Source organism: Perissodus microlepis, chromosome 18 (assembly GCF_051167445.1).
Source record: "Perissodus microlepis isolate ML-2025 ecotype Zambia chromosome 18, ASM5116744v1, whole genome shotgun sequence".
Classification (NCBI taxonomy): Eukaryota; Metazoa; Chordata; class Actinopteri; order Cichliformes; family Cichlidae; genus Perissodus; species Perissodus microlepis.
In genome coordinates, this window is record NC_140478.1 from 9,512,961 (window position 1) to 9,796,982 (window position 284,022).

Sequence of the window (284,022 nt, forward strand, 5' to 3'; positions counted from 1 at the left end):
TGGATTGATACCAAAATTTCCAGTATGCAGCTGTTGTCACCTATACTCTTCGTGCAGTGATCTTCGTGAGTTCCTAAATGGAATAAAACCACAAGATATGACATATGAGATATGATTTCAAAAGTATAGACACTGACAACGGTGAGAGGCACACACCATGTAAGGTCACCTTTGGCGTCCGGGTTGTGACTCATTCATCAGCGGAGGAAAGGTTAGGCTGGATGTTTCTGTGAAAGTGCACGTCACGCGTGATCATTCGTTACTCCAGGCTAAACAGTGTGTATCCAATCATGTATTTAGTCAACATGTCACATCTCATCTCCGCGCAAGTGTGTCTCAGCTGTGTCTCGCCCGTGTGGGCTTTGCGTGAGAACACAGTGAGCATTGAGTCAGTATTGTATATCCACGTCTGCACTCTTGCCACATGAGTGCAGAATGTGCATACGAGAGCGTATCCGTTATTACCCCTCAGAAAATCTCCGGTCTCTGTGTCAGCCGATCTCAAGGAGCACCTAATGCTTCAGTGTGTCACATCAGACAGCAGCAAATCTCAGATGACAGAAAGGCACAGATGAAGTAAGTCCGTGAAACGTTAGGCAGAAGCTCCCCTGGAGGAGACTGTTACTCATATACATGCATCTCCAACCAAAGACTTATCAAACGTGGCACGTCTGCTACAGCTTTTTGAAGGGCTTCTCCCGCCCAACACACCGGGCTTAATCACAAGCACATGGTAATGGGACGTCTGTGACGGTAGGCTTATTAAGAGTAAGGCATGGCCGAATTGATTTCAAGTATCTGCCAAACGTTTTATCAGCCTCTTGCTAAGCACCCCGCTAAACGGTCATGTCAGAATGCCATTATAGTCCGAGCACGAAGAAGGTATAACTGCTCCTTAAATCACAACTATAAATGTGTTTATTTTTGTCATCAAGAAAGAAGGGATACATTAAATAATAGATGTGCAACTTAAAGACTAGAAAGGAAATAAGGGATGAGAGTATCTATGGCAGAAATTGTAAATCCGCATTTAATGCCTCAGTTTCAAATGGTATCCACAGAACATCAAAGACCCCCCCCACCCCCAACCTCCATCTCAAAAAAAAAATCTAAGAAAGAAAAGCACACAGAGGATTACTCTCCTCCAATCGCATACATTCACTCTGACGGGATCTCGCCACTCCTCACTAACAGACCCCCCCCCCTCCCACGCTGAGAATGAGAAGCATTACATGGTGAAAGCAAAAGAACAGGGGCGGAGGGAGCGGAGGAGTGGGAGCAGCGGGGAAGAAAATAAAGCTAGAAGTGTGAGTCGGTCAATACTGAGATGTAACCTGACACGGAGACAGGCAAATCAGGTAATGGGAAGATGGAGAGAGAGGGTTAGAGTGTTTGCCCTTTAAAGGACAAGGGAGCACTTAGGGTCTCTGAGGACAGGCACTTAAATAAGTCTTTCACACACACACACACAGTTGGCTGAAATTAGATGATGTCTTACATCATCCAAAACATTTACACTTTGCTGTTATTTTCTGCTAATACAACATACAGTAATAGAGTTTTAACTCACTGGGTGTTATTATTATTTAAGAATGTGATCATACTGCATTTACCCTCTGGCTGCTCATATTGCAGTGTGATCAATATTAATCGAGTACAGCAAGTAGGAGTCAGGTAGAGCTGATTAGATTATGATCTCAATACTTTATGCTGCACTTAGGGCTTGGATTAGCACGCATTTTGTCCAGCTCAGATATCCAGATACTTTAGAATAGGGGTGTCAAACATAAGGCCTGGGGGCCAGAATTGGCCCAGCAAAAGCTTTGTTTTAAGGCTTTGGAAAATATGAAGGAGGGCAAAACTTGGACGTTTTACAGGTTTCATACTGATAAAGCCCTCCCCCACAGCCATTCATATACTGCAAGTTAATTAAGGAATAGATAAACAATTAAATGACAGAAAAGTTCCTGTTTTGCCCATGGAAAAATTAACAAAAGCTTTATATTTTATATTTATGGGACAGTCAAGGCATTCAGCCATAGTGATGGATTTCTTCCATTTACTGCAGCAGCATTTTTTTTAATCATGTAGAAAAACTGAACTAGAATGTTGATGCAAAGCCATCTTTTTTCGAGTTGGGTTAAAAAAGGGCAACAGTCAAACTACAAAATATAGCTCAGAAGGAGGTGGCAACCTCCTAAGCTGAGAAGTGGCTCAAATGGCCACTTGAGGCTGTCTCTAGAAGCAAGTGAACCCACCTTTAAACCTCTTTGGTGTCAAATGTCTAATTTGACCCATATTTGCAAGGGGTGTCTTTTTTTTGTTTTTGTTTTTTTTTTTTGTTTTTTTACAATTTCCTCACCTCTTTAATTGTGTGACTGTATAATTATATTACACCGTGACTCAATGCACTCAACCGGACCTCTTATTATCCATCTTTACCACTAGTCAGCAATCACGGGCTGCTAGCTGAACCTTTTGTTATCTCACCGGGGAAATTCTGTGTCACTGGGATTGCAAAGGTAGTATTACTCTCCTCACATCATCTCCTGAGGCCGGGAGAAGGGGCTCATCAACCTGCTCAAAGTACTTCAGTGAAGTGGAGACTTTAGCTCAAAAGGTCTGAATTAAAGTCCATTGCACTCCATGCGCTTGCACACAGTGTTTGTGTTTTGAGGTCATTTTAGAACACTTCCCATGAAATATCTGATGAATAAAGTGACTTTGTTCTTTGATTGCTTACACCACTGACAATAAAAGAGGTCCGTGCTGCAGCTTTGGTTTATGAAGTTGTGTTTTAATTAGCAGGTGTTTACGTGTGTGTGATACACCTATACCCAAACACCTTTATAACTAAGCTTGCTTTAAAAAAAACAAAAAACACTGAAATGGCCAAAATGCTAAAACAGAGGGATTTGACAACCTGATGAGGGACTATGCCCATCTTTCATATACAGTCTATAAGAACTACTAAAAACACAACCCTAGGGCTGGGGCTTTATAAATCTATAGCTACTTAAAAATGACTTGAGGAAATAGGATCACAACAGAAATGCCCGAATGAGCTCGAGATTATACAGAACTATGTGTACAATTGCACATAAGACTGCTAACGCCACCTTTGGAGTGTTTCACGGGTTATGTGGTAGCTCTCATGACCAGACAGCTTCTTGAATTTATTAGTATTTATAGCGTGTAAAGAAATGCTGCCAGGAGAGGCACAGAGCAGACACCTGTAGACCAAAATAAAAGCCTACATATACAACAGCAGACTGAGAATATCCCATCCATGACAGACCTCGGATGAAAGCAAAGTGCCAGGGAAAAGAGGATTGCAGCCCTGCATTTGCAGATAATCTTTGGGACGAGGCAGGGCAAAGAGAAAACTAGGAATTCTGTTTAACAAAATGGAGAGGGGGGGTATAAGCGTCACGCTTATCTCTGAAAGGCTCTCGCTACCCAACCAGGTCAGATGAATAAAGAGGTTTTAACCCAATTTCTCACGTCCAACGTGGTTGGCTTTGACTACGCGTGACCACCGTAAGCAAAAGACAGCGTGAGGAAAAGTAAATAATCCTGCTTGTTTGTTTGTTTGTTTGTTTGTTTTAAAAAAAACTAGCTGGAGCCATAACAATGTGGTTTTGGTTCGTGGTTTCACATCAAAAGATTTCTTCAAACGCACATTTTCACTCCATGCTCTGTGGGGTTTTTTTCTTTTCTAAAAGGCACTTCAGCCGTGCAGGACAAAAACAGGGAGCACGTTTAGATGAGCATTTCTCACTGGAGAGTCTAACGAGTGCATTTAATAACGGAACACAAACACGATAAAAGGGACGGCACTTTCATTGGCTTTATAGAGGCACAAGCAAATGAGTTCGTATTGTGGAGAGCAGCAGCCTATTAGCCCTTGAGCTAATTTACTTCTATCCTGAGTGATGACTCATCACATGGATGGTGATGGTAGATCAAACAGAAAAAAAATCCCCCAGCAGAAGTTTATGATAATGCTGGACTGCCCCCTGCTGGACGTAGTGAATCATTTCTTACATAATGGAGGTTACTGCAGTTCACCTTTATTACTTGCAGACCTGGGTGAAATTTTTGGTATTTCTATTAAAACTGCTGTGCTCAAAAAAAAGTGACACAGTCTGATTTAATGTGAAGTGTACGGACTTACTGTGCTTATTTATATGACTTATAACGTCTACCTGCGCATCTCTCCCAGCCCCATAAGCTTCATCTCGAGTACATAATCGCCTTTTAAAAAGCTGTGAGACCTCATAAAATTAATCACCGTCCAAAGAAAATAGAGGAAAACATCTTAAGCCAATCACATGCAAGTCAAGCCCTGTAAAACAAGCGTTTTTGTGGCCTATTAGAGGTAGTGTCACCCATCTTGCTGACCTCCATTAGCTGCCGCTGTCTGATGCGACACAACATTCTTCTTAATGCAGTCAACCACAACTGGCATTGAAGAACTGTATACAGAAGCAAGCACAACATTATGCAAACACCAACACTAGGCATCAATCACATGCTGCCAGCAGAACCTTCTGATACTCAGTGTTATCTCTCTGGGGTGATTCTGTGTCACTCTGATTGCAGGGGTATCATTGTTTTCCTCCGGGGCTCAGGGCGCAGGGTCAACAACAGATCATCACTCCAGAGGCCAGGGGCTCATTGACCTGCTCCGAGTGCTTCGGTGAAGTGCAGGCTTTCCGCTCAGGAGGTCTGAGCTCAAAAACATCACAGCTGATCATTTTAATTTTCTCCTAATGGCATTTGCAGCATCGCTTGGAATTTAATGTAAGCTTAATTCTACAGTAAGAGTGTTATTAGTCATGAAATTCATGAGTGTCAAAGTAGCGCACGATTCCTGCTCTGCAAGATGACTCAACAATGCAGCAAACTGAAAGGGGGGAATTTAACATTTAAAAGCTAAAACACACCAAAGACTGAAGGTAAAAACGGCCACTTCATTAGGTACACCTGTTCAACTCTTCGTTAACACAAACCTGTAATGAGCCAATCGCATGGCAGCAACTCAGTGCATATAGGCGTGGTCAAGAGGACCAGCTGAAGTTAAAGTGAGTATTAGCATGAGGGAAAAAGGTGATATAAGTGGCTTTGATTGTAACGTGGTTGTTGGTGACTGGCTGGTCTGAGTGTTTCAGAAAGTGTCGATGTAGTGGGGTTTTACCACACAACTGTCTGCAGTGTTTACAGAGAATAGTCTGAAAAAGAGGAAACATCCAGTGAGCAGCAGCTCTGTAGGCAAAAAAAAAAAAAAACCCCTGTTGATGACAGACGTTAGAGGAGAATGCTTTGAGCACCCTGATAGGAAGGAAACAGCAAGTCAAATAACATCCTGTTACAACCAAAGTATGAAGAATAGCATCTCTGAACGCACAACAGATGGGCTACAGCAGCAAATCGCCACACCGGGTGAAAAAAAGTTGCCTGTCCAGGTTCAGAACTCGGCATGAACATGAAGGCTGGTGATTAGCTGTGTAATGGTGTGAGGGGGTATTATACTGGCAGACTTTGGGCCTTAGTATCAACTGTTCGTCTTTTAGAACACCATAACCTACCACAGTATTGTTGCTTAACATGTCCATCCTTTAATGTCAACTGTGTGTCCGTCTTCTGATGGCTGCTTCCATCTGGATAACACACAGTTCAAACTATGTGTACATAAAAATGAGTTCACTGCACTCAAACAGCCTCCACAGTCACTAGATTTCAATCCACTCACCACTAATAGGAGATTCAATCACAAACACAACTTGGATGTAAATATGGACCAAAATGTTTCTTTGATGTTGAATCTACACCATGAAGAACTAAGGCAGGTCTGAAGCCACAAGGGAAGTCCAACCCAGTACCAGTAATAAGCTATTTAACCCATTTTTTGGTGAGGGGGAAAATGTTACCTGAAGTAACATAGCAGCTTTTATTTTGAAAGAGAGATTAGCCACAGCAAATAATTGTTTCAGTTCTTGATTCCTGGTCACATGATATTCGGATTTGTGTTTTAAACACGGAAATTCCTTCAACAACAACAACAAAAATAAGACGTTCACATCTTGAGACCTGTTGGGTCAATAATCACGTTCACTATTCACAACCAAAAGAGGAAAAAGCTTTAATGGAAAGCTGGGAAGACATTTATTTGATTTGAAGTAAAACAAATGCAAATGATAAGAACTGAACAGTGACGATGAAAATAAAATGAACTTTAAGAGCGAACAGATTGTCTCGCGGTGAAACTTAAAGCTGCCTTTGCCCACAAAAGTAAACAGATGTCCTCTTTTAGAAAGATTTGAGCAGTGGGTGAGGGGGAGGTTTTTGTCACTGTTTGAGTTAGACGGGACCTGAGAGCGCCACAAATGTCTTAGTGCTTGGCTCTGATTTCCTCCTTATGATGTCTTCTATGGTCGAAATGGGCAACGGTTCACTTTTGTCCCTCCGAGGAGCGTGAAGAAAATCCACCACCGTGCAGCTGGGCTTAGGACGCCTGCGTCGCCATGCCCGTTTGTCTGCCCGGCTCTTGGGTGGAGGGAGGCCGTCACAGATTCGAGAGCAGGCTGTGGTGAGGCCACAGAAAGAGGGGTCGTCTGAATGAGAAGATCCCTCCGAGCTCCCCTCTGACGGTGAGTCTCTAAAGGTAGGGTGAAGTAAATTTTTTGTAAGCGGGATGGGGTTTGTGGTGACAGGCGCTCCGTTGCATACTCCATTGGTCAGCTCAGGACAAGACTGTAAGGAGGGTTTCAGAGTCTCCACCTTTTCAAGGGGTTTCATCTTACGACGTCTCCTCTGTATAAGAAAAGAATCGGACAAGGCAGAAACATGAGATGCATTTTAATCACGATACCCTGGTAAAAGGGTTAATACCTTCCTGATATTACACTGTGACAATACAACACCAGTGCATTGTGCTAAACCCCAACGTTCAGTTTACTTGTTGCAAATTTATAATGGTTCACAGCTTACTGAACTCAGTAAAAACTCCCCACTGGTGGGGTTTCCATGCTGCGCAATACTCAATATTGCATCTCCTAGCAAGTTCTTTTTTTGACAGTTTTGAAACTCAACACACATCTTGATATACTGACCGAGCCCCCCCCTTCCCCCACAAACCACGCTACTAAAAGCATTACACACCTTTCTGTTTGCTGGATAAAGACTCTCTGTTCCCTCTGCATGCAGCATTTCTGGGCCTGTTACAGAAAAAAAGGTTAATTTCTACAAACGGATTAGCGATTTTTAGCAAAATAAAAAGCAGATTCTTAAAACTTTCTATGTTATGTGGTGCAACTTTACCTTCAGAGGTGGCTAACTGGAATGAGTCAGAGTTTATGAGTGGATAGGACGCACTCCTCTTCAAACCCAGTTCATCACAGCAGAACTGTCTGCTAAGGATAAAATTCAGTGTATTAATGGTTAGTGGAAAAGACAGCACACACCACCTTTATCAAGATATCTTGATGAACAACTCAAATTGTCCTAATGAGTAAAAATCACTCATTGCACTGCAACCTCTCCTCACAACTCCTAAGAGCCCATTTGAAGTGCTCTCTTTCTACTTATGGCTTCAGGTGGCAGAAGTTGTGTTTGTACCTTTCAGGACAGCAGTAGGTGTAGCTCTTAGGCGAGGGTGGCTCTGGTTCTGTGGTTGGAGGTTCAGTGGAGAGGCGACAGTGGTTGGCACACAGTAGAAGGCCGAGAGACAGACACAAGAAGAGAGACAGCAGCAGGTAATTCTGCCTGTCTGATACCTGGAACGCAGGAAACTGGTTTTAAGTAACATGTGATATGTTGATGATGAGGACAGAAAGTACTCTGACAAAAAGTGTTATAAATACACTGTGAGGGGTTTTTATAAAGTTCGTTAAATATTAGCAGCTTCTCCTCATGCAAAAGCACCTAATGAGCAAGAGCACCAGCGCACCCTAATGACTGAGTGAGAAGACTCAATTTACTCCATTTGGGAAAAGGCAGGAAAAAAAGGACTGCAGATGACAGCTTTGTGCCCGGAGTGTCCCACACACCTCATTCTGCAGTTGGCTGACTCTGACAGACAAGTTGAGAACCAGCTGAGTCACGTTCTCCAGTTGACCCTGCAGAAACTGGATGGATTCAGTCTGACGTTGGTCCTATGGGTGTAAAAAGGCAACACATTAGCAACCAACCGCACAGGTTCACGTCACTGAAATGATATGCAAAGGTATGATGAGTAAGTATTTTGGGGTATAATAAGTGCTTGCTCTGTTCACTTGGAGATAGTGCGTGACCTTTTGAGTTTTTCATGGATGCACGTTTAAGCAAACAAACACAGAGGCATTTCCCTTTGAAATTTCTCTTCCAAACACAATTTTGTGTTGTTGACTTTTCATTGCAACACTTGAAAAAAAAGTGCAAAATGGGACTAACTTGAAATTATTTTTGCTACTCTCTTTTTTTCAGTGTGTTTAAAATATGGTCAAATCTGATATCGTTATTTGCTCCTGATATCCAGTCTATTAATGATGTCCTCTGTAGTGGAACAAAAAAATCGACTGTGGTCATAAGATAAAACAATGAGCTACATGAAACTGAAACATTGTGACTATTTTACTGACTGCACCACAAAAATATGGAGCAACATTAGCATTCATGTGCAGTTGAGCTCCTGCCCACCTGACAACTCTCCAATAGGTCTATTCACCCTCTTTCTAACTTAGAGTAAACGGTGCGTTAATGGACCATAAAAACAAAACAATGAGTTGAATTCCGCGTTGAGTTGCGAAGAATTGCAAAGCCAGTTAAGGGTAGGTGTTTGAGCCATCGCTAATAGAAAATATTGATTAGCGCAATTTGGATGCCAAAGAGCTTTGAGGAAAAACACATCTGACCCTTGGAGGCAGCTGCTACATCATGTGGCTGTTCTACAGTCAAAACGAACAGCAAGAAAAGATTTTGGAAAGAAGCAGCCATCTCAAAGTCAGACAAAGAGCTCTGCATGAAAACTGTGTGTTATTGTTTACCTGCTCCTCTGCAATTCTGGAAGTCTTCTGCAGTTTAATGATGGTTTTGTTGAAAGCCTTTTGCATCTCTTCCATCTGCTTTCGATACCTTAAGAAGAAGAAGAAGACGACGAATAATAATAATAATAATAATAATAATTAAAAAAAAAAAAAAGGATCACTGTAACCTCAGCTCATTAACAAAAACAACCTTTGTATTTTTGTTTTCCTCACTCCTTCTGTCCTTCCACCATCCTCACCTCTGGCTAAGCTGCTCCAGGTAGCGTCCGCTCAGTGACATGTTCATCTCCAGGGCTTTAATGCGGTTGTTGAGTCTCATGAAGACCGACTCTTTCTGGCTCGAGCTGTGCACCGGGTTCCCGTTCTGCTCTGTGCCATTAGGGGGCTCTGCATAGATGTCCGAGAGGGACGGTGAGGTGGGTGAAGAAGGAGTTGGGGAGGATGGGCGAGGCAGCTGACCGTTGCCACTTGAAGATGCTGAGATGTCGTCTGCAAAATCCTCCATTTTAGCATCTGCGATGGCTGCGTGACCGCCAGAAGGCTCAGGTTCTGCAGCAGGTTCTGGAGCAGGGGGGGATACTTCAGAAGAAGCAGTGCTGCTTTCGGGTACAACAGCTGAGTCAGGCTGCTGCTCTAAATGAGCGGAGCCTGTGGGTGCAGGGACTGGAGATTGATCTGTTTTGTCTTGGGTTTGAATGAGGACATTTGTTTCTACTTGAGTGACATCAACCTCCAGCTTCTCCTCTGGGGGTGTCACCGATATGTCGTCTGCTGTGGAACTGGTGCTTGGTTTTACAGGGACAGAGCTACTGAGAGAAGCCGAAGGCTCGATGTGCTCTTCTTCCTCCAGCACATCCTGGCTGTTCTCTGGCCCTGGCTCCTTTGCCGGTTCCAAGGTGGACAGCTGTGGCGTTTCCACAATATGGGTAGGTTTGGCTGCAGATGAATCAGCATCGCTGGGTTTGGGGAGCTTCATGGTTTGACTGGGCTCCAGCAGAGGAGATCCAGATGCAGATTCTTCTGTGTTCCCAGGAGGCTGTGATACCTCCGATTCTACAGCTTCACTCTCTGGCTCCTGCTCAGAAGCTTGTTCTTTGTCTTGGAGCTGATGCAGCTCACTCGGGTGCTGCTGAGGTTCAGGATGGGCAGATGAGTGCGTAGGTGGGTGCCAAGATGGTGTTTGGGTAGAAGGAATTATTTGCTGTCTTTCCGCTGTTTGGCATTCCCTGTGTTTGGATAGTGAGGCAGAACACTGCTGCTGGAAATACTCCAGAAGAGAAGCTGCACAGGAGCATGGAGAAGAAAGTGAAGGAACTTGAGGGCAGTACTTTAAGCTTTCCTGTTGTCTCTCATGATGATCCTTTTTCTCTTCTTCCAAGTCATCCTCCTTGTCCAGAAGGATGATTGTAGAGCTGATAGGTTCTTCCTCATCCTTGTCTAAAGGAAGAACTATTTTTTCCTCCACAGGTGGGAGCTCTTGTTTGACACCATCAGATGTGGTTGACGTCTCTAGGGCAGAGTTTTCCACAGTTTCAGGGATATCAGCGTCTTGTGAAATCTGCACGTCTTCAGAGTCTGGACTGGAGAAACGAGGACAATGTCGTAAATATTAAATGCAGAGAAGAGCAAAAACTGTAAAAGACTTATAGTCTTAACCAGTGTCGTCTACATACGTACAGAAATTAAAACCGCAGCTTATCCATTATTTATTTTAGTGAAACACAGCAGTGCTCCATGACCTGTGGCATTATTCATCACTTTTCAATTCTGATAATAAAAATACAATTTGGTTTGCTGAAATTTCTAAAATGCTTTTTTTCCACCTCTGAAAACAATACCAGCATTTGTTGAAAGTTTGCCTGTGGTCAGTTTAAAACCATCTCTCACTTTTACACATCGAAAACGCCACGCCATAGGTCATAGGGAGTACTATTGCATTTGTGTGAAGAGGCTCAGAGGGACGTGCAAAATCTACTAACTATTAAAAAATGAAAAACACTATAGATAACACAGGTAATCAATGGGAGTAAAATAGTGAACCTGTGGTACATCTGACAGGTACTCACACTGAAGTAGTAGTAATAGTAGTTTCAGTGGTGGATTCAAGGGGCTGCGATGGCTCAGTTATGTTCACTTCTTGGGATGAAAGGCTGCCTGAAAAAAAAAAAAAAAAAAAAAAAAAAAAAAATCAGAAAATTTTAAATCAACAACAAATGTTTCAAAAGTACAGTTTAGTCAACTTCAACATTTTTGATTAAAGAAAAAAAAAAACTAAACAAAAATAAGCTTGTCAATCCTGAACATTGTATAAGACTGAAAAGACAAATAACTTTACAAAAAAAGTGTCAGAAAAGTGTGTGAAACAGAAATTAAAAACAAATGATTTAAAAGCTGTATTTATATAAAACTAGAACAACGTGCAGCATAAAATGCTGAAATTCAAATATCTGTCTCTTGAATGTTATATATTTGTATTACAGTTGATGAATGCACTTTTTATTTTCTATCAGTAACACATTGTAGTCAAGCTGTGTTTACCACTGTGAGTATGAGACCAATTTTTGTAGTTTTAGAATCCAAATATTATTTTCCTTGTTGATTAATATGAGATTTTAACTGGTTTGGTTTTGTCTGGTTGAGTTAATCAAGGCCTCTCCTCATGTCGTGTACACTAACACATCCCCTAACATCGAGGAATCAGGTTGGATTGCAGGTTAAATGACTTACAAATTTCCAAAGGCTTAGTATCTTTTTTTATATTTGCATGGTAGGGTTTCAACTTAAACCCACAGATTGTTTTAATTTTACATTTACACCGGACCCTAACTTTTTGGGAAATTTGGGTAGCTTTTATTATGTTTACTCTAGACAAGGTAAAATAAGAAAACAGTAGAGTGTGAGTATACATGTATGGCGTGTTGCCCGTACCATTCATCTCTGTGCCTCCTCCAAGAACGTTGACAGCAATATTGTTCACCATGTTTAAAATAGCATCTGAAGAGCAAATGATAACATCAGTCACAAGTTCACACAAACACAATCTGAGCTTGAGAACAAATGTACTCATCTTCATGCTGTAGGAGTTTAAAATCAGACTTGCCTTTTGCTGATCCAATTAGATTCTTGGATAATTTCGCCTCACCAGGTGCCGATCCAGAGGGATAATCTGTAGGGAGTGTTATTAAACGCTTTCATATATATGTAAGAAATTAAAATCACCAACCAATATAAATGTAAAGCAAACTACTATGACATTAGCTTATTTTTTACACAAAACAAAACTTTAAAAAAAATTCAAAACTTGATGATTTCAATACTAATTTATTATTCTCAAACTGTACTGACAGCTGCACTTACACCAAGTTTAACAAGTCTACAAGTCTTTTTTTTCTTTTAACAGCAGTTTACAGTAATTTTAGCTACAACATCCTCTGTTCTTACCCAAGTCGTCGTCCTGATCATCTGGCCTTTCTGAGGGATCAACTATCTCCTCATATTCTTCCACCATGCTTGTACCAAACACCCTGTCATAAAAATAAGGATCCAAATCTATAACCACAGTCACACTGAAAGTAATTTACAGTTGTGGTCAGAAGTTTCAAACTGTCGCACTCAAATAAGAGGAAAATGTTAAGAAACAACCCAGGAAACCTCACTGCTCATAGTTAATGAAATAATGAAGGAGGAAGACTAATTCCAAATTCTTCAGCTTCACTTCAAATCAACAGCTAAACAGTTACAACTTGGACACAACAGAAAAAAATCATCTCAAACACACATCAAACCTGGTCTAGGACTGGATAAATGCATAAACATTAAGCCCCAACCTTGTAGAAAATATGTGGACTATGCTTCAAAGCCAGGTCCATGCCAGGAAACCAACTATTTTAAATGAACTCTACCAAGAAAAGTAGTGATGAATACCAAAATCATCTAGTCGAGGTGCAACTTGATAACGAACATTTAACAAAGACTAATGGGGGGGAAATGTACATATTTGAGCCTGTATGCACACTTATATATTCAAACTTATACAACCAATTCTTGTTTGCGCCAAGTCACCAAATAGTTTTCACTTCCTCAAAAACTATTAGTCAGCAGTTTCTGAAACTGATTTAAATGCATCTTTAAACTCTGCAGAAGCAGGAAACAACTGCCAACAGGTTAGTTCCACTTTTTCTAACCAAAACCTTGATGCAGTACCAAAAATCAGACGCTATCTTAGCTTGTGCTGTGTTATGGTTTCTTGCTTCTTGTGCAATATACCGATTGTGACTTATTTAAATAGATTTGAAAAGTAAAAGCTGAGAATGCTTCACACTGCATGCTGTGCGTTAGGAGCACTATCACGTACCTTATGAGACTAAGTGGACAGAAATGTTCAGAGCCAAAGTGAGAGACCAGCTCTACCTACAACAAAAAAATTAAAAAATGCAAAACTCATTCAGATTATTTCATATCTTGTGTTGCAGATTTATAAAATCATCAGCAGAGTTATTAATTAACAGCAAAGCATTGATTTTGTTATAAAGTGAATTAGTGTAATGAAAAAAAAAATGATGGGTTGACAGACTGTGTAACCAGGAAATCAGAGAAATTTGAGAAACATAATAATGGGTATTATTCTGAGGATTATCAAATGTTCACAATGTCTGAAATAAACACTTTGAAAAAGCAGAGACTGGACGTTACAATGGTTTGCAGGCAGCACAGCAAGTTAGATCTGATTCTGTTTCATTCTGATCACAGCAGTTAGACACAAAACACACTCCCCTCCACGTTTACTGTTCAGGTCACCCAACGACAGAGCACTACAAGAAGGACAAGCTAACCTTTATGTACTTGGTGAACATCTGAAGCAAGAGAAAAGGGAAAAAGAGAAATATTAAAAGAGATGTCAGCATGCAATAAAAACGAGACTAGAGAGAGTATGCTGGCTTCACCTGAGTCACTCAGGCAAATGGCAACACCGTCTCTAACACTTTTCAAAATGGCAAAGCCACATTACATGCATTTAAGACACGAAGCTGACAAATCTACCATGAATAAAAAGAGAAATATCAGCAACACCAGGGACAAAGAAAAAAAACACTCCTACAGTACAGTCGGGTAATAGTCAGCTGCAGATCGAAACAACTGAATAAGCAGTTCACCTCGACATATTCAGAAAATATCCTGTTAGTAATGTAATTACACTGAAAGATTACGGCAATTTGTTGCACACATTCAGCAGAGAATAAGGGAGATATAGCAAAATAATTCAAACAAACAACAAAACAAAAAAAAGAATATAGTGCTCACCTTTACATATTTTGCATAAAGATGCTCATCCAGTGGGAAGCTCTGAACTGTACGTTCATCCCGGGCGTGAAAAGTTCCCAGCTTTAGCCATTTATTTGTTGGGTACCTGCAAAAGTAGATTCATACAGCACAGTCAGATTAGTCGATGACTGAAGCTGCAGCTTGGTGTCGCTGGAAATTACAGCAAGAAACAAAAAAGATGACAAATGAAAATGTAAATAAGTGAAAATGTAATCTTCTTTTAGAAGATATTAAAAAGATGACATGACAGATCCGACAGCATAGCCACTGGGCATACCTATCACTAATGGACACAAGAAAGTCTTTAGGTGTAGACGAGAAGAGTTCAAAGTTGGCGATGTCCAACTGCTTCACCTGGATGGGCTCACAGAGCTCAATAATGAACCTGAGCACCAGAGAGAGGGTGGAAAAAATAGAAAATTGGGTTTAAGAGAAGAGAAGAAGAGAATTGACTCATTTGTGGATAGAAGGAAAGGGATGCAACATACCAGATTTTATTACTGCAGGGGTTTAGCATGTATAAATCCATATTCTCCTTCAATATGGCTGAAGTGCTCTGCATTGAACAAATTAACAAAGAAGTATGAGTTGAATTTGTCACTGTGTCAACATCCAGCAGGAGAGGCAGATTTTATGATTTCATGGTGAATGGAAAACATAAGCATCATTTTATACCTTAGCCTCTGGGTTAGCGCCAAGTATCTTGGCCCCACACTCCACTGAGGCGTAGTTATTAAAGTTCTTCTGGACCTTCTTCACTGTATGAGAACCCACGTTGTTGGAGGTGTGAGTAGACTGAGCTATGGTGAGAAAAAATGGGGGGGATATATAGAGATATATATTTTCACACTTTTGCAGTTTATTCTAGTACAGAAATGGTTGCAATTTCAAAACTCATATTCTGATCGTACTTTTTTCTTTCTCCACCTCCATCATCTTGCGTTTCCACTCATCAAAAGTGGGGATGTCCTCGGGGTCTTTGGTGCTCACGCTTGAATCTGTGTCTGTGGTACCAGGGGAGCTCAAGTCCTGTCACAGATAATGAGAAAATGAGAGCTGGGACAGCTCCTCTGGCGTGAAAGGAAAAATAGTTCACACTGAATCCACGCTCCTTACCGCCTCCTTGAGTGTGTGCGAGACGTTGGCTTCCAGGTGCTGCGTACCGTGACCAGCAGGAGAACTCAGAGGAACATCAGTGTGGACTTTAGTACCTGCAGTGTGAACATTGGAAGTGTTCTCCAGAACAACTGGAGGGCTGCTGTAGTAACGAAAAATGCATCGTTGCCATCGTTTAAAGAGAGTCGAGAATGAATTGATTTATTTAACTACATCCAGAGGTTTTTGGTTTCTCTGTTTTTAAAATCTTTCAAAGGGTGAAATGTTAACTGTACCTACCTGTCACTGTCATATGGATTGTTCTCTTCTTCACATTCAGCAGGAGGCAGGTCAGAATCATTGACCTCAGAAGCAGCTACATCTAAGGCATCGCCCGGGACACTGAAATTAAAGGGAAAAAAAACATTTTAGCAGGAGCATTAAATGAAACAAACATCAGCAGTGAGATTTGACAACAGTAACTTGCCCCTTGGGGATGCTGTCTTGAAGATTAACTTTGCTGGGGCTGTCGTTAGTTTCGGCAGAAAATGCAGCGACAGAGTCGGGGGAAGGCGGCGGGGAGGCATGCTCCTGATCTTGAGTGACAGAGATTTCTATATGCTGACTTTCAGAGCTGTGCTCAGGTTGTGATATTCCTTTGTCTGCCTCCAGCTCTACCTCAGCAGCAGACTCGTCTGCTTCAAAGGCCTGATGGATAAAGACAAGAGATATTTGCACTGTTGAGTGCAATGGTATCGTTTGGCCCATTTACCAGAGCTGGACTGATCAATGAAACACTTAAAGCTCTGAATATCCCTGAACATTCGTGACCTTGATTGCTTCTCTTGCGGTGAAAGTTTTATGCTGATGGAAACAAGATGTAAAACCCCTTTGAAGTCTTAGCTAAAACATGTTGCATGCAAGTATAATAGACAGTGATTGCAATATTAAATATAAATGAAAGCTGCAGTCACACTATACCATATCATATTCTTTTTGGCCCACTTCTTGGGGCATCTGCTCCTCTTTGACACGATCGTCTTCTGTTGGTGGCTCATTTTCAGGGAAAGGTGGGGCAGGTACGACCAAGCTTTCCTCGACCTAGTCACGACACAATGACATTTCACTGATATTATTACACCCCCAAATTTGAGTGAGCTGCTAAAAAACTTTGCTCAGTCCAAATATTCTCTATTCACCCTGCTCACTCCTCCCCACCCCCAACAACAGCATCCAATACACAATCAACACAAGGCTCCAGCCTGTCTCTCTCAACCACCCAGGTTAGGAGGGAACTGAGGAGGATTAATGGCAAGAAGGCAGCGGGCCCAGATGGCATCAGCTCAAGGGTCGTCAGGTCCTGCGCGGACCAAGTGTGTGGGGTGATCGAGCACCTCTTCAACCTGAGCCTAAGGCTGGGAAGAGTCCCACAGCTCTGGAAAACCTCCTGTGTTGTTCCAGTGCCAAAGACTTCACGCCCCAAGGACCTCAACAGCTACAGGCCGGTGGCTCTGACATCTGACATTCTGGCTCCGTTCCTCTTCACCATCTACACTGCAGACTTCTCCCACAACTCCACCCAGTGCTTCCTGCAGAAGTTCTCTGATGACTCTGCAATAGTCGGCCTCATCACTGCAACCACTGAACATCCAAGGTATGGACATTGAGGCTGTGGACAGCTACAGGTACCTTGGTGTTCATCTGAACAACAAACTGGACTGGACTCATAACTCAGACGCCCTCTACAGGAAAGGGCAGAGCAGGCTGTACCTGCTGCGGAGACTCAGGTCGTTTGGAGTGGAGGGCCCACTCCTGAAGACCTTCTATGACTCTGTGGTGGCCTCAGCCATCTTCTATGGTGTGGTCTGCTGGGGCGGCAGCATCTCCGCCAGGAAGAGACTGAACAGGCTAATCCGGAGGGCCAGCTCTGTTCTGGGATGCTCTCTGGACCCAGTGGAGGTGGTGAGTGACAGGAGAATGGTGGCTAAGCTGTCATCCCTGTTGGACAACATCTCCCACCCCATGCATGAGACTCTGACAGCACTGAGCAGCTCCTTCAGTTGGAGACTGCGGCACCCACGGTGTGGGACGGAGAGATTTTGCAGGTCTTTCCTCCCCACTGCTGTCAGACTCCACAATAAAGACTTTTGCAGCTGATCAAACACACAAACCCACACATGTGCAATAAGACTGCTATATGTGCAATTCTTCTTCTGACGAAGTTGTATTTTTGTATTTTCCTACTCAGTTGTATATAGTATTTGTATTTCTATTTTATTCTATTGTATATATTATTCTATTCTATTTATTCTATTGTATATAGTATTTTATTTTATTCTATTGTATTTTATTGCATTCCAGTGTTTTCTAATTTCTGCTACATAACTTTGCACTTTTGCTGTAACAAAGCAAATTTCCCACCTGTGGGACTAATAAAGGTCATCTTATCTTATCTTATCTTATATTCAGATAATGTTGTTGTTAATCTGCTACAAATTAGCACAGCAAGGCGTTTCCAGAGCTGTTAAACAAACGAAGGAGTGCATAGTGAAGTGTCTGGTCACAAAAGCTATTCATCACATCGACCTGTACAAGCTCTGAGCCATGAGGTAAGTTCTGGTACAGTATTGCACAACGCTACCTCGTGATGATGGAAGTGTTCCTGAGGCTCTTCTTCCGAGCTGACCTCCTTTGGGGACACGGGGCTCTGGGCCTCTCCTTGCAGCTCTGCGCAACCAACATAGCAACTGTGGTAGCGAAGGGACAGAGTGAAAGACAGTCAGTGCCACAATACCACCGAGTCGGTTTTGAAAAGTAGGGTCACTTCATTTTGTGGAAAACAAAGCGCTCGGATTCTGAGGATGTGAGGAACTTTTAAAACTCTTGCCACAAGCGAACAAAACAACACTTTTATTTCATGGCAGTGAGTCATGAACGGAGAAACCTGCAGCCCAGTGTCACAGTGTGACGCACCGAGCGTTCACGTGGCCGTACCCCAAGGAACCAGTTTATCTTATCTGTATGCAGAGCCAGGGAATGTTTTCAGAGCCAAAAGACACACCTCAAGCACACTGCACATTACTCAACCTGTCTGTGAGACCTGCTTTTCATGTGTTATTCATATCCTTATATTGTTTTAATTGTGGGATGAAGGATGAAAGTATTTGAGGAATGATGATTACTTCAGATGACTGTGCGTATTTCTGGATAACAACCAAATTAAAAAAAAAACGTGTCTTTAAATGTTTATGTACATTTTTTTTTTCATCAACTTAAAAAACTGGAACAAAACGTAATTGTGGCATTTGCAAATGTTTTGACTCCTCTTCACTTATCAAGTGAAGAGGAGTCAAAACCTTATGTAATTAACTAATAAGGGCTTGTAAAAGGCCAAATGCTCCTAGTAGCTGATGACATTTCCGAAGCTGGCCTCCATGCACCTAACACAGATGACGCTCACTGATGCCCACAAAGCAGGTGAAAGCTATAAAAAGCCTGAAGAGCTTGCAATTTCCTTGTCTTTGTTAATGTCATTCGAAACAGATGAAACTGGCAAGAGGACTGTGGAAGTCTGCAAGAATCAATTAGGGTACTCACGTCTCTGCAGTTCAAAAATCATTTGTCTCGAGGTGCTGGAATTTTGGATACACTTATATATTAAAATATGCCTTTATTTTGAACCCTACAAGTCCGTTGGGAGACACAATCCCAAAAAGAAAAAGGTCTGGGTCACAGTGACTGCCCCCACTCTTGGCAGAAAAACAACAATAAACAGCAGTAACAAGCCTTAAAATAGCTGCAAAAATGTCAAACTGGTGTCCTCAAAGGCCACGCTCTAACAGTCACTTGGCCACAACCCAGGTCATGACATGGATTTTATTCTGGATTCCAGCTCAGGTACTTTACTTGGCCGGCTGCCTGGCTGGCATCGCTTTTGTGTTGATCTGACGTGAGGCTGGACTAGTCAAAAACACCCATGAACAACAGAGCATTTGTTTTCTAATTGAAAGTCATCTAACACAGTGTGATGCCAAAGGAGCAACAGTGGTGCTGAGCCACAGCCAGCTAAATAATTCATTACCCAATTACAAAGGGTTAAAACGCTCACCATCACATTCAAAAAGCTAAGATATGCTCAGTCTCACCGCAAATGCATTAAACGTTTGTATTACACAGTATACTGTATGTTATTATTATCTTTGAGAAATGAAATGGGTCGTATAAATGCAGGATTTGCAAAACACAGGATTACGTTTTTAAGTGATAGTAGTGCCAATGCAACACCATGAAAAAAAGACTTAAAGAGCAGCCTTAATATGTGGAAGTGAAGTGCTGACCGCTGCAGCAGATGAAACAGACGAAACACGTCTACCACAAGTGCAAAGATCATGTATGTGTGCTCACTCTTGTCAGACTGTCCTTGGGAAACATGTCTGATATGTGACTCTGATAGGAAGAAATGACACATAGTATGATTTCACCTGTATGGTGGTTTATGACTTCAATGAAATAAATTAGTGGTAGAAAAATTAAATCACGCACTTTTTTTTAAACAAATGCTGAACCAGTTTTTTTAAATATACGGTAATTAAAGTTAGTTAAATACAGTTTTATTTATATAGCACCAAATCACAAAAGCGGTCACCTAAAGGTGCTTTATACTTAGAGTAAAGACCTTCAATAATAGAGAGAAGCCCCCAACAATCAGACGATCCCCTATGTACAACCACTTGTAGACAGCGGATAAGAAAAACTCCCTTTTAACAGGAAGAAACCTCTGGCAGAACCAGGCTCGGGGAGGAGCAGCCACCTGCTGCGACCAGCCGGCTACACTCCCTAAATGTAAATATGGAGAAAAAGCTACTGAATCATGGTATATCAGATGTATGGGTCTCATGTTAAACATCATACCATGACATCAGTGTTTCTCTAACACGGTAAAAGGAGTTTTGTACTCTTCCTGCTGTGATACTCTACTGGCATCAACAACTTCATTAAATTCCACGGCTTTTTCATGGGGTACAAAGCTGATAAACATTAAAAGGCAAAAGCAGCATCACGTAAAGCTTCTGTCTAAAATAAGAGCTAAACTGATGCTGTTGAAAGTAGGCCATGCCAACATCACCACTATAGATCCTAATAAAATATTACATCACGTCCCTCCCTCCCCTTCTGTCTGAAGCACAGCAGGCAGTTTGTTTGATGGTTTGTTGCCATTCTATTAAATCAAGACTAGAACCCACATTCATCCTAATCCCTGTCTCTATGTTCTGTGTCAGAATTACAGAGTCCCAGCAAACTCAGGCTTCCACAGGACAGACATGACTGACGTGCAAGGCCCATAATCCTGTCAGCAACTGATGAACCAAACCTGTGTAACGTCTGATCCGTCACGGCATGGGTTGTCACTGATGTACACGGAGCAGATTAGCGTGTGTGTGTGTATGTAAACCAGGCTGTCTTGGTCAGTGTCTTCTAGAAAGGTAACAGTTAAGCTAGAGCTCAGACAGACTTCGCACAGGTGCCAAACACAGCGGCTGGTAAAATTCAAATCATATTCTGGCTTCCAGACCGTAACATTTTCATGAAGTGAACAACTTCGCGAGGTCGTTTAAAGCTAGCTGGTTAGAAGTCAGCTACTCAAGCTAACTCGTCTGCGAACAAGTCAGAAGTCAGCCAGGTGCCACATCACACCACAATGTTTACGCAAGCTAGCCAGACAAAGCGATGTAAAGGTTAACCTTGGGGTAATCTTTACTCGGGCTGTTTGGCAGTTTGAATATTTTGTGTTTTTCAGCGAAACAACAGTACTGTTTTCAAACGGGACTAATTAAACTAACTCACCAATAGACAACAACTAGCCACACTGACACAAGTCGCCACAACAGTGGTGTCATCTTCATCCCTCTCCTGCCGGGACAGACATCCTCTCCGCGCTCACAGAAACGTTGTATCCTTTTGCTACGCTGTCTTTCACAGCGGTGTATAACATAAACCGATCCGCTGTTTCCTGTTAGCAAAGCTGACGTTGGCAGTTTCACTAGTGAAGTGTGATGCTAACTGCTGTAACTCCCCCACACACATACACACATACACACATAACTTGCTACCGGGCCACCGCGAAACTGTCCAATGAAAACGCAGCGACGCCATGGCGCAGTTCAAACTGAGCGTATGTTGGGAGCGCTCGTTTTGGAGCGCCCGGTCGCCCGATTGTATTGAGCTCCTTGAAGTGAAGTATTTTAAATTTGTCAAGGGAGTGGGATTTTGCCTTTCAAGCGTTATCATTTGCGATAATCAAAACACCCCCGCAGTGTTATAGTGTTACGATCATGCGGGGTGTGGACAGCTAATGGAAATTCACACAAGCTCCGTAAAACATGTAAACTTAAACTCTCGCTGTATACCCCATTAAATAACTTTATAATAAACCCCAAATTCCACACCGTGAAACTTACATGCGTGCTAAAGATAGTATATGTCTTTTTTGTTTTTGTTTTTTTGGTGCAATCACGTGTAACTTGACCTCAAATATTGCAAATCGGTGCGTTTCTTGCACCAGTTTTACAAAAGTATCAGCCTGTATCTCAACAGGTCAGCGCAATTATCAGGAATGCGAAGAGTCCTGTGTTATTTTTGGCTGTGAGGTTCACTTTGCAATTAGATATCGTGCACTGCAGCAAACAGCAGTGAATGCTGTTTTATATTAAACCCACTAGGGGGAGCCCTCTGCTCAACCCTGCGGGGTTTTCAAATTGTGAAACATAACTATAGGCGTTAAGGAGGTCATTTGAAACTCACCTTGGTATAAGCAAATCACGGGGTGATGAGCCCAAGAGCCATCATGTGCCTAAAGCGCTAAATGAAAAGAATCATCTCTTCCATGAATAGAGCTCCAAGCTCACTTGAGCAGCACTTTAGCTTAGTGTGACTACAGGGCATGTGGCCAGTCATAATACAAAGCACACTTGGACTTTGAGAGGACAAAGATACCACATCCTGATTTGGGGATGACTGAGTGCACATTTGGACTTAGACAAAAATGAGTCCTTGGCTTTAAGAAAATTTTTTTTACAGGACTACATTCATAACTAACGAACGAAATGTGCTAAAAGAAACACTTTTTTCTGGGTCTTTTGGTAAATGGTAAATGGACTGGTTCTTTTAAAGTGCTTTTCTACACTAAATGAGCACTCAATGTGCTTTTGCACTCAATTTCAAATTGTGTGGTCATAATGTAGAGTTTGGCAGTTAATTTCTTACCAATGCATGAAAATCAGAAATCATGTAACATCGCTACAAATTAATGTAGTGAAATTAATGTACTGAACAGTTTTTTGTTTTTTCCCTGGTTGAAATAAACTTTTACTACCAGACCAACCTAGACTTCTGCTGCCACCAAGTGGCTACAAGTGAATCACATTACTTTAACATCAAGAGGTTTTTCTTGTGCAGTGGACATGCAAACCGCATACTAAATACTGTGTTAGTGCCACAAAATGTGACAGATGGTATAGTTTACCTATGTCTGTTCTATTAATTTATGTTAATAACGTTCATTACATATATCTTACACACATCACCATCTCTAAGCAGAATTTTAGTACATTTTCTACATTATGGAAGGCTTAATGTCTGCACAAAAAAAAGCATAGAAACTGTAACAAACCTTTGTTTTAGTTGAGGAAAGCAAATAACCAGTGTAAAACACTCTGATCCAGCAAACACGACAAGATCATTGTTGTTAATCTGAGATGTGCAGTTCTCTGTCCACATATTGATGTTTGGGATGGTGAACAGAGGAAATTGCCACTGACTGACCCTTTTGTACGGTTTCAGTTTGTAATGCTCACAAACTGAAACTTCTAAATGCATAAATGCAATTGATGCTAAGACTACTTTTTTAACATTTTTAAACACTTTTTACATAAAGAACTATAACCATTTAGGTAAATCTAGCATCTCTGGGCTTCAAGATAGCACATAAATAAGACTTTAAAACCTTGGCTGCAGTTTTGAAAACATTTTTTTTATTCAATTTTATTTATGTAGTGCCAAATCACTACACCATGCAGCTTTAATGCTCGCAGAACTTGGTTTGGCATTGCTTTGCTTATGTAAGCAAGGCCTTCTGTGCCAAATAGCTTGTCGAGATTACATGTTGCTCCAAAAAATGCACATATTGTTCACGACATTGTTCACATGTGCACCATCTCATGGAAATATGGATGCTAGATTTGGAAGTAAATAAGTGTATCTTGAGATCAGATTTTCAAAATGTATAAATAGTTATTGGTCAACAAACAGGACAGTTTGTGGCCATTCAGTGCAAGTTTTATCCTTGTTCTTCACATACAAAGATTAATTTTTCTGAATCATTTAATGATATTATGTACCATAGATGGTGAACTTACTAGATTATTTGGGAATTGACTTTATTACTTGTGAGATGTTCCACCATGTGTTTATTAGCATTATACAACATTTTCAGTTTTTTCTGTCCCTTTCCTCATTTGGAAAGTCATTAATTTGTGTTTTTATTTACATTTTACAAAGCTTTACAACAGGAGTTTCATTTCTGTTAATTTTACGGTTGTGTGGTCATCCTGTTTTTTCAGGTGAACCTCTTCTCTTAAGTCCTTCTTCCACTAAAAGTGCCATCTTCTAACCAAAAAGTTTGAATCAAATATTTTTGAAGTTAAAGTAATAATAAGATACTAAATGTAGCAATAATCACATTTAATTTTTAAACCTGCATAGAAATACAAGTCTAAAATCCTGTGAATGAAACAATAAAGAGTCTGGCAAAGTGTGACATTATGAGGGAGAAGTTTATTGAGAAGAGATACAGAGACACAGAAAATAACAACTGATGCATTTCCCCAATTTAACAGTACGCCCTCTGCTAAACAATGCAATTTCACTACAAATGGAACCGTTTTGCTGTTGGTCATCAGCAGATTTATTTTTTTTAATTACCTTTACCTATCCCCTTCTACATTTAGCTTTGGCAATACAGAATTGTAGTTCAAGCCGGTAAGGCAGTCTAAATTAGAGAGAAGAGAGCATTTAGTGAGTAGAGACACGAGAGAGAACGATTAAAGCGCTAGGATCCTTGATGAGGTCTTTATAGTCCACAGGTACAGTATCTCCTTATCATTACCTACTTTATATACATTAGAACACAGTTTAGGCCCACATACACAATAACAAACTGACAGAGAAGCACTTATACGTTGACAATACAACCTTGAGCGCTGATACAAACGCTGACCAGCCAGCTTAAGTGATTGCGAGTAAAACGGAAGAGACTAGAAGAGTTTGAAAATAGGAATGCTAGTCATGATATGCATGGAGTCGCATGTTTCGAACCTGAGAAAAAGGCTAAATGGAAACGTGTAAGAACATGTCCTTTCTTTGTTAATGGATGAACGTGTGTTCTGCCACGTTAAAATAGGTATTCTTTCTCTTTTCATCTTACTGTCAGCGTCTGCATCGAAGCTTAAGGCTGCAAGGGTCACAATTTGACCATTGTTACAGCACAGGTGGACACCTATGACGAGGTTAAATGCAGTATTGAGGCTGTTTTCTATATAGAGAGAATACTGAAGGTGCTCCTCAGCCTTGCTATGTGTGTATGGCTGCTACTACAACACAGGAACAACTCACAAAAGTCCAACATTAAAATTGACCCCGGAGGGTTTTTTGATTCATCATTAACAGCTTTGACCATGAAAACAAATAGAAACTGAAACGCCAACAAACGTGCAGACAGACGGCACATGCTCACGTGTTCCCGCACGCCCATACGCACGCACATACACAGAGTTATCCGCACACGAAAATGCATATTCACACACATACTAAGTTACAACTTCTGTTCCTAAGAGAACATCAAGCTGATATTTAACACTTAGGAGGGGAGGGGGCATTATACAATAAATTAATACAATACTAAATCAAACTCAGCCTACATATAGGCAAATTAGTCCCTCCCCCATATACATACGCACAAAACACGCATACACGCACGCACTCTACACACATACACTCCCATGCAATAAAAGCAGCTTATGTGCCATGCTGCATTTTGGAATGAGTAGGGCAGTACGACTGCTGAGCGTATTTTCATGTAGAAGCAGCAAAGTGGGGGCGGTGGTTGACTTGGCAAAGGGTTTGTGGACGGGGGAGAGGTTCCAGGGACCGATACTGGGTAGTGGACCTGCTAAGCAAACCTGGACCACAGGCGAGCAACAAGCACACGTACACATACACCACAAGACAAGTACCATATTGTACATAAATATATGGACATCGTCACCTGGCAGGAAATCGAGGGTCAAAGGGGGTCAAAGACTTCAGTGTCAGCACTAAGAAGAGACCAGGACAGCAGAGCCATGGCTAAGAGTGAGGGGATGAAATGGATAAGGGAAGGAGATAAGGATATGGGGAATCCCTTTATATGATTATGGAGGGACTTGTCTTGTAGGAGATGGAGGGGGCCGCCGACTTAGGAAAAGTATAGGTAATTATGTGGTGTGAGGTGCCGTAGAGCAGGATGATAAGGTGATTTTAGAAAAGATGAGAAGAAAAAAGAAGAGAAGGGAAGACGAGATAAGAGAGTAACCTTTAGTGTTCACACAAATTTAAAAGATATTTCTTTACATCGTGAATAAGATATGTAAAGAGGAAATTAACAAGAAAAAGTAAAAACTTTGTCTTCCACAGTAAAGCCAAATAAATATAAAATCTGAGGAATGTAGAGATTTTTTTATTGAAGCAGTTTGTCATTTTGGGAAATACAAGTCTGTATTATACTGTGCTCATTTCTGTAAGCTAAATATTAAGCTACTACTAGCAGTAAGTTAGCTTAGCCTAGCATGAGCTAGCCTGGTTGGCTCAGTCAGAATGTCTGGCATCAAATTCCAAAATCTTTAAGTTTGGGGTTTTTGTACAGATATGAGCAGATAAATGTGTTACATTATACTGGCTAACTGTGTAACCTTTAAGTACTAGCTGTTTCCTGCCTTGTGCTGAGCTAGTGTAAACGGGGATGGTGGTAGCTTTGTGTCAAGTGTGTGAATGTTAGCTAGAAAGCCCTTTAGCATTGAAAAAAGGGCTTGTTGGAGTGGGTGTCAATGAAGAATGAGCCATGTTGTATAAACTGCTTTGAGCGCACAAGTAGATATGAAACCAGTGCATATAACATATTCACAGTAAAATACAGAAATGCCAGTGAGATCAGCGTGAGGGACGTTCCACATGGTGTTTGCCAGAAAGCTAATGCACATTTGCTCAAACCTCCTTCTCCTGAGAATTAGTTTCATATTGCATTTTATTTCAAAATCTGTGCATTTTTGAACTTTTAGGTATACCATGTGACTTACAGAAGAATCTGTATTAATATTAAACGGCATCTACTTCAGCTCACTGCTCAACTATTGTTAGTTGACTACTACAGAAGCCCCGGGAGAGCAGATTGCTGCTGAAAAATATAAAACTCACAAAGAGCACATAAAGAGCTGTTTCTGGATTTACTTTTCTCAAACTTGATCATTTCTAGGTGATTCCATATTTTATTCAATCAGTAAATGAATAGAGTACTTAATTAATACAAAGAAAAGAGAACTGGAAGCGAGGCGAGGACTGTACTCACCTTGGGATGCTAGGAGGGGCCCGGTTTGGGCGGCTGGGAGCCTGAGGGCTATCAGCACTGTTATTGAAGGGCCCCAGGGGTCCTGGGCGGTTTGGTGGTGGCGGGGCCCCTCTGGGAGCTGGACGTTGGCCTGAAGACATCCTCCTTGGAGCAGTGGGGCTGGGAGGAGGAGACCTGGACAAGGCAAGATATGCGGTAACAGAATATCGTCATACCACCAAATGCCTTTATTTCAAATGGTCACAGTCTCCATGTGTACTGTAATTTTACTTTACCTGCGACCACCACTAGATCCTCCCACCCAGGAGGTGTCAACAGGTGGAGGCAGTGGGACAGTAATGGTAGAAGTGGAGATATCACCGATGATAGCCAGCGCCTCCTTCAAGGCCTGGTGGGTTCTCAGTACCTCGTCTCTCCTCTGGGCCTGCTCCTGGGACTCATCCATTAGGGCATTCTGGTCACCGGCAGAGTACAGCTGGGCCAACAGCTCTGCGTTGATGAAGTCTTTCACCTAGTGGCAGAAAGAGGTAGTGGAAGATGGAAAATCATAATTGTGAAAATGAAGAAAAAGCACAGTCCTGCTGTTTTAAAACAGTAACAACCAAAGAAAAATTGTCTTTGTTTCCTATTTAATGAAGACATTTAAGTATTTATTTTTACATTGTTGATCATGAGATGCATGATGGTCTTGGGCATGAGGTCCCTGATGCACTTGTTGACTATAGCCATATAAGAGTCCACCAGGTTACGGATGGTTTCCACTTTACGCTCAAGCTGAGGGTCCATGGAGAAGTTGTCTGTGCTGGTGGTGGTCTCACTCTCAACCTGCAGATGTAGAAAGGCAACATTTAGATCCATGCTGGTAGACGGCTTACAAATAATGGAACTGGCAAGTGTACATTTGCATGGTAACTTCAGATTTTCTATAATTTTGCTTTGTTCGGTATATTTTATATTGGATTTGTTTTTTACTTTAAAGCATAGCATGTGGGATCAAAAGTCACCGTATGTTATGTGTATACGAGTGTTTTCCTTTTCCCATGTTGCCCTGTATGTAGTTGTAACCTTCCCATTTTATTGTAAAGGTTAGTTGCTTATGTGGATTTCTGTGACCTTTCACATCTTTGTTCTTCACCCTGCCCTCATTATTTTTTTGATTTAGTTCACCTGTGCCTTGTCTGTGCAAATAATCCATGTGATATTTGATCATAGTCTTGTCTCCCCGTCCTGTGCCTTTTCCTGCTGGCTTTCTGTATTTGCCTCATTTGGTTTACTGGATTTTTTTCATTGCTGCAACTGCATCACTTTTTGTTCACTTCAAGTTTTCTTTAAATATGTTTTTATTAACTCTAACCTTAAACCTGACCTGCCTTAAGCCTCATGCTGTCAGCAACTGGCTCTACATAAAAACTAAATGAAAGGAGCTAAATTAATGGAATTTTTTCCAACCGTAATTGTCTTCTCAGGATAGACCCCAGCACGCAGGAGAGACGATTTCCAGCTGTCCACATCATCCTGAGAGTCGCAGGCCAACTCCAGGGTGCGATTGTCCTTATACACATTCCTGAGGACAGGAGAGCATGTGTGAGACAAAGCGAGAACAAAGCTCATAATCTGTACTATCCCATGTAAAAAAGTAGAAGAGTGTATTTAATTAAGCAAATAATCTGGATTTCTCAATTTGAAATCTGCTTCTGATACAGTATCAAACAGAAGGCCAAGAGTCTATTGTCTATGTGTAAGACTTTCTTGCCGACAGTCTGGATGGATAGTAGGTGAAGATTTATCTTAATTTCAGAAACAAATCGTGTTTCTCTTCCACTAGTCATAAAATTGTTGCACATTTATTTGTGTTTGATTTTGATGATTAGATTTTTGTTTAATTATGATATTGTATAAATATGTATCACGCCCCTCCCAACAAGCTGCTTACTCCATGTATCAAAGCCGCTTTTTATCACATGTGATTCCTCACTCACCACCGCACCTCATACAAAGAGCTGGGATGCTCTTCTTTAACAAACCAAACGGAGCAGGATTGTCTGTGTATTATAGATAAAGCTCTACTTTATCTTAAAATGTTGTTTGATGTTTTACTGATTCTTTACATACAGTATCCTGTAAGTGGAATACAGGAATGTGTGTGTGTATATGCGACCTGCAGCCAACTTTACAGTTCCAGCAGTGGAAACTGCAGGGATGTCAAACTCATTTTGCATTGTGAGTCATGTACAGCTCACTTTGATCTTAAGTCAACCGAACTGGTGAAACTCATCTTTCTGATAGTAATGAAGAAGTTTAACCACAAATTTAATCCTTGAGATATTTGAATATAAGAATGAGTGCAATTTCAACACATCTCAGTTTTGCCACAATATAAAGAAATAAGCTTAAACCATAATATAGAAATATGTAAAATTACAGAACGTTGGTTACGTTGAACCCACTGTACAAATCATACATTTCTATAGCAGACAGTAAAAGGGAGAGGAACTTTAATTTAATGCATTTAATGCTTTGTCTATTACTTATTTACTTTGATGCAATATGAATGAAACTAAAGTCATTTCCATTTCTTCTTTTAGGCTATGAAACAGAGTCTGAGTCGAACTCACAGAGTGACCTTTAATATTTAAGAATGTGCAGTTTAAAGTTTCAAACCTCTAATGTGAGGCTATCATGTTAAAAATAAACAGCGGCAGAGAGCACACACTGAGCAGTAACTTAAATATGTTAATCTCTTTATTTTACTTATTTATTTTATTCTCCATGCTTGTGACAATCAAAGTAACAATTCTTTCTGCAGCATTAGGCCTGCCAGTGTTGCAGTTTCTTTATTTTTTACATTCTTCATATCTATTCCTTTGAGAATGCCTCTGATTAGAGTTAGTGGTGCTCAGTTGATGAACAGAATCAAATGCCACATCCAAGCCTCTTTTTAAATATGAACAAATCAACATATGTATATGCTTATTTGCTAGATGGTGTTTTGGCACTCTGCACGTACATCAGCTCACTACTGCAACATCAAGACCTTCAAGGACCTCAGTTTGTTGCGGCAATTTTCTATAACATGCGGTGTCTAAAAGATAGTGTGTCGTAACACCAAATGTACATCAAATGTAACAGTCAAACTTCAAAAACTGAGAAGGATCAAACCTAAATCTTTGTAGCTTGTCTTAACCTGTATTCACACTTCACTATAAGAAACATAATCCCAAACATTTCAGCCTCTGCTTCAACACACAGGCCTCCGTCTTCTCCATGCGTGTGCTCTAATAAGTCTTGGTTCCTCTAGGCGTCTATAAATCCGACTATTACAAAGGTTAATAAAAAAGCAGATATTTGAAGGTCTCTCAGCTGACCTTGACTCCGTGTTAAAGATGCAGAATATGTGCTTGCTGGACATAAAACTCTTCTCCACGTCGCGCACCTTCAGGTTGTCCAGGGGCAGCATGTACTTCTTCTCTTTCTCCTGCAGACCAGGAAAGCAGAAGGTACGTACCGCAATCACTTTTTTTAACCGAAACATTTTCATCTGTCATGCAAAGAACAGCATTATGTGACATAGGTAAGAGAAAAGGTGACATCCGTTTTTTTGTAAGAGAGGAAAAAGAGCTGAAAGAGTAAGAGGAGGGACAGGAGGGAGGAGGAATGGGGGAGAAATGAGAGTGGGAGGTAAGAGGGTGGGGGGCAGTGGGGTGAGTAGGTGGGAAGGGAGAAACAGAGAAAGAAAAAGGGAGAAGGAGAGCACATGTGGAAGTCATTACAGTGTGGGTCAAGACACAGTCGATCTTCACGGTGCGTTTTGCTGGTGGAGAGCTGGTAGCTGACGGGCGGGGAAACTCTGGTCGTGGTTAAGAAGGAGAAAACGCTGATATAATCGCACAGGAGGTCCAGATAACACACCACTCAAGCAGTGGTGTTGATGTGGATGACACACAGGTTCTGGCAGGAGCTGTGACAGATCTTTTATTTTTTTCATCCCAGCCTTCATCTTTCTTAACTGTCTTTTTTTTTTTCTTTTATCCCTCCCCCTCAATATTTTTTCAATATTTTTCCTTCCCATTCCAGAGGGGCCCACTTCCTGCCTGATTTTTCTCCTTCTTCTTTTTTTTTTTTTGAATGAGGGAGAGAGAGAGGGAGCAAGAGAGATTAAATGACAGCCTGGCGTTAAAACTCAACATCTGGTAGTGCTTAGCAGCACACAGGGAAGCAGGGAAGGAGGGAGAAGTTAAAGAGATGGCGGCTGAAGGAGGGAGGAGGTAAGACCGAGAAGAAGAAGTGCTGAAGTGGATTTACAAAAGATTTGCAGAAGAAAGTTCACATCTGGCGCGATGGTCTGGAACGTGGTGCTAGATGCTTGCAGGTAAGAATTAAAGGCGATAAGGACGGGAGAAGAAGACGCAGGAAAACTCTGCAGACCCTTCTGTGTTCTATTCCCCAAGGGGTCACTACAACCCATATATGGTCACATAGGTCCCCTCCCTCTTCCTCTCCCTTTCTCACTCACTCACTCACTCACTCCCCCCTCTGCCTCCCCCCCACCCTCCGTCTCTCTCTTTCCCTCTTTTTTGTAATATCCCCTCCCTGAACGTGTAGCCAGTCTGTCCCGGTCGTCTGAGCGAATATGCCACGTCAAGGCTGGATACTCCTCATGGCCGGCGTGACCAAAACGGACCGCGAGGGGACCCCGAGCTTAAACGCCCACCAAAACAAATAAACGAGAGATGCGACCCAAAAACCAAAAGGGGGGAAAGAGACGAATGCGGCTGAGACAGCATCGCGCTTTTTTGAAAAGTTTTCGACACGCTGGATCCTTTGCTGCCAAAATGGAGAGGAGGCGAAGGGAGGGCACGGACGACGGAGCCGCAAGCATCTGGGGAAGCAGGAAAACCAGCGCACAAGGCCTGGCTCTAATTCCGGCTCCGTCCACCCAGTGTTCAGACTACCTGTTCATTGTCATACTGGTGTACAGTAGTCTGCACATTGGTTAGACTGGGCATGGACCCTCTTCTGTCAGTCTGTCTTTCTGTGTCCCTTTCTCTCTCTCTGTTTCTATTTCAGGTCTTCGACATGTGTGTGTGTGTGTGTGGGGTGGGTTTGTTTTTATTGCATCTTTTGCTTCTTCCTCACTCTTCACTATTTTGAATCTTTTTGCAGTCTGTATTTGTTCCGTATGCATCTGTATTTTGTCCAAAGCGCCCTCTAACGCTCACCACTTTCCTTTCGGTTCTTTTGGGGAATAAACATATATCACCAAACATCACCAACACTAAGTGCAGCTTTGAAAAACCAGGGTGTAAAAAAAAGAAGAAGAAAAAACAAGAATCAATATTCTCTAGTCCGATCAGAAGCTTTAACCCACAAGCTCGCATAATTTATGGCATGAATGAGTAAATGTGCAGGCTGCTAGCCTGGTGCCTCTGATGAAGATGTGGTCCTGTGGAAGTGGGGGTGGGGGGATTGGGGAGGAGGAGGACGAGGAGGAGGAGCGAATGTGGCTGCAAAGCATCAAACACAAGCCAAAGGAACGAAGGGCCAATCAATCAAGTGGAGTTTGAAAATACAGTCAGACACCTCCAGGGAAGTTATTTCAGTGGGTGGTCAGAATGGGACTGGAAAACTGTGAGGCACAGGACAAAGGAGCTATAGTAGACTTCTAAGGTGTCGAACGCTAAATGCTAAAGGCTGATAGGAAAAGTGTGATAATGCAAATAAAACAAAAGAGAGCTATACTCATAAATATGGCGTCAGCTAAGAGCGATTATTCCGTCTATTAAGTTGAGATCTTGTGCTGGAGCTCTTTTGCACACTGTAACACATTTAAGCATTACACATATGAAGGATTAAAGGAAATGACTGTCATGAAGTGATTGGTAAGGATGTTGAAGGTTGGTCGAATTGCGGGAAGGAGGGGGGGGGGGGTGTTGAGCAGGGCACTGATATTGAGTCGAGGGGTTTCTCTTCACCGCAAACACTGGAGGCTCATGTTTGGATTACAAACTTATAATTTTCCTGCCAAGAATGCGAGCAGTTCCAAAGTAACTGGCAGCCACATTAAGAGGGAGAGAGAGAGGGAGAGAGTGGGTGAGTGTGCAGATGTGTCTATGTGCATCCACGCATGTGCACGTGCATTGGGACTATAGAAAGTTCACAGAGTGTAAAACAGAAATATACAAGGCGAAGCCAGCGGAGTCTATAATTTCCTGCACCACCACACTGACGTCTCAAATGACAATCTTTGGACTCGGCGCTGCGCGGCCCCATGTGCTGGTCTCAGGGCTGAGTGTGCTTTCATATATTTTGGGTGTCTGTGATTGAACATTTGGTTGGGATTTGGTCCTGTTCCAAATTTGCAAAAGAAGAAGAAGAAGCAAATGCCTAAACTCCCAAAGGAAAGAGGTGGGGGGAGAAGAAAGAGAGATATGAGGGGGGATTTGAGACAAAACACAAGATGAACGGAAAGACTGAGTGAATGACAGAAATGTGGCCAAAACTCCTCGCAATGGTGACTCATACAGTAAACTGCTCCATCACTGTGATGATCTGCTGCTCAGCAATGCCTGAAAAATGCACAAAAAGCAGTCGACCGGTCTGGGGATAAGTCGAAAGAACGCCCAATTGGAAGCACATATGTTGTAATGAAGGCTGCAGAGAAGGCTATTGTCTCTGTGCATTCCCCTTTTTGGAGCCGTACCACAGCAAGAGACTAAACGAGGCCCAATAAACAAGCAGAGACCACACCGACTGGCTGAGGGAGTTGCAGTGTGTCTGCCTATCTACACTTGCTGTGCAGAATATCCTCCAACCTGTACAGCAGGCACAGACAGGCAGATAGACATCAGCCCACCAAGATTAAGCCAGGAGGATGGACCGAATGCTTCATCCTGTTCATGCAGGCTTGTGGTGCAGATGGTGTGCTCAGCTACAAGACCAGTATGCTGCTGCTGGTTGGTCTGTACTTGATATTTTCAAGGATAACTGAAATAAATAAATAAATAAAATTCTTTTTGACCAGTGATTTGAGTCATGTATCCATGTAGAAAGTTGAATGCTGCTTCCTTTCAGCATAGCGTCTTTAAGTTTTAGTTATTTTTATCCCAGTATAGTAAACGTGTGACATAATATCAGTATTTTCAGGAAGAAACAAAAAGTTCAAAGTCAAAAAGTCGAATTAACTATAAGGAGACAAGCGTGGATACTGAATCCAAACACTTAAATCCTGGCCTCCTCATCACAACAGCCAACGCCTCACACAGCACATTTGAGCCACAGAAATAACATTGTATAAAAATACTGATCGTAGCCGCTTTAAACCTACCTCGTCATCCTTGAACCAGGAGAGACTCTCAGCAGTCAGGACAAACCAGTACTCCTTGGCTCCTCCCTTCATGATGCTGATATTGTTAATAGTCAGCCAGCCTTTGCGGATGACCTGTGAGGTGGAAGGAGGTGAGGTCAGAAAGTCAGGAAGACACCTACGGACAAACCCTTCCCCCCAAAAAAGTAAATAAAAACATAAACTACACGTAAAAGAAAGAGAACGACACGGTCCTAACGATCAACGACTCCTCCGCCTTTCAAGACGGACACCGCAAATTAGTGCAAATCACCCAAAGCATGACTTGCGATGAAATGCGTGTGAAGGTCAGGTTAGGTGTGTCTTTGTGACTCACGGCAGAGCCGAGCGTGTGACTATGTGTCAGTGCGATCTCATTCACTGTGCTCGCAATGCCACAAGCAGAGGCCCGTGTTAGCTGGTTAAGTGACCGCCGTGTTTAGTGCTTCAAGCACACAGAGTGTGTATGTGTGTCTCCTGTGGTGTATTAACCCTACAAGCCCTACATAAACAGGCCAGAGGGCACAGTGCCAAGTGATTATTAGGTTAGATTACTGTCAGTCTTACACCGCCTAAGACTCACAAAGGAGGTTACCCGGATCATTACAAAGCCTTTGTGTCTTAGGCCCAAATGAGTGAGCTGCTTTGTAGCTGAAAGCATCACAGGACACCAAAAATAAATCTTTTTTTATTATCTTATCTTAGAGATTTACTTTAACAGCCATGCCAAAAGCACATTTTCACTATTACATGTTTAGCTGGTAACCCCCTGTAGTCTGTGGGCCTTGGTGGGTGTAGGCGGTGTTAGAAAGCACACATTTATTAAAGAAAACTCTTACGATCAGGCCTGATGCAGGAGGAGAGGAGGCCTACAACAGGAAGGGATGTGGGGGTTTTAGACACCATGTGGCACTAAAAAAAAGGCAAATTTTCTAATGCAACTTGTTTTAAAGTTTACCCTCTGTTGACCCTCTGGCCAACAGAAGTGTACACAGCCAATTAGCATTCTTTACCTGTCAGAGTGGAAAATGAGGGGAAAATGTTTTCTTTTATGTAGCAGTGCTGGAGAGCACCACACAATGGGCTGAGTTGTTACTGCAGGCACAAATTACATTGCAAACCATAACCCACAATGAGCGATACTCACCAACAGACACCCAGCTAAGAGGGCAGCTGAGATTCTCACTAAGGGATGGGGATGAAATGCAAAGTGGCACCTTGATGACACAGGAGGGGTTCAAACAAAGGGAAATGTCTCAACAACAACAACACCAGTGATGATGGTGGCAAAAAGTAACAGAACCCAAGAGATTCTTTCACTAAGGCTACTTGAAGCAAATAAAAATAAAGAAATAAAGAGATCAAAATAAAACACACTGTTCAAAGTTGGTGCCCAATTAAAACATAATACAACATGCATGACGAAAGGGAGAAATAAGTAATAACATAATCTAAAAAAAACAATGCAAAGGTAAAATGCATATAACATAATGTTTGTGCAATGCATAAGATTTACTCAAATGAAAGAGAGTGCTTTGCACAAGATCTTTCATTTCAGCTCTTTGTATTTTCTTTGCAGTAGCCATCTTGCCGCTGTGTGGGTGTGCAGTACTCCCTCGACCTCCACTGTTTGACACACGAGACGTGACAAATGCTCACCTGATTGCCTGCTGAACTCTGGCTCTTATTAGTCTGACTGCTCCTCTGCTGCGCGCTGTCGCCCAGAAGCAACAAAACAGAGATGGAAGGGCGATGCGGAGATGAGAGGCAAACAGAGAAAAGAGAAGGTGACAAACATGATGGGGTAAAAGAGGAGTTTCTAAGCATTTGTTTTTACTAGCCTGACATGAGCAGTATTAAAGAATGCATCATAGTAGAGCTAAGTTGGGGGATTGACTCTTTACTTAGCAAATCCAATGAAGTCTTCGTGGTTAGTGTTGATGTAAGAGAGCTGGATGTCAATCAACAGCAGAACCTGGAAATGAAAATCAATGTGTGAATTTGGGAAAAATATCCGCATTGACTTTCTTTAGTTGGACAAGCAGTATTAAGACCACACTTTTTTCTGTACTTTAAAAAAATGGACATATATCCAGTGTGTCACAAACTGGTTTGTGAAACCCTGTTATGAATCATAGACAGTATGACACACAAATGTGGCTTCTGGGTTGGAAAAATGAAGTCAATGCTGAAGTGCCTTAAACCTGCATTGGTTGCAAGTAACTTCCAATCCTATAGAAATCTATAGGGTAACAGCTTTCTGATGTAAACACTGACCTGTTCAGTTTGTGGTCTCAGTCACTCATTTTGGTTCATGTTGAATAAAACTAAATTGAATCTTTATCATTGTGTTTCAAAGTATTAGATTATCTGTATGAAACTGCACTGTCATTGACTTAACAATGTGTCAATCACGTGTTATTAGCCTATGAACATGCAGTTTCACAGGTCAAATTGTCATATCTATTATTTTGCAAAGATTTGATTTATTTTATTTATCTATTTTGTATATTACATTAAATTATTTTGAAGATGTTGACAGTAGAAGCTCTCAAAAACTTCACAAAGAAGCAGTGAGATAATGGTAGCTTACACCCATCTTTTATTCTGTTTGTTTAGCAGTGTCAAATTTTAATATTTGTCCATGTTGGTTTCTTTCTTCTCAGGAAAAGACCATGTTCGGGGGAAAAGATGGAGTGCTAAGGTGTAGGTTGTATTGACACAACAGAGACACAGCTACTTGCTAATTAGTGCTAAGAAATCTCATAGTATTATAGTGTACTAATATAGTGACAGCTAAAATTTTACTCACTAAAAACCAGAGCATGTGAAGCAACACTTAATAATCTGTCATATTATTGTCAAATATTTGCACTAAAGTGCTTCAAAAGATTCGTTGATGCTCGCTAGCTTGAGCAGTAGCCGGGTTAGCCTATGTTAGCATGAAGAATATAAACAGAGAAACAGCTAGCTTGGCGCTATCCAGAACATAAAGCCAAAATGTGCCATTTGTACACAAGTGACAAGTTTTGGAAAAATTGTGAGATAATCTTTGCTATTTTTTTTTTATATTTGTTTTGTTTTTGTGGTGTTGTTGCCTTTGAGTTGTTACTAAACAGTAACACAACAAACCTGATCCTTGGCCCGACTCTCTCTGTCTCGGATGTGAGACGTGACAATTCTCTCAGTTTCTTCACGCAGCATGGGGAAGCATTCCAGCTGAAAACATAGTAAACAGCTTATGACTCCTTCTACATAATGAATGTGAAATAATATTGTAAATAATGAAAAACTTTAGATGAAAACCCAAAACATCAGTCTGGTAATATTGTTCCAGTACAACAAAGCCAATGAGCAGAAGCGCTACCTTGTTAGAACACTGGCGTACGGTGTTAATCAGTTCCTGGATGACCATGTCCACACACTTGACACAAGGCTCCTTCAGCTTTATGACCTGCTTCTTCACGATGGCTTCAAATGCCATGTCTGGGGTGAAAAGTCCAGTCCTGAATCCCACGAAGAGTGCAAGAAAAGAGATGATGAACATTAGTAACACGTGTTTTGGTTCCACATATATTCCTGCTTTTGATTTGTGTTTTGATTCAGCTAGATGTAACCACAGCCTTCACATGTGGTTCTGAAAATAAATAGATCACCATCTTCTACTGACGTGAGTCACTGCAGACCTGTTTTTGTTTTTGGAAGGAATTCAGGCTCAAAATGTGGTGGTGTCTTAAATGTCAGATTTTCTCTTGCTTGGGTGGCATTTTTTTTGGTTCCAGTGGCTAACCACCGCTGAATCAATATAGAAACACACATAGTCAGAACTGAACATAATAAAAGAAAAGGCCTGCTCCACCCCAGTTCATGAATACTCATACAAACTTTATACTTTCAGGCCTTTTCACAAACCAAATTCAATGCTGGTAATTTCTCACCATACCAGAATGAATATCTGTGGCCACAGCCAGAAAGCTGTGAGCAGTAGCAGAGCACAGGCTCAAAATTTTTGAGGAACTGGATGCTTGAGCTTGAAAAACTGGCATGAACTACTTTTGGCAAGTTGATGTAGGCCTGTACAAGGGATTGTTGGACCAAAGACTAGTTTAGGCAGTATCATATTCTCGCCTGATAGACAAAACCCTACCTGATACCGTGGATGTTCTTGATGGCATAACTGATCTCGCGACGCATCTCCTTCTCATCACACTCCATCTGCGGAGAACAGAGAGGAAGAAATGAAAGAACTGAACAAATGTAATGGATGGGACAGCGGGAAGACTGCAAGAGCTCTTCAATCTGAAAGATTAAAGAGAAAGAACATTCTACACTCAGAGTGTGAAGAAACATCGCTAATGGTGAGGCTATTTGAGGATCATTCAAAAGACAATCACAATAGAGAATAAAGTATGGAATTACAGTGTGCATGAAGAATAGGGAGGAAGCAGAGGAGGAAAACAAAGGAAGAAATGATGTACTTTAGTCATATTCATCCTTCAAAACTTACATTTGGTTAAAATGAGAAAGAAAAAAAACGAGGGGTGTCACTGTTTCTGCTGTTCCAGATTCACGAAACAACAGAAGGTGGAGTTTTATGTCATTAGGTACTAATAGGTACAAATAGGCCAAAGCTACAACTTATGACATGTCCTCATCTGAAAATGCACAGGGAGGATTGGGGCTAAAAAAAAAAGATACACCATCCTATTTAATCAAACAACTGCCATATAATGTTGTTTTAAAGCTTTCATCTAAGTATCTGTGTCATTTTAAAATCCTGGCTGTGAGACGTAAGACTGTGTTAAATGTGACCCCAGTGATTGCATTTCATTTTAACTTCAGTATATCACCTTGACCAACTCAAAGGGGAAACGCTCATGAAAGATGCGGTTGATTTTTGCTCCACCAGACAACTCCACTGTGTCCACCTGGTCCCCTGAACCCTCAATTCTCTTCTCAAAGTCCACGGAGAACTGCTGCACCATCCTGTAACATGAAAAATGGAAAACCTCTAAATAAATCAACGATGATTCATCATATTCAATATATGGTAGGATTTCTGCAGCAAACACATTTTCTGCCAGCAAAATCTAATCTGAATGCTTTGGCTGTGGGAAAAATGGGGTACTGACTGCAGCAGCTGCTTGGTTTTGCGAGACGGGTCATCGGGTCGGTATCCCCGGTATTCCTCTGCCTCCTTATCCAGAGCCAACAGCTGGGACTGCAGCTTGCTGCGGAAAGCTGGCAGGGTGTCCCGGATGTGGTTGGTAAGTTGCTTTAGAGACACAAAGCCACCATATGAAACGCATTAAAATCATGGTTTCATTGATAATTCTTACATATTTGCCTTTTTTTGTAATACAGAATAATTACAGTCAGGACTGTTTATTTTACTGTAATCAAGGAGGATTTAGCCAAACACTCATTCAGTTACACTGCAGAATGAAAATGTGAAATGCCTCCTCCACTAAATGATAAATTATTAGGAGCTGAGCTAGAAAGCGTGAGTGTGTTTTCCATCTACTTACAGTCTTATATCACCCACACTGATGTGCTGTATAATGGAAGCCAACAATAAAAAAAAAGTAGGCCGCCCTCTTATTAATTATGTAAAGTGTATGGTGGAGAAGCATTGGTGGGGAACCTGTGATCACCTGGTTGAGCATTTTCTGCAGGCGTGGCGTGCCCATTTTCTCAGCCATGTGCCTGTATGCTGGGTGGGACAAAAAAAACTTCCTCTCGGCTTCTAAAGCTGCCTTAATGTCCTTCCTTCCATCAATATCCTTCTGACTGCGATTCACCACTCCGATGTACCCTGGGAGCGAACAAAGACGAATATTAAAAAAATGAGAATCTTAGTAGCAACTACACGAGTAAAATAACGAGAGAGTGGATGTGAAAGCAGGTAAAACCTGGACAGACATTTGATTCTGAGAACAAGAACACAGATTGAAGTTTTCAGAGCGGAGGAACTGTAGGAGAAGAGAAATGGCAAGAGCCAAATAGAAGCTGGCTAGATCGCAATAAAACAAACACACACCTCTTCGAAGTGGAAGCAATTTGTTCTCCAGGACATCACGGGCATCTGTGCCCTCATCCATCAAATCCAATTTGGTGATCACTCCAATAGTCCTCAGACCTGGAAAGGGCATCAAAAAGACATACAATGGGAAAGGAAGTGATAGTCATTAGGAAACACTAGTTTCTTTTAAAGGTTTTGGGTTACTCTTTTTAAGCACAGAATTAGATTAGAATTAAATTTTTTGCAGTTTTGCCTGCTTTTAAATCAAACAGTATGGATGCGGCTGAAGTGCAGACTTTCAACTTTAATTCAAGGGGTTTAACAAAAATTTTGCTTTAACCGTTTAGGAATTCCAGCCATTTCTGATAAAATACTTGTATTATTTTAAATATAAGAACTGTTTTCTATACTTGAAAGAAACTCCTTCGCATTTAGTGACTGCCTGAAGTCTAGAACCCATAAACGTCAACATATGCTATGTTTACCCCCTTAAGATGCCCATCAAGGCTTTTTTTTGTGGGTCTCTCTGCCTTCAGTTTTGTCTTCAGTAGCGGAAACGCATGCTCTATTGGGATGGGATACGATTTTGCCATTGAAGAATATTCCTTTTCCTTGAGAAGTCTTTGAATTGCTTTTGCAGTATGCTTGGCTCATTATCCATTTGCACTGTGAACCACTGTCTGATCAGTTTTGCAGCGACAGCACTCCTCACACGTCATCCTGCTGCTTCTATCAGCAGTCACATGATCGATAAACACTAGTGACCCAGTTCCACAGCCATACATGTCCATGTCATAACGCTACCATCACCATGTCTGACAGATAACGTGGTATCCTTCAGATCATGAGCTCTCCTTCTCCTGTTTGTCTCCTCTCATCTCCTTTCATTTGGGACCGTGGCTCAGGGGGTTGGGAAGCGCATCTGTAACCGGAAGGTTGCCGGTTTGATCCCTGGGCTCTCTGTCCTGGTCGTTGTGTCCTTGGGCAAGACACTTTACCCTACCGCCTACTGGTGTTGGCCAGAGGGGCCGATGGCGCAATATGGCAGCCTCGCTTCTGTCAGTCTGCCCCAGGGCAGCTGTGGCTACAACTGTAGCTTGCCTCCACCAGTGTGTGAATGTGAGAGTGAATGAATAGTGGCATTGTAAAGCACTTTGGGTGCCTTGAAAAGCGCTATATAAATCCAATGCATTATTATTATTATTATCTTTCTGGTGCAAGGCAATCTTGCTCTCATCTGCCCAAAGAACTTTTTTCCAGATCTGTTTTCTGGCTAATCTGGCCTTCTTGAGTTTAACTCGTGGTTTGCACCATGTATTTCCATTAATAACCTTAATAAGGTGTTTCTAGATTGTAAACCTTGATAATATTAACGGTTTATGATATTGCTCAGGTTTTTCAGGCAAAATGATGGCCTTCCTCACTTGCACTCACATTTCTTTGGGCCCCGTATTTAAAATGCCAGAGAAAAGCTATAAAATACAAAATATTTTACCTAACAACAATGGAACAGACTTCATATGGCCATGAAACTGCTGTCGGTCAACCAAGAAACCTTTGCACCTCTGAAAATGGGAAACTTTGTATAAAAATGGGTGTAATTGCTAAACAGTGAATGCAATATTTTTTTTTCAAACTCACCAGATTAATGCTCACAGCTTGCACTTCAATTACACACAGATTGTTTGATTTAAAATCCACTCTGGTGAGTATTTTGTTTTTTTGTATTTATTACAGTGTAAAATTATACAATCCTCACACTGAGCAAAAAAGCTTATATTGCACATCTGCTTCCTTTTATAATTAGCTACACATTTATTGTTTGTTGTCCATTATACTAAATGTTCCCATTTGGGGCTCATGAAGGTCTGGGCCTTAATCCAGCTTTGCATCCAGCTCTCGCTATACTTTATTGCTTCCCTTTTTCCAGGCTTTGTTCTTCTTCTTTTCTCTATTCTAAAGCATCCTTTCTCTGTTTCTGCTTACCTCCTGTATTCCTTCACCTCACTTTTCTTGTCTGATATAATTCGTCTTTCACACAAGGTTATTTTGTTCAAGTCCTCTTTTTAGCTATTTCACCCTCTTGTCCACTTGTGTATTTTCGTCTCCTGTCTGAAGGTCAAACTCTTCAGTTAGGTGGATTATTTTCTCTTTTCTTATCATTTCTATTCATCTCATGCAGCTTTTTCTTACCCCCAACTTATCTGCCTATCTTTATTTCCACACAAGTTAAGACATTCGTTTTCTTTCCCTTTCCTTGTTTATCATTTGATTTGTGCATTCCTCATCTCCATTCTCCTCTTCTCTCAGACCCTCGTTTCTAATAAAAATGTGACACTTGATCATTCCCTACAGGGAAATTCTGCTTCCACATTCAGAGCAGTCAAAGCACAAGGTCAGACACTGAGCACCCACCCTGCAGCTGACAGAGATTGAAAGTCTTACTGAGGCTGGCCCAGTAACCACAAAGCCACTGTGTACTGACTTCATTTCCTTCAGTTTCTCATTCTACATCCTTACTACAGCCTCTTTTATTCCCAATATCTGGTGCTTACCCCAGCATCCTTGCCTTACCCTGGGGGTCCACATCCTTCGCCAGTTTCAGGGCATCAGAGTTGGCCAGGTCAGTGTTGGCCGGAGTGACGGCCAGGATCAAGCAGCTCTCTCTGGTGATGAACTGCATGATCATATCCCTGATCTGTTGCTCGATGTCCGCGGGCTGGTCTCCGACTGGCACCTTAGTGATCCCCGGAAGGTCGATGAGAGTCAGGTTCAATACTGCACAATCAGAGGAATGCAATGTAAGAACTGGCCATACTGGTTTGACATTTCTGTGATGTGCAGCTAGTCCAACATTCATTTAACTATGGTGGTTGATAACTAGAGCATTTGGCTAGATTTCTCAGTCTGTTCAACTGTTCAACAGTGACTAAATATGTAGGCGGCTCTGAGATACCATAATTTAAATCAGCAAATTAGAGCAAACAGCTAAAGGGTAAATGAGTAAATACACTGCTATGCACGCTTTTACTAACTGCAAGCTAGTTTTACCTCATAAGTTATCACCAGTTTCACATTTCCAGCTCAAAATTAGCTTTTTTAAAGTGTATCATCTGTGGTTAAAGCTTTATAATAACACGAGTAGTCATTTTTGCAGCAATAAAGTTCTGTGAAGCAGATACAGTGGGAGAACAACTTCCATTGACGACTAAATCAGGTAAATAAAGTGCTATGAAATAAAAGTCTTAGTCAGTAAGCCAGCCATCTCTCAGCATTTCATGGCAGGTAGATGATGCTATTAGCTTTTAAAATGAAAGACAATCCACATTATCAGTTTGACAGAAGGTCACGGAAGGTGGGAAGCTGAATTGGCTAGTCTATTATTTCATATCCCTTTAATTCTGAGACTTATATGGCTATAAAAATGCCTCTTCTTAATAGCACAAACAATCTGAGGGCAGCAGCACAACGGAATATGCTATGCAACCATATCAACACAGAGCCTTTAAATGATCTGGTTGCCTGCCTGCCTTTCACATCATCAAAACTCATTCATATCCAGCACAATAACTTCATTAGCAAAACTATCTTCTTTGTTTCTAATGACCCAGTTTTTAAAGAGTCTATCTGCAACTGTTCAAACGAGCAGCGAGAGTATGATGACTCACAGCTTGTCACGTTCTAGTTTGATTCAAAAGTGTTACTGCATACTGGCACTTGGCAGTAAAAAGAGGAAAAAGGTGAGTTATTCCTTTCGCACCATTAGGGGAGTAAACCCGCAGGTTGATGGGGACGGGAGATATGCCTTTGTTGGCCCCCGTGACACGGTCCGTCTCTCCCTCGATCTCCTGGCGAACCTCATCGAAGTCCGTGAACTTTTTCCCTTTGCAGTGGAGGAATTCAGCCCATTCTGAGAGGATGAAAATGGAGAGCATATAACAGAGATTAGTAATGGCTGTGCTGCATGTGTCTGAGTGGAAAATAATGCCAGAGCGGGAGGGAATAAAAGCCAGAGAGAAAGGGAAAAAAAAGCAGTACCATTTTAAAAGGAGAGAGGAGGAGGCTGCATTTGTGTGTTTTGTATGTGTGTGTGTGTTTGTGTGTAAGAGCATGTGTGTTTGCATGCTAGCAAGTGTGGGTGTGTGGCTGTGTGCACCCACCTGCAGAAGAGTTGATAAGCTGCAGAACCAGGGGCCTGCGGGTGACAATGCCAGATCCACGGGGCAGGAAGTCCCTGAGGACAGACAGCCAATCAAAACTCATTACATCAAACCGCAGCAAATGTAAACCTCTTTCCAAGAGTGGCTATAGATAGCATAATGATAATGTTATTTACAGCTTCTACCTTTGAAGCCTTGGAAGGCAAATTTCTTATAACTACACCAGTTACGATGGCATGACAGCTGGCATAAAGCTTTCAGTGTCATTCGTGTAGTCTGCTGTAGGCCATTTCAAAACAAGTGGGGGGAAAAGGGGCCATTTTAAAACATGTCCTGTGGCTTTCAGCTGCTGCTACTGCAACACAATAACTCTGACAGTAAAGAACAACCTGACCCGATAAACAACAGGTCAGAATAGAGAGCTGCATCGCTGACGGCGAGCTCTCCCATTTTAAAATAGTGACTTGCACATGCAGGCATGCCACACACCTATCAGCCTGCCTCTTATGCTTTAAGGTCTGTTTCAAGAACCTTATTAACACATATTGACCCTCAGAAGTCCCTAAAGTGGGTGAGTTGTTTCTCCTTTTTTTAAAAGCCCACTACTTGTCCATTCAGCGCTGTGCAGAGCCAGTGCTGGACAGATGGACCATTACTCAGCATCACGACTCTAAATGAGGGCTGAAACAGAACTAAATCAATGCATCCATCTGGAACCGCGTGCTTGTAAGAACATGCAATATGTGGTTACAAAGACATTCAAGCTAATGGCATTTTAGTTGTGCACCTCCATAAACACTGACAGGCAGGCTTTAAAAGAGTGGCCAGAATCGGTGCAGCAGATAACGACTGACTTTTTTAAGTATGTAGTGTGGTTCAAGCTTCAAAAACAGTAGCAATGAAATGGCATCTTTTAATAGACCCTCCCTGCATGTAAAATATTCTCATCTAAAAGTAAATGTCGACACTATATGCTCTAATGTATGCTTTCAAGTGTCTGGAATCTGAGCATAGCTCCAACAACCCCGCTGGTATTCTTTCCAGAGACACAGAAATCATCACGGCCAACAGCTTGTTTTGCAGACAGAGCAGTGGACTTCTCCCCTTAAAACGGACACATGAAGGGATCCCTAATCGATTTAAAAAGCAAAGTTCTCATCAAATTTAGAGAATATACGATTAGTACGTCTCTCTATTAATAGACAACTGAGGGACGCTATAATTAGCTGTCAATTAAAAGATCCCCAATCTCTTTAAAATGCACGGTTATAAAGAAACCATGGCAACACATTATTGTCTGAGAATAGTGAGATTCTTGTAGCAGATAACACACTAGTAGCTACTGGACAGCAGGAAAAAATGTCATTGTGGAGCCTGGATGTATTTCTCATTTTCAGATTCACTGCTTGCTGCTTATGGAGTTGGAAAAAAACAACAACAACCCAGATATATTTATATATATATAAATCAAGGGCGAAAAAATTATGAATATTCATGTGTTTGGAGAAGTGGGAGCTGACACCTCTGCATGAACAGTAGGATGGTGCTTTTATAAAGGTTACATGCAGCAATCTGCATTTTACACAACATCCGAACATAACGCCATCAGTACATGGTTCACGGAAAAGCAGCGGTTATTATTTTTAGGGTTGTGAGGTGGCCTCCTGCAGCTGGTGCTGATTGGGCCAAAATCCCCAAAGGTGCTGCTGTAACCCAAATAAAGCCTCCATCCCCTGTTGGCGGTCACAAGATATGGATATGTGGTACTAAAAAAAAGAGAAAATAAAACAGCAGCACAGAAAGTGGCTGGATCTGCCTTAAGGTGCTTCAACTGTGACTTAAAGCAGGGGAAAGATGGTCTGAACTCTCCGCACATCCAGATTGGCCCCATAGGCCTCTTATGTCATCCTCAAGGTTAAAGTGAGAAGGGATTATCCTATTTCTGTTTGTCAATTTTACCTGCCTACAAAGTTCTCCAGCACAGAGCTCTTTCCTGCACTCTGGCCTCCGACCACTGCGATCTGTGGCAGGTCCAGGTTGCAGGCCTGGCCGATGGAGCTGAAGGCATCCTGCAGCTTGTTGACCAGCGGGATCAGCTCCTCCATGCCACGGTTTCCCATGGTGCCTTTGGACGAAAGGAATTGAGAGAGAGAGAGCAGGAGGAGGAGGAGAGATGAGGGGGAAAAGATGTGGCTCTGCTATATTAGTCCAGGACTACCGCGGTGCTTGTTGATGTAGTGAAGTCATCTAGGCGCGCATTGCCCCGAGCCAAGCGAGGGTCGGACCGACTGTGGAAGCAGCGGAGAGACAGAGAGAGAGAGAGAGCGTACAAGAGAGAGGCCAAGAAGGAAACATACAGCGGGAAAAAGAGAGAGAGAGAGAGGCGCAGAGAGGAGATGTGAACAGATAGGCACAGACAATTGACACAATTGCGCAGTTGCTTCCAACCACCACAGCCCTCCTCCCCTCTCTCCTTTTCTCTTCCCCCCACTATTTCTCTCTATTTCTATTTCCCTTTGACACAAAAACACACAATCACAGCGACACACACACATACACATGAAGGCTACACTTTCAAGGGCATTCGGTGAGCTCCATATCGCCACCGTGCGCAGTCCCGTGCTCCGGGAGGCTTGACAAATCAAACACGAATCACGCTTTAACAAACGGCACAACAAAGCATCCTTCGAGAGGACACACACGCATACGGTGATATCGCAATAGAAAACAGCTACCAGTAGAAAAAAAATAATAAAAAAAATATGCAGCACGGGATTGATGCCAAGATTGTGGTAAGCTATTGTGCGGCTGTGACATTTACCCCGCCTCAGGATTCCCTCGGTGTTTTCAGTGCCCGGTCGCTGTCCAGTGCTGAAACGAGGCGCAGATCAGGCAGCAGAGACAAGTGACACAAGACCCTCGGACGATTATACGAGCACCACCTGCTATGGCAGTGCATCGGCTTAGCGTGAAACTCCTGTGCATTAATGGTGCTCGCCTGCGGGGGCTGGCGTTACGCTCGGCTGGATGTCAGAGCTCTCATCCCGATCCCAAATTTGCCTTTGACAGATTAATCATTTTCCCCTCGCTCTCTCTCTCTCGCTCCTCTTTTTTTCCGCGGTGTAATTGCGAAGCTGTCAAAGGCTATCGACGCTTCAGAGGACCAATAGAAACCTCGAGATTGCGGCCGAGGCAGAGAAACGCGGCTCTCTATTGGCTGGGCGAGTACAGGTTAGGCCTACCTGAGCCCGCCCCCTGTTTACATCCGTGCCGTTTCTGCCGCTGTGACTCATGCGGCACGGCTGCGCATCGCTGCAACAGAAGAGGTGAATGCGCTCCTGCAGATCCCCGCAGTAGCAGCCCAAAGCAGCTGTCGTAAATTTCTACCGCTTTCAGACGTGGCACGGTCGTTTTATGACACCTTGCTTTAGAATATGATCCAGTATGGCACTCAAACCACGCTCGGTGATGTAAAGAGCGTAAGGGGTTTGCTCTTGAGCGGGCACAGAAGTGTAAGGCCTGGCCTCCTGACTGGTGGAAGCGGTCATGCGGAAAGGACGGTGCCATCCTGCCTTAACCTCAAGCAGGACGGCATCTGTGCCTGGTAGCGGCGGGTGACATCTGCTGTCATCAGAAATAGTCTTTAAGGAGAAAACTGGTTTGCTTTTAAGAGCCCTGAGCCGAGAGGTTAAAGAGTAAAGTGCTGGCTCATAAATGGAGGCCACAGTGGAGCCTTCCGTTTATTTAAATTCTAGTAAAAGCTCAGGGGTTAGTCGGCATTTCCCCTTTTCATTATGGCCAAGCCTTTCAAGCCGGGTCCACTCGTAACGTCACGCTGTAGTGAGCACTAGAGGGCAGTAACGACCAATGCTTACTGGCCTTATCGTTGAGAAAATTAAAACGGGCTATTTCATTGAAAAACAAAAAATATCGGGACAATTACAGAAAGTGGAGGAAGTACTATCAAGTTACTGCATTAAAGGAGTTGTCTTTAAGAGGGATGCTGACAAACACTATGTAAGTAGAACAGTGTGAGCTTACCCATGAAAAGGGCTGTCCAGTAACAACATCAATCCAACACTTCTCTCTCGCCATTCCTTTCATCCCCTGCCAAAGCTCGTGTGTCCCGATAAATCTGGGGCAAGGCCAGAGCTCGTCTCCAGGTCAGTATGTAAGCCTCAATAATGCAGGTGCGCCTGTTTTTAGATCAAGACCTGGCAGCTACCGTAATACTTGCTTCAATACTTGCTGGTCAGCAGGGGCACCTTAAAAATCATACTATAATACTATAATTACATAATCAGTCTGAATACATCTGCCTTCAGGTGTTATTTAATCATCAGGTCAGGATCAGGATGACTCTGATGAAGGCCACAGGTTGAAACATGTTGGTCAAGCAATAAAGCTGCTCTTCATACCCCAATATTGAGCTTCAGTCTCTTTCTACACTGATTAGTGCAGAAGTATAAATCAGACATCGAACGGCTGTGTCCTGTCAACCCATGATAACTTAGGTACTTAGCCTTAGTTATCTAGGCAAGGCAGAATGAATTTATTGCCCAGCTTATAAATACATTAATTCAGAAATTAATTTCTAACATGTTTGGCACATTTGATGAGATGTTTATTTATTGACTGATTGTTTGTTTGACTAAATTGGATCCATTTTTTAATTTTTGTTATGGCACTTTCAGTCCTCCACAGTGTGTCTGTGTGGACGTGTGTATTTGCTTGTAATTATATGCGCACTTTGAATGAGAGGCAGATGGTCAAGAGCTGGTGGAGAACATATTATTGGCTTCAGGTCAAAGAGAGGCCGGGGAAAGTAGTTATCAGCATGCCGGTCTCCATGAGCCACTCCATCATGGCCTTGAATCATCGATTACCCATGCTTGACTGCAAACAGCGTTTGGACAGAACGGTGGCATCTGCTTACCATATCTAAGCTCATAAATCTGGGCCCTACTGTATCCGGTTTAAGACGTGCCAGAACGCAAAGCGCTGTTAAGCAAAGTCCAAGAAGAAGCCAAAGACAGCAGCGCACATGTTCAGTTTGATGCCGCATTAAATGTGTTTCTAAGGAATTCCTTGTCCTTTCATTCTCTCTAGCACGAGACTGCACGGCCCAGTGAGATGAGCCAAAGATATTCTGTTATTCAAGATGAAACTAAATCAGGATCTGTAATTGGGAAAGTTGCAAACTATTCAACTAAATCAGGGAAAATTTTTCAGAGATTTTCTTAATTTTCCTCATTCGAGGCAGTTTGAATTATGTTCCAAAGGGGAAGGAGGCTGTTGTTAAAATGTCATTATTTCAGGGGAAATAGTGGCCCTCTTACGTAACACATCTTTAAACAGCCACATACTGTCCAGACCACAGATGGAATGAGGGCTGGTTTTGTAGTGAGGAAAAGAAGAATTTACTGAAAGTGTTGAATGTACACGTTAGAGGAACTGAAGTCCTGTAAACAAATACTTTAAAAACAACACATCTGTAGGGTGACACTGCATCAGGAGCTACTATTAGAATTGCAGTGAACAGAAATTCCATAATTTTCATACTGTGTATTTACAGTATGTGAGGTAATGCCACAAAAGACACTGATATTAGCTGTGGGCAGGTTACAAGACAATTCTGAAAAGTATGGTGTCATATTTGAAACCTTAAAACACTGAACTGTGCTGTAGTCGGTGCAGGCACTGCAATCAGACACTTCTTCAATTTTAATGGGATCTCTCTTAAAACATTATCATTGCAACTCCAGACTGAAATATCTCCAGAAGTCTTGGGTAGATTCTGGAGATTCACATCCCTTTGAGATTAAATGTAAAGTGGTCAAAATTCCAAAGTCTTCCTAATTAGGATTATTGGGTAATTTTAACTTTGAGATCAAAGCACAATCTACCTACAGACCAAGTAGCATGGCTTGTTATTCCAGCCATCTATCTGTTTTCTTAACCACTTATTCAATATAAGACTGTAGGATGCTGGAGCCTGTCCCAGCTGGAGTGCACCCTGGTCAGGTCACAAGTCTTTAACACAGAGACAGCCAGCTATTCACATCCATAATCACACCCACGGGCAACTTGGAAGCACCAATAAACAGAACAAAAGTTTAGGTAAGGTTATGATTTGTAACAGTGCAGATTTTTTTCCAACTTTTTTTTTTCACATGAGCAGTTTCATATCTTCTATCTTTTTTTCTTCATAATTTGACAGTGTTCACAGTTACAGGCCCTCAGAAATCTCACTTTTATCCTTTGTTTTCTGTAATCAACTTTGAGCATCAGTATCATGAGATATAACATATATATAAGCAACAAGCTAATGTCTGTGACGTAGAAAAAGAGAAACAGTTTGTTCTTTGATCTCATAAACATGAAGCAATAATTCTGAGTAAAGTGCATCAGAGATATTTAAAAAAAAAAAAAAGGTTTATTTATTCAAATAATTAATCAATATGGAAAATCTTTGTTATAAACTGAATCTATACCAATCAAGTACATTTCATTTGAACAGACTGCATTAAATTTAATGTTTTACATTGTACTTATGCAACAAAATTACATAGGGAATTTACATGGAATTAAACTACTTAAAGTCAGTATTTGGGGGAAATTATTTTTGGACTGTGTTTTACATATTTCCCGATAATTCACTGGATAAAACCTTAAACTGAAAACTTTCAAATCCCACATCTGTACATGGATCATGTGACTGCTTAAAAATCATAGCAATTTTGACGCTAGCCTCATCTTCTAGCTCAGGGGTGTCGAACTCCAGGCCTCAAGGGCCGGTGTCCTGCAGGTTTTAGATATTATCCTGGGTCAACACACCTGAATCAAATGATTAGTTCATTACCAGGCCTCTGGAGAACTTCAAGACATGGGGAGGTCATTTAGCCATTTGAATCAGCTGTTTGATCAAGGACACATCTAAAACCTGCAGGACACCGGCCCTTGAGGCCTGGAGTTCGACACCTGTGTTCTAGCTGATTTCTTCTGTGTAAAAATCATTTTCTATAAAGTCTGATTTTAACACCAACAATTAAAATGAAAATAGTAGGAAAAATTAAACTAAAAAAAGATTTCGGTTTAAGGCTGTGACACACTATGTGGGTGTTTTGGCAGCAGTTCCTGTCAGACCCAAAATATATTTCTAACCCTTGAAATTTCCACGCAGCAATCTCTTGTACATAATAAGTTATGAGGGTTTAAAAAAACTTTAGAGAGTTAAAGAGCTCACTAACAAAATAACTGATAGGGAGGACTCTCTATGAGATGTGAGCGATCTATCATCTACCCAGCAATTAATGCTCCAGACAGACTCATCGCTCCCTGTCTCCTGCCTTGTCATGGCGTGCAGAAATGCATCACTACCCATGATGCAGAGGGCTCTTTTAGAGTTAACTAAGTTGCGTCACTACTGTGTTATGCCATTTGAATTTTAAATCCTTGTGTTTGCAACTGTGTTTTCGCAAAGGAGACACTGGCGCCATGCCAGTCTGCCTCTCTGGGTAATAAGAATGTCTGGTGTAACACCTGTGACGCTAAACAACACCTACTGCTCTGCTGTTAGATTTCAGGTGTGCAGGCACGCGGTCCACTGTGATTATATCCTCACATTCATAGCAGACAGCAAGACATTTGTAATGCTTTTCTTAAAAACACCTCACGGTGACTTCCCCCTTGGGTCTGTGCCGTGAACCCCAAAGTACAGAACTGCAGTTTTTAATCATACCCCAGCAATGCTTGCAACAAATCAAATATGCTTGAGTCATTTGAGCTTGGATCGCACCACGTGTGAAGTGTCCAGACTTTCTCACTTTCCTCTCCGAAGCTCGCGTTTCCAGTCAACAGTTGCAGTCAGAGCACTGAGGCACTTTGTTCAAATGTCCCCGACACAATGAGGGGGGAGGTTGCAGGTGTTAAACCACGGAGCACTCACCAGCCCTCGGGCGACTGCTTGCTTTATGTCTGCTTTACACTGTAAGTCAGCGAGCCAAACGAAGACAGCTTCCCATGTAAACGCACGTTGTGCAACACTTCACACCTGTGAGTGCAACTATGCAGAGCCAATGAAAGCTCTGTGTGGGTGTTTCTCGATTTGCTTTTCAGCAACCACTGGAAAAGTGATACATCTTTGTTTTGGTGCCGTGCGAGAAAAGCAGGCCCGTAATTTGTTTTCAAGCTTTCCCGCTCGCAGAACTCGATATTCAAACTGCACATTAGAGTCTGATGGAGTGTATTTTATTTTCCCTGCCTTTTGACATTCAGCTGTTGCACGTTTCTCTTCTTTTTTTTCTCTCTTTCTTCTTGTGTCATGCCAATGTCATCAGCCCCATCATTACTCCCCCTTTTCCCCCTGTTGCATAATATTATATAATTCATATTCAAACAAATACAGCCCTTAAACCGTCCCCTCAAAGTTGAATAATGGAAATCCTGCTGAATGCCAAAGGATTCTGGGATTGCATTTTCAATGGGCCTTAACTACTAACTTTTCCATCTGATATTTATTGCTCTTTTTTTTTATTCATCTACATTTTCGATTCTTATTCAATGGAAAAGCTGATAACATTTTTGTAAGAACAGTCTGCACATCTGAAAGGAACACAGTCCTGCACATATCAGCTGTAAAAGGGCAAACTGTCATTCTCGCTTTGGTTATGCAGATTAAAAACAGGATGTGCACTTCAGTCAGTGTTGGTGGAGCTGAAGGGGGCGTTTTTATGTTGTTATTTATGGACAGAATTACACTAGCTGTTTCCTAAGTGAAGCTAAACATATTATAATTATATCTTCTTATATCAGCTCCTAAAATTTGGTAAATACACCCTCAGATAAACAACAACGCATGGCATATTGTACTGTGTTGTCATTTATTTAACAAAAACTAAGTCGACATGCATTGTGTCAAAAGCCCCCCCCCCCCCCTTACTATTTAAGAAGGTAAGTAAGTATCAGCCAAGTGCTGCTACTTAAATGCACTTTATGAACTGATCATCAGGAAGTGTGAGCACCTCAATAAAAGCAGTTTTGGCAGTTTGCTGGTCTGGAGCACTCGATTGCCAGAAAGTGCATCATTCTACAGTGAGATAGATCCCAGGAAATTCATCCTATGGTCAGAAACTGAATAAAAAGCATGTTCAATGTTCATGACAGTACAATTAAATAAACACTGGCTAAGTTTGACTTGTTTGACAGGGTTCCTGGAAGAAATCCTGTCCTCTCCTGTAAAGAGAACATCACAGCATGGCTCTACAAAGCTGCACTTGAGTAAACCACAAGACTTCTGAAACTAGACAGTCAAGACCAAAGTGGAGATGTTCTGCCGTAACGTCCATCGCTGCATTTAGCAAAAAAACAAATTTAGCAAATCAGCACAAACAACCCCTCCAAAAAGAGGGAGCGGTCATGATTTAGACTTGCTTTGCATGCACAGGACATGGGCAGCTTGCAGTCAGTGAGTTGAACATGGACTCGTCTGTATACCCAAATATTCTAAAGTCAAACCTGAAGCCTGACAGCTAAACTTTGGCCCAAATTAGGTCATGCAGCAGGTCAATAATCACAAACACAGAAGCAAATCTACAACAGAATGACCCAAAAAAGTATCAGGTGACTGCAGTGGTCCAGACAAAGTTCAGACCTTCAACCTGATTGAAATGCTGTGGAAAGGCCTTAAGAGGGTGTCCACAATCCTCAATGAATTGAAGCAATGTTGTAAAGGATAGTGGGCCAAAATTAATTCACAACAGTGTGAGAGATTAAAAAAATCATACAGACAATGATTACTGCAAGATATTGCTGATAAACATGTTATTACAGCCCACTGAATCGTGGTGCGTACTTAGTTTGCACAACTTCTTCTGCATTTTGGTTTAGCGTTTGTTAAATAAGTAATGACACAGATGCATCCTTTGCTGCTTAGATTTATGCAGCAAAGGATGCAGAATTAAGATTTATGTAAAACCAGGCCAAATAACCATTTGGCAGAAATATGGGCCCATAAAATATGCCTGAAATCTTGGATTTTTGTTTTCCTCAATGTAAAAATCACATTGCTTCAAAGACATGTAAACCAGCTGGAACAAGATGAAATATTCACAGTAATAATAACAAGTAGTGTGGAATAAGGGGAAAACAATTGAGAACATTATGTTTAGGGGAAACACATTAATAAACAACTCATGCATGAATGCCGCTTCACAGACTTTACTAACTTACAAACCTTTAAAAAGCCTGCATGGCCTCACATGTGGAAAAAGTTACGTATTCCATGTGATCCTCTCTTCTTTTTGAGGACAACCAAGGAGCTGGCGCTCGCTTTGTACAGGATGCTTGAGTCATTATGTTACATAAGAAAAACACCTCAGTAGTAAAAACACTGTGGAATACTGGTGACTTTCCACAGTAAAAAAAAGAGTAACAGCAAATTGATCTTGTGGAACTAAATACAGATGTGCATTTCAAGTCTCTATTGCTGAAAAAAACAGGTTCTTTATTTATTAATCATAAACAATATTTTGCAACAATTGTGGAAGCAATTAGTGAAATATCCAAATGAAAGTAGAGGAGAAATTAAATGCTACCAATTCATAATGCAAACTTAAGACCTATAGTCGTAACTGTGGGGATATGTTTCAAAGGCGAGTGTTGTGGAGATGACATAACATCTGTGAGCTGGCTTACAGCAATCTGAAGAAAGCGATGCATGAATAACATAAACTGCAATATGCACTTTGGTCATGCATGCTTTCTTTCTGGTCCTTTCTGGCTAAACACGCATACAGCAGCTGTTTTCAAAGCATTATAGCAAGGATATAGCAAGGAGTTCTGAGACGACTAATGACAGCTATTGTTGATCTCAGCAAAGTTTTTGAATTTATCTGACTGAAAGTAAAAATTTGCAGTTATAACAAGGATTTCTAAGTTGAACACAAGACTACTATAGATGGAGGCTACAGAAGGCGAATTTTCTCTTGCGGAAACCTTGTAATTAACAGCACCACACCAGCGTAGCTCCTTGTGAGTGTATATCAATGTGCTTTGGACTTGTATGAGCAAGAAAAGCCTAATTAACTGTTTGTAAAACTTGAGTGTATGTAAAACATTTAACTGCTGAAGATGAAATTGAAATGTATGCATATATATATATATATATATATATATATATATATATATACACTTTAACTTTCAGTATGCACGCCCTGTTTGCACATAATATCCACAATGAAGTATCACTCGATCACTTAAAATATACTTTTACATTTCAGACAGTGGATATTAGGGGTGTAACAGTTCTCCAAAATCATAGTTTGGTTAATACATTGACGTTGGGGCCACAGCATTTGTTGGTGCCTCAATATTTGGTATTAACAACAAATAAAAGTAAAAAATAAAAACAGGAAAACAGACTTTTTGTACCACAGGCCTGATCACTTGATCATGATTGTGTCACGAACAAAACATAAACTCCATTATTCTGATGTATGTATTTCCAGTTTACGTTACATGAACGATGTACAACGATTCCAACTTTCACCAGACCAGCATGTTTAACTGCTCATCAGCAGCTTCACGTGGGTGTCACAGTATGGTAAGATGGAAACGCAACTTAATATTGCAGATGTTTCAGTTTCAGCATTGTTACAAGCCAACCTGTGAACTGTTATTTCAACTGTTACTGAGCTGTTACTTTAATTTTTTTTTAACTCATTCCTCCAAAGTCTAAGGAAACTCAGCTAAAGGAACGCTTTAGCTAAGAAACACTAAAGATGTGACCGTTGATTTTAGCAATTTAAAGCTGTCACACTGGTATTACTTTGAAGTTTACACTACTTTACCCAGTATTTCTTTTTTGCTTCTGAATTTTTATGGCATTGGCAGCAAGGGCTTCCTTGATGGTATCAAAAATACTGTAAAGCTGACACAGTTTCGCCCAGGTATATGAGCCAAAATTTCACCTCAGGACAGAACTTTCAAAACCAGGACATCCAATTTAATCAGTGTGAATCCCAAGCTTAAGATAATTTTTTATGCTCTGCTACCGTACAATAGGCATGCTACAAATGCACATTAGTCTGTAGTTAACTGTTAGTCTGTAATCTGATGACCTTGCATTGCCTGTTAATACTATCTAGGTCATCTTTTCATGATTTCGATCATCAAGTTGTTTTTGTAACAGCCAGTGGCTAGCTAAAGTGTTCGCATGCAACGACATAACCATAACTACAAGGTCCAGTGTTTAGCATTAGACGCACTTTATCTACCAACAAATAAATGATGCGATAGAACAGCAGGCACTGCAGCTAACCACTGACAGGCCACATTCTTGGAAAAAACATTCCTAACAGGTCACTGACCCCTGACGCACTTAGCACTGTGCCCACATACCTTCAGAAACCAGAAAATGACTTCTGCACATTCACAGTAAGTACACTGTACTCACATGAAGACAGTTGGAACATGCTGTAGGTGTACCAATGAGGCTTCAAACTAGAAAGCAAACACAGTCAACACAGTTTTGCCATATAAACCATCAAAGAGCAACTTGCATGGCAGCACTGTGTTACAACAGCTTGTGAACATGCCGGATATATCAGGATTTCTGCTTTGATATATTTTAAAATGTATTCTGAGCTTTATATAAGTCACATTTTTAGACAAACACAATCTGAGTAAACTAAAAATACACAGACAGCAGTACTTGCACTAGTGAACACAACGAGTAATCATTTGAGTGCACGCTTCAGAAACCACCATATCTGAATTCAGCATCTTGTAGATGTGGTGGGAGGTCCCTTTTGGGGGGTTTTAACCATTCTGTAGTTGATTTACTTTTGGGCACTGTGTTATTTCTTTTTGCATCATCAAACTTCTGCTAAGCTTCAGGTCATCATTATCATCATTTATTTATATAGCACTTTAACCCTCTCAGGCTCAAATTAAACTTTTTGTTGCTAATGCACAACCAAGTCCTGCAGTGGTACTTCTGAGTAAAAAAAACTCATAAAATATGTATGTGGGGCAATCAGGTTGTTAGTTTTTAACTGTTGCAAATCGGCAACGCCTGCCTCGAGAGGCAACGCCTGCCTGGTAGACCAAAGTGCATAGCGAAATATCCAAATTAGCATTAGACGCACGAAATATAAATATAATAATAGATAGCAGAAACCAGACATAGCAATAAAATTCATAAAAATGTCAGTTACCCACAGAGTTAAAAGCCAGGGAATAAAAATAGGTTTTTAATAAGGACTTAAAAACTGGCACTGATGAAGCCTGTCTAATATGGAGAGGAAGGTTATTCCAAAGCATCGGCGCTGCAACAGAGAACGCTCGGTCTCCTCTAAGTTTCAGCCGTGACTTTGGGACTGAAAGCAACAACTGCTCAGCTGACCGAAGGGAACGAATGGGGACATGGGGCTTCAACAAGTCAGACAAATAAACAGGTGCCAGACCATTTAGAGATTTAAAAACCAATAAAAGGATTTTAAAACGGATTCTAAATTCAATTGGAAGCCAATGTAGAGAGGCCAAAATCGGAATGATGTGGTCAAATTTCCTTCTGCCAGTTAAAAATCGTGCTGCAGCATTTTGCACTAGTTGCAAGCGTGCCCTTCCCAACCCCTATTAAAAGAGAATTGCAATAATCTAAACATGAAGTAATAGAGGCATGAATAACACTTCACGCTTGGAAAGAAAGGGCTTAACCTTCTTTAAATGTCTGAGGTGATAAAATGCTGATTTTACCACCCCGTTTACGTGGTCATCAAAGGTAAGTGCAGAATCAATTTTTACTCCGAGATTTGTGATCGAACTCTTTAGTTCAAAGCTGCAAGATCAACATCTGGAGCGTGAGAAAAACGATTTGGGCCAAATAAGATCGCTTCTGTCTTCGGATCATTAAAATTTAAAAAGTTTTTGCCATCCATGCTTTAACATCGCTAAGGCAGTCAAGCAGAGGTTGACTTGGGAGACTATCAGAATGACTAAAAGGTAAATAAAGCTGGCAGTCATCTGCATATAGATGGAATGACACTTTATGTTTTTGGAAAATCACACCAAGAGGCAAAAGGTACAGTGAAAACAATAATGGCCCAAGAATAGATCCCTGTGGCACACCCCAAAGCAGAGGGGCCACAGAGGATGAAGCCGACCCCAACTTAACACAAAAGGTCCTATTTGAAAGATAGGACTTTAACCACAAAAGTGCCAAACCAGAAATTCCCACACAGTGCTGTAAGCGGGAGATCAGCAAATCGTGATCCACTGTGTCAAATGCAGCGGTCATGTCCAACAGGACCAGCACTGCATATTTACCACGGTCTGTCGCTATCAGAATGTCATTCATAACTTTTACGAGGGCTGTCTCCGTACTGTGAAATGGCTTATAGCCGGACTGAAAGATTTCCGACAATTGAAAGTCATTCAAATAGTCCATCAACTGAGTATAAACAATCCTTTCCAGAATGAACAATTTTAATTCATTTGTTGATTGCGAGGCACTCAGGGCTCAAGGTATGATTTCACTGTCTTCGGGTATCATGAGAAACATATTTTCATGTTTTTCTTTTAATCAGTGTTTTTTTTATATTGGGAAAGACTTTATCACCTCTGTCACTGCTTTTTTCCCTTTTCCTTTTCAGAACTTCATGTTGGGTTTTTGGTATAAGAGTAAGAGTAACAATTGTCTTAAATGTCTTGCATTTTTAGACACTTTGTCTTATTCAGACTGTTGGGCCCCCTGGTCTTTTGAAAAGTTCATGCATCTCTGCAATGCTTCTTCTTCTAAGGTTACGTGAAAGTTGAGTAATGCTTCTTGAACATTGTGTCATAATTTTGTATGTATATATCAGAAGGTTGGCCTCTACAACCAGCACTTTCAGCGTCATCTCTCCAGACTGCTTACTGCAAGTTCTGTGTTTTTCTAGCCTGAACAGTGAATGATTACTTCCTTTTGTCTTGATAATTTATCTGTAATTTGTGGCAGTTTGCAGAAAATATGGGGTTTGCATTAGTCTCCATTCCAGACTGCCTCCTGTGCCAGACATCCTGCTCAGCTGTAGTTGGGACAGATAAGTTCCAGTCTGCCCTGAGGTCTTCTCAAGGACCAGCTTGCCTTGCTTTCGAGCCTGGCTGCTGAATGTTGGCATCCTAAACGCTTCCTCTCAGCACAAATGTACGCACACACCGAGCCCATAAACTGAATTTGTGGTTAATCACACAGTGGTTTAATAGAAAGACTATCAGTTTCAAAGGAAGTAAACAGCACAGCAGCTGACACGCACTAGACACATAAAGAGATGCTGTCCAGTCAAAACAACCTGCAGAGACATACCAACTGCTGAGACACACTAAAAGAATTCTTCACAGGAGTAAACAAACATTAAATTTTTCCACTGATTTTCACATCGTTTTTGCTGTCTCTGCACACATCTCCACCACCACGAGCAAAAAGAAGAAACACGTGGCCTTTTACACAAGCACTCCACAACCCCCGGTTATTTCATTCCCGACACACTCCTCGTCCCCTCCCATTCTCTGAGTTAACTGTATAAATACCCACACTCAGAGCATTATCGGGATTCAGACATTGACCTGCACTGACCAGAGACACTCAGGCGAAAAGAGACTAACTTAAGAAAACAAAAGAGAGTCTAAAAAAGAGTCTAGAGGTTAGACAACTGCATCTACAAACTTCCACATACCACAAGATTCAGTTAGTCCCTCTGAAATGTGGCTCCAAGTGTCCCTCTTCAGTTTGTCCTGCTTACTTCTGTCAATCCAAACCCAGGCTCAAGATCGAGCCTCCCTCCACCGCTCCAATGACCCCTCTGGACGTTGCCATTACACCTTTACTGTGGCCAGTCCACAAGAGTCCAGCTGCCCTGGAAGCAACCGCGAGATGGATGGAGTCTTGTCCAGGCTCACCCTGCTCGAAGCTTTGGTCAGCCGTCTCCTAGCAGGAATAGACAAAGGCACCATGACTGGGGTTGGAGCTAATAGAGAAGAAGGTCTCCAGGAAGCTTATTCCCAGGTTACTGGGGAAAGAAACCAGCTGCAGCAGGATAAGGAGCGTCTAAACAGGCAGATCCAGGAGCTGCAGAGGAGGTTGGCTGAGCTGAGCCAGGAGGCAGAGAGCCTCAGGCAGAAACCCTGCCAGCAGACGCTCACCTCAGTGGGCACTCAGCATGAAAACAGACCAGCCAATGGTATGTACCAATCAGGGGGTAACGGGAAACCACACAAATAAAAAATTTTCTTAGTTAAAAGATTGTCAATCACAAAAGAACACATTTTTTTTAACCACAAAATCATACAAATTCAAAATAATGCTTTTTTTTTTAATCTGTGAAGAAACATATTTTATGCAATTTTTGCCAGCTCTAATGTTTGTTTGTTTTTTTCAGAATAAATGTTTCTGTGGTAGACTCGTGCTTTGAAAAGTCTAAAGAGGCAGAGACAGGTTGGCCTGCAGTTAACTGTCCCCAGTTAAGTAAGGGGATAGGAATTTTTACCACAGTCTTTTTTATGGCTTCGTCACTCATGTTGATGTTTACACAGGTGTGATTATTTTCAGGGTTAGAGCATCAAGCACTCTGAGGAAAAAACAGGGACCTTACAACTTTGAGGTTAAAGTGTTACTTTTGAGTTTTGCTCAGAATTTGTATTTCTCTCCCAGATCCCGCATATGACTTTGGGAATAGTGGATATCAGGAGATGAAAGCTGAAGTGACAGAGATCTCTGCATCCCACGTCTTCCATGAAGGAAGTCACAACTTCACAGGTAGCGTTTTACTGGAGTTGTTGGAATCGAGCATTATAGCTTTTAAGCAATTTAGAGTCTAAATTAAAGTAACTTGCTTTTTTCCCTCAGGTTGTGGAGAGTTAGTGTCAGTGGGAGATCCTGTGTCACACAGGAAAGCTGACAGTATCACAGGGAAGTATGGTGTGTGGATGCAGGATCCAGAGCCTCAAGGCCCTCAGTACACCAACAACACTGTGTGGCGTATTGATGCAGTGAGAAGAGATGTGCGTCACCTCTTTGCATATGAAGACATGGATCAGTTCTCCCGAGGTTTCCCAATGAAGGTGCTGGTTTTGCCAGAGCCTGTGGAGAGCACAGGGGCAACTGTGTACCGAGGCTCCCTTTACTATCAGCGAAGACACAGTCGGACACTGATTCGCTATGACCTGGCTTCTGAATATCTGGCATCCCGCATGGACCTGCCTCATGCCGGCTTCCATGGCCAGCACCCTTATTCCTGGGGGGGCTACACTGACATTGACCTAGCAGTGGACGAACAGGGTCTGTGGGCCATCTACAGTACAAGTAAAGCAAGGGGTGCAATTGTAATTTCACAGCTGAACCCCGAGAGCTTGGAGGTGAAAAAGACCTGGGAGACTAATATTAAGAAGAACACAGTGGCCAACGCTTTCATGGTGTGTGGACGTTTGTACACAGTTGCTAGCTACACTGTTCCCAACACCACCATCAACTTTGCATTTGATACAGCCACTGGTGTGGGACAAGCTGTCTCCGTGCCCTTCAAAAACAAGTACAGTTACAACAGCATGGTGGACTACAACCACGTTCAGAGGAAGCTGTATGCCTGGGACAACTTCCACATGGTCACCTATGACATCAGACTGGGCAGGGCCAGCCATGGCAGGAGCTAGAGAGGACACAGAGAAGGACTGCTGTTGGCAGGACTGATGCAACAACAAGTGATAGAGATGAAATAAATAATCATTTCAGGTGCTCTGTCAAGGCTTTGCTATCAATGTGTTTTGAATTTTACAGTATTTCTGTGGGATTAGTATCATAAATAAGGAGTGGCATAAAAACAAAGAAATATTTATACAGTAAAGCTGTTCAGTGTGGTTATGTGATATTGTTACTGATGGCTCATGAAACAGAATTGTAATCTGCAAATGTTATTTTTTATTTAAGATATAAATTTATGAAATAAAGTTTTTGTTTTCTGGATTGCATTTTGAAAATGTAGTCACAACCAAGCACTCATGTCCTCAGCTGCCGAAGCCACAAACTGCAGCGTTCCAACTGCTGACTATAGCTGCCTCAAAGAGCAAGTTAGTAGACTATAGTGGTTACAATACCTAAATTTAGAGCTGACTGTGCTGTGGTTCTCAGATTTACTGCTTTTTGTAGATGTACACAACTGAATTGAGCAGGACGTAATCCAACATTTCACAAGCCATCTCGGTTGATTTGCATCCTCTACAATGACAGCATACTCTTCAGAATAACTTTAAATTAGACCTGGTTAGCATAAAGGTGGAATTCAAAGAATGAACCTAAGTATTATCAGCTCAAAGCCAAATTATTCTCTGCTACACTTTATGTAACCTAATACAGAGCATGAGCACCACACCCCCTGTGCAACAGTCCGATACAGGGCTTTATTGTAACTTCGTTTTGTAGGATGTTTCATAAAATAAAAAAAACAAAAACTTCACATCATACAGATCCAGTACCTGATTTAAAAAAAAAAACAAGTACATTTCCTGTTCATCAAATGCCCCTGAGCAGTTCTAACCATTAAATATAACTGCTCTTCCTCTCCTATCTATATTATATTTCTTCATCTCTGAGTGCAGTCAGCTGTTATTCTTTTCACTACCCCATGAAATACAGCAGCAGGATGTTTAGCTAGCAACACACTGTGACAACAGTCCACAAACTTGACCTGATAGAAATGTTACATTTCAAATTACCTGACACTTTAATAACATGTTACTCCCTTTGTACTTGCTCCTCTTCTTTAATGCTAACTTGATGCTGAAATACCAAGACCAATTCCATATAGGAACAGTTTAGTGCTGTAGATTATGCATAAATTATCTTTGTGCATCTTTCATTTCGTTGTATGCTGTAAGCGTTGGTGATGGCTAAACCAATCCGGTCGTTAAGTCTGACGTCACTAGCCGTGCCTGGGCCTAAACTCCGCTGCAGGTCCATATATCAAACGATCACTATGGCATTACTGAGAGTTGAAAAACTGTCTAAAGTCTTTCATCTTTAATAAAATGATCAGCGTTCTGCTCTACCAGGTGTAACAATTGAGTTTAACATCCAGGCATCCATGAAAACGGAATTTATGACATTTAACGGAGTTAGAAGTTAGCAGGAAGTTAGCTCGCTAGCTTCTATCTAAATACAATATAGCATGTCCTGACTGCGGGGTTTTGGAAACAAATTAAAATGTACAGCTCTGCTATCACTTCCAACATAAATGAAGACAGAAAACTAAACAGCAGTGACGTTTGTAGGGTTACTGAAGTTTGGCTAGCTGGTATATAATGATGTGCTACGTGACTGCTAGTGACACAGCTATGTTAGCATAATATAAACAAGCTAACTTTTTTTCCACTTGTGAGTGTTCTCGGTGGTCAGGAACAAATGTAATCGCATGGGAGGATGCTGTAAAAGGACCAAACTTCAGCCAGGAGAACAACTAAGATAATCCATCCACAATACGAGGTTAGTCATTCATATACTGCTGCATGGGCTGGGCTGTAGTTACATCCTAAGGTTTTAAAAACTGAACTTAAATAAATGATTAGCGGTAATAAAAGCCGAGGGAGGTCAACAGTGATCACTGACTGTTTTAGGAGCTTTTTGAGATTAAATAGAAGAAAATACAAAACATTAAACATGTTAACAACACAAAAGCCATATTAAACGCAGACTACTTTAGGCCCAGAAGTAGGATTCGTCACGTCATCACTTAACGACCGGATAGGATTGTCATTTATGTCTCATTGTTCCCTTCATTTAGGCACAAATCTGTTTTAAGGTGCACAGTACCACGAAATAAAAACTTAACTCAAATGCGTTAAACCTAATGTAACAAGCTGTTTTGAAAATATAAGGAGTAGAAAGCACAGACCTTTTATTTTAAGCTCCTTTTTGCTAGCCAAAGTTAGCATCCTAATGAAATAAACAAGCTAGCTAGAAATAGCATTAGCTGGCATCGCCCACGTTCATTAAAATTTAGTTACGTCTTCATTAAACAAAAACAAACCATGCCACGTAGAATCAGCACCAGCAAAGGAGCTCAGCTTTGGAAGCTAATGTGCTGTTTATTACCTACAACCTCAACCACAGGCTTATCTACAGGCAGCATTAGCCAAGTTAACTTGTGTCATAAAATAAGGACAAACTTAGTCCATTCTAATACTTAATACTACTGTTAGATGGGCTGGACTGTGGGTTCAGTGATCCTTCCTCGTTGTTATGCTACTTCCTGAAAAATATAATTTTTCATTAAATAGAAATATTGCCCATTTTCAATTTGAAGGCAACAACATCAAAAAAGTTGGGACTGGGCAACAAAAGAATGGAAAAGAATGTGGTACTAAAAAGAAACAGCTGGAGAAACATTTTGCAGTTAATTGGGTTAATTGGCAACAAGTCAGCAACATGACTGGGCATAGAAATAGCATCTTAGAGAGGCAGAACTTCTTAGATGAAAATATGAGCAGAGGTTGACAATCACCAAAAAACTGTATCTACAAATTGTAGAACAATTTTAGAGGAATGTTCCCGTGTAAAGTTGCAAAGAAATCATTCAAAGTACATAACGTCATTAAAGGTTTCTGGGAAGCAGCTCATTCACTGTCTGTGAACGTATTCACAGTGCCATCCACAAACATAGGTTAAAGCTGTCGTGCAAAGAAACATTTCCAGAAATGGATTGAGGCAAAGAGAAAAACTGTTCTCTGGTTAGGCAAATCCAAAATTTACATTCTTTTTGAAAAACATATGCCATGTCCTCCCAACTAAAGACGAGGGGGACCATATTATCAGTGCTCAGTTCAAAAGGGTTGCATTAGCCCTGTGGAATTAGCAGCTTTCGCATCACGAAAGGCCCCATCAGCATGATTACTGAGTGCAGGTTTTAGAGCAACACATGCTTCCATCCAGTCCAATTTATTTTCAAGATTGCCCTGCATATTTCAGCAAGACAATCTTGATGCACATACTGCAGCTATTACAATAGCACGGCTTTATAGTAGGACAGTCTGGGTGCAGAACTCGCCTGCACTTCAGATCTTTCACCAACTGAAAAAACATTTCAAGCATCATCAGAAAATATCTGTCCATCTTCTTCCACTTATCCGGGGGCCGGGTTGCGGGGTCAGCAGCCTAAGCATAGAAGCCCAGAACTCCCTCTCCCCAGCCTCCTCCTCCAACTTATCCGGGGGAACACCCAGGTGTTCCCAGGCCAGCCAAGAGATGTAATCTGTCCGGTGTGTCCTGGGTCTGCCCCAGGGCCTCCTCCCAGTGGGACATGCCCCCAACACCTCACTTTCCGAGAGAAAAACGTACTGCCTTTAAAAGAAGACGGGATTTGTCTTACAGCTCTAAACATGGCTCTGGCAAAAACTTTTTTGAGGCTTGTTGCAGCCATCAAATTCAAAATGAGCTAATATTCTTCTTGTAATTATATATTTTCTCTTTGTAAACCTTTGATATGTTTTCCATGCTGTATTGTGATTAAAATATACTTTCCTTGCATTTTGGCTTTAGTTACATTTTACATTTACAGGATATCAACCTTATTTAGGAATTGAGGTTCTAAGATACACAGTACATTCAATAAATGTACTTTTCCTTTTATAATTACAGAAAGCCTTCAGAAAATTGTTCCTATTTAACCCTGGAGAACCCATGGGGTCAAATTTGACCCCATGGTTTCCCTAGTAAACCAATGGGGTCGGCTCTGACCCCATGGGTTCTCCAGGGTTAAACACAACTGTGTTCTTTAAATTTAGATAATAAAAGTTTAAATAATATGAGTATATGTATTCACACAATGAAACTGAAAGAGATGAGGTTACTTCTGTCACATTTCTTGGAGTAATAAAACCGCTAACAGACACACGCCCACACGTCAGCTCACCTGCATTATTTGAAAGTCAATAAAAATGAGCAGCTTTTCTTGAAAATATCCCACGTTCTCACTTACAACCTGAGCACAGCTTGTCACACTTTCCAGCTGTTTATGTAGGCTACACACGCATCTGCTGTCTTAACCTGTTCAACATGTTAACTCCAAACCCACATGTATCGAGTGTTATGATTTCTGTAACAACTGCTTGATTTGGAAGTGGTATTCGGTATGTTAAAAAGGAGGCGGTGGCAGCAGTTTATCAACACTGTAAGATGAGATGGAATGTGTTACCGTGCAATGACAGTCAGGAGACTCAGCAGCAGCAGCTGATGGAAACTTGGTTGAGTGTGAGTTGACTTTCCCCACAACAATGTTCACACAAACACACTGTGGATTGTGACAGGTCATTGCTAAACCACATGAAAAACAAACACAGAAAAAATTCTCACATCATGAAGTGTGTCAAGGGGGAAGTCTCTTTTTTATACCACAGTTTAAACTTTCACACACACTCAAAAAATAAATAAATAAAAAGTAATTTTTTAAGATAAAAAATTTAATTAAATAAATTCAACATTGGTTTCAGGCTTGTGAAATTAAGTCCATGCATTATCAATAGTGATGTGCAAACAAGCAGCTTAATGGAGGTAAAACATTTAATACTTCTACTTCAAAATAAAAATAAACACAAAGACAAACACATAACGCTGATACAGATTTTTTTAAAACATATAAGAATCCTAAAATAACATCAATAATCAGGAATTTCAGAATTACCCACTCATGTTCAACATTTTCCTATATGCACACACACCTAAACCTGACCTAATGTTTCCCATCTATCAGCCAGAGTCCATCGTAAGCCCTGTTCAGCCTCTCTCCCAGGCCAATGAGCAGCGCGTCCTGCAACCAGTCCCAAGTCACCCACAGTCTTTCCACCAGACTGTACTGGCAGTAGCCCATGGCCAAGCCAAAGCCCACATCTGTCACATAGTGTCTTGCAAGCAGCAGTCGGGAAAGGCTCACCAAAGCAGCCCACCCCACCACCAGGAGCCGCATGGAGTCTGTGTCCACCAGCTGGGCGAGGAAGAACCGGGCGCACATGGCCGCCCGTGAAGCGTGGCCGGAGGGAAAGGAATAGCGCTCCACGAAGAAGGTGGAGAGGATCTCCGAACGGTTCTGGGCGGGCATGCGACGTCTGACCAGAGTCTTCACAAGTCTGACAAGCAGCAAATCCAAAATCAGAGCTGTGGGGAGGAAGGAGTAGTTTTTAAAGTTGAGGATGTAAATAACAACAAGATTGCATTAGATATATATTAGTTTACAATAATAATAATAATTATTATTATTAAATATTAGTATTAGTATTACATTTTCCTTAAAATATATAAGAAAAAGAACTAAATAGCTGAAAAGATGAGTAAAAAATGCAGCTGAAGTTGTTCAGTTGTTTATACATTTATTTAAAGCTTCAGTTAATTATAGATTTACACTGTAAAGACAAACAAAAGTTTTACTTTAGTGTGTTGAACTTAATTTGTACCAGCTTTGAAACACTTGTTTTCTCGCTTAAGTTAGCTGTACTTTCTGTCCCCATTCTGAGTTGCACGCAGTTGCTTAATTGAGCACTTGATGTTGCCAAGTATGGGGCATTTCTGCAAAAGAAAAACTTGGTAAAGATTAACTGGTAAAGATAATGTTTAGCTTCATAAGCTTTATCGGTGCTGTGATCATTATTTCAGTTAGGCTGTGTTTCAACTAGCTTGTGAATTCATGATGTGGTTTCCTATGTTAGCTTGCCCCGGTAACTGAGACTGCCTTTTCAGGGTTTGATTACTAGTACCAGTGTTACTGTAACCATGCAGTATGTAAATACCGTGGAAAAGTTGTCTTGAACTTATATCTAATATTTAATCATGGTGACTTTGTTTGAGTTTCTTCTTTAATTAAAAAAAATTACTAGACTAAGGTTTTATATAAAACCTATATAAGGTTTTATATATTTTTTATACTGAGAAACAGCCGACTGACATCGCTCCACACCTCGCGGCCTAAAGTCAAGAGTCCTCTGAGGAAAAGTAAAAAATTTTCCCTGCTTTCTTGAATAATTGTCCAGTTTTCAAATTATTTCACGACATTTTTTTTCCAAATTCTGCAGCTATTGATATTTTTTCAGTCTATTCTCACACCAAGGATACCTCTTCAGCCTAACATCCTCTAAAAAGAATCAGTCTGCTGCTGTGATCACAGTTTGTATTCTTGTTTCTTAATGCTTATCATAATCCTGAAAAAATATTCCTGGATTTTATTACATGATCATAATTGGAGTAAATGACCCTACTCTCATTAACATTCCTGGCAGATTATTTAGATTTGTGAGCTAAATCTACGTGATCGGCACTGTCTCCAACAAAAATGATTAATAATATTAAATTGGCTAAGTAATACTTTTACATCCCTTGCAATTCCTTTGATGTCTCTAAATATCCTATCCCATCATCTCATTTATCATCAAATTTCAAACTTTCCCAAGCTTCCTAACACAGGTTCTGAATCCGCAGTGAATACTATACAAATACCTGATGGCCTCGCCCAAAGTTCAAAAGTACATTATCAAAGAGCTCAGCAGCTTTAGGAGCTAATAAATTACATTTGAACATCTTTGATAGTCCATGAGGGCTTTCAGATATTTAAAGAACTAAGATCTAGGTATTTCAAACATCTTCAGATGTTTTCAGTACATCATTATAGTAAAGGTCAAATTTTGCAGTGAACCATGGTTAGCAGCTTTAGTTAGCACTCTGCTAAACATTTTGAAGTCAAGTGGAATTTTATTTCAGTTGAATCAACCAATAGTTAAGATTTTAAACATGTTGAACTCTTAATGTAACACCTTGGGGAACTGAGCAAGGCTGAAGTAAAAGCATATAACCAGCTCAATTTATTGACCTAGAAAAAAAATCTAAAGGTCTTTGACCCGTCAATACCTGATTGGTCTAACATCATATACTATCTCCAAATCTCCATGGCATCCTGGGCTTTTACAGGCCAGAAATAGCTCTGGCATTTCACCACAACACAATACAGTATAGCAGCACAGAGCTTGAACTCAAGGCTGCAAGTTCACAAATATAATCTACATGTGCAAATACATCATCAGCCATGACCGGTGGATCACATCTCAGACAGCTCCCACGAAAAACTTTCCATCGCTGTCGTGCAGTTGTTTCTCGCTCAGACACCATTTACTCCTGCTAATGCATTAATTGGCACTAGTTGGACTCATTTTGGTCTCTGGACATTAAGAGCTATTAACGTTATCTAGCTTTGACCAAACATAAGAGCCACTTATGAATGCCACGGGTTCCACTGTGGCCATGGCACAAACGTGCTTATCGGCAATGTGGTGATAAATATGAGCTGCGAGAGCGTCGGACAGCTAAATAAAGTCAGTTTGACTTTGGAGCACTTCTTACTTCCACATAAGGCCTCTATGCTCACCAGCTTAACGCTAAATGCCCAGAATTAATTAGTATAAATTCAAATCCTAGATTAAATCCTATACATCAACCCACACATATTAATACATAAATATATTGTAAATGTATATTGTAAATTTATTGCAAATCTGTAAATATCGAGCCTGTTGATGGCTGTGGACTTAGAGATGTTATTTATCAAATCAGAACAAATTTTTGTTTCATTAAAGACAGAAATCCTAACATTAACTACGGTGTAATGATACTTACCCAATGCCAAATTCAGCATGATCTCTTGCTCCTCCACACTTCGTCCACGGAGAAGAGTGTACACGGTGCCGATGAGCCACGGGATGACATGACCGGAGAACTCGACCAGCCGGACCAAGGGCCGTATGCTGCCCCATGCAGACCCCTCACAGGCGCACACTCCGAGCCGTTTGGACAGCCATAGATCTATCGCCAGCAAAAACCGGAGCGTTACAGTAAATATCGGCTGACTCAGACTGACTGAAAAGTCTCCCGTTTGCGCTCCAGAGGCAAAGTAAGAACAGCTGGAGCTCCGGCGACGGACTTGGTATTCAAAAGTTGCCCGGCTTCCACACGCAGCTCCACGGCAACTATTCCGCCTGGACCCTGGTGAGGACATTTTGGTTGGACAGTGCCGTAGGTCGTGTATCCGCTCTCCTTTATGGCCCCTGATGAGCTCGTAACATCCTGCCCGGTTTGCAGGGGATAAATGGTACCAGTTTAGAACGGGACCGCTCTTGTCACGTGACAAGAATGAATCCACAAAACCGTGCTCGTTAAACGGGTCCGGTGTTGAGCTTTAGGCTTTTTCTTTAAACTTGGAAACCCAGCGAACACGTTATCACTTGTGAACTAGATAGCCCGCCTTGAATGTAAAGTTTGACTATTTTGTTAGTTGTGTCATAATAAACATTTCATAATAATAAATGTCTATATTCTCTTCACGACACCGGTCTGAGCGCAATATGTGTCACAACTACGCCAAAGGCTCAGAGCGCAGCGCTTTTTATGAACCTAAATTGGGTGCTGTGGCAGTGCGTGAGTGGTTTCCGCCTCTTCTTTATTTTGCTCTACCTGCTGTCACCAGAGCTACTGCACACCGGACTAAACACTTCCACGGCCACAGCATGCCGGGGCTGCTGCTCGGAGACGTGTTTCCTGATTTCGAGGCAGAGACCACCACCGGCACAATTAAACTCCACGAATTTCTTGGTGATTCGTGAGTAGACTTTGTGACTTTTTATTTTTGACGCTGCAGGTTTACAGACTTATTGAGAATTCGCTTAAGAGCGGGGAGAAAGGGCGGGATGTAGTTCCTGTCATGGTTTTTCACTTCTGCTTTGAAATACTGCATGTGGCATTTTTAAAATCTGCATACTGTACCTGTAATGACGGTATTGTGGTCTAAGTGCGATCTAAGTATGTCTAAAATAACACTTTACCACTTAGTGCATCTATCAGTAATCGTCTCTTTGTGAGACAGTGAAAGTCTTCTGATATTGAGAGCATCTGTAAGCTGAACGAATGAAATTGAGGTCAAACCTGAGAAAAAAACACTCCTTTGAGTGATTATGTGCAGACCGCTGACCTCAAGGTGGAGAAAAACAACTTTGCCATCACTTTTGACAACTTTGCTAAACTCGTTTTACATCCTGTTGTCCTTTTGTGAAACCCAGAAACAAGCAGTAACACACACAATATCAAGAAATGCAGACTGCAGAGAGGAAACTGGGTCAGGATGAGGCCTCTTTTTTTCTGAGATCGAACTGAGCATGATGGTAAATCTGACTCATTTCAGATGGGGAATCCTGTTCTCCCACCCCAGGGACTACACTCCTGTGTGCACCACAGAGCTGGGCCGAGCTGCCAGACTCAGCAGTGAGTTCAGTAAACGCAACGTTAAATTGATCGCCCTATCAGTGGACTTCCTGGAGGATCACCACGGCTGGGCCAAGGTGTTGTAACTACATTTTATTTATTTATTTGTTGCACACCTTTAAGTATTTAGAAGTATTGGAAAAACACATAAAGAAAGCAGGAAGTCTGTGCTAGCTGGTGAACTGTGCTCTAAGCCTGGTGATATTTCAGCATTCTGACTTCCCTGCTGAGCATAGTTCTTTAAACAAGCCACAAGAGATTTGCAAGCCAAATGACATCAAGATATCTGGACTAATGCTGGGCTAAATCTATGTGGGTATTTAGGATTTTCCAACAACATGCTGAAGTAAATGAATCCTTCTGGGTTCACTCAAAACCTCACTCCTATTAAAATCTCAGGTTTCTCAAATGAACAATGAACATTGAGCCTGTGCAGGCCTGACTCCTATATATAGTGTGTGCGGAAAAAATTTGCAACACAAATAAAGCTTCGACCACAAGCTGTGAATTTAAAACTGGGATGAAAGGTGTATGAACCATATTGAGGATCTATAGAAGGACGAGGCTTGTGATTATGGGATGTGTATGAATGCTGTGTGTTTAGAGAGGCTAAAAGTGAGACTACCTCAGCCGTGGCAACTTTTCTTTACTGCTAGCACTCAATTTGATTACATCAGTTACAACTACTACATTTCCCTTGTGGGATCAATATAATATCAATCTATATATCTTTGAGAAAGCCTGAAAACCCCGTGTGTGAAATTGTCTTCCTGCTTCAAATATTTGGTGCTTTTTAAAAATATATATTGCACTTCAAAGTCTACCATGTTGCCTTTGCACCAGCTGTGAAATGAGCATCGCTTCTCTTCCCAAGTATAAGGTTAAGTACTGTATACTGCCTCCAAAGTTGTCAATCACAATGATTAATAGAAATAATAATCATTAATAATGTCTGTGGAATATCTACAATAGAACATCAAGGCACATAATCAGCAACCATCATTCCTGTGGCAAAATAGGATTATTATGTGAACAACCACTGTTCAAAGACCACTGCGCACATTTACTCAGGGCCTTCTTGATGTGATGTTCTTCTGCTTCCCTGGCTGCTGTGTCTGTGGGGATGGTGTTGGCTCCATGTTGTAGCGTCCTGATGACACCCAGTTTATGCTCCAGTGGATGATGAGAGTCAAACCTTAAATACTGATCCATATGCGTAGGTTTACATCAACTTTTAAATGTCCCCGATTACTAATGGAAATCTCACAGTCTAAGAAGGCTAACCTGCCACTTTTCATATCCTTCATATCCTTTTCACCATTCCTTCTCGGTGTCTCAGATCCTCCTCCTCGCTTTCTCTTTCCGTTCCTTCCCCTTGGCTAGCCACCATGGGGCGCAGGGCTTTCTGCTGCTCTGCCCCCTCTGCTCCCTTCCTCCTGAGATAAGAAACATCACTTCCCTCCCTCTTTTTAAGTCCAGACTCAAAACTCACCTGTTCACAACAGCCTATTCCACATAAGCTTTTCCATCCTGCTACTTTAATTTATTTTATTTATTTGCTCTATGTTTTATCCTTATATTTTTGTAAATTTTTGTTTGTTGTTATTGCTTGTGAACAGTGTCCTTGAGTGTTTTGAAAGGCGCTTTCTTAAATAAAATGTATTATTATTATTATTATCCTCCCTGGTAAATTTGATGTGTTGGTCCACCGAGTTAATGTGATCAGTGAATTGTGGCACATCTTAAGGTGTCATCAACATACCTGAACCAATGACTTGGTGGTGTTCAAGGGTAGGATAACAAAGCCCTCTTTTCCACTTCTTCCATGTAAAAGTTGGCCACAATGGGTGAAACTGGGCAACCCATGGCACACCCATGTTTCTACCTGTAGTACTGACTCTTATATGTGAAATAGGTGGAATTAAAACACAGTTCCAAAAGTAAACACACGTGGTCGGTGCTGAGAGTGGTCCTGTTGCTGAGGTTGGGGTCATCCTGTAATCACTTACAAACTACCTCCACTGCTTCAGTAACTGGAATACAAGTGAAGAGAGATGTAACATCTCTCACCTTCTCTTTTTTTTAATCTTTTTTTTTAAATAAGGAACGTATGAGAACACAAATAAACCGAAATAAACAAGTAATTGTACTTATATACACACATATATATACATACATATATACATACATATACATACATATATATATATATATATACACATACATACCTACATGCATACATATACGCCTGTACATACATACATACATACAGACATACACATATATACACATAGCAGTTCAAAAATATGGCATACAGAATCACAGAGATTCAAACGAAATCGTGTCTCCTTGACGAAATATGTTTCCATTTATCCCAAATCTCAATGAATAGGTCATATTGAAATCTGTTAAAGAAGGTAATTCTTTCCATTTTAAACAACCCATAAACAGTCTCATGCCAGTCATTTAGTGATGGAATTTTCACACTTAGCCATTTCTTAGTAATAGTCTTTCGGGCAGCCAGACTCAGAATACCATATAACAGCTTGGACATTTTATCTACATTCACTGAATATAAATATCCAGACAAAAGTTCATCCCAATTAAAGGGCAGTTGCATACTAAAAATGGTCTGTAACTCAGAGTGAATCGATACCCAAAAAGTGTTGACCAATGGGCAGGACCAAAACAAGTGGAAGTGTTTTATTCCTTGGGCCCCACAGTTTCTCCAACAGCTAGAGTGATTAGAATAGTGTTTACTTTGTGCAGGTGTAATAAAAAACCTACAGAGACTCTTCCAACCAAAACATCTCCATATATTAGAACTAGAAATTATTTTCCACTGAAAGGCACACTGCTGATACCAGATATCATTTGAAATTGCTATATTTGTTTCCCTTTCCCATTTTTGTTTAATGTAGATAGTGTTCAACTTCTTAACCTCTTGTAAACCCTTGTACAATCTAGAAATCACCTTGAGGCCAGGATCTGCATGGTAAGCCTTGACAAATATATTCAAAACGGGAAGAGAGAAAAGATCTGTTCTCTTAGGTATAAAGTTATGTAGATGATGCCTGATTTGAAGAAACCTGAGAAAAATCCGTATTGCTTAACTGGTATTGATCTTTTACTGATCGGAAGTCCCTAAGAGTTCCCTTATCATAAAACATACAATATGCCATTAAGCCTTGCCCTGCCCATTTTTTATATCTTGCGTCTAACTTATTGGGTAAAAAATCAAGATCATAAGCACTCCATCTTAAGATCCTGGCCTCTTCATTCCAGTCATTCTTATTAAGAAACGGTAACCAGAGTTTTAAAGGCAAGTTAATCCATTGGTTTCCTTGATTAATTTGTTTTTTAATAAGTGTCACGTCCCCTAAACTTGCCTGAATCGGAACATCTCTTGAGACAACTGTTTCTATTTCTTTCCATCTTGCTTGGTAGTCTACATTGCACCAACACGCTAGGATCCTCAGTTGAGCTGAAATATAGTAATCTTTCAAACATGGGAACCCCAACCACCCTTTATCTTTAGCCAACTGGATAGTTTGGTACTTAATCCGTGGTCTTTTCCCCTGCCACAGAGATTATTTTATCCGACTCCTGAAATTGTTTATCAGTTATTTCAACTGGGAGTGTTAGGAACAGATAAAGCATCCCAGCAAAATATTCATTTTGACTGTATCAATACGTGACTCAAAATTTAAAATTGGTATTAAGTTCCATCTTTTAATATCCTCATTTATTTTATAACACAAAGGTTTAAAATTTACATGATATATTTTAGAGAGATCTCTAGTGATATTTACTCCAAGATACTTCATTTGCTCCAACTCCCAATTCAAATCCAAGGTGTTCTTGATGTGGTGTCTCTGGTTGAGGATTGAAGCCAGAAACTTTGAGATGTTATAGATGATCGAGTTGATCATACAGACAATCGGTCTTAAAGGTGCACCCTGTTTATGTATCTAAGGTAAACCATACAGACTGTAGATTCCCCTGGGTATAGCCTGTGGTATGAGGTCCAGTCAATACCATTGTCTGAAGCAGTTTGAACAAGACAATCTATCACCCTCTTCCTGTAACCACTTTCTGGGTCTTGCTTCATAAGTATTTTTGTCACTGAGCAGTGATAAAATTTACTCATGATGGGCTTTCTGGTTTGGCAAAACTGTGCACCTACCCTTGTCTGTCGGAAGGATAATAATGTTGTTGTCATTACTAAGTGATGTGAGTGCCTTCCTCTCCTCCATGCTGATGTTGCATGCTGGGGGCTTTGCATTGCTGAGATCGGCCAAAACTTTCGTCCGTAGTAGCTCTGCTTCCACGTCTGCAATATTGTTGTTTTGAATTGCTGTTTTGTGGCTGTGATCAGTTCCAGTTATCCATCTGGGAAACCAAACAACTTCTGGCGAAGTCGGATGGCACAACACAGAAAAGCTAACTCGTCAGGCCACAGACTCCACAGATTGTGTTCTAAATAATGTGGGGGTTATTTCCTCACATCCCAGAAATCTACATTGAAATCTGAGTAACAGTGTATATACGACAGAGCTCAATCAATGTTGCACCACTCACACTTGCTTTGAATATCTAATGGAGGGCTTGCGTCTGTTCTTGTGTGTGACTAGGACATCGTGGCCTACAACTGTGAGGAGTCTGCCTGCTGCTCGCTGCCCTTTCCCATCATAGCGGACAGCAAACGGGAGCTGGCAGTCGCCCTGGGCATGCTGGACCCAGATGAGAAGGACAAAGATGGCATGCCCCTTACTGCCCGCTGTGTGAGAAACATAAACACACATTTGTTTTTGGAATTTGTGCCCCATCTCTGCTCATTCCTGTGAAGGTTTTTATCCCTCTCACTGGGAAACTCTCTCACCTTTTTTTCCCCCCATCTAGGTGTTTATTATTGGTCCTGACAAAAAGTTAAAGCTGTCCCTGCTTTACCCAGCCACCACAGGACGCAATTTTGATGAGATCTTGAGGGTGGTGGACTCGCTCCAGCTCACAGCAGGGAAGCGAGTAGCCACACCTGCCGACTGGAAGGTATGCCATGCATTTGAAAGTGACCTCATCTGCTGCCAGTTATTACAGCAGCTGAAGGCACAGATAATAGCTATAGGACCTGAGCAGCTGCTGTGTTGACCAGCAGACCTTTTGCAATGTGTCTCTTCCTCCAGCCTGGAAACTGCGTGATGGTTCCCCCGAGTATGTCTGAAGAAGAGGCCGCCTCTTTGTTCCCAGCTGGCGTCTACACCAAAGACCTCCCCTCTGGCAAGAAGTACCTGCGCTACACACCCCAGCCATAAGCACAGGCAGAAAGGATGCTGATATTCAACGCTTGCATCTGTTACGTGGACTGCATTGTCCATTGCATGGACAGCGCTCTCACCTGGTTGATAGACATCCCAGCTGTGAATAAGTCCCAGTCAGCATGGATGGAATGAATACCAGTGCCTTATGATATAGGATTGTTCTAACTGAGACATTTAGTACAACTTCCTCTCCTCAAGCTGCCTACTTTTCTAAGAAGACAGATGGAAAGGAGCTGTCATGGGGAAATAGATTACTATTTGAATAAAAGATTTTTTTTAATCTACAGTGTGGCAGAATAAGTCTCTTTTTTTTTTTTAGCAGAAATACTGTTGGCATGTTGTTTACAGGTTCAAAAGTAAGATGTTTATGATGCTATTTAAGCCATACGTTGTATATCATAAATACATATAGGAATATGACCTCACAAATAGGTTTATTAATATCCATATCCATAAGCTACTCCGTATTGATGCCTTGATGTTGTCATACCATCTGAGGAGTTTTGAACTAAATCAAGAGCTAGCTAGTTTGGTTAGCAAGGTCCATCTATAATCAGCTGTGATATTAATAAGAGAAAATGCACAGCTGACTCCTTAGAAGGTCTCCACAACCCTGCACATAAAAGATGGACGTAGCATCTGGCATCTGTTGTCCTCATTTTTCAGCTTGGCGTTAGTTTAGCATTAGCATTAGCATTTAGCTTGGTTAGAAAGTTGCATATATAAACTTTAGGTGTGCAACATACAAACATTAATAGCTCTACTTAGTGTTAAGTAACTGTTACTGCTGTAACAAATACCATTACAGACATGAAAAATGATGAAATAAATCAATACAATATCACAAAAAATAGAAAGATTTGAAAAATGTTTCAAAGGGGAGTTCAATTAGAAGCTGAAGCAGATGTTAGAGAAAGCATTCATCTGCATGTCTAGTAAGGGTTGCTGGGGTGGTCAGGATCCATTCATCATCCACTGTTATCTGTGTGACCTCTTTCTCGGATGATGGAGGAATCCAAACAGTGTGCTGATTCAAACTACACTCAAAATAGCAACAGCAATGACGAATTCCCTTGGCCAGTAATATGGATGCATTCCAGCAGCTGGCAGTTCAATATTCAGGCTGCAGAAACATTTCCTTGCAGTCTGGGATTACACCACCACAAATACAAGAAGATTTCTCATTACTGCTCAGATTAACATCCACGCCTGCTGAATAGTTCTGAAGCCAGGTACATTCACTCTGTGGTCTGGAAAATGTGAGTGTGGCGACGTCTCACTGCAACATCAGTCAACACTTATGTGTTCCCTCAGAGCCTTAATCAGTTCACCGAGCTCATCCATCCATGTAATCTAGAGTTGAGGGGAGACTGAAAACGAATTTCTTGGGTGGTCTGTACCACACAACGGGCCACAATATTTGTCAAATAGTTCAATTAAAATACTGAAAGGGCCAGTTCAGTGATTCATATTATCTGAGGTCTCTTCATAGAGACTAAAACTGATATCAGGCAGTAAACATCCCTTTTAATGCTGTAAAATATGGCATTTCAACAACAACAATTCCAAACCAGACTCAAGTGGCCAATCCAGGAACTGCAGGTTTAAATCTACTGTATACATTTGTGGACGTTTTAGGTTTTTGAAGCTGGATGTGGTGATACTTTGAGAAGAGGTGCAACTTGTAACAAAATTTAATATAATTCCCCACTCTTCTCTTTACAACTGTCAAGTTGAGCATGACAAGCTTAAATCAGTAAACATGATTAAATTTGGCAATAATGTTTACAGTACTGGTCTAATATTAAACTGCTGACAGTGATGATGCAAAACTTTTGCAAGAACAAATTAACCGATTTCACTGGAATTTTTACCTTGACCAAGTTTTTTTGGTCATGCAACATGTTTTTGGTAGCAAAAACATGTTGCATCATGTTTTTGGTAGCATTTCTGTGCGTGCGTGTCATTCTGTGTGTAAACACATAGCTCGTAAAGTTTTTAATGAATTTGAATGAATGCAAACTTTGTAGTGGTGTAGAGTCGGGTAATGTTAACAATCTTATATCCACCAAGGTCTTTAAGGTCAATTTAATGATTTATTTGCCAAAAAATGACAAAAAGCCTAATAAGTTAGAAACTATAATTCTTACAAGTATGGTGTGTATTGTTAACATATAGAAAGTACCTTATATAAAGATTTAAAATATCATGTTACATTTGACCTCTAACCTCCTTCAAGGTCAATAGATTCATCTCAAGGTCACCATGATAATAAAGCTTTTGAAAACAATGTTTCCTTGCCATTGTTTGTGTTGACAACATAAAAGAATATAGGGAATGATGTATGTATATACAAAATGTATGTATATGCTACTGCTTACATACATACTGCCCAAAGAGTGAGCTGCCTTGGCTGAGGTTGGCTTCTTGTTGGATCTGTAATGACATCACGGTGTGAGCGGTGGGTGGACGGAGCTACTAGACTGGCGTTCCAGCTCTAACGCCTTCACCCTAAGATGCATCGCTTCCACTTCCAGCTCCCAATTTCTCAACTCCACTTCCTTAATGCAGAGCATCAGCTGGACTTCCTCAGCTGACGTCCCCCACCGCAGGACTGGGGGGAGCTATAGAAGTGGTTACAGGAAGACTAGTGGAAGGAGTAGGTACAGGAGCTAGTGGCTTCACATCAGCTATGCCTGCCGCATCCGCCAACAGTCCCCTCTCACCCAGTGCCTTGGCTATAAGCCGCCGCAGTTCTTCCTTCCTCACAACCAGTGGTGTTTGCACATTAAAAAGGTTGGTAATAAGCATCAAATCTATCTTCTTACACTTATTCAACTGCTGCAATGTAGGATTCCCAGCAAACTTATCCAAATCAAACTCCATTGTGGCTAACAACACAAACCAAACAGCCACCCAGCAACACGCAGACAAACCACCCACCTGGGCGCTACAAAAGGAAACGCAAATGGCAAGGACGAGCCCCCAAATACACACACACACACACATATATATATATATATATACATAGATATAGATATGTCCAGGATCTCCTCTGTGACTTTGTTAGCTTTGGCTAGCACTGTCCCTGGCCTCCTCTGTATCCTAAGTTAGTTCTGTTTGAAGTGTTAACTCAGCTGTGTGGGATTTGGTGTTCCCTCCTCACCGGGTTGACAGCATCAGCTAAGAGCTTATCAACTTTTATCTAGGGGAACGATGGCAACAGGCTTCCCCTCTGTGAGCAGCAGACAGGAGAATTTAAGGACAAGGGAGGTGTTAAAAACAGGAAATGGAGGGATGAAGTCGAGTGAGGAGAGAACAAAGGACAAGCAGTTTAAAAATGAATGTCACTGATCGCTGACTGGAAGGACATTAGCTTGTTTATCCAGACACATTAGGCTGGAGTGACAGAGACAGGAGTGTTCATTTGAAATATTTATTAGGAATGCATTAGAAGATAACACTCCATGATGTTTGACTTTAACTGCCACTTGTCCCATTCAGCCTGAATTTGAAACACATAGTTTTTCACAGAGATCTGATGCCATATGTCATCTGATAAGTCCTGCATATATGACATAGTATCACATGAGAATGTTAAACCCCCATAATGGAATTAAAAAACATTATTTATACTGAAAAAAGCAGCAAGGTTAAGACGTCTCGTTCTTGATTTGTCATCACTGTTGCGTCACAGAGAGCGAGCTTCATCTCAGACACCTCCCACCAGCACTGTCATCTCTGGCTCATGAGGGCCTGGCACTCCCTCTGGTGGGCGAGCAGTCGCAGGAACACCTTGTACTTCCTCTCATAGAAGCTGAAAAAAAAGGAAGGAATAAAGAAAATCATGAGATGAATTTGATGCCTGCTGTATATTTCAGATTTCATTCCTGAAATATCCCACAACTATATCAATTATTAAACACAAAGAAGGCATCAGAGTCAAGCGTTTCCTTTGCTGTTGCAGAATTCCTCACCTCTGGACTTCACTGTCAGGCTGGACGACTTTCCCCACTTTAGCCATTTTTTCCATGGCCTCCTGAAACACAAGACACACACATGAATTTCATTCAATAAATGATAGCACACTCATTCAGCTTCATGTCAGCCATGACCCAGTTATAGTAAAAGCAGCAGCCTGCTGCTGTGGCGGAGTTTATAATTAATGCAGTGCAGGGCCCCTCTGCTGTCTAAACCTACAAAATCCATGCAGCTGACTGTTTGCAGCTCGGAGGCTCAGACAACACAACTGCCTGCTGTGTCTATGTTCGTAAATGGGTTGACAGGTGCATCCTCGTCCAAATAACAGCATCGTATTTTTAGTCTGTCTGGCTTTGAGGCTGCTCAGAGTTGTGGTGCTGAGACACAAAGAGATGATGAGTTGACCTGACACAAGATGAATCCATACCTGTCTGTAACAAAAGCCAGCACAGTGCATTGCTTATTATGTAGTTTGGTTCCACCTAGCAGATGCAGGCAGTGAGTCAGTGATTATGTATGACATAACCTATGTCATGTTTGACCTCTGCTGTGTTTCCACGACACTACAGCATTTAATGATTAGACTGCAAACTGCTGCAGACTGTAAACTGTAAACTAAACATTAAAATACCAAGTTGACGTAGATTAAAGAGACACTTCATCTATTTCGTTTTTAAGTACTGCTCAACTGCTCGAAACAGCTGCACAACACAGTCTTCTATGATGCTGACAAAAAAAAGATGTTGGCTTTTACAAAATAAACTGGGATATATGCAGTTTACATTTAAGTGGCAGGGGCAGTCTCTTTAAAAAATGCTATCCATATTGTATTTATAATGAAGTGGTTATCATTAACATCCCTTTAAAGCCAAGTTTCAGAAACATGGGATTACTTATATGTTCTTCAAATGCAACCACTTCATCAAACGTGTCCTCTTTGACTGAAATGTATTTATGTCAAGGTGTGTGCTGTGGCAGGCAGGATGTAGGAGCCAAACGGAGGACAAACTTAAAGCAGCAGCTTTTATTGCTGGGAATACTTTTCCATAGAAAGAAACTTCCCAAAAAACAAAACAAAACTTTGAACATATAAAATAGAAACTAAACTGGAAACTAGTAAATAAAAAACACAAACTAGAAAAAGAAACACAGGGACTGAGAACTAGAATTTCATCAGGAACGCGAAGGGAGAAACACAGCACAGTGAGGTTACGATGCAACGAAGGGCAACGGGAAACACACGGCTTAAATGCGAGGACAAGACAATGATGGGGAACAGGTGGGAACACAGGTGGGACAAATCAGATATAAGTCGTGTCCAAATTCATGGGCTGCATCCTCCTGAGGACTCGGCCTTCGCGGTCTACGTGGGCCGGGTCCTCAGAAGGTCGGGTAGGCCGGAAGTAAACGGCTGTGAAATTGGACGGTCTAGCCTTCAGATTTGCGTCACCGCTGTCTCGGTGGGGTTTAATAAACTCAGCTGTCTGCTCCTTGCTATCTGAAATATAACAGAACAATGGCGTAAATTCTCGACCATCTCACACTTCTGTTTAATCAGTTTTCTGTTTGACGTTTATTCAGCTGTGTGAAAACCACCCGGGGGATTAAAAAAGTTTTTTTTTAATCTAATCTAATCTAATCTAATCTAATAACTTGAATCTCAGCCAAACCGATTTACTCACAAACAAATAAAACACTGAAAAAAGCCAAACAATAACATTTTTTGGTTGTCTAAGTGACTTATATATTACGTTTAACCTGAGTAGTAAAGACCGCGGTGATCTGAAAATGATGTGCCGGGAGTTGGGCCGTTCTCTGCGGCTTCAGTGACCCTCGAGCTCCCGGCTAGCTATCGAGCTGGTGGGTAACAGACGTCTCCGAAAACATCGGAGCACTTTTGCAAATACATGATATCTTGATAAACTGAACAGATATTTGAAGTTTACACAGCTACATTCTCGTCTGAAAATATGTTAAAAGTTTATTTTGTGACCCAGAAAGATTAATAAGAGTAATTTTAAAACTTAGTAGCGGCCGCCATTGTTGAAAACTGGAATTGGCTAAGCCGCACTATGAATTCTGGGATATGGTGGGCCACGAAGAACACACCCGACCCATCCTTCAAATTCGGAGAAAAGGAGGACACATTTGTCGGGTGCATTCGGAGGAGTCTACGAATTTGGACAGCCTTCGTCGCGTCGCTGTGACGTACAAATGCGTCCTCAGGAGGATGCAGCCCATGAATTTGGACACCCCTATAGTGAGACAAAGGAAGCAAAGCAGAATACACTAACCAAGGACAGACTGTCAAAGTAAAAGTAAACAGGAAGCATAACACAGAAACGTGGACTTGATACTGAGACAGAGAAACATGAGAGACTCTGGAACAGCGGGAACATGAAACACAGAGACAAAAGTAACAAGACGTGGGACATAGGGAAGACATAAAGACAGAAAACTAAAACTTAATATACAACACACGGAGAACAGAATTAGACCAAGAACACAGAGGAGGCACAGAAACAGAACAGAAACCGAATAACCAGGAACTATAAGTATAATACAAACAGAAATCCATAATTCAAAGAGTACAGCTTAAACCAAAAACACAAACACTGGGTCAGCAGACCCAGTGCCGTGAAAATTTAATGTTATTAAATTATTTTAAAAAGCCAGTCACAGATTCTAATCCTTATCTAACTCTGTTAAACAGAAAAACTGTTAAAATGAACAACTTACCCTACAATCGCTGAATGTATTTTGGGAAGCCAGCTCTTAAAGTCAAATTGCAGACTGGAGTAAAACACCTCCATCTCTACTTGTGCAAAAGAGCAAATCCAAATTTCCACTGTGACAGCCGACAGTGTTTCAGTGCATTTCCACCGGGATACTTTTGTTATGTTATTGTGTTGGTATTGTGACATATCAGAAAAAACTTCAGTTACGTTATTTTGCAGGTGTTTATTTGACGAACGGTCATTTGGTACTAGCAACCCAAAGTGTGCCAAAAAATATCCCCCACACCTTTACACCACCAACACTACACCAAACTGTTGATACAAGGCAGTTGGATTTATACTTTCATGTTCTTTATGAACTTTAATGTTACATCAGAAGAGTTTCCTGCTCTTATCTGACAGAGTGGCACCTGGTGTGGTCTTCTGCTGCTGTAGCTCATCTGCTTCAATGTTTAACATGTTGCCCATTCAGAGATGCTCTTCTTCAGACCTTATATCTAACGAGTGCTTAATTACGTTTCAAAAGCATTTCCTGCCAAATCCCTCAGATGTTGTTTGACTCGTGTGTATTGTAACTTCACTCTACCTGTATAGAGCTGTAGTGTCTTGATGCACATGCTCCCAGCACTGCTGCTCCCACTATCACAGCTTCAGTTTGGTCTGGCAACACTACAGGCAATCCTGAGAATGAGATCGAAGACATGGAATGGGCTAAAGCTATCACAGAACTTATTTTACCTTTTCCTCTCTCCAGGTCCTCTCTGCCTGAATGTTCTTCAATGTCTTCCTGTATCATATTCCTACTATATATTAATTATTTTTTGTTGTTGATTGTCTGTATTCTAAATTTACTTCAGTTACATGTAGGTCCATCCTAGGAGTAACTTCTTCTGTCTTGTTGTGCTGTGCTGTTAAAAAAGACTTTGGGGGACTCTTTAAACTTCAAAGTTGGCTACTGGAAGCTGCACAGAATTAAAATTTTCTTCTTAATCTTTATTTTGTGGTTAAGTTATTGAAATACTAATACATACATTCTTTCTTACTCTCAATAAATGATAAATGTACATACTGTGCAACTGTGTTTCAAAATATACATATAACCATGTTATTGGTATTTACTACCTGTAGTATTAGCATGAATCTGTACAAACAGGTTGTTTTTGCTCAATCCACCACACAGGAAGAGGGTTCTGATTTCATGTCCTGCTTCTTTCATGGCCTCCAGAATATGAAGTGTACCAAGCTGAAACCAGAGGAGGACACACAACAGGAATAAAGTTACAAGAAAGCAAATACAACCTCCTTTGTACTTAAAGGTGCTAGGGTATCAGTCTGAGAGAGAGGAAGTCATTTGAAACACAAAACGCCATCAGACTCACAGCGAGGGCTTGCATGGTGGCCAGGTAGAGAAGGGCCAAGTCATCCAAGGTCTGGGACAAAGAGAGTCCAACTACCTGCAAAACAGTAATGACACAAAAATACCAGCAAGGGTGTGATCACCGTCTAAGATTTTGTGAAAGCAAGGCTGTCATCCAGTGTTTGGTGATTTATTAAAAACAGAGGTTTTCATATTCCGTTCCTTGGCTTTCTGTTTCCTGGAATTTTAGATGTGGTTTGGCGCCAGTAATTACCAAAAAAACCAAAACAAAACATGGATAACCAAATATAATAACAAGTTAAACTTTTTGATATGATTAGTGAGGGACCATAAGCTAAGTAAGCCAATAAGAGTAACAAACTAAATTAATGGCATTTAATTGTGTAATGGGAAATTAACCTCAACCTAACTGTTTTGCTTTTGAAGTTAGCTGGTTCGGCTGGCCTCTATAGCTGCTAGGCGTGGAGGGAATGACAGAGCATAGTATCGTAATATTTTGCGTATTGATATAGACACAACAAATATTGATATTGTTGTGCGCAACAGTAGAAACAAGATAACTCAACTCATGCACCATTATCCTGAGACAATGTTAGTTGGTGAATCTAAATTATACTGGCTCAACAAAAAAGACACACTTAGGCTGCAATCACTCTCAGAGACATTATGAAAAGGTGTGCAAATAGGTGTGCAAATAATTGTGCAGACAGATTGCCCACATGTTCCCACATCAGTCTTGAAGTTGAGGGGACAGGAAGAGAATAGAAAGGCTGCTGAGCACAAATGCATGAGTTAAATGTGAATTTCTGTCTATGTAGAGAGCAAAAGATATGTTCATTGGTCATTGTTATATTATCTGAAACAGATCGTATAAAACTGCCAACTTGAACCTATTCAGTCCTGTGGGGAGTTCCACAGGTTAGGGCACAGGTTTGAACTGTCTTGCTGTGACTTACAAAATCAAATCAGTCATTAGGATCTTATCTCATTTGCTTTCCCTGTACCAAACCAGCACTCTAGAAAACACAATCTGTGGTTCTGCAAAGTTAAATAAGTTCAAGTTAAATTAACTATTTCCCCATGTGCTGAGTTTTAATGCTGATGGACCATATTTCAGGAGATATTTTGATATGTCAAAATAGGATAAACACAGTTTAATTGAACAGAATACAGCCACTGTTAACCTTATTAGGAGAAAAGGGGGTTTTCTGGTTGTAGCTAGTGAAAATAATTCTCTTCCACACCACAACTAAAATAAGTCAAATATGTGGATGTGAAGTTTTTAAAAGAATAAATTTAAAAAATTATTTCATAATACAATCAACAGGTAAGTTCTGGTTCTTATTCTTTACTAATCAAAGTGATAAGAAATAACCCAAGTGGAATATGTATATTCAAAATCAGTGACTTCTCTGGCCAGGTGTATTTAATAATAATTTGCAAAATATATCGATATATATATATATATATATATATATATATATATTTTTTAATTGTTTCAGTTATATTTATGTGATTGCAATGATAATAAATCTTTAACAAAGATATCAGAGATTGAAACAAACAAAATAGAAAAATAATCCCTTCCTCAAAAATGTCATGTGACAACCTAATTTGCACATGTTGACCTTGTCGGGAACTTGGCTGCATCATTAGAATCTTATATCAAACATTATGCTGTTTTATAATTCATAAGTAAACAAGAGACACTTCAAGTCAACCATTTTCAGTCAACACACCGGTTTGTTCGCTGCTATCAAACATTCGGCATCGACTACGACGAATTTAAACACATTTGGATCCTTCACAGAGTCATGTTAGTCAGCAAGGTACCAAAATGTCTGAGAGAGAAAAAAAAACACCAGTCAACAGAGAGCGATGACCCCAACACTCCTCAGTGTGTTGATTTTGAAGAACTTCCAAAGAGGAGAGAAACTTTAGAGTTGGACATTCACCAGACCACCAGCCAGCGAGGCTAGCTGCCAGGCCACGCCGGGCACCACCAAGAATATTAAGAAAACAGAAGAAAATACAGTCAACTTGGTCTTCAGATTGTAAGGTATTCATTAAATTAAATGGAACACCAGAGCAGGCAAAAGTTCTAGTCCTCAAAGAGATAAATATAACTGATAAATCAGAACGCAAAGCAGTGCTAAATATGATGGTATTTGTCCAAGTTGTACAACCAACTCAAATTTCTGACAGTTTTCATGTAACAACTCATATAGACATTGGTGTACGACAGCAATATAGACCCTGATTGTAATTTCTTTAACAATAAGATAAATGAATGCAATTATTATACAAATGAACAATTTAAAAAGAAAAAGAAGGTGGAAAAGGGTATAGCAATGGTTCACTTTAATAGTAGAAGCCTATATGCAAACTTTCAATCCATCAAAGAATACAGCCATTCAAAGTGATAGTCATATCAGAGACCTGGATAACTCCTGGAAAAGAAGATGACTTTGAAATAAACGGATATGAATTCCTTCATCTAGACAGGATCAACAAAAAAGGAGGTGGGGTGGTATGGAGGACCACAAGTATGGAGGACCACAAGAGCCACCCACATCGAAATAAAGAATTCTTTGCTTAAATAATGAATTGTGGAATAAATTCAGCATTTTTCAAAAACTTCATTTCAAAAACCTTTTTCGAATTCCAATTTAATAAACTGATTTTCAAAATGCTTTTTAAAATGGCGAATCCACTCCTCATTTCAAAATCCATTTCCCTTTCCTGTTCGCTCAGGGATGAACATTTGGATTAGAGCTTGATTTTAAAAATCCTGCTGCAATGCAAATTAGCCACACCGTGGGATGCAAGGAGCTCTCTGATTGGTTGGACGACACAGGCTGTCAGCCTGGATTTTTCTAGCTCATAGCTTCGCCCTGCTAAGATGCGTGTGTGCTTGTGCAAAGGCCGTTCAGCCTCGGGATTTACACTCGGCTCGACACGGGTATGTGAAGAATGAAGGGACCCTGCAGCGAAACGGAGAGCGCAACCTCTGACCGAGTGCCTGTTTACGCAGTCTGACCACCTGTAGAAGGTAACGTGCTAACATGGCTAACGCTAGCATCACCTCACGTAGCCCCGTTATTTGAAGGACATCTTACCCTGTGAAAATTTTACATCGCAGCTGTACGAGCTAGCTACGTGTTTTGTAAGCTGCAGTGCTCTTCACAAATAAAGCTTGAAGCAGCTCAAACTGTTAGAACCAGCACTGAGCCCTGTTACATTTATACAGTGTTAGAGCAACAGCTGCAACCTACAGCATATAAACTAGCGATTAAAATGCTGACAGTAAACTTGTCAGTCCAGATGTTACCACATTACTTTATAATACTTAGAGTTAATGCAACTGAGACAGGCTGATTAAAATAACAGCTGTCAGTTCTCTCATTCCTTATATCAAGACTGGAGATCACACTACTGATTTCAGTTCATTTAATATGTGAGTGCACAGATTCATTCTCAACTGGACATAAATGATGATCAAAGGTTTTATATATGATGAATTCATCAAATCCCAGCCTCTAACACAGTGCGCTGAATCTTAGCTTTGAATCTCCAGTATATTCTAATCAGTACAATTTAAGCATTCACTGCACCTACCTACAGTATCTACACCTGTGTGGCAAAGATACAGATAATGAAATGTAATTATTAATAAAATATACATGATGAAAAACAAAAGCTGAAATTGATTCAGTTTAGTACTTTTCTCTGTATGCTCTGTGCTTATAAGGCCTTAAATTCTGTGATATATACTGTAAATGATTTTCACAGAGGTCTTAAAGTAGTTAAATCACTGCTAATAGTCTGGTTGTTTATATTTTCAAATGTTTTTGTGTCTGTAGGTCTGTCTGATGATGATTTGGACTCCTCTGGGAGATGAGGACACATCCACATCTGTTCCATACCACAGTCGTGTTATGGTTCTGAGTACAAAAGAGTGGCAAGAATGACGACTGTTATTGATGGAGTGATGGAATGTTTAACAGTGGAAAACAATATGGAAAAAAGTAAAAACCTACTTGTCAGTTGTATATACAGAACACCAGGATCAAGGAGTGAGATCTTTAAGGATAATATGGAGGACTTATTTACAAATCTAAATCAGAAAGGAATGTTTATTTGTGGAGACTTAAATATTGACTTAACTGAATCCAAATTGTAATAGGAGTACAGAAGAATTTATTGATTCCATGTATAGCATGGGTTTATTTCCCCTGATAACAAGACCGACCAGAATGACGTCTCATTGTGCAACTCTATTAGATAATATATTTACAAATATAATGGAAGAAAATATAAAAAGTGGGTTATTAATCAATGATATAAGTGACCGTTTACTAGGGCTGGGCCATATTATACCGTTTACGGTAACACCGGTACAAAGTTAGGCAACGATAAGAAAATTAAATATCGCGATAGAATATGGGTCAAACGCGCATGTTTGACCCATATTTGCATTTTGCATTTACCAGTCTTTGCATCTTATAATTGCCATTATAAAGTTAACAGCGATGATAACAAGATTATTTACAAAAGAATAAGAACAGAGAAGACATTAAACTGTCTTAGAAATGAACTTTTAAAGCAAGATTGAAATATTGTATATAAACAAAAAGGAGTTGATAGCTTACGAAGCATTTTTAAGAACATTTAACACATTACTTGATAAAAACTGCCCAGTAATTGAAATAAACAGGAAACACAACTATCCAGGAAGACCATGGATGACTAATGGACTGCAAAATGCCAGCAAAAAAAAGAATACCCTATATCGAGAATTCATAAAAAAAGAGAACTGTAGAAACTGAAAGGAAGTATAAAACTTGTAAAAATAAATTAACTAATATAATGAGAACCTGTAAAAGAGAATATTTTATTAAAAGGTTAGAACACAACAAAGATAACACAAAGGTTATATGGAACGTATTAACCCTTTAAGACCAACCATAGAACCAAGTCCGCTAGAGCTTATATTATATTTTTACATGTTGTAGAGCCATTTGTGGGAGCATTTCAAGTTGCTATACATCAATACAACCATTACAGCCTAAATTTTAATAATATGTATGCATTAAGTGCATAGTAATTACATAAATTGCAAAAAAGTGCAATAAACTACAAAAAAATTGAAAATCGTTTTGTTTTTTTTAACATATATTTCTAGTTAGAGAAATTTAAGAGGCTTATCCCTCAAAACTGTCAATACAAAAAAGTTGCACAAAATAGTTTCCCACCACAGGAAATTTATTTTGAGTGTCTTCATAGTTTTATTTTTGAAATACACCAATTTTTATGTACTGCAGGAAAAACAAAAATAAATATTATAGTGCACATTTGCAAAAAAGCAGCATATGCATCAAAATAAACTATTTCCAGCAGTGCAATATGAGTCCTAAGTATCCCAGAAACGACACAGAAAGTCATAAAGTCAAACATAACTTTTAAAAACACCAGTATAGGCTCATGAGGCCGCGAAAATGACGACACTTCCGGTTTCGGGCAGGTCCTGGCGGACATGCGATAGTTCGCGCTGACGTCTATTCCAACGTAGGAAGTGTTATGAACAGCTGATCGGATCGGCAAAGCATGTTTCTGGAATATTATGTTTTTGTTGCTGCAAGCGCTTTTTATGCAGTTTTTGCAAAGCTATATGTGGAAGGAAACCGTGACCTAGGACAAGCTGATGGCATAAGATGTAAGTACAACTTCTCCGGTTTCATATGCAAAAAAAATTATTGCGCTGGCTCACGTGGTTGCAGTGCTACCTGGATTTAAAAGTAGTTGCGCAAAACGGAGCGTGCCCGCGCTGACCGGTTTTAAAGGGTTAAACAGTATAATCAAAAATTAATCAAGGAATAATGATTACCCTGGGTACTTTATAGAAGGGACAAGAAGTATTAACAAAATGAATGAGGTAGTAAATGGTTTTAATGAATTCTTCGTAAATATAGGGCCAAAACTGGCAGAGGAAATAAAGATTGATGGAATAGAAAGGGACACTGGTGAAAATATTGAAAGGAATATTAGCTCAATGTTTCTACGCGCAGTGGAAGAGAAAAAGATTTGTGACATAGTTAGAGGACTTAAGAACAAAACCAGTACAGATTGGAATGATATTGATATGGCAACAGTAAAGCAAGTTATTGATGGTATTGTGAAGCCATTAAAATACATTTTCAACTTATCTTTTCAAAAATGGGTTTTTCCACAAAAAAATGAAAGTTCCTAAAGTTATTCCCATTTACAAAACAGGTGAAAAGCACCACTTTACAAACTATAGACCAGTGTCAATACTCTCCCAGTTCTCTAAGATACTAGAAAAACTTTTCATAAAAAAGATTTGACAGTTTTGTGGAAAAACATGAATTGCTGACAAATAGTGTTCAGAAACAACAGACAACAGATCAGCAGCTTTGGCATTAATAGATTTAATGGAAGAGATAACAGAATGTATGGATAATAAGAAGAACGCACTTGGAGTTTTCTTAGATTAAAAAAAAAAGCGTTTGATACTGTCAATCATGAAATTCTAATAAAAAAAAAACTGGAAAGGTACGGGTTTAGGGGAGTGATTTTGGACTGTTTAAAAAGCGATGTAGTGAATAGGCAACAATATGTACAAATAAATGAGTAAAAATCTAATTTGATAGATATATTGCTTGTGGAGTACCTCAAGGATCAGTGTTGGGTACAAAAATGTTTATTATGTATACAAATGATATTTGCCAAGTATCAAAAATACTGAAGATTGTAATATTTGCAGATGACACCAATATATTTTGTTCAGGTGTGGAGTTGCCACAGGTTTTGGAGGTGATCACACAGGAATTAAAGATATTAAAGAAGTGGTTTGATATAAATAAATTAAATCTAGATAAAACCAAATTGATGTTATTTGGAAACCACAAGAAAAGTATCAAAGTGGAAATATGTATTGATAATGTATACTTAGAAAGAGTAAATGAAATAAAATTTGTTGGTGTGATCATTGACCATAAGGTCTGTTGGAAACCATACATTGCTTATGTACAGGGGAAACTGGCACGGGGCATTGCCGTCCTGGGGAAAACAAAGCAATCTTGGATCAGAAAGCACTGCACATATTATACTGTGCTTTACTACTGCCATATACGAGCTATTGTGTAGAGGTCTGGGGAAACACAGAAGTAATACACAAACAATACCCATAATACAGAAAAGGGCCGTTAGATTACAAAATAATGCGGGGTACAGCGACCATACAAATGCACTCTTTAACAAAATGCAAGCTATAAAATTCCAAGACTTGGTGAAGTTTAAAACAGCGCAAATAATATATAGAGCAAGAAATAAAATGCTTCCAAAAGAAATCTGTAAATTGTTTATAGAAAGAGAAGGGGGTAAAACTTAAGAGGGAAATGGAATTTAAAAATACAAAGTGCTAGAACAACTTTAAGACGTACGTCTATCTCAATTGCAGGAGTTAAATTATGGAACAGTCTAACAGAAGAAATAAAAGAAAGTAACAACATAAACCAGTTTAAAATAAAAAATAAAAAACAAATTTTAAACCAATATAAGAATGAAGAAAACTGGGTTAACCCAGGATGGTAATGTTGTTGGTAATGGTGTTTTAGTTTGTTTGTTTCATAATTTGTGAATCTGCAAATGTATACATTCTGTCTTTATTTATATGAAAGAAACTATACTGTGGTGGGGTTTGTTTGTTTTTGTTTGGGGGTTTTTTGTGTTTTGTTTTGGCTTCATTTGTTGTTTCTTTAATTTAAGACTTAAAGAAAATTAAATGAAAGAGAGGTCAAACTTGAGGGGGTAGGGCCAAATAAGTGTATACTTCTGCCTACTCCTTTTCAAACAAAAGAATGGAATGATATTTTGTAATGATGGTGAATGTACATGTTTGATGTTCGTAAATGAACTGAACTGAACAAAACTCCGAAGAGCTTTTGAGAAATGCATCAAAGAAAAACAACACCTGGAGAAAAAGGTTAAACAAATGCAAGAGGAGAAAACTCAAGTGGAGGAGAACCACAGAGAAATGCAGTGCCAACTCCAAAGCATAGAGACAATACACCAAGAGACGCAGCAGAAGCTCCAGGATATGGAGAAAAAAAATGAAGACCTCCAGGTCATGTTTGACGAAGCACTTCAAAGAAAACACACAACTACTGAAACAGAAGAAACAATGGAAAATCAAACACAGATAAACATTTACAAGCTCTTTGACCTGGAAGAAAAATATCAGATGCTGTCCAAGCTCCAAGACACGAAGAAGGAAAATAAAGGGCTCCAAGTCAAGTTTGACCAAGCGCTTCAAAGAAACACAAAACTACTGACAGAGAAAAAAAGTCAGGAGGCAACACATAATGAAATGCAGTGTAAAATCCAAGCAATGATCAGCAAAAAATAACCATCTGCAAGGACTCTATTACAAAGTATCGTTCACAAACGGTGAAATGCAAGTCGAGAAGCGACAACAAGAGAAAAAACATCAAGAGACCCAGTTTACTCTTCAAGAACTGGAAAAAAGACATCAAGAGTTACTGGCCATCCATGACAGACTACAACAAACTAACAACGGCATGGACGAGGAAAAGAAAGGTCAAGAAGAAAGATACAAAGATTTGCAAGAAAATTATAAAGAACTTCAAGAAGAAAACAAAGAACTCTAAAAACAACAAGAGGAAAAGCAATACAAAATTAAAGAACTGGAGAAAAGCTCTAAGAAACTTCTCCTTGACATTACAAACCTCACAGCACAGAACATTGATCTCTAAGAACTGTGTCGGGTAAAGACTTTCAGGTTTTTCTGGAAAAAGGACTCTTCTTGAGCTCAGCCTGGTCAATAGTAGCCCCATCTTACTCCAACAGGGGAAAATCATACAATAAATTATGTAAATAAATTCACTGTTCTTTATGGTCTTATTCAATTGTAAAGCTCTTTAGAAACATTACTGATGGTTCTTAGGAAAAGCTAAATAACTTAATCTGAGCTTTCTTTAACAATACTTCCTGTATTAAGATGAGTCAACAGCTAACAAATATAAACTGCTATGTAAATTATTGTTTTTGGTAAGAAAATGTATTCTTTTCAATTGGATCAATGAAAACCACCAACAATAACTCAGTGGTATAAAGAAATCTTTAGAGTCTTACCGATGGAAAGACTGAGTGCAAAACTAAGCGGTAATGACGATATCTTTTTGGAGGGGCAGCCCCACTCCAATGGCAGGATGGGTTTGTCAGGACAAATGTGTAAATGGGTGGTATACCCAATTATTTACCTTAATGTATTAGTTTTCCTTTTACATGTCTCAGACTGCTTATTGTGTTGCTTCTTCTTTTTTGTTTTGGGATTTTTTTTTAATTTTTTTTTTTAATTTTTGTTGTTGTGGTTGTTGTTTTTTTGTACCAAAAAATCCAAATAAAGAGATTTAAAAAAAAAAAAAAAAAAAAAAGATGCTTTGAGTTGGATAACAGGGACCGGTTCAAAAATAACTCACCTTAATTGGAAAATGTAACATAAGTAACGTCTGACTTTAATAATTTGCCCTCATTTTACAATGAAATTTATGTATTAGTTTTGATTAAACCTTTTAAATGTGTGACAAACAAAAAAAGTGCAAAAACAGGAAAGCAGCCAGTCAGAGCTGCGTATATGTTGCTGCTTCAAAAAGCCTCACACATATATATGGAATTAGGGCTGGGCTATATCATACCGTTCACGGTAATACCGGTGTAATTTTGGGCAACGATAGGAAAATGGAATATTGCGATAGAATATAGGTAAAACGCACATGCGCAGTGCCTATGTTTACATACGCACATGGTGGTGACGCAGAATGAGAAGAGCGAAAGTGGATCGTTAAATGAAACGGATGAACCAGAACTGGTTTGTAAAAATGCTGCAACTTCAGTGGTGTGGAACTGGTTTAGCTTTCGTCCGTCAGATACACAACAAAGCACTATTTTGGTAGAGCATGCTAGCGGGCCGTCGTTATTACCGTGTTTTTTAGAAAATACGGCACACTTAAAATCAATCCTTTGATTTTTCTGAAAATCGACAGTGCCCCTTATAATCCCGTGTGCCTTATGTATGAATTCTGGTTGTGTTTACTGACCTCGAAACGATTTTATGTGGTACTCGTGGAGTGATATGTACTGTGCTTCAACATAATATTACGGTATTGTGTGTGTATGCCCTCTTTTTAAGTTTTGTGGATATTATACATGGTTATGCTGAGGATATGTCGGCCAATTTCCACTGGAAATGCCTTTTGGTTAAACTGTCAGCAAGGAATTTGCACTGTTACATTTTTATATAACTGTAATGCACATAAAAAACAGTTGCTTGTTTAAGTGAAAATACATTGATGGGTTTTTTGCACTAATAAAGTTGTGGAGTTGTAAAGCATTTTGTCTAGTGTCAATTATATCGTCAGTTATATCGTTATCGCAAATTTTCAAATGTATATCGTGATAAATATTTTTGGTCATATCGCCCTGCTCTATGTGGAATCATTGTGGAATTCATTCATAATCATTCTGTAGAGCATGGATCTTTGAAACACAGACTTCCACGTGCATAAGAGAACATTAAGAAAAGATTAAGAAAACCCCAAGTGCACAAAAAGGAAGAAACATTCAAAGCAGGCATACCCTAACTTAAAATCTGATACTCACACATCCAACACAACGTCAGTCTACACATATCCTTCTTTTTAAGTCATAGCCTTTACCATGCCCTTCAAAGTTGGGTCAGCCAGGGGCGACCTGTTTCCATGAAAGTCCGGCCACACGTGAAGACTGGACCCCAGCAGATCAACAGCAGAGCAGGAGTTGGCCATCGAACTCAAATGGTTGTTCAAGTAGCTGTAGATATTCTCGCCAGCAAAAGGAAGCCTATAAAATTAAAAACACTGTTGCCAGGACACCTAAAATGATAGCTGATATTACCTATATTAATGCCATGGTGGTTGGTGAGCATGGAATCTATATTCAATCTTCAGCAAACGTGAAGTACCGTATATCAAAAAATTAAACTTCCTATTCCTCCAGAGAACAGCTGAGTTGCACTGAAAGCACAACATTACTGAGCTTCTAATCTCCCTAAAGCATACTTGACATTATTCTAGCCCAGCTGATGAGGATCACAGATGTGCAAAAGCATTGTTGGGAACTGCAGTATTAAAAGCATCAGCTGACCTCTGCTGAACCTGTTCCTGGAGCTGGGTATATGCAGTGTGACCTTTCACCATGTGGTCAATCTGAAGGAGGAAAGAGGCAATACATTTAAACTGAAAAGGATCACAAATGACTGGTGGCCACCTGGCTTCAACTAATAATGTCAAAGCTGAATCTATAAACATCCCAAAGCATTAGCTCCTTTTGTCAAACCAGTAGTTCAAATGTGAAAGGTGAGGAAAAAATAAGTGGTTTTGTCTCCATGTTTTCTGTTAGTATTGAGCATGAAGAGGATCTGAAAAATAATTTAAATATGAATGAAAAAGATCAAGAAAAATATGAGTAGACTGACCAGCCTTCCTGTCACACTCTGCCCTCCCTCGTTGAGCCACAGTCCAGGCACCATGGCAGATAGGTAGGGCCCCCACACTCCTGGCACAAACCGAGGCTGCTCACTGATCTGACGGCACAGGAAATCTTTTAGTTAGTTTTAGTTGGAGGTAAATATTTTATAAATTAAAATAGAAACCGCCGGACTAACAGGACATGCGTGCCATTTGCTTCTCATCTCAGAGTTACTGCAGTTGGCCTGTGCAGACAGGATCATTTATGTCTATAAACAGTTTTTAACAATGCTCACATAAGTATAAACAAGTAATACAGATAGAGTGGCTTTTAGAAAGATATCTTATCAGACTACTTAAGACAGATTGTGCACCTAGGAAATGAAGGTGGTAATCATCAGAAGACGTTTTTATTAGTCATCAGGAGATATTCACAGGAACATACACACAATCACAAAGGCCACTGGGGAACAGTACAGTAGTAGACTAGTACGGTAATTTTACACCAATCAGGTGAACAGCAGCTGTGAACTACTGACCGCCATGTGACAAGTTGACGTTCCACAGATCAGCGCCATGCGTGCAGTGATCGGCTGACCCTCACAGGGCAAATGAAAACCTTTCACATCAGCACCGATCACACCTGGAAGGAGGAGGTTAATGTTGCTTTATTTAACATTCTTTATTTTATGCAGGGAAAAAGATACATTGTAATAATTAAGTTGTTGTTTTTTTTGCTGTCATCTAACACGAAGTGTCAAAGATGCTGCTAGAGCTGTAATGAATGAAATTGTGCTCCAACCTCTTCATAGGATTCAGCAGTGACGCTAACTGCTGGAATAATGTTTATCAAGCTGGTTTGAGTTTAAGGTGGGAGGCCAGTCTCCATCACTGTGACATGAACAGAAACTAATGGTGCAGAGTGCTGTAACCTCTCACTGACGCAGCAATGTGTGATTGGCAGAGGTCACGGTCGAGGGTCAAAGGCAAGAGTTCACGACGAGTTCAGCTCACAGAACAGATCCAGATGGTCAGGATTTCTGATCCTGAGGAAGGTCTGCTGCTACCCTGACACTGGTCAGAAATTCACTAACATCTCAGGCGGGTTTGTTACTCAGTTTATTTCCCATAATATTAAAGATGGGAATGTCTAACACATGCTAGGCACCTAATCCTCATGTGGTAAACTATAGTTGTTGAAATATTATCACATCATCCATCTATTATCTCCCTTCTCACTTCCTTCTTCCAGCAAACTCATAAAACCAAAAAAGGTATTTTATTTTTTATTTATTTTGGGAACTAAGCACAGTCACAAGTTGTCGGCTGGTCAAGCAGGTTGTTTTCACTTTTCAGTGAGGATCACACTATCCTGATAATTCATCCACTGATCATCCACTGATCAATAGGCATACATTTCACAAACAAGTGCAAAAATGCTTCTATCTCGAAGGCTGAGCCCAGCCACACCACAAGGGCAACTTATGCTGATTTCTTTTATTTGCGAGCACTAGAGACAGGGTGCGGAGCTCAGACATCAGGAGAGAGCTTGAAATAGAGCCAGTGTTCCTCCACGCCAAACATAAACAGCTTAGATGGTTTAAGAATCTGGTTAGGAAGCCTCCTCCTTGGAGATTCCTTTAAGAGGTTTTTCTGACATATGCAATTTGGAGGACAATCCAGCGTAGACCCAAAAGCTCCTGGAGAGATTATATATCTGACGCGTCATGGGAATGCCCCGGGATCTCCTAGAAAGGACTGGAAAAGCCGTCCGGAGCACCCTGTTTAGCCTGCTGCTACTGCGACGTGGCTTTGAATAAGCAAAATATAATGGATGGATAAACTAGCATCTAATATAGCACTACCATCAAGCCCAAATTTACATTTGTCCATACTACTATGATGTATAAGTTGGTTTCCTAGTGTATTCATGCACCTACAAAAATAATGATTTAACTTAGCACATGCTTTGTTTTGGAGTTAAAGTTTAAACTTTGCACACAGGATACTGAAAAGCCACAGCCACAAGTGGAAATTATGAAATATTAAAGTCTATTTAGTAAACGTTTATATTAAACTTTGCTCCTTAAGGAATGAACTTCTTTTTTATTGTGACCCTGACAGAGCCACGTAGCATATCAAAATATCAACTTTGCAAATAAAATATCAACTTTGCATCACTGACATTTTATGCCTTCATTTTCCTTTCAGAACCTTTAAATAGGCATAACAACGCGACAGCATAGAGCAATTTTTGCTCCTCCAGCATTTCTGCACCATTCCAGCACACCATTAAAAAACAGCTACGCATCTCTGGTGTGTGATGACTTGGCTATGTGATTACCCTCCATGCTTTCACTATAGCTTTCATATGGAACAGCCACAGTCACAGGCTGTGTGAAAGCGGCTGCAAACTGAGTAATCTCGGCTTATTCATGACAAGAAAATACTTTTGTTTTCAAGTAAGTGTGATTCGTCATCTGATACCTAAGCCTCCAGCATGAGCATCAATGAGAGAAGCCCCAACTGCAGTTCCTGGGTCCAAACCCAAATCTGCTGCTGCCTCCTGTGTAAGGCCCTCTCCCAGTGGACTTCCTGGAGGACACGTCACACTGCCTGGATGACAAAATTATTTTAAATTTTTAATTCTTATAATTTAATAAAGGAGACAAAAAACTGTAAAAGATATAAGAAATAATCAGTCAAACTATCTGAATGTATAAAATGTCATTTTCTGGCCTATTTTGGAGAAGTTATTTTCCAGCAGGTCGTCCAGTCCAATGCTCGTCCAGAAGCTGGCATCCCATCCTTCTGGAGGGCAGTAGGTCCACTTACACACCAGAGTACATAAAGACCTGTGCAACATTGGACAACATGCATCCACTTGCAAATACTGTAGGATAATAAACATGCTTTATTAACAGCACACATTAGATACAAGTATTTTGTGAAAACCAATGACTTTGTCCACACATTTTACAAAGGATTAGGCAACTGCATCTTTTCTTTTTAACTGAGAACAGAAACAAGACTATTGTTTTTAATGGGGCAGCCCACCAGCAAATATGTTTGAATTAATACAAGGGTTTTTAGGCCTGCTAGTGGTGATCCTTTTCAAACCTACCTCCTTTTTTTATTAGACATACATAAGTGTGTAAGTCTCCGTAACATCATCGACAGCTCACCTCGTTAAAGAGCCGGATGCCTTCCAAGACAAGAAGTCTGGAAGATCAAAAAAGTGACTGGCTTTGTTCCAGCAGCTCTCCTTTAGATTCTGAATGAGTGAAAGACAAAGTGTGTGAGAATAAAAGCAACAACTGTATGACAAATATGCTAAGGCTAAAACAGTAATAAAAAACAAACAAAAAAAGCCCACCAGGTATCTGCTGAACAGCCAGTACAAAGAGCAATAATAAAACATGCAGAGATCAGTGGTGACCTTGTTCACCTCTCACCTCTTTAAGCCAGAGCAGCTTAGGGGGTTGCATCTCTGGTGACATGACTCCCCCTACCCTGCTGAGGACCCTGTGGCCATTTTTTGTTATACGATCAGCCTGCTCTGTAGCACGATGGTCCATCCACATCACTACGTTCCTTTGGGGGTCACCTGGGAAAAGCAGTTCAGTAAGGGAGAAGGCAACAAACACCAGAGAGCTAATATTGGATATAATATTGTATCTGTTAAGACCTGATACATAAAACTGTTGTCATGGATAGATTTCATCTTGGAGTACAAATTCAGTATTTAGCCAAAGAATTTGGGTCATGCTTTTGTGTCTTGCTTAATAAGCAAAAACATGATTCAAATCCAGCTCCAGGCTTCTACTCTGCAGCCGACTATGACCTTGGACCTCACTGTGGAGGGGGTGATTTTTTTTCCCCCTGAAGGATCAATGCTCAGCAAAAATGGGGCTTACATAACCAATGCTTACCAAGCATTCAGATCAGATCAAATGCAATAAAATAAATCGCTTACCTTCCTGACTGACAGGCACAGGCTGGAAGCTTTGGTCCAAAACCACTAGAGAGCAGGTGGCATCAAAGCCAATCCCCCTAATCTGGCTCTTCTCCACACCGTGAGTAACTTTCTGGAACAAATACACGCAGTTGTTTTTAAATTACATTTCCTCCGTGCATTTACTCATCCTGCAACCGTAAGAGGGCACGAATACATTCACCAGCTTATGATGTCAATTTCTGCCTTTCATAAATAAACAGCTGTTCACACAGGATGTGTGCTTGAGATTCCCAACCAAGTGCACATTGAAGCCTAGGGAGTACATTGGCAATACATAGAAAAGATTTTTCAGCACAACACGTTTACAACATGTAGTGAGTCTAATACAGGTTTATTCCTGAATATTCCTTGCCCATGAGGTTTTTGCCTTCCACTGAGGGGAAATTACCACTACTGATGATTTCAACCAGCATTTTTAACAGGTATGTTTTTTTTTTTTTTTAGTACGGTTAAATTTACTCACATTTTTCTCATTACATAAACCTCTGTTAACTAAGGTAAAACATATTCTTTGCCTTAACCTAATGTGGATGAATCATGCTTCTCCCACAGGCACATTTGGAGCCAGGAAAAACCCTGTAATGTTAATTTTTTTGGTCGCAGAGACCAGTCATCCACCACATATGCCAGCTGCTGAGTATATACCTCCCATAACTTAAGGCAGCTGTTGCCAAAGTGTGTGTGCTGACATTAAGAGTAGAGCCTGACCAATACTAGATTTTGGGGGACAACTTAGGGAGTAAAAAAATGATCTGATACTAATATATGCCCTATATTCTTTAGACATACAGTAATGCTGTATTTACAGGGGAGTTCTAAATAAAAGGGAAATTGATTGGGTCCTGCATAACAACTTTTCAGCAATGTATTTCAAACAAACTAGTTTACAGTGTAACAACAACACACAGCTTAATTCTAGACCACTGGTTATAGTGTTTTGTGTATTGGAAACAATGGAGGTGCAATATCTTGAAGTAAAATGTCTTGATGCATGCGCAATCATTTAGGTAAGGAAATCCCAAAAATCATCTGGATGTAGCCTTTTCAGTGGGAGAAATGCTTGGTCACTCATCCCAGTAACTTTTTCAGTCTCAGCTGACTGCAGGTTTCCCCAACCTTATAAACAGTGCCTTTGCACAATGACTGAAAGCCATTCCTCAATTCTTTGTGAATGGTCCTCATGGTCATGACACTTGGCATATTAATGATCAAGAAACTGAGCTCACAGCCCATTGTTCTTCAGTGGTGCTAGTTTAATTAATTATGCAAATGTACTGGTAGTAAGAAGCCTACTGTAACAGCTGAGTTTGAACTAGGAGGGAATTAAATGCAGAAAGTTAGCAGAAAAAGCGCAAGTACAGTAGCTAGCTAAAGGTAACCAAAATGGTCAAAATAGTAAATATATTTTATATTTTACCTAAAATAGGTGCTGAATAAAAAGACGAAATAACTAGCTTAAAGTAATTATAGCAAAGTAAGCGAAACATTAGCATATGACAATACACAACGACTGAAAGACTTACCAAGAGTTAGCTAAAAATAACAAACGGTGGCTGATGTAGTGAAGAAAATGCTGGAATAATTAGCAGAGAACAATGTAAGGGCGGTAGGAATATTAAATAATACGTTTTAGAAGGAATTTTTAAATAATTAAAACATATATATAATGAAGAAACTGCTTTTTTTTTTCTTTAGCTGCTAAAATATTATTAACATCCATGCTAAAAATTAGCTAAAATGAACACATGAGAGTCTGTGTTGGTGTATCTGTGCTCAGACGGCTGCTGTAGAGGGATGGATGTATATTTTTATATGACACGCTGGGGCCATAAATCATCCCACCTTGACAACTGTGCAGCATTTCTCCCAGATCTCAGTGGAGGACTGGACATAGTGGTCAGACTCCGGCTCCCAAATGCCGATGGGCTCCTGTGCAGTGCTCTTCAGCAGGCCCTCCCTGGTCACTAGTGCAGCCCTCACACTGGCTGTGCCCACGTCCACTCCAACATAAAAAATCTCTGCCATGAGGAGATGACCTGAAAGTGGGGGAGGAGGTTTATTATTAACCAGGTTACATTATCAGTGTCGACTTTGAGCAGGTTATACAAATGCAAGAAAAACGCAATTATTAAGGCAATTTGCGTATTTTGCTTTTGAAAAATGTCTTCTTTTTACCATCTTCACACACTCCTGCAGACGGTTGGAGGGCAGGAATGTGTGAAGTGCAGCAGCAGCTGGTAAAACAGAGTTTTCAGCAATAATAACAGACTAGTACTTATAAAGTACTTATTAATAAACAAATAGGACGCGAGTGCGTAATCTGACACGACACTTACCCAGCGATTAAACAATTATTTTAGTCCGCAGAGCATTTATGTTGATCGTTCAAGTTTGTGATCAGGGTACTTTCAGAGTTAAAGCATTGCTTTAACGCTGCTGGACCTCAGAGTCGGACGGAATGCGAAAGCGGACAAAAAGCTTACCGTATGCTAAGTTGTTCAGGCATTTTAGCTTCAGAAATCAGCTTATTCACTTTTTCATCATGCCATATTTTTTATATATACATTTAAATATTTTGATATTTTACATTTATATCTTTTATTATCTGAAAAGTCTAAGTTTACCATTGAAAACATTTTGACTGTGCAGAAAATAACTGCAATGCCAGTTGTGGAGTGCAGGTTATCAGAATTACCTGATAACCTGTATATTTTATAGTATTTAAATAAAAACTATAAAATATAAACTACGCGCTGGGGGGGGGGCTGAAAGTAAACTGAATTAAAAATTACAATTAAAAATGAAATAAAAATAAAAAAAATAATTAGAAATACAACTTAAATCTGGTGGGGTGGAACAAAAGATCAGAACTACTGATTCCTACACAACATTTGTAATAAAGGACATTGGTAATTTCAGTTGCTTTTATGATATATATAAACCACAACTGGCCACAACTGATTGTGTGCTTAGTGGATACCTCAGGCAGCAGAAAGATGAGGAGAAAGAACAGGACCCATCATTGAGGACAGGCCCCTGCACAGCATGTACCACCTAGAAATAGAAGAAGTGGCTGATATAGAGAAATCCTGCCAATGGCTTGACAAAGCTGGACTGAAAGACAGCACAGGGACACTAATCATGTCAGAACAGGAACAAGCTATAAGCTCAAAATTGATAGAGGCTGAAGTCTATCACATCAGCTAAGACACGTGCCTACGTGCAGGCTGTGCAAAGATGCCCCTGAGAAAACCCAGCGCATAACAACAGGGTGCAAGCTGCCATTAGACAGGGCATATGTGGAAGTATATGCCGACATAGTACACAGGAACATCTCTGGAAGTATGGTCTGGAAGTCCCGAGGTCAAAATGGCATAGGAGAAGGCCTTAGTGGTAGACGTAGCTATACCAACCAATAGGAACATCAGGAAGAAGGAACATGAGAAACTCGAGAAATACCGAGGGCTGAAAGAGTAGAGAAGATGTGGAGGGTGAAATCGGAGCGCTCAAAGCAGTGACTGGAAACCGGGCGACTGGCTCAAGCAGATCCCAGGAATGACATCTGAGATCTCTGTCCAGAAGAGCGCAGTTCTAGGAACACAGCAAAGATACTCCAGGGTACCCTCAAGCTCGAGGGAAGGACAAAGGGTGGGGAATTTTATATAGTCAAGTTTTTCATTCTAAATCCTACCTTGTCTATTTGTGTTATTAAAGGAGCTAAGCAGCTGTGTAAAGGAAGTGCCGCTGGATGTGACCCGTATGTTTGGGCAAGGAATGATCAGCAGAGATGGACTTCAGAGAAAAACCAAGCAGCAGGACAGGAAGAAACAGATGGTCTCCAACAAACAGTGCATGGACAGTGTTTGAAATCTCATCTGTCTCTCTCACTGGCCAGTGTGTGTGTGTGTGTGTGTGTGTGTGTGTGTGTGTGTGTGTGTGTGTGTCCCTCAAGTCCATGCCTGAAGGTAATCAAAACTTTGTTCTGTTGATACATCAACACATGCACATACACTCTCTCTGTGTGTTTTGCCCTAATAAAGGGGAGGAGAGGGGAGGGGTGTTTCCGTGAAAGCTGGATTGTCCCACCTCTGTACAACAAAAGCAGGGCCTGTTGGGAGACAGGCGGGACCAGCTCCTGATTAGAAAACTCCATGCAGTGGAAACAGCTGGCCCAGCCAGGGAGGAGGAAAGCACTGTTATCTAAAGGCGACCCCGTCAACCCAGTAGAGAGGAAAAGCTGACAGAGAAACAGGAAGCATGGCCAGGCCATAGCGATAGTTTGATTGGAAACACTGCGCGGTGGGTCTTGACACAGGTATATGGACAGAGTGGCCCAGAACGTTACCGTGTGAGAAAGAAAGAACGTTTCTAAAGCATTCTTCAGAGTATCATACTTCAGAATGGGTGTTGCGCAGCCTTCTGATGAAGACAACATGTCATCTGGAGAGTGTTGACCTCAGGCTGCCCTGGTTATCCCAGCCTGTCTGTCTGGGCTGTTAACTTATTTATAGTTGGCTTGAGGAGAACATGTTTAATAATACAATGGGGTAGACCAGACAGACTGGACAGCAGCTGTCATTAGCTGGCTTTGTGTCTACCTATGTGAATGAATGAACACATATTCATACATACAGTGCAGGGTGGTTAAGACTGCAATGCCAAAGAATGCATTCAATATTTTTACACATTTTTACAGATATAATGACTTGTCCAAGCATAGACTAAGTCTGTGTAATCACAAACCTGTCTCATGTACCGCCTGCAGATAAGATATACTGCAAACTTAGCAGAATAATAAGGAAATTTGTGTTTGGTCAGTTATTTTGGTGTTGTAACAATGTTGCTTGGCAATAAATCTTATACTGTTGGACAGCCTGTTTATTTTCCACTAAATGGTGCCACATTTGTAGGAAAATGCATTCATGAGTTGAGTGTGTGGGCTGCACCCATGCTTCTCTGCCAGTACCAAACAACTTATTCTGCTGTGGACTTTTGTTTGGTGTTGTTTATTAGATTGGATGATTTCGTCCGAAGAAACAATACATATTGACAATTTAACAGTTTATTCATTTAACAAACAGGGACCTTAGTAGCATGTGGAAGAACCATACACATGCTCCTCTTCATGCTGGTCACCAGCTTGGTCAGGCACTGCTGTGGGATGGCATCCCATTCTTCAACCGACTTGTCGCGAGTCAGCCAATATGGTTGTGTTGGTCATGAACAGCACGCCCACGAGTGTTCAGGGGGGTTGAAGTCAGGACTTCAGGCAGGCTATTCCATCTTCTCCACTCCCAAGTTCTGAAGGTAGTCTCTGATAAACCCCTCTCTGTGGAGGTGAGTATTGTCGTCTTAGAGGACTGAATTCTGTCCCAGACTGTGGAGACATGGGATTGCTACTGGTTGTAGAATCTCATCTCAATATCTTGATATGCATTCAGATTGCCGCCAGTGACGACAAGCCTTGTTTTTCCAGTGAGGGAGTTGCCTACCCACTGCTATGTCGTCCTGCAAGCCTTGACTGCAAATCTGTAGAAGACTGCCTACGGTTCTGACAACGTGAGGAAATGGTCTTCTTGTGGCGGCGGCGTTTTGGGACGCCCACTTCAATGACTGTCTCTGACATTCCCCATTAGATAGAAGTTGGCCTTCAATTTGGAGATGATACTAGGGCTTACTCCAAATAATGCTGATACTTGGTCTTATAAAACACAAGTTACACTATGGCACAAGTCCGATCCAGATCAGTCAAATGGGGCATGCTTGGAGCAGCTCTAGCAGGGTCCATGCTCACATGCTGGGGTGCTAGCAGCTCACAACAAGAGTCAATAGCAGAATAAGCTGTTTGACATAAGAAGAAAAGATCTGACAAGGTTTTCATGGGTTCAGTCCACATACTCAACTCTGCTGCTCAACCTGTAAATGCATTTTCCTTACAAATGTGTTATTATTTTAGGGGAACAAAAGAAAGAAAGAAATTACCAAGAAAGAAAAAGCTGACCAAGCGCAAATTTCCTTACTTTTTGTGCAGATTTAGGGTTGGGTTAGCCTGTCAGTGCATAGGTAAGATCTGGTCCGTATGTTGCTATCCCCTCATATACGTCATTAAATCAATGGTCTTTTTTTTTCTCAGCACAGTTCAGTGTTAAGGTTGCCTAGAGTTTTTAATAGTGTGGCCTTATCAGCGTTGACAAATTTTGCTCAATAACAATTAATCAAAAATTACAGTGTTTAAGGAATTCACGTGTCATATCAAAGTCCTTCGAGCAAGTCTCACCACTCAGCATCCATCTATCGCAGGAACTTATTTGGGTATTTATTTCATGACATAATTAAAAATAAGTTTAATTTGATTGGCCACTACAGGAAACAAACACTCCCCCATCAATATCTTTAAAAAATTATATATAGCTGTTAAATGTGCTGGCTTTCCCCTCAATATAAGGTTTTAAAAATGTCCCCTGGAAGTTACACCTGTGCCATCATCTTTGCTGTTGCAGACTTCATCTATAGATTGGTCACAATCGTACCTAAAATAGAGCTCCATTTGTATTTTACGATTATTTATTTTAACTACTTTTTATGTTGTGCAAAAATGCATTGTAAAATAAATATGTGGAAAAGTCCATAAATGTTTTAACTAGTACTGCACCTTAATCAAAACAAAAAGTTGCATGCTAGTTTATTTTCACGTCATGCCAAACGTTTGGCACACTCCAAATAGGATTACGCAACTTTGGGTTTTCTTTTAGCCACACATCAAAAAGAATGACTGACATCCTCTCCGCATGAACACATTCAAGAGAAAAAACACTCTAAAAGGCTGCTGTGGAAATTTACAAGCTGATGTTCCTTAAAGAGTGGAACAAATTTCTCCTGGAAGAGCTTTTTTTTCTGAAAATGATCAGCTAAATAAAATACTCTTTGGCTCAGCAGCTAACTTGATTTTATGGCATCATATGATACTGGTACTAAGAAAAACAGACCATAACTGCATAAATGTTTGTTATACAACAATGTTAGTGTTAGAGATGCACAAATCTTATAGTCTATTATAAATTTCATGTATAGATACATGGAGTACCCATACAAGAATATAAATTAGTGCTTACGGCCTAGTGTACATTTATGTATTAATACTCATTTGTTTACATATAATAATTTTTTTGTTCTTATATTTCTAAGCTTTTTGAATATTACTTGTTTCCACATACTGTATGGCACAGGTACACATTTTCCGAGTAAATATGTGCACTGCTGAGGACACATGCCATCTTCACATAGCAAGAAATCAAAAAGAAACTTAAAACCAGCACAGGTGCAGGACCACATATTTTGTGGGCAACAAAGGAGCTCTCAACGCACGTCAGGTTCTTGTTCTTTCCTGTCTTTAACCCTGCTTTACCAGCCAACCTGTGCCCACTTCCTCAAAAGTCCCGTGTAGTTCTTCCTGTACAGCCACACACACTGATCACCACAATTTCTGCATTTTCAAGCAGGTTAATTATCTCTTTGTTGTGATTTATTTTTTTTTAATATTTAAGCCTGTGAAACCTACAGCCGTAGATCACATGTTCCTGATCCGAAACATCTTATTTAAAGATTCCTGGTTCATTTCTAATCAGCGCTCATCTCTGCGCACCCTCAGCGCGCACTTCGGGGGATAACTAGTAATTGAGCGGGTAACTAAATATTCAAAAACACTACGTAATCCCAGAGTACATTGCTCCACTGTCTGCATTACCTAATCCCATAAGCCATCGCGGTGGGCGGGGATATGGCCTGTTGTCAGAGCAACCTGCATGTCATTAGACACATCCCGCCTACCAAGTCATCTCCAGCCAATCGCTGGCTGTAGAAATGACATCATTGTTATTTTCAGGCGAGCTGCAGCTTAGAGGTGGATAAAGTTCGTCTCCACGTTGGAAGTGATAGAAAGTATTAGACGTTTTCGGGCACTGTTTTTACTTTTTGGGAGCGAGGATAAGTCACGGAAGACATTCGGTGTGTCCGGACACGGAGACCCGGCGGCGGGGGGATAATTTTTGGTTGTTGATGAGCGCAGGGCGCACAAAAGAAAAGTTTTCCCAGGACATAAAGTTGTCAAGTGAGTTGAACTTCAACAATAGGCGTACTCTATCGCAATCCAGTTGACGGACTGTCACGGGACCTATGTAAACAGTCGACCTTGGACTGTTTTCTCGTTTCTTTTTTAAAGGAGAAAAAGAAAGATCTCCCTCAGGGTGAACAAAACTTTATGTCCAGAAAAATGGAAGCGACCTTCTACGACGAAGCCTCCAACTCTCAGCGGGACGGGGCGGCAGTGTACGGCTTCAACCCTAAAACCCTCAAACAGACCATGACCCTGAATCTGAACGACCCGAAGAACTTTAAACCTCATTTGGGCGCCAAGGCCCTGGACATCCTGACGTCCCCTGATGTCGGGTTACTGAAGCTGGCCTCACCTGAACTGGAGAGACTGATCATCCAGTCTTGCAACGGGCTGACAACTCCCACCCCGACCCAGTTCATCTGCCCCAAGAACATCACCGACGAGCAGGAGGGCTTCGCTGAAGGGTTTGTGAGGGCGCTGGCTGAGCTCCACTACCAGCAGCAGATACCTGCCGCCCAGCCCGACCCACAGACCGGCTCGGCCAACGGCATGACATCCGGCTCCGCTGCGCCCGAGAGCGGCGGGATTTCCTACAGCTGCACGGTGCGCACAGAGCCGCCGGAGTACACCAACTTGAGCAGCTTCACTCGGGCTGTAATAGGCTCCACGCCCGCACCTGCCGGCGAGAGACAGCCACCTCCACCTACAAGTTACCCGGCGGCCCCACAGCCGTCCCACAACCACATGGACCACCAGCTGCCGGTAGCTGCGCAGCACTCACGGCTACACGCGCTCAAAGAGGAGCCACAGACGGTCCCGGAGATGTCCGGCGAGACCCCACCGCTCTCCCCCATCGACATGGAGTCCCAAGAGCGCATCAAAGCTGAAAGAAAGCGCATGAGGAACAGGGTGGCCGCGTCCAAATGCCGGAAAAGGAAGCTGGAGAGGATCGCCCGACTGGAGGACAGGGTCAAAAACCTAAAGAGCCAAAACACGGAGTTGGTTTCCTCTGCCAACGTCCTGCGGGACGAGCTGGCTCTGCTCAAACAAAAGGTGATGGACCACGTTAACAGCGGCTGCCAGCTCATTTTGACGCAGCAGCTCCAAGCTTACTAGACTTGCCAAGAGAAGAAAATAAAAAGAACCAAGGGACACTGCTCGGGGACCAAATGCAGCTTAAAGTGGCCCGTTCAGCCTTTCAGGGAAGTCTCAGCGCATTGTTTTTTTTTCTCCTCCACCAAAATATCCGCTCAGACTGTATCCACATGGAGGCTGACTGACAAGATGCTTGGTATTGGTCAGCAACGGTGAATTATCACAGAGCAGAAGCCATCAAACTTATTGCACAGGCGCACACAGCTCAGATGGAACCTTGGCTCTGCCAGCGCCTCTGATCTGGCTTGTTACATGTTTTTGGCATTTTTTTGTGTCTTTGTCATTTATTTCCACCTTAAACTACACAATGAAATCTGTAATCTGTCAAACCAGCTATGGCAAGTGTCCACATCTTATCACTCGACTGTGGCCCACACATATCCTGCATCCTGACTGGAGGAGAGATAGGGCTTATGTGGGCTCAAATTGCATAGACACAATGTGAACAGAACCTTTCACTATGTCAAGTAGCAACGTATGCATATAGACATGAGTCAAGCACTGAGTATCCCAGGCACCAACGATTATATGTACAGAACACTAACAACAACAAAAGTTCACACCTTTCCCTAAAGACTCATAGGTGTGTGTTTACTGACAAAACTGCCTTACTTTCTTAATACTTACCTTCAAGCAACTTTGTGATATAGTTGTAACTAATGTTAAACCTCAAGTTAACACTTAGTAATATTTGTACGCAGTATTTTGAGCACTTAACTGTAAATATGAGAAAATAAAAGTGTTGGACATGCAGCAGGATGTGTGTTGTGGCTTTGTGATTAACGATAAATGAGCCTGGAGGTGACCGGATAGTCTTGCAGTGTGTTACATGGAGTGTTTGTTGTTGGAGAAACTGGGGCGGACGGGAGACTGAGTCACCAGCTCGCTGAGGCGCACCCGATGGTTGCCGAAGCTACTCGGACGCCCATTGGACAGCGAAGCGTCGGAAGTGAGCTGCAGGCAGCCAAATATGGCAAGAGGTCCGCTGGGACGGGTGGGGGTGTGTATGTGCGCGCGAGCGAGTAATAGTCACCGTCCTCCCACTACAGCTGGTGACTCTTTTACAAGAAACGCCATGAAGCCGAGGCAGATCTGTTTACACACTTGAAGGGAGTGAGTGGAGAAGAGATACTTTGTAAAGAGGAGGCGGTGTATTTTTTAAATTTATTTTCTCAACTACTGTCTGTAATATAAATAAGTTTCTGTAGAAAAAAAAGTACAAATGTATACATTTTATACATTTAACCTGAACAGAGGGGCACATGTTCAATTACTTGGGAAGAAATTAAAACAAAATAAAACAAAAAACAGACTCTTTAGCCCAACAGTGACACCAGAAGCTGGTAAATGATTGGACACATGTTCATGCCCAGTCATTTACCAGCTGGTAAATGATTGGAGGAGGCAGCTGTCTGGCAGTTTAAAGACCCTACACACAGACTGTAAACCCACACAGGTGCTTTCACTCACTGCTTGATACACCCTGGCCCTACCTGTTATGACAGGACTGTTTCTATGTTTGAGTCTTGGTACATTGGTTTAGATAAGCTCCTCATAGATTCCCTCAACTTCAGCCTGACACAAGATTTAATCAGCCATTAAATGAATACACCTACATATTCTGCCCAGGACTTTTATGACCATTTAAATGCTTGTAATCTTTTATACGTGCCGTATGTCATGTTGTTAACTGGTTATTTACACAACACTTGAGGATTAGATATGTGCTTTTCTGTATCTTTACAGGATGTTTTGATGCGTATCTGACAATGTGAACAAAGACGAACTCGAGGCAACTCAGACAGGGTTTAGTCTGTTAAGGCATCTTATCCACAAACTCCACAACTGCATCCTGCACTGGATCCCCAGACAGTGTACATAAAATGAAACACTATATTCTACTATGGATCAGAAGTTACAAAATGACGGTTGTCTGCCAGAAGCGACTGGTGGAGTTGATTACTGGAGCCGACTGCCTGCTCTGGTCTCATCCAACAGCTTCTTTTGATCTTACTTGTCTTCCATCTTTCTGTGCAACACAAATTTTTCCAGGTTCTAAACAGCTTTAAGTTCTCGAACACAGAGTTGAGTTCCTAAATTATATCTATCTGGGGGTCGTTCTTGTGTTTGGTTCCTGATAACCCCCATAGTCTGTGCACAGTCCTGTGGCCGGGGGCTCTCAGCTGACGAGCACGCCCTCTTTAGCAGCTATGCGCTGCCGGTGGATGTGGTCCTGCTCTAGTTCTTCATGGCTGGGGTGCCAAAGCCGTGACAGGACGCGTTCCATGTTGAGGGCATACATGGTGTGGGAGGGCATCACGCCGTGGTGAACCTGCATTAAACGAGATGAGAAAACCATTTCAATTCTGATAGTTAAATGATGGAAAGGTAGGCTTGGGAAAAAAAGAAGAATCCAGCGTTAAGAGTAAAGAAAGATAAGATAAGATACCTTTATTAGTCCCATGAGTGGGAAATTTCATGTGCTGACATAAAGAGTAAGACATGAAGATATAAACCTTTACACTTTACATATGCATTTCTGAAGGAAACAGCATTTTTGTGTAAACACAACTATTCAGTAAACAAGGCAAACAGCCTAACAATTCTGCAATAAGACCTCAAACTTATAGGTTGGTTAGAAAATAAAAAAAAAGCTATGAGTTTTGTTATCTCTAACTGACAGCTCGAAAATTATAAGACAAAAAACGGCAGCAACTGCACACAGTTTTGAAGCCAGAACTTAGAAAAGTTTGGCATTTTTGCTGGAAAAATGAGTTTATATCAGTCTTATTACACACTCATTTGTGGACTATTACACAACTTCACAGCATTCTAAGAATCCCACACACAAATTTTCAAGGTGAAAATCTCCATCACATTTAACAGGGTCAAAGGTTGTATTATTTGACCACTTGCCTGGCAATATCACAACTTTTCCTTTGGGCTGTTCCAAACAAACTCACTGTGAAATATGCTGATGTTGCTAGGACCAGTTGTGCACATTTTACCTGTAAAGCCTCGAGGAGATCAAACATGCTGATTGGAGGGAGAGGTGCAGGAAGACTGTCAGCAGAACAAGCCAGCAAATGAACAGCTTGCTGCTCAGCCTCATCGGGTGACACCTGCGGTGGTGGGCCTGCAGGGAGGGAAGCACTCTGTGGCGGACTTCAAGGAAAAAAGTACACTATTAGTCCATACTGACAGCAAAAGAAAGCAGCTACTGATGCAAACATAAAAACTAAAAAGATTTAATGAAGTTGCGAGGCAAACACATTTTTCTGTATCAAATGCATTTTCTTATACTGAGAATTCTCACAGCCTAACAAAAGCTGGAGTCCCTACCAATCAGCAACACTGTGGTAAGCAGCAAGGCTGTTTTTCAGATAGGGTTGAGGCGTGACGTCATTGCCAAAGGCGTAGGGGAAACGGCTGTCTCGTAATCGATACGCCTTCCTCCGCATGATTACGGCAGTCAGGACATCTTTCAAGTGGTGCTGAAATAAATCAGAGCACTGAGTCAGTGCACAGTCAGACTCAAAATGGCTCCCATTCATTTCTAGGTGCAACAGGTCGCATTAGCTTTTGCATGTAAACTGACTGATAGCTTAGTGTAGTTTAATCCAAGTGATCACTGATAATGGAATCAAGACAGAACTCTCTTACTACATATATATATTCTATATACTTGTTTCATAACTCAACTTTAAAATAATTCAAACAGCTGAGTGAAAAAGACACTGGGCTGGGAAAGGACACAGACTGACAGTAAAACTGATGTCCCTCCTGCTTTTGGCAACAACACATGGGTAAACATCTCGTTAGATTTTGGTGTGACTAAGCGACAAAGCTCTGCTCAGTCTCTGGAGAAAACAAAGCTGTCAGTGCTGCATAATAAATGACACAGAACATGTTCTTTCTGATCATTTAAACCACTGCACGGATGTTTAAACAATGTCAGACTTAAAAAGCAGAAGAATCACTTGCGTCACACTCTCAGCTTTTATGAGGGTGCACTGAGGCTCAAACAGTCACTCTTCTGTTGAACTGTTAGTATATACCTCAACGGCATAGATCATGGTGCTGATGGCATCTTCTGTGACGTTATCCAAGCCCACCTCAAAGGCGGTCACCATCATGCGAGCCTCCAGTTGGCCCCGTGTGGGCAGCAGCAGAGTGTGGGCGCTGAGACGCAGCTCTTCCTCCTCACTTCCCCCCTCCCTCGGGCTGAATGGCTGGGCGGCGCTCAGAGGATTCTGAGGCTGGAAACGATGCTGAAGGACACACAAGCATCCGAGCGATATTGTCAGTCCACTGTTCAAGCACACAGCTGTTATTTAGAGGTGGCTAACCTTGCAGCTGCAACACTCGGTCGTGATTTTACTTTTTAAGTGTACCGCACACATACACTTTACTTAGGATGGCCACCCAAGTGTATCTGTTGACTCATGTCAGCCTTTTTTTTTTTAAATGCATTTTGGGTTTTTTTTTTAAATCATGCCACAGAAAATGAAATCACCCATCGGTCTACTTGGTCTACTACTACTGAATGACCTGTTCTATAAGCACGCCTGAAATATGAGAAACTACTCAGTTCAGAAAAAAGCTTCAAGGGTTACTCCTAGAAGGCTTTCAAGGGGTAAAGAGTTAAATGGATCTTGTGTTAATAGTCAGACGGACTTAGACTGGTGACAGTCTTTTTTTTCTGGTGTGAACTGAATGGCCCAAGAACCAGAAACTTCAGCAGGAGCAATGGGTCATGTGGCACTATGCTGAGCCCTTTGAGAATGCAAAGCAGAACATGGATTATCATCACTAGTTGCAGACCAACACAGTAGAGATAAAGCTCATCCACAGAGAGACTCAATGGAGCAGCAGCTCAATAAAAGTTTACTGGTTACACTACCTGGCAACTAAAATATTTAGAGAGGAGAACCTTATAAGAAGTTTTTTTTTCAACAATTCATTAAAGGTGTGTGTGCAACCTCTGTCAAAGAATATAAATTTGTGGGAAAATTTTTAGCAGTGTTGTTGCCAACATGAACATATCTAGCCCGTGCGGAGATGAAAATATGAAGGAGGACTTACGTCGAATTTTTGCCTAGAGGAACATTTCTTATTCCCCTTCGGTTTGCCGGGCTTTGAAGCACAGCTACCTTGCCACTGCAATGACCCTGCACCCTCTAGAGGACAAAAAGGACACACAACAAGATACATGAAAGACACAAACAGAGATCCCATTTTATTTGGTGAAATAGTCTTGAATTTTAATCTCAACAGCTCCTAAGCCAGTCCTGACAATAAGGTATGGCTTAATACAAACATAAAATGTCAGCTGTTATAAAATATAGGTTCAGCCACAATTTCAGAGGCATTCAGTTATTAATAAAAAAAACTCACCTGGTGTGGAGACGATGATCTGGCACCGTGTAAGAATAGCCAGGAGAAAATCATTGTGAACATGGACTGGATGAATGAAGGAAACACAGAATAAGCCATTTTTTAATTAGTATTATTATAATTTCTGCATTACACATTAGCACAGAGGAGAGCTGTTCTTTGGCACTGACCATTCTCCTGTGCCAACAGCCTGCGCGCCTCAATGTCAAACTCTTCCTTGCTGATCTTTTGTTTGAACCACAGCTTCAGGTTTGCCCAGTAACTGCAGGGAGGAAACAAGAAGCAAGCACCAACACACACATAACTCAGGTGCATCTACAACACAAAGTGATGCTGGACACAGACAGAAACACACGCATACATACACACAAGCACCATCTGCACGTCATTACGTCTCTTTATCGCGTTATTCACGTGCTATTAACTTTTAAAATCACAAATACTCAACAGTGCTGTTCCTGTTTCTTTCACTCGTCGTCTTTAAGTTAAGTTTCACTTCTCGCCAACTCGGGGTACACTTTTCAAAATATCGTCAAGTTGGATTTACACAAACCCGCCATAACGTTAAAGTTCATACAGCTAATAAAGCTCAAGGTAAACCTCACCTTTCTTACGCATCACCTTCACCACAGACATAAAAAAATACCAAAGAGATGCTACAGTAATATGTCAACAACGGGGGAAATCCTGCAAAATGTAGCAGAGGATAGCTAGGTGCTAATTGGTCCAAGGCGCAGTTAATTAATGTTAGTCACCTTTTCATTTCAGTGGCACAGAAATGGGACCAAAGCGCAAGACTACGAACAAAGACAAGCACACAAACAACACTTCACTTACTGTTTGACATTATCGCCAATTGCATCCGTTAAATTCTTCTTTGCAATCTCAAGCTCGCTAGCATGAGCCGCCATGACGTTCATAAACGCCTACAATTACGTCATCAATCGGCGACAGTAACATTTTTCCCCCTAAACCTATAAACTTTATTGTAGAAAATACATTTCACAAAATGAATCGAAAAGAGAGAAAAGCACTTAGCATTTTTAATGGCTGAAATTAGTTGAATCTAACTAGTTAAATGAAATCTATTAAAAAGTCAATAACCAATTAACAAATAAGTTAAGTTAAATAAATATGGTGACTAAATTAAATAAATATAATGACTAAGCTAAGATAAATAACAGAATCAATCACACAACAAAAAGAAGCGGAAAACACAATGTAAGTAAAACGAATAACTAAACCATATGGTTTTGTTACAAACGACTGCGCCGCTAGATGGCAGTGTGGTATCATTTTCATATTTGTACACAGATTAGTGAGGTTTGCCTTCAAGGCCTTCTGCCAGACAAGCTCTCTAAAGACGTGGTTAACTTTGATGAAAGCATGTATTTTAACCCTGAGGACAAACTTCTCCCACTGGTGTCCACTTGATGCAGAAGAGCTGAATAAAAGCGCTTTTAATCTTGTAAATTTCATAAGCATAACAAAGAGGTCAAGATGCCCCCCCCAAATGTTGTCTGTCTTTTACCAAGCAGAATCTTAGCTCTTTGTGTTTAACAGTGAACAGCTTTCATGTCAGAACACAGCATTTGTGTGCTAACACGACTTTAGAGCCTGAGCTGACGTGTATAAAGAATGACTCCAGAGTCAGTTTGCAAGACCAGTGGGAAGAATGTGATCAAAGCCTTCGAAACAAATCACGTAAAGCAGTGTTGCAACCTTTTACGACAAACTTAGAAAAAGGTCACATTGTCCTGTTTTCATGCTCTAGGCTTTTTCAACATTTTGCAGACTAGGTTTTGAGTTTTTATGGGTTTTTTACTTTTTGTTTTTAGCTCCCCTTAGACCAGAAGAAACACTTCTAATGATCACAGAAGTTTCCCTCCAATATGAAGCATGCCTGCCCGCACTTCCCATTATAACCACTAAAATTTCCATTCAATTCAAAAGTCACTCACACCTACAGCTACTTTGGAATGCAGCAGCTATAATATCAGCCAGTACGCTTCTATGAAGTGATTATTTCTTCTGCTTTCACCAAAAAAATGTAGCTTTACAGTTACCAGTTGAGGTTAGAAACCTCAATTCTCCACAGTGCTCATCAGAAAGCATTTCCGTGGTTCCATATGTTGTCCTTTACAGATAATATTTCTCCAGAGCAGATTTAGGCCAGGAGGCCCTTTTTGTTTTTCACTCTTTTAACTTTGGCGTAAAAACAGCTGAGTCATCAAATAGATGGTCCTCCTCGCCCCTGCCCCCACATACCCAGGAGGTTCTGAAGCCTTAACCAGGCCATCTGAATCATGTCATTCATCAAAATGAGTGCAATCACTGAACATATACAGACATACTGTAGGCTATTAGCGGGTCCTCAGTTACGTGACTAACTTGCAGTGTTCAGAGGTCATATTTCTTTACAAAGGATGTGCATTTGATCATCTTAGGCTTTGGCGGCTTTAGCAGAATAAACAAGCCTGCCATGCCAAACGCAAGAACGATGAAAACCATCTGAATTTTTCATTGCTATTAGATGCATTTAACAGACTAAATGTCTGTTAATAAGCAGCTGAAACTCAAGGAGCAAATGTTCTATGGTTCACATGTCCTTTTGTTTGTTATCTCTGGGTTGCATTTGCTGCTTAGTTTGGAGAAAAACCCCTCAGCAAGATAAAGATCATATTCACAATCTCAGCCTCTGCTTGTTTGCTTCAAAGCTAAACACACTATCACTCTTCTGGAAATTTTAGCACAGACTGGAAACTGTAGCTGTCCCCAGCAAAGTGAGCCTTCCCAGATTTCTCCAAACGATGATCCATCTTAAACAAGTGTCTGTTGAGCCCTAAATCAAAAGGGCACTTAGCAACAAACTTAGTTACGGATTTGTTTAACCGTCCCAGTTAGAGCAAAAAATTCATCATGGAGCTTATTTTCAAAGAAAACAGCTCGACATCCTGTCTGCTGATTTGCTGCTGACACTAAGTGAGCTTCTGAGAGCTAATAAGTCACTCTCACGGACATTCCCCCAACAGCAGATGTTTTATAGCAAACAGCAGCGAACTGTCAGGGATCTTCCGAGCCTGAAATCTGTAGACAGTGAACCTTCACTTAGTGACAAGGAGGGCTTTTACCTCTGAAACGTGCAGTGGTTTTCAGAGGACCACACCGCAGCAGCGTTCGCCCATCCCCAGTCTGCTACAAGGTATTTTGAGTTGGTGCAGACCTGAGTGTGGTCCTTTCACCAGAGCCAAGGATGTCACCTTCACAGTTCCAGCACGAGGCTTTGCAGGGGTTTGGTTTTTGTGGGTTAATCAGGCATTTCCATGTCCCTGTGAGGCTGTTTAAAATTGTGAAGGTTCAGTGTGTCACCGGCACAAGTTATTGGAAGGCTACACTTGGAGCAACCCACACTGGCTGATTTGTGGGGTCTGTTCTCACTGAGGGTTTAGAGGCACATTTGTAACAGGAAGGTGGTCCGTTATAATCAGCGTCCTTTTCCTTGGTCAAGCTGGGAAAATTTGTATTGAAATTGATCCAGTGAAGCTTCTCAGGGGGTAGCAGTGGAGGACAGGGATGGACAGGATGTCTAGATTTTGCATTAAAGCACAAAAAAGTGTTTTAGAGAACAACCATGCTCTAGAAAGGTATCTAAACCTGCTTTCGAACTTCTCAGCAAGCAGTAGGCCTATACTTTGTTAAAATGCTTTGTATATGTCAGTAGGTCACATTTCTGCATGTTTTATTTTATTTATGTGGAGCACCTTTTAAGAAAATTAAAGGAATAGATTGGATTTCTACATAGAAACAAATCTTGTTTCTCATTCATGATTAGTAAGATCATTGTGCAATGTGCCAATTTTGTCTACGCTTGATTATGGTGATGTTGCTTCTATATTCAAGTTGAAGCCTCTTGATTCTGTGTACTACCGTAAATTACGATTCATTACAGGTGATTGTTTTCTTGGTCACCATCGTATCTTATATGAGAGAACAAAATGTGATAATGTACAGTAAATCGAAGACAGCAGCATTGTATGATATTTATTTACAAGGCTCTTTGCTGCAAAGATTGCCTGCTTATCTCCTTGACTGAATTTAAACGGAGCTCTTACAATGTCAGGCCGTGGGACATTTTAAACATTAGCTGTACCTGTTGTTCACACTGAAATTGGAAAAACTGAATTGAAATATTTCTCCACCTACAAACGGAACAAACTACCAAAATGTTATGAAGCTACTCTTGTGCATTTTTTAAAATTGTGTACATGTACCTGTTTGTCTAACTTTTTTATTTTGTTCACAGGTCTGTCTTGAAAAATAGATCTCAATCTCAATGAGGCTAAATGTTTAAATGAAGGATTTAATAAGCATTTATATATTTTCAGACCTGTGACAGATTAAAGCCCTTGGCCTCTAATTTTCACGTTTATTTGTTTTTTTGCTAGCTCTTAGCTTACTTGAGCACAGAAACGGTTATACAGAAGACAAATCCTCTTAAAATCAGAAGAATCCTCAAACAATAAAACTAAAATCAGCTTTAATAGCTTTGCACTTTTTTTTTTCATCTTTTCAGCTGCGTGGAATCAGTGTTATGGGGGTAGTTTCCAGAACTACTCAACTTCTCATTTTAGAAGTAAAAAAAAGGGGGTATATCACATTAATCTGTAAGCTTTGGATCCACTTGCTTTGCTTTTATAACTCTTGATCCTGACTGGAAGCATTTTCCAGTTTTATGGCAAAGTAAGCTAAACGCCAGGTGGCCAAAGTTTCAGATTTATTAGAGACACATGAGAGTTGTACCGTTAATCTCAATTTTACTGTTTGCAAGATATTCTGATGTAATTAAATTCAGTCTTCTAAACTAACATCAACATGCATGCAGGCAAACTCTCAGGAAACAGGGGCTTTGACGGTTATAATGAGACAGATTTATAGACATAAAGGCATTAAGAGCACTCTTTTGGACTGTCAAAGGGAGTACACAATGGTTGAAAAAGAAAGAAAAAGGATTCATGTGTTCCATGTGATCAAAGTTGTGCGCCTGGCGTTGATGACTTTGCTTGAAACCAGTCATCCACGGACACCACTTGAAGAGTGTGATGGTCTGGCTCATCAACACAAAGCCGACAGGGCCAGAAAGATTTAAGACAACTCTTATTAGTGTCAAATTCAAAGTGTTGCAAACTGGTCCAGGAATTCCCTGGAACTTTTGGAATTTGCATATCCTTCTTCTATTAAGCACTCGTTTGAATCAGCCGTGGAAAACAACTTTTAACCAGCAAGTCAGAACAGGACTAATAATTAATAAGTCAAGTAAACCTATTGAGTTGGTGAACAGATAAACCAGCCTATGAAAAGAGCTCTTTTGAAACCACTTGAACAAGAATGTCCCCTGAAGTGAACCCTAAATGTTCCCATTTAGTGACTGTTGGTTGTGTAATATTGCTCTGCCAAGCATCGTGACTCATCGGCTTTTATTGCTGTTTAATTTTAAGATTGTAATGCCATTTTTTTTTATTAGCGGCTGCTTTTTTACATGCCCATAAACATGTTTCCATGTCCAGCTGGGGTTGACCCGTGTTCCTGGTTCATATTTCATGCTTTATAAAAGTTTTTAAAGACATGGGTGTGAAGGCCATTGTGGTGGGTGAGCACAACATGTGAGCCTATTTTCAGATCCGAGACTACAGGCTGCTTGGCTTTAATGTGTTGTTGTGGATACAACAACTGGCTATTTCTTCAAATGCATCCCCATCATTTTACATCTCTGCAACCCCCTCCTCAGGGATGGTTTTCCTTAAAAGGATGCTGCTCTCCATCTTTACCAGTGATTACAGGGTGCGGGGACTGGTGTCTTTGTTGAGGAGAGATTTTTTTAAATTACAAAAACATACAGTTCAAGCACTTTTGTGTGGAAAGAATGTACATTTCTCTGTGTTTGAAAAAAAAAAAAAGGTCGTGCGGGTAGGGGGCTGGTTGGGTGGCTGGAAAAAATAACTTGGAAATTTGGACCCATTCCATCCCAGTTCATCTCCTCCTCCCCTTCCTTCCCTCTATTTCTCTCTCCATCTCCGTCTGGCTTTCAGAAATGTGTTTCTCGTTGTCTGTCCCCATGCCTATAACTTTCAACACGCTCGGCTGGCATATTCTTCATGCTCGAAAACCACTCAAAACAAAACGGAAATCCATCTTTTTTATTCCCCCTCCCAACAATGATTGTATTTCACAGAGTCATACTGAAGTTTAATCAACAGCCAAATGAGAAAAACATATAAAACAAATTTCCATACGTGTAAGCACACTTGGAGAATGATTGTCGCGTACAGTGCAGGAAATTAGTCCTATTTTCTTCAGGATCATTTACTATTTCCCTCAGGACACCTGGCCCCTTTCACTGTAATGATAACTTAATTATACACATAAATTATCCTTTCTGGTCTTCTGCACTCAAAGTACTTTAACATGCAGTATACAGGTCATTTTAAGTGTAGGGATTAAAAATAAAATCGCCACTCTTTCCATGTAATCAAATGTATAAACTCCAACTCATTAATGTGTTGCTCTTTCACATCTGGAAGTGAATACAGAGCCCAGATAAATCTATAACGTAGTAACAAAATATCTTTTCCAGCTACCAGCAACTATAGCAAGTTAAATGCCGTATACGTGTGTTTCCTCCAGACGTTTATGTTGGCGAGGTAGGACGAGCTGCATTAAGAGCCTGCGATGCTAACCGTGGGAATGAAATCACAGCCGCTGAAGTTCCTTTATGATGTGGCTTCTCTGCTCCATGAAGTCATATACTAATAAGAAAACATTGTGGTTTCTTAATCAGAGAGACAGCTACCATTATTTTAGTGAAAAACGTAGGCATATACTCTTAATTCACCTTCTCGGTCATACACATTAGGTGGTTAAAGGAGCAGTATGGCTTCCTATGAGCAGTCATATAGGAATATGGTAAATCCGTCTATGTTTGAGTCAGCTATGATATCAAAAGGAGAACAAGCAGAATCTGTGTCTTTTATAGCAGAGAGTTCAGGTCACTGTCTGACAATTGGTAAACTCCATCTTCAAGCTGGGCTCAATGTAGATGGAGTCAAGTTTGCCCTGGCCTACATAGCTGCCCCTTGACCAGCCTGGCTTATGCATTCTTCTCAATCTATGGGCCTGATCATCATGCGGACAGACTTCATTGAGTAGAAACCTCCGCCATAGTCGGCCCAGAAGATACCATCTTGGTATTTGCTACGGTAGACACCTCCGTTGTACCAGACACCGTTGAGATTGGTTTGGCCACATCCGTTGTACCACCAGCCTCCTTTATGGAAATGGGCACAATTACCTGCGAATGGGAAACAGAAGAATTGGTTATCTTATTTGTTATTCTTCTCAGTGAGGTAATTGGCACTGCCCTAGGAAACATTACTATAATTTTAAAAAATTACAAGTTTTTTTTTCCTTTTTGTTCTGTTTTTGTCCTTTTGTTATCTTGAGATTAGCGTTCTGTGTTGTGTATACACATATAACACAACATTGTATTGTATTGTGTTATCTTATACGTCTGTCAATAATGATGGACAGAAAAAGTATTTCTAGCGATGGAACCCAGTCTTTATTTTTTTCTATCAAGTGAGAAAAATTGACTGTGATAGTAAAGCTTTTCTGAAAGCGACAAATGGAGGACACCACGTGCTCATACAGTAGCCATGCCTTAAATCATACATTGCTTCCTAGTCTATTTTACAGTAATTGTAACCATATTTATGAGATGAGCATCTTGCTGTGATAAACAATATTCGAAACAAAGTATTGAGACCATAAACTAAATTAGGTGAAAATGTTTACTGAGGTAACTTTGTAAACGTGTAATCAGCTGCATTGCCCCCAATTAGAAAGAATGCAAGTGTAAAGTACATTTTTTTAGACCCATCCCATCTTTTACATATACCACTATGCACTGATATGAACAAACTTGGCCTTGTGTCACAGTGTGTTCCTTTTTGAATCTGTTAGTTGATTCTGATATGTTTTGACCAATCAAGTAGGACCACTTAGACTGCAGATTCCAATAATTTAATGGTCTCAATTGTTCAAAGAGAAAATGTATATTTCAACACTTCAGAGAAGACTATGTGTGACAATCACACAGTATTGTTTACCTGAGAAAGCATCTTTGTCTCGATCCAGAGTAGTGAACTGTTTGCCGTTGTGGCTGCTCAGAGAATCCCCAGCATTGCCCTGGTAGGTGCCCAGCCTCAGGCGGTAGCCTTCGCTCTCTGGCTCCAAGTGGAAGCTGCTGTACTGAGCGTAAACCTTCTTGCCCATCCAGTCCTCCAGCTCCACTAGCAGCTTGTAGTCCCCCTGCCTTCCGAGGCCGTAGATGCCTTCTAGGCCGAGCCAGTACTCTCCGTCTATGTTGCCAAAGCCGCTCTGAGTCAAAGGAAGATTAAAAGGAAAGTTACAAAAAAGATCACAGAAAACAATGTACACTGTTTGTTCTGCGGTTGCCCGTGGAGTTTAGAAACATGAGGATTATTTAGGAAAATAAAAAGGAGTTGTGGGCGATGACGAGTGACTGTCAGGGGAACAAATGAGAAAGGTCTTTCTCATGACATGATTCTGCAGAAAAGTGAAAATTAAAAAGGAAAAAAAAGTACATTGAGATATACGGATACCATCCTGCATTTGAAATTCCTGAGGAAGACATGCTGTAGAGTTTATGCTGGAAAAGCCATCTGTCTTCAAAATTCTCCTTCACTGCTCCTACCCCACAGCAATGATCTATTGGATCATTGCTAATAGTGAAACTGGCCTGGCCACTTGTGTTGAAAAACCACCAGCCATCTATGTCTGGCTACATGCTGCCAGAACACTTCACTTGGTAAAAGAGGTTGAGGTTTGTGATTGCAGATTAGTTCGGGGAGCCAGCAAATGATGAATGATGTAGGCTTTGAGTTTGAGGCCTCCTCTGTGGTGTGTGTATGTGTGTGGTGGCTTTGTGGGAGAGTACAGAGGTAAATCAGTGTTGGAAATTGCAATTTAGACTCCAGCCTTGACCTGGTTGAATGGAACTCCGGATTGCAGAGGCTGTCAGCAATGATGTACTCAATCTCAGTCTCACTGTGCTTTGATGAGGGGGCTCTATATAGTGTGGTGTAGTACTAACCATCCACCCAGGAAGGTGCTGTAGTAGAAGCAGTTTGGAAAGAATTTGGCTTCAGCTGAGCTGTGGAACATACCTTCCTAGTGGGACAGCTAATGTTTCATAATGGGAAAATAAAAAAGGATCTCCAACAAATGGTGCTGCTGACAGGGTATTATACCTTACAGTAAGTGAATACATGAAGATTCAGGCTCAGGGAATTGTTTCAAACACCCCAGTGGTTCCTCTAGATGGAACGTATAACAGCACATTGTTATCTCTGGATAGGCCAAGTATTTATTTGACAGCACTTTTAAAAGACGAAAAGAGGGGGAAAGAGATGTGGCAAAGGAAGTGCAATAGTCATCACCTTGTAGTTTTCCCAGTTCCTGAAGAAGTTAACTGAACCATCCCTTCTGCTCTGGATGACAGTCCAGCCGCCATTGTCTATGTCCTGTTCACACCAGGCCTGCACTGGCCTCTCAGCTTCATCTGGTCTGATTAAGTACATGCCACTAGTGCTGTAGCCAGCCTCCTGTGCTGCAAGACAGTCTCTGAATGGGCCTGAGGGAAAAGAGAATAAGAGAGGATACAGTTGATAAAAGTAAGAGAGAACTAGAAAATCTAGAAAGTAGAGAGCTGGACAAACATTCTACATTTTTGTAGGAAAAAATCATCAGATTTACTAAAAACACATTTGTATATGCTTATAAAAACCAAAGAGCTAAGAAAAAAAATCTGAAGGTGAGGTTTGTTAGGCTTTTTGAATTGTTAAGGAAATGGATGCTAGGCTAGTTAGCTTTTACCAGTACTGTTTGCTATTAGATTCAGCCAGTAACCTATTTATGCTACATAAGAAACTGAATTGGACTTTAGAGCATCCAGTTCTTTTTTTTCAATGCACAAAATTAGTAAAAACAAAACAAAACCCAAAAGAAATCCAATTTGCTTCAGCTTAGATTAACAAACTATCCTCAAGTTAGCCTAACCTAGCTAAGATGTAGTTAGCGTGGACCACTTTTTGTATAGGCCAACAGGGACCTTGCACTCCCTTATTCCGTGCTATCAGTAAAAACTGTTCTGTTGAGTTTATGAATACTGAATACAACATGATGCTCATTTTGTAAGTATGGCCCTGTTTGATATTGACAAGATTGCAAAGTGTAAATGCTCAGCTTGAGGCTTTAAAAGGACTTCACAAATCACTGGGTAACATTGCAGGCTACTCCTCTCTTTTTTATCCTGTTTTGTAGGTAAGTGGTTTCAAATGTTACATTTTCACAAAGCACACTTCTCTAGAGAACAAAAGGTCAATTTTGACCAAACCTATCATCCGACCGCAATTGGGTTTCATAGGGCAGATTAAATTAGAGCACTGAGACAATGAGTTTACATTACAAGGAATGAAATGTCTGACAGAAAATGAAATATGCGGGAAAAAACAGTAAACACGAAAAAAAAAAAAGTCACACAAGCACGCAGAGTAATATAAAACACATGTATTGTAGGTCTGCAAAGTTAAATACAGAGCAGTAGAAGAAAATTGGCCTATTAAGTCACTTTAATAAGAAATAACTTTCCCTCATTTGAAGTAATAAAAAAAGTAGATATCTTATTAACCTTTCTTTAATAATTTCTGCCCTTTCTCAAGCTAATTTAACATTCTCATTGTAAATGTTTTCATTGTTAGCAGGTGTAGAAGTGAGTTTACAGAAAGGATGAGGAAGTCGCTCACATTATGATAATAAGGTAAAGGTATAGTCCATTCACTTATATAACAGAATTACCTCTACTTTGTGGTTTGGACGGCGCCTGTAATGCCAGCCTGAGTTTTGTCTGCACTTCACATGCAGTTGCAGTTTTATGAAGGATCTTTTGCACACGGCTGCACTGAAGTTCAACACACTCTATTATTCTTGGGTGAAGGTAATTGAACTATCTGAGGGAGATCTGTTGATGAGCAAAATCTCACTGCTTAGGACTTTCTTTGTTTTACTTTAGGTTGCATGCCTCTATTCAGACATTAGCGCATTTTTATTTCCATCCTGGTTTGTGTTCCTTCTGTTGAGGTGCGAGCTGAATTTACAAAATCTTTAACCTTTAGAAGTTGGGACACTGGCCCACCTGCAGCTGTGTTCAAAATTTTGGATTATTATTTTGTTGTGGTTGGCCTGTGAAGGCTGCTCTACATTTTACCATGACTGTGTTGGATATTTGGGACTGAAGCAGGGATTAAATGAATGGATTTGTGGATGGATGAGTAACTCTCTAACCTTCTGCGCTGAAGTTTCTCTGTGGAGGTTTCTGGGCTTCCAGGGTACTGCTTGTGGGTGACGGACCGGAACGAGAGCCTCGTTCCCGTGCAAACCTCTGGATTTCGTTGGTGAAACGTGGCACATTGACTGGAATGTTCTCAGGCACCACCTGCACCAGTGGAGGTCCAAGAGGCGGATGCTCATGCCTACGACTATACACCTGCATACAGCGCTCTTCCAGTGCTCCTATAACCACTGACTGGTTATTCACTATGGCTGACAGGGCTGCATATTTGGCCTCCAGTTCCCTGTAACGGGATGCCAGGCGCAGTGACTCGGTGGTGGCATTGAGGATGCGTGTCTCCAGCTGAGCCAGCTCCAGCGAGTTGTCCCTCTTCCGGATGATCTCATGAAGCAGCTGCATGTAGAGCTGGGTCACTCGGGAGTTCATGTTTCTGCTCTCTTTCCTCAACAGCTTCATCTCATTCACCAAGTTGCCATCAACGTCCACCACCAGCTTCAAAGTTTCCATCTCCCGACGCTGCTTAGACAGCAGGTCGCGCACCGAGGCCACATCCAGGCGTGTCACTCGATCCTTGTCGGTTGAATAACCACGGGTGGCACAGATGGGGCCTGTGATCTTCTGCTCGGGGACCAGGAAGGTGTAAGAGCACTTTTTGTTTTCTCCATTGGCCTCTGGGGCCCTTCTTATCCGGGAGAGGATGGGGTTCTTGGTAAAGGCTTGACTGTTGCTCCAGAGGGACAGACCAAGCAGAATAAATACGGTCCACATTCCAGGTCCCATGGTGTTTCCTCTATGCGTTATCAAAAAAACATACAGATCTATGAAAAGGAAAGAGAAACGCATTGCATACATAAGGAATTAGGTTGGTGTTATTCTAGAGTTTTCCATGAAAACACCATATTTGACCTGCAGCTCCTTGCAAATTCCCTGCCACAGATCTGGACATCAGTGGGTACCTGCTTCTAAAAGGACTTTGGTAGCATTAAAATAAACTGACTCCACTAGAGTTGGTTCAGATATTTATCTTTATCACTCGTCTCTTTCCATTTGATCATCTTTCTAACAGGCAGACTACAAGAAAACTAAAGTTTTGCAAAGGCTCTCTTTTCTCCTTTGAATCTGTTTAATCCAGTGCGGCTGCAAAACTTAGTCAAAAAGCACCAATAACTAAATAGTTTTTACAAAAGTGAAAATTGAGATACACCTGTTTTCACGTACTAAGCTGTTTGTTCATCAGCAGGAATCTGTGTATTTAAAATCTCCTATTCTAAATACATTCCCCTCGTGGGTTCTCTTTCTTACCACATTTGTATCAAGTGTCTGGGCGGGTGTGAACAAGTGCTGAGATCTGTTTTTAATATTTCAGTAGACCTCATGGCTCAGACCTTCTGCAAATCTCCCCTATAGTCTTTCACCATACCGGCACCAGCTTATGTGGATAAAACAGAGGAATCTGACAAAAGATTTAACTCCAAGTGAAAAAATTAAATTAAATTAAAATATACTTGAGAGAAAACTGTGTTACTGTGGCCATGGAGGATGCTGAATGTGCTATCTAATAGGGAAGCATCCAGCGGCAGTCTGTGTTTCATGAGGTGCAGACATTTTTAGTCCGGTAATGAGCAAAGAAAGCAGCAGGTGGTAGTCATTGGGCTTCTCTGACTCACTTTAACTTCTGCCATTTCTTCCTGGCTGCTAGAAAGAAGATACATTTGAGTTTTGGTGACAAATAAAATAAATTGGTGTGTTTGATGAAGAGCAGAGTTAAAAAAAAAAGGGGGGGGGGGATTCCGGGGTTATGAGTAATGTTTTCTGGAGTCTATTTTTGGGAAGAAAGCTGGTGTTTTGATCTTATTGGTTTTGACAGCGCAACGAAAAGAAGCAGGGGTGGGCGCATGCTAAGTGAAAGATCCCTCCTTCTCATATTCAGTAACATGGCTTGGCTCTGGAAGTGGAGCAATAACGGCGAGCCAGCGTCAGGCTGACTTTGGCAGTCAAGCCAAATCCAACCAGAAGGCAGTCTGGTGGATGAGTTGAAGCTGAACCTTCAGCTGACACTTCTGACAGGCGCACGATATGAACTGCATCACGCTGATGCTCTGAAACACATCTGCTGAGGATTTTTACAGATGCCCACGAAGGCAGAAATTAATGATCGCGAGGCAGAGACAGCAGGGGCATTGAATCATTTCTGTGGCCTTAAGATGATGTTTAGTTGCATTGAAGAGCCCTGACCACAGTAAACGGGACCGATCCCAGAGCATTACCTAAGCTCAGAATGCTCCCGTAGCAGAATAGTACCCTTTTATCATCCTTGCAGGGAAAAAAACATGCTCGCCTCAAGGGAAAGTTTTTTGTGTTCTCATGAAGCACAAAGACTCATTGATAGAAATAAAGCTTTGGCTTGTTTTAGCTTTTACATATGGAACTAGCTTCTGTTTATTTGCATAGATCACAAACCATATGATGGGAAAGGAAAAGGCGCTTTAATGAAAGTGGCCCATGTGTCGGGCTTCAAAAACACCTTGGCACAGGCAGTCAGTTATTATTACTCAGAGAGTGCATTTTTCCTGTCTTTCTGTAGTCACCGGTCATCCCTCCCCTTCAATAGCTAAGGCTCAGCAATTGGCCCATCTGTATGTCTCCAACGCCACAATATGAATCTCACAGGCTCTGGTCTGACAGGAGTGACAGTGTTTACATAGAGGCTCCTCAGCCGCAGCTGTGAATCTCATCTGCAGTTATTACCACCAGGTTTCTCTCTGTTGTTCACACCCTGCTGGTCTTCATCAACTCGGCCACAGCATTCATTTTTCTCTCCCTCTTTTTTTCACTTATTAAAAGGGTATTTTCACCTCTACGTTCCTTGGTCAGAGCCAGACCTGACCAGATCCAGCCACCTCATCTATATTAATACAGTCCTTTGCAACCAGACGGGTCAAACTTTGCGGTGGCTGGTTTTCCCCAGTGGAGAAGGCAACTAGGAGGACTCTGCCAAATGGCCCACTAACTCTAAGTGGCACCACTGTGTGCTGGTAAGCTCCTCGATTAAAGGATTTTCTTTTATATATCTGCGAACACAGCGTACGAGTCCCTACGGTCCCATCAAACTGGTTATACCAACATACAGAATATATTATTGCAAATCACATATCACTCCTTTTTATCCCACTCAAACTGTGTTGTGGCTTTTCCTCGGAGCCAGCAGATTTCTTTCAGGATTAGACCACAAGTTATTCCGACGGTGCCACTGATTAAGTCTGTCTGCTAAAGAGACAACATTAAACATGAGCATTAAACATGGTGAATGGGGCCAAGTGGTTCACATCAGACATATTTCCTTTAGGAGATTAACAGTCCTTCCACGGATCCTTCTAAAGCCATCAGAAGAAGAAGGTTTATACTCAGTACATTGCATTTAATTCTGTGTTTTGCATTCATCAAAGATCTACAGATTCAATAATGCGCATATAGTTCAAAAATATACATACTGTCACATCAGTTTCTGAAACTTCACATGCCACTCTGAGATCTTAAAACAGGCAAAAGTCTAACCTGTGTCAGTGAGATCAATCAGTGGTCCAAGAGCTGCAGGTAGAACCCAGCTCGGTGTCTCACGCGTGCCTCCTCTGCTGGTTCTCCATTCCCATCTCCTCACTCCCAGTCTCCCTCTGACTTTGCTCTCATTGAGATTAACGGCCTGCACACTATGCTATGGCACCAGCAGAAACTGTCAACTGGAAGAGGACACTGGAGGGTAGTCCATATACAGAACGAGAGGGGCTGATGGTGTGATTTTCTTTTTCCTCCTGTAGTCTGAGTAGAGGCTTTGGCCCTGCCTTCCTCCTCTGATGTCAGTTTGGGGAAAAGACTCCTCCTAATATAAAGTCTCACCACAAAGTGATGAATGCACTTGGCTGTGAGTCAGTTACTGGTGAAGGCACATGCAAAAAACAATCTTTCTGCCATCTTTTAAATCCTAACAAGATCTGGTTTGCAGGGTTAGTTGGTCTCCTACACACGCAACATGCCAGTCAGGCTTGAAAGCTGATGGACTTTTTCCTTTTCTCCCTCTCACTCACATATTCATCTGTCAGTTTCATTCACCTAACTACTTCTCACAGTCTGCTTACTCCACGCAAATCTGTTTCCTATCAACTCGAATCTAATGACTGAGTGATTCTGGCGATCCAGTAGCTCTAGCATAATAATACGAGGTCTGTTTTTTGGATGCGAGTGCTTCTCTCGTGTTTACTCCCTATATGGGATGTGTGTTCCTCCAGAGACAATCCAAGAGCTATTGGCAGCTGTGCTTATTTGGTATGAGGATAATATGCACAGGGCTTTGCAGACAAAAAAGAACGCCCCTCAGCTAAATGTTTTGGACCGGAGAGGAAGCACAGGCTTTGAAGCATGGGGATTCTCTGTGTGGGGAGGCATACTTCAGCATGTGGGAGGACAGTATTGTTTCTGAGCAATCAAGACAGGATTCATATTGTAGAAATGAGTCTGTGTAGAAGTGTGTGGGTGCTCGTGTGTGACGCACACATGTGTGAGGGCATATGTTTGTTTGTGCGTGATCGACATAGTGAGTCTCACTGCAGTGGGTGAAACTGAAAAATTACAGCAAACAGGAATGAAAAATCTTTATTTTTAAAAATGTTTTTGAAATCTGAAAATCTGAAAAGGAAAAAGCTTTTTTAATTAAGAAAAATGTAAATCTTTAATTTGTAAATAAATTGTTTTAGCAAGTAAAATCATATCAATGAATAAAACTAACAAATTCTAAATTTGTTCATTATTTTGAAATAATTTTGTTGTAAGTCTGAAGACGTCAAAGTGACTTTACTACTTTTCAAAATAAAAAGAATTATTCAAATATATTATGAAAACAGACATTACTCTTTGAGCAAAATGCTCCTCATAATTTTCCCGTTTCTCTGAGTTAACATGATGTTTTACTGCAGACTCCACAGTGGTTACCAAACTTTTTCTAACACGTGCCATTTCAGAAGCTGAAAAAATGTCCTGCAGAATCAATAAGACCCATATTCCATTATTATTATCAACCTTTAACAATAAAACATGGCAAGCATAATAACATCTGCAAACTCTTTTAAACTCTAAACAAATCACCTGGTCTTCCATGCTCCACCTGAAGTGGCTCCTGCTCAAATTTCTGAAAACCAAGTATATGTAAAGTGTATATTCTGGAGGCACATAATGGAGGCTGATCCTTTGTATCTGTGGATAATTTCTGTGAAAGTTCACTTTGAACTTCGAGACTTAAGCTGTCACTGTGGTAAAAAATAAAATCCACCCCTCTCTGTGAGCCCCTCCTTGTGGCCGAACTACTCTACTACCACCCAGTTTCACCTTCGCAAATACCATAGTTGTACCAGTTTATTCTGAATGAAGATATGAAGATGCATGAAAGCAGATACATTTTTTTTTTAAAAGTGCAAAAACACAATAACAAAAATCCCAGATAAACTAAAAGAATATATTTCTTAATGAGTCTGTGGAGTAAAAGAACTGACAGACTCCACAAAAATATCCATATTTTTATCAGAATTAGTAACTGGTTTATGTGCTTGAGTGTAAGCATATGCTTTGTGGCTATGTGAATGTGGGAGGCTGTATTCTGTCCAAAAAGTAATAGATAGCTATTTTATATTATTTACATGTTCATATTCCTATTCAGAAAGAAAAATGAGAGGCACTTTGGGTTGCCCCAAGACCTAAAGAAGGTAAGGGGGAAATACTGGTCTAGTGGAAAGTTGGAGAATACATATGCGATGAAATCAAAGGGAGAGGGAAAAATATATCTATTTTTTTATTTTTTAAGATCCAGTCCACAGTAATCGTAACACTTAAAGTCACCATCCAAGTCTCACTATTTAGAATCTATGCAATACCTCCAAAGACACTTCTCTAAGCTTGTAATTGATACAGCGTTTAATCCCCTACAATCACAGACACTGCACCAAGCCCTCGGTGACGTCATGCAGCTTGACCAATCACAAGCTGGACATTGACAGTTGACACTTGTGGTTTGACGTCTGGCGAAAAACTGTAGCGACTTTAATCTAAAGAGAGGAGCGTTTGATTAGCTGTCATTCGTTTAAAGGGAAGGAAATGAATAAATAATCAGAGTAACATGGTTTAAAAAGCAGGTGAACGAAGTGTTGCTGTTACTTTTTCATTTTTCCTGCGGACTTCTCACTTTCGAGCATGGTGAGTTTGACCCCATTCCCTTTCATGTAATGTCGCCAGGGTTTTATTTTGCACATCGACTCTGTGACAAGCACTCGGCTATTGTGTAGAGCAGTGGAAGCAACAGTTGTTATTGTCCACTTTGCCCTCCAGAAAGCGGTGGGGTCGAGGCGATTTAAACAGGCTTTGCTCGTGAGCGGAGACTCATCTGTGGCGGATAAAATTAGACTAAGGTTAGAGATCCGTGTCTCTGTAGATCCGCTGAGGCCTGAGGAAGACCACACAGACAACTGGAGGGTCTATGTAGGCTTAAATGCAATTAGAATGAACTGAAACCTCTTAATATGACATTTACATCACAGCATTATGAATTATGACATATAATAAAACTTGCACTGTTGTATTTTGGCCAGATCACATGGAATATTATGTAAAGTTTTCCCTCTAATTTGAGTCGAGTGAGATTTTTTTGAAGTGAGCATATGAGCATATACTTCTTCTGTAGTGTGTGTGATTATTGTGATACATGGTGATATTGTTGCAGGATGCGGAGGGCCCCCCGACGCTTTGTGACCTCTGCTTGGCTCAGGTGTGCCAGAGCTTGAGCTCTCTGTGCAGCATGCGAGCAGACGGCTCCATGAGCCTCATCTGGGCCCCGATCTTCCCGCAGGAGACTGCTGACCAGCTTCTGAATCACATGGCAGCTAAAGGTAGGTCAGAAAATAAAACAGCTCTGCAAACATCAATTTTCTACCGCTACTGAGTGGTCGCAGTTGTTTGGCAAACTGAAGGAAAGAAAACTTATTCCAAAGCATTGAAGGTGAAATTATTTATTAGTTCGCAGTAAACAGAGGTTTCAGTTTGTCATATTGCAAGAGTAGGAAAGGTATATTCCACAAACATAAATATGGCTTAACCGATGCTTCTTTTTCCTACAATATCCCTATGTTTGTTTCTTCCCATAAGAGATACTGAATGACACAACTGTTGGGATTTTCCGAAACTGCAAAGAACTCCGTCTGCGCCGAGCCTCCATTCAGAGCTGTCCACTGTCTGCAGAAGCTTTCCGCCTGGCTCTTTGCCCTCACCGGCTCCTGGAACTAGATGCCTCCTGGGTCTCTGGTGGTCTTACTGGGGCTGACATTGTCTCAGGCTTGGCCTCCAACCCAGAATGCAGATCCAGCCTGCAGAGGTTGTCCCTCAACGGTTTACGTCTGGACTGGGAGTCTTTAGAGGCAAATGGTGGGATCCATGTTGGCTTCAGCTCCTTGCGGGGCCTTAGAATGCTAAACCTTGCCAACACAGACCTAAATGATGCTGCCCTTGAGGATATCTGCAATCTCCCTCACCTGGAGACGCTGGATATTTCTTGCAGTGCTATCTCTAAGCTCACTGCACTTCTTGAGTGCAAAAACACCCTGAGATCCCTTATTGCCCACAGGCAGCGGCACCTGGATATGTCCCCTGCCCAGCTGCTCTTTGTCTTTAGCCAGCTTCATGCGCTCAAGCATCTGGACTTTTCAGAGGACCACTTCTCTGTAGATGACAGCGATGGAAGAGATGGGGATGAGACAGTGCGGCAGCTTCTGGAGGGGAGTCCCCAGGTCCTCCCATCACTAGTTTCTTTAGATATCTCTGGTCGGAAGAGAATCAGTGAAGCTGCAATCAGAAACTTTGTGGAATCCAGAAGTGGACTGGTCTTTTTGGGCCTGCTAGCCACTGGGGTTAGCTCCTGTGACTTCTTTTCTACACAGAAAAGCCTAAAAGTAAGAATCTTTTACTACCCAGGGAATGCAATGGTAGAAATACAAGCCTGATTACTGCACAAGCTTCTCATTTATTTTTGACTTGAGGCTCTGTTTGTACTCTTTCTGAATTTTCCCACTGCATTTCCTCTCTCTGTAATGCTGCTGAATGTGTGTCCAGGTAACAGGAGAGGCTGATGAGAACCAGGTGTGTGAGGCACTCAGAAGGTACAGAGACCGCGAGTGTTTCATACGAGAGGCCCTTGTCCATCTCTACAGTCTAACCACTGACACTGACAAACCACAGCCAGACGTGCTGAAGGTGTTGTGGTCTGCATTGCTTCCCGACATGTCTTTAGTAAACCTGTGGAATGATTTGTTTGATTGGGTAGTAACAGAAAATCAGTTGGCTATTTTGTTCAGTTTAGGAGAAGCAAAAACTTACCATAAGTAAGATTTTACTGTAGTATCTCCCTTTGTTCTCCATTGTATGAGATCTTTTCCCTTGTTCATTAATTTCTTATTTAAAAACAGTACTGTCACTGAAACTAGCATTTCCTTTTTTTTAACTAAGACCTTGCCAAGAGAAACGGCATATGCAGAGACCAATGCAAACATTCACACCATATCTCAAAGTACTAAAACATGATTTATTGAAATAAAGAAAAAAGTAATATAAATCTTTTTTTCTCAAAAATCTTTGGTTCTTTGGTGTTTTAAACCACTTTCCTAATTTACAGCTTTAATGTCCTGTGAATTGTGGATATTGAAGAGAAGAGGTGGTGAGGCAGTTTAAATTACAGCCTTGATGTTAAATAGTACAGTCCAACTGTACAGATGAATTGGTTGAATAGAGCTGAGAATTGAACAAAAGAACATGCAGATTGGATATTGCTTTCATTACTTTTTCGAAAACACATGCTTGTGTAATAATGATCTACAAAATGATTCCCAAATGAGGTACAGTACCACAGAGAGTACTTCTGCAAGATCCTTAAGTATAGCAAGATTAGCACAACTGCTAACACTGACCTAAAAAAAACTGAATCAAAGAATTTGGTACAAAATTATATCATTAATATAAAAATTAGCTAATTGTATGTAAACTATTTTAATTTTTTTGCTAAACCAAAGCGATAAAGAGTTGGAATGTAGGAGCTAGCTAAAATTTTTAGTAAATATCTATAAAATATTTTGGTGAAGTGTTACAGTTAAACAATTGGCTAACGTGGTTGAGTAAAATAAATTAGCGACATAAAATTCTTAATGCAAAGTTATGAAGTATTTAAATATGGCTAGCAGTTATATTCGTAGCATAGTGTGTAGCTAGCTACGATTAGCCACTTGTGTTAGCTAGTCTTATTAGCTATTTATTTATAATTTTAGAGCTAGCTAAAGTTATGAATAAAAATTAATAAATCGTTTTGAAAAAAGTAACAGGTAAACTGTAGTTAAGATTATGAATTGAAAGTTTAAATTGCAATGTAAAAGTATGGATTAATAGTTAATATTTTTAGCTATCAGTATAAATGAAATTGGTAGCTAAAAGGACAAACGTGAAGTTATTGGTCACTAAGTGTCAAGTGAAATGAATAGTTGTTACAATGAGTCGAACTCAGAGTAGTAGTGAATGGTTGACATTGTGAACTTATAGTGATGATGGTTAAAACAATTAGCTGATTACAGCTGAGAAATAAGCCGAAAGGGTTTATCGTTCAGTTTAAAATAAGTGCAAATTAACATAGATTGGTGCTTTTTTTATTTATTTATTTTTTATAAATGACAGTGCTCTGAGTATATTTCAGATAAAAAATGTTGGGCACCACTAATATAATGGATATTTTGTTGTCCTATAGCTGGTGGTGAGTGGTATGCAGAGGCACCCCACCTCCTTGCACATCCACCTGGTCGCCACAGCGTGTGTGTTCAACCTGACCACTCAGGACTTGGCACAGGCCATGCCCATCAGCTTGCTCAGCTCTACTGTCACCCAACTGTTAAACACCATGAAGAATTTCCCCAACCACCAGCAGGTCAGAAGTATGCTCAGTGCCTCGAAGGCTTTCACTCAGGATGTGGCACGTGCTCTACTCGTCTTTGGGTTCACTACTAATATTAGGTGTTTTAGGAGTTTAAAAACTTGGCGTCTCTACTGGGATGGAAATTTGTTTTCCACAAAAGGTTTTTGTATTAATCTTCTGGTGAGAGTGTGTGTATGTGTGTGCACTCCAAAATTTCAGACTTATGATATCAACTTTTCCTCATTTTGCCTTCCCTACCTGCTGCCAGGTCATAGCCTCCTTTCCACTAGCAATGTGTGCTTCCCAGCAAGCATGGGTCAAAGTTGAAAGATGCTGAACCCGCAAATGCCCCTGAGCTGTGCATTTGCTTTGCGCAGCAGCAAAGTGCTGTTGCGTGGTGCAAGCTATTGAAGATAATGGATGCACTGAAAAACCATTATTTCAGGTAATGGATGGATTTCAGTGCATGCTCCATCCTTTGTGAAAGCCACCATCAGATTTTAGAATCATAATATCATGTAGTTGTATACCAGCAAAAGGTGGCACTCAATGGTTTTGTTCTAGCTGAGTTGCTATTCACCAGAATCCAACTTAATTCCTGACAGAATTAAGACTTAATCCTGACTGTAGTTGTAGTTGCTCTATAATACCCCATACTTCAATTCATGAAGTGTTACCGTCTCTCCAGGTGCAAAAGAACTGTCTGCTGGCCCTCTGCAGTGACTACATCCTCCAGGAGGTTCCTTTTGACAAGTTAGTTTACTTTCCGTCAGTCGTAATATCACCTTTGAGTCCATTGGTCTGGCAGTAGCCAAAATAATCAGTGCACGCATAGAGTGGCACTGTAGTGTTTTTCCATCAGATTGGAATCCAGCTGAGTTGTATTTTTTTTTTTTTTTCTGAAATGCAACTGCCAAAAGAAATAGTTCTTCCAGATGTTAAACCAAAGCAGTGAACTTTTCACAAGGTTTTGCTGTGCATCACTGGTGTATTTTTGTAATACTGTGTTCCTTATATCCACGCTGTTATCGTGCTTCAGGTATTTAGCGGCAATGCTGGTGATTAACTGGCTGAGCAGCCACGAGGATCCGACCCTGCAGAGGATGGCTGTGGCTGTCATCTCCATTCTGGTGGCCAAGGTCAAGATTTTTCTCGCTCGCTGTGCATTAGTCTGCTGCTGGAAAATAGTGGTGGCACCTTTTAATCCTACCTGTTGAGAGCTAACCCTTTGACACTTATTTCAGCGAGCGGCTTTATGCTTTCATTTAGTCCAGTTAAATGTGGACAATTTTCCTGTGGGATAAAAGTACCCTCTTGTTTTAGAGTGACATTCAGAAGAATGGATAAAAAACCCTTAAAAGAAGCACTCATCCATTTGTTTTTATGTGCAGTTGTCCACAGAGGAGATGGCACAATTCAGCAAGGATATCTTTATAATGAAGGTACATTAAGGCTCTCGGGGTACCGGCTTAGCACGGGTTTATTTCTAATTCTCTCCCTGTGTTTTTCTTTCCCTCACCGTCTTTCTCACCTGTCCATTTACAGTTACTTAATGCATACACGTCTCTACTCGATGCCCTTGTCATTCCATCGCTTAATGCACGCCTACGCCTCAATTTGCTCTTTCTCTGCTTCTCAGTCACTTCGTCTTGCTCTCCACACTTAGTTATCCTCTTTTGCTCTATGTCTAAAGCTACACATTAGTATGTTCCCGCTATGTGTACAGTATTTCTCCTATATATTTATTTATTCTACTTCTAATTAATCTCCCATTTTCTCTCCCCCTCTGTGCTTTTCCACGATGTCATATTTCCTCTTCTTGTTGTCTCTGTTAACAGCAGCTGCTGGCTATTGTGCAGCAGAAAGCCATGGTTGGAGTTGTCGACTCCACTCTGAAGTTTGCCCTGAGTGCTCTGTGGAACCTGACGGATGAAATGCCAGTAGCAGCGCGCAATTTCATTGAGTGCCGGGGCTTGGAGCTGTACGAGGAGGTTCTGGAGGTAAAGGAGACAGAAAATATAACAATAGACACACTGATTAAAAATGAACCTCACAAAGAGAGACGTTAACATAAGAGTGTATGTTTCCTCTCATGCTGTTCCCTTTTGCTTTGCAGTCCTACGACACTGAACCTTCTATTCAGCAGAAAGTTCTTGGCCTTCTGGTGGGTAGTGTATATACTTTTAAATGAAGTCATCTGTAGGCAGCCGTAATCATACACAAAACAGTTCCTGTGTTATGCTCGCCTTTTATATTATGTTTTTGCAGTCACTGCTATAATTGGTCTCCCTGAATTGCAGAACAACATTGCTGAGGTGGAGGAGTTGCAGGCTGATCTGATGGAGGAGGACCTTTTGGAGCACATTCTCCATCTCTTGCAGGACTCTCAGGTGGATGTGGGGGTTCGCTACTTTGCAGGGGGGATACTGGCGCACCTTGCTTCCAGACCAGATGCCTGGACCCTGGAAAATGAGTTGCGCAGCACCGTACTGAAGCAGCTGGTGTGTGTGTGTTTTGAATGCTGCTTTTCACGTAAGATCTACCACATTTTGTGAATATGCCTTTCTGTCTCGGCAGCATGATTCCATCATGACGTGGACCCATCTTGAGAGGGAGATGGTGTCTTACAGGTGAGAGAATAGCAAAGACAGAACAGAAATCTGTAAAGAGAGAATAAAACTAGTCTGAGTTTGACATCAGACATGAGCTACATGCTGAATAACACTTTATTTAAACAGTTTCACATTAATTAGGTTACACATGTTACATTCTCTTTAGATCACTCAACATTTGCACAGTGTTTGCCCAGTTTAATCAGTGGAATACAAGCCTGATCTTAAACACCATGGACAGTTCCTTTTAACAGTTTTTACCTCTCAGCCTGAAACACTTGGGGCATTAACTGGGTTAACCAGGTGGGCAGCAGTGATGACAACCAACTTGATGATAACTCGAGAAAAGGTTCTCTGATAGCTTTGAATATCAGCGGCCTTGACCTCATGATTAAGGTAAGACTTCAAGGTCAGAGGTCAAGTTTAGTGAACACAGTAGCTTGAGAAGGAGGCCATGTAGGATCTTTCAAACCATGCTTATAGGTATATTTACTCAGGAAGGATTTCATATAGGCTTCTCATATGACAGCATAGCTGCATCTACTGACAATCTCTGATACTTTTGGATTTTGCAACTTTAATATAATTCATGCATTGTTTTCTCAATGGTGCAGCTATACCAACACCACTGTTTCAGCGTTTTAGGTAAAATGACTTTTCCCCATTTGGCATTCATTAAATTTTCTTAGTGATAATAACCCTGTCACTGTATGGATTTTCCAGCCAGGCACAATTTGATAGCTGAAGTCTTAAAAGATGACCTGGTAATTATGTGTTATAAAACTTGTCTTTCCACTAGATTTATGGCAGCTAAAGATTCGACTGCCAGGAGCCTGAGGGGTATCACTGGCACTTGCCAGTTTGGTGTTGTTATTGTTTGTTTCTTTTTTTTCTGCTGAGTTATACCCAGAATTCTACCACAATTGCTACAGAAAGCTCAGACATCACAAGAAAACGTCCTAAATGTGATTGAGAATCATTTTCTGCATCACCTTAGCTCACATACTCAGCTGGATTGCATCTGGGACAAACATAAACTGGGTTATTTGATGTCCATGTTTCAGGTCGTTCCATCCTTTTTGCCCTCTGCTTCAAACTTGTCAGCCCGCAGGCGTGCAGCTGTGGGCAGTCTGGGCCATACATCTGGTCTGCACTCAAAACAGTAAGACACACACACAAACACAGCTGTAGGGATCCAAGGACGGTTACACTATCGGCGTGATGGGTTGATCTGAAACAATTGTTTTATTCATGCAAAAATAATGATCATATTTTATAGGCTGTTTGGTTTATTAATAGTCTTGAGCTCTATCCCTCTTTCATCTCCTCAATCCATCCAGCTTCACACTACAGCAGCATGCTGGAGAAGGAAGGCCTGACTGAACTTCTGAAAGCTTTGGCTGCACATCCCAGCACACACAGTGACATTAAAGGACTATCAGACAGCATCTTGAGCATGGTTGAGCAACATCAGATTCATGCGGGAGCGTTCAACAATCAGACGGCACCTCAAAGCTCTTGACAGAAGTGTTAAAAAAAAGAATTTTACTTGATTTGCTATCTTTGACCTATATCTGAAATATGCTAGATATATAGTTGCAGAGAAAGCAGAGGCAGTATCAAGGTGCAGACACTTAATGCTAATCATCTGGAAACATATTTAATAGAATAAACCACAAAATGCATAATATTTATTTCATATGGACAGTGTATTTGCTTGATGTAAAAAGTTATTTGTGTTATCTATTTTTTAAACTGTTTACTTACTTTGAAACCAGAGTTGTTGTTTACAGAACGAATGTTCTACTTTGACATGTGCACTGTTTTTAGTCTACATTGATAATGGGCTGAACAGCATTATAAGCTTAATAAAATGAACTGCAGCTAAAAATGGATAGACTTAAGGTTTTAATTTCAAAACCTGTCACTAGGGAGTGCTTTAGTACTGTATTTTTGGGACTGTTTTGCCCTTAACGTGTATTTGTGTAAATTATTTAGGCACTATATGTACAGATTCCAGGTCATCATCGTGTGATAAGTGGCTAGGTACCAGCAGGTTTAACCTGCTGTTTATCTGTTTTTCTCTCCTCTTCTTATTTTTCTGTTCTCTCGCACACTGTCGCTCTCTCTGAAGCTGAATTCATTATGTTTTATGTAATACAGCCGGAAGACAGAACTGCTTGTAGGCATCGAGTGTCTATTATAAATTGTTCTATTAATAATTCCTTTTGAGAAGTTACGGAGCCCCGCAGGGGACATGGGAGAAAAAAAAAATTAAGACGGACTTTTGCGAGATCTCGCAAAACTAACTCGGGATCTCGCAAAACTAACTCGGGATCTCGCAAAACTTTTAGCCGCATTCTTCGGACGCCGGCTCGAAGCCGACCGGGAGGTCGAGGCACGATGTGTCGGGAAAGCGGTGTTCCTCCCGGCTGTAGTAGGTCTCGACCTCCCGTTAGCTTCGAGCTAACGGGAAGAATGCGGCTAAAACTTTTGCGAGATCCCGAGTTTGTTTTGCGAGCTCTCGCAAAAGTCCGCCTTAATTTTTTTTTTCCCATGTCCCCTCCGGGGCTCCGTAATACGTGACTTTAAAAAGCTCATGTGAATATTTGACTATTACCAGGCTGCTCAACTTTTTAAGTGTCAATTTGCTTCGATTCATCTGTTTAAAAAAAAAAAATCCCAGCAGGAATTTAAAAGTATTTATTAAAAATAATATAATGTTGCATGTTGTGATTCAGCCAGGTTTCTCATTTCCTTGGAAGTGGTGGGTTATTCTGCACGCTTGAAAACGGGAACCAGATCTGATCCAGAGGCAGCATTTAACACAGACTCGCCTTCTAAACTTTAAACTCACAGTGGCAGCCCTGTGTTAAAAGTTTAAGTGCTAACAGCCAGAGAGGTGTGAAGTTCAAGTCATGAGAAGGGTGGAAAAACAGCACTTCCTTCGAGGGTTTTTATTACAGTTGTGCTGTTACTCTATAGCGTAGAACTCCACTTCCACACAGGAAAAGACGGCGTGTGATGAGGTAAAGTGACTGGAGAGAACCGAGCCGAAGGACAACAGCGCTGTGCACTGTTACAGGTCTAAAGTTTCTTTCTGTTGCTCGAGGAACCTATCAATATTTAAGTGACATGAGGAAGAAGCAGACAGAAGGATATCAAACGGACAAAAGCAAGGGGGGAAACATGGAAATAGTTTGTAAAAAAGAAGAAGAAAAAAGCTGAGACAGGGCCAACGAAAGTCTAATTTGGTTAATTAACAAGAAGTCAGTAAGATGATTATGTATAAAGAGAGCTTCCTAAAGTGACTGATTATCTTTACTATTTGTAAGAAGTAAAGACGGAAAGGGGTTCATGACTCGTGCTTGATTCACGATTCATGACTTTGTGAAATCATTTGGAGGTTTCTTTTAAAAAGAAATTAACAGAAGTCAAAAGCCACAATTGAATGACTGTATTCACTGGGCTGACTGAATTAAAAATGGACGTGATTCTGTCAGGCAAAATTAGTGTATGTGATATATTATTGATGGTAGACTATAGTGTTTGCTAGATGTCAAGTGTTGGAATACAGAAATTCTGGAGTTTCAAAATTGACCCAGGTGTCTCCGAAGATTCGAGCCCAAGATTCTTCATTCAGGTGTCAAAGTTATGGAGCTAATACTGATTCAACTTGAAGACTATTGACTGTTTACTATGAAAGTACAGGAACACAGTACCTTTTGGGCATGCCAACCTTTGTCCTTGACCCTCACTTGATCCCTGAAACTCCTTCCCTGTGTCTCTCAGTTGCTTTCACCTCCAACCTCATAATGTGCCTGGACTCCTATCCTTGAGTGTCTTGTGCAAAGATGTCCAAGAGGTGTTTTTTGATGTGAAAATGCACACACATACAGTGCAAGCAATCCTGAAGGTCACTACATTATTTCATTTGCTCCAAAAATTGAAGTATTAAAGCAAAAATTTGCAAGACTGTCAGTGCTAGAAGCAGTTAATGTACAGTATATGAATTAGATATGAAGCTTTTTTGTATTAAGCTAAGCTTAACTCATTGTTGGTATTTATCAGACAGCAAGAAAGTATTCTGTTCAGAGAAAGAGAGAAGGGTGGAGATTGGCAAAAAGCTAGAAATAGGCACTTCAATAGGGAAAATGGCAGGTGCAGATATTTCTGGCCATATGGCCAAAATATATAAGAGGCAAATAAAGCAAGGGAGGGATAAAGTGACATTTAAGAAATAAGAGGAACAGAGCCAGTCAAATGAAAATTAAAGTCCCTTTCATGCTTCACAATTGTATGTGCAAAAAAATACCACAGACCAGTTTGCAAAGTGCCTGTCTCAGTCTGAAATACCATTGTGCTGCTTTTGAGTTGGAGCTTAGTGTGAGTAAGCATCTCGTTATCTCACTTGTGCAACCAGCTCCGTTGGATTAAAACAACTGTGCACTGGTCTGGGTGCCCAGAATACACTAATGTAAAATGCAACACATCTCCAGCTGCGAATGTCTGTGTGCCTGTTCACTTGTGTGCGACGGTCTCTGCAGTGCATATGTGTCTATTGGCTTTACAGGTTTTTGACTTGGAAGCTAATTAGACACCGACTAGCCTTCTACATACCCACAGAGCAAGAGCGGAAGAAAACACGTTTCAAGAAAAGAAGAGGAGGAGAGGAGACGTCTAAGAAGGCGAAACAAAAAAAAGAAGAAAAAAACACTTCTCCAGGCAGAACTGTGACGCACAAAAGGACACACCATCTCCTCTCCAATGACCTTTTATTGCTGGGGAAGGATACAGAGTTGGCAGGCCCCTGAGCCTGTGTGGAAATACAGTGTGTAACAGCAGCAGGACCATCCTCCTCTTTGCCAAGTGAAGGCAATCAATCAATAGCCTCTTTCCAAGGAAGGGATAAGTAGAAGTTGTCAATATTGAGTCCAATAGAATATATTCTATTCTATTCTATAAAAATTCTATTCTATTCTATTGAATTCTATTCTATTCTATATACTGCAATAGAATATATACTATATACTGCATGTGACAGAAATCAAATCAAACAGTACTGTTATTTTGCAACAAATCCCACGACACAAATAATTTGCTTTGAGAATGTACTGAGATCACAATGGAGGAAATGAGGGAAGCAAAACTGGTGGAAAACCAGTGTTTGCAGATCCTGATCCTTGTTCCTTGCTTCTGTGGTCAGAAAGTAACTCGGAGTATAAAACAAGAACTCTCGTTAGCCTTCATGTGTTCACAAATGCATGCAAAAGAAATGCATTTATACGTTTATATACGTTAAAGTATTTTCTTTACAGGCGTACAGCATGTATCGCAGATTTGTCTCAGCTGACATTAATTTGGATCTGATTAATGATGAAATTCTCACATAACAGCTGTAACACTGACACCAGATTTCCACCCTTCCGTGGAAATATCCCCTTCATCTCCAAGTTCAGTTTAAGTCATTCTACTATCCCATGACTAAAGGATTATTTTCCAATTTGATGTGTGTTTGCGCATGACTGTGTGTAAGTGAGCATGTTTGTAAGTAGATGTGTCAGAGGGCTATTACGGTCGGTTAGAGCCAGTCTTACTTCATGTCACATCTCCTATCTGCAGGCATTTTTACATCGGCCCGTTTGCCTCCAGCTCAGTGGGTGCACACAATGGTGCAAAAATATGAGCAGGAAGCAGGGCTGCAGGAGCTTCTGTGTCCAGTAGCTGTGTGCATTTCCTTGTCTATTTACTGAACTGGCTCGCAGTCACAGCTGTAATGTGACCATATCCAGTTGGGCGCATCTCTGTCCTGGAGCACATCCTGACCACTGCCTCAGCTTGGCTTTTGAATGATGGGATATGAAAATGAAAACAAACATCCATTCGCAAGCACCACAGCTGCCTTAAGTACTGCTATTATTTCAAAGCCACAGTTCAACATCTTGGGAAATGTGCTCTTACTACTTGCTAACTTGCCAATGGTCAGATCAAATGATTGTTGCCCCTCAGGTTTGTATGTTAATGTGATGCTGTAGCCAGTTGCTGCTGAACTTAGATTAACGTGGAACTAGAAGGAAACAGCGACCCTAACCCAACCTGCCAAATGAATGTTACATTTTTGTTTAAAGGAGCACTGCAGTCCTATATAAAATAAAAATGGCAGCTTTTAAATCCTTTTATGGTTCTGTGAATAGAAAGAATCGCTTCTCTTGCATTACCACTCTGCCCTTTCTGGTGCTATGTACCTGCAGTTGTGCTAGTTGGTGTGTAACCATCATACACTAAAAAACTGCTGGTCTTCAAAGTTAAGTAATGAACTCATCTAGCACTTTTTAAACCCACTTAAAATTTTACCTTTGTGTTATGCCAGCTTAGTTTCCTTCCAAGAGCTAAGCTAGTTGTCTTCCTCTATTTTTATGCTATGTTAATAACCTGCTGGCTTTTCATCAGATAGACAAGAGAAAGCTTTCTACTTTATTTTACCATCAGAAAGAAAGCAATGTGATGCGAAACAATACTATTGTACTCGCTGTCAGAATCAGTGTTAATAAGAGTCTTTCTACCCCAAGGGGAAATTAGAGGCAGTCTCTGTGTGTTTAAGCATACATGTGCCTAAGTATGGGTTGACCGTGAAGCACGGGGGTGTAACAAGTGCAACATGTTCCATTTTACTTCATCCACTTAAATATTGAAATTCAGCTCATTCGCGTGCTATGCAACTGAAAGCTGTTATTACTCAAAACCAAGCTTTGCAAACCTTCACCTTGTGTAAACGAACAGCAACTGCAGCGTGTACGTGTATTAGGAGAGGGAGACATGGGTTTTCCTTGTCATTTCATGTGTGTCACTGTGCTGACATGAATTGGGGCAATCAGCTATCCTATTTCCAGTCTGCACCCTCACCCTTGCCTGTGGCATCGCATGGCCTAATCAGTAAGCTGCAGCAGAAACTAACACAGGCTCACAGTCAAAATGATCGAGTTTATGTATGTATGTATGTGTATATATGAGAGTTTAGTATGGAGACCTGAATAGACCTGCACATTAAGCAATGCATTACTGACAGAACCCATGCAAATATTACACCCAAAGCCATGGAAGCAATCAGGAGCACAGGACTGAAGGCATCTCAGCATACTGCAGAAGTAACAGTATATATAATTATGCATGTACCAATCAAAACATTGGTACATGCATAATTATATATACTGTTATGAGTCAGCATTAATTCCTATCATCTCTCTCTCTCAAGAGAAAACAAGCAACAAAAAATTAGAATTATTTTCTGACTGTCTTATGTTTGTGGTTTATATTTGCTTTCCTCTTTTAATAGCTCTTAAGGAATGCAACAAGAAAACCTTTGTACATCAAACGCTGCCATGTGTCTGCCGCGTGAAAGACCTGTGGTGACCAAAAATAAAATACCTGTGACCCCACCTCTGACACATCCATAAATACTGTGTTTATACTGGATGGTATGCTATTATTGTGCATTCATTCCATCACATAAAATATAAAACCCTACCTTTTTTTTTCTTTTTGGACAAATCACAAGAATATGTGCCTGCAAGTGCCAGTAAATGTGTGAAGAAAGGTTTCTCACTATTAGATGTAGATCACATTACAGAAAGGCATCAGTTTGTGCAGTTGCAGTTCAAAAAAACCTGCTTTGCCTTCACATGTTTCGGCACACAAATCCTGCCATATTCAGTCGACCTCGACATTATCAGAATAGCAAATTACACCCAAAGCCATGGAAGCAATGTATTGTATAGCTAAATATATTTTGGCTCTCGTTAATTTGATTTAATGTGTGTGTGTGTGTCTCAAAATGTCTTCAGTAAAGTATTTCTTTTCTGCTTTGCTTTCAATTCTGCGATATGTTATACTTGGATACATCTAAACATTTGACTTCAAACACAGGAAAAAAGTATCTGATCTAATCCTTCGCATGTCTGTCATAGCTTTTTTTTTTTTTCTTTAATCAAATGAATAATTCTGAGACTTAACAGGAACAGTACACATACAAAAGGCAGCCTGATGTCTCGGTTGAAGCAAGTTGATACTAAAGTCAGGGTCAATGGAGAGCAATTCCAGATAAGTATTAAAAGCATGGAAGGTTTGTGACATGGAAACCTGAAGCACAGCAAGTGTTCATGTTTGCTATTTTGGGCATAAATAATGTTTGTCCTTGCACAGTAACTCAGTCACCAAAAAAATACAAAGAATTGTTTTTTTAAGCATTTTGAAATGATCACAAATAGGATGTTTTTGTATGTTACAGGAAATCCTATTTCATTCTTTAATGAACGTATACACACCTTGTAAGGCTTTTTGGTGCATTAACAGTGCATGCAGAAGTAGATAGGACACTGCACTCAAACCCAACAGAGTAGAAATCACTTATCACATTGTCCTGTTTGCTCGCCATCCAGCAGGGCCCACTGCCAAAACAGATCTCAGCAGCTGGCATTTGTGGGCTCTCTCCACTTCACAACAACTGTAGAACCTTAACACAAATACGGCCACAGCAGTTTGTTTCTGGGCTAATGATTAAGGGAAAGATGGATTACAGTACAAAATCATGCCCCAGCAGTGCACGGACTGACACTCTCGCTGTGCAAAGTCACACATAAAGCTACATCGTACACTCTGTCACATACACGGGGATAAATGCACTCCTTAAAAGGAGTTCCTCCTCTCCTTCCTGTCATACCTGTGGGTGGAGCGACAACAAGACATTTATAATGTTACACAGAGGAGCTCGAGCTGTGTCACAATTGTATTGCTTTGGTTAGTGCCATCATGGAGGTCCTTGAGAAAACTGTCAGTGTAAACAAAACAATTCTATATAAGATGGCTGTATGGTTTAACCAAATAGTGTTTGTGCATTTTATAATACTAGGAAAATGTTTTGTATATTTCAACTGGGTCTATAGTTACTACAGAAAATTTGGCAAACATTTCTAGTTTCCTTCTATTGGATTTTTTAGCGAATGCTGTAAATCAGACATGTAAAAAATGATGGTAACACAAGATGAATTCATTTTTTTTTTTTTTGAGTGAGAGGCATATTTGTATCCATCCACTGAATATAAAGCCAGTACATGGTTAGCCTAGCTTGGTATTAAGACAATGGAACACAAACAGCAACATTTTTTTTTACTTTGATGGTTGGTTTTAACTCATAGATTTAGAACTAATCTAGCTGTAGGTGGGTGCGAATGTGAACCATTGTCTCTCTGTGCCAGTCCAACCTCTCACCCTATGACAGCTGGGGGGGTGGATGCATGGATGCATGGATTTTTTGACTATGGCTTAGATATAATTGTCCGACTTAGATGTCTAAACTTATCCACACACATTTGTTTAGCTCTTAAATGTCTTAAGTGGGATTATTTTGCTATAATTTCCTTATAAGTTTAAACCTCTGAATGTATTCAGCATTGCTGCTCCTTAGACTGCTCCTTAGACAGCTACATCAAAGATGGATGTAGCTTCTGTTCCTAAAAGGTGAAGCTAATGTGAAAGTGCCTTAAACCTGATTCTTTCTAGTGGCCAGCAGGGGGCGACTACACAGTTTCCAAACAGGAGTTCAGCAGTTTAATAATTTATGGCAAAAACCGCCCTTCAACTCCCGCTGTCTTTGACTTCATTAAGAGTTTTTTTTTTTTTTTTTTTAAATAATAGCTATATGGTCTCAGATGCTAGTTTCAATTCTTATTGAATGTAGCATGATGTTTAGTTTGTAAACCATGATCCCCTTTAGAGATGGTTTATAAATCATTACTGTATGAGTGTGCAGTGTCCCTCCATTTCTCACTCAGATCCACCACTTTCTTGTCACATCTGGTTTTAACATCAGCAAATGTCTGTCTTTTAATAAAAAAGTCTGTGTTGTTCATTTTTCACAGTGGTCAAGATCTTCTGTGCCCAAAACATATTTTTTCCTATAAACGTTATTAATGAGTTTTATTTTTATGATATCAATGCAGTGAAACAGCTATGGGCCAATAGCTGTAGACAGTAGGTGAAGGTCTTTTTTGGAGGAAAATACTTTTGTGCTCCTTCACTGAGCTACAAATCCAGTTAGAGCTCTGTTTCTGTCAAGCAAGCCGTCAACATCTTTAGTTCTGGTATCCAGCTTTCCTCAGTACATCCATAAAATAACCATAATAAAGCATCTTGCAGGAATATTCAGTGAAAAATGTACCAATAAAAAAGACAAACTGATCTGGAGAAAAAAAACTACAACTACAGTCACAAAAACACACTTTCCCTACTCAGTGTTAACAATATCATCAGCAAAGCACAAACTGTAAGCCACGTTTTCCGTCTTTATTTCAACTGGTGTTACTATAGTGCAGGTCGCAGTTCACAGGTAACCTGGGGGTAGGTTACTTTTAGCTTAAGATTCTATCTTTGCCTTGTCTTGATTTTTTCTTTTTACTTTTAAACTTTAAAATTTCGAAAAGCTGATTTTAAACTGATGTGAAGATCAGTCAGAAATATCTCTGTGAAAACATATTCAGAGTTTCTCTGAGATATGTTGTTTTTGAGTTTTTTTAATGCTAACTTTGCACATAAAGTAACAAAATATGTGGTCATATATTTGCATACACAGTCTATGTATTACCCAAGGACTGGAGACCTCCACTATGGCGACTACAGTGTGTGTAACAACACCTGGAAGCCCACTAAAAATGATAGAAACACATTCCTTGTTCCATTCATTAACAGATCCGAGCCTGATAAACAGACCGAGCTTCATGAAACTTCTCAGACAGTCGTGGAAGTTGAAAGGAGGCACTGTGGGAATCCATGGCGAGAGGGGTGGGATTTTGTTTTAAACAGTATGTGAGGTTTTTAAATTCCCATTGTCGTGGCCACTCCTGGTGCTCGCAGCACGGCCTGTCTCGATGCTTTCTTCCTCGTCGTCCATCTCGAGCTGCTCGTCTTTCTTCTTGATGTAGCGCTCATAGAGCACCATGATGACACCCATCACCCAGGCTGACACGGTGCCAGCAGCGAAGATGACAAAGCCGATGACAACAAAGAAAAGGTAGTCCCAGGAGCCGAGTGTCTGATGACATAACGTCCGTAGCTGGATGCCCACCTCCCCCAGTCGACGGCCCTGAGTATCAGCAGGTGAACCGCACACCGTCTGGCCCTCATCTGTCACACAAAAGTACACCAAGGAGGAACGGTGAGGATTAATCATGGGACAAAGTAACATATCAGCATTTTTCTATTGTTAGAAATCAATCCTTTTTTTTCTTCTTTCTTTCATAATATCAAAGAAACGCACCACAGACAGGTCACAGCTGTCCTAGAGTGGCACCGCTCGAGCGATGTTGTTACTGTTAAGTGACATTTTTAACACACAAGGCAAGTGAAAGTTCATCAGATCTTTTTCTATAATAATATTGTTTTCTTTATGATTATTAATTTAACTTTTTATTAAAACATCATAAGGTGGTTAACTCTCTAAAGCCTGAACCATTAAATTTATGTTGTTGTTTTTTTGTTTTAAACTGGAGAATTTATTACACCTTCTGACAAATTAAAAAAAGTATAATAGTATAATATTAGTTTCAATTTGTATCGCTTTTGATACATCTGGCATTTTTTGTGCAATTTATTGCTCACAGTTCATCTTAAACAAACCACACTGATGACATAGATGTCTGGAAAACATGTGTATTAAATATGAGACACTTGGTGTCAGAGGGTTAAAGCTGGTTTAAAATCAAGATTTCTCTATAGGATTAATTACAGCAGAGCTGTTCAAGGTCCTCAGCCTCAGCATCACACGGTCTCCTTCTGTTTTACTTCCAGGTGACTTATCCTTGCTGACTGTAAACAAACACCTCACAACTTTTATGGTAATAGCTTTAACCATCAACAAATAAACAACAACAAAAAAAAAAAACAGGTAAAAATGATCAATAAATCAGTGGTTCAACTTTCTAACCGATCGTACAAGTTCAGAAAAAAAAACTTCACCAAATAAAAAAAGCAAAAATGTACAAAATAGTAGAAAATGTGACAGGATACATATAACTCCTGTTATCCCCTCCACTGTACTATATCATTCATCCCTCCGTTCTCTTCCAGTTATCCTTATCAGAGTCGCAGGGAGGCTGGACCCTATCCCAGCTGCCATAGGGTGAGAGGCGGGGTTCCCCCCAGGACAGGTCGCCAGTCTGTCACAGAGCTCTTTCTCTCTCACACATTCTTCATCCAGTACTTTTACTTATGTACAGCAGATGTGTGTAAAACCTTTGCATCTAATTAGCATATGATTTATGAGATCCTTTGCTGTGAGAGTTGTAACATAATGCAAAGTACTCGGATGATATCATACATATGGCATTAAAGAGAGCAGCCTTTTGAATAATTCAAGCATGTTAGTACTTGTTTTCCTCAACATTTGTAAATGGCAGCATCCTGAGACGAGGATATCCAAAACTCATTCACATTCATACTTTTAAATAAATAAATAACCAAAAGGCAGCAAATTGCATCATAATAATGTTGCTGTTTCTATCAGAAAACTACAAAAGCTTTAAGAGCTTCCTGCGCTTCACAGTCTGCTGTTGATGCAGCATTATGTTAACAAAAAAGAAAAAATCATGGATGAATTATTCAAATTCCTTTTCCCTGCACAGGATTAGTGAGTGACTTGAGCCTTTGTATCTGCTTGAAACCACAGATAATAAGGGTTCTCACCATCAGGGACTGGATATGACTTCACTACAGTACTGAGACCTTGCTGAAATCCACATATTCTAACAAAATATTTAGTTCATTCGCTTTCGGAAAACTGCATGAACATACTGTCATTTTAAAGCCCTCTGAATGAAAATTAAACACACCACATTATAGGTGTTGAGCCCTGCAGCAGCTCACCAGAGAGGCCTTTTTTTAAGATAACAATCCTGAAAGCCGGTTGAGTCTTTTGTTATTGTGAGCAAAAAAGTGCAACATAGCAGAGTGTGGCATCTCCACGCGGCCACTGTTTTTAATTGGCTTCTGTTTTTTCAGAGCTTTTGTGCTAGGAGAAATTCCCACTGGGAGAGATGAAAAGACTTGGAAGTTTCTGCACAGGGAACAGTTTCCTGCAGCCCCATTTTCATACCAGCATGCTTAAAATACCCTGACTCTTTTTGCTGTGAGATGCATGCCATGGAATTGTAACATTCACATAACCCTAACAAACAGAGGAAAACTGAGACATGACCATCAGAGAATAACTGTAAACTTACTGTACAACACTTACATAAACATCTCATTAATATTGCTGATGTTTATTTCTCATTCAGAACTTCAACATGTTTATTACACCGCACTGACTAACAGAGTGATCTCGTCGCACAAACCGCTGATAAATAACAAAACGTCATAAATCTTTTTTTTTTACTATGAAAAATGACAATGATAACGTTTACTCATGTATTACCCTATAATTTTGTAGCTTTATGTCGTATGTAGTTGTTCACCCACCTGCCAATAGTTTGCTGTATTGGACAAATTGATAAGAATTCAAATAGACTGAGAATGATGAATGTGATCTTGCCCTTGACCTTAAGCACAGTTTGGGTGAAGATCCATTAGGTGGTCATTGTGTGCAAATTCAGATCATTGTAGCAGAGATCATTGGTCTTTCAGCAAGGTAAGCTTTGACTTTATGAACATTTTACTGTATTCTGTGTTATTTCAGCTGACAATTTTAGATGACAATACACAACAATAATAATAATAATAATAATGACTGTCAAAGCATTTTATATACAGTACTGTGAAAAAGTCCCTCATTTATTTCAATTTTAATAGAAAAGTAGGAAATAAGTACAGCTTACATTTATGGTATGTTTACACTTATACAGGAATATTAGACATAAGTAAAGTTTGTCTGAGCCAATCCATGACCATCACATTTGACTTTACAATATTTTGGTATACAGACGAGTTCATGGTCGACGCAGTGACTGAAGGTTGCCCTGGTCCTCTGGCTGTAAAACAAACCTAAATCATCACGCCTCCACCACCGGGCTTTACAGCTTTTGTACTGATATGCTGTTTCGGTCCAAACGTGGCACTGTGAATTATCGCCAGATATCGCCATTGTTGCAGAAGTCTTGTGGTTTGTTCGGATGCAGCTTTTTAACCTAAGCTGTCCTGACATGTTCTTTGTAGAGATTTCTCCTGGCAACCTTTCCAAACTGTTTGTCAAATTGTACTGTCATGAACTTTAACATTGAACATGCTAGTCGAGGCCTTCAGAATCCGAGATCTAGCTCCTGTTTTTTTTACAGGTTCTGTAAACATTGCACAGTTTGAACTTCAGGTAAATATGCTGCGACTTCCACTCCTGGGAAGATTTGCAACTGTCTTGAATGTTTTCCACTTGTGAATAATCGTTCCCGCTGTAGAATGACGGACATCGAATGGTTTAGACATGGCTGCACAAACCTTCCCAGACTGCTGGCTGCAGCAGCAATCGCTTCTTTAAGAACTAATGATCAGTTAATTAAGTGCATTTCATTATCAGCACCTAGCTGCATTCTGCATTTTAGCTTAATTTTTGTTAAACAAATAATGACATTGTGTAATATGTCACATCCTAATCCGAGGTTATGTTTCCCAAATTTTAATACCTGCTGGGGACCAAATCATTTTTATTATGTCTTGACATGAAAAAACCCTAGAATTTAAATCATCTACACTTCCTTTTCCAAGTATTGGCTTTTTATGAAACTACTTTAAGAGACACATAAGATTTTGAAATATTGGGCTGATGCCAATCCTGATGTTTGAAGTAACAGTTTGGCTAATAACCAGTTTGGTTTTCTTTAATTCCCAATTTCTGCCAAAAACAAAGAAGAAAGAAAGTTGTTATTATAACAGATAACTGTACTGTTTTCTTTCAGTTCTTTATGTGTTTGTGATTAATGAAGATCGGCCACGTCCATATTCACTGATGACCTCATATGAATCAACAAGGCCATTAAATGCAGGTGTTTAGCTGTTATTGTTGCACCCTTAATTTAATTGCTCCAAGTCAACAGCATTTTTACTTGCTTATTATTATAGTTCAGCTGAATTTGTTTACTTCTTTCTGCGTCGTCGTTTAACCTGCACATACAGTCATTTAAGCTAATTCACCTATTTGTTAATCGCTTTTCTTTCATTTTTATATCAACGGTTTAGTTAATATTTTACCTAATTGTTTTCAAATGTTCACACTCAATTACTTTTAGCTGTTTAAACCTATTCCACTTGCTCACTGGCAACACATATAAAAACAGGCTCAGGTTGGTGGGAGGTGTGATTTGACAGAGGGTGACAGGGATCATACCGTCGCTTTCAATCAAACTACTCGACAATTCCATCTCACAGGGCGACTGAAATGTATGCTTCCCCTAATATATTATTCACTGTGCGCTGAAATCTCTGCTTTTATGCTCAGAGAAGCTCTTATGTGTCTCAAAGATTAAAAAATGAGCATGCAGCTGAAGAACACGAGGAGGCTCTGCTCCTCTAAGCTTAATAGCAGGGAAAATTCAAAGTCTGCTCTGATCCTCTCAGAAGCTGCTGCTGCTGCTCACTGTTCACACAATATGCTGCTCAAATTCCGACAGCCCTCCATGCAGACACAAATACGTACAGTGTGCATTCCCTCTTAATGCACTGTACATGCATGTGTCTGCATGAGATTTAAGTTTCCAATCTGAATCTGCAAATGGTTGTGGATGCACATGCGTGTGTGTGTGTTTGCACATGCAGGTGTGTGTGTGAGGGGAGGCCTGACAGCTAGGAAGGAAACCCTTATGGCTTCACCCCCTATGCCCCTACAGGGACTGACATCAAAGGACAGGGCTTTCCCTCTCTCCTTCCCCCATCCACACTGCTCTATTTCTAGACGCTCTCCTTATATAACAGCTGAGAGAGTGCTAATCTAGCCAGGAAGGCGAGACAGAGGAGAATCTGTTGGTTCCTTCCTGAGGCTTTATTTCTTTTGCTCTCTCTCTCCCTGTCTCTCGCTTGGTCTCGATGCATTTCCTAAACCGAGGAGACAAGGCGAGCCATGTTGCATGAGCCAGGTGAGACCCAGGCGAGCGATAACAAGGCTTGGGAGCCGGAGCTTGCAGCTGAAAAACAACCGTCTCTAAAATGTTTTTCTACCCCCCCCCCAGAAACCCCCTTCCCACCCCCAGCTACACAAGTATGCTTTGTCTGTGTTTAAACGTCTCAGTGCACAAATCAGTCAGTGTGTAAAATCTGCGCCTGTGAGGGTGTGTATGTGTGTGAGTTTCTATAGTGTTTACCAAAGGCTGCGTGTAGATGTAGAGAATGTTTGTATCCATGTGTCCGCCTTCTCCCTCGCTGGCAGCTGTCACTGGAAGAGACTCAACTCCAAATTAAGCTAGACAAAAGGCAACGAGAGGCAGGAAAATGGGACAGCTCTTGCAGGACTCCTTTTGGACTCAGTCTGAGCTTCACGGGGAGCATGATGAACTATAGTGTGTGTGTATGTGTGCGTGTGTGTGAGAGGGAAAAGAGCAGGGGATGCCTTTTTAGTGAGCGTGGCAGTTGTATTATAGCTGTGGTGTTAGAATTATGGCTGGCTTCTTGCTCAGTAAATCACACTATAAATAGCAGCTGCCCTTTTGCATAGTGACACATCCACACCATTATCCACGAGCATAATAACTCAAAGTAAGAAAGATGATGGAATACCGGACACATTTATCAGCTTGACAGCAACAAAACAAAGGGGATCAATATTTGATGGTGGAGCTATGATCCGTTTATCACGCCTGCAACTCAGGAGCCTGATAGCAGATTGATTAGTCATTCTCAGATTTAAAAAAGAAAACAAAAAAGAAACGCCCTGTTTCCTTCATCACTGCAGAAAGCAGAACAGAATTTATGAGTGAAGTCGCCAGAAGACAAATCAAGTGGGTCCCTGCCTACGATCATCTTTCACCCTCTTTGTCATTTGATAGTCTGATTGCTGCCACGCTCCACTGCTGTCACCTGCGTCTCATCCCACTGAAAGATGAGAGAGGAGTGAAGTTACAGCAAACTAACAGCACATTGCAGAGCTGTGGTGTACATGGATACCACATGGCGCGCGCGTGTGTGTGTGTGTGTGTGTGTGTGTGTGTGTGTGTGTGTGTGTGTGTGTGTGTGTACTGAGATGCAGACATGACAGGGAGTGACATGGTGCGAGGGAAATCCAGTAGTTAAGCCTCTGCATGTATTCAGAAAGACACAGAGTCATTCTTTCCTTGAGGGAGTCAAAAGAATGAGCTTTGCTGCCATTTTGACATCATGTTTGAACATCTTTTCTGTCATATAAGAAGAATTTTAATTATGTAAGGTGTGAAAAAACAAAAAATATCACAGTTAAAGGACTGTCACCTTGTAGGAGGACACCAATCTCGATTACCAACCGACGGGGCAAAATTGTTAACAGCTCCAGATGCACAGACTTTCAGGGCCCCTGAAGCTCTAATGTATATGTGCATATGACTAAGGCCCAGATAAATTAAACGAAATCAAATGACCTTCAAACTATATTCCACAGAAGATGGGACAAAAGGGGTTCAATAGCTGATTTTGAATCAGTGCCTTGTGGTTAAACTGAACAGATGTGGGGATTTCAATTCAGTGATTTCAAATAATAGCAAAAAAAAATTCTGCACATTAAACAGAAGTAATTCCAGCTTATAAACAGTGACTTAGCCTCTAGATTCACCATGATTTTTAGCTATTAAAGTAGTCCTTTGTCTGTTTACTTCTAAAGTGCTTCTTCATATAAGTTGTTGCTTATCGACATACAACACAGCTGGATTTATGAAAGGTGCTGCGCGGGCACTTTGTTGATCTTATTAGTGGATGCTGTTCTGTTACTGAAAGAACCTCCATCGGGAGGCCAGTTTATGTAACTGAGAATTATCTAACAATTAAATGGAGTAACAATATTTGTGTATGACTGGCTCTCTGGGGCCTTTCCGCGTCACACCGAAGCAAATGTAAGTGATGTTCTTTGTTGATAGAAAAAATAGAGTAGATAACTGACAAGACCTTGGAACTTGAAGCCCTCCAGATGGACCCACAAGGACAGGTCCTCGTTGTCGCATTCGCAGCTCCACGGGTTCCCGCTGAGCCCCACTGAGCGCAGGGCGGGCAGCGCGATCAGGGAGGTGATGTTGAAGACCGTCAGGTTGTTTCGGCTCACATCGAGTACCTGAAGGGCCGCGTTCTCCCCAAAAGCGTCCGGGTGAATTTCGGAGAGCCCCGGATTGTCCGTCATCCTCAGCATCACCAAGCTCGCCAAGGGGCCGAACGTCCTGTCCTCGATCCGGGTCAGAGTGTTGAAGGAGAGGTCCAAGTAGGCCAGCTTGCGTAGATTCCCAAAAGTGGACTCTGAGATCTCCGTCAGAGAGTTGTTGCTGCAGTCCAGGTACACCAGGTCAGAGAGGTAGTTGAGCGCGAGAGGCGGCAGCTCCGCGATACGGTTGTTTGAGATGATGAGCTGCCGCGTGGCCAGCGGAAGGTTGACCGGGAAGGTGGTCAGGTGCTGCCCAGCGCACTGGACCACAAGTTGGTCGTCACACACGCACCTGTCCGGGCAGCCAGTGGAGATTACCGGGGATGAGGGGACCGCTTTCGCGAGGAGGAGCAGAACTAGAAGCCGCAGGGGTTGCGCGCTTGGCTGCGGGGCAAGACGCATGACACCGCCGAGGGCTTCATCAACCCTGTTTGGACAGAGTCGGTCGCAGTGACATTCTTCATTGATACATCATCACCGTGCGAGCCGCTTGTCCCAAGAAACGATCTCCGCCGAGGTCAAGCCCAAACGTGCCCGTGGCAACCTCTCGCGCGTAATGTCTCAGTTCATCCTGTCTGTTGGTTCTGGATCCGACGCGCATCCGCTGTGCTGGACTTGACGGTCGGCTGCCTTGGTGCTGTTTCGAATTTCATGAATTTATTGAGTGTATTCTGCTGACAGCTGTTCGCACGTCGTAAAAAAGCCGACGTCCTTTGATGCTTCGCTGCTGCTCGCAGTCAGTTGTTCCGTTACATGTTTGCCATCCTCTCGCTTTCCGAAACTGAATCCAAATAAAGGGGGCGCACTGAAAGGGAGGGGGGGCTGCGGAGTGATCTCACGCTCGGGAGTGAGATGGAGCGTGGGGAGTGGAAGGGTCTGGGCAGTGGAGGTAATGTAAGGCTGACATTAAATATTAAAGCCCGCGCACAGTTGACACCTAGTGTAAGGTGACCTGTGATGCTTTAGCTGCCAGCACGGGCGCTGTGATTACATCTTCAAACGCTACTGGAGGGTCTGTGGGTAAAAGCTGCGTGGATGTAAGAATGTGTATGTAAAGATCTGTTTGTGGGGATGATAGCGTGCACACTTTTCATCAGCCTGTCTCAGGTGTAGGATCAGGTGTACCTGGATGTGCATCTCGTGGGTTTTCTCTGTATGTGACTGATTGTCACAGAGGCAGCCAGCCCACCCACTTGAAACTTTCCCTGATGTATACAGCCAGCAGATGATGGGCTGAGATGAGATGGTACTAGGTGGTCTCAGGCTGCAGTTGTTTTTCCTCCTCTTTCCAGTCTCAGTGTGAGCCCTGTCTCTATTCTTGGTTCTCTGTGTAGGTGTTGAAGTGCTGAATCAGACTCGGCATGATGGAGGAGGAGGAGGAGGACAGATGTGCCGCTGACAGTCCGTGAAAGGCGCTACCCCGAGTCGACAGCAAGCAACCTGCTGAACGCTGACCGCTCGCGCACGTCAACAAAACCAGGTGGAAGCCTTTTACCCTGCGATGGTGTGTCAGAACAGTGGGCCTGTGTATAACCTAATGCTTTTTTCACGCTTGCGATCCATGTGGACTGAACTTAATCCACACAGCTGTTTTGCGTCAAGGATATTTAGTGACTTTATGGGGACATCTAGTGACGAAAACTTGGTAATGTTACACAGAAACAGCAACTATGTAATGGTCTTTGTGTAACTATTTTTGTAGGTCTAGTTTGAAGCTATTGCACGAGGATTTTTTTTTAAAATAGATGTCTAAATTTATCTGCTCTCTATTTATGAACATAAGAGAAGCAAAACTGTATAAACCAAACATAAGCCATAACTCAGCAAGTTCAGTCCAGCATTGTGCAAAGCCAAAGATGATTTTTTGACAAAATTCCCAAATTTCCAAATATAGATGTTGGGCAATGTGCATAAAATGACAAATGAGAAATATGAGGGAATGCTGCAGGCATAGAAACATGAAGTCTGGAGGCTTAAATATCTATCTAGATGTGATATTTACAGAAAGGGTAGAAGAAGATACTTTTAAAACATTAAGAACATTGAGAATTTATTTATTTATCTTTTTTTAAAATCTAATCATCTCATATATACTTTGAGGAACCATTATTTTGAAAGCGCATACCAGGACCAGTTCTTGTTTGATTGGCAAGCAGACTTCAAAATACAGGCTTTGCATTATTCCTGACAAAGTATAATCTCTGCTATTTGTTTTCTTGGAATCTCCAGCAGGTACAGTCATGCACAGTGCACATCTGTCTTACTCTCTGTTTTCCCTAAAATATTCATCATTATATTTAACCGTCTGGAATGGCATGGCAGAAAAATGCAAAACACTGGAAGAAAGAGCTGCAGCCGAAAGGTGTTTTTGTAATCCTTTAAATCTAGTGTTGTAAGAAGAATCCCCCTATTTATCTTAGTTAATCTGCAGACATTTCTTCCGTTATAACAGCTGGTGTGAAGGTTATACTGCTTTGAGTGTTCCTGTATTACAGGTCACACAAAGTAAAAAAAAGAAAAAAAAAGAAAAAAGAAATATATTCACGAAAGCATCCAATCACTGTTAAACTGGCAACACATCCTCACATCAGTATCTACAAGGATTTTACAAATTCAGGTCCTTCCCAAATACCAGGCTCTGAGCTGGGACCTTTTCTTTTCACAGTTTGCGTGCCCCTCATGGTCAGACTATCTGCCATCATGGGCTGAGCTTCCACTGCCATCCTGATGATACACAGCTGTATCTCAGCACCAAACCCTCCAGTCAGTTCACTTCTCTGTCTCTCATTAAGTCCCTGGATGACATCTAAATCTGGATGTAATCCAGCTTTATCATATTGAAAAACAATACAACTGAACTCTTGTGTCAAGTCACGACTCCTGAAAGGGGCTGACCTTCACCTTAACATGAGTAAAGGTCATTAATTTTCAGGGGTTCTCAATCTGGGTGCCATCCTGGAGCCCAGGATCTAATTCTCATCATATATCAGATCCATCTCTAGAAGTTCTTTCTATGACCTAAAGAACATCTCTAGTGTCTGACCTCATCTCTCAGAGTCCTCAGCTGAAACCCTCATCCATGCCTTCATCACCTCCTGCCTGGATTATTGCAGTGATATCCCGTTAGCTCTGCACAAGCTCAGAACTCACAGTTCTTACCTGCAACAAGTCCTGGCCTTACATCACCCCCACCTAACCTACAAACCACCACATGCTCTTTCTCTCCTGTACTTATTCAGTCTTATCCTCCCTTCCCTACACCCCACACTGCGTTCCCCAGTTAAAGGCTTACTCGCCATCCCCCTCACCAGGCCGGGGTCTAGCCTTCAGTGCTGCAGCCCCCCACTCTCTGGAATATGCTCTCCTCTAAAACACCCTGTCTTTGAAAATTTTCAAAAAGCAGTTGAAATGTTACTTATTCACAGAGGCCTTTGACCTTTGACTTTTTTGTGTAAAGGTGCTATATAAACTACTAAATGTCACTGAACCAATGACACCTCTAACAGTGGTGCGCATACCTCAACTTGACCTGATATTTGATACAAGAAACCCTGGCATGTCAGATCCCTGTTCCCCTCACCACAGGGCACATAATGTGGCTGCACTCCAGCCAAGAAAGTCTGCGCTCTGCATCAGTTGTTGTGAGCTGGCTCACTGACATGGCTAATATAAGTCACTTCAAAAGAATGGGGCCATCATTAATGACACTGGGCTCCCACTTTTGTCTGGTATGCCAAGTCAGAAAGGGATTAACTCTGCAGTAAACGTTGCCACATAAATCGTGTCCGGGTAGCGTAAACTCTGATTTTCAAGAGGAGCAGACTACCCTCATGTTATCAAATTATGTTTTGTTTTTTTTTTATTTCAAATGGGCTTTTTTCTTTTCTAAGATTATGTCCTTTAAGGGAAATCCGTGCTTCTCCTGAGCAGTTAGGCTCGACTTTATGCTGTACCCCAAATGTTTTTGGCTTGCGGACAATAATAATAAAAATAAAAGTGAAAAAAGAAAAACAATGGCTAACAAAATAATAATAATAATAATAATGATAATAATAATAATAATAATAAATAAAAATTCCAGCTTGTGTACACAATCAGTAAATTAATAACCATCATCCAATCATCCAAGGTCAGTTGGAGTACATTCACTTTCAATACTTCAGGGATTCTTTTACTTAAGTAGAACGATTGTGTTGTTACTTATTAAAAAAAGCCCCAAACTATTGTTTTTGACGCTTTGCAAATCACAGCAATCCATTTTAACTTCTGGTTACACATCCTCATTTCCGGTACCTCCTCCCCCTGTGTTGTGCTTTGTTCCTCCTTGCACCGCCCACTTAAAAAATCATGAACACCCCTACTTCAAAAAATAAAAAACAAATACAAAAACGTACAACTTTAGTAACACCGGAGGTGAAGTTAACTGCAAGTTACTGGTAGCACAGTCCATTCACGCTGGTCAGTCCTGTTGGGGAGCAGGTTTGCATGTAAGATAGGCGGAACTAATCAGGAAATGTGGAGCAGTGCTATGATAAGATAACTTGGATCTCTGACATTTAGCACATATACGCGCACGTATATAATGAGTCGGTGTTAGTATTTGCATACAGGGCTGTGTTCAATGTGAAGCCTGTGTGGCGTGAGGAGTCTTTACTTCCGCAAGGATGTGCTTATTTTAAAAAAAAGGCTTCGGTCTATCTTGTTTTTTTTTTTTTTTGCTTCGGTCTATCCTTACGAGTCTTACAGCTAACCTTTAACACGCATTAGCTATAAAATGAATTGAAACGTAGATATCCCAGTAGTGGGCTGTTAGCCACGCCCCCCCCTGTGAATGTTACGTAAGCCGCACGCATGCAGATATATTCAGACGGAAACTTCACGGTGGTTGGTGTTTTCCAGGGTTGTATCTGTGAACTTTGGTTGCTTCGTCAAGGTGAGTGTGTTCATGTTTATTGTAATTCGTGCGCTTTCAAAGCAGCCCTGACGAGTCATGGTGCTGCTGGTGTTTCTCGTTTGACCTTTCGTTTGTGAGACGTCCTTTATCTGCGCCGGTAGCTGCACGGCTAATTTTCTCCTCAGGTGTTCGAGGTAATTGTGTGATTAGAGGGTCTGAAAATGGACACTTTGTTTTATGTGTTAGCCGGGGGAGGAAACGCATGCGTTGCCTTTCTTACCAAAAGAAAAGTGTAATGAGTACTTTCGATATGAGCCACAATATATTTCTAATTCATTTTCCAGGTCTGTCAGGATGGTTGTGCTTTCCAAAGAGTATGGATATGTGGTGCTGACTGGCATGGCCAGTATGGTCATGGTTACACATCTGGCCATTAAAGTTGGCAAAGCCAGGAAGAAGTACAATGTGCACGTGAGTATTCAAATATGGAGCACAGTGGAGGCTACCTGTTGAAAGATGCTGTCCTGTACGAATGAACTTGTCACGCCTTGCAGTATCCTCAGATGTACAGCAACGACCCAGAAACTGGGAACATTTTCAACTGCATCCAGCGGGCACACCAAAACACGTAAGTATAGTAAGGTAATGTCATCCATGCCAGCAGCATTATGTCATGTTCTTTCATCGACAACAAAGAAGCAGGTTGATGTTAACGTCGCTCTTGTGACCTCCTCACCAGCCTGGAATCCTACCCTGCCTTCCTCTTCTGCCTGGCTGTTGGCGGTTTTCATTCACCTGTAAGTTTATTTTCATTGTGCTGCCATGTTGTATCTGCACCATAAGCATACAATTTATTTTTGTCAACTGTGTCACAACGTTTTGGCTAAACATGTTCACAACTTGTTGCATGCAATGGGTAGCCGTTCTGTCAAGTCCCGTTGCATCTGATTGTTTGTGTGGCTGTTGCAGCGTCTGGTCAGTGGACTTGGAGTCGTGTGGATTATCAGCAGAGAGGTTTATGCACACGGCTACTCTACAGGAGGTAAGAAACTGTTCAGCAGTTCACATCGATTTCTATTCTTCTTATATCATAAAACATGGTCAGAATGTGTGTCTGTCTCTCTCATCTTAATTAGATCCTAAAAAAAGAATGAGGGGAGCTTTTGGAAATCTGGCTTTACTTGGGATGATGCTGGCCACACTGAACTTCGGCGGCTCTCTGCTGGGCTGGAGGGGGAGCTCACGTATGAGCCGTTTTGGTGTTTGATCCAATATGTAATGAAACTTTACGCCTGGGCCAATTCAGTCATCATCGCTATGGTGTAACTCATACACTTGCACTGTGCTCATCTTTAAGTGGTTAAGTCAGGTGTGTTAGCTGATCTGACTAGTTCTTCAAGAACTGTATGGCCTGATTTAGAATAATGCAGACTAGCACTTTTGTAACATACATGAGTTATCAGTTTCTTATAATGTTAACAGCAATCTATGAATTGGGTCTAAACTCTTAATATCATCTACAATCATGCATTTATTAATGAATAAAAAGAAGGAATGATGAAGAAATTCCTTGTTTATTGAGCTGAAAAGGAACTTTGTACACTGAGTGACTAAAGATGGTTATTCAACTGTCCTGCTTTTGTAACTAAAATCCTCCATAACTTCTATTCTCCTGTTTGTCATAAAACTGACACCTTCTCATATCAGCTGTTTAATTTCTTTGTCTGAATGTGGTTAACAATGGCCTGTGTCTGGAGGGAGTGGCTCTTCTTTTTGGAGTAATGTTCAAAGTGCACCTACCTTGTCTGGACAGGCAGGAACCAACGCTGCTGAAGTCTTAAGCGAATCACAGTTGACAATAGAAACCGTCGGTCACACAGTGACACTGCATAATGCCTAAGAGCTTACCCACCTATTACTGCTTTTGCCACACCCCGCATACATAGATTTGATATATTTATTTTCATTAAACAGGAAAGTCATTCTTGCATTTCATCATACATCACTGCAGGCAGTAAAGTAACCAAGTTAAAACATCAGAGCTTCGTTCCACTGTATTTGCAGTGCATTCCAACCAGTCCAGATGGAGGACCCTTAAAATGATTCCAATGCTGCTCTCAAATCTCCACTGTGTGCGAACAACACTTTTACTAAGTGAGTTTTAGAATTTACAGATATCTAAGTATTTGGCTTAGCAGGGTATCTCCTCAGTAAACACTGGCAAACTAAACATTTAAAGAAAAGCAATCACTGAATTCAAGATTTCCATTACTTTGTGAACATAACTGCATGTTTAACAGCTGCAACAGTAAATAATCTGCATTTGTAATTCAGGCTAAATTACAATTTGGAAAAATAAAGTGGTTTCCACTGTTGGAGACCTGGAGTGTCTGTTTCTCCAAAGATGTGGCTTTTCAATTGTAAAATCTGTTTATTTTTTGTCAACTTTCTGCAAGACCTTAGCTTCACATGACACAGATTGGGCAATTTGATTTGAAAATGCACTTCACTAACATTTGATCACCCAAGGGATTGTGATTGTTTTGAGCAGCTTTCCCATGAGCCTTCATTCTGCCTTACTGGCTATTCTTACAGTTACAGAGGACTTCATGCGACCTTGATCCACATTACCTCAGATCACCCCTAGAGGGCAGTGTAACCGTTTGTGTCATATTAAAGTGCTGTGCAGGCGTCAGTCAGGGGCGCAGAGTCATCTTAATTTCCATCGGGGTGGGGAGTTCTCAGCACACTGAATGTCTCCAAAACTTTAAAAGGAATGTGGAAGAAACTTCCCGCTTAAAACATTAAGAGTCCTTGGTTAAATACGTTTTTTTTTTTCTTAATCGCTAACAGTAGGTTCTCAGTGCCAAAGAGAGGTTTTGCTCACATCCAAAGTGGTCTTCCTTTGGTGTTAGATTTTCTTCGGTCCTCTGAGTGATGGAAGTGACTGACAGAACAGGAGCTTCTGTCAGTAGGTGTACCTGGACAGTGGCGTGTCCTCCATCAAATCATCCTAAATAAGGTGATTTTAAAAAACATTATCAGTACTCCACAGAGCATAATTCAAAATATGCGCTCACTTGCCACTTCATTAGGTATACCTCCTGTTGGAGAAATATCTAATGACCTAATCACAGTGCAGAGACTCGGTGCATTTAGGGCAGGGGTGTCGAACTCCAGGCCTCAAGGGCCGGTGTCCTGCAGGTTTTAGATATTACCCTGGGTCAACACACCTGAATCAAATGATTAGTTCATTACCAGGCCTCTGGAGAACTTCAAGACATGTTGGGAAGGTCATTTAGCCATTTTAATCAGCTGTGTTTGATCAAGGACACATCTAAAACCTGCAGCACACCGGCCCTTGAGGCCTGGAGTTCGACACCTGTGATTTAAGAAACTGTGACTGTGACATGGTTGTTGGCACCAGATGGGGTGGGCTGACCTTCAGAAACTGCTGATCTACTGAAATTTTCCCACACACACATCTCTATAGTTTACAGAGAATGGTCCAAAAAGGAAAAAAAATCCAGTTAGTGGCAGTTCATTGGGTGATATCTATAATATCTTGTTGATGTCAGAGGAGACTGCCCAGGCTGCTTGAGTCATACAGGAGGGCAACACTAACTGTAATAACTCTAATAAAAACTATAATAAACCACTTGTTACAACCCAGGTGTGCAGAAGAGTACCCTGTGGGTTAAGAAATGGAAACTGAGGCTACAATTCATACAGGTTTACCAAAGTTGGACAATAGAAAATGTGGAGACATGTTGCCTGGCCTGATAAATCTATATCTGCTGCAACATTTTGGATGGTAGGGTCAGAAATGGTCAAAAACAACACGAGGGATCCACTGTGCGTTATATTTTTCTTTTTCAGTCTGCTGCTGGTCGCGTTATGGTGTTGGGGGTGTTTTCTTGGCACAATGTCACAGACTATCTGAATACTGTTGTTGACCATATCTATCCCTTTATGATCAGAGCATATTCATCTTCTGATGGCTGCTTCACACAACACATCATGTCACGAAGCTCAAATCCTTTCAAACTGGTATCCTGGCAATGAGTTGTCTGTACTCGGATGACCTTTACAGTCATCAGATGTCAGTCCAATCAAGCACCTTTGGGATGTGGTGAAACTGGAGATTCACATCATGGATGCACAGCTGATAAAGCTGCAGGTTTATCAGCTGTCATGACAATATGGACCAAGATCTCTGAGGCATGTTTCCAGGAATGTTTTGTTGAATCTAGACAAAGAATGAAAGCAGTTCTGAAGGCCACAGGGGTCCAGCCAACCACTAGCAAGGTGTAAATAATGAAGTGGCTAGTGAGGATCTAATAAAATATATGAAAATAATTTTCAGTTTCTCTTACCTAAGCTCTCGAATATTTTTAATCAGCTAAACCACATCTCAAGAGTAACCCCTGATCAAGAAATAAGCTAGCGGCCAAGTCACGTTCCAATATGTCATCTCTGCTTGCAGTTGATATTCTAATGCCCAAGTTCATCTTGACAGTGAAGGGTGTTTAATAAAAGATGCAGTTATTTGGTATTTGACTTTCATAAAGTTTGGGGACTTCTAAGATGGAGATTTTTAAAAAAAAGTGGTGAAAATGGTAATGCAAAGGTACTAGACTGTATCTTACCATGGGTAGGTCCTGCAGACGATGGAACTCCGGGTGGTTAGTGCGCTGGCGGAACTTGAGGAAGAGGACGACAAAGACGATAGCTGTGGTGACAATAAACACTGACAGCAGACCAGCCAGCAGAGGGTCTAGAGGGGAGCTGGAACGGTGACCGGACCCCTCTACACGATAAAGAATTTGATATGATATGAAGAAAATAAATTAGGTCATGGTAAAGGAAGCTTAAGGCAACACCCTCATCACACTTAGCACCTGCCAATCACCTTACCTTCACCGCCAAATTTATTTACAGACTGGACCTCCTTGTACACTGACCCAGCAGGGGCTCCACCTGGAGATGCGGTAGCTGTGTTCAGAGATTCAGAGTGTGGCCATGTGGTGAAGGTGGGTGCTGTGGAGCTTGTGTGGTGCACTGCTGGGGCTGGCTGAGATGAAAAGGTAGAGAGGGAATGGTTGGTCAGAGGGGTTTTGCCTTCTGTAGCTGCAGGGTGCAGAGGGGTGGTGCTCTGAACAGTCGGCGCTGATGAAAGGCTCTCTGCGGCAGCTGAAAGGGGGGATGTGAGCGCAGTGCTGTATCAATTCAAAACAGTACAGATTCTTCAAACGAAATGAAATGCATTCACAACAGCCAGAGGTAACGCTGCACTGCCCTGCTGACGTTAAAGCTGCCGCGATTGTGTTTGTGCAGCATGTGTGGCCCACGCCTTGACAAAAATCTGTGCAAATTACAGAAAACCTTTGTCAGTATATCAGAACGCTGTGAATCCCGATGGCCTGCGCTTTCAAGCATCACTGCTCACACAGAGGTACTCTTGAATCAGATAAATCCACAGTCTTTTCTCCAAGAGCTTTGGAGTCTGAGGTCTCAGCTTAAAGCCACAGAACTACATTAAATAAGTAGCTACTGTTTGCTTAAGAATTTAAATATATCCCAGCGATTCCAAACAGTTGCTGCAGATTTGTCACGTGCACACCATTATGTGAATCTCCTGTTCTACCACATCCCAAAGGTGCTCTACTAGACTGAGATCAGGTGTCTGTGGAGGCCTTTTTTCACAACATAGTGGGTACGCACTGTTCATAAAGAGATGGACATGGTCAGCAACAATACTCAGGTAGGCTGTAGTGTACATGGCTCAGCTGGTGCTAAAGGCCCAAAGTCTGCCAAGAAATCCGATGCTTGTTTTCACCTTAAGCAGGTCAACTTGACTGTGTCTGCATGCCTAAATCCACTGAGCTGCTGCCATGTGATTGACTGATTAGCTTTAATGAGCAGTTGAACAGGTGTAACGAAATAAAGTGGCTGATGGTTGTTTATACGTAGAACAATAACTTTCTCTCGGTGTGGGTGTATTTCACTTCACCTCATGCACACGTGCCTGCACTGACAGTTTGGTGGGGGCTGAGAATGTGGTGCACATGGTGTGATTGACAGACAGACTGTCAAAGTACTGTGTGGTGTCAACAAAATACACAAACCACAAAAATGTTTGTGTTCTAATTGGATTATAGTGAGAATATTTTCGAGTGAGAATATTTTCAGCTTTCAAAGCGAGAAGCCTCACACAGCCTGCACGTTATTCTGCAGGGACGGGGCAACAACAAAGGGTCAAAAAGGGACAAGTGAGAGGGATCTGTCATATTGTTATTTCTGTGCTTCTCAAAGCGGTAACACGGCATCAGCTGAGTGGGTTATATTTATATAATCTATAAAAGGAATCTTTTAAACAAGGTTGCGACACACATTCTTATTCTCAGTCCAGTCAAGCGGGGGTCAGGTCAGGCGAGGAGTGTGTTGCACGAACATTGCTTGCAAAAGGGACTGTGCCCAAGAAGAGCCTGTGTTTGCAAACAGGCAGTGTTTAAGTATGTGGGAAGTTTTATTTTAAGGCTCCAGTCTGGTCAATCTAAACAGACCGGACTTGAAAATTATAGATGGACAATTATAGAATTATGATATAATCACATAATCGCACGTTCCTAATTATAAAGATGCAGCTTTTTAAGACAAGTCATCAGAGGCTGATTACCTGAAGGAGTTAGAGTACCGAGGTCTGCGTGCTGAGATGTAAGTGCTGCAGGGATTGCTGTGAACAAGTGGGTTTTAAGTACTGCATCTGTCAGAGTCTCTGCACGGACTGTTCCTTCTGTCTCGCTGAGGGTTGTGGTTTCACCCGCGGATTCATCCCTGCCTGCAGGAATACGTGCACGCTCTGGGGACTCATTCCCACGATACTCTGTCAGGTTAGAAGATGCTGAGCTTCCAGGATGATTCAGGAAGACGGCTGGTGTGAAGACATTGGGCAGAGCACTGCTTTGACCTGTAATTCGATAAAGAGAACTCCTCTTAAAGAGACTTTGACTTTAGGACCGTTTTCCAGACTAGTGATGACTTTTGTCACGTTTAGATTAACATAAAGGTATTTTAATTACTTATCAAGTGAGTGTTAAAATAGCAAAATAGTGTAAAAATATAACTTTCCCAGAGCGTGGTAAATTTTTCAATTTGAAGTTCATTATCAGTCCTGTCTCTTTCCCTTCATCTCCAAACAGTGAGGCTGGATCTGCTGGAGGTCTCTTCCTGTTTAAAGGGAGTTTTTCCTTCCCACTGTCACCAAATGCTTGCTCACCGGGGTCAGCTGACAGTTGGGATTTTTTTCAATATAATTTTAGGGTCTTTACCTTACAATCTAAGGTGACCTGAGGTGACAGTTGACTGAATCGATTTGTTTGGGTTCCTAAAAATGAAAGGGTGAAAACGTTTTGCTTTATATTTGCTTTTGCGTGTGTTCTCGAGGAAAACGACTCTAATTTGTCAGTTCATCGACTAACACATTGACGTCCTGTTCAATTTCAAGTTTCTTGCCGTTTTAATCTACTTTAGGTGCTATTTTGCATCATGACAGATTCATTATGGCGAATTACGAGTAAGCCAAGAGAGATGAGAGGAAACTCTAGAAATAAAAAAAACAAAACAAAAGGAAAGGAAAGTTAACAAACATCGTTTAACGAAGATGAAATGCAACCAAGAACCTGCAGCAACATGATCTCCGTCATCGCCTCAATCACACCAATAAATAGTTGCGTGCGGACTCGATTACGAGCCCGACTCACATCAGCGGGATGTCAGAAGTGTTCGCATCAAACACAAAGACACACAGAGAAAGAGAGAGAGAGCGAGAGAATGGCAGCTTACCTCTTGTCCGCATTGTGCCGGACAGCACAATCAACACGCAAAACACCAAATGAATTTCAATTTTCATCTCATCGGCGGCAGGCTTCCCCCTTTAGATTACACAGCAGCTCTCCTCTGTGGCTCTCTGGGGTTGTTTCCGTTACGCGATTTGACAGGGCACATCCTGGGCTCTAAAAATATCCCGAGGGAGTCAGGCAGAAGAGAAGCAGGGGTGGGGCTGGATGCGGGCGGTGTTGGTGGGTGGCACCACAAAGAAATAGATTCTAATGAGTAAAACAAGCTTCCCCGATAACCACCGCAAACTCACGCGTGGCCTCTCGTCTCGGTGTTTGTCCTTTCGGAGCCAATCATCTCTACATGGAAGTGTCCACAACGCGTCACTTTGCAGTCGCTGTTGCTCTGCTGCACCAATCACACATCAGTGCGTCAGAGGCGCAGTTGCGTGCGTCAGGAGCGCCCGTTCGAAGCGCCGTGACACCGAAGTGAACGCGCTCTTTGACAAGTTTTACTGCGCTGTTTATCACTGTGAAAACTAGTCTACCGTATCAAACAGCTGAATGTGTGTCAGTGTCTTGCTGTGGCTCACAACAAGGTGGTTGGCTCAACCGCCTCTCAGTTCCCACTGAGGTCAGCGTGTCGTCAGGGCTGAGCGCACTGCCCACCTGTGCGCCGCACAGACAGCTGAATGACCCGCTGCGTCCTCTCTCAGCGTTGTCTTGACACACTTTGGAAGACGCCGAATTCTCCTTTAATTTTTTTCCTTAAAAATTCAGGCTTTGAGTTGTAAAGGATATCCAGACGCAACAGTAAAAGAAACCTTCACCCTGTGCCAGATGGAGCCTCCAGGCAACCCGGGAGGCACCGCGGTGGAGCTGGAGTTAACGGTGGAGAATGTGGAGTCGGTAAGTTAGGATATTAGTCAAAACTCGTGCATTTAACTGGGAAGTTTGAGTTATGGAATGGAAACAGCAGCATGTTTTCCCAGGAAGAAAAAGAACTGCAGCACATTCTGCTGATATAAATATGATTTCATACCAAATTAGTGAAAAGATTTTTTTTATCATGTAAATAACTGTAGTTTGCTCATCGTAGAGAGACTGGGCAAAGTGTAGCATTTGTAATATGATGCCAGTTAGAAGCACCTGCTGTACTAATAATAACTAACACATGTGCTTTGGATTAGTTGCTGTGACAACACATTTTTCAGTAAATTCAAACAATTGGCCATCCAGCATTATTAATGATTATTAGTGGTTGTTGTACATGTTGCCCTGCAAATTTAAAGCCAGTTTTATGTGCTAAAATATTCTCGGCATATCCCTTTGACTTCTTACATCGCTTACTTTGTTCTCTGCACTGGTATGTGTTTCTCCATCCAGGCTCTCTACCAGCTGTACTTTGATCCAGACATGGAGCATAAGAATGTAGCCCAGAAGTGGCTGACCCAGGCCCAGGCCTCTGCACAGGCTTGGCACTTCTGCTGGGCTCTGCTCTGCCCTGACAAGGTCTGTAGTTTTTCCCCTCTTTACCCCCACACTTCACTTTTCTGTAACAAACATTAGGCACCACAACTTAATACAGCCTGGTTGAATGTGAAACTAAGAGCAGCCGTGTGTGAATGTGTCGCTTTGCAGATCCCAGAGGTTCAGTTCTTCGGTGCCAGCACCCTGCACACCAAGATCTCCCGTCACTGGAGTGACCTCGCTGCAGACCAGCACGAGAGCCTGAGGACGCAACTGCTCAGCCATATCTTGCAGTTCTCTTCTGGGCCTAAAATGGTGCTGACTCGTTTGTGTGCAGCACTGGCCTCTTTGGCTCTTAACGTAATTCCCCAGGCCTGGTCTCAGCCGGTGGCGGACATGGTGAGGGCTTTCCAACCGCACAAACCTGATCCTGAAGCTGGCTCTGGAGCAAAGGCCTCTCAGGACCCCCACACACATTGTCTCACTCTGCTAGAGCTTCTCACCGTGCTTCCAGAGGAGTTCCAGAGCAGCCGCTTGGCTCAAGCTCGGCGAGGCCAGCTGAGGGAGGCTCTTGCCGGAGAGTGGGCAGTGGTGTGTCCTCTGCTGCGACAGCTCATGCAGAGCCAGGACTCATCGAGTCAGGTGAAAGAGAAGGTGCTCAAATGCTTGTCTAGCTGGGTGGCGCTAGATGTGCCTTTGGGGGAAATCCAGGAACTGCTCCAGGACTGCTTCACTGCGTTGTCCGACCCAGAGCTGTTTGACGCAGCTGTGGAGACGATAGTTAACGCCATCTCACAGCCCGACTGCCAAAGGTGAGAAGCACAGCTGGATGATTAGGTGATGATGAGTGACATGCAGTATATGGGTGGATGACTCCAAACATTTGTGTGCAGGTACATTAATGCTCTACTGAGCCTGATTCCTCTGGTGCTGGGCCTCTATGACCAACTGAAGACAGCAGCTCAGGATGGGGACATGGAAACCTCACATGGTATCTGTCGAATTGCAGTTGCTTTAGGGGAAACACACTCCAGGTACACAGAGTAGCACACAACTACACACACACTCTCTGCCCTGTACCTGGGCTCCACCATTTGTCTTTTATGTCTGAAATGTTCTTTTATTTCTTACATTTCTTTCCCTGTGACAGAGTTCTGTTGGAACAGGTGGACCACTGGCAGGAATACCTAGCTCTGGTTAACATGATTCTCTTCTGCACGGGCATCCCTGGACACTACCCAGTTAATGAGACCACAAGTTCTCTTACTCTCACCTTCTGGTACACTCTGCAGGTATGGAGAGTGAAGTATTAACGTGTTGTCCATTAGGACAAAAGATTTATACTTCCTTTTTACAAAATCAGCTTGTTATCATTTTTAGGATGACATTTTGTCATTTGAGGAGGAGAAGCAGTCTGTTTACCTGCAGGTTTACAGGCCGGTTTACTTCCAACTGGTGGACGTGCTGCTTCATAAATCCCACTATCCCTCCCAGGAAGAGTACGCCTCCTGGTCCTCTGATGACAAAGAGCAGTTTCGTATTTACAGGTGGGTCTGGTGTTAATATTTTTTCTGTTTGATTGAAATTTGGAGGCTGACTTTAATAATCTACACTGATAATCTTTCTTCAACGCCCAAGACCAACTTTACAAATATGTTTTCCTGACTTTGTAGGGTCGACATCTCGGACACTTTGATGTACGTGTATGAAATGTTGGGGGCAGAGCTGCTCAGTAACCTCTATGAGAGGCTTGGCAGACTACTGATGGACCCCCAGCAGTCAGCAGTATGGCAGGTAATGCCCTGAATAACTCCTATTCAGCTGCTTAAAATGAAAATGTATTAACTGAATTTTCATAGAATGAGCTTTTGATTTACTTGTAAAAACCACACAACCTTAAAAAAGTAAGTAAGCATTACTCAAGTGATTCAGGTGCTTCAGAAAGCCATTGAGATAAATGGCAAAGAGGTTGCATTCCTCTAAAATCGTCACATACATACATATAATACATGCGTATAATAAATAAAGGAAAAAATACAGTTCAAATATTCGTACTTTATTTTTCTCCTTCTAAAACAGCTGAGACTGCTCATCTGAAAAGTTAATTTACACAAGTGGAGGCAGCAGTTTGAGGTTTTTGTATTTTTCCCTAGATTTTGATCTATCTTGTATACAAGGACCGAGTGGCAGAAAACAGGTCACAAAGCATCGCTTAGTTCCACTTGTGATTATATAAAACCATGTGTGCAGACATTTGTTTAGTTACATTCAAAATCTAAAGGCTTCTTATTCTGAAAGTGTGCAGATTTTTTGGGAGGGTCTTTTTCCTGTTGCATGCAACCCATCGGTCTTTGAAAGATGAATGACTTTGTCATGGCTTTAAAGTAGTCCAGGTGTAAGACATTAACCACCCAAACAAGAGGCAAAGTAATTGAAGTCACTTAAAAAAGAGTAAACTATTATTTTCACAGTCCAATCAACATCTACTTAATAAAAAAAAACGCATAAATAATAAAAGCATAAATTCTTTAATTACATAAATGAGTTACTCATTTGTGTAAGTCAGGAAAGCTACTGGAATTTACAGAGCAGTAATAAACCAGCTGGTCCCAGAGCTGTGCAGGAGAACTGATCAAATCAGCTCAGCTAAACAGCTGCTTCTGTTTTTCCAGCTTCTCACCCTACTCATGAGATTTTATATTTATTTTATATTATATATATATAAATTCCTCGCTCGCCCCTGCGGGCGGTCTATCCTTCAAGCTCGGGTCCTCTACCAGAGGCCTGGGAGCTTGAGGGTCCTGCGCAGCATCTTAGCTGTTCCTAGGACTGCGCTCTTCTGGACAGAGATCGCCGATGTTTTTCCTGGGATCTGCTGGAGCCACTCGCCTAGTTTGGGAGTCACTGCACCTAGTGCTCCGATTACCACTGGGACCACCGTTACCTTCACCCTCCACATCCTCTCAAGCTCTTCTCTGAGCCCTTGGTATTTCTCCAGCTTCTCGTGTTCCTTCTTCCTGATGTTGCTGTCATTGGGAACCGCTACATCGATCACTACAGCCGTCTTCTTCTGTTTGTTTACCAACACTATGTCCGGTTGGTTAGCCACCACCGTTTTGTCGGTCTGTTTCTGGAAGTCTCACAGGATCTTAGCTCGGTCATTCTCCACCTCCCATTTTGACCTCGGGACTTCCAGGTTATACTCGGCACAGATGTTCCTGTACACTACGCCGGCCACTTGGTTATGTCGTTCCATGTATGCCCTGCCTGCTAGCATCTTGCACCCTGCTGTTATGTGCTGGATTGTCTCTGGAGCATCTTTACACAGCCTGCACCTGGGGTCTTGCCTGGTGTGATAGACCCCAGCCTCCATGGATCTTGTGCTCAGAGCTTGTTCCTGTGCTGCCATGATTAGTGCCTCTGTGCAGTCTTTCAGTCCAGCTTTGTCCAGCCACTGGTAGGATTTCTGGATATCAGCCACCTCCCCTATCTGTCGGTGGTATATACCGTGCAGGGGCCTGTCCTTCCATGATGGCACCTCCTCTTCCTCCTCATTCTTGGATTTCTGCTGCCTGAGGTATTCACTGAGCACGCGGTCAGTTGGGGCCATCTTTGTGATGTATTCGTGGATGTTCGTTGTCTCATCCTGGACTGTGGTGCTGACATTCGCCAGTCCCCGGCCTCCTTGCTTCCGCTTAGTAAACAGCCTCAGGGTGCTGGACTTGGGGTAAAACCCTCCATGCATGGTAAGGAGCTTCCATGTCTTGATGTCATTGGCTTCTATCTCCTCCTTTGGCCAGCCTATTACTCCAGCAGGGTACCTGATCACGGGCAGGGCGTAGGCGTTGATAGCCCAGATCTTGTTCTTACCGTTCAGCTGACTCCTCAGGACTTGCCTGACCCTCTGCAGGTGCTTGTTGGTTGCAGCTTTTCTAGCGGCCTCTTCATGGTTCCCATTCGCCTGTGGGATCCCCAGGTACTTGTAACTGTCCTCTATGTCTGCAATGTTGCCTTCTGGCAGTTCGATCCCCTCAGTTCTGACTACCTTCCCTCTCTTTGTTACCATCCGACTACACTTCTCCAGTCCGAACGACATTCCAATATCATTGCTGTATATCCTGGTGGTGTGGATCAGTGAATCGATGTCTCGTTCACTCTTGGCATACAGCTTGATGTCATCCATGTACAGGAGGTGACTGACAACTGCTCCATTCCGTAGTCGGTATCCGTAGCCAATCTTGTCAATGATCTCACTGAGGGGGTTCAGGCCTATGCAGAACAGCAGTGGGGACAGAGCATCTCCTTGGTGGATCCCACACTTGATGGTGACTTGTGCTATGGGCTTGAAGTTGGCCTCTAGTGTTGTCCGCCACATCCCCATTGAGTTCCTGATGAAGGCTCTTAGGGTCCTGTTGATCTTGTATAGTTCTAGGCATTCCAGGATCCATGTGTGGGGCATTGAGTCATAGGCCTTCTTGTAATCCATCCATCCATCCATTCGCTTCCGCTTATCCTTTTCAGGGTTGCGGGGGGCGCTGGAGCCTATCCCAGCTGTCATAGGGCGAGAGGCGGGGTACACCCTGGACAGGTCACCAGTCTGTTGCAGGGCTAACACACAGGGACAGACCCTTCTTGTAGTCATTCCAGGCAATACATATATATATATACTCATATATATTAGGATTATCTATCAACTAAGCTAAAACTGCAAATTATTCTTTGATGACTGATGAGACTGTAAAAGTTGTTTCACCTGTAGTAATGAACCTGCAGTTATTGCATATGTGTGTTAACTAAATTGTAAATTAGTTCACAAATAGATTTGGTTGTTTCAGTCTGTCCTTCTATAAAACTGTGATGACATGGTGCCGGCCTCTTTAGTGACCCATTCTTGGTGCTTGCTTCTTAGAACAAAAATAAGATCTTCCAGGTGTCCATCTGGGGCAGATATTAGTCTTTCCCTTTGACCGAACCAAAGATTTGTGCTCAGCTGAGCCATCTATAGAGAAAGTGACTGACACTGAAAGAGAAAATAAAACTGTAAGGTAGCATTGTTAATGTTGCAGAAGAAAGGACAGCCTCCTTGCTCTCTACTAGAGCCCACACTTGTTATCTTGAGTGTTCAAGGACTTCAAAGCAGTATTCAGAGCTAACTGTAGCACAATTCACCATGATCCACTCCTACTTCATTAAGCATTAGGAATAGAGAACTGAAGTAAATAGCATGTTTCACTGAGTATTAGGGATATTGTTATTGTTTTAATTATTCAGTTGTACTTATGATTTAGAAGAATAAGTCTGCACCTTTATAACTGCTGTGAGTCAGACCATTCAAAATAATCTCATCTTTTGAGCCTTATAGTAGCCTTATAGCCTTATATACATAAGTTGTTTTAACAGATCTATTAAACATATTACAGCTCCTGAATGTGTGGCTTGCTATCTGACTGTGTGTGTAACAGACTGTTTGTTTCTATCATCTCAGCTTAGTTGGGTTTAAGAGCTTTTACAAACATCGTGTTTTACCAGTTGTTGAAGTAAATTCTTACTTTATTTTTATTCTTTTTTTATTTTGATTGCTGTGTGTCTTTTTTTTTTCAAATGACAAGTTTTATTGTCATATGCACAGTAAAGAGACATCCTTTACTGTCCACAACAGATGCCAAACAGAAAAATCCACATATAAAATAGATGAATACAATAAATGATCATTAAAAAAAATTATAAAAACAGCAAGAAAGTTTAATTATACAAATAAAATAAAAGAATCTGAGCTGCTAAGCTATTTCTATATTTATGCAATTTGGAATGCTTCATGTCGTCTCTAACACTAGACTTTGTTTATTTCCATCTTCAGGACACTGAGGCGCTGTTGTTTGGCTTCCAGTCCATAGCTGAGACCATAGACGTGAACTACTCTGATGTTATTCCCGGTCTTATTGGTCTGATCCCCAGAATCAACATCAGCAACATTTTGCTAGCCGACACTGTGATGTACACAATAGGTACAGTGTATGTTCAGACACCTGCATGATATTGTCCTTGTTCATGGTAAAAAGTTATGCCTATTTTAAAAGAAAATTCTTATTTTCTCTTTTTCTTGTTTGGTCTGTGGAAACAGATCTTTGGTTGCTCGGCTCTCTTTTACGATCGTAGATTTGTGACTGTGATTTGGGTTTATGCTCAAACGGAAATTTAACATCCCTCGTCGAACAGGCTCACTTGCTGAGTGGCTGGCTGACCACCCGGTGATGCTGGGTGGCATATTGCCTATGGTGCTTCAGGGCCTTGCAAAGCCAGAGCTGTCTGTGTCTAGTGTATCTACACTGAAGAGGATCTGCAGGGAGTGCCGGTATGACCTCGGCCCCTACGCTCAGGACATCCTGACGGTGTCACAGGTCAGACACAGAGGCATACACAGCAACACGTAATCAGGGTTTTTAAACCATGCGGTGATTTGTTTACTGTGCTTTTGTAGGATGTACTGGTTAAAGAAGTCCACAAGGTGAGTTCTTAACCTTAAACAGTCACAGTTACTTTGAAACACAGACCATATCACCTCCCTGTCTGAGGGTGGAATTTATTATGTGTTTGTTTGTGTGTGTGTGTGTGTGTGTGTGTGTGTGTGTGTGTGTGTGTGTGTGTGTGTGTGTGTGTGTGTGTGTGTGTGTGTGTGTGTGTGTGTGCAGAGCAGCCAGTGCATGTGGCTGATGCAGGGTTTGGGTTTCCTGCTGTCTGCCCTGCCATCAGAGGAGATTTTAGGGAGACTGCACTCACTCATCACGCCTCACATCCAGCAGCTGGATGCACTGGCCCAGCAGGAGGTAAATGTAAAAATAATAATAATTATATGCTTTAGTAAATTGATGTTTAAAAAAAAGAAACAGGAAGTGCTGTAGTTTACAATTCTTTGTAAATACAGTTGAATATAGAACATCCTGAAGCCTTTGAGGAAAAAAATAATAGCAGCAGTATTTGTATATTTTCTACAGAATATTAGTGTCTGGTTTATTTTGAGTGTGTTTGTATATGTGTAAATGTGGGTGGGTGGGGGTAGTATTGTAATAGTCTGTAATGGTTTATTCCAGTGTTTACTGTATAGGGTGACCAGTCTTAATAACACATAGCAGACAAAACACCATCACTTACCTATTAGTATAAATTCTCAATGTTAAGTCAGTGCAATTTGAGTGAAACCATATCGATATGCAGTCATGTGAAAAACTAAGTCCATCCTTAATACATCCACAGGAATTAAAGTGACAGGTACTGCTAAGTGCTGCTAATCACATCATCATGTGATTAGCTGATCATCAGCAAGTGTGAGCACCTCTATAAAAGCAGCAGGTTTGGCAGTTTGCTGCTTCTGAAACATTCAGGTGTGTGTTAACACAACGGCAAACACGAAAGCAGCCAGCAATAATCTTAGAGAAGCAATTATAGCTGCCCATCAAGACTATTTCCAAACAATCTGACGTCCGTCATTAAACAGTCAGAACGATTATTCACAATCTGAAAAAAATGTAAATCTTGTAAAGCTGAATTTAACAAACCAATGAAATAATAGAACAATGTCCTCATTCAAACAAACAATGTTTGGCCATAGAGCACATCATCATGTCAAAAACCAAACACAGTATATCAGCACAAATACCTCATACCAGCGCTAAAGCACGGTGGTGGAGGAGTGATGATTTAGGCATGTTTCACACCTACAGGACCATGCAGAAGTCAATGAACTCGTAGGTATACCAAAGTATTCTACAGACAAATGTGAGGCCATCTGCCTGACAGCTAACGCTTGGCCCAAACTGTGTCATGCAACAGGACAATGATCCCAAACACAGCAGCAAATCTAAAACAGATTAAGTGCAAAAGGAAAGAATCAAGATGCTTCAGTGTCCACAGGACTGCAGAGAGTCCTGTGGACAACTTCTTTGTCACATCATTGTATTAAATGCCAGGATGGGGTGCAAACACTAATCAACAGTGAAGACTCTGCATTACATGATAGATACAGATACATACAGTTGTACTGATAATTATACTGGTAAGCTTCTATTATATACAGCATAGTACTGTATTTTTTTGGCAAGTCTCGCTGCCGGTCCTTTATTTTAACAGTGAAAATTCTTACATTGTAACTGATACAAATGTGATACTGAATTAACAATTACAGAAGAGGTGCTGGTGCCTACGAATTGTTTGGGTGACCTTGCTGTTTTTTTAATGCTGGTGACAATTTGGTCTGAAGTAAAATAGATATTAGTGTGATTAGTTTGATTAGTTCATCATTTACTTCATGAGAAACAAGAAGAACTTTCTGTTTTTCTGAAGCAGTTCTGCATCACCTGGAACTTCTGTGTCTGAGTGGTTTTTTTTAATTAAAACTGATGGGGGCAACCCCACAGCTGTCATCACATTTTGATTGCACTGTTGCACAATCCTGCGTGAATGTGACATCAGCGTTTTTCCACTCATGTCCCCCCCCCTCCCTCCAGTTTAAAGCACTGACAAACAAGTGAAAACAGTGATGAAAGTGCACAAACAGTCATTTGTTATATAACATATCCACATTTAGAAAGAGTAACAATGCTTCCTTTGCAAATAGAGCACAGCAAGTAATCCAGAGTTGTTAGAGTACAGATAAAATGCATTTCGATGCGCAGTTTGTCAGTTAAGATGTTAAAAACATCTTTTCACACTCAGATACTTAGCACAGCTTTTACAGTAACAGCAGCAGCTTCACTCTGACACTTGACAGTTACTTGTCCTTTATTTTTTAAGCTTTTCAAGCTTTGTGCTGTACATATCAGACCCATGTACCTTCTCTCTCCCCACAGCTGAATCCCACTAATAAACAGAGCATCATCCACATTGTGGGGATGCTGGCCAGTCTCTTTACCACTCTGGACATCAATAGGCAGGCAGACTGCTTAGAGGGAGCAGCCAGTTCCAGACTCCCAGTCCCCCAGAGCATGCAAAACCCAGTAAGTTCAGAGGAAAAACAACAGCTTGATTAGCAGAGAACAGTTAGAAAACCCACTATGCCTGTGGGTACAAAGTGTCTAAGTTCATATATAGAACTTTTATGCTAATATTTTTAAATTAAAAACTATTCTTTTCTGTTTTTTTGTAAACTTAGGTGGTCGTTGTGCTACAACAAGTCTTCACTTTGATCCAGACCATCCTCAGCAAATGGCTCCATGACTCGGAGGTGGTAGAGGTAGGAGGGTTTTCACCTCTTGCATAAACGTGTGTATGTGTGTTTCATGACTCACACATGCCCACTGCGCCCCCCTCTACCAGGCAGTGTGTGGGGTTTTTGATAAATCAGTTCGAACCCTCCTACATGATTTTGGACCCATGGTTCCTCAGCTGGGAGAGATGCTGGGGGAGATCTATAGCACCTTCCCACAAGCCTCGGCTTTGGACCTGGCTCGGCAGGTACACCTCCGCATACACAGGCCAGAGTTAAAGTATTACTCCTCTGACTCTGACACAGACTCTCACAGGCTCAGATGTCAGTCTCTTTGTTTCTGTTTGTTTTAAAGATGGTTCACATATTTGCTGGAGAGGAGCATCACATCCCTCACATCAGAAGCCTCACTGAAGTGTTAACATCCACCACGCTCACTATATTTCAGCAAGGTAATAAGAGGCTGCGTGGAAATGCACCTGTTTTGAATCAGGGCTTTTCTTACCGTGTGCTTGCTCGGCAGGTCCGAGAGATCATCCTGACATTGCTGAATCGTTTATGGACCTTCACGCCCAGGTTGGTGGAAGCCGTGCGAGTTTAGGAGCGTCTAAGAAATTCATTGTTTGACTACAACACCCATGTCTTCTCGTCTGTTAGATTCTTAAAAGGAAGCCTGATTTGTATCTGTCTGAGCAGTTCGATGTGAAAGCACTCTTTTACTGTGGTGAGTATCACCGCATGCTCATGAAAAGAAAATTTTACATTGTTTTTACAGTTCCTGCAAAAGTGCCTTTGTGTGAGTCACTCGCTGAATCAGTCATGTTTGTCTGCAGGGATTCTGTCACTCAAGTTTCCAGAGACACCCACAGTAAAAGCTGCCAGCCAGTTCTTTGTAAGCTGAGGCAAAAAATGTGCAGACTTTCATATAACATCACGTTTCTTGTCAGAACTGAATTTCTCACCTCGTGTAACTAACCTTTTCTACCCTATTCCTGGCAGACAGAGTTCCTGAGTCGCTGTAAAGACATGCCCTCATTTGGTGATGTGTTGCAGAGGGATGGAAAGCTCCTGACAGAGACCGTTCTGCAGGTAAACTAGTGACAGTATCGGAGCGTCCACCTCAATTCGTTAAACCCATGGGTTTCTTTTTTCATTCTGGCACTGAATTTGTCTTTTAATGCTAACATATTGTACGTTTTTCCTCCTCTCTCAGGCGGTTGGAGGTGAGTCTCCCAGCAGTCTGACGGAGCACTTCTCTGAGGTGCTGCTCAATCTAAGCAGGCACTGCCCGGCCCTGCTGTCTCAGTGGCTCAAAGAAACACTGCAGACCCCAGGGTTCCCCTGTGCCCAGCTCACTGCAGAGCAGAAACACACCTTCAGTCAGCAGCTTCTAAGGTAAAGTACAACACCAAGTGGTAGAGAAGTATTACCTATCCGGTTAATGGACAAGTTGTTTATTGTTTTGTAGTTTTTCCTCTGTTCTCCACCACCGTGGTTTCTAAATCAGTCAAGATATGACTCAAGAGCAGAGGTTCAGCTTTAATTCGAGGGTTTAACAAATTTTGAATGTAACCAGTGGTTTGCGCCTTGTTGTAAATCCTCTGCATTTCCACTCATGAAAGTGTGTCTTGATTGTAGACATTGAGAATGCTGTCGAGTTGTTTTTCCTGACCATGAAAGTATTTAGTCATCATGCACTTTGTCCTTTGTGGTCTTCTGGTGTCGGTTAGCTGTCCAGTGCATTCCTCTGCTTTTTAAAAATAAACCATACAGTAGATTTTACACCTCTCAAAGTTGTTCTCTCTCTGATAGCTTTATTTAAGTTTTTCAGCCTAGTGGTGTCCTCACCAACTTGCACTGACGTATCCTTGTGCTTCATATTTAAAATTACAGTCAAAAGATATAAAATACAAAGTCAACTTCAGATGATCTGTCTGCTTCATTTGTCATGAAATAACAATGAAACAAGCCTCACCTGACCAGGATACTGCTGTCAGTCAGTTTCCAATCTCTCTTTGAGCCTCTAAAAATGGCTGTAATTAATAAAACATTTATAAGACCCCTCGAATTAAAGCTGAAAGTCTGCCCTTTAATCACATCTCTGTTGCTTGATTTAAAATCCACTGTGCTGGCGTTCAGAGGCAAAACTGCAAAAGCTGTATCGTCCAAGAGATCATGGACCTAAGTGTAATGTTCATCGATGGCAAAATGGAACAAAACAGATTTTTTCCTCTTTAGTATTAAGTCTTATTATCCTCAGAAAAACAGAAAATGTATATTATTCTTTTCAGACTTTGCTTTTGCTATGATGAAAATAGTAAAATTATTCAGAAACTAAATACACAAAAGTCACCAGCAAAGTTTTAAACATAAGCAGTTATGGAAAAACTGCTGCATGATCAGTCTGCTGATAACACAGGTAACAGTTTCAGCTCGTTTCTGCTGGTCTAACATTTAACCTCATGTAACACTGAAACATCAGCATTAAGGATGCTGTACATGTCAGGCACTCTTATGTGGACTCTAGCTGTAAAATATTAAGTTACTTCTGGATCTGTATTTTTTATTTCAATCAAAACTAATAATAAATAATTGTTAATAACAAAAACTTTTTAAATGTGTTGTCTGTAGTTTTGCTGTGTTACAAACTTGTTTGATTCCACGATAAAGACACAAAAGTATCGGCATGTAATGTGAACGCATTCGAAACATTACTGATGCCAAATTAGGATGTAAGACATGACTTTATGATATTTGGCCCATTTATAAAAAGACATTTTATGATCAATGAGCTTTGGAGATGATTTCAAATACAAATCTGTCCAACAGCCAAATCTGTTCTCTTTTTTTTCCCTCTCTAAGGGAACAAACCAACAAGCGTCGCGTTAAGGAGATTGTGAAGGAGTTCGCTTTGCTCTGCCGAGGTCCGCAGGGGTCTGGATACTCAGATTACTAGTCGGAGCTGCCAGCGTTGCATCCGACTTCCTCGCCGGGTCTTTGAGAAAGGCCCACAGCTCATCCTCGTTTTCAGAAACGCTTTGGTGCTAAATGAGACTTAAGAAAGTACGACTGGAAAACAAGACGCTCCCACAGACACACTGAGTGGACACTTATAAGATAATCGAGTCTCTGTGCGACATATTTTTTAATAAAATATCCAAAGCAGGATAAAATGAAATAAGAGTCAGGGTGGCATTTTCGTATCTATAGGCAGGAATGCGCAAGGTTCCAAACCTGTGCTTCGTGTCTATGAACACTGACAAAACAACAATAAACACATGAAACTCTGCTGCAGCCACCTGAGCAACCGGTCGTGTTTGTTCACTTATTTGTGGTTCCCTCTTCTGTTGCATACTGCTGTAGATCATATTCACACATTATCTAACGAAAGAAAACCACCCAGGTCAGGCTTTATCTTCTCTCTGTTACAAAGGAGCGCCTCTTAAAAACGTCTTACATTACATTACTTAGCTTAGAACTCTTGCACAGGTGTACTTCTGCTGATAGATAAGAAAACGACTTGATCACTTTTCACAATGGGAAAAAACAAACAACAACAAAAAAAGAACGAGATCAACTTGATAAGCAGACAACAAATTGTGACAAAAGACTGCTGTTTCTGTGTGTGTGGGTTTTTTTTTCTGGAATCGGTGACATCACTGTGAGGGATGGCAGTTGTCCGTCGAAGTTTTGCCTCCATCCTTTTGTAGAAAAGGATGAGAGTTTGTGCGGCGAGGCTAGTCTGAGTGTCGTTGTTTGACTCTGTGTATTACAGCCACACCCCGGCAGGCTCCTCCAGAGGACCGTCCCGACCCCCGGGCCGTTTACTATCGTATTCTCGTGAAGAGGTTAAGTACTGACTTTGATTCCTGGGAAGAGAAATTCATCAAAACAGTGTGAAGCACATTAAAATGCATCAAGTTTTACTCATTTTCAGAAATTAAGAATATAAAGTTCTCGGATAATTTACTCTACCTTGGTACAGCGCGTCTTACTGAAGACGTTCCAGAATCGTAGTGTCTCGTCTCCCGCTCCTGTGACGATGGCCTCCCCGTCTGGTGACACAGCCTGAGAGGGCAGAAAAAATGTGGCATGTGAGAGATTTAACAGGACAGTTACAAAGACAGTTTTGAGATCCTTTAATATTCTCAAAATGTTTTTGATTTACATGCACTGAATGCAGTAAGAACAACAGCACAGGCATGAGCTTTAACTGGTGCGAAGACATACTATAAAATCAGCTTCTTTACTTATATAATACCACAAATTACCTCTTTATTACTGTGAAAAATAATGCAACAGTGAAGTGTGGAATTCACTAATGGAAGCAGACCGCAGGATTTAAATGCATCCCTAGTTTAATGTCCATTAAATGTAACAGAGTGATTCTTGCACAGTTTTACTTCGGCATGTTGCTGCACACTGAATTAAAATGTATGCAAACGCAAGAAGTGTGTAAGTTATCAAAGTGCAACTATCTAGTGATTCGTTTAGAACGTGTAATCATACCAGATACAGGACTCTGTAGGAGTGTCCCGTCAACTTGGCCACCTGTGTCAGCGATGGATACTTCCACACCAGAATCTGGTTCTGAGAGTAGCCGTGTGTGCTCACCTGCAAACAAAGAGCAGCATTGCAGTTACCACTTTGCAGTTGGATGCTTCTGCCAAGCATTCAAGGGGGAGCTTCCAACCATGTCCCATCCTGATTTATTGTATAATAAATATATAAATTGATGATTTTGTAAAAAAAAAATGTAATAAGCAAACAGCACAGATCGTCATCAGTTTAGCGTCTGATGCGGTACTGATGTTCCTGAGTGGAACGGCACTTAAACATAAGCAGTGTATGAATTCTTGATTTTTTTTATGCAGTCATAGTGATCTTTGAACAGCAAAAGTAAAAAAGGAAGTTATACTTAAAGACTTTTTAAACACCACTTTTATTGGAGATTATGTATCGGAATAGGAGCAGGACCACGCCTCCAAACACGAGGTTCCCCTAGTTCTGCAAGCTGATCATTCTCGTTTATGTGCCCCTCCCTCCCTCCTTGTTCTCCATTCTTCAACTTCTTCACTTCTATTTAGTGCATGGGGATCTGCCAGGCCCGGGAGCCATCGCCAGTCCCCTTCGATTCCTTCCCCAAACCGCAGCTCCATTCATGTCAAAGCTTTCACTTTTTCCTGCTAAAACACTGTCAAACATAAATGAGGACGTGGGCCCAGCTAGTGAAATGAAATTTCAGACCACATTTGGATGGTTATGCTCTTTCCAAGAAAACACCAGTGTAAGACGATAATATTGGAATTTAATAACATACTGCAGAAGTCTTTATTAGTTTGAAACACCTTCAACATACTGCTCACTTCAATTTGCAACCATCTCTGGGCGTCGAGCGTAACTAAGCTGTTTTAATTCAGGGTTTTGTCATGTGTGCACAGTAGAAACGCCTTTCAAGTATCATGTAATTCAATACAAAACCAACACCAGCTAGTATGAAAACTGACCATGACTCAGCACATCAGGGGTCGCAGTTCCAGCTAAACCGAACGCTGCATTACACAACATAGGTGCAATGTGCGCATTAGTAACTGGCTCTATATTAAGCTGTCCAAACGGGATCTGATTTGCTAATTTAATATTTGAGCTACTGTGTTCACAAAGTGGGTCTAACTAGCTTGATGACATTATCTATAGCCAGACGCTGCTGTGCTGACGTCACGTCTTAGAGTGTTGGGCAGTGCGTGTCTGCGTCTCCTCACCAGTTCGTTGGCGTGTTTGGACCAGGCCAGGTTGCAGACCTGGGAGCCGGTGTCTGTGCTCTGCAGAGCCTGACCCGTCAGCGTGTTCCAGAAACGCAGGCAGCGGTCGGCCGTGCCTCCGCCTGACGCCAGCAGCCCGTGTTGGTGCGGAGACCAGGCGATGGCCTTCACTGCTGCCAGGTGGTCACTGTACTGCTGCACAGGGAGAAGGCTGGAGCTGTTCCACACCAGTAACTGTTCAAAAGGCAGGAAGAGGTCAGTAAGGAGAGCTTTGAGTTTAACTCTTTCTTCCATAAAGACCCTTAATGACAAGTTTTGACACCACAGTTTATGCCAATAAAAACATGCTGTGGCAGCCATTAGAATCATTTCCATGGGCAGAGACCACCCTCGATATTTTCTAGTGTAAACCCAGTCAATTTGTTTTATAAGGAGGCAGAAATATAAAAGAGACCACTCAGTTCAGAACAAAAATTCAAGGGCTACTCCTAGAAGAGGCTAAAGAGGTACGAACAGCTGCTTTAAAATATATAGATATCAATACAGCTTGAATTTGCTTACTTTGATTCTAACCTAAAATTTTCCTTAAGTATGTGTTCTGTTTTAGTCGCCTCACCTTGTTGTCGTTGCCTCCAGATGCAAGGTGCTGGTGATCGGGGGACCATTTGAGACCGCACACTTCCTGTCTGTGACCTTGCAGCCTTCTCTCAGCAGAAGGCGGCGTTCTGACGTCCCGCTGTAGGATCACTCGGTCTCGACTGCCAGAAGACAACTGCTCCCCATTCCACGCCAGGGCACCTTGGGCACACAGGGTAGGTTCTCTTATTCTCATGCCCCAGATAAAGAGAGCTGAGCATGAGCTTAAAGGCTCAGAGCGACGGTTGTTCCTGAAACCACTACCAGCAGCAGGATAAACGGCTTCTCAGCGAGAGATGCACAAATCACATTTGACTGAATTCACTTCGCTCCTGCTCGGACTGACCTACTCTGGCTGAGTGGCCCTCCAAACTGGTCAGCTTCCTCCCTCCTGCTGCATCCCACACCTGAACGTAACCTTTGTGCGTCCCGACGGCGACCAGGCTCCCCTAAAACACGAGCAACCCACACATTATTGTTCTCCTGTCTGTACTCTCCTCTCTCGTGCCACACACAAGCAGCAGTCGCTTGCTCACCCTCTCGTTCCAGCACACTGACGTAACAGAGTCTCCGTCCACTGAAAGGTCACACAGCCTCGTCACCTGTTTGAACACAAAAATAAGCACTTCCAGTACTCCTTATCTGCAGCGCACCTCTTTAAAATCTAACCCACACCCCCACTTACCTGGCTAGTGCAGGCACTCCACAGGTACACGCAGGCTCCCAGGCCGACACTCAGCAGGTTGCCTGCTGACCAGTCCACCAGGTTGAGGTAGAAGTCATCCTGCAGCTCCGGAGCATCGAGCACTTTGAAGGGGATCTTGGAGATCTTTCGGGCTGGTTTGCGGGGAGAGCGGAGCAGCTTGTGACTACAAGAAACAAAACATGGAGATGTTAAACCCCTCTTCATGAAAAAAGCATGGCTCAAACACCTGATGAGTGAGCAGTGTGTGTGTGTGAGACATTTCATACCTTTTGTTACTAAGTGGAGAAAGGGAGTATGGTGAGACTTCATTGTCATTATCAAAAGGCACTCTCTTAGTGTGGACAGTGTACTGCAGAGAGGAAGCAGAACCACAGTTACAAACTGCCACCAGGTTTTGGTACGGACGTTGTCTCTTATGGCCAACTTGCATGTGAGTCAAAAATAACAGCATAATACATGCGTGAAATGTTTATGACAGCCGGATGTAAATATCACACTGACAGCCCATGGCAGGAGTCGCTTTAAATTCACTTTAATGGCCACCCACACCCCCGTTGTCATTTACCCTAAAAAGACTGTGAGAGTCCTGCGAGAGGACTGCATGCCGCCGGTCTTCCGTGTGAGGGTCTGGCACCGTCTCGATCCCGGCCCCCAGCAACTCATTCCTCAACAGGGCAGCATAGGCCACAGCATCTGGAGAGGCGGCAGTGAGAGCGGTGATGAAAATGCTCGTGTTAGAGGTGCAGATCTGGACTTTAAATGATTGTTATAACACATTTACATAACAAATAATAATAAAGACTTCTGACCTTTGCTTGAGTCTGAAGTGGCGTCCTTTGCTTTATGGTTCTGACTGGGAGAGCGACAGTTCTCCTGTCAAGAAAGTGAAAGGTATGTCACCACTGGCCTGGATTACTGAGCTGTCACTGTTAGTTTAACCAAACGAACACCTCTCACATTGGCATAGTGGAAGTTGATGCTCCAGTTGCTTCCAGCTCGAGTAGGGATGAAGCGGTCCCCTGACTTCACACTGACAGGACTGCAGGTAGCACTCAAACACTAGGATGAACATAAGAGATAAGCAGTCCACTAAAGATCAGTGCTAATAAAAAACAGCACACTCACACGAGAAGACTCTGCCGCCGTGCTGAAACGTGTTAAATATCGCTCTCTGTTCCTCACCTTGGTCAGGCGGGCCTCTGCGGGCAGGTTCTGGTGGTTGATTTGCCTCAGCAGCCGTCTCTCGTACTCTTGATCCATTTCTTCGGGGATGACGAGCAGCAAGCCCCCTCTGCTGCTCTCCCCGCCCCCCTTTAAACCTCCGCTCCCTCCCGGTAAGGAAATCCGCAGTGTATCCCCATGTCTGTGTAAGAAACGGCTCAGCTTATTTCACAGCAGAACCCATCCAGAACACAATGTGCGCTATCCAAAGACACGCGCACACACGCACACACACAAGTAGCTTATTCGGCTAACAAACCAAACGGCCTGGTTAGCCTGGCGTCATCGTCTAAGCTCAGCTGGTTTAAACATACACGACTGAAAAGCCAATTCTGCTTACGGCGTTCAAAACTAGCATAAAGCGGGTAGATATGAAGCTAAAATAAAATGCTTCAGGGTGTGCTAATGACAGCCGCACCGTTGTCATGGTATCATGCTCGCGCACACAACAACCAATTTACAAGCAACGCACATCAGCTGACGACTGTCATACCGACTGACACGGCGGCTCAGGTGACCACATCAAACATCATCTCCGTTTGAAAGGATCGGCGCTGAGGCCGGAAGACTTGTTGTTTTCTTCCAAAATCAAAAAAGTAAAAACAAAAAAAAAGAAAAATAGCGGTACACCCAAACGCTAACGGGACTCGGTGGTGTTGTTTATGTTCTGGAGCAAGATGGCGACAGCTGTAGAAGAAATTCTTTGGTTGACTTCTGCTGTCTGTGCAGTCAACGCAGATGACTCAACAGCGACGCCCGCTGGCGACAGATGTTCACTGCATCGTTGAAGCGTAGCTTGTGATTCCTCGTAAGGACACAAGATGTCGCTGTTGCACTGTAAAATAAAATTACCCGACTCTTTGAGTTCCCAATTTCTTTGTTGTTCTTGTTGTTGTTGTTATTGTTCGGGGTTTTGTTGTTGTTTTGTTTGTTTTTTTCCTTTTTAAAATAGATTATATGAAAGATTTAAGCGAGAATAGTAGGGAAAACAAAAAAAGAATATTGATTAAATGAGTAAAACCTAATTCCAAGAGAAACAACACCTTTAACTTTATTTTATGCGTTTTACGCATTTAATCATTAGTCATTGTTAATCTGTCTCCCCCTCTTTCACCTGAGCTCGGTTATGCCAGAGGAGTCTTCCTATTCTTCCTGTTTTTTCTTCCCACCGTCACCAAGTGCATCAGTTAAATTTAATTTTAAAAACATTTTCTTTATTCTATTTATATTTGTTTTAACTGTCACTTACTTAAACGTGCACATATTAAGAAGGAAAATGCAACTTCTTATCTCACATTGGTGTGTAGACACCAGAGAGCTATGTATGAGAATAATTCTACAGATCTCAATTTTAACCAGTTTTTAAAGCATACTTCTCGTATTCACCAGCTGCATGGCCATCAAAAGTTTTTGGGTCAGGCTGTCTGAGTATTGATAGCATATGCTTGGCTAGGGGCCCCTGTGTGAAACTTCAAAGTGAAGTAATCTTACTTTTTTTTTTTTTTTACATCCCTTGCCTAAAAGCAATGGGGGCGGGCACTTTGCAAACTAAAAAGACAGACAAAGGTCTATTCTCTGGGCTCTTTCATATAATATTTCTGAGCCAAACTGATAAAACACGTAAAAGGATCCAGAGAAAGGAAAACGGCCTTACTATTATGTTGGGGTTTTAATTAGAGTGACTGACATGGTAGAGTGGAGTCGAGGAATTGGCATCTTTGGTTGCACCCTGAGCCAAGCTGTCTGCCAAGCTGTTCTCTGACATACTTCGAGACACTCGGTCTTCATTTACATGTCAGCAGATCTGGTGTGGGCCACACAGGCACTGTTTATAGCTTGTGTCTAAGTTCCTTTTTGTGTTTCCTTGAATTCTGAAGGGCTTAAATGTCACTTTCGTGTCTCCTTTTCACTGTACTTTTTGTTTCAAATCTCACACCGTTATGCTGTGTAACAGTCTCAAACACGGAGTAAGAATGATGGTAATAAATTACGTCTTTGTGCTTTGCTAAAAACTACCCTTATGATCTACAACGCTTCTTTGACAATGTCCCGTGGACAGAGGAGGCAAAAGTTGACCTTGAGCCAAAGGTGGTGCACAGTAACATCAAAACCTCATCATGGTGTGGACTGATTTGTTACCTTGGTAACACAGTAGGATGTCAGCATGTCTGAATTGGAAAATGCAGCATTTCTTTACAACACGTCAATAAACTAACCTGAAAACAAGACAGTCAGGTAAAGTGCAAGAACTTCAAAACTGTAGTTAAACTCATTCTTTGCAGTATTTCAGGAAAGAGCCAGAGCTGGTCGGTGCCTCTACACAGGATTTTTCTCCAGTGAGTGAGAGGGTAGCTTCGCTCCTTGGGTCAAGAACGGGCCCTCACTGTTATTAACATTTATATGCCAATGGCAGAGTCCCAGAAAAGGGTGCTGGAAAATCCTTGATCTGAGACCTCGTTGTCCTGCTGGGGCACCTCAGCTGCCCATGAGGGCAATGATAACTGAAACCTGGAAGGGTGTTGATGGGGGAAAGGCCGGCAGAGCTGAACCTGAGTCCTGTTGTGTCAATGGACTTCGGTGATGATGCATAATGAGTGTGTGTCATCCCTGCTGAGGACTATAAGCTGAAGAGCTTTAAGCTTCTCTGTGCAGCCTGGAAACAGGTGAAGCTGTGCCAGACACCTTGACTATGTTTCTACGATTCCAAAGATTTCCCAGAGTTTTTTCTTGCAACTGTAAAGATCAGAGTAGCAGTTTAGCCATTGCTTTTAACTATCAGAGCCACTACTTTCCAGTGAAGTGAAAGGAACATTTTAATGGGGAAACTATGGGTCCTAGTTTTGATTGTAGATTTTTAGTTTTGCACATCACGTACCCAAACATTGTTGCAGACTCCCATATACCTATTCATACTATGGCACTGCTCAGCGGCAGCAGTTACAATCAGAAAGGCGCTGCACAGACCTCTGGGGAACAGCTAAAGTAACACAAAGCAAAAGCGAAGCTGACTCAGCTCCAAAGTCCCTACTTTCCGATCTGGCCAAGCACAGCAAGTTGGACTGGAACAAAGCCGATCCGCTGAGGCAGCCATCAAAGCCACAGGAACCAAAAGATCTGCTGCCAACGCAGCACAGAACCTCTGCAATATTAGGCAGGTTTTACTGGGGTGGTTGTTTTATGTATTTCAAGAGTTTATCCATTATTTTAACTTCATATCTTAAGTATTTTATCTGCTGTTTTAAGCTTCTGTCATCTTTTAGCATCACTTTTTGGCATTTTATATATTTTTAGGATATATTTGTAAAAAAAAAAAAAAAAATTTTTAAATCTATATTTATTTATTATTTGTAGCTGTTTCACAATTTATTAATTTCTGTAAGCTTCAACCCATGTTTTTTTTCCTTGATACCCGTAACACCTTCAGTAGTAGCACTTGGGATAAAGAAAGAACCTGTTTACCTGTCAATCATATCTGACGTCAAATCATTTTGAAATTGAAAGAACATTTTTGTCATGAGGTACAAGCTGAAATCGGTGTTATATATAAAAATTACTTTTATATATTCTTTATTTACCCCGTTAAAAAGTCTCATTGTAATTTTCTTTTTTAGAGATCAGGCCAAGAGGGCAGCAAAGATTGCAACAAATGTAACAACAGTTGCATAAAGATATTTTAAGTGTCCATAAAGGACTGGTTGGAGTAGGTACAGCAGTGCAAAGTCATGAGGTCATTTCTGTACTTGATATATAACCGCTTTGGAAATCCTGCAGGCTAGAGCTCATTTACAAGAATAAACAAGGATCTTAGACATAAAAACCACACACAAATAAAAACACCATCAATCATGTTTGGTCATCATTTTCTACTGAATGAGTGTTTTCACTTTTGATGCTTAAAAGAGATTTTGCTGATAATTATATAAAAAAATAAAGATAAAGAAACAGATTTGCACGTGCACATAATGACGTATTTTTGGACCGCTATATTGCTTTGTTTAAATGGAGGATATGAGTACTTTTCCATGATACTCAGTCCATACATGCACACACAAGCAGACACAAAGGGATTCAAACATAGGGGTTACTTGCTAGAACCTATCTACCAACGATCGCATACTGCTTTAAAGGAAACCCAGCCACAACAGTGCGCCTTATCTGCTTGCTCCATCAAGTCCACACAGAGCAACGTGCAGTCAGGCCCGATGCCGACACAGAGGGCCCAGTCTGGGGCTGCAGGGCAGCTGTTTGCCCGAGTCAGGGTGGAGGGGGAAGTGGAAGCCTTATCATTTCTGTTGAGTGCACACAGAGGAAGTTGGGTCAGCGCTTGCAGACGGTGACGCTCTCGGATCCTTACTGGAATTCACAACAAAACAACAATGGGACTGTGACTAATCTCATCTCATCTGCGATGACAAGAAATATAATAGTTTCAGAATGATGAAAAATTAAAAAAGAGAGAGAGCGTTTACTTGTCACGGTGTAGGTGTTGAAAGCAGACTCAGCATTATTCCAGGCAGAGAGCTTGTAGAGAGAAGCTTGTTGAAAGGTTTGTGCTGATGCACAGTGACTCGAATACAACCTTATCTTCAAATCCTAGTGGCAGCGTCACGTGTTGTTTGATAAGTCAGGTACACAAAAAGCGATATTATTTACTTATCTGAGCTGCGTTTCCAGTGATTTTTCTCATGAATTTGAACTGTGTGTTTTGGTGAAACATTAAAAAGGCAGGAATCACAGGCCAGAGTTAAACCCAAGTCTGGAGCAATGACCTTTAATAGTAGAGGATTATCTCACCTTTATAGATTCAGCTTACTGTATACCTTCAAATAGGGCGCACACAGCAAACAGTGTGCTATAGACCCCACTATTTTTTCTCTTTTTTTTCTCACTTTCTTTTCCCTTCACTGCAGGCTGCCACGGCAGCTCATGTTGAACGTTTCCTCCCACGCACTCGCTGACTTTGACACACCAGAGCCACAGATCTGCATGCCCTCCCCCTTCCCTCTCCCTCTGAGTGTGTGTGTGTGTGTTTAAGTCAAGTAAGGACAGCTATTGATCTGGGTAAAATCAAAAGCAACACATGCAGATTGAACATGATTTGGCTGACAGTTGAGTTTGGTCTTGATAACACCGTAGCCCATTTCACAGAGCCAAGCTCATTCGCTAAGAAAGAAAAGACACAGGGTTTAGCTCCTGTGGCAGAAAAAAATGTTTGGAAATTAAAGACATCTAAGCTGAATTTAAAAGCTTGGAATGCTTCTGTTGTGTCTCTGTGTCTGGACTGGGATGCTTCCATCTTTCCATCTCTTTCACACTTTTATCACAGTGTCACAGTGTTTTCAGCGTGTCTTTATGTATGCATGTGACCAAATGTGTCATCTCTGAGTATGCGTGCATGTTATTTTTATTTATTTTTCTTCCTCGTCTCACTGTGTACTCTTGTGTGCCTGCTGCCTTCCCACAGGGATGTTCCCTTCCATGTCCGAGCAATTCCCAGGCAAGCTGCATTCTGGGTAAAGAGCCCAGAGGAATCAGCACAAATGTCAGGCCGATGCTTTGTCCTTAAATGCATCAGGGTTAAATGTGATCTGACACAGACAGCCTTATACACAGGCTAATGTCCAAGGGTTGCCTGGAAAAGCGTCTATCACAGGAGCCTCTTCTTCACAAACAGCCAGCTTGGTCAGTGTAATTCTTGTGCACAGCTGATCACCGTGTTTTCAGAGGCGACACCTCATTAGTGTTACTCGGAGTTCTCAAAGCCAGCATGCACGTATGGAAAGTTGAGAGAAAGAGTCCTTTATGGTTCAGATGTGTTGTGACTTTATTTTTTTTAATGGATTTGTGCGTTCTGTGCATTATATAACTGCTGCCATACACGGTTAATGCTTTTTGTGAGTAGTTGAGGCATTTGCATGCAAAGGCAAAAACCACACTCAGAGAAACAATGGCATATCTACGATGACTGCCGCCACGTTTGATAACTCGATGATTTGTGACATTTTCTGGGAAGGACACATCCTGTTATTGTCCCAATCCTGCATTTTAGAGTCAATGAGACACAACACACACACACACACACACACACACACACACACACACACACACACACACACACACACACACACACACACACACACACACACACACACAAGAGGCCTTAGAGGAAGCTTAGCTGCCTCATCTGATCTTTTCCAAATTCATCATATTCTGTTGTGGGGAAGAAGTGTCCTTCTGAGCTCACTTCCTTATCCATCTGTCTCAGCCACTCTGAGATGATCTGTGCCATCCACACACAAAGCCTGGAGCGCTGTTGAATTATCCTAGAATGCCCCGTTCTCATATTACCCCACATTCCCCCAACACTGAACGCCCAGTTGACTTCACTTCTTACTGTCAACCTGACTAAAAACAAACAGCAGCTGGCCAGGAGAAACTCCAGGAAGGCATTTGTTTTTACAAAGTGGATATGTAGAGAGCAGGTTTGTTTTGCTGGAAGTGGTTCTCTTCCTCTCTGCCTTGGCCCTGGGCCGCGGGCCCTTTCGGGTCCTGGCTGGTAAGAGTGGAGAACGGACGCTGAGTGGCTGTCAACTGGATCTGCTGGCAGTAAGAGCGTCCTGCCCAGCCTGAACCCAGACGGTGCTGCTGTCGAAGGCCCGGAGCGGGCTGCCTCCAGCCCAGCTTACGTCAGTCACCAGCAAACCGCAAGGTTTGTGTTAGAGTTTCAAACAAACTCCCTGCCTATTGCTATGGCAGTATGGACCACCCCCATGGAAGCCTGTCTGCGCCCGTGTTTACCATAAACAGTCACCTAGTTTTCTGCTGAATTTAAAGGAAGACGAGGATGGTTTAGGGTTTCCTGGTGTCATCGAGACATCCAAAAACTCCAACGAAAATAAATGAAACACTCTGAGCACGGTCAAAATGTAACCGGTGATTCATTAAAGCTGTAAATTTGAAATCAGTGCGTGTTGCGCTGAACAAAGGACCTCTTGACTGGTCTTTCTCAGTTTTGTGCAACCAGGTAATTTTCATAGCTAAGTAATGAGTGCCTTTTAAACCTTGGTCACCGCATAAATGCAATAAAGTAACTGTCGGAATTTTTAGGGGAAGCAGAGTCATGTCAGGAACGGAGCTGAGACAGACTGGCACTGTCAGGTTTTAATAAATAAATGTTAGTATTATTATTGCAGATTGTCAGGAGATTATTCTCAGCATGAATCATGAGTAGATCACATCAGCGAATGTCGTTAGTTAAGTCTATGCTGCTTTGTCTTGTGGAGTTTGCCCACAAACTGAAAACTGTCAGAGCCATCGTTTCATGTTTCTGCTCCTGTTGATCACGTATTCAGATGTTTATCTGTTTGGGTCAAGGTGCTCAAAGCCATGGGAGAGTGAATGCCCTGAGGGCCCAGCGCATAGCATCACTATCTCTACCTTTCCTGTTTACATTGCTGGCTTGATGTCCAGCTATGCTGACCTCAGATCAGCAGGAAGAGCAGTCACTGTTGTCAGTGCAGGGAAGTGACATCACTGAGGGCTGAATCCAGTTGTTTGTTTTCCTTCTGTCACTTCTGGCATTTTCCTCTGAACATACATTTGGTGTGATTCAGATCATTTCCACACCAGATCATGTTTGTGAGTCTAAAAGGAAAGTGTGGCAATCAGTATAGCTCAGTGAAATACAATTGGCTGCCTTTTTTGTTTTGTTTTTTTTTTGTTTTTTTGTTTTTTTTTTTGGGGGGGGGGGGGTGACTGTAATACCAGTGACTACATTTTTAATGGAAAAATGTAGTCACTGTAGTCACGCTAACAGTGACTACATTTTTCCATTAACAGTGTTATTACCTGATAAATAAAAATCATTCTAGCCATTAGATTTGAGAGCTTTCTCACTTTTCTTTGACAAAATGCTTTCATTATTCCTTTTGTCATCGTTGGCAGTTTTTTTCTCCCTTTACTTAAGTGATTATAAGGGATTGCTGAACTTTCTGTATATAATGTTGTAGAACACTTCCCCCTCTTAGTGAATGAATCACTAATCATTCAAAAACTCACAGAACATTTTTTGTTCTATTAAGGTTTGATTTTGAACACTATTGCATGATTTCAAAACACCAATTTCTGGAATATGTCATCATTGGCAGGGAAAGGCCTGACATTGCACACTTGTGGTTTGCAGTTTAATGAAACCAGTCTTGAACTCCTGCGCAGAGTTTTGTACAATCTTGGGACACTGTTTAAATGTGAATAAAAACAGAATGCAATGGTTTGCAAATCTATTAAACTCAGATTTTATTCATAGTAAGTCACAAAATGTAGAATTTGTCATTTTAAATTTGATGGCAACAACAAATCTTCACCATCAAAAAGAGGAAATTGCACAGCATCAGTTTTCTTTCTTCTCTTTTTTTCATGTGTAGATTTGTGGCGACATGTCTGGTAAAAATTTAATCTCTCACAAAATACTTGGTGCTTTTTGTATTAATGTTACTTTTTGATACCTTTACGTTTTTCTATCAGTTAAACCAGCCAGCTGCTTTAGGGGAGATAGATTTGGCTTTCTTGAGACAGAGCTGCATTAGCGTGTTAGCGCTATTTATGCTGAAAGTTGGTGGCTTTGCTTGACTCATATTTACTGGAAATCTATGAGAGTGGAACCAATCCTGTTGAGGGTTGGGTAGCACTGTGTTACATACATCAGATTATTGAAAATAAAGGTTCTACAGTCTTCCAAAATCACAATGGAGAAAACTTAAAAAATACATTGTCAACATTTACTTAATTTAATTTTTGTTAAATATTTTTTAAAAGGCAACAATTGTGTCCGTATACATCTGCAAACTAAGGAGACCAGCTCCTGGACTTTTGTCTGATATAGGATTCTAGCTTCTTTGTTGTATTTTCCATGTATTTTAACCAGTTTTTAGCTGGTAGTTCAGCCAGACTCCATGCTGTTCTAATATGTGGTGGTATGTGGTTTAGCAATGTCTTGCTGAAATGTGCAAGGTCTTACTTTAAATACCTCGTCTGGATACGCGCAGAAGATTTGTTTTGGTTTGCAGAGTGGTCAACCGCTGCCTCTCTAACATGCTCTTTTTATACCCAGTCATGTTACTGACCTGTTGCTAACAGCAACAGTTACTCTTTTGTTGCACCACCCTGAACTGCTTGAAATTTGTTGCTGCCATCAAATTTCTTTTGCTCTATTGTGAATGGATTTAGGAGGTTTGCAAATCATTGCAGTGTTTTTATTCACACTTTACATTTTTGGAATTGGAGATTGTGCCTTAAAAAATGGGAGAAAATAATGCGCAGTGTCTGTTTCTTCAGGACTTTTCTAGTTTTAACAGACTTTCTCCTGAATGTGCACCTTAAATTGCATAATGTGCAAATATGTATCTTAGGACAATTTCTAAATAGTTTAATGTGTATAGATAAAAACATTTAAATTGAAACTTAAATCTGTCTCCAAACTGGTTTTAACATCACTGAAACAAACGTCGCTGATGTAATCCAATAACATTCGGACCAGAAGAGTCTGTTATACATGCCCGTTTTAATAATCTGATAGAAAACATTTGCTGAGCACAACATACACCGTTTTACAGTATACTGTGAAGAAAACACTGAAAAAATACATTTGAAACAATGGTATAAATTTCAGCAAATATTCTTATAGCTGTACAATGACCTGTCACCGTACACATTATGCTGCAGTAAATATCCAGCCTTCGCCAGGAACAAAAGGACTAAAAAAGCTTCTGCTGCGCCTCGTATGAAGCGCTGCTGGCTTCCACTGCACAAACACTTCTGGCTGGAATTTCAAACGAAAAACATACTTTTCAAATCGTCAAAATTGACCTGCATAACTTTATGCTATGGTCTCATAGCAAAATACCTTGCTATACACGGATGAACCAACAAACGAGTTCAGTCAAACTGTCATTTGACACGTGGTAGTGCATATAAATAACAAATATACAGCGAATATTATCAATTCAGTATTAACATATACAAGAAAATGTAATAAATACACTGTTACAAACAGCTTAAGGGTCAGCACAACACAGTTGGGTGCAACACGACTGTGCAACTCTGTGACCACTTAAATACACTCTCGCATCCTCTCACGCACACACACGCACACACACACACACACACACACACACACACAGGAGAAGAATGTCATATCGTGAAACATGAAACCGATCTCCCCGTATTATGACCATACAACGTGGTACCTCTAAGGAAGTGTTTGGACAGATCAGCAACCAGCTGCATAACTGTCGACGTATTCAAAGTGCTGCAATGAAAAACTACAAGATTCAATCATTCCATTACTGACAGGTGTCTTCTGAAACTGCGCGTTCAGCCTTGAAGTCATTCAAAGTTCAAAATGAGTCAGCCTATTCATGAGAATACTGCTAACCACAACAGGTGTGTTGTGTGAGGCAATGAAAAGGGGAATTACAGGGCGGAGACGGTTTTTCCACACGGGATGGGGCTTAAACGCAACTGGGTTATGAAATATTTTCTTTTCCACTTTAATCTTGGAAGATTGTAGTGAGAATTTAGTCTGTAACTGGCTTTAAATGAGAGGGAATCGATCCCGCCGCCGCTCGGAAGTTTGACTTGTCACACCATTTACTCTTTGGAAATGCGATCATTCTTTTGAGGGGTGGCAGTGAATCCAACAAAGTGCTTTCCTTACAGGATCTTTGGAGTTTTGGTTTTTGTTCTACAAAAAAGAAAAAAGAAAGGTTTTTCCTCTTTTACAAAATCTAGCCTATGAGTCATTTAATTGCTCACGCAGTTACTTATTTGGATAAATCAAATCTAATTATTTGGTTTGACATGCTTGCTATGGTCTCTCCTTTAAGTTACAGATGCTGTCTTTGTCTTGGTTTAACTGTGTGTGCCACAAAGTGCAAATCGTGCTGGGAAGTCAGCTGATTTTTTTATAATATACATCCATTAGTGAAGAACAAGCTTATACTATTGCCAGAACATCAGGAAGACTGTGTGAGACAGCTATGTCCGTTTTGTAGAAAATCTGACACACAGCTACATGAATGTGTTCAATAAATTATTTAAAAAAAAAAAACTTACAAAAACACACACTTGTAAAAAAAGGCACACTACTGTTTTTAGACAAGTGTTAAAAAAAAACACTACTGGGTTAGAAATAACTCGCTGACCAGTAGCTGTGGTTGGACAATATAGGGTCGTATCCAATCTCGACACGATACAAAGAATCTAAATGAACATTTAAAAAAAATGTCCTGAAGTGCAAGTTTGAAATTTAGACTTGTCCCAGTACACGGATTCATACGTCCACTTCACATTCTCTGTCTGAAAGAACCCAGGTTAGGCTCTGCAGTCCAACAGTAGTCCCTTCTGTAAAGAACAGAGCCTACACTCTTCCAGCTCCCTTCCAGGGGGGCTCAAAGACAAACTACTGCAGGGTTTCCAAGCCTCATTCGCAGGGGTGCCCCACATTCAGTCAGGCCCTCTTTGCCAAGCAGCTCCCGCCAGAGCCAAATTGCAGGATTGCTCCACTGCAATAAAATGAATTCACCAAAAGCGTGCTACGCTCCAAGAACACCACCGGTTAAGCTATGTTTCCTCCGGGGAGCCGTCATGTGTTGTCATTTCTGCCCCTTCCTGATCACAGGGAAGATGCTGTAATGTCACATTGTCACAACTGTCAGCCGTGTCCATCATTCCACTGTCTTCACCTTGTCCTTCCTGGTCATCCAGCGTTAGATCGAACTTGAATTTACTCGCTACAGGCCGCCCTTCCACCTCCCCGTGAGGTCCTCCTTCTCCATCACTGGTGTAGAAAGGAGGTGAGGGGCTCTGGGGGATCATGCTTTGGTACCAGTTCCTGTTGTCCTCTAGTGTATCCAGGATGTCCTGGGCATCGGGATGGACCAGGTCAGCCCACGTCTCCCACAGAGGGTGCACTATGTAATCAATGAAGCTAACCTAGAAAAGATAAACAGAAAGGATGTCAGTAAATATGAAAAATAACCACAGTTTTCAGGTTTTATTTTGAGAGCTGGATGCCTGTGTTCTCTACCTGAGTCCTCTCTACTGAAGCTGTGTGTTTGTCACACATTGGGCTGATTTCCATCCCCCTCTCCCTCTCTCTGTCTCCCTGGTGGAAGAACTCATCCATGATTCTGTCAGTCCACTGCCGGTACAGATCCAGAGGTTTGGTGGGATTGCTCAGGTCTGCACAATGAACCATGTTACGGAGAACCTGTAGGAAAAAAAAATATCACAGTTTAGTATGTTTTTTTTCTTTTCCTCCCTCTGTGGTAAATAGAAAAGTGTTTGCGTCTAATGTGCATACTAGTCTGCCTCTTACCTGCATCCTGTCTGTGTAGTTGTCTAGCATCAGGACACCAGAGCTGGTGACCTTCTTGGTTTCCACCATCGTTTTCAAATCCGCCAGCAGACTCATGTGTTTAGACATGTCGGTTGCCAAAACCTGGAAGACAGCAAGACATGAAAAAATCAATTTAAGAAAAACTGTGAAAACTGCTCAGATCCTGAGACGGGGCTGCTGCCTGAGACAGATGTGCAGACATTTCCTCACCATTTCTATGACCATCCTCCGGAGTGTCTGCCTCTGCTTCTTGGAGAGGTTTTGGAAGATGTCACAATTTTCTTCCTGCAGCAGTTTGAAGCCCACGGCCAGGTGGTGATTTTCCAGCACTGACTCATCGTTGTACATCAGGGCCAGCTCAGAGTCTAAATGCAAAAGAGGACAAGAAAAGGAAATTAAACATCAAATCAAGCAAATATTTCTCCCTTTTTTCAAAATGTAGACCAAATAAATAACTCTAGCTGACTTTTTTGATGGATGTCGAATGAAAAGGTGGACCTACTTGTATTGATTAGGAACTGGTTGGAGACTCCTGGGTGGTCCACGTCGTGAATGGCTGCTGCAAAAATGGCTGCCAAGATCTCCAGGTCAGTGAAGACCGCCTGTGTTTGAAGAGAAGGAAGTAAAGTAAAAATAAATTAGCAAATTGCTTACCATACAAGGCAAGGTATTAGTTTGAAAAACCAATCCTTCCATGTGTCACCATCTGTGGTATGTTTTTTCTATTGTTGCTATTCATCACAACAATATAAACAGTTCAAGTAAAAGGTGTGGCCGGTGGCGACACGCTTTAACTGTGCCACGTTTTAAAGGGCAAACTCTGAACACTTAGAAGTACTGAAAGCGAGTGAGGTAAGACAGATTTTACACGACTTACATCTAATGCAGGGGTGGACAGGAGGATGTGTGTGGACTGGGCTACGTCGGCAGCGTGGAGGTTGTTGTGGTACGCCACGTCGGAGTGATAGTGGCTCTCTAGGGTCAGCATGAACGTCACAAAGGTGTCCGTTGGAATCTTGAACGTCCTCATCAGGTCTCGCTCCTGCGTGTGACAGTGTGGATTAGAAAAACAAGACTCCTGGCTAAACGTGCTACAGGATATTATTTTCTCTACGGTCTATCCATCTAGCCACAGTTCAATTCTGAGTCATCAGATGGGTAGTCATAAACTAGGCAGGGCTCCAGACTAACAGGTGCACTGACAGTATCTGCTGCAGCAGTAATACATTTTAAGTTATCTTTTGGCCTCGAAAGAAAGGGGTGCAGCATTTTTCTAGACCAAGTGAAAAAAAACTAAACAAAACATGTGCGCCCAAACTGATTACAGTCTGGAGCTAGCTAACAGAGCATGATGTAAACACTGACACGGCTTGTGTGTGTGTTTGTTTGAATGGCTTCACAGTTTTCATGAACTCTTTCCCGATTAAAGGATGGAAGCTGAGGCGGAAAACAAACCTGGAAGATGGTGTACATGACGCATGTGAGAGGTCGATTGTGAGAATGCTCAGCCACTTTGAAAATATTCAGGCCCCATCTGTTGATGTGTTCCAGGTCCTGTTAGAGAGGACACAAATTTAAGTGTTTGAGCACGTGAGACACCAGATATCACGCAAGTTTAAGTTTCTCCAGTCTGTCTGTCACTTACCTTTGACAACAATTCCTCCTGGTCCGTCTTGACCCCAAAGCGATTTCCAGTACCTCCCGAGATACTTGATGTATGGCTGACTTTTCTCACCCCACTGATCTGTGTCATCATCCCACCGTGTTGCTGCTGCTGTTGCTGCTGCTGGCCCTGCCTCCTCTTCCTTTCCCTCGGCTTTGGAACTGGACACGGAAGCTCCAACTCATTCTGCTTGTCTGGAGAAAATAGAATTAACATTAAAAAAGGTGGTTTTCAAGACAAAAAAGCTGCACTGGCTGCTATTAAATTAGCAATCAATCTCTCAATGCCTGTCTTTTGCAATAAAAATACACTAGTAACAAAAGCAGGAAAGGCAAAAAAATAAATGAGTAAAATAGCTGAATACACTGATGAGATGCAAATGTTTTATGAGACAAAGGCTCAGGCTGTGCTAATGAGTTGTTATGATGATCAGAGAAACATGGCAGTATTCCAGGCATTCTGTGAATCTGAGCCATGTGTTGGTAACAATTCAGAGAATCATGGAAAGATGGTTCACGTTAAGCCGAAATGTTTAGGGGAGGGACTTGGAAGTATGCGGGTTCAGTCGGTGCATGTGACTCATGTATTAGCTGAGTGACATTTCTCACTGTGTGTGAGCGTGAGACTCCCTCAGTCTGTACGTGTGCACTGCACACACAGCCGCAGAGCGAGAAAAAAAACATCTCAGCTGCGTCCTCCACAAAGCACAGGAAAATCATCTCCCTACACCTGACAGGTGCTAGCTGCAATGCAGATAAAACCGCAAAGCTTCAAAGATAAACTGAGCTGAGCTTTCATGTTTGTCTCTATCACTGCGCCACTTCTATTGTTAGCACAAGAGGTAGCTTTTTCTTTTCCTCTTTCCACCATGCATCCAGCATCTTGTCTTTTTTCTGTCATTTTTTATGTTTTGCTGCTCCAAAGCAGGAAAATAGACACGTGTTCACTAACAAGAGCCACAACATTAGTCTGCAGTGAGCCCTTATAAGCTGAGAGTCTGGCTGTATGTATGCTGGTGGTGAGCTAGATGGGAGGGTAGAAAAACCTGAGGGGCAGAGTGGTTTGCAGGGCTGGCGAGCTGGCTGGCCATTAGACACGAAATGCCGCCAGGCTTTTTTTTTTTTAAAGACAAGCAACCACTGCTGTCCCACTGATGAATAATGCAGCATCTCTCTGAACCTGATGGCACTGTAAGCACACAAACACCCTCTCTCTCTCCGACTCACTGCTCCTAATCTCTCCAGAGGGAAGTCTTCCCTGAGTACAAAGCCCTCCCTCCTCCCTTCACATATCTCTGCAGTCGGAGCGAGGGGACCCTGTCTCCCTTCCAGACCAGATCAGACTGGTTTAAGAACAGCGTTGCAGAGGAACTGTGAGTTTCCCCACTGCTTGGCACATGCTTTGGGTAACCTCGCAACCTCTGTGACATTCCTGAAGGATGCTGGCTCACTGAAGTCATACATACAGCACATTTTGCAATGGCGCAATGTATACTTCAGGAGGTGTGTGGTAAACATGTGCTGCAGTGCTCACCTAGGAAGGTGCTGGAGATGTACTCTGACACTTGGTTGCCTGATCGGCTCATCTCAGACAGGTGGCTTAGCTCCCGGTTCAGCATCCTCTTGAACTGGAAGCAAAGAGATAAAATGTTAAGGAGGTAATGTGATTTATACGCAGAAACACATCCAGCAAATGAGTCTGACTGCTGTTTCTAAGCAGCGGAATAAACCCTTTCCTGTTATTTTCCACTGGAACATGTCCCATGGGACCATGTTCTCTGGATTTAATGAGCCATATTAGGTTTGTGTATTCTTCCCCAGTCTCCTTATCCAGACTGCTTCGTGTTTCAACACAGCATATACGATGCGTGCTGTGCATAGTTTATATTTCCTTTATGCAAATTTTACAGATAAGCAAAAGATGCCTGTTTTCTCAACACATGCAACCACTGAGCAAGATTAAAAACATGTCGTAATGCATTCAAAGAGAAATTGGGCTCTTCACCAGCAACAGAAAACAGACATGAATGTAGAATATGCACAGAAACAGTCCGATTAATGGAAAACCTCCTCTGGGACACACCTTAATGTATCCCCAGGACACAGAGAACAGGTAGTTGGCCTCAGGCATGGTGCTGAGCAGTGCTGAGCCCCCCAGCAGAAGCAGTAAGTGCTCCTCTCTGAGTGGACCCCCAAGGCTTAGCTCAGCCCAACAGCCTGAAGCTCAAGGCGTCACCAAATCACCGCCTTGCAGCGGCTGACTACGGTAAAAACGCCCCAGCCGAAGTCTCTGGAGAGGGGCTGTGGCGGAGCCCTACATTCCCAGCCAAACGCGCCTCCTCCTAGCTTCCTCCATTGTTATAAGGATCGCGAGCCACTGTCGTGAGTGATGGAATCCCCCTGGATGTGATCAATATTTCCTTTCCTCTGGCTGTCGCCGCCTCTGTCCCTTTCTTCAAACCTCCATCTCCTTCTGCCACCATCCAAAAATCATACAGGAGAAAATCCAGCCTTTCCAAGCCCAGATTTGGCAAGTCAGGAAAAAAAGGCAGTCTTCACGGCAGAAGGAGGAAAGAAAGAGAGGGACTGAAAAAGGCAGAGAGGAGGAGGAGGAGATGGGGGTGCGCTATAGCTGTAGAGTTCCCTGTGGCACAAATTGCTGGAGCCTCTCTCTCACACTCTCTGTCTCTCTCTTTGCCTCCCACCCTCGCTAAAAACTGATGCTCATGCACAGCACTGCAGAAAATGAGAGCTTGGAGGATCCCCCACATCTTCCTCCCTATTTCTAGCTATTTCTCTCTCACTCCTGTGTTCTGTGAAACCCCCTCCCACTGCTGTCTCCCTTCTCTACTTAAAATGCTCCCCCTGCACAGTAATGCAGAACAGATGCAAAGCATACTGCGCAACATGAGACTTCAAAGCACCAGAGCGTTTATCACACGGATGATGAGACACAGACACAAACGCAGACACAGAACTAAGCATATTTTAAAAACAGAAAATGGGGATGTGCACATAGTTCAGTCCATAATCGTGATGTTTTGCTGTATCAAGCAGACGATAGTTTTCAGTCTGTTATCGGTGTACCACCATCTGCATGGCAACCCGAATGCCATGGCAACAGAATCACATGGTCCGTTCACTGTTCTCATGGTGGTCCCTACTTTAAAAACACAGCACTGCATCATAAACATAAACAAACCTATCACAAAAACCGCAGCAGCGACGCTCCAGATAGGCATTTTTAAAAAACCCTAGCTTCTGTGCAAAAGGAGATCGATTTCTATCTCTCATGCAAAATGTTCTTTTCGATTTGAATAAGCATATGCAAACATCACACCCCAAACTTGATTATGAAAACTATGTAGTAATGGTGTGTGCAATAAAGGCCATTTCCATAGAAAGTAATTGGGTTTTCCTTTTTTTATAACTCTGTATTCTAACACCGGAAAGAAAATAGAAAACCTGTCATTGTGGTTTCTGCCAGATCTTATATTCTCTCTTATAATGAGTTCTTTTTGCTTCATACTGAACCAGACTCTCTGATCTCAACAGCTGTCTAATAGCTGTCAACCAGACAGCTAACATCTAGTTGACTGTGGAACTTGAATACCACTTTCAAAGCATTGGCTGCACTAAAAACCCAGAAAGATCAAAGAAGCTGGAATCAGTTGGCTTTAGTCTGCTCAAAGAGAGCTTGTAATTGATTCTTTAATGCAGCACAGTGTGGATTTGAGTGACCTCTAGGAAGTGAATTAGGCACACAGCTGTATGTCAGTCACCCGGGGTTGTGTAGTTCAGCTGAAACACATCACACACACACACGGCACGATGACAAGGCTGCAAGTGTTCTCAGTAACCCAGATTACTCAATGCATCGCGTTAACTCATACATCCTTTTACGTTAGCAAATGATTCTCAGTTTCAGAACAAACTGAGGAAACTGAGAGAAGTTGCGCAAACTCTGACAAAAAAGCAATTTGCTCTCACACAATCAGGAGCAGTTGTTTAGTAAAGTTTAAATATTTAATGCATAATATAACTGTGTCGCAAAAAAACAAAAAGCTATTGAAACAACATGCTACAAAAAGTAAAGACCAACATATTTTCAAATATGCAATCATAGAAGGAAAAAAAACAATTCAGGAAAATTTTGAGTGTAATTACTGAGGAGCAAATTTTTTTTTTTTTATTTGAAACTAGATGTCACTTCAAATCCAGCAATTTATTCTTGAATAAAACACCATCTCCACATGGCACGCTACACTCCTACAACACAAAGTAAGCCTCTATAAAGCTAACTCACCTTTTTCCAACTCGCAAGCATCTCAAAGTTTATCTTCTGCTTTTCAGAGCAGCATAGTCCCATTGTCACTCAACGAAAAAACAAACACAGCACAAAGAAATCCTGTAAAGGTCCAAGTACTTTAACTCGTCTCAGCGTGTCTGTGAGCCAGCCGTCTTCCTCTCTCTATTCTCTTTTCTCAACTGGCGTCAGGCAGGAAACTTATAGCAATAAAGCTGACTTAACTGACTGGCCTACAAAGTCTAACAGGAGATTGATGGCTCCTACCTCCCATACAGGCCTGAGCGTGTGTCTCCACCTACTTCCCTTTTTTTTTGCTATAGTAATTCCCTGAGATCATTTACTGGCAGACATCCTTCTTCCTGTAGCCTCAGGCACCAAACTACTAACATACCTGAGCTCATCACAGAAAAGTCCCAGATAACAAGTTTAGGGGTCATGCTAAAGTTCCTGATATATTAACTGACAAGAGAAATAAAGAAAAAGGAAAAACATAAAACGTAAAGAAATGGGATTTCTCAGGAACAATGTGACCTCATAATGCAACACCATTGCACTGCAATCGAACAAACCCCAGAGTGAGCACACGCCGCCTCTGTCGCATGCATGCGGCTGTTTCGAGTGTCAACACCAAATGAATGATGTCAAATTTACACTGTTTAGTAACACAAGGACAACACATTTCCTCGAAGGCGTTGATCAGAAACAGGTAAGAACAGGGTTACAGTAGAAACATGTTTTCCATTCGCACTCCTTGTGCTGTCTTATTTTCCAAGATGAAGATCAGATGAAGAACAGAAGATTACAGAGGTAAAACTTTTTTTTAAAAATTACGATTAAGCACCATAATCACCGCTGGAGCTCGTGTGATCTCCTCACCACCCTTTCAGTCAAATGGAAGCGCAGCACTATAATTTAATGGCCATTACGCCTGGTACAGCTACAGACCCACCGCTGCATCTGTTTCAATAATTTTGTCATTCTTTCCCCAGTGAAGACGGCGGGTGCTTCAAAGCTGAAGTGACCACACGTGAGTTAAAGTTTCCTACTCGCTTGTGTTCTCCTCGAGGGGCTTGCCTGCACGCTACCCGCAAAAGCACTAAACTCCTTTAACTGCATTCAGATGGCAGTGTTTGTCCAAGGCCGTCACCGGCATCGGCGTGGAAGTGTGGCGAGGTTAATGATAGTGAGGGGCAGGGAAGTAGCTCCCCGCTCTGAGGTCACGGCAACCAGGCTGGCGGTCAGCAGAATGTGTGGTCTTGTAGCCCCGGATACACCTGTGCCCTTGGAAACTGAAAACGGAGACACCCCGGGTTTGATTGTGGCTTCAATTACATCTAGTGGTGAAGAAAAAAAGAAAACCTGACTCTTTGTCAAAACTTACGTCAAACGCCCACAAAAACTGGGCCGATGGTGTAACAGTATCACTGGACTTGACTCCCAATTTTGCAATAAGAACTCGATGGACCAATAAACAGCTTCTTTCTATCCCTGTACAATTGCACAACAATGTAGGACACTGTTGAAACTTAACTGTAACATCATAAAACTGTTGCCCAGTACACTTTTAAAAGATCAGCATTGGTCAACAATGGCACTGGCTCGTGTTGTTAGGAATCTGTACCTGGTTTGCCTGAACAATTTGCTACGCTGCTACGGCCTAGAGGGCCTTTTCTCATTGTCTTGACAGTCCCGGGGATGTAGCTGTCTGTTAGGACTCAACCAACGTCATCGAGTAACAAGTAAGCAGAGGAGAGGAGGCACAGGAAATACAGAGACAGGAAGCTGGTGTCACGGTCAGAGTCACCCATCATGGTCTGACAACACCCCCTCCCCATCCCAATCCTCCCTCAGACCAAAGCTTAGAGCACAGACGGAAATGGACACCACCACCCTGGGTGTTTATAATCTGATGTCGCCGTACAGTCTCCGCTGTCTGAGCAGTAATGTGCCGCATACAGTAAATTTTGAAGTGAAATACGCACAAAGAAAAAAACAGGCTCATGTGCATCAAAGCAAAGGGAAGTAATTAGTTCAAAAATGCTGGTTTAAAAACCACAGTGTGTTTAAATTCAGTAAAACCAAACTGGAAGACTGGCACTTTTAAATGCTTAAAACAACACGCTGCTAAGACCACCGATGAGAACAGACATTTTTTCACCCTTTGGTTACATTTGTTGGGCAGTTATATTAACTATAAACTGAGTTTTACCATTTAATAACTTTCCAGGCGCTTTGACCAGCTTTTAAACACGCTAAACTAAATGGTTTGGCCCCTTGTAAAGAACATGCAGTTATCCTGGCATTATTCTATAATAATGGAACATATAGCAGATCTGGTTTTGCCTCTTCCGCAGCAAGCAGAAGAATAAGTTCAGTACTTTCAAACCAGCCTTAAGCAATAAGGGCCCTGCTAAATGAACTCACACAGAGCTACACCTTACAAACGAGCCAATATCAACACAGCACTAAAATGAATGAAAAATGCATCTGGGTAATGTTTTAATCAGCCCAACCTAGTAGTATAAGAAGCTGTGTGTCTCAGGCAGTTTGATTAAGGTAAGGATATACAAGCAGGACAGCCCTTTCCATGGAATTCAGGCAATAAAGGTGCTCAGATGCAACAGGTAGTTCGCTAAAGTTGTTATGCAGCGAAGCAAACATTAACTTTTTTTTTCTCCTTTTTTATCAAGAGATCTATAAAACGATGATGCGTGCTGATATGCTACCACAGAACAGCTGTTGCTTTGCAAATGCGTCAATGTGGCTAAAAGTATTTTACATTTTCCGTAGACTGTGCAAATGCACAACCACACAGAAACAAAGAGCAATTATACACAGATATATGCAGGCTGGCAGGTCATCACAGGCCAGTCAAGCCATCATCACAAGTATCATGCCTTCAGTGAGCACGTTACAGAATATGTACCGTGATGGTAATAATTATAATTTTGCATTGCATACTATGAGATATATGTTACAATTATAATGTTTAACTTAAATCTTTTTTAATTATGGTTTTGCACAGTCTAATGATTGTTATTTCAGTGGGTAAAAAGAGATGTTGGCAAAATGAAGCATGCATGCAAGAGTTTGCTGTGCAATATGATTCTAGATGAAAGCACAGCACTATGTGCATGATAGCTTTTCACACTAATGAACTAATGGTTCTTTTGTGACTTGATAAAATCATCTTAATGACCTACTGTGCCCTTGATCAAATATCCAAATAGTTTTTTACCCCTGAAGTTAATTATCAAAAATGTGAATGTTTGTAGTGTTTTCAGGTATTTCATGCAGGAGGACAGGCTAATAGCTTTTAATAAAATCACAGTAATCGATAAATACATGTAGACAGTCCCAGGTAACTTCACACATGCGTTGTTGTCACATTTACATATATTAACATATGGCCCAGATTGTCCTACCTTGTTGGAGGCCATGTCACTGACAGACCGGTAGGTCTGGATGGTCTCCAACTGGTCCAGACACCAGTCCAGCTCCTCCATGGTTTCCATAGCCAGCTTCTGGTAGGACTCATCTGCCAAGAGACACATGGACATGTAATCAGGTCTGAGAGGATCCATGTCCATATTTGATCCTCCAGACACCATGCGTGGCGGTCCAAGTGTCCCAGAGTGGCTTGATCGTAAGGGGCACTGACATGCAGAACCTCCGGAAGACGCAGAGGAAGATGAGGAGGTGTGTACGCAGAGCTCCTTCATCTTGTTCCGCTCCACCACCTCCGAAAGTTCAGGGGAGTTGTTTTCTCAAACAAACAGTGGTTATGGTCACCGTTTGCCGACTCGCTCTGTCTTTCTGTCTCTCTGTAGCCTCATTCTCTGCGTACCCCCTCTTTCCCTCCCTCTTGTGCGTGCTGCAAACCCCCTCCCATTTCGTCTGGTTCCCCCACCCTTGCTCAACTTCTCCCTCTCTCTCATTAAATTATCCCCCTCTCAGTTCCACTCGTTTGAAGAAGTAGCTTGCAGACTAGGCAGTTTGCTGCCTCCTGCTGTTGGTGTGTCTGTGACCCCTGCCCATTTAAATGAATAGAAATGGTGTATACATGCATTTAGAGTAAAAAAAACACAAAAAACCCTAACTGCTTTTGGTGCAGGAGACACAATCATTTTAGCTTTTATTCCTGTCACTGTGATTACATCCAAACAAATGCATCTCTGTGAAATTTCATTAGAACTTTATAGACAATAGGAGCAGGAGGACGTCATCACTACTGCAAAGACAACTCATTTCCAACGACTTCCTTTCTGACATGCAGACCACTTCAAGGAACCCTGGTGAACTGCATCTACAGCAGCTCACAGCACACCACCATGCTTCACAAACTGGTTCTCTCCTCTCTGAACCTCTCTGAGGGAGGAAAAAAAAATTATATCAAACATCAAACTTGTGTTTGCACAAGCAACACGAGAGGCAAATTTTGACTCCCTGAATTGGGGGGAGTCCAGGCTAGGGCCACACTGTGAGCCAAAGAAACCAAAGCACTTCCTCTTTGGCTATGAACTCCCAGAAAACATGGAGTGGAATTAATGAATGGTGGAGTGACTGCTGAAGGCAATCATAGCTGTCGTTTGATGAAATAACTCTGTCGTTAGCAGCTATGACTCACATGTGGTAGGTGCACAGTGTTTAGAAGGAAAAGAGTGGTTTACAAGAAAATCACTGGGAAGCTCAAACATGAGGAAACATATTAAAAAGTATCACTGTTCAATATGCCAATGTTTCAACATATTTCTAGCTGGAGGGAGCGAACGCTAAACATCTGGATCTCCCCACCTTCCTTTTCTATGGAAAAGACTGATCTCTACTTCATAGCACTTCACACATGGAAGAAATTTACCCCATATGCTCAGCACAACAGGACAGCCAGCGTGCTGCTCCCCAATTTACGTCAATATAGTGGATCAAAGCACTTCAAAGCACAGTGATGGCATACAGATTTTGAACCACCAGTGCTGAACAAAGAACTTCAATGCAACCCCAGACAATGTAGCACAGTTAAAGGAAATAGTTCACCTTTGAAAGTAATCAGAACAACACCCGGGATTCTTTTGAATCACAAAAAAGTGAACTTTCAGCTGTTTAAGTTCACTCAAGGAAACTCATGCCACTGGCTCCTCATATTACACGACTGCTACCACTTGTGTCATTTTTCGGGTTAGACTAATTTTTATTTCCTTAAGTTCCTGGTTGGCTGATTCAAAGAAACTTTGGCTTCGATACGACGCATAACTGGATGTCAAGTTTTGCGGACCAGCCTATTCACAGACTCCACTGGCACGCAAGCCATGCAAAAGTCACTGACACAGAGCAGAAGTATAACATCAAAGCAGCTCATGCACAAGGCAGTGAGCTGTTGAAACTGGGTATACATCAGCGTGCGGCGGTCTTGGTCCATAGGGGCAGTAGACGTTGCCAAGAAGGTGTCACCACATCCTGCCCTCATTCCCTTAGAAGAGGGCGCATGCATATGCAGACATTTTAGCTGGGCACCTTGAAACATCAAAGGACTGGCTCATCTGCAAAGTCTGTATGATTGGGATTCGAGTCATTTTGAAGCTGGCAGCTTAATCACTGACAGAGTCCAGAACATATAAGAGTGAAACACTCAGACTACTGTAGAAAAGCTTGCTGGACCTTTGGCTTTTTGGGCTAAAACAGTGGCTGAAAAGTTACATTTTCTGGAGCCAAACTTCCCTTAGTTGGGCTGTATAACAATGACATATGAGTTGAAGTTCTAAATAAAACAAAGTTATGCACATGCACACGGTATGAGTAGAAGGAATGAACCTATCATCACCTTTGGTTGTTCATAAATACAGTGTTAAATGGGCTGACATTTCACAGTGTCACCAGTCAAAGGTGGCGTGACGCACATTCAGTCTGAGAAACCTGCTTCCAGACAGAGTGTGAGGTACTTTTCCAGCCTGTTTTTTCAGTGGATGTCTTTTTCTTTTTCTTTTTTTTCTTGGTGAGTTCTAATGCTTTGGCCATATGCTGGAGGCTGCAAAGAGGACAACAGACCTCAGTGTGCAGAGAGACCTCGTCTGCCTTCCCCTCTCCCCCTTTTTCCCCTCTATCTCTCCTCTGTAGGGCCACAAACCAGCTTCTGTAAGAGCCATCCACCACACTAACGAGCAGGGCTGCTCCCAAACCACCATTTCTGCCAAAACACCTTCCACTTACACCCCCGTCACACTGCACCTCTCTATGTTCTCAACCTACCCCCATAAGCTGTTTTTCCTCAGTGTCTGACTGAAGAATTGCAGTGTCTCAGCTCATACCAACAACTGCCGTGGACAGACCAAACACACACTTCAGTAAAAGTAGTACAAAAACAGCAAAATGACCCTATTAGGGTACATTTGTGTATGTATCATTGGGTTAGCATTATTATAGTAAGCAACATCGGGGTAGCATTTAAATGTGACAGCTTTAAATAGTATATATACAGAGCAGCTTCTCATTAAGAAGCACAACACTGAAAAACTACACAATATTTTTTATTGTAAATGTTTTTTATTTTCTTTTAAACTTGCTTTTCACAATGGCTTTCTGTGTGAGAGTGGCTTTATAAGTTGGCATTTTTTTATGCAGTATTTTGAGTTTTATAGCGAGGCTGACTTTAACACAGTGACTACAATGCCTTTAGTTGTGTTAATGTTCATTGCTAATTCACCAAACATTTGGAAAGTGCGGGAAAAGAAAGTTGATGGTCAACTCAAGACACCAATGGCTGACCTGTAAACAGGCCAAGGCTATCTGCATGTACGCAAACACACATTCCTCATAGTTGCCTCACAAAAGAGAAATGCACACTTTGACACAGTAACTTGCACGTATTCAGTCGTTTGTTATTGATTTTGCATTGCACGTGGGGCTAAGACAGGATGCGGGTCAATAATTTACCATTGTATCACCTCCAATGTACGTCAATTTGTTCAAAAGTGCGAGAGGGGCGGAAGACTTTGCAAATTCATGATTACTCTTGCAAAAGCCTTTGCTCTTCGTGTCAATCATTTGCATTATGCCATCTGCTTTGAACTCTGAACATTTTCTGATTTTAACACAAGGTAGTATATGAATAAAATGCAAAAACAGTGTTGCACATATTATACTCTCACAAATAACGTAATTTATCAATTTTATGACATTACAAGTTCAATATTCAATATTTTTAATTTCTATATATCGTGCATGCTTTTTAGATTTTAGCAAAGCATATTTAAGTTCATCATTCTGTATTTTATTTTCTTTAAGTTTAATTACTCATTGTGTTTCAAAATAATATATTTCATCATGCGTGTGTATATATAATTTTATCCTATCTATTGTTAAAAACCTTTACAAATAAAATTGTCATAGCCACAGAAAAATTATATTAGCATACTTTTACAAGTTACAATACAAATCTATTGTTTCCCTTGCTGTACTACAGGAATCCGGTCGTTAAGTCTGACGTCACTAGCCGTGTCTGGGCCTAAACTCCGCTGCAGGTCCATATATCAAATGATCACTATGGCATTACTGAGAGTTGAAAAACTGTCTAAAGTCTTTCATCTTTAATAAAATAATCAGCGTTCTGCTCTACCAGGTGTAACAATTGAGTTTAACATCCAGGCATCCATGAAAACGGAATTTATGACATTTAACGGAGTTAGAAGTTAGCAGGAAGTTAGCTTGCTAGCTTCTATCTAAATACAATATAGCATGTCCTGACTGCGGGGTTTTGGAAACAAATTAAAACGTACAGCTCTGTTATCACTTCCAACATAAATGAAGACAGAAAACTAAACAGCAGTGGCGTTTGTAGGGTTACTGAAGTTTGGCTAGCTGGTATATAATGATGTGCTACGTGACCGCTAGCGACACAGCTATGTTAGCATAATATAAACATGCTAACTTTTTTTCCACTCGATATAAGTTAACGTGAGGATTCTCGGTGGTCAGGAACAAATGTAATCGCATGGCAGGATGCTGTAAAAGGACCAAACTTCAGCCAGGAGAACAACTGAGATAATCCATCCACAATACGAGGTTAGTCATTCATATACTGCTGCATGGGCTGGGCTGTAGTTACATCCTAAGGTTTTAAAAACTGAGCTTAAATAAATGATTAGCGGTAATAAAAGCCGAGGGAGGTCAACAGTGATCACTGACTGTTTTAGGAGCTTTTTGAGATTAAATAGAAGAAAATACAAAACATTAAACATGTTAACAACACAAAAGCCATATTAAACACAGACTACTTTAGGCCCGGAAGTAGGATTCGTCACGTCATCACTTAACGACCGGATAAGTTGGTGTGCTATATGTGAGACAATTTTGTATAATGCTTTCCCTTTTAAGGTAGCATGAGATTTAAAGTGATGTGCAGTGGACAATCAGAGACGGTCCAACCCCCGAAACCACACCACTCTTGGTCTTCTCACAAACAAGCCTCAGGAATTGTGTCGCTTCATAGTTTACAGCTGTGAAATAATCTCATCGCCTATGAAAACAAAAGACTTGAAAACACACATGCACATACAAACACCTCATCAAGGCCTGTTTGACAGCTCATTCACAATGCACCATGGAGCTGTGTTGGCACGGGCCAGTTAGAGGGAAGGGCCGCAGGGAGGTTTATGACTGTGCTGACGTCAATGACATAATTCAAATACTTAACCAGGCTGCACGCTTCCAGCCCTCCGGATCCTCTCCCCTGGCTGTGAGCCTGGAAAACCTGAAATGGAATCCTGCTGTGGAGCAGAGTAACTGCTGCACACAAGAGTGAAGCAGACTGACCAGACTGAAAATGACAGGTCAGTTCTTCTGGCTCAGTTTGTGGTGTACTGTATGATTGTGTGTCCGTTCACTCAATAACTTTTTGCTAATAGGAGGAAATAAATGACATCATATTGATAACAAACATTAGAAATTAAGTACAACACCATTCCCCAAAAAGTTGTGACAGGTGTTAATAAAAACAGAATGCAACTATATGCAATTCTTTTGAACCCTATAATTAATTGGAATTAGTATGAAGACAGCATTTAGAGATTCTGCAAGTGTTTTAGACATGCAGTTTTGAAAAACATATTAAAAAACATACGCTCATTTTGAATTTGTTTCAAAAGTTTTTGGAAAACCTTTGAACAAGTGGGAAAAATGTGTTGCTGGCATCAACATCGAAATGAACAAACATTTGATATGGTGATATGAATGTTGTTTAAATGACTTGCAAATCACTGTATAAAGTTTTCATTTGCATTTTGCACTGTGCTCAAACCTCTTTGGGAAACAGGTTTGCATGACTCAATCCAATAGCCCATTAGCTAATCTGCCTCCTTAGTCACCAAAGCACCTTTTCAGGACTTGCAGGTGGATTTCCAGGTAGAGGACAATGGATATTGCTTCACATCATCATTACCAGTGCTCCAGAAATGGCAGATGAATACTTTTTTGAAAAAACAAACAAACAAACAAACAAACAAACAAACAAACAAACAAACAAAACAGAACAAAAAACTAAATCGTCAGAAGATAGCTGGTGGCTTTGGAATTAGGGTTTCGGAAATTAAACCCTTTATTTACTTTCCACATGCATGCAACCCAAGTCTCTTCAAACATGATTGGTTAACAAAATTCAGACTACAAGCAGTCTGCAAACACAACCCAGCAAGCGTCCTGCACCAAAAACCTTCCCCCTTGCCCACAAATTCTGCATATTCATACTGATTAAGTTTGCTATGATGAAAGTTTAAGTAATCTGATCAATTAGAAGATGTTGGCAACATTGCTAAAATCCTAATCTTTACAGAACTGCTTAAGTTCACTGCTTCGTGCAGGCATTCGTTTATACATAGCTCTCTTAAGGTTCCTCCATGGCATTAGATTGATGCCTGAAATCTGCACCAGTTCAGTACCTTGACTCTTTACATTTTCAACCATTCTGTTGTAGATTTCCTGCTGTGCTTGGGCTCACCATCCCATTACATGACCCAAGCTTTAGTAATAAAGCTTTAGCTATAGACAGATGGCATCACATTTGACTCTTTGAATTCATTGGTAACAAAGAGGTCATATTTGACTTAATGACTACAAGGTACCCAGGTCCTGTGGCTGCAAAGCAAATCCAAATCATCATCCCTCACTGCAGAATGATGGACTTTGATGAACTGCAACAACAGCTTCTCTAAGCTAGTTTCTTTCCTGCTTTCTATTGTGTTAAGAGACCTAGATGCACCAGAGCAGCAAGCTACTAAAACTTCTGCTTTGATAGAGGTGCTCACATTTGCTGATGATCCATTAATGAAGTGCATTTTCCATTGTATGACATGCCACACTGTGTTGTTGTTCAAATTGACAGCATAATAAGCTATGAGGAACAGATAAGTTTTCATTATGCCCCGACAGGCAAAAGCGTAGAACTTTAAAAAAAACAACAAAAAAAAAAACATGACTGTACAAGCACGTGCGGACAGCAACTCTCGCCCTGAGGTTTAAAGGGAAATAACAACCTATTCTTCCTTTTTAGACTGTCAGAATAACTCGTTTCAGTTAGGTCTGTCATCACTTTTCTTCCACGGCATGTTTACTAAAAGTCACAAAAGAAAAATGAGTAATGCTCATTGTGTTGGACCACACACCCTGCAGGTTACGCACAAAGTCACATGACCGTTTAGTTCCAAAGTAAAAAATGTGTATGTCTCAGTGCAGCGATCTGCTATGCTGAACTGATTTTCCTGGTTGGAAATGCATCATATTCTTGGAAACAGGTTCACTGAGCCACTGAACTATGCATCTCACAATGAAAGACCATCATTTTCTTACTGGCAATAACACATAAGAGGAAAAACAAGCACTTCAAATAAATGCTACTCTCGACTGCTCCCTTGTCACATGGGGTTGCAACATCGGGTGGCTTTGCATGTTTGATTTGGCAGAGTTTTATGCCGGATACGCTTACTGACGCAACTTCAAAAGACAATGGCATATTTCACTGATTTAACTCTTGGGTCCAATGGCTCTGTCATGGAATCCTTACACAGTGGTGTTACACTGTTTGCTGTCACTGAATGCAGAAAACACCCTTATTGCAACAGTACAGCTACATACTTCAGATATAGTACTGTATCTTATCCTTGAGCAATAGACTTTCAGCAAGACAATGCTAAACCCCAAATTGCATGTATAACAAGAGGATGGCTTCATACTGGAAGAATCCAGATGCTGAACTAGCCTGCCTCCAATCCTGTTCAGCAGCTATAATCAGACAAGAATGGGTAAACATTCCCCAACCAAAAGCCCAGAAACTCATCTACTCACTTCCCAGACATTGCTGTTAAAAAGAGAGACGATGCTACACGGTGGTAAAAATTAAATTTTTTGTCTATATTCTATTTGAATAAAATAAAATTTGAATAAAATGTGGGTTTATGAGATTTTCAAATCGATGCATCCTATTTATATTTAAAATTTACATAGCGCCCCAACTTTTTTGGAAATGGGGCTGTATATTTGGTCAAGCCACATGTTACGTTGTTGTTTTCAATTTTTTTTCTGACAAAATTCTTATATTTAACACAAATAAAATTAAGTAAATGTTGACAGTGTAACTTAAATCTAGTTGCAACTTTTCTCAGCGGTGACTTTGAAGGTCTGAAACTTGTTTTTAAACAATGTGATGTATAAAACCTTGATGTAACAGTATAAAGAGCGAAATAGGCGGTAACCACCAATGTGGTTCTGTTTGAAGAAAGCCAAACCTATCTCCCCTAAAGCACCTAGCTGGTTTAAATAATACAAAACACAAAGGTATCAAAAAGCTACAATAACATTAAAAGCATGATATATTTTATAAGAGATCTTATTTATACCAGGGATCTGTATGAGAAAAGAAAGAAAGAAAACTGCTAGTGTGTGATTTCCTTTTACTTTAGTTTTAACTTCTTTTTTCTTTTAATTTCTTTCAGTGAAAAGGATAAAAGTGTAACAGAAGATGGAAAATGTAGCATGAAATCTTGGCTACTTTGTTATTCTGCATATTAATAAGTGAGCTGTGAGCTCTGTGGATAGCCAAGCTTGGGTTTTGGGTTTTTTTTGGTCTTTTTTCACTAAGCTGACCTGCTGCCCATGTTGGCCTCAAATTTAACATGTAGATATGAAATGGATAGTCGACGTTCTTAGGAAAATAGCAAATGTATTGTTATACAGTAGTTCTTTTTACTACTGTGTGTGCTTCTAGTGTAAACAAGATCACTTTTGATTTGAAAGTGGGAAGTCAAGTAAAAATTGCTAGGTCCAATATTACACTTCATTTAAAAACACACACACATCAAGCAAAACAGTAGAATTTCATCACAAATTAAGCGGGAACGCATATATAGTTTTCCCTCTTGGGGCCAAGTCTAAAGCTAACTAGGAGTAGCCTTCTTTGAACAAGGATTTCTTAAAGATTAATTTCTGAGGGCGCTGTGTAATGATTAATATCTGAAAACAGTCTAGCGAGCATTTCCTCATGAGGCCATTACGAGGTTTTACAGCTCTCTCGGACACATGACTAACCCCAGAGTTCATACCATCTGTGTTTGGTTAATGCCAGTAATAATCGCTGCAGATTAATCATCAGGCCTTGACTGTCAAAGACGTCATAATAAAGCAACTTCTCAAAAGTGCTATTTATCAGGCATGATATAGAGCAAAGCCTGTAATCTGAATCAGTAGGGGAAGAGTGAGCTCTTTGTTGCTCGCTGAGCTCACGAGACTGTGTGCGATGGGGCCAGTTTGGCTAGCGAACCATAAATTGCAAACTCATAAGGGGGAAAACTTCAATCCCGTCACGTTTCTGGAGTAAGTCGAACAGCGCAAACAGCCTGCAGTGACGCATTTGCAGCTGAGCTGATTTTTAGTATACCCCCTGCTTCTTGTTTTCTACTCATTATGCCCCTTCACCCACTGGCTGTGGTCACGGTTGTGCTCTTCTTGTTTATTTCACCGAATTTGATATGCTACTCCCATACTGCCAGATGATTATCTCTCTCTCTCTTTGACCTTTACTGTGTTTTCATTCTTTTGTATCTCACTCCCAGCAACAATCTGGTAGCTCTCTTGATATGTCTTGATGCCAATGTGTGCATGTGTCACCACATCATCTTCTGTCTTGATTTTTATTGTCTTTCCCCGTGTCCGTCTATACTCCCTTTATAGAGCTGTCCAGAGTGTATAAGTGCGCGCTCATTTATGCTGAGCTCATGCCCAAAAAGACGCAGGTACTCTTTCTTTTCCACTACTGGGGATTTTGCCAGACTAAAAACACAGAGGGAAAACAGGAAAAATCTGTTCTCCTTTTCCGGTCAAAGAGTCAAGGAAAACGGGACAGAAAGCAGCACAAGGGAGGATATGATGGCATCTTTCATTGTGATATTGTTAATTGTTGTAGCTGCGTACTGAACAAACTCAACCGTCACCATTAGTTAGTGGCAGGTGTACTCCATTTTCTCTATACGCTCAGAGAAAGCTGAGAGCAGCAAGATTCCCTGGTAGGACCAGAAATACAGTATATAAACCTCCGAGCTCTGAGTCTCAGAGGCTTCAAATTTGTTTTTCTTGTTTTATCTTCCTCATGCGTCATAATGGAAGCCAGTGAGATAGTTTCACTCTGCACTGATTACTTGGAGGTCATGGTTTGTGAGAAATGTGGAGGAGGAAGGACAATAAGAGACTCACAGTTGTGTTGTATTTTTCCTGCTGTGGGACACTCCTCGCAGCCCATCTGTGCTGATAGGAAGTCGAGCACCCATGTGTGTAGGCCATGCTGACGTCAATTGGACTTGAAGAACCAGTGCAGCAAGAACCAATATCGACACCTCCCTCCTCTTTTTCTTTCACTTGTTGCCTTCTACCTAATTTGAATCTAAACCAGTAGGTGCTTCTGTTGTTCTCACACTTTTGTTTTTCCATGGTGCCTCCATAATGACACTTCACGGGAATTTTGCACATTACTAAGTCACAGTTTCCTCCTTGAATAACTCAAAGGCCTGCTGCTTATATTTGCATTTGTGAAAAGAGTCAAAGATAACATTTTATCCTGGCTGGGAAAACATCTAACTCAGTACTTTTATGGAAATTTAAAAGAGGAACTATATTTCCTCATGTAAATGTGTGTTGTGTGCAAAGGGACAATCTATTTGAACACTGCAGAGGCGTGAAATAAGCAATCCACTGTATGCCACTTCCATTTCACGTGTTTGAAACCTAAACTATTATTTTTGCTAACAGCTGTGCAGACTTCAGTTGCATGCAAGAATCCCCATCTGTGTACATGCATTACAGCACATGCATTGGAGAACAATTGGACATCACCGGCTGTTCCATTTGTTTTCTTTGCTTTTTTTCAGTTCAGCATCTTTCTTTTTTGGCTCATTCAAAACTTTAACTGAGCATCATTCTGCTCAAGCATCAAAACCTGCAATTTGTAATCTCAGAAATTGCAAAAGCCATATAAACAGCACAGACAGTTACCACTGTATGTGTGTTGCAGGGTGCAACATTTCCCAGAATCATTCATTCTGATAAGGGTGATAATGAACTCCCTTTTCTTTCTTTAACAGAAGGCTTAATCACTCACCTGACAGGCATACTTTGGTGACATGGGGCTGATTTGTAGCGGGAGACCTCCTGCAACAGAGAAATAATTAACAAAGTTTTAGAAATTAGGAGCCTGGAAACATTCTTCCATCATTTATTTATTTCATTTGGTTCCAGTTGGTCTTTGTTGCCATAGGATAAACACAAAACAGCTCCCTTGGTTCTCTGAACAGGTCTCAGGCTTGCAGTGACCCTTTTCTCTGAGGTCAGATTGACTCAGTGTGCACCTCTGGCAAATGTGATGCAACTACAACCACTGACCCAATTCAGTGATCACTGGAAACCTGCGAGCACTTCCATGTAAAAGATGATGTTAGTGCCTCTCATAACAAAAAATAGAATTGAAATGTCACTGTGTCCAGTTTTGTGTCACCAGCAAAAGGCTCTTGAGATATGTGAATCTCAGCATTATAAAAGTTTCTGAAGCTTTGGTGCCCCCAAGTGGAGCATGCTGGCATCTCCAACCACTGTCAAAACAGACACTTATGAGCCACAACATTAAAACTACCGACAGGTAAAGTGACAAACACTGATTATCTTCTTATCTGGTGCCTTCTATAAAACAACACATAATCCATAAAAAATAAATATTAAATTGTGGATCATAAAAACTCTAAGTACAGAAACTAATAATGATCCCACTTACTTATTAGATACACACTGTACATTTGTCAAAGTGGTGAAGTTGTTCCTAACTGTCCGAAGACTTGCCAGAACCTAAAGAGAAGATCAAAACACTGACGTAAGAGAAAGAATGTGCAAAAAGTAAAAGTGAAATTTAAAACAAGACATTTTGCATGAAAATAAAATAGTGTGAAAAATGTTTAAGGACTATAACTTACCTCTCACAGGAGAGCATGGAGAATAACCTTTGCTATTGACCATGTGTTTAAAAGAGAAGTGTTTTAAAGACTTGTGATTCTTTTATTTTATGACTAGTTTGGGGCAAATTACTGTTTTTAATAATGTAATTAAATAATATAGCACTAAATATCTCTATATTATTTATACATTTCTATACTGTTTGTCTGAAAAGGTTTCTGCAATGAAGCTGAAATCCGAGTGTATTCTTCTGCCATGCCGATGTTGTTATATATCCTCATTGTCAATTGTGGGCAAAGAGTTCAATATGGCGCCATGGGACATTTAGATTAAAAAGTTATTGTGAGAAATTGTGTTTTATAGTCTGAGATAATTGATGCTCTTTGTACTTGATCTATGGAGCTATGACAAGCTCTTACCTGGGCAAACGGTGTCACAATCAAGTCTTCTCCATGTCTGAAAAATGAGAGTAATGAAAGGAAAGCCTGTTACACAAGCAGACAAACAAATAGCTAACTGTAATGTGACAATGCTGTGATTAAAACCACTCACAATTCTCCAACGATGGAAGAATTTCGGGATAAGGATTTTGGTGATAGCTCATAGTCGCTGTCAGAGCGGTACAGGAAGGACTCCCGCCGCTGGCCGTAAGCTGCCAAATTGGGATGAAGAACCAGACCTGAACCTGGGGATGCCTGAGGGTCTGATGGGCTGCAGCACACTGATGGGCCATTCTCCCCTTCAAAACTAAAAGAAAGTTTAAAAAAAAAACAATCGGGGGGGAGAGAAGAAAATATCAGGATGTGATTCATTACAACGCAAAGCAAGTTCTTAAATCTATTAGTTTTAAAAGCATAAGCCAAAGTCTGATTGATCATCAATCTTGTCATTTAGATTTAACTTTTAAATCATCATCGTCATCTTGAAAATACCTTCTGTAATCTACCTGTAAGTACTGGCTTGCACAACATGTTGACAAATCCTATCCAGGAAGTAGATTATTGCATAAATCCTAAAAAAATTACTCATCCATTCATCCACAGCTGAAAAAAACAACTATAACACTCATTAAATAAGTATGCTTCACTGTCTGTACAAGCAGGGCTGGTTTTACTGTAATCTGCGCGTCTGGTTTGTTTCTTACGGGAACACTGTCCATGACAGTTCCATTCAAACCCAGAACACTGTCCATGACAGTTCCATTCAAACCCAGCAGTTAGGAAATGACATACAAAGAGTGACCAGCTGCCTGATGTGTGATTCAAGGCACATTTTTGCTTTTTTACTAACTACGTTTTCTTTTACAGTAACTGATGCACTCACAAGCATCTGCCTACATCTTGATTACCTTCCCTCATTGTTTAAGATGAATGTATTTGAACACTAAAACTGAACTAATGATAATAAACAAATTTAAAAGGAAGACAATACAATATTGTAGAATTTATGGCTTTTCTTAGCATGTGATGCTTACAACCTTGATGCCATCTAAAAAATTCATATATATTAAAATTGTTTTTAAAATTGACAAGCAGAAATCAGAAAGAGCAACCAGAGAACTCATGCTCAGAGCAAAAATAAACCAACATGCTAACTGCTAAATGCAGCTTTCCTCCATAGTTGTTTGATCAATAAAAACCACCACAGATGCACACAGAGACATAATCTGTTTGTCACCACAGAGTTTATGTAGAGGACCGGGACGAGCTATTGTGTAACCAGATGATTGGGTCAGATGGACAGGAGTTTAGAGGTGCAAGGTCAAACTGTCAGTGCCCAGCAGGAATAGCAGATGCCACAAACCACGAAATGGAAAAATAACTCAGAATCCTTAGCTTGATTACCATTTACATACAAAAATGGGTACTTCATTTTATTAGAAGTGCCACTTCATGTTTTCTCCACGTTAAAGCCCGCCTCTTTAATTTCTCCTACATGTGGGATTAACTAGGCGCGTGTCCCACTGAGACAGTCCCACACCTCTGCCAGAGAAGCTCAGATTAATGTGAGAACTCTGATTACACACATGCAGGACGACCAGTGTCATCTGTGTTGTGCTTTGCGTCATTCAGTTTCAGCAAACAACATATTTTAACTACAGCGATCTAATCCCACAGTGTGAAACCAATCAAGAACTTTCAGTAAATATGCAGTACAGTGGAAATGAAAAGTAAGGTTAAAAGAAAAAGAGCATCATGTTAAAATCTACCAGTGAAGTTATTTTTCTAAAATATTGACATGTAGAGTGAAAAAAGGACTCATATACATGTATAAAATACTCAGTGCAATAAAAAAAAGGAGAAAACTACTGAAACATCACCTTGGAGCTGAGAGGTGTGCTCTGTTGACAACTTCCTCACTGAAGTCAAAATGTCCAGCTCTGCACCTAGGAGACCTTCGAAACATTTTTCTCCCTCTTCAAGGTCCACATCGAGCAACATAAAACAGTGACACTGTCTGCTCACTCATACATACACACACACATTTGCAGCCTCCCCTTTCTGTCCAGTAGCAGCCCACGTGCTGGAATAACGTAGGCTTGGCAGATGCTAACATGCAGATCTGGGCTGAAGCGCAGGAAAAACGCACCAGCAGTCGCTCTGTTTATCTGGCCGCCTGTCCTTTATCCCTCTGTATTAAAACACAGCGCCGACAAGACTTTACAGTGGGACGTCGCGATTAAGTTGAAAATCCAGATCCTCATTTATTTGCCAACTTTGGAGATTATAGTTAATATGCATTTAATGTACACTGTATATATTTCCCCAGATGAGAAAAAAAACATCTGTGTGTTAAGAGACAGTACAGTGACTGTGTGGTGTAAAATAAAGAGGAAAACTTGCAGGAGGTGATGTGTTATTAAAGCTGCAATATGGCTAAAACTATTACTGTGCTCTTCTTCTGATAGCAGACAATGTATTATTAGAAATTCTCTGGTACTTAGTTACTATTTATAAAACTCAATGTCCATAGCAGTAATTGATTTCTGTGATTAGGCTGAAGGTCTGTTGACTTGGTTGACATGTGGAAGACTGAGGAGAACCAGAGCTTAAGTAAAAGCCTTCCACATACAGTATATACAGCGGGGTCACAGTTCCACGTAGGCCTGGAAATCGTCAGGAAATCTGATGTTTGGATTAACATTTAAAACCACCAGAGATTATGAGGGGTACAATGAATTTTACAGACTACTAATCAACTCAAAGATAATTTATGACAGAATTTATGATCTGACCACAATGTCAGATTTTAACTTGCATGTCACTGCCTGGTACAGCAAAACATTGCTCACTAAGCAGCCCTGTGGTAGTGGGACTTGGATCATAAGTAGGTGAAAGTGTCAAATTACTTTTCTAGTTGCATGATAACCAGATGTATCTAAAGAACAACCAGACAGGCCAGAAGTAGTCACGCTATCAGCAGATTGATATGTTTTTTCACTTAGACATGAAAGTTACAAATTAATTTTATCAAAGACAGAGGGTCCCAAATAGAAAATAGAAAAAAAAAGTACTGTCAAAAGATGGCCTGACGCTAAAAAAAAAACAGGGCTAAACTCTTTGGACTGGATTAAATCATTACCAATGTTTCACAACTGACGATTGAGGAAAAACAAATCCTGTTTCCTGATGAATTCAAGTTTGTGGCATTAACAGAAGGATTTATTTAAGAAGGGAAACAAAGGAGAGAATCGTGCCGTAGTCTATAAAAACAACATGGGCTAGCCACACACATTAATTTAAGTACATCCCAGAGGAGAAAGTCCCAGCACGCTGCTTTGCTCAGCATGTACTTTTAAAAATATTTTAAGAACTAAAACATTTGTGATGAAATCACGCCCCAAGGGTGAATTTCATCATCTGAGTATTTCAACACTCTGTACGTACAGCACAGGGATGCCTGCCAATCGCTTTGGTCCTGGAATCACAAATGGCTTTCCAGAGATGTCTCACACTTTTATCGTAATAAAGTGTTTGCTGTGTTTTTTATTGCAAGCTCGCAGTGACAACCCCATGATATTGGGCTATATGAATAAACTTTACCTTATGTAAGGTATGACATAAAGGGGACTGTTTCCTGTTAATATCTTTTTTTATGTGTTATTTCAGGGTCTTTTTCCAAGGCATCTTTCCACACCAATGAGTTATTTTTTAAAAATGAGTCCCCTGAGCTCTAACTCATCCTGGAGCAGGGACATTTTTGACAACCTGAAATAAACTACTTCTAAACAAGGGTCCGCCTGAGTTACTAAATAAATCCACAATCACGACTACCTACTGTAGCTCTTCAAAAACACAATACAGCTGACAAGCAAACCCACTACTTGGGTTTCAATCCTCTATTTTATTTATTTAATTCTCTCTTTAACACCCTCAAAAGAATATCCTTACCATGCGCTGGCTACAGTGAAGCGTCTGTATCGATGAAGACGTCTGATCGTTGCCTGCTTGCCTGAGGATCTTGGTGAGAGTTTCTGGCCAGAATGACTAGAAGTAACACTGCAACAGTCTGCCTGGCCCAACCCGACCCCTTTGAATTCTATACTAGTTTCCATTAAAGAGTCCGCTTTACAACCAAGTCTGATGCCGGACAAGACTGCACTAAAATATTCACTCGCAAACTCAAATAAATATGTCTGAACGTATGATTTATTTTTATTGGTTGATATTATCCAGACAATCCTCCACTGCATTATTCATAATGCTAATCAATATGAACAGAAGCCTTATCAACAAGCTGACTGGCTACTCAAAAGCAGCTGGAAAACAAAGCAAAAAGTTATGGGGCGTCTCCAGTGTTGTGCAATAAACAGAGCAAAAGTTTCTCTGCTCCTGACCTGTAATCCAGATAAATCCAACCCATGTTTTTCAAAAGCACGAGGACATAGTATAAGCCTGATACAGATGAAAGCAACAAAAAATACGGACACCAGATAAAATAGATTCAAAAGATCTCAAAAAGCGAAAGTAGTTTGTTGGGATGAATTATAATTGCTCAACGAAATAATACATACGGGAAACTGCTATTCAGCAACTTCAAGTGTTTGCATGTTCTTCCCGTGTCTGTGTGGGTTATTCTGGGGAACTCTGGCTTCCTCCCGCATTCAGTAGACATGAATCTTAGTTTGACTGGTGATTCTAAATTTGCCGTAACGTGAATGCGTTGTCTGCCTCTTTGTGTTGGCACTGCGATAGACACATGAGCTGTCGAGTATGTACCCCGTCTTTCACCCAAAAAAATTCATAAATGCCAACTTTGTTGCTTGCTTGCAAATCTAATGTTAGATCTAGATGGGAGAAAACACCGGCCTCCCGCTGTTACCCGGTACACAAGCTGTGCTGCTTTTCTCAAATTACTACATTATTACTGCAGCACAACAAAAGCACAAACGCAGAGAAGTACATGGAAAAAAAAAATTGCTCAAACGTGCGCAGCATCGGTGCCGCCTTATAAAGCGTTTGAGCGTGTCAGTGTGTTTATCACAGCCTCACCTGTCAGGGTCAGCCTGTGTGATGTCAATGCGAGGCAGAGAGGCGATGGGCAGGCTCGTGGGTCTGCTATGGGTTACGGGATCTTCTTCTGGTGTTAGCGGCCTTCCCCTTTCCCTCTCCTTCTCTGCCTGTCGCCATGACAACGGAGGCAGCTGCAGATTGCCAGAAAACCGCCTGTGGACTTTGAACACCTCCACCCCGAGAGTGTTGCCTGCAGAAAACTGTCCCACAGGAGGCTCCTTATTTTCCTGACAGAAAGGAGATAATGAATGTTTAGCTTTGATACGAAATTGTCTCAGAAAAAGAAAATCAGTAAGTGTTAAAGGAGTAAAAATGTGCATAGCACATAACAAATGCTATAAATAAGAGGATAAAATGTAAAACCATGGGGAAAAAAACGTGATTTAAAAAATAAAAATGGATGGATGAAATTAACACCTTGAAGTTTTATGCATTCACAGGCCAGTGAAACTCTACTTCACATCCATGTCTTACCTTTCTATGTAAATATCCTTCTTATTAGACATTTGTTTGAACTTTTGTCAAAATTTGCACATGTAGTGTGAGTTGTAGCAAAAAATATATTTTGTGACCTCTGACCACTAAATTATAATCGCATCATCCTTCAGCCAACAAACATTTGCACTTAATTCATGTGAATTCAGGCCTTAGGTTTTTTTGGTCAACTGCAAAACCTAAAGCTTCCAGCTATGGTTGGAAATGCAAAAATCAATAAATAATAATAAATAAAAAGTGCCAGCTGATATGTCGATGAAGCTGTGCAGAGTGTAAATATTGTATGTTTAGTGCGCCTTCTTTAGCATGAAGGTTCCTGTATGGATCACAGAGTGATTCATTGAAATGATGGGTTGTAAACAAGTCAGCGTACTGAGGAAACAGAAATGGGCTGCCAGAGCTCATTCTGCATATATCAAACAATTTATGTTCACAGCATGCAAGAAGAAATTAAACACGTCAAAGATTTCATGCAGACAAGCAGCATATGAAGCACAATAACAATGAGAGGGGGAAAGGACGGGGACTGAAGAATTCCTAGAATGGGTCTGAGGCTATCGAGAAATGATTTGGTTTTTTATGTCAATGTGGCCACAGGAGGCTAGACAGACAAGAAGAGTGAGAAATACAGAAGCTGACAGCTAGTGTGAAAAGGAAAGAGTGCGAAGCTACAGTCTAACCTCCCTGTGATCCAGACAGAAAGCTTACCACTGTTTAACAACAACAACAAGGCTCTTTAACCCAGTCAGTATCTGATATCTGAGGCAAATACTCTTATGTTGCCCTGCAGTGTTATTTCTAATGTAAACACTTCATATACACAACAGTCCTAGTATAGATTTTTTAAGAGAGCTGTGAACACATGGAACAACTTGAAAAATGAACTTAGTGCTCTCTAGTGGACAAACCACGCAATGATTCATTCAAATAAACCTATTTCACAGACACCATTTAGAAATGAAACTGGGGTTTAAAAAGTAGTGAGGGCCAGAACTGTTTGTTTTAATGTATCACATTTAAATTACAGCACTTCTGATCCAATGACCCAAAGAAAAGGCTACACTTCTGCAGAAACCAAGTCCTAGAGTTGCAATATAATGAAAACCAGAAACTGTAATAAATTTATTCTGTACACTTCCCCATTCTGAAATATAGAAGACGGATGCTGAAATAAAAATAACAAAATACATAATTATTCCTTTGAAATTAAAACAGCACAAAGTAAAAGTTACTTACTCGATTGCTGTGGTTCTGATTCACTACTCATGCCTAAACCAATCAAATATCATTACACACTGATTCACCTCTCATTTTGAAAAAATAAAATAAAATAAAATGAAAAAAAAAATAAAATAAAATAAAATGTAGATCCAGACTTTAGTGATGTTATAGTTGGTTAAGGCCATGTATGAAACTGTAGGCAAACACAACTGTTACTAATGACATTAATGAAGATTCTTTACATGATATCTCATTAATTACATGGTAACACTGGGAGTTTAATCTTTGTATAGTATCACATTTAAGTCAGTGTAACAAAGAGCCAAAAACACAGGATCAAAATTGGGAAGCACATTTGATGACCACAGTGAGGAATAATTATATGGTAACTTTCAAAAACATAATTATGCTTTCAATATTGGGATTAATAAAAAGTAATACGATAACATTAATATGCTAACTCGATAACAGCAATATTTCAAAAAGTAAGGAAAATTGTGTTTAATCAATTATTTCAACAAATCTGATACCGTTGGAAATCCTGTTCATTTCCCCTAAAATGTCCCACATTTGTAAGGAAAATGCATTTGTGGGTGGAGCAGCAGAGTTCAATATGTGGATGGCGCCCATGAAAAACTTGACAAATCTTCTCTGTCAATCTCGAAATGACCACTGAGAAAAACATTCCAGGTTATATGGTTATCCAGTTACAGCAGTGATTCTTCACTGGTGTATGGAAAGCACATGGTAAACTCAACTGAGTGTTCAAACGGATAGATGTTTGGACAACATATAGATATTATTTAACTGACAGTGTACACAGCCAGGTGTCTGTCTAATGGGAGAAATGAGAGAAAGATTATGTCATCCCATTTCCTCTTTCCAATCAATGTGACTGACAAGTAATAGCAGGAAAGTACCCTGGAAGACATAAATGAGAGATAACTGCAAAAAAGACGGGAACAAGGAAGGAAAAGACTCCGAATGACAGAGTGAACATGAGATAGTTGAAGAAACCAATGCAGAGATGGGAGTGTGCTGTCCTTTCTGATTGTCAGTAAACCTACTGCTCTTCACTCCCCGGCTCGTTCAGTGCAATTTGCCTGACATATTGCTCCTGTCTTTTTAAAGATATATTCTTCCTCTCCCAGGAAAATGGGTGAAAATTAAATCTGGCAAAACATAAACTGTCCAGAAAACCAATCGAAGTCTGTTTCCATTTACTAAACCACTTGTGAAGCAGAGAACTAAATAGTCTCCTGTCAATATGTCAGTGTTATTGGGTAAATTATTTATTATTTGTTTATTGATTGCAACTGTTGTCTCGCTATGTAATTCTATTTCTCCACTGATCACTTGCCCATGACATCAGGAAGAAAGTATAAGGCCAATTCACCTTGTATATAAAGTATAAGCCAGGGGACGAAACATTAGTAAACCTGGATTTGTAATGTGTGTCAGAACATGGTCATAAAAGGAAAGGAACTAAGATGAAAGGGAAAACAACAGATCTCAAACGGAGGTAGTGTAGCTGCACAGAGTCAAACAGAGGTGGAGTGGGTGTTTTCTCCAGGAAGATGAAAGGCCTTTCTTGGCTGCAGAGCTGAAACAGCTCCAGTGTTTTGTGGGGGACTTCCAAAAAGCCTTTTTGAGAAAGGCGATCAGAAATGAGACAGCTTTAGGAGTGAAGCTCCAACAGCATGGCTTTATGTAGTGACTGAATTATTAAACCTTTCAGCAAAGACGGGAAAAATGACTCTTGCTTTAATTATGTAAGTGCTACAGAATCTAAAAGAAAGGTAGGACACATCAAACACTGTCGCATAGCGAATTCATGCTTAATGAGCTATTAATCTTCTCTGTGAAGCAAACAAAAACCTCAAGCTTGGAAAGGAACAAAATTAACACACAAATATGGTGGATAAAAAGAAATAAACAAATCTCTTTGAATAAAGTAATCTCTGTTACACTTTTAAAACTACCAAATGCCAACATGTGAGTCATTTAGGGAACACTACAGCAGCCCACTGCCACAGCCAAATTCTCACATAGTGGGAAACACTGCAGTGCACAGCTATAAAAAGCAGTGTAAGTAATTACTGAAAAACAGAACAAGTAGAGAAAAAATATTTAAGGCACACCAACATACTATGTAGTACATCCACTGACCAGCCAGTTTATTAGGTACACCTTACTAGTATCAGTTTGGAACCCCTTTTGACAAAGTTGCTTTGCTTCAAAGAGGTGCTGGACAACACATTACAATACTGGTACCATATGATACTGAAATCAACTTTCTTTTCCATTCAGAGCTTCAGTAGGACGCCTTCACCATGCACCGAATGTATTGAGTTACTGCCACATAATTGGCTGATTAGATATTTGCCCTAACAAACTACAGCAAGGGAAAGAAACGGCCGACATCATAAGGTTCAGAAAAGAGAGCTCTATTATGAAGCTTTCAAAAATGTGACCACCATTACCAAAACAAATGTTTGCATTACAGTAAAAATACAAAAAGTAAAAAATGTTATATATCTTGTCATGATTAACCATCATGTTACATTACACTGGATATTTCCTTCAGCTAAGAAGCAAACACGGCACAGAAATGCTTTGCATTAGGCAGGCAATAAATTTAAATAAGAAATATATTTTTGTATAGCGTAATAAATTCTAAAGGGGATAGAGGGTGATAAAGGCCAGTCACAGCAGGAAAACTTTCATCATCCAGAATTTTACTTGGCCTCTGTGCTCCTGTTGGACAGTGTCAGTGTAAATGAACTGGCCTGCCTGCCCAGTCATAAACACCACTGACACAGAGGAGAAGCAGATGGGCCTCTCTGTCAGATCCTTGTCCTTCCTCCTCTTATCCATGTTTCCATTCAGTCTATGCCCTGAATGTTTCCTAGTGTGAGCTGTACTTTAACACGTTCATCCTCGGCTCACTCTGCCTCTTGCTTCTAAAGTCACTCCTCAACTCTCAATCTCCATCTTCTTCACTTTCTTGTACACACACAAATTATGAACACATGCACAAACACACACACCATCTCCCTCTCTGCAGTGTATTCTGCCAGATAACGGTCTGTTGTGTACAGTACAGTCATCTGTTTGTGAGTCACTGACCGCCACACAGACATACTGCAGTGTGTTTTCCTGCTAGAGCTCAATCTACCTTTATTCAGAAGGAAACACAAGGAAGACAAATATTACAAAATATATGGAAAGTGCACAAATACGGAACCAGAAACCTTAAAGGTGAGGCACAGAATTTCAGATAAAAGGAAATTACATATTGCAGGCTAATGAATGCATGGACGGACTCATGATTTAGCAGATGGTTGGTGGGAAAAAAATCAGCACTTACATCACCTGGTGTTACTCCATGCGCACTCCTACTTTTCTTCATCCTGAGGGATGCGCAGCCAGACTCTCCGTCTCTGTGTCAGATCCTCCAAAAATTCAGTTCTTTCCTGCGTCCTGTGCTGTGGGCAGCTTCACCAATACGCCTGCACACGGGAAGCAGGGAGGGTGTGGGAAACAATGTTAAAGTAGCAAATTCCAAAATTTATTCTGCCTCAATCATAGTAAATCTGTCTGCACTTTATGTCAGACTTGCTTTAGCCTTGCATCAGACTTGAACAGGTTTGACCGGCTATATGGTGTACATGCAGTGAATAATTTGATACAAAGAAACAACACTGCATGAGCTGTGATACATTGCTTTTCTCTAAGCATTTAAAAATCAGTGATTTGCCAATTCCATCATTTGGATAAAAAGCATATAAAAGGTAATATAACTTAAAGGCAGTAAAAACCCTTCAGAAAACTGTAAGACACAACTGGAAAGCTTAGCGTACTTTCAGTGTTAATGCTAAAGCAACAATAATCACTTTTACAAGCATTCTATCTATGCCAGCAGTGTGGCTTAGAGAGGCAATGCCATTATGTTAGCCTTAGTTAGTCATTGTGAATCAGAATGAAATACATTTATTTGTTGCCATCAAATTTTCTACAGACATTCTTGGTCTCAAGAAATAAAGCCTAGGGCCTTTTTTCAAATGGTCATAATGAAAGTGACATTCCTTACTGTAAGTGAAATATCTTTGACAACTATTGGATGGATGGACACAGAATGTGATCATGTCTTTGTTCTGATCGCTTGCTGATCACATATTCTGTATCACGTGCCCCTCTTAGTCTTGTCTTTCTTAAAACCGCACACAAGCCTCTTAAATATTAAGTGTTTAAACAAGCACTACTGTAAAAAAAGGGTTTGTTAAAAAAAAGAACCACGGTTTGTTTTTTATAGTATGCTAAGAATTACTCATTAGTTAGGGTGTGATACATACAGTTGTGCCTGAAGGCTTTTTAGTGAGATGCTGCTCACTGCAGAGCCCAGGACTCTTTGTCGGAAAGTCTTTCACACACAAGCTAATATAGTGAAACGGTATATTTTCCAAATCAACACACAGGATTTGAACCCCAGTTTGTTGGGTGAAGGCACTGATTAAGCCATTCATTTCCCACATCATACCAATAATTTGTACCTTGCCACCTGACACTACCTCATCTAACTTTCATCTAACTGAAAGCAAAATAAAGGATTTTGAAAATGATGGTGGTTTCACAAAGGCATGATGATGGTGTGATCGTATGCCAGCATCTATGGAGGTCCGAACATTCTGACCTCAACAGCGAACAATATACACTTTTATACCCATTAGGTTAAAGTCCCTAGCTGTCTGATAAAGGACATGCATTGCTGTTAGCAAATGAGTGGCACCCGACTTGGTCTACAGAGCTGGCCTAGGTCAAGTTCCACTCATTTGGTTTTGTAGTGAGTATCACTTTGACTGCTTGCTTTTAACCCAGTTCCAGTTTCTGCCAGCTTCTCTGAATGTAGTGACTTCGCCCTCATCAATTATAGAACAACCACAGCTGGTGGAAAATCACCACAAGGCAGGAATGACTGACTAATCAATGTGACAGACATAAATCAATGTTTTCCATGTCATGATTGATCCCCACAGTGTGGCGCCCACATTAACCTGAATTTGGCTGGCACTGTGTCCTTGCTAATAGATGTTCAAAACAATCACCTAGTGTATGTGTGGTGTGAAAGTGACTTCAAACTGCCCTCCCAATGAAAAAGTGACTGTTCCATATAAAGTGTTTTGCTTTTTTACTACAAACTGACAGTTGTTTAAAAACTACGCCACTTGTAGATCATTTTCTGAAAAGTGGAACGATTAATTCAAATAAATTTGAGAGCTTTTTAAATCCTCAGCAAGACTCCTTGGGTATCCACAACCTTTTCTTCTGAAGTGTGCTTTTCTTTAGATATTTCTTCAATTTATTTTAATTATAGCATTAACTAATAAAATATCCATTTTAACTGTGGCACTGTTTCAAACAGTGTGCAAATATGTTGTAAAAGTTTCATATGATTTACTTTTTTGCACAACTGTAAACAATTACATTAAAAATAATAATAGAAATGGAAACGTACAAAGATGAATGTACAATAAACCAGCCACCAAACTGATATATTTATGATAACCTTTGATACAGAAATCCTGAAAACACAGTACTTGCTTTAGGTAACGTATGCAGCTGCAATTCTTCTGACAGGAGCAACATGCTCATCTATCCTTGTGTGGGGAAAGAAATGCCCACAATCATGGGAAAAACTACACACTGAAAATGGCAACCAGTGCAGCTGGCACTGTGACATTTCTTTTTAAGACTCTAAGAGTCAATCATTTTTATATAATTTAAATTGACAGAATAATTTCCTCAAACTTAAGACATATTTGAACATTTTCAGCCCACTTAAATAAAAAAATCTTAATCTGTTGTACTAATGCAAGGGAAAGCAATAATATTAGTCTAAGGAGTTCTTAGTGTTATTGGCTTTGAGTCACAATTTTGGGATGTGTGATAAATTTCACTGAACTATTTTCTAACAACTACCCAATAAAATATTTTTAAACATGACTAAGGCTGAGACTTCACTAGCATTTATAATGTTTAATGGAAAAACCATTATCAAAGGCAAAGTTGTTTTTTTCTGTTAAAGTAAGTGCTAACCTATAATTGCCCCAATTATTAAAATTTCACAAATTTCACACAAGTTATGTGATTGGAATGTTCTTTCTTTATTATTAATAAACGTATCATTAACAACAAGCTACAGATTTGCCAATTATTTACTTCAAAAGCGACACCTACACCAGGAAGAAAACACTGTAAGAGTATTCTTAAAGGTATATATTCCCATGCCCTCGCATAAAGGTCATGTTGTTACAGATTATCAGCCTGACCTGACCTGAAAGCCAAGGACTATTGCAGTGAAAAAGGACTGCAGACAGATGGTGAAAGGCTATGCAGAATCATGCAATATAAGCCCAGCAGTGATAGACGTAATCCTACAATAGTTTTAAAGCTTTAACACTATTAGCACAATTAATCAAAGGAAAAGATGACTGTGTCCTTGCTTCATCAGAGATGCTGAGAAGCATGTGCTCAGTGTACAACATGCCCAAAAGTCCCAATTTAGTGTAAGTGTATAGATGTAATACATTTTTTAAACAAGGAGTCATGGGAGTTCGCAGTCTCTATGAGACCACTTATTGTGAATTTAGGTAGCATACACTGTTTAATTATTTGTTGCTATGCCACTGAGGCTACAATTTGAAAGCTGTGGCATTTCCAACCGTTCCAACTTTTACTGAGGTAAAACAGCAAAGTTATAATTTGCTTTTTATTATGGTGTTTTGTCAAAGTTTGGTTTAGTTTCCGTTTTAGTTCATTATATTTCAGACAATATTTTAAGGAGATCAGTAGATTGACAACTGAGGCTCACTGTCAACAAGGAGCCATTATATAGATGTACTACTGTTAAAAAAAATGTTTGTCACAATCTTACTTTCAAGTCTTGCTCCTTGCCATTTGTCTTAATAAAAATTTCAGGGCTCTGTCAATGCATCTAAGGAAGGGAAAGCCCTTTGAGGCTTGAGCATTTGAGCATGAAAGAACTCTCAATCAAAACATCAGTGGACTTAAGACACTAGATTACACAGCCTCCACTTACTAGAGAGAGAGAGAAAAAAAGGTTCCACTGACCTCCCATTCTCACAGCCTCAGCAAAAGATCACCCCCAGGGGTTGGTCTCTGCCTCTACAAATAATTGATTGTTGATGTGAAGCGGGTACCAGAATGCATGGTCATGAGGCAGCACTCAAGATAGTGATTGTAAGAATTTGGCATGGATTTGAAGAGCACATCAGAGAACATTGTGCTATATGGATATTATCATTGCATTAAGGGGAAAAAATAACAAAAAATCTTTGCTTAATCTACAACTCGAGAGCAATGCGAGGGTCATGGACAGCCTTGGCTTTACCATAATCAGTCACTGCACAAAACAAAGCTGCCTAAAAAGCTTTAAAGTACACTATAAGTGTAAATTTTCCTAATCAGATAAACTCCATTAGGGGGGCAAATCAAGATATGTGTAAGACAGCATAACAGTACACTGCCTACAAAACATAATTTACATTCCCTACAAGGTGTGACGATACATGATTTTGAGATACATGATAAAGTGCACAATTTAGATTATTAAAATTGTAGTTAGCGATACTATATTTTGCGTGGGGTTTCCATCGGTTCTATCGTTTCCTGTCACAGTCCATAAGTGTGAACATCAAATAAAACAAAAGCATTGAATTGGGGAAGCAGGGAAATACCTTAATGCTGTAAGAGCATGCACAGTAAATAGGAAGTTCACAATATTAACAAAAACTAGCGTCTGCAATCAGAGGTCTGCATGGCCGAAAACGAGAAGTGACAAAATTCAGCCATCTGACGAGTTAATCTATGTCACACAGCACCCATGAACAATGGAGAGCTGTGAAGGGTGAGTCATTAATTGAAAATAGCTGGTCACCCACACAAAGGTACCTTTTGTGGTGGTAAAACAAAGAGGGGTAAAGAAATCATGCGTGGAACTGTGTTAATATTACATTCAGTTACTCTGAAGTCCAACAAGGGGGGCTTTTGAAGCCATCCATGTGTCACAACCCTGAAGGAATAACTTTACATTTATCATTTACTAACACGCAAAGATTTGCTTATATGACATGTATTTGTTTGGCAAACTGACTTCATTGACCTAGCATTGAACTATTCTGCGTTGAATTAAATTAATGTGTGAATGCCAAATGGAGAAGCTAGCACTGGTCACAGGACAAGACAGCTGTCGACATTAGGTTCCATTTGACTGTTATGCCCACCCACGTTTATTCCATCTAAATCCCACTGAATGCACTTTATTCAGTCCTAAAGAACAGCAATTTAAACATGCAGGCTGTTCACAGATTGTATCTCATCTATATGACCAAATGCAAGAGGTTGAGTGGTCTTGTTTTACTGCCTCAGGAAGATAACAAAGACATAATGTTTTTTTCCTCCTGACATTTCAAATCATAGGATAAACATGCAAAAAAGGGAACTGAAACTCATCCAAATGAAGACTAAGTCAGAGCCACCCGCAGTTTCATTTAAGCTGAAAGACATCAATATGTTATTGTAGGGTGATTCAAATGAAACAGCCCAATGATCGCACACTGCATTTCAAAAACATTTGCACACTTTATCTGTTGAGTCTAATGTGGCAGATATGTAGCTGAAGGTTTACGACAATCACTATTTACAACCTTCAAAGAGCAAACAGACGACAAGAAAAATAAACAATCAGGCCTCCTGGAGGACAATATCTCCAGAGTCATTTCTTTAATTTGCACAGTTTTAAGGTTACTTACTTACTTATTTATATTTGCACAAGCCTGAAAAATAGTACATGTTGTGGGGCATAATGCTAAAAAAAAAAAGCTGTTTTGTAGATGTAACAGCTTGAGAAAAATGACAAGCCAAAGTTAGACCCGTTCCCAAGAGGAGAGACACATATGCATTACAAATGGAATTTCAATGAAAACTATCTAAGCTAGTGACAAGTACTTGCTTTTTTTTCCAGAACATCTGGAATATCTACTTGCCAACTGGAGTAAATGTATAGACACTATTTATAGGCTTCCTGGCTTCATTAAAAAGACAATCACAGAATGTTATATATGATTGAAGAACCTCTGCTTTCACAAAAACACTCTAGGCACCATTTTAGAAAGATCCATATTAATGTAATTCCTACAGCGCTGAATATGATACCAATCAATATTTGCCAGGCTCCTTCAGCACAGAGTTGATCTGTTAATTTCCTCTGAATGTACAAGGTTAAGAACTGCATGTCAAGAAAAATACTTGTTAGACGGTTGCAGCAAGTTTTAGGCAGTCTTATTTTTCTATTTTTATCCATCCGTCCCACACTGTGTGTGTAGGCTTGTTCTACACACAAAGCAGTTGTTGCACTTCATGCAGGTGTACTTGTATTTACAAAGTTAGAGCACACTGAAATAATTATGTCCACAAATATGAATAATCATTTCATAGAAAGATGCATTGTTACAGATCAGAAATATGTTAGAGGCAATTTTCTACACAGGCTTAAAATGTTTAGACCAAGGAACTGATTAGCTGAAAGTAATCTGTAACTATTATCTGTAACTACAGTACTATTTAGATAACTCACTTTTTAAGCAAGCTTTCAAGAAAAATGCTGCTTGTCTCTACCAGGGGTGCCACCAAGGAGGGGCTAAGGGGGGCACTGCCCAACTTAACTTTAATAGCAGAAAATTAACTAGGCATAACACTCCGTTCTCTTTCTTTTTTGCCATATTTTTCAAGTAACCTATATTTGGCAACAGCATAATAAAACTAGAAATCTGTTTTGGTGTGCCTTCAATAAACAATTGATTAAGAATGAAACACAACTGAATGAGCACAACTACAAGTGTTATAAACATTTATCAAATACGTTATGAAGGAAGAAACCTTTCAAAGAGTAACAGTTTTACACTGTTTTTAAGCTTCAATCAACAACTGAATTTCCTAATGTTAATGAGCATTTCTCATTTTAGACTGCTTGCAGTTGAGAGCTCTAAACTAAGTCACATTTGCATTCAGTGCAAAAGTAGATTCAAGCAGAAATGAGCTTTTCAGACGAGCGAAGACTGAGAGGAGTTTGTTGAGGAGGGAGAGAAACAACACACCAATTTGTGGCAGCTGAAATATGACGTCACTGTGGAGGCCACAGGGAACCCACTGCCCTACTGTAGAGACACAGAAAGCCAGAGACACAGAGAGAGAGAATGGGTAGGCCAGACTCTCTGAGCCTGTTGGTACTTGTAGATTGTTCTTCTCTCACAGCATGTGCTTGTTATATTGGCACTGTGAATAACAGTAATGGGGGAGGCAGACCGATTTCCAGCATTGTTGTCTTACAGACTGACTTGATTGGTTTAAAAACATAAATACAAATAAATAAATATTTCATGCAAAAATACCTACCTTAAATAAGATACCTACAATCACCCTCGTGTACTTATCATGTGTAACTAGCAGACTAGCACAAATGACTCATTTATTCATATTCAGCATTCATTAAAAATACTTTTTTTTATATTTGGATGAAAGAAATGACAAAAAATGTTTATTTCATCATGAGCCTTAGATGTTGTGGATTCAGACAAAAAGAACAAAATTACACATAATTGATGGGGATTGGACTCTGGATACATGGCAGCAGTGACTCTGGATGAGTCACTCCTAAGAGTTTCTGACAAAACCAGCAATAATTACGAGAGAGTGCCAGCTTTGAAAAAACACTCACGCTGATTACCCCATCATATTCAAGTCGCTTTAATAACATGCACTCAGGTATTGTTATTTAAGTACTGTCGGTGTCAGCTCTTCATCAAGTATCCATTTACAAGAGGAAACTTGGTGTACCAACTACACAGGCTAAAGCTTTTAGAGTGAAAAACAACAGCTGACTTGGGAAGTAAGGCGGTAACAGAAGGCTTGGCATGGTGTGCAGGATTCGGAGGTGGGGGTGGAGATGGTTCACTGATACGGCCTTTGGTGAGTATCATCACTGGCAACATCCATGTAAACATAACCGCAAATCCAGAAATGAATCATTGTGAAGCTTTGATCTGCCCTCTTGGGACATACTCCTTGAGTTGAAGTGAACAAATTCTTTACAAAAAGTTTCGCAACGTTATCTTGGGGAACCATTTTCTCTTTCTCACCAGCACCTATACCAATATCTGTTCTGCAACAAGAACTAACTGAACAAGAACTAGCCAATATTTCCTTCATTTGTTGTTGTTAGTATATTCAGGGTTTCTTGCTTCAGATCTGGCCTTTAACAGGAATCTGTACACAACTATGTCCACGTACTTTAAATTCACTGAGCCTGTGTTACCTTCAGTGTTGGGTAAGTTACTTTAAATTAGTAACTTAGTTACATTACTAGTTACTTCTATCAAAAGTAACTCAGTTACTTCAAGTTACTCGTTACTTTCAAAGTAACTAGTTACTAGGGAAAGTAACTTTGGTTTTACTCAGAATTCTCTTGTTAATGTGTTGCTTCCATAACTTTGCCAGTCTTCTAGCTTTCTTACTTGCCACAAGTGCACTGTGCCACCTACCAATAGAAAGGAAAAGATAATGTGCATATTTCCACGAGAGAAATCCCACGCCTGGACCGTCATTGACTGCTGCCATGATTCTAGCCTACGTCACAGCGTCATGTGTGCCTTTTACATCCAACACAAAAACTGCAGTCGTGGTGCTTTCGATTGTACTCAGAACTCTGAAATTCTGCCTTCTGAATAGGAAGATGTAGGTAACACCAGACTGCAGATGAGCTGCATACAGGGCTGGACTGGGACAAAAAATTGGCCCGGGCATTTTGACTAGAGACCGGCCCACCATTATAGGAAAAATCATAAAGCCTTTGAATGAAAACAAACGCTGTTGTGACAGTGATGTACACTGTCTTGATGGTATATATGTATCAATCTATCAATTGTTTGTTGTAAGATTCAGATAATTATTTTTTAAAAGCGAGACATTTTAAATGAGAATAAGAAAGAAAAGTATTTCCTTGTGCCCTACCGCCAGGTAGGGCATTAACAGGGAGGTTAATGCCCTACCTGGCCCCCTGGCAAAACTTTGCTAGATCCGCCCCTGCACAGTTACCAGCTGTCAGCTACTTAGAAAAGGATCCTGGTGTTATTTGTCTCTCAGAAACAGTTCATAACTTCCCTTCAACTCATTCATGTCACCTAAAAGGTAAACCTGTTTCTCCATCACCTGTTCAGCTCTGATGATTCAGTAAGGACATCTCCTGGTTTCATCTTCATGTTTCCCTCTCACCAGATAACCAAACGATATCATGACCAGCAGCTTTTACAGCTGTGGCTCCAGCAAACATCAGCTGATACTAGAAATTAATATTAAATAAATTCTAACAACAGCTGATCAAGCTTAAACGTGCTGCTGTTGTTTACCGCGACATCCGCTGGTTTCCTCTTTCTGGCGCAAAGTGGGCGATAAACAAACAAGAGAGAAAAGCCGATCAGCTGATCATTGATCAGTTTCATGATTGAAGTAGAAACAGGAGAGGGAGGGGGGAGAATGAGAGGAGAAGAGGCAGCTGTGCAGCAAAGACACAGAATAACTCCAGCTTTGTGTCTTTTTCATTGTAGCTGAAGTCCAGGACAAACTGTTCCTTTTCACCTCAATACGAAACGCGTAATATTTTCTCTGAATGCCAGACGGGACGGTTGGCAACTCTAATAACTAATGAACAAAATAAAGTTTAACATCGTTAACATCATAGCACCCACCCAGCTGTATAGAAACTCCGTCATGCTAGCTAGTACGCAGTACGGAAAAAGTCAGAATAACGAAAATAAACTCCAACTAAACTTGGTTTATATCTGACCCAGATGGACTGCAGGTTATAACTTCTTACCTGAAGTTCAGTTCACACTTGGACCAGCGGCCGCCTCGGGTCTCTTTTCCTTCTGCGTCCCCTTTCCCTCCTCCACCTGCTGGCCTCCACCACTTGCTAATGTTACTGAATCTGTGGAAGCTCCGCGATAGCCACCACACGAAGTAACGAGTAACGACCCTATCTAAATCCCAGTAACGACTAACGCGTTCCTGATTTTGGAATAATAACTAGTTACCGTGCTCGTTACCACAATAATAACGTAGTTACTGTAACGCGTTACTTAATAACGCGTTAGTCCCAACACTGGTTACCTTACATGCCAGGTGTCTGATTTTTCTTTTATATATTTTGGACCATTTCATAAACAAAATATATATATTATATTTGAGTAAACAAAAACAAAATTGATTAAAAAATAATTGAAAATATTGATTTTAAAACCTTATACTGATAAGCAGATGCCTTCAAATTGCTCAATTTGTCTGAACAACATCTTAAAACCACAATTTAAGGCACTTTAAGAAATCATTTAAGAAAAGTGGGAAATCTGAGGGGAGGATTAGTTATGTATTTTTTCTTGAAAAACAATTTCACACATCATATTAATACCTACCGCATATGCATTCTGAAAATGTCACGTAGTACAAATGCCCATAACCCCATCGCACTGAATTATGGAGTTGATATAAAATTATACCGAGCAATTTCAACAAGCAGCTCTGCAATATACTGCAAGCAGAATTCCTCTGCATGGAAACTAATAGAAAAATATATAATACTCTATAATACCTATAAAGTGGATTCTGGCCACAATATTTCCTCTCAGTGACTGTAAAGGTGTACTTACAGAAGGAGCTGTTCTCCTTGAGACCGTGGTGAACGGGTGAGCAGGAATTCACATCAGCAAATTTTCGATCTGAAGGAGAAACAATGTATGGATTATAACTGGACTGATCACATTTCACAGTGAAATCTTTGAGAAGGAAAAATGCTGACTGATCACAGTATTTTGGTCAGTTGAAACTATACGGTTGATTGTAGACCAGCACCAATGGTCCATGATATATCTCTTAGGGGAACCATATACCATATTCTGTGCTTGTGCATTCAATCATGCATGCAGGGATTTCTGTATTTCCAGTCAGCTGGAGTTTCCACCCAAACATGACAAACACCGGCTGGAAGCCAAACATCACAGTTCAGTGATAAGAAAGGCAGGACAGTAACAACATCATCATTAGTACCACCAACCAAGCAACCACTAAGTGAGGCATCTGTCTGACAGCCCGCCTAACAAAAAGCTGTATGTATGTGCCCTCTTTTTCAGCCCTGTCTGAGAATAAAATCACAAAGAGGCCAACTTTACTCATACCCCACGACCCCAACGGACATCATAAATGCTTTGAGCTGGGCTTAAAGGGAAATGCAACTAAGTTTCAGAAATGTAACATGCGTCAATATGTGACATTCCAGCGAAATGTCACAACTGTGGGGTGTGGGGTGGGAGCTCGTGTCGGATGCAGAACCAACACAAAGCTCTGAAAAGTGATTATTAAGAAGAGGAAAAAATGAAACCTATGGTTTTTTAATGTTCAAACTTTGGAATAAAAAAAGGCATACATTGAAAAATATACTGTTACAAATCCACGAAGTCAAGTATCTAGATTCACTCCTGCACAAAACACACAAAAAAGAAACAGAAACTCTCAAAAGTCGGTCTCAATGTTAACAATTGTGAAATTAATAAAATGGTGCAAATGACTTATATTCTCCACGCTACTAACAGTAGCATTCACAGCAAACAGTGTATTTGGGAAGTACCAACGACATCACCAGCCTGCTGACATTTTAGCATCTGTGTGTTGTGCCTTAGTTTTACGGATGGATATTCATGTACCAATCAATGGCTACTGTTGTGCCCCACTTAGTGCTGTGAAAGATGGTAAAAGACCTTTCATAAGATGACAAACAGTGATGGCTTTAATTAAAGTTCACAAAGTTCAGCACCAATAAAAACTCAAAGGGAGATGATGAACTTGAAAGTGTTGGAGCCATTCCCAGTAAATATGTCACTACTGTGGACCTATATTCATTAAAGCTAGACACATCAATTACTAGAATATTATCGTTATTTTTCGAGCAAGTTAAAATAATGAGCCTAACTAGTGCTATCCATAATTGACTGACCTCATCCTACCCTGACTTCACTGCTTAATGGGTTGACAGGTTTTGTTAATGTGGGTCTATCCAAGTTTTCTATCACACCATCTACAGTTCACAAATACTCCCTTTCTCGCCACCCACACAATTGTCCCAAACTCAGACATAAATCAAACTCGCTTGTTTAGGAGAGAAATCACTAACTTTGATTTCTTAGGTTAGACTCAGTAAAGTGCGTCTAACATGAGAATCTAAGAATGTTTTTAGTGTAACGCGCACACACACTAAAAAAATTGAACAAGTCGACTGTCAACAGGAAGGGAGATGCCCACAAAGAAAAGTCACCGGAGAGATAAGGAGCACAGTCTGCGCAGAGACACGAAAACTGCGTGATATGACTAAATCAAAAGACCTTTCAGTGCAACTCAAGACATTAGAGTGCCGATCGTGTTCCACCCAGAATAGCCTCGGTACAGCTCAAATTACGGAAACCTGTCATCTGAACGTCCTGAAACTCATTTTTTCGCAAGTATCTGAAATAACTAATTCCATTATCCTTTCCTGTACATATTTTAAAGGGATGCTGCACACATTTATCAAAACTTCAAAAATGTCGTGTGGGCTATTGTTGTGTGCTGGAGAGGGAAAACAACATAAAGCTCTGAGTGTACAAATGATAAGCTCGGTAAGTTTTCTTTATTTATTTTCCTGGAAGCTAAAGGAAACGACAGTTTGTCTATAAGAAAACGGTTAAACGTGGTCTCTTACCAGTAATAGGCTTTATCCGTTTTCCGACGCGCTCGTGTCTACTGCAACACACTGTACGCACTGTTCCTGTGCTGCGCTCCGAGCACGCGCCCCCTTTTATTAGGTTCCATTTGTGCCATTCGCGCTCGATCCCTTTCACGACCTCGCGAGCGCATCGATTGGCTTTAACATCCACGACGCAAATCCTTCCGCTTACCAATGGCTTTACAGCGCTCACGCCCTCTGTGGCTCCTCACTACTGCTGCCTGTTCGGCATCGTCCATTTGATTTCCTGCCAGCGCAAGATATGGATTACTATTTAATGGCTCTACAAGTCCCTCTGGCCCTCTGGCTTTCATTAACTTCCTCATATGCGGATCGTTTCTGTTTAATAGCGGTCAGGGATACTGAGCTAAACTGAAAGTTATCCACACTATTTATATTTATTTTATTTTTATCAAAAATGTTAATTATATGTTTCACATACAAAATAATTATCTACATGCAGTGATGTGATGGACCTGTCTATGATCTATTATTCTTGCCCATGCCAGCTGGAACTGACTCAAGTTGAAAAGCTGCTACATAGATAAAACAAGCCAGTGCAGAAGAGCAAAGAACTGAAAGTTCACCAATTCAATCTTGAGACTTGCTCTGAAAGTGAATCAGTCCTCGTAGATTCCGAGGTTAAAATGCCCAACTTCAGCAACGAAATCTTTAGATAGAAATGATGGAAGTTTCCATTCTAATTTTATTTTTATAACACCAAATCACAACAATGGCCTCAAGGCACTAACAATCAAACTAACCCCCTATGAGCAAGCACTTGGGACAGTGGAAAGGAAAAACTCCCTTTTAGCAGGAAGAAACCAGGCTATGAGAGGGACAGCTATCTGCTGGGACTGGTTTGGGGTGAGGGGAGGGAGACAGTTTTTTTTTTTTTTTTTTAATAACTCATTTGTTTGGAGTTTGGCTTCAAGTTAAGGGTGTGAACATTTTGACTGTGTTCACACAGGCAGTGCTAGCCAGCGACTGTCTGCTACACCTTGCTTTGCTATTTTGAGTCACTCAGCTAGATCTCTTCACTGTGTTTGCGCTGCTGCTCGCATTTAAAGCATTTTCAGTGGATTCATCTGTTTGTGCTCCAGTTTTTTTGTGAATGAAAATCTCATACAGTTTATGAATGCTAACCAAGACTGCTAGATAGCTGATCATTTAGCACTACACTTCTGGTGACAACATAAAACAAACAACATAAAATAAATACGGAGGTGGCCAAAATGCTAACTAAATAACATGCTAATGCTAATGTGCATCTTTTATATTCAGTCTATGTAGCCTACAGACGGGTTACAGACCTGTGAAAAGGAACAAAGTTTTCCAAGGGCAACCTCATGATTGTAAACTGATTAAGATCTTACCAACAATTCCAGTATTGGGTGCGATTTGGAGCAATTATTATCCTAAAACTATTATATAAATAGAGTCTCATCAGTTTCATTGGCCCATAGACCATATGGAGGACGGTAATGAAAAAAATATTCTTGTTTTGTGGGAATCTTTTTTTTATTTTGGCAACCACTATTCTACAGGAAAAAGTAGGTATTTAAATATATATCTGCCTGTTCTAGTTAGAATTACCTTCAGCAGTGTTACTGCACTGTTGTTAACATTGTGTTACCTCTCGCTGCAGTGCATTATGCTTTACTCATTTCTTTTTGGTCTTGCATCGTTTAACTGGGTTCTGTTGCGCTGACTGTGTATCTGCACTGAGCTGTACAGTGTGTTGCCTTTGACACTGCCACCCACCACAGCGGCAGTGTCATGTAGTGTTTATTGCAGCATCACACATTAACAAACACTGTATGCGTGTTGCACAGTGTGTTGCGCTGTTATGTTACTCAAAACTCTGTTGCATTGTGTTGTGTTCAAGGGCATTCTCGGGAGTGTTTTAGAATGATTTTGATGCCTTGGTTGTTGCCAGGCAACAGCTGTCCTGAAAGAGAGATGAATGGGTGTCCCTGGGCATCTTTTTCATCTTCATCTTTCCTTTCATCTTTCTTTTCTTCTCAATGCCTCACTTTCAGAGAGATTATGGTGAGTATAGATGTAGTTTGACTTCAGCACTTACTCTCTCTCCCTCGGCAGACACTTGCATCACATCAAGGTGCCAGCTTTGTAGTCGGAAGACACGATTCACATGGTATTAATCCCACTGATGTAATTGAAGGAGCATTTGGCTCTTCTTTCTAACAAATTGTTAGTTCTCACCAATCAATCCCCAACTTTTCTTCACAAAATTATTATTATTATTTTTTTATCTACAGCCATGTTAAGGCCTCTGCTTCATTCCTGAGACTAGCCCACTAGTGTAAATTGACTCTAAAAATTCTTTGCAGGGTGCCTCAGTAGTGCAACTTGCTGGCATTGTTTCACACAGGTGGCTGAATTCATCATGTTAATGCCTTCCAAAACCAGATTTACATTTACTATAATCAGTATCTAGTGTTCAAGTTCTTAAAGTTTGCATAAACATGCAGTGAAGACATTATACATTGCACATACACAACTTTGCTATTGCGTTTCAGAAGAGACTTTTACGCAGCAGCAATGATACAGCTGCTAAACCTGTTTGTAGAGATGTTAGACTATAAACTATACATGTTGTGCCCACTCTCATATAAAATGCAATTAGTGGAGACAGGCAGCATGCTTTACATATAAACAATAATAATTCATATGCAGAGTGCGGGTTCTTTTGTTTTGAGGCGGCTTCGGCGCATCCTGACACACATGAACAGAGAATGGAATTAAACCACTCAGGTGGTGTGCAGCTGCGTGGTGGATTTCTGTCACATGCAATTTAACCCTGAATAGGTAATGTTGGGTTTTATCACTCTTTTGTTATGCGGTTTGTTCAGAACTGGCATTGTTGCCAGTCTGCATTCATTACTAATGCTTGTGTGTTTGGAAATTGCGGAAAGGGAAAGCAGAAATATGTTTTTCAGTGAGGATTATAAGCTTGTACGCAAACTATGAAGTAGCAAACATAAAAAAATAAACAGATAATTAAAAATTTAGCAGCTGTTCACACCTGTGTTTCTGTCAAAATCCAACCAGAAGGAAATGATTCCAAAACACTCACCCACACAGCTTCTTTTCCACTTCTTGTCTCATGAGAGGCCCTTTCTGGGGTTTGCTACAACCGCTACTGCTGCTCTGCTGTATAAACAGTGCGCAGGTGTCTGATTGGATGCATCAGCCATCAGGAGCGACAAGAAGGTGAGATGTACAGAAGTCAAATCAAGTTCTCATCAAATCATGATCAGTGAACAGACAGAGCACGTGCATTTGCTTCACTACACAGAGAGTTTTAATCAGTGTTAGAAAAGTGCAATCAGGAGCTTATAAAAAAAACCTTACAGAACTCTTAGGCACTCCTTAGTGTTTTTAAAGTGTGAATATAGCAGTCACAACAGAGAACGTACACTTTCTTCCCGTTGATGGACTTGAACATGTCAGTTACATACAAACAATACAACATTTCCCTCTGAAAAGCAACTGTGTAGCAGATGTTTAGGAAATCAGGAATTTTCTGAGAACATTTCTTTCTGTGACAGGTTTCGTTACACATGCTGATCAAACAAAGCTCATCATTAGTTAATGACTGACTATGGGAACATTACATGCAAGGATGTAAATGTTAAATTAAAGTTAAAGATTTCACCAGGCCCTGATGATGAAAAACAAATTACAACCAGACCCTTTAAAAGGTACATTGTCTAAGGCAGGCGTGTGTGAAGAAGTATGCGAGAGAAGGCACCTACTAGGACAAAAATAGCAAACATGTACAGTATTTACCATTCAACAAGTAAAAAAACAAAAAAAAAATGAATTCATTATGCCATAACATTTTGTCAGGATTATGGATTGCTTTGTAATGTACAGAAGAATAAAGTTTAATGGCTACTTTTTCTGGACTGATCGTACAAAGAGTCATTTTTCAGACGCCTCGGCTGGCTTTTGAGGATCGTGTTACTGTGTTACATTTTTTTTTTTTTAAATATAGTTTAGTGGTGAATATGCTCCAGTAGAATTGCAGTCTAGAAATTATCTTTGGTGAAAATGTAAACAATTGCACCAGAACACAAAAAATAAAATGCTTGAGGAATGAAACACACAAACAAAAACAAAAGCAAAACAACATACTTAACACAAATATATATTCACCTGATTAGGAGTCCTATAACTTGCTCTGTACTAGCAAAGAGTGCTCATAATAATAAGCAAGCTATAACTCCTCCCTTAAACAATGAGGACAGATAATGCAGTATAAGCTTTGCAGTATACATTACAATAGTTATTCTTTAGGATCCCTTTAGGATATTGATTAACTGAGGCATAATAGCTGCAGTGAGCAGGGTGATTCAGCGACTGAAACAAAGGCAAGACGAAGAAAATAATCATATATGTGTTAATGTGGATATTGATGGCACATAAGAGGGGTACAGACATTCATTTCTCCCTGGTCCCAGACGTAAGGCACATTACAGGGCACACAGTTATCTCCAAACCTAATCCCCACCCCAGTATAAAAATCAGCATGACAACACGCTGGTTTCATTTGACATTTTGCTGCCTACACTAGAGCTTCATCCCCCATTGAGTGCAGGACACATGTGCCCCTCAGTCTGCAGTCTGTTCGTTCAACTATCCACCTACCCACCCACCCACCCATCTGTCTGTCCACTTTCCAACGGCACTTTACCACTGCTCCCAGCTCCAGTCATCCCCGCCTCCAAACACGATAAAAAAGCCTAAGATGGTGAGAAAGATGACGGCGTTTCCGGTCATCACCAATCCACAGGCGCCCCACTTGATCTGCAAGACAGAAATGGCCCATTAGATTTCCACTGTAATTTTGTTTTCACTGCACATGCACTACTTGTACGCACAGATGAATTTACGTTCATTTAGTATGATCCGAAACTAAATAAGTAAAGAGAACTCACGGTGTTGGTACGGGCCAAAACAATGGGTAGTCCAAACGATGATACCACAATGCCAGTTGTTAAGAAATAGGCCAGCTCTCTGCAGGCATTGCTGGATTCAGAGTCGTCACTGAGGCGTCTGGATATGAAGGTCGGGATGGGACTTAATACGTAGAAAATCAGGACAAACATCGGCCAGTAGACCCTGCAAAACAGATGAAATTGTCAAAAATATTTACAAAGAACATGAAACACTCGTCTTCAAAAGAATGGAACATCTTAGCACACCTGAAGTTCAGTTTACTCGTCATTAGGAGTTCTAAAACTATGAAACCAGTTACAGAAAAATGTTCTGGGGCTCTTAGGGTGATTTCCAGTTTTGAAGTAGTAACTTCAGTAACATCAGAAACTGGCATTCCTGGAGTGTGACCAACAAGAGGACTATATATAGTCTATAAAGGGCTATAAAGGGCTATAAATACAGGCCTTGACTGCATTGATCTGGCCTTTTTTTTGTCTCCAATCAAAAGTCACACAATGTAACTGCAGAGTGAATGATGTTGTTCAGAGCTCTTTGATAAACCACAACCAAAACTCAGTTATTTCTGTAATAATGTAAGTCAGTGTCATAAAATAGCACGTATAGCTGCTGATACGTTTACAAGGAGAACTTACCCGTACGTTTCTATTGCACAGCCCAGCAGAAGAAATGTCAGTCCAATAGCACCACTAAAGGACAAACCAACCAGTGCTAAAACGAGACACCAATAACTCTACATTAATCACAGAGTTGTTTTTGGCCAAAATATAAAACAAATACACGGTAGGCGTGGAGCACTCGTGGCAGAGCTGTCGGTAAACTAAGAATTAGGATACACTAGATAATAGCAACAACTCTAATGCATAAATCAACAAGTTAATAACTTATTTGGCAACAGATCTTAATGACCTGCGACAGAGACGCGAGTTTCGAGATTATACAGCAAACGTTTTGACCAGTATGGAAAACTCAGCTTACAAACTTTTAACTTCAAAAACTTTAACACTCAACTCTCGGCTGACCCAGCAGAACCAAAATTAAAAAATACCTTTAATGCCTGCCATTGCGGTCAACGTCCGAAAACCCCCTCTTTGTGTTTATTTCTGCTCTTTGTGCACTGTTTACGTGCTCGGGCTCGATGTCGTCGTACAGGAACTTCCTGCTTCCTCGGTCGGGTTTTCCTTTCTTTGCATCAGGTGACCTCCTTAAAGCTACAGTAGCTCTGCGGCTAGCTGGGGCTTGAACTTCTTTACCGATATACTGTAATCTTGACGGGCAAAAAGTTTCACCTCACACCATTCACCAACGTTGACCCAAACAGTCCTAGCTGGTGACGTAGTCTCTCGATGACGAGCACGAGAGGATTTAGCGCGTGCTTCCAGCGGGCTTTACACGTCTGCGTGTTGTGTTACAATACGAGCTGCTGCAGTAACACAGACTACATTACTTATTCGTTACTTGAATATTTTAATTGTTTGTTACCTTAAACTTACTCGTCCCTACATTTTAAATGTATATCAAGTCTATTATTATTATTATTATTATTATTATTATTATTATTATTATTTATGACTATTCATCTTACCCAAGAGATACTTTCTTGTAGTTTTTCCTTATTGAATAACAACTACTATTACTTGAGTAAAAGTCATGACCCTACTTAAGTAATAGAACTAAAGTTTCAGTATTATAATGTAGCTAAACATTATTCAGAATTATATAAAATATACTGCTGGATCGTAATTACTGATTTATTATGGCATATGTCACTATAAACTTACAGCTGAAGCTGGAACAGCAGCTTCTGTACAGCTGGGAAGCTTTATCCACAATAATATAGTATAATACACTGCTTGAAAAAAAAGGGAACATGTGATCATCACAGTACAAGAAAAAAAAAGTTTAAAACGTTATAAAGCACTGAGTCCATTCCCCCTTTGTTTGTGCAGTTACACTAGTGAGGCAATAAGGAAGCAATCCCAGCAAAAAGGGTCTGGTTATGCAGGTAGTGGCCAAAGACCGCAGCCCTGCCCTCTTCCCTTCTGACTGATTTTTCTGTAGTTTTGCTTTTTAATCTGTTTTCTTGTCACTGTCTGTAGGTGGTTTCGCAAGTCGGTTTGCTACATCTCCCAACAGAGCGTGTGGATAAGATGCCATGCTGTGACACAAGGAGAGTTGGATAGGCCCATATAATGGCATAAACCCATCAGCAGGACTGGTTTCTGCTCCTTTGCGTGAGGAAAAACAGCAGGAGCACTGCCAGAGCCTTATAAAATGACCTGCAGCAGGCTACTCATGTGCATGTTTCTGACCAAACTGTCAAAAACAGACTCCATGAGCACGGTATGAGGCCCCAGCATCCTTTAGTGGGACCTGTGTTCACAGCTCAGCACCATGCAGCCGGTCTTTGCCTGAGAACAACAGATCTGCCAGATCCATCATTGTCACCCAAATGAGAGCAGGTTCATGCTGAGCACATGTGACAGGTGTGAAAGAGTCTGGAGATGGCAGGACAAACCTTGTGATGCTTGTAACATCATCTGTGAAGAAAACAGGGTACCAGTGGCAGACCAGTCAGTTCTGGTGTGCTCTGGGGGCATGCCAATCAAGCTGCCCAGTGCTGTTACCCCAATGGAGTCCAGTTCAGCATATATTAGATTCATACTTTAAAATCTGCAAGAACAATATGAAACTATGAAGGCACTATATTTACAAATAATATATCCGGGTACAGGTTCTGTACTCTGGCCCTATACATGCTCACATCCAATGATGTTGGGCATTACTAGATTTGCAGATTACAATAGCATTGGTGTGGAGACACCAGAGGAGCCAATATATTTAGACCCCAGACACACCCTTGAATATAATACCATGTTATGGATTTACTTACCTAGAAAAGGCATGAAAATACTTTTTAGTGCTTCTTAGGCATCTTGATACCATGCATGTAAATAGGTTTTGATTTTGTTTACTGACATTAGGGTTATCATTCATAAATACCTGACTTTTGTGTCCTCCTTAGTTAAGTTCCTCCTCCATTTGCAGTCTGTAATATAATATCGTGTTATTGACGGACAGATCCTGATGACAGAGTAACTATGCATGTAAACTTGTGCAATCTTGGACCGAAATTTTTAGTGGAACCAAAACTCACACCACGACGGGCCTGAGATGAACCACAGCTGGCCTTCCCCTTGTTGTGTTGTTGTTCCCCTTCAGGTTCAGTGCATTATGGAGATGAAACCAGACAGAAAGGGACAGTACTTCAAAGGGCATGAGTGATCACAGAGCTGGGGCAGATGTTTGTGGACTTGTGCTGTTGCCGTCCAGATGGAAATTATGTGGTGCACTCACCAGATATGGATAAGCTATTTGAAAAAATATTTTCTTGCAGTTTAAAAGTTTCCTTTGTTGTTTTTGCTTTGTTGGTGTACTAAAAAGGTATCAGCATAAGTTGTACTTACAGATAGTGAAGTAAAAGAAGAAAAAAAGAAAAAAAAAGAGGACCCTTGTCACAGTGAAACTAAAAGATCTTTAGAAGATGTTTTCTTGGGAGCAATCTTTAAATGCTGACTTGTTGCTTTTTGTCATTTTCAGACTCAACAGAGTCAAACGAGCTGGAAAGCCGTCACTCACTCTCAAGCACCCACCCACGCACTCAACTTCAATTTCAGGTTATTATTCCCCTAAATTAAGGGGTACGCATGATCCAAATGACGGTTGAGGATTAACGACAGGAAACAGCCCGTTCCTTCTTTTTAAACTGAGCACCTGCTGCTGTCATGTTCTAATTTTCTCAACTGCACATGTCAAGTAGTCTTCAGTAGTAACTGGTACAAAAAGAAAAAGACTTTTAAAAAGAGACAGTGCTGATGGTGTTTTTTAAAGAGTTTCACTGAGGAAGTGAAAGTGCTACTTTATGAAAACATTATGCTCAAATAGGTTCAGTTTTTTTCACTAAAAATGCTGACCTTTCTGTAATCTTACAGATTTTCTTACAGGGTCTCACTGGTGAGAATGAAAATGACAGTTAACAAAAGAAAAATTGAAACAAAGTAAAGTAGATGTAATATCATCTGCCATAAAAAAGCACCAAAGCATGCCACAACCGAACCAAAAACAAAAACACTGTTTAATATATTACATTTAATTTCATTCAACTGCACACTTTTGCATCATATGTAGCTACAACTGGATTTGAGACTTCCTTTATAAAAAACAAACACAAACACAAAAAAACAGGATGGAAAAACTTAAAAAAGAGCGTTATTTTTTTTGAATTAATAAGGAATCATATAATGACAGACGGACCCGTTCGACCGGTCCTGTGATGAAGCTGAGAAATCTTTAGAGCGATAGTGGCAAGGGGTGCCAGCATCACCTGTCCAAAACAAGGATGGCACAATTAGAGACTCATGCACCTTGCTGCCATATGTAAAATCATCCAAATAACCACAGAGCAGTAACACTGTTCCTTTTCACCACACAGCGCTACATTTAATTTAAAAAGAGTTTGTCTTTTTTGCCTGTTCTGGTCAAAATGCAGTTTTCACTTTTAGATACTCCACCTGTGCATCCCCAAAAACGTGTTCTTTCTCGTAGCTGTCGAGATAGATTTGAACTGTTGCCCCATCAAAACTGGTCCCACTGAGTCTGTAGATGATTCGAGAACCATCAGAGAAGATTATCCGCAGCCCCTGCAGTGAAGACAGCCCAGCGCAGACTGAGATACATTTTTTTAGGGTTTGCAAACACAGCTGAGAGGCTCTGATGCTGACAGATCGCATACATTATGCATCTGTGTATACCGCAAGACTATCATTACAGAAAAATGCACCACAGTGTTTTTCGTGTACCTGGTTCCTGGAAATGGTGCCGTCTACCGGGTCTGCATACTCAAAGCTGTCTGCTTTCTCCACCTGGTAGATTTTGTCTTCCACAGCAAATCTTTGCCTCACAAAGGTCTTGTCGGTGATTGTGATCTCCAAATCCTCCATCATTTCACATGCTGCATCTATGTCTACATTCTCGTAGTCATACCTGGGCAAAATGTAAAGAGTAGAAACAAAAATCTAATGAGAAAAAAAACGGCTAAATAAATAAATAATAAACAACAGGTACTTATTATTGATTATTGATGCCTTATTTTACATATGTTTTGTGATGTGGCTTAATTTGTGTTGAAAATGAATATTTTGTAATCAAAAGTGAGTCAGTACACACAATAATAATACTAATGTTACTACTAATAATACTCTCATGTTAAATGTTCTTTCATACAGTGCAATACCACATATGTTCCACTAGGTGTCAGTAATGTTCTACATGTGTCTTCACATGTCTCATCGACCCACCTGTTACAGCTTCATCTGTATCAGTGACACAATTTCTGCTTAACTATATTTCAGCCACTTAGAACAAACAAATAAGCAAACAAATAAAAAAAACCTTTATCACATAACCTCAGTAATAACACTGTGTTTTTTTAGTATGTCCACATCTCACCTGGTGAAGTAGTTTCTTCCATATTTTAGCCAGTGGTCCTTAACTAAATCTTCCACACTCTTCTTTCTGGTGGCCAGGATAGACAGCCATGCCAGCACAGCCCAAAGCCCATCCTTCTCACGAATATGGTCTCCTCCTGAAGCGTGAAGTGGAATTAGGTTGACAGTGTTGAGAAAACATAAAACAAAAGCCCAGAATCAGAATCCTCGTCTTCTTCGATTTAGTTACTTGGCACGGACACGCAGTACCTGTACCAAAGCTTTCCTCTCCACACAAAGACAGCATGCCTGCATCCATGAGGTTCCCAAAGAACTTCCAGGCAGTGGGAGTTTCATATAGCTCGATTTTCGTTGCCTTGGCTACTCTGAAGGAAATACAATGAAAGAGTATTCTAAGGCAGTTTGTTTTGATGGTGATATTTGAAAAGCAGGCCACACGTTTACCTGTCTAATGCCGCACTTGTGGGCATAGTACGAGCAAAACCTCTCACCCCTGCATGCTGAAAGTACGGGATGCAAAAAATGTTGTCAGCAATCACAGCCACGGAGTCAGATGGGGTGACGAAGAAGCCATGTTTACCAAGGATCATGTTCTGGTCCTAGAAAGCAGAAAGAGGTTTCTCAGGCCCAAGGAAATGTCTTTTGAAGCTGCATTTTTATATTACATATATTCTTGTAATGTTTGAAAAAAAAACCAAACAAACAAATAAAAAGCAGAAATAATAACTCGGTAAGCCCACCCCATCGGCATCAAATGCTGCACCAAAATCATACTGTCCGTCTCGCATGCTGTCAACCAGATCTGTAGCGTATATGGGGTTAGGATCTGGGTGTTGACCTCCAAAATCCTCCTTAGGGACACAGTTAATGGCAGAACAGGCAGGACAACCCAACTCAACACACAGTATTCTCCTCACGTAGGGTCCTACCGCTGGAGAGCGGACAGGTGAGAGAGGACAAAGATGAAATAGGCAGATCTGGTGTTGCACAAAGTATTTTAAAACAACAACAAGGAGAAAACTGAGGCTCACAGTGCTTCAGCCCTGACGTTTTGTTTCAGTGTTTGGGGACGCTCAAAATAGATTTAGTAATCTAATGAGAGTAAAGTCACAGATCTGACAACCCAATGTTACCTCTCCCAGAATAGAACAGAGAGAGAGACATCTCATTATTATCTCCATTTTGCTGTAATATTGTTAAGCTTCTCTTTTACATTGCTGACATGAATGTGAGAAATATGGAAATCATATAGATTTGAATAGCATCATGCTTCATAAGCAAATGAGTTAAAGAACTTGCTGGAGTTGTGTGCAAATCTAACTATGACATTATACAATAAATGAGTTATGAGAGCATTTTCTCTGACCTCCGTGCAAGGCATCCAGTCTTATCTTGAAGTGGTTCTTGCCAGACAGAAGCTCCTTCAGAGCAGCAAAGTCAAAGATGTTCCTCAGCATGTTAGCGTAGGACTCCACAGAGTCTACGATTTCCACTGCACAAATCAGAAACAAAACTCTATCCATCATCAGGGAAAGAGATACATAAATACACTTAAAATACACATTTGACAAAGAATAAAGACAATATGTGTTATTGTACCTGCAAAGAATATATCTGGTCAGTCATATAACTAGCCTCATATCCCTTTCCCCCCCGCATGCTCATTAATTTTGATGATGAATGAGAGACTAATATTAATGCTCTAGTTCACCTGTGAATGGCTTGAACTTGTTCTCCAGGTCAAAGGTCTGTTTTCCCATGGTTGTCAGATCCACTTGTAGTCCAGGGCAGATGGCAAACTCCTCAATGGTCCTGCTGATCTGAAAGATCTTGTTTGTGACTGCTTCGTTGGCTGGGCCTGGATGAGGCAGAAAAAGCCTGGTTTTATGATGACAGTGTAAAATTGCAGTATTGTAATAGCAGAAAAATCTTCTGTTGACATGAATAGTGATACTGAATATTGTGTGTTGTTTTGATGTGTTTGAACTTTGTCCCAGATTTGTGCCAATACAAGCATCACATTTTGTCTGTGTCCGAGCCACATATCTGAATGAGGCCTTATTAAATGCCTGACTTCTCCTGTATCACTATTTTGCACTTGGCCATTGCGACTGCATGCTTTCTTCTCTCAAGTTACCATACCTCCATTTGCAGTATTAAACTTAATGCCAAAGTCTCCATCAGGTCCACCGGGGTTGTGGCTGGCAGTGAGAACGATGCCTCCGATGGCTTTGCATTTCCTGATCATACAGGAGACAGCTGGCGTGGACATTATCCCGTGGTGTCCAATGATCAGACGACCCACCTGGGGAAAAGTCACATAGGCGTTTTTTACTTGGTTGAGAAAAATACGTATCTTGATATATCAGCGTGAGGCAGGGGTGGGAATAGCAGTAAATATCAGGTTTGTCACAGGTCTTGTCAGAAGTAAATAGGATATTTTATTTCACAAACGGCACTTGCGGCACACCAAGAGCAAGTTCTACCATGCGTAAGTGTATTTTAAATCCCTCTAATATCCCTCTATATCATTTACCCGGCCCAATTAGCAGACAAATTTGGATCTAATCTGGAACACTTGTCTAGGCCATATATGTTCCAAACACCTGACGTGTGCTGCGTTTAAAGTGTCAGGTGTTTATGTCGGCAGAGAAAATAAAAAGCAACTGGTTAGGTTAAGTGGCTAAGTGGTTAGGTAGTATTTCATGCAAACCAGTGCTAATGTGGTATAGAATAAACATCAGGTGACCTTTTAGCCCACAAATTAAAATGCAAGTTATTTGCTTTGAAAGATCAGTAAATGGTGACTGAATGTAATGGTAGTGGATGTTTCTCTGCCAATAAGACTGAAGCTTTGCTTTCACTAATCTCCCAGGAAAAGGATCAGTTATGCTACTAAAACAAGGGGATACCCTCCCCACCCCCACCTCCCCGACCCCAGGTAGCTCAGATTATGTTTGCGGGAAGGGTCCTATTATTAGAAGAGGCAAAAAAAAGTCATAGAGGGAGTGATGGAGAGCAACTCTGGGACTTGGAGGTGTTTCAAAGTGACATTTCCGATAATTATTATTAGATCAGATATTAGATACTGAACAGAGATTAGTGTAATATCTAGTCAGTATCTTATATCCATATGCAATTTATCATTTAATTTAAAAGTTACAATTATTTTTTTAAAAATATAATTACATCAAAAATTATGTTTTTCTTGTTTTTTTCTACTTTTTGATTATAGTTTGGACAGTAAAAGCAAAAGTCACAGGCTGCAGTTGACATGAAGGTACAATTGCTGACAAAGAGATAATAAGTTACTGGGGCAGGTGACACTGACACACATTCAGTTATCTGCTCATGTGCACACCCACCTGCCAGCATGCACACACAAACAACGTAAGCAGGCCCTTACACATGGTGACACTGACCCCATTGGCAGCTGCCATCTGCACAATGACCTGAGTAGCCGTTCGATTGAAGAAGCGTCCGTCTCCCCCCACCACCATGGTTGAACCCTGGCGATCGCGCAGGTCAATGGAAGAGAAGACACTCTGGATGAAGTTGTGCAGGTAGTTCCTCCTGGACTGGAACACATAGACCTTTCTCCTCAGGCCGTTGGTGCTGGGTCGCTGGTCTGGGTAGGGGGCTGTAGGGACAGTCAAGACCTGCAGAGGGCTGTTGTCCATTGTTTCAAAATAAAGGTCTAACTTAATGCTGCAGCACAGACAGTGAAGGGGAACTTGTTATTTAGAGGGAAATCCCCTGTCAGCTGACATGAGGAATGGTACGGAGGAGCAGAATGGAAAGGCAAGAGTTTGACTCCTCCTATTATTTCACTGGAAGCAGAGGGTGGTTGTGCAGCCCAAAATAACCTTCCAAACTAATGTGTGTGCAGAGGCAGGCAGAGTAACTGAAGACGCTGCTTCACACATGTGCAGGGAGATCACTGTCAAGTCTGCATGGCAAAACACAAAGAAGTGTGTGTGTGTGTGTGTTTAGGTGTGGTTGTCGTGTGAATGGTTTGTCTATCTGTTTAGTCCTGCAGCTGTGATTAGACTAATTATGCATAAAAGAAGTATGACCTCTGTCATCAAAGTCATGTCTCACACTTTCATAAAAGGAGAGGATATTTCTCATTTTTAATGCTGTTTGTGGAAGCAAACAGTGGGACAAGCAGTCAGAGTGTAATCGGGAACACACATGTGAGTTTTTAAGGAAGTATCAGTTTTCACATTAGACATACTTCATGGTGCAATAAAATCTCAGTGAAGTCATCTGCACGCGATGGAACAACACTGCCCTCTGGAGTTTACTGAGCCCTCCTAACCAATCAGTAGAAAAAAAGTTCAGCCTATTGAAATATTTGTTCAAAAGTCAGTGTGCCATGTAAAATAAATAAATAAATAAACATTTCTTTGTTTTGTCTGCATTAATTTGGGTGCTGTTTTATTTTTTTGTTACTGAAACAATGTGAAAATACAACTAAAATGTATTTATTTTGAAGTTATGCAAAATGCACTTAATTAAAATAATGCAAAAAAAAATAAAAATACATTCAATATTAAAACCACTACAGCATGGATTTAATTATTTATTTGTTTAATGGGAGACATAAAAATTTCACCTTACTTTATGGGAGCTTGAGGTCTTTGTTGATATATTAAACAAATTTACCCCCCCCACACCCACCATCACCCCTTACCAGAAATTAGTTTGTTGCCTCAGGGTAACAGTGGGCTATAAAGGTACCAAAATGTTACCGTTTTCTCAGACTCATGCAACAAAATCAGGCAATCATATGGTTAAGAGTTTCATTGTGTCTGACACTGAATGTCCTGTATGAGAAGCTTATGAAACAGAGTTGGATATGATATTTATATTATTTGACTTTTAGAGTGCCATTGCATCCTGGTACCTTACATCTCACTGCATAACGTCCTCTCCAAGCACCTGAACACACTTCATTTACTACACACGCACATTATATATGTATGACCCTCAGCTAACCTCGGATCTCCTCATTTGTCCTCAGACCTGATTCCGGGATACTCTTACTCATGCTCGCTCTCATCCAGTTCATTGTTCTTACTGTAATGTGTCACATGTAAACACATTCTTTCCTTCCATAAAAGGTTCTTGTACCCATTTCCTGTAAGTTGATACAAATTCATGTTAGTGTTTGGTTTGCCTGTTTATATTTATATATCCCACCAGTCAAAATGTCAGAGCAACTTTTCTTCCTTGCAACTCCACAAAATGATGCCTGTTGTTAAATTATATGGATTTCCTCCAACAATCTGTAACAACTCTTATATATAAAGCAAAATTAAGCTCTCAATTTTTCTCCAACACAGTTTTAATCCATTACAATTCTGACAACAGTAGTGACAAATGTATGCTTTTAGCATTTCAGAAGTGAATAAATTCCTGTTTTTAAAGTCTTCTATAACAGTTATTAGATTTTTGTCATAATAACAAATATATCAAACAATGAACCCATTAATCATGACAAAAGCTGACACTTTTAGATGCTGTTCTTGTTACATAAAAAAGGACAGTATGAAAAACATATAGAAACAATTCAAGAAGAGATTGTGGAGCCTCATATATGCATCCAACTTTTTCCTTTCATGATCCATTCAAGGGATCCTTCCCAAATTGTCAGGGGTCAATGAGTAAATGTGACCCAATATAAAAACTGTTCATATGTGACTGTTTCTTCTCTATAATCTGATCCTTGTAACATATAAATAAAAACAGAATGTAATTATTTGCAAATCTCTTAAACTTAAATTCACAAATAAAATCATATCAAGTATTCATATGGAGTAAATGTATAATTTTAAGTAATACATTAGCTCATTTTGAATTTAATGGAAGCAACATTTCTAAAAAAGTTGGGACCGGGGCAGGAAAAAGCTGTAAGCATAAGTGGTACCAGAAAGAAACAGCTGGAGGAACATTTTGCAACTAATTATGTTAATTAGTGACAGGTCAGTAACACACTGGGAAAAACTCTGTGAACAAATTGTGGAAACTGTGAAGACTCTCACCATCTGCAGTAAATGATAAAATCAAGAGATTTGAGGAAACCTGGAGAAATCGCTGCCAATGACAAAAATCAGTATTGGATGCCGTGATTGTCAGCACCTCAGATGGCACTGAATTAAGAACAGACATGACCCTGTTATAGAAATCGCAGCATGGGCTCAGAAACACTTCCAGAAATCACTGTCTGTGAACACTGCTCACTGTTCTATGATGGTTAAAGATTATTCTTCTTCCTAAAATGTTGACTTTTCTCAGCTGATGTTCTATTGTGATTATAATCTGGGTTCATGTGATCACTAAATCTATGCATTCTGTTTTTATTTATGTTTTACACAGTGTTCCACGTTTTTCAAATCTGGGGTTGTTCAATGAATGTGATACTTCTCAGGAAACATCTTCCTCCCTTCCTATGCTTTCTGGAGCCGTGGTTGCTAAAATTTCAGCTTTGCCAAGACTTTCCTCATGAGCCCACAGTTTAAAGCTGTTTTTACTGGGATTTTGTTCAGAGAATGCCGATGCTGGATCAGAGAAGGACGTCTGATTCAGGGGAAGTCGATTTTTGGGAGATGCCACTGGAGGAAGCCACGTGATAGATGGAGATCTGGGTCAATTTGAAAGAAGACGCCTTTTACCTGACATCCCCTGGATCCCTCTCCTACATTCAGTCCACTCCTTTAGTTTCATGTGAAGATATCTCACATTCAGGTTAGTGTCTCCACAGGTGCTGAACCAGCATCCACCTAGAAAATGATAGAAAGCGCATACTGTGAAGACAATAGTAGACAACAAGCATTCATTATTCCTATTATCTCATTCAGTTTATTCACATGGGATTTGCATTCCATGGGAATAAAACATGGATATTACATGTGCATCTGCTGTAACCAACTGGTTTTCTGGTGGGCACAGCTGGGGTCCTGATGGTTGTTATGGCTCCTATACTTTGTGGAAAACATCACGCCTGTGAGGTCGTTCAAGGGTCAGGCAGATTTCCAGACACGTGCGTGAGGTGAATGGTGTAGTTGCTTGTTGGCCCATCAAGGTAAAAATCTGTATTCGATGAAGCATCTGTTCTGTCTCAAGTCCTCCAGATCTATGTGAAGGACAGAGTTGCCTGAAGAGGATAGAGACTGAATCCTCCTGAGACAAAGCCAGAACTCCTCTGTGTGCATGAGAGAGAGATTTGGAGGCTCAGAGCCAACATGGTTTAACAAGTAAACATGAAAAGTGACGCAGACAAAGATGCTCACAGGGGTGCAGGCACCCTGTGTTAGTCACAGAGATTATAAAATTACATGATAATGATAGTAATGATGATAAGAATCAAATGTGGAATTTGAGAATTTATTTTCTCTGTAAAATCTCACCTCCATAATCTCCAAAACCATTTTCATACTTTTACTGATCAAAATTTAATGAACCATTCTTTCTCTTGCTCCATGGTCTAAGTTGAAAACATAGAGAAGAGGGGATTTAAATTTATAGCTTTTATATTTGCACAGTTTTTAAAACCTTTTTTGGCTGGCCACCACTCATTAATAAATGAGTAATGATCCTTCGGTAATGACGGAGCGCTATTTTGTTTTTCTCAAGTAGAGCTCCTCTGATTCATCGAGTACTTCATCAAACAATAATTAGTTTGCACTACTTAGTGCCTCACACCTCCCAGACAGGATTTTTGGCTTTTTTTTGGGCTTTTTTTTGCCTTGTATACAGCACACAGTGGCTGTAGCTCAGGTGGCAGAGCAGGTCAGCCACTAATCAGAAGATCGGTGGTTCGATCCCAGGTTGCCTCCTGGCTGCATGCCAAATATCCTTGGGCAAGATACTGGTGGTGGTCAGAGGGCGTCAGGGTGGCGCCAGTGTCCGGCAGCCTCGCCTCTGTCAGTGCGCCCCAGGGCAGCTGTGGCTACAATGTAGCTTGCCATTGCCAGTGTGTGAATGGGTGTGTGAATGGGTGAATGACTGAATGTAGTGTAAAGCGCTTTGGGGTCCTTAGGGACTGAGTAAAGCGCTATACAAATGCAGGCCATTTATTACACAAATTTGGGATGTACAAATCAAACAATGTGTTGATACTGTGACTGGTGACCAATTTCATACTGTATGTGTTAAATTAACCAATAACCCGTTACTGATAAATAACTATCTTTAGAGGTCTTATTCTTTTTTGTAATTGTTAGTAGCGGAGTCTATATTTATCAGTCGCATTCATTTAGCCCTTATTTGCACAGTTCTCTCATGAAAACTGTATTAATGATGTGCTGAAAACCACAGGAAATATCCTGGACACGCTTGTAAATGATGAGCATTCGAGGTCTGATTGAATATTTCAGGTTTTTAATAACACATTACAGATATAAAACCATTAAGTCGCTCACAACATCACCTTAAGCTTCATTATCCATAATATTGATTGTTTTGGTCCTGCTGGTAGAGCCTGAGGTCAGGTAAGGGGTGAGTGTTGGAGCTTCAGCGCTGAAGGTTTCTGGCATCCTCTCAATGGTCTCCTGGGCTAGCTAACATGTTGTCTGTCAGCTGTGGAAAATTGTCAGAAAAACCTTTGGCTTGCAGAAAAAAATCCTCTCACTGACTCTATGTAGAAATCTTCAAAAGCTTTTTCAGTGAAATGTATAAAGCATTACAGCACTGGCTCAGATGATCAGCATCTCAGTAAGATTTAGATTTGGAGACTGGAGGCTGCACATGCTTGTATGTGCGCACATATCACAGTATAATTCATGGACATGGTCAGAAACAATACTTAGGTAGGCTGTGACAGTCAAACAATGCTCAGTCAGTACAAAACACCCCAAGTGTGCCAAGAAAACATCCCCCACATCATTACACCACCACCATATCTAACCATTAACCCAAGGCAGGATGGATCCATGCTCTCATGAGCTTCACGCTGCTTTCATCAGAACTGGCAACCTTTTTCTGATCTTCTATTGTCCAATTTTGGTGAGTTTGTTGAATTGTAGATTCCATTTCCTGTTCTTAGCTAACAGGGTAGACCCCCCAGTGTGATCTTCTGCTGCTCTAGAGATGCTCTTGCCAGGTACTTGGAGATGATTACAACTAAAGTTGCATTTGAGTGGAATGTATTCACTCTGACTGAAGTGACGACAGGAGGTGAATCATGTATTTTATTTTCTCAGTTAGCTAAACCCTTCCCAGCGTTATGCACATTTGTTATGGATGAAGATTCACCACCAAACAAAACAATCATAAGATGCCAATCATTTTTACTGAGGTCTCTATTATTTACCTTTTCCTCTAGAATATTGATCTTTGTCCTCTGGTAGATGAGCTGGTCACTTAGTTCCCTCATGGCCTTCAGCAGCTGTGTAATGCTTTGCTCCTGGCTCTGGATCACCTCCTGATCAGGGATGAATGTTGAAAACAAAGAATGATTGTTAATAATAATATAGTATTGTGAGCTTGTATAACAGCATTCAAACACTGAGAGAATAGATGGAAAACAAAGATTATTGTAGTAGCCAAAAAGCATAAAGGTTGTCTGATTTATTTTAGAGTTTATTGTTGCACAATACTGTTGCAGTGATCTTTTTTTTTTTTTTTTACCTCAGCAAAGTACAGAAACATAAGTGCAGGTTTTCTTTCTAACAACAGGTTACTCACCCTAAGGCTATTGATCTCTGCTGCTCGTTCACTCGGCACAAGGCCAAGTGACAGACTGCTCAGTTTCTCCTCGAGGCCCTCCACTTTATTCTGCAGTTGACTTTTCTCTTGCAGGATGCTGTTCATCTTGGAGCTGATCTCTTCAGAAAAGCCCCTGATGTCTTCATTGTTGGCCATTAACACAGTAGCAGTACTCTTCAGTTCTTCTTCTGTCACCTTGATTTCGCTGGCCAGCACTGACAGCTGGCCGAAAGAGCGATTGAAGATGTTGAGTTTTTGGAAGATATCATTTATCTGTGCCTTTGTTTTCTGCGCAAACTGCCGCAGGCTCTGACCCATTTGGAGGAGGCCATTTGCCGGGAGATACACATCATCCAAAGCAGCAAAGCGGGACCGACTTTCAGCAGGAGCCTCGAGGTGGAGGACCGGAGGTTCCTCTTTGCCACAGAGGGCAGGAACACAAGCAGCAGCCAGGGCAAACATGAAAACAATTCGTGTTATTCTCATACCTCGCTCTGTGACGGGATGAAGAGTTCCTGAGTGAAGATCCAGAGCTTTATACTCTGTCTGATATCAGATTAATGATTACCACGTTAGCTGAATCAACAGCTTTCTACAGAATGTAGTTTTCTCCTCTCAGGGACTGTTGAAAGTCTGTTTGGAACTTATGCTTTATTCAAATTTTAAAGATTAGTATGTAAGTGTTATCGTCACTTGGGATGATACAACAGCATTCATTCACAGAATAACACAAAAATCATAATTGTTGCTAAATGTATATATAATACATCTATAAATTATATAGATGTGATGTTTGAAGCTAGTGTACAGGACTGTGAAAACCTGTGCAAACAGGAAAATACAGAGATTTTACAATTCTAACAAAGTTGAATGAAATGACTGCCTTTATTCATCAGCGCAGTCTGAAATCCCCAAACACAGCAAAGATCTTTGGATTTGTTTGGTTCTTAGTCACCAATCCTCGACTGATACCTTTCTATTATGTGTTTTTCTATCCAGGTATGTTTTTAAGCTTCTTCACAGACACCCTTTCACTGAGACCATTTCTGAGGCTTCAGTGAACAGTAAATAGATCATCTGAAAGGCCAGATCCATCTGTCAGATGCTGTGTCAGGTCTTTGATGGATTTTTTCCTATTTCTTAAGGGCATTAATCTGCTGTAGATAGTTTGTTAGGCATGTCACTTCTTCTTTTGTCTTCCACTTGTCCAGGTCAAAATTTTAAAGGACAGCCTGCACACCATGCTGAGATCTGCTAAGCCTTCAGCTAATAGCTCTTTGGAAATCACCTTGCTGGTACATAAAACGCCATTATAATTCAATTCAATTCAATTTTATTTATATAGCGCCAAATCACAACAAAAGTCGCCTCAAGGCGCTTCATAGATACAGAGAAAAACCCAACAATCATATGACCCCCTATGAGCAAGCACTTTGGCGACAGTGGGAAGGAAAAACTCCCTTTTAACAGGAAGAAACCTCCGGCAGAACCAGGCTCAGGGAGGGGCGGCCATCTGCTGCGACCGGTTGGGGTGAGAGAAGGAAGACAGGATAAAGACATGCTGTGGAAGAGAGACAGAGGTTAATAACAGATATGATTCAATGCAGAGAGGTCTATTAATACATAGTGAGTGAGAAAGGTGACTGGAAAGGAAAAACTCAATGCATCATGGGAATCCCCCGGCAGCCTACGTCTATTGCAGCATAACTAAGGGAGGATTCAGGGTCACCTGGTCCAGCCCTAACTATATGCTTTAGCAAAAAGGAAAGTTTTAAGCCTAATCTTAAAAGTAGAGATAGTTTCTGTCTCCCGAATCCAAACTGGAAGCTGGTTCCACAGAAGAGGGGCCTGAAAACTGAAGGCTCTGCCTCCCATTCTACTTTTAAATACTCTAGGAACAACAAGTAGGCCTGCAGAGCGAGAGCGAAGTGCTCTAATAGGGTGATATGGTACTACAAGGTCATTAAGATAAGATGGGGCCTGATTATTTAAGACCTTGTATGTGAGGAGCAGGATTTTGAATTCAATTCTGGACTTAACAGGAAGCCAATGAAGGGAAGCCAAAACAGGAGAAATATGCTCTCTCCTTCTAGTCCCTGTCAGTACTCTTGCTGCAACATTTTGGATTAGCTGAAGGCTTTTCAGTGAGTTTTTTGGACATCCTGATAATAATGAATTACAGTAGTCCAGCCTGGAAGTAATAAATACATGAACTAGTTTTTCAGCGTCACTCTGAGACAGGATATTTCTAACTTTAGAGATGTTGCGCAAATGGAAGAAAGCAGTCTTACATATTTGTTTAATATGTGCGTTGAAGGACATGTCCTGGTCAAAAATGACTCCAAGGTTCCTCACAGCGTTACTGGAGGCCAAGGTAATGCCATCCAGAGTATGAATCTGGTTAGATACCATATTTCTAAGATTTTCAGGGCCGAGTACAATAACCTCAGTTTTATCTGAATTAAGAAGCAGAAAGTTAGCGGCCATCCAGGTCTTTATGTCTTTAAGACATTCCTGCAGTTTAACTAATTGGTGTGTGTTATCTGGCTTCATGGACAGATAGAGCTGGGTGTCATCTGCATAGCAGTGAAAATGTATGCTATGTCTTCTAATGATGCTGCCTAAGGGAAGCATGTATAATGTAAACAGAATTGGTCCTAGCACTGAACCCTGTGGAACTCCATAATTAACCTCAGTGTGTGAAGAGGACTCTCCATTTACATGCACAAATTGGAGTCTATTAGATAGATATGATACAAACCACTGCAGTGCAGTACCTGTAATACCTACAGCATGTTCTAATCGCTCTAATAGGATATTATGGTCAACAGTATCGAACGCTGCACTGAGGTCTAGCAGGACAAGCACAGAGATGAGTCCACTGTCAGAGGCCATAAGAAGATCATTTGTAACCTTCACTAAAGCTGTTTCTGTGCTGTGATGAGCTCTGAAACCTGACTGAAACTCTTCAAATAAACCATTCCTCTGCAGATGATCTGTTAGCTGTTTGACAACTACTCTTTCAAGGATTTTTGATATGAAAGGAAGGTTGGAGATTGGCCTATAATTAGCTAAGACTGCTGGGTCTAGAGATGGCTTTTTGAGTAAAGGTTTAACTACAGCCAGCTTGAAGGCCTGTGGTACATAGCCGACCATTAGAGATAGGTTGATCGTATTTAAGATCGAAGAATTAATTAATGGCAGGACTTCTTTGAGCAGTTTTGTAGGAATGGGGTCTAAAAGACACGTTGATGGTTTGGAGGAAGTAATTATTGAAGTTAACTCAGAAAGATCAATTGGAGAAAAAGAGTCTAACTTAACATCAATGGTACTAAGAGTAGCTGTAGATAATATTACATCTGTGGGATGATTACTGGTAATTTTTTCTCTAATGATAAAAATTTTATTTGTGAAGAAGTTCATGAAGTCATTACTAGTTAACGTTAAAGGGATGGTTGGCTCAACAGAGCTCTGACTCTTTGTCAGCCTGGCTACAGTGCTGAAGAGAAACCTGGGGTTGTTCTTATTTTCTTCAATCAGTGATGAATAGTAAGATGTTCTGGCTTTGCGGAGGGCTTTCTTATAAAGCAGCAAACTATTTCTCCAGGCTAAATGATGATCCTCTAAATTTGTGACACGCCATTTCCTCTCCAGATTACGAGTCATCTGCTTTAGGGTACGTGTTTGAGAATTATACCACGGAGTCAGGTACTTCTGATTAGAGACCTTAGTTTTCACTGGAGCTACAGTATCCAGAGTCGTACGTAGTGAGGAGGTGAAATTATTAACAAGATAATCGACCTCTGTTGGGGTAGCGTTCAGATAGCTGCTCTGCTCTGTGTTGGTACAGGGCATTGAAGATGATAACAGTGGGTGGATTATATTCTTAAACTTAGTTACAGCGCTTTCAGAAAGACATCTACTTTGATAAAATCTACTCTCCACCGCTGTGTAATCAATTATTGTAACAGACTAAATGCCATGTTGAGGCTGTCATTTTTAGCATCTACATGGATGTTAAAATCACCCACAATAATTATTTTATTTGAGCTCAGAACTAAATTAGATATAAAGTCTGAGAAATCAGACAGAAACTCTGTGTAAGGCCCAGGTGGACGATAGATGATAACAAGTAAGACTGGTTTCTGAGTTTCACAGCTGGGGTGGACAATGTTAAGCATCAGGCTTTCAAATGAATTAAAAGTCTGTCTTGGTCTTTCATTAATTAATAGGCTGGTGTGAAAAATTGCTGCCACACCGCCCCCTCGGCCTGTGCTTCGAGGTTTCTGGTAGTTAGAATGACTCGGGGGTGTTGATTCATTTAAACTAACATAACCATCCTGCTGCAACCAGGTTTCTGTAAGGCAGAGTAAATCAATTTGTTGATCAATTATTAAGTCATGTACTAACAGAGACTTGGAGGAGAGAGACCTAATATTTAATAATCCACATTTCACTGTTTTACTCTTTGGTTCAGATGTGGATACTGTACTGTTCTTTCTTTGTAATTGTTTATGTTTAAGTTGTTTGTTGCTGGTTTTTAGTTTGTTTTTTGTCTTTTTGGAAGCTGACACAGTCTCTATGGAGATGGGTTTTTGGGGGGGTAGCAGGAGGAGAGAAGCTGCAGAGAGGCGTGTAAGACTGCAACTCTGCTTCCTGGTCCCAACTCTGGATAGTCATATTTTGGGGGGTTTAATAAATTTGTCCATATTTCTAGAAATGAGAGCTGCTCCATCCAAACTGGGATGGATGCCGTCTCTCCTAACAAGACCAGGTTTCCTCCAGAAGGTTTGCCAATTATCTATGAAGCCCACATCGTTTCTGGGACACCACTCAGACAGCCAGCAATTTAAGGAGAACATGCGGCTAAACATGTCACTCCTGGTCTGATTGGGGAGGGGACCAGAGAAAACTACAGAGTCCGACATTGTTTTAGCAAAGTTGCACATCGATTCAATATTGATTTTAGTGACCTCCGATTGGCGTAATCGGGTGTCATTACTGCCGACGTGAATTATGATTTTACTGAATTTACGTTTACCCTTAGCCAGCAGTTTTAAATTTCCTTCAATGTCGCCTGCTCTGGCCCCTGGAAGACAATTGACTATGGTTGCCGGTGTCTCTAGCTTCACATGTCTGAGAACAGAATCACCAATTACCAGAGTTTGACCCCCGGCAGGTGTGTCACCGAGTGGGGAAAAACGGTTAGACACATGAACGGGTTGGTGGTGTACCTGGGGCTTCTGTTTAGGACTATGCTTCCTCCTCACCGTGACCCAGCCGCCCTCTTTCCCCAGCTGCTTGGGGTCTGCCGGGGAACAGCTAGCGGGGCCTACGCTATCTTCGGCTGCACCAGCTACAGGGGCCTGGCTAGCTACGGGTGAATGAAGGGTGCGAAGCCGAGTCTCCAATTCAGTAATCCTGGCCTCCAGAGCTGCAAATATGCTACATTTGTTACAGATATCATTACTGCTAAAGGAGGCCGAGGAGTAACTAAACATCTGACACAATGAGCAAGAAAGTGCAGGAGGGACAGGTGAAGTAGCCATGGTGCTAACGAGTCGGCTACGAGCTAAGCTAAGCTAGCGAAACAGTACAGAGACAGTGAGTGAATACTTTGGCTATAAATTAGGTAGTGAGTACACAGAAAGTGTGCTTCGAATGAAGCACGTGAAGATTATACTATGAAAGAAGAATGTATTTAAAAGTTGTTAATTAAATTGCTAAGCAAATAAGCTACTCAGAAACACCACTGTGTTTGAGCAGGAACAGGAAGTGATACTCTACCGCAGAGCGAGCATTATATGCCTCTCATTTTAAGAAGAAAATGCAAAAGAAAATTTTAGAAAACTAAAGAAATGTAAACAAATGTATTTTCACTGGAAACTAGTAGCAAAGTGCCTAAAGATATAATTTGGTGTATTTTCTTGTCTGTGCTTGAAAGATTTATAAGTCAGTGTTAAGTGACTTAAACAAACAAACAAACAAACACAAAGAAAAACTTTCAGAAAACTTTTCAGAAAACATGAACTGTTACTCAAGACCAGCATAGGAAATGGCAAGAAAGTCGGGCTCCTTGGAAACAAAGTATAAAAAAATAGTTTGAACAGAAATGTTACAGAAATGTTAATGCCTCTTAAAAGTCGTTATTTCATTTAATCTTTCTGAAGATGTTTTCCTCTGAGCCAGGACAGTGTGAGAATGCCTTGAACTAACCTTTAAATAAGGTCATGGCTGGTCCCCTCTTGTTGTTGCAGTAGTATGGTGGGTTTATTTGTAATTTGTTTTTTAAAAGATGACCCAAATTACACAGGATCAATTAATAACAACTCTGTGGTTTTGAAAGGCCGTATAGATGTGTAACATCCCCGAGGATCAAACACCTGTTCCACCGATTCTTTACTCTACACGTCCCCCCAAAAGAAGAAATGTCCCCGTAAGAGATTTAGGTCCCTGCGACATCAATAATACATGAAACACACACACACACAAGAACGTACGAAAATAACACTCTCAATTGTGGTGGCGCCTGTCAGTTAAATGTTAACTATGACGGTTGTATGGGGGCCACAGTGTGTACACAATAAACTTAGTCCTCAGCCCAGACTTCCACCAAAGGCTCTGCTGTCTGAAAGGTCGATTGTATGCGGGTGTCTGAAACAAACAAAGAAACTAAACCACTCACAGCCTTTTACATTATGTGTGTATTTTTTTTTTGTATTTGTTTTTTTGGCTGCTATGAAATGCTATGAAATGTGACAAACTTTTATAAACCCTCATAAGATAAAAGAAACTATATAACATCATATCAGAGGGACTTTACCTAAAAGTATAAAGCATCATGCTTGCACCATGCTAGTTTACAACAACAGCTGTTTGCGTTTAAAGGTTCAAATAACACAGTGTATTTTAAAATTGAACATGTTACACATTAAGTGTTTTTCTTCTTTCACCCCAAATAAAGAATAGAGTTTAGCTATTATAGTAACTGTTACTGCTGCCTGTGTTTTGCCTCTGAAAACAAGATAAAGTGCAAACTAATGCTTTTTGTCTAATGCTCATCCACACTATTTATTTATTTCTTCTGCTTAAAAATACCAAGGCCAGCTATCAAATAGATGTAAACTGATTCTATTAGACTAATCTGCTATTGTATTACTGAATAACTTAGGTTATCAAGAGCCTGTGGGCATCTGGGTGATTGACTGGTCTCAATTCATACGCTCATAGGTTACTGTTTCATGACTGTTTTATTTGGCCAGTGCAGCCTCAGCTTACCTTGCAGCTCCCCTCACCACAAACCGCAGTTACATAATGGATATAATTTGGGGAAAGATGCCAGCTGTATGAGACCTTTAGGTCAACTAACCCACTTTAAACTCTTCCATCTGCTTTGTGTTGTTTCAGTTGTTCTTTAACTGACAAAGTCCACATTGTAAAATCTATGTGTTTGAAGTGTAAAAAGCCAAAGGATAATGATTTTGGCTGGTTAAGATTGCAGACCAGACTGGGAAAATACAGATTATTTCATCAGAATGAAACTTCAGAGAACACGTTACACTTTTTCTTTAGCACGATTCTTGCTTGAAGGAGAACCTGCCTCTCGGCAAAAAACCTCAAGCTGTACTTTCCAGCAGAAAGCAGCTTCATCTAAATGGGAGGAAAATTAATACCCTGCGGCAGGCAAGCCCGAATGGTCTATTTGTGTGAGCTAATGATTAACTACTCATTTTCTTTTTAACAAAATATTTGAAGTAAATTACAAACTTATTTTATAAGCCATATTTCTCTTTATATATGATGCAACAGTAAATCTTTCTCTGAAACTGCCTTTGAGGACATTTTTTCCTCTTGGCAAGTTCTCTGCAGTATGTGGTCTGTCCGTCAGCAGTCATTTGCTCCAATAAAGACTTGTTTTTTTTTCCTCTTTTCCCTCAGTTCAAACCACAATCCCTCTCGGAGTCAGTTGTCTGCTTGGGTAATGGAAAGGGGAGTATTTCTTGCTAATTCTAGCTAATTCGCTTTCCATCCATGGCAGAGCTAACCCTGCAGGGCACAAGGCAGTGGTTACAGCTTGTTGAGCAGCATCTTGTCATAGACTTACACGCATACTGTGAACTGTGTGATTGTAGTTTTTCATTCTGAAATGTAGTTCTCGTGGCCTGAGGACACAGATTTACTTTACTTTGCTCTTCCTTTGCCTATAGGCTCCTTCTTTGCAACAAATTTAACAAATTTTGCTCAGGACTAATAATCTCAGCATAATCTCACTGACTGACAGACAAAGAGCCAACTCTTAAAGCTTACAACTTCATAACGGAATAAACTGAATGAGAGGCAAAGAAAGATGACCAGTCTACATCAATGCTAGCAGCACTGTTAGGCTTTATTTCAACACGTTCTCACTTCCTAAGCATAATATTTTACGCTAGGTGACAAATCGTCAACATTTTACGCTTTCGGGTACCCAACACGTTCCTACATGACGAGATCGGAAAAACGACAAAACACGAGAACCCTTTCGACTCAATCTACACATTTTCGTTCATTTTCTTAAAATCGCTTTGGAAAACACTATTTTACGAAAAAAATAAGCAAATCATTATTTTTTAGATTAGATTAAATTACAAATACAAATTGCAGTTGTTTCCTTTCTATAACAGAAAAATTAGTTTTAGTGGTTGAATGTTATGTGTGATTCATTTCTGACTTTTCAGTAGCCTGGCTCAAATTTGGATTTCAAAATGGGAATTCGTTTTTTTATTTGCCTAATGAATAACAACATCATTTTTAGTTTTAAATAAGTTTTAAAGATTTTCAAAAATATTTGTGTTTTGACAGTTTCTAGCGTATTTCCTGGGTTTACCATCGGTATATTAGCCGAAATTAGTTTTAACACCAATCAGAGAAATCACTGTTTCAATTTGGGATTGTGGGTTAAGGATCCTTTTCTGCAACATTGTGAACAAAACACATTTTTGTTTAATCAAGGTTGATATCATACAGGCAGGTGCACATACTATCACAGTGTTGTAGCTCCAAGTAAGTCTGCTTTGGATGGTTACAGCTTTCTAGCTCATAATCAAAATACCTATGGCGAATATGAATGCATTGTAACTAGAGATGGACCTATCCGATATTACCTATCGGTATCGGTCCGATACTGACGTAAATTACTGGATCGGATATCGGAGAAAAATTTTAAAAAAAAATGTAATCCGATCCATTAAATATCAAAAAAGCACCTCACAAAACTTGCAACACGGAGTAACTCCCAACTCGGCTCATAACCTAGCACGTGGGAGCAGTACGCCTCACGTGATAGAGCGGCTGTGTGTATTTGTAGCCTTGCTAGCAATCCCGCATTTTCCCGGAAGTTATCCCAGAGAGAAGTACAGCAAATGTGTACGTTCATCTCTGGATGTTTATAAAGCATTCCCACGTTAAGCTTGACAACAGATATATTGAGCGACTGCCTCTTCTCTCTCCCTCCTTCTCCTGTTGCTACTTCAATCATGAAACCTTATCAATGATCAGCTGATCGGCTTTTCTGTCAGGAGTCCGTCTCTCTTGTTTGTTTATTGCTCACTTCGCGCCAGAAAGAGGAAACCAGCGGCTGAACAACAGCAGCATGTTTAAGCTTGATAAGCTGTTGTTAGAATTTATTTACTTTCTACACCAGGATCCTTTTCTACGTAGCTGACGTCTGGTAACTGTGCAGGGGTGGATCTAGCAAAGTTTAGCCAGGGGGTCCGATAGGGCATTAACAGGGAAAAGGGGGCACAGAGACATACTTTTCTTTCTTATTCTCATTTAAAATGTCTAGCTTTTAATAAATAATTATCCAAATCTTACACCCAAGTTTTAATCTGATGTAAAATGTATAGAAGTCCATTACTGTATATAGTAACTATTAAGTCTAATATACCCTAGTAAGCTATAGTACTTTTTCCTTTGGGAAGGTACAATCTGTGCAGTCTGCAATTCTGTTGAAGAAAGATGTTGAATCTATTTAATTATTCTTGGAAAATGATTTCTGTGCGTTTTTTTCACACTGCATCAAATTAAAGTTAATTACGTCAATTAAGCATCATGAGGTGGAGGGTGGGTGGTTCCCTATTTTTTTTTTTATTAGATTGATCAGTATTGCTGAACTATGAAATATTTTGGGTGCAGTGTATTTTTTTACATACAGGTATAACAGAATAGCTTTAGTGGTTTTTGGTTTTTTTTTAACTTGAGTATGAACTTATACAAAAAGCAGCAAGATATTTAAAAAACTGTTTTATTGATTAAAAAACACACTATATCGGATTCATATCGGTATCGGCAGATATCCAATTTTATGATATCAGACATAAAAAAGTGGTATTGTGCCATCTCTAATTATAACCCTGTTAACACTTTAGAATGCATCTTCTCAGAACTACAAGTGGATAGCTATAAAATAGTTATAGAGGTCATGGATGCCATATGAATTTAGAAAATGTTGTGATATTTCTCAGAAAGAATTAATTCTTGGAGCATCTGTGGTCCTAGTTTTTATTCTCTGATGTCCATGAAAGTTAAGCAGTCACTGAGATGTTGGTATTTCTCTCTTAACTAAAATAAAGGGATGAAAAAGGGCTCTGCTGGGCCACTCTGTGTAGAAAGTGTTGTACAAATACCTGCCTGTTTACCATTTTCCCAGCATGATGGTGATTCTCAGAGGAAGATGTTAGTAACAGGCTGAAAGAGGATCCCTACAGAACGAGAGGTATGCGCTGAGAGACTTAACCCCCGTGAATGGCACCAAGCCCTGTGCTTCGCCCAGTGTTTACCAGATTATAGAGGCCACAGATCACATAACACTGGGTAGAATTTCACATTCTCAAAGAGGGAGGTCTATAAGACTCTACATGGTGACACAGTAAGGTGACTAGTACTTTCTCTCATTTCTTACCAGAAGCTCCATACTTTGATGTGTTGTCACCGGGGTTCCAAAGGAGCAGCTGTCTTTCCCAGTCGGCTGCACCTCTGAACTTCTATTGGCTGCTGTCTGGAGGAGTGGGTGTGATCGTCTATGTCTAACCTCCCACTTGTCAGTCTAGTTGGACAGGAGGCATGTTCACAAGCTCCTCCTTGCTCATTGCTCCCTTTTACACACAAGTAAACCCAGCTTCTGTTATGGCAAGGGCTGCACGTTGGCATTTACCAAATAGCCGCGGCATGCCACTCTCCCTGACAGCACCTCCCTGCCTTCTCAGGAGACAGACAGGCTGAACTAGCTGAGAGCAGACGGTAGTGGACTATCTGGCAATCACTCCCACAGTTCAGCGGTACAGAGTGGGGGAAACTGCTCAACATGCCACAAGGTAAGCTCAGATATAATATTCATCCCATATCTGCAGGCATTTGAGGACTGTTGGATCAGACAGTTAATCAAAGCCGAGATGCAGAAAGATGACCTTGAATGTCTTCGATCAGGGACCGGCTGATTTAAATTCAGGGTCAGAAAAGCTTTTGACTCTAAATGGATTTAACAAATGGTGTGAAGTGGACTTCTGGGTCAAGTAAGAATACTAAGCAGCTCTTCGGGACAACATCTTTGCATTCAAAAGATTAAATGTCGCTTTTATTTTATTACACTTTTACTTATGCAATGAAGACACAAACTCATTGCCCACATTGCCCATGTTTCTATTTTAACCTTCTTATGTTAGCATATCATTGTTTTTTCCTTGCGTGAGGCTCCAGGCAACTGTTTTATCCAATGAGCTTTGGCTCCACATACCATCCAGTGAGGCTTTGAATGCCACATTGCAACTCATTGCAACCCTGACCCTGGTGCTGTTGGAATGGGAACAGGGCAAGTCCAGCGGTTCAGAAGCACCAAAACAAAACATATGGGAGGGGATATCACAGAACCTGAAAAATTTCTAGGAACACTTTGAGGAGACAGTGAAAAATGTTTTAAAGAAACAGGGAAAACAGAGCAATAGGGAGACATAGGATGGGGAGGGGGATTCAGGGGGTTGAGCCCAAACACTTGGCTTTGCTTCCTAAATCAGCTCCAAAGAGAAGATGAGGGTTAGAGTTATGAGTTGGAAAAACCACAGGCTGTACAGCCAAAAAAATAGAGGAGAGGAAGGACTTTTTCCGGGAACACAGCATTGACAGTAAAACATGTGGACACATATATACAGACACAGTAAAGAAGCAAAGAGACACAGGTTATGGGTTCAGTGCACGGAGAAAGCTATGGTTTGAAGTTTTTTAATCTCACTATTAACAGGTAAGGAAACACCTAAATCTTCACAAATATTCGTATCCTGGTATGCAGTACAATTGTGTCAAAATGTGTGCAATACAGTGTTGTCGGTGGCAATGTGACTACGAGGTCCCCACTCCTGTAATATTCAGAAACCGAAGAAAACATAAATGCATGGACTGATTCCATAAGTAATAGATGGACTCCATTGCAGCAGCTCAGCAGCTTGTAGGTGGAGCATTGTCTGGACCAGATGCTAATTTTGGAATGCTAAGAAGCTAACAGTTGTTATCACCTTGATCATATTGCACTATATTACAAAAAACACAGGACACTTCCTCTGGGGATATAGCAATCCACCAAAACGTTGCCTCAATATTTCTGAAGAGAAACAGTAACCATCCTGAGAGAGTCACATGACTAACATGGCTAAAGATGAGCCTGGTGAAATGTTTTGCTATCATCTATGACAACCGCAAATCTTGACCTGTTACTTTCAACAATAAATGAGCTTTTAGTCCAGTTTACTGCTGCTACATAGGGAGGCTGCAGCCATTTGACATCATGAGTGAACACTGAACTTGTGGTTTTGGTAAAGAATGCTGTGGACAGACATGTTGTGATTATGAGATTTATGCTGATGCAGGGAGAGCCTTAAGGTCTGTATGAGAGAGGACGCACTCACCCAGAGGAGGGGAGCAGCTGTTGTGGGCACACAAGGATAAAAAGAAACTGAAGTTAAGGGAAAATAGCTGTGCGAGAAGAATGTGGCGTTCCTCCAGCCGAAAAACAACAAGAGCTGAACATAAAGGAGGCCTTGATTTTTTATTTTATTTTTAAGAAAATTTGAGCCCATTGCAATGTTTGACTTTGGATTGAATTCATTATGTGCGGAGGTAGCAGGACTGCTGTGCACTGCTGTTCGGCTGGGGCCTGTTTGGGGTAAAGCAAATATTTTACATTTCATTTCGTGGGTTTCCTGTGAGGTGGGCCTACTCCTCCAGGCGCAGACAATTAAAACCTATGCCACAGAAATGTGGAGAGAGTTGGGCAGTGGCTCCTGGGAAATGCCTAACCCTAACTTTGCTATATTGTTTCCTCTGTGGTAACCTGGTGAGGAGGAAATGTTCGGGTCTATATTTATGCGTAAAAATGGACGGCTTGTGGGCAACAACAAGCAGTGTGAAGCTCCTTTGTTTGCTCGAAAACTGAAAATAAAGCATCTAAAACTGGCATTCCTATTGCTTAATATTCTACATGCAGTTTTTAAAAGTTTGACATTTTTGGAGATAATTACTTTACTACGGAGCCCCGCAAGGGACATGGGAGAAAAAAAAATTACGATGAACTTTTGCGAGATCTTGCAAAACTAACTCGGGATCTCGCAAAAGTTTTGCAAGATCTCGCAAAAGTCCGTCTTAATTTTTTTTCCCTCCCATGTCCCTTGCGGGGCTCCGTACTTTACAGTTACAAGTCTCATTTAAATGTTCAACTACAGCTAGCCTTGACTGGTAGGTGGGGGGGGGGGAAAGCTAGCGTGGCTCCAGGTTAAAAAGGTTTTAACTGTACAGTTATGAAAAGGAACGTTTTCACAGGACGGGATAGTATAGAGTCCTGTGAAAACTTTAGTATCCTTGCTCCTTGTAGAATCACCTTTAGCACCAGTAACTTCCAGTTATGACGTTCTGTGTGACTCTAAAATCTCTCACATCATTGGGGAGGTACTGCACAGAATCCTGCATAAATCATTCTTTCTTGCGCCTGTATACCTTGTTTATTGAACGTATACCATATTTAGCTGCTTCCAACCACTGTAATAACCTATTTTAAGTCTCTCCATTTTTTCATTTTTTTCTCCAATATTTCAAATCACAACAACAGCTGCCTCTTGGTGTTTTATATTGTCAGGTAAAGACCCTACAATAATAGAAAGAAAACCCCAACAATCAGACAACCCCCCCATGACCAAGCACTTGGCGACAGTGGGAAAGAAAAACTGCCTTTTACCAGGAAGAAACCTCTAGCAGAACCATCTACCATGACAAGTTGGGAAGAGAGTCCGAGAATAATAATAACTAATGATTAAATGCAGAGTGGTCTATAAACACATAGTGCGTGCAAAAGGGTAACTGAAGCTTAAAAAAAAGTGCATCATGGGAAACCCCCAGCAGTCTAGGCCTACTGCAGCGTAACTATGGGGGCGTTCAGGGTCACTTGATCCAGCTCTGGCTTTAAGTTAAATACAGCGCTGCTATGTCCGCCTACTCATAAGAAATCAAAAAGTGCATTTTAGCCCCACTAAATTCTTTCTGTGCAGGTACTAAACGCTTATATTTTTCTTAAAGTAAGCCAGACATTTCTTATTGAGAACCTAAAACTTCTTTACTTGTAAAAGAATTTCTTGTTGTCATTGGGTTGAAGTCGAGCCGGCAGCTTATATTTTGAACTGAGTCAACAGAGAGATCGGGATGTCTGCAGTAACAGGTGCTCTGTGCTTCAGCGCTGATTGACAGAGACAATAGTGAAGTCTCTGCTTGCAATCAGCACGCTCTTTTTCTATTATTCATGCTACACTAGCTTTATGGAAATATTTCTTGTGTACCTCTTGATTTTTCTGTATATCTGGAGCACCTGAATGGTCTTCAATTAGCCTTTAGAATGAAGACATATCTGGGTCTCACTGCCTGACATGTGCTTTAGCTTTACGCCCACATGTACGAGCTAAACTTAGACTTGTCAGACGGAGGCCTAAAAGAGTCCTCTCAACATCATGGAAGCCACAAGAAAATAACAGTAAATAATGTAGTTTTAGTATCTAATACAGTGGTTAGACATATGCAAGGGTAACAGAACTGAATATGATGGAAAAAAAGGAATAGTTTATATTATTCTGTTCGTGCAAAAGATTTTGGCTATTAAAGTCGGAGAAACGAAGCTCAAAACAGTTTAAATTTTAGTACCAAACAAGTACACTCAGTACACTGATAGGGGACCTTCCCTGAATGTTGCTTGTCATCTCTCTCTGCACCCTGCACTGTTAATACTCGTCAAGTAATTTCTTTTTTTTAAAAATAACACTGCTTTTTTAATTTGTTTCATGTCATCTTTGATTTATCAGTTATTCATGGCACAATACTGAGCATCAAATTATTTATTTCTGAAAAGTAAATCTCTCAGTGTTTTTTTTCTTAATCAGGAACTGTGTCGTGTCCTGTAAATATATATGCACCATATTTCCAAATGTACAGCCCTCAGTATCTATGCCTCATGTATATGTCTCAGTGTGCAGGCTTTATTCTGCAAAATTGCTCACATCCCTGCGTGTCTGCAATTTGCACATTTCTTTGCTGTTTACTGCCGGCCACCAACGAGTGCGTGAATGATAGAGGTGAAAATTCCCAGCAGGGACATTCGGTGGTGTTTGTCTGTTTACTGCATAGCTGACATTGTTTGGGGCTGTGGCTTGGTGGCCGCTGTGCCTCAAGAGGACAGCAAGCAGCCGCAGAGGCTGGTGGTCAGGAGAGAGGAGGGGAAACATGGGAGGCGGGAAGAGGTAAAGATTTAAGAGGGGGAGATGCTGAGAGAGGGAGGCGGGGGGAGGAGTGATATAAAAGAGGAGAAGGGCACGCCAGTATATTAAAAAGGCAGTAGAGCGTTGCACTGTAAAAATACATCACTTTCCAAGGTGAAAGATGAAGTTCTAGATAGTTCGGTGATAGAAAAACAAACTCTCTGAAAGAAAACTGTAGACCTAGTAGGAGGCACAGGGAGAGAAGGAAGGGAGGAAAGTATTGAGTCAGAACAATGACTGTCTGTATTTATGTCTGTAGGAGTTTATTTTGCACTGCTGGCCATAGCTGCTGGGCTAAACAGTCTCAAGCTATTTTCAGCTCTCGTCCTGGATGGCAGGGCTGTAATCAAGTGAAGATCAGGCCTGCCATTGTTGAATAATAGCTGCCTGGTGGACGGAAGAAATGAACCAGCAAGAGTGTGAGAAAAAATAGAAAACTTTGGGAAGAGGAGAGAATAAGAGAGGGGGAGAGAGAAAAAGTACTTCGGCGTAATTGAATGTTTGTGTTTTGTTATCCACTCACTACATGTGGGTGAATGAATGAGCATATTGTGTGTGGAGCACAAACAAGGCTGATTGATATTCCGTCTGGTCGCAAAACTTGGACCGAGTCTGCCACCAAACGCACCACAAATAAACCTCAAGTCAATGTCAGAGCCAAAATGTTGAAATCTACAATATGCTCATTACATTATTATATAACCACACAATAATCACTTCGACCACTTGTAAAAATGCAGAAACAGGTTTCTCATATGTTGTTGGCTTAATTTAGTCCTCTTTTTTCTTGTCAGATGCCCGAGGTCCAATCAGATAATGTGTCAACACATTTTTCGGAGAACTAAGGAGAACAAATGATGGCGACACAAAATGGTAGAAAAAGAATTTCACTGAATCTGATATTTATTTGAAATGCATGCTCACTTACTGTTTGTAATTTTTGCAGGGAATATTGCACCTTGTAAAACAGCACAGAACGGAATCAAGGAGAAGCCCCCATATTCAGTGGAAACCCCTTATGGCTTCCGACTTGACCTGGATTTTCTAAAATATGTAGACGACATAGAGAAAGGGAACACCATCAAAAGGATTCCCATTCAGCGCAGAAGCAAGGAAGTGCGCGCAAGCACTTTACCAAGGCACCTCAATGCTTCTGGGTGTGGCTACCGCCCAAGCCCCTGGGGATCTACCGGAGCTCTTGGCCCCAGGTCTCGATTGTCAGACGCCCATCATCATCATGGCTATACTTCCTGGGCATATGATCACAGGCCACCTCTTTCCCCCACAGGGTTTAAATCTTTGGCAGAGATGGAAGCCAGAATCAAGGAGTTTGATGAGCAACCTCTAGGGGAACATATCAGACCCCATCTCCTCC

The 284,022-nt window shown here is 41.0% G+C and overlaps 20 protein-coding genes across 30 annotated transcripts in view; 7 read left to right on the top strand and 13 right to left on the bottom strand.

Annotated features, from left to right (window-relative positions):
* Positions 1–6,120: 6,120 nt before the first annotated feature.
* Positions 6,121–21,554, bottom strand: LOC146367240 (SUN domain-containing ossification factor). Of its 3 annotated transcripts, none has more exons than XM_084912834.1 (24): positions 21,288–21,554; positions 18,085–18,190; positions 16,425–16,544; positions 15,931–16,151; positions 15,744–15,845; positions 15,465–15,606; positions 15,260–15,377; positions 15,024–15,148; positions 14,837–14,904; positions 14,626–14,733; positions 14,328–14,433; positions 13,859–13,879; positions 13,381–13,436; positions 12,468–12,550; positions 12,127–12,192; positions 11,955–12,020; positions 11,093–11,180; positions 9,266–10,606; positions 9,027–9,114; positions 8,052–8,156; positions 7,621–7,778; positions 7,324–7,412; positions 7,165–7,220; positions 6,121–6,816 (listed from the first exon to the last, which is right to left on the bottom strand). In XM_084912834.1, exons 1-24 carry the CDS (start codon positions 21,344–21,346, stop codon positions 6,364–6,366), a joined length of 3,945 nt encoding a protein of 1,314 aa, XP_084768960.1. In that variant the 5' UTR covers positions 21,347–21,554; the 3' UTR covers positions 6,121–6,363. The 3 variants fall into 3 exon arrangements, with proteins under 3 accessions (XP_084768960.1, XP_084768959.1, XP_084768961.1); XM_084912833.1 differs by having other exon boundaries at positions 7,324–7,415; XM_084912835.1 differs by lacking the exon at positions 13,859–13,879 and having other exon boundaries at positions 7,324–7,415.
* Positions 21,555–24,255: 2,701 nt separating this feature from the next.
* dnm3b (dynamin 3b) lies at positions 24,256–47,766 on the bottom strand. Of its 3 annotated transcripts, none has more exons than XM_084912412.1 (21): positions 47,445–47,766; positions 46,583–46,911; positions 44,624–44,697; positions 44,224–44,373; positions 43,038–43,241; positions 40,482–40,580; positions 40,096–40,256; positions 39,574–39,716; positions 39,292–39,427; positions 38,589–38,656; positions 37,809–37,947; positions 37,574–37,660; positions 36,346–36,416; positions 36,101–36,155; positions 34,424–34,537; positions 30,465–30,574; positions 28,549–28,663; positions 27,760–27,924; positions 27,375–27,610; positions 27,100–27,273; positions 24,256–25,925 (listed from the first exon to the last, which is right to left on the bottom strand). In XM_084912412.1, exons 2-21 carry the CDS (start codon positions 46,741–46,743, stop codon positions 25,910–25,912), a joined length of 2,478 nt encoding a protein of 825 aa, XP_084768538.1. In that variant the 5' UTR covers positions 46,744–46,911; positions 47,445–47,766; the 3' UTR covers positions 24,256–25,909. The 3 variants fall into 3 exon arrangements, with proteins under 3 accessions (XP_084768538.1, XP_084768537.1, XP_084768536.1); XM_084912411.1 differs by having other exon boundaries at positions 24,256–25,952; positions 46,583–46,748; positions 47,445–47,765; XM_084912410.1 differs by having other exon boundaries at positions 24,256–25,952; positions 47,445–47,765.
* A 12,330-nt stretch (positions 47,767–60,096) lies between these two features.
* Positions 60,097–63,069, top strand: LOC146367242 (myocilin-like). The gene is made up of 3 exons (XM_084912416.1): positions 60,097–60,843; positions 61,314–61,418; positions 61,509–63,069. Exons 1-3 carry the CDS (start codon positions 60,366–60,368, stop codon positions 62,309–62,311), a joined length of 1,386 nt encoding a protein of 461 aa, XP_084768542.1. The 5' UTR covers positions 60,097–60,365; the 3' UTR covers positions 62,312–63,069.
* A 4,018-nt stretch (positions 63,070–67,087) lies between these two features.
* Positions 67,088–71,131, bottom strand: LOC146367243 (polyisoprenoid diphosphate/phosphate phosphohydrolase PLPP6-like). Its single transcript, XM_084912418.1, has 2 exons — positions 70,302–71,131; positions 67,088–67,799 (listed from the first exon to the last, which is right to left on the bottom strand). The coding sequence occupies exons 1-2, from the start codon at positions 70,678–70,680 to the stop codon at positions 67,378–67,380; spliced, it is 801 nt and encodes a 266-aa protein (XP_084768544.1). The 5' UTR covers positions 70,681–71,131; the 3' UTR covers positions 67,088–67,377.
* LOC146367244 (peroxiredoxin-6-like) lies at positions 70,578–77,541 on the top strand. Its single transcript, XM_084912419.1, has 6 exons — positions 70,578–70,670; positions 71,149–71,280; positions 71,860–72,016; positions 76,574–76,723; positions 76,842–76,988; positions 77,123–77,541. The coding sequence occupies exons 2-6, from the start codon at positions 71,189–71,191 to the stop codon at positions 77,249–77,251; spliced, it is 675 nt and encodes a 224-aa protein (XP_084768545.1). The 5' UTR covers positions 70,578–70,670; positions 71,149–71,188; the 3' UTR covers positions 77,252–77,541.
* A 3,138-nt stretch (positions 77,542–80,679) lies between these two features.
* Positions 80,680–110,931, bottom strand: fggy (FGGY carbohydrate kinase domain containing). Of its 3 annotated transcripts, none has more exons than XM_084912413.1 (16): positions 109,384–110,930; positions 102,761–102,954; positions 100,877–100,988; positions 100,356–100,507; positions 100,086–100,174; positions 99,640–99,755; positions 99,388–99,516; positions 97,440–97,543; positions 96,909–97,016; positions 96,578–96,639; positions 96,112–96,274; positions 85,356–85,430; positions 85,099–85,219; positions 84,563–84,657; positions 81,235–81,296; positions 80,680–81,074 (listed from the first exon to the last, which is right to left on the bottom strand). In XM_084912413.1, exons 1-16 carry the CDS (start codon positions 109,463–109,465, stop codon positions 80,993–80,995), a joined length of 1,746 nt encoding a protein of 581 aa, XP_084768539.1. In that variant the 5' UTR covers positions 109,466–110,930; the 3' UTR covers positions 80,680–80,992. The 3 variants fall into 3 exon arrangements, with proteins under 3 accessions (XP_084768539.1, XP_084768540.1, XP_084768541.1); XM_084912414.1 differs by lacking the exon at positions 109,384–110,930 and adding an exon at positions 103,255–103,394; XM_084912415.1 differs by lacking the exons at positions 96,112–96,274; positions 96,578–96,639 and having other exon boundaries at positions 109,384–110,931.
* Positions 109,581–110,147, top strand: LOC146367246 (transcription factor Jun-like). Its single transcript, XM_084912639.1, has one exon. The coding sequence runs from the start codon at positions 109,581–109,583 to the stop codon at positions 110,145–110,147; it is 567 nt and encodes a 188-aa protein (XP_084768765.1).
* A 407-nt stretch (positions 110,932–111,338) lies between the features above and the next one.
* Positions 111,339–116,514, bottom strand: tada1 (transcriptional adaptor 1). The gene is made up of 8 exons (XM_084912417.1): positions 116,421–116,514; positions 115,754–115,845; positions 115,584–115,649; positions 115,272–115,366; positions 114,245–114,457; positions 113,529–113,680; positions 113,195–113,351; positions 111,339–112,518 (listed from the first exon to the last, which is right to left on the bottom strand). The coding sequence occupies exons 1-8, from the start codon at positions 116,501–116,503 to the stop codon at positions 112,366–112,368; spliced, it is 1,011 nt and encodes a 336-aa protein (XP_084768543.1). The 5' UTR covers positions 116,504–116,514; the 3' UTR covers positions 111,339–112,365.
* Positions 116,515–120,179: 3,665 nt separating this feature from the next.
* angptl1b (angiopoietin-like 1b) lies at positions 120,180–131,193 on the bottom strand. The gene is made up of 5 exons (XM_084911536.1): positions 130,564–131,193; positions 127,002–127,826; positions 125,099–125,292; positions 123,746–124,016; positions 120,180–122,928 (listed from the first exon to the last, which is right to left on the bottom strand). The coding sequence occupies exons 2-5, from the start codon at positions 127,786–127,788 to the stop codon at positions 122,741–122,743; spliced, it is 1,440 nt and encodes a 479-aa protein (XP_084767662.1). The 5' UTR covers positions 127,789–127,826; positions 130,564–131,193; the 3' UTR covers positions 120,180–122,740.
* A 1,849-nt stretch (positions 131,194–133,042) lies between these two features.
* On the top strand, positions 133,043–141,933 carry LOC146367249 (protein zyg-11 homolog). Its single transcript, XM_084911533.1, has 14 exons — positions 133,043–133,245; positions 133,769–133,934; positions 134,191–134,990; positions 135,151–135,291; positions 136,826–137,002; positions 137,679–137,743; positions 138,030–138,129; positions 138,382–138,432; positions 138,829–138,990; positions 139,107–139,154; positions 139,291–139,491; positions 139,568–139,620; positions 140,667–140,764; positions 140,943–141,933. The coding sequence occupies exons 1-14, from the start codon at positions 133,243–133,245 to the stop codon at positions 141,122–141,124; spliced, it is 2,247 nt and encodes a 748-aa protein (XP_084767659.1). The 5' UTR covers positions 133,043–133,242; the 3' UTR covers positions 141,125–141,933.
* Positions 141,934–142,291: 358 nt separating this feature from the next.
* Positions 142,292–158,855, bottom strand: LOC146367250 (leucine-rich repeat-containing protein 52-like). Its single transcript, XM_084911537.1, has 2 exons — positions 157,699–158,855; positions 142,292–150,777 (listed from the first exon to the last, which is right to left on the bottom strand). The coding sequence occupies exons 1-2, from the start codon at positions 158,345–158,347 to the stop codon at positions 150,449–150,451; spliced, it is 978 nt and encodes a 325-aa protein (XP_084767663.1). The 5' UTR covers positions 158,348–158,855; the 3' UTR covers positions 142,292–150,448.
* Positions 158,856–162,751: 3,896 nt separating this feature from the next.
* On the top strand, positions 162,752–164,542 carry mgst3a (microsomal glutathione S-transferase 3a). Its single transcript, XM_084911543.1, has 6 exons — positions 162,752–162,878; positions 163,184–163,310; positions 163,394–163,467; positions 163,579–163,636; positions 163,809–163,881; positions 163,976–164,542. The coding sequence occupies exons 2-6, from the start codon at positions 163,194–163,196 to the stop codon at positions 164,104–164,106; spliced, it is 453 nt and encodes a 150-aa protein (XP_084767669.1). The 5' UTR covers positions 162,752–162,878; positions 163,184–163,193; the 3' UTR covers positions 164,107–164,542.
* A 240-nt stretch (positions 164,543–164,782) lies between these two features.
* On the bottom strand, positions 164,783–171,052 carry LOC146367252 (uncharacterized). Its single transcript, XM_084911540.1, has 5 exons — positions 170,685–171,052; positions 169,519–169,809; positions 167,757–168,032; positions 167,489–167,649; positions 164,783–165,852 (listed from the first exon to the last, which is right to left on the bottom strand). The coding sequence occupies exons 1-5, from the start codon at positions 170,749–170,751 to the stop codon at positions 165,808–165,810; spliced, it is 840 nt and encodes a 279-aa protein (XP_084767666.1). The 5' UTR covers positions 170,752–171,052; the 3' UTR covers positions 164,783–165,807.
* A 158-nt stretch (positions 171,053–171,210) lies between these two features.
* On the top strand, positions 171,211–184,649 carry LOC146367253 (importin-13-like). Its single transcript, XM_084911531.1, has 21 exons — positions 171,211–171,586; positions 172,064–172,189; positions 172,319–172,959; positions 173,041–173,181; positions 173,298–173,439; positions 173,528–173,694; positions 173,821–173,941; positions 178,005–178,152; positions 178,364–178,545; positions 178,626–178,652; positions 178,837–178,971; positions 180,991–181,137; positions 181,293–181,373; positions 181,457–181,594; positions 181,702–181,798; positions 181,870–181,922; positions 182,004–182,070; positions 182,180–182,238; positions 182,346–182,435; positions 182,560–182,741; positions 184,209–184,649. The coding sequence occupies exons 1-21, from the start codon at positions 171,518–171,520 to the stop codon at positions 184,300–184,302; spliced, it is 2,907 nt and encodes a 968-aa protein (XP_084767657.1). The 5' UTR covers positions 171,211–171,517; the 3' UTR covers positions 184,303–184,649.
* On the bottom strand, positions 184,473–190,403 carry fzr1b (fizzy/cell division cycle 20 related 1b). The gene is made up of 14 exons (XM_084911535.1): positions 190,165–190,403; positions 189,633–189,813; positions 189,408–189,509; positions 189,260–189,323; positions 189,016–189,143; positions 188,717–188,799; positions 188,430–188,613; positions 188,281–188,346; positions 188,091–188,193; positions 187,725–187,906; positions 187,109–187,342; positions 185,856–185,960; positions 185,322–185,414; positions 184,473–185,215 (listed from the first exon to the last, which is right to left on the bottom strand). The coding sequence occupies exons 2-14, from the start codon at positions 189,708–189,710 to the stop codon at positions 185,174–185,176; spliced, it is 1,464 nt and encodes a 487-aa protein (XP_084767661.1). The 5' UTR covers positions 189,711–189,813; positions 190,165–190,403; the 3' UTR covers positions 184,473–185,173.
* Positions 190,404–199,211: 8,808 nt separating this feature from the next.
* Positions 199,212–246,730, bottom strand: LOC146367255 (3',5'-cyclic-AMP phosphodiesterase 4B-like). The gene is made up of 18 exons (XM_084911532.1): positions 246,599–246,730; positions 244,518–244,586; positions 234,110–234,251; positions 229,003–229,250; positions 224,063–224,257; positions 223,930–223,966; positions 223,335–223,405; positions 222,669–222,718; positions 211,465–211,577; positions 205,265–205,358; positions 203,714–203,925; positions 203,524–203,622; positions 202,946–203,110; positions 202,571–202,670; positions 202,279–202,433; positions 202,048–202,170; positions 201,757–201,939; positions 199,212–201,662 (listed from the first exon to the last, which is right to left on the bottom strand). Exons 3-18 carry the CDS (start codon positions 234,149–234,151, stop codon positions 201,291–201,293), a joined length of 2,259 nt encoding a protein of 752 aa, XP_084767658.1. The 5' UTR covers positions 234,152–234,251; positions 244,518–244,586; positions 246,599–246,730; the 3' UTR covers positions 199,212–201,290.
* A 3,197-nt stretch (positions 246,731–249,927) lies between these two features.
* On the bottom strand, positions 249,928–252,790 carry leprot (leptin receptor overlapping transcript). Its single transcript, XM_084911544.1, has 4 exons — positions 252,657–252,790; positions 252,244–252,319; positions 251,590–251,773; positions 249,928–251,458 (listed from the first exon to the last, which is right to left on the bottom strand). The coding sequence occupies exons 1-4, from the start codon at positions 252,670–252,672 to the stop codon at positions 251,342–251,344; spliced, it is 393 nt and encodes a 130-aa protein (XP_084767670.1). The 5' UTR covers positions 252,673–252,790; the 3' UTR covers positions 249,928–251,341.
* Positions 252,791–252,940: 150 nt separating this feature from the next.
* Positions 252,941–261,524, bottom strand: LOC146367257 (phosphoglucomutase-1-like). 2 transcript variants are annotated; one of them, XR_014797532.1, is made up of 12 exons: positions 260,538–261,524; positions 259,258–259,420; positions 258,827–258,973; positions 258,482–258,607; positions 257,856–258,046; positions 257,560–257,714; positions 257,365–257,480; positions 257,117–257,252; positions 256,468–256,651; positions 256,180–256,308; positions 254,766–255,992; positions 252,941–254,657 (listed from the first exon to the last, which is right to left on the bottom strand). XR_014797532.1 is itself a non-coding variant. In XM_084911534.1 (11 exons), the coding sequence occupies exons 1-11, from the start codon at positions 260,793–260,795 to the stop codon at positions 255,903–255,905; spliced, it is 1,695 nt and encodes a 564-aa protein (XP_084767660.1). In that variant the 5' UTR covers positions 260,796–261,524; the 3' UTR covers positions 252,941–255,902. The 2 variants fall into 2 exon arrangements, 1 of the variants encoding a protein (XP_084767660.1); XM_084911534.1 differs by having other exon boundaries at positions 252,941–255,992.
* A 3,479-nt stretch (positions 261,525–265,003) lies between these two features.
* On the bottom strand, positions 265,004–270,858 carry LOC146367258 (angiopoietin-related protein 3-like). Of its 2 annotated transcripts, XM_084911542.1 has the most exons (3): positions 266,806–270,858; positions 266,432–266,542; positions 265,004–265,698 (listed from the first exon to the last, which is right to left on the bottom strand). In XM_084911542.1, exons 1-3 carry the CDS (start codon positions 267,310–267,312, stop codon positions 265,660–265,662), a joined length of 657 nt encoding a protein of 218 aa, XP_084767668.1. In that variant the 5' UTR covers positions 267,313–270,858; the 3' UTR covers positions 265,004–265,659. The 2 variants fall into 2 exon arrangements, with proteins under 2 accessions (XP_084767668.1, XP_084767667.1); XM_084911541.1 differs by having other exon boundaries at positions 265,004–266,542.
* Positions 270,859–277,917: 7,059 nt separating this feature from the next.
* Positions 277,918–284,022, top strand: part of LOC146367259 (KN motif and ankyrin repeat domain-containing protein 4-like) — a 16,330-nt gene continuing 10,225 nt past the window's right edge. For 2 of the 3 annotated variants that reach the window (XR_014797639.1, XM_084913227.1), the window contains exons 1-3: positions 277,918–278,180; positions 283,442–283,520; positions 283,594–284,022. The exon at positions 283,594–284,022 is cut by the window's right edge and continues 1,035 nt beyond it. Coding sequence is in view for 2 of the 3 variants with exons in the window: in XM_084913227.1 (XP_084769353.1) it covers positions 283,502–283,520; positions 283,594–284,022 (448 nt within the window). In the remaining variant the exon portion in view is untranslated. The remainder of the gene's footprint in view (positions 278,181–283,441; positions 283,521–283,593) is intronic. The other variant, XM_084913229.1, reaches the window with a different exon arrangement.

Bases quoted from the DNA above. Each gene is read 5' to 3' on its own strand.
- LOC146367250 (XM_084911537.1), bottom strand. From the start codon at position 158,347: ATGCGTCTTGCCCCGCAGCCAAGCGCGCAACCCCTGCGGCTTCTAGTT. The intron at 150,778-157,698 runs GTCTTGTCAGTT...TTTGTGTGACAG, and splicing joins GGAGGGCTTCAAGTTCCAAG to ATGAGGGCCAGACGGTGTGC.
- fzr1b (XM_084911535.1), bottom strand. From the start codon at position 189,710: ATGGATCAAGAGTACGAGAGACGGCTGCTGAGGCAAATCAACCACCAG. The intron at 188,800-189,015 runs GTAAATGACAAC...TCCTCTCTGCAG, and splicing joins ACTCTCACAGTCTTTTTAGG to TACACTGTCCACACTAAGAG. The intron at 187,907-188,090 runs GTCAGTCCGAGC...TGTGTGCCCAAG, and splicing joins GGGCCACTCAGCCAGAGTAG to GTGCCCTGGCGTGGAATGGG.
- dnm3b (XM_084912411.1), bottom strand. From the start codon at position 46,743: ATGGGAAACCGTGGCATGGAGGAGCTGATCCCGCTGGTCAACAAGCTG. The intron at 44,698-46,582 runs GTAAAATTGACA...GTCTGTCCTCAG, and splicing joins CTGGAGAACTTTGTAGGCAG to GGACTTCCTGCCCCGTGGAT. The intron at 28,664-30,464 runs GTCAGCTGAGAG...TCCTGTCCTCAG, and splicing joins ATCTTTAACACGGAGTCAAG to GAATGTGTATAAGGACAATC.
- leprot (XM_084911544.1), bottom strand. The intron at 251,774-252,243 runs GTAAGTTCTCCT...TCTGTTTTGCAG, and splicing joins TGTGCAATAGAAACGTACGG to GGTCTACTGGCCGATGTTTG. The intron at 251,459-251,589 runs GTGAGTTCTCTT...TCTGTCTTGCAG, and splicing joins TTTTGGCCCGTACCAACACC to ATCAAGTGGGGCGCCTGTGG.
- LOC146367246 (XM_084912639.1), top strand. From the start codon at position 109,581: ATGACATCCGGCTCCGCTGCGCCCGAGAGCGGCGGGATTTCCTACAGC.
- LOC146367243 (XM_084912418.1), bottom strand. From the start codon at position 70,680: ATGTCCTCACCAGGGTCCAGGCGGAATAGTTGCCGTGGAGCTGCGTGT. The intron at 67,800-70,301 runs GTAAGTATCATT...TCCTCCCCACAG, and splicing joins CATGCTGAATTTGGCATTGG to CTCTGATTTTGGATTTGCTG.
- LOC146367252 (XM_084911540.1), bottom strand. From the start codon at position 170,751: ATGAAAATTGAAATTCATTTGGTGTTTTGCGTGTTGATTGTGCTGTCC. The intron at 169,810-170,684 runs GTAAGCTGCCAT...ATCGAATTACAG, and splicing joins CGGCACAATGCGGACAAGAG to GTCAAAGCAGTGCTCTGCCC. The intron at 168,033-169,518 runs GTAATCAGCCTC...CCCCCCTTTCAG, and splicing joins CGGTACTCTAACTCCTTCAG to CTGCCGCAGAGAGCCTTTCA.
- LOC146367249 (XM_084911533.1), top strand. The intron at 137,744-138,029 runs GTTAGTTTACTT...ATCGTGCTTCAG, and splicing joins CAGGAGGTTCCTTTTGACAA to GTATTTAGCGGCAATGCTGG. The intron at 139,492-139,567 runs GTGTGTGTGTGT...CTGTCTCGGCAG, and splicing joins GCACCGTACTGAAGCAGCTG to CATGATTCCATCATGACGTG.
- LOC146367257 (XM_084911534.1), bottom strand. From the start codon at position 260,795: ATGGACAACAGCCCTCTGCAGGTCTTGACTGTCCCTACAGCCCCCTAC. The intron at 258,608-258,826 runs GTGAACTAGAGC...TGATTTGTGCAG, and splicing joins CAAGTTCAAGCCATTCACAG to TGGAAATCGTAGACTCTGTG. The intron at 257,481-257,559 runs GTAAACGTGTGG...TATTTCCTTCAG, and splicing joins ACAAGTGCGGCATTAGACAG to AGTAGCCAAGGCAACGAAAA.
- LOC146367240 (XM_084912833.1), bottom strand. From the start codon at position 21,346: ATGAAGATGACACCACTGTTGTGGCGACTTGTGTCAGTGTGGCTAGTT. The intron at 12,193-12,467 runs GTAAGAACAGAG...CACTCCCTACAG, and splicing joins TGATCAGGACGACGACTTGG to ATTATCCCTCTGGATCGGCA. The intron at 12,021-12,126 runs GCAAGTCTGATT...TTTGCTCTTCAG, and splicing joins TCTAATTGGATCAGCAAAAG to ATGCTATTTTAAACATGGTG.
- LOC146367244 (XM_084912419.1), top strand. From the start codon at position 71,189: ATGCCGGGGCTGCTGCTCGGAGACGTGTTTCCTGATTTCGAGGCAGAG. The intron at 71,281-71,859 runs GTGAGTAGACTT...GACTCATTTCAG, and splicing joins CACGAATTTCTTGGTGATTC to ATGGGGAATCCTGTTCTCCC. The intron at 72,017-76,573 runs GTGTTGTAACTA...GTGTGTGACTAG, and splicing joins ATCACCACGGCTGGGCCAAG to GACATCGTGGCCTACAACTG.
- LOC146367253 (XM_084911531.1), top strand. From the start codon at position 171,518: ATGGAGCCTCCAGGCAACCCGGGAGGCACCGCGGTGGAGCTGGAGTTA. The intron at 178,153-178,363 runs GTACAGTGTATG...CTCGTCGAACAG, and splicing joins CACTGTGATGTACACAATAG to GCTCACTTGCTGAGTGGCTG. The intron at 181,374-181,456 runs GTAGGAGGGTTT...CCCCTCTACCAG, and splicing joins ATGACTCGGAGGTGGTAGAG to GCAGTGTGTGGGGTTTTTGA.
- tada1 (XM_084912417.1), bottom strand. From the start codon at position 116,503: ATGAACGTCATGGCGGCTCATGCTAGCGAGCTTGAGATTGCAAAGAAG. The intron at 114,458-115,271 runs GTAAGTCCTCCT...TGTGTCCTTCAG, and splicing joins CCTCTAGGCAAAAATTCGAC to CATCGTTTCCAGCCTCAGAA. The intron at 112,519-113,194 runs GTAAAATGTGCA...CGTTTAATGCAG, and splicing joins ATCTCCTCGAGGCTTTACAG to GTTCACCACGGCGTGATGCC.
- angptl1b (XM_084911536.1), bottom strand. From the start codon at position 127,788: ATGGGACCTGGAATGTGGACCGTATTTATTCTGCTTGGTCTGTCCCTC. The intron at 124,017-125,098 runs GTGATGACTATT...CCTTTGACTCAG, and splicing joins GGAACTGGGAAAACTACAAG to AGCGGCTTTGGCAACATAGA. The intron at 122,929-123,745 runs GTAAACAATACT...TCCCATTCGCAG, and splicing joins AGACAAAGATGCTTTCTCAG to GTAATTGTGCCCATTTCCAT.
- LOC146367255 (XM_084911532.1), bottom strand. From the start codon at position 234,151: ATGAAGAAAAGTAGGAGTGCGCATGGAGTAACACCAGGTGAT. The intron at 224,258-229,002 runs GTGAGGCTGTGA...ACTTTCTTTTAG, and splicing joins ACACAGGCTGACCCTGACAG to TTTTGAAGGGGAGAATGGCC. The intron at 223,967-224,062 runs GTGAGTGGTTTT...CTCATTTTTCAG, and splicing joins TCTTCCATCGTTGGAGAATT to ACATGGAGAAGACTTGATTG.
- LOC146367242 (XM_084912416.1), top strand. From the start codon at position 60,366: ATGTGGCTCCAAGTGTCCCTCTTCAGTTTGTCCTGCTTACTTCTGTCA. The intron at 60,844-61,313 runs GTATGTACCAAT...TTTCTCTCCCAG, and splicing joins TGAAAACAGACCAGCCAATG to ATCCCGCATATGACTTTGGG. The intron at 61,419-61,508 runs GTAGCGTTTTAC...TTTTTCCCTCAG, and splicing joins AGGAAGTCACAACTTCACAG to GTTGTGGAGAGTTAGTGTCA.
- fggy (XM_084912413.1), bottom strand. From the start codon at position 109,465: ATGTTCTTGGGGCAGATGAACTGGGTCGGGGTGGGAGTTGTCAGCCCG. The intron at 102,955-109,383 runs GTGAGGCCAGCT...CCCCACTTTCAG, and splicing joins GATCAGTCTCTCCAGTTCAG to GTCATCTCCTCATGGCAGAG. The intron at 100,175-100,355 runs GTGAGAGGTGAA...TCACTCATTCAG, and splicing joins AGCTGCTCTGGCTTAAAGAG to AATCTAAAGGAGAGCTGCTG.
- LOC146367258 (XM_084911541.1), bottom strand. From the start codon at position 267,312: ATGAGAATAACACGAATTGTTTTCATGTTTGCCCTGGCTGCTGCTTGT. The intron at 266,543-266,805 runs GTGAGTAACCTG...ATCCCTGATCAG, and splicing joins CAGAGATCAATAGCCTTAGG to GAGGTGATCCAGAGCCAGGA.
- mgst3a (XM_084911543.1), top strand. From the start codon at position 163,194: ATGGTTGTGCTTTCCAAAGAGTATGGATATGTGGTGCTGACTGGCATG. The intron at 163,311-163,393 runs GTGAGTATTCAA...CACGCCTTGCAG, and splicing joins GGAAGAAGTACAATGTGCAC to TATCCTCAGATGTACAGCAA. The intron at 163,637-163,808 runs GTAAGTTTATTT...TGGCTGTTGCAG, and splicing joins TTGGCGGTTTTCATTCACCT to CGTCTGGTCAGTGGACTTGG.